This window comes from Cetorhinus maximus, chromosome 7 (genome assembly GCF_964194155.1).
Source record: "Cetorhinus maximus chromosome 7, sCetMax3.hap1.1, whole genome shotgun sequence".
Classification (NCBI taxonomy): domain Eukaryota; kingdom Metazoa; phylum Chordata; class Chondrichthyes; order Lamniformes; family Cetorhinidae; genus Cetorhinus; species Cetorhinus maximus.
In genome coordinates, this window is record NC_135885.1 from 57,817,014 (window position 1) to 58,105,371 (window position 288,358).

Below are 288,358 nucleotides of genomic sequence, written 5' to 3' on the forward strand. Positions count from 1 at the left end.
TAACATTAGACAGTGAAAAACCTGGTTTAACACCTGGGTAACTATACAAGTGATCCTCCAATCACTCGCACTGACCCCCACCTGATTACCCGCCAACCCCTCAACTGCATCCGGACTCCCGACTCGACTGACTAGCCCCTAACACCCAACACGACTTGACTATCCCCCATCACACAACTCCTCCCCGCCGACCTGACTAGCCTCCATCCCAACCCAACTTCAACCCACATACTCACTCACCAAACTGCCACCCTACCTGCCTACCACTCTACCCACCTCACCCACTTGCCACCTTACCCCCAACCCACTTACCTTACCCACCCTACCCCCTTACCCACCTAATTTTTTTGTAATTGTTTTCAAAACAGTTTTGGTTCATTTAAACTCTTTGCTTACCAGGATACAGCAGCTAGTGCCGTAAAAAGGGGGCATGGTTTCTGTGCAGATTCTCTGCATTGCTCCTTACGAGGTTTGCTGCACTGAGTCGAATGTGAAGGGTCCTCCACTGGAAGACTGCCCTGAAATATTGGAAGGTATGTGTGTATTTTTTTGTCTGATCAGGGTTGGAAGTAGGATGCTCTTGCTCAGAAGATCTGGGTCAATATATCTAAAAGCCCCACAAGTCTAATTCTCAATTTTAAATTCTATCTTGATCTTAACATATTTCTCAAATTCCACAGTGGCAACCCATCAGAAATCAATATGCACATAGTTTCCCTCTCCACCTGCTGCCTCTTTGGGTAGTTTCAGAAACACCCCTCCCTGAAAAGTATCACTTCGCAGAAACGCAGCTTTTGTGATGATTGATCTACACTCCCATGAATACGTTGCAAAAAGAACTAAAAAGATTACTTTTCCAGCTGTGGGAAAATCTACTCTAACGTCTATATCACCCAGTTGCTTTTGAAAACCCATAGCAACAAGCCTCACTTGAGCCTGAATCTCCGTTTGAAAGAACTTTTCTAGTGCAATCTCCCTATGTGAAAAGCTGGTTGCCCCTTTTCTGGTTTCCCAGAATAAACTCCAAACTTTCTCTAACTATCTAATTCCCTTTGTTTTGCCTCATTGGTTTATCCACTGGTTTATTAATAACCACCAAAACTTCTTAATCATGAGCACTTCCATTTCTAGATCTGTTCTGTGGCCTTTCATTTGTGCAATCTACTTCTAGGCCTCTACTAGGACCTTTATCTGCCAGGACTATACTGTGAGATTTACCTCTTGCATGATCAGAAGCTCTTTCTTTGGAACGTGATCATAATCTGGGACTTCATCCTAGGGTCTTGGAAGAAGTGACTAGTGAGATAGTTGATGCGTTAGTTTTCATTTTCCAAAATTCCCCACGTTCGGAGAAAGTTTCATTGGATTGGAAAATAGCAAATGTAACTCCTTTATTCAAAAAGGGAGACAGAAAGCAGGAAACTGCAGACCAATTAGCTTAATGTCTGCCACAGGGAAAATGTTAGAAGCTATTATTAAAGATGTTATAGCAGGGCACTTAAAAAAATTAAAGTTGAGTGGCCTATTCCTGTTTCTAATTCATATGTAATCTGATGCAAGAGTCACTTCCATACTTGTTATCAGTACTTGCACTGTGCTTTTTCTCCATTCTACCAGTCCATGGGCCTAATTTCTTGGCCATCATCCTGAACATTCAACCAATATTTAAACTTGCCCAGTAGCTTTTCCTGCATGTCCCACAATTGTTGCACCCCTCCATTCACTAGCCCCCTCTGGAATACGTGTCACCCTTGGACCCCTCTGGACAATTGATCTTTGGACATGATAGTCTGTCCTGTGCATCATGCTCACTCTCATTACCACTATCCATCTCTTATTCTACAATATTTAATTTCTCAGGACCTTCCATCATGAAACATCTGAGCACTGATACAAGGTACCTCATTTACTTCTATCAGTTGCTCAAAGTCCAAAATTTTGTAATTAATTCCAATTAATCTTGAGGAATGAACCTTAACAGTTTGATTGCCATGTTTGATAAGGTGGTCACGACGGTAAGACAGTACTTACCAGGGCCTTTTCATTCCCTATGACCCTCTATTTTATAATACACCAAATCTCCTGAATTAAATTCTCTGTCTCAGAGTTTTCTCTGAAACTAACCCATTCATCACAGGACTAAAACTCCCTGTGACCAGAATAATTTGTTCGGATTCATCATTAGCTTCATCCTCCTCCTCAATTCTGTGCGTTGTGTGTAATTTTGAGGATCCTCTCCACTTTAGGCAGTTTATTGCACGATACTGTTATGATCTCAGTAGAGACCAGTAACATTGTAGGTTTTTTTTGGAAATCCAAAAACCCAGGTATTAACTAAAAGAATGAAGCCACAAGGTTTAAAACAAAAGAATTTTATTGTTTAATTCTTTTAAACAGTTTAAAACAAAACTGTTTTGTTTAAAACAAAAGAATTTTACTTCACAAAAATCAAAGAACATGGATAATGACTCATTAATAACTTCGCCCTACCTTAACTGGTCGGTTACATTAAAGATATTAAAAATACAATGAACAGTTACTTATACTTTAAACCAAACACAATTTCCTTCTACGCCCATTTGACTTATAGCCCCAAAAAAACTCATCAGATACTCATCAGAAATTGCATGATTAAATACTTCGTCTGAGTACTGTTTCAGAGATTCCTGTAAGGGTCGAGATTTCTTGGGCCTTCCGCTTATTTACTCTCCCTCAACCAAGGTAGAAAACTTCCAGTTGGACACTAGTATCTTTAGCGTTGCCTCCTCAGGTCAGAACTCTTCTGGTTCTAATATTCTTTAACTCTGGAATCTTGCATCTAGAACTCTCTCTCTCTTAGCTTGGCAATCCCAGAAGTCCAACTCACTGTTAGTAGAAATAAAAACAAAAAAATGCTGGAAAAAGTCAGCAGGTCTGGCAGCATCTGTGGAGAAAGAAACAGAGTTAGCATTTTGAGTCCATATGACTTCTTCATACGTTCAGGGAAAGATGTGTTTGGTGGTGGCATCATACTGGAGTTGGTGGAAATTGTGAAGGAGGGGGTCCAAGGTTGGGTGGGAGGTCAGTCAAAGGGCTGGAAGTCCGTGGTGAGTGTCTGAGGTTGGGTGTATCAGAGGTTGGGGGGGGGGGAAAGAAAAATTGAAGGTCAGGGGGTGGGGAAGAGGGTGTCCTGTAGGGAGGGTTGTCTGGGGTATGGTGGGGGAAGCTGTCTGGGTCTTTACAATAGTTACCCAGAAGTTAAGAGGTTTTAATTCTAACATTTTGAGTAACTATTGGTGTAACCCTGGCAAAACCATCCGAAGTTTGTGATTTAAACAACATTTTCGGATGGTTCCCAGCATAGGGCAATTGTTCAGAGGAAGTGTGCACTTCTGGGTAATTGCTGTGCAAACAAACAAACACGCAGCTGAATTTCCGAGTAGTATTCCCCAGCACATCTTTGGGGTACCCCTCAAATCCAACGCTGAGGAGCTTGGAGGTTACGGCCAGTTAACTCTTATTTCTCTCTCCACAGATCCTGCCAATTCTGCTGAGTTTTTCCAGTATTTTTTGTTTTTATTTCAGATTTCCAGCATCTGTAGTATTTTGCTTTCATCACTGTTAGTAGAGTTCTTCAGCTATCAAGGGGTTTAATCATTTTAGCCAGCACATAGAATGTTAACTGAATCCTGCTTGAAAGAGATGTTCCCTGTAGCCAGCTTGTTCTAAACTAAGTTGCTTCAAAGAGAACCACACCCCAGAAATCAAATTCCACTCTCCCCTGTAATTAACTTCTCGTTTACCCTTTTTATATTGTTTATCTTCCAGGCAACTTGGTCACATGATCATTTCTTGGGAGCCAGGTGCTTTTTACAAGAAACCATCTACCAGAGAAACCTAGTTCTTAAAGGGACCATCACCCCAACATAAAGCACATGGACCATCACAATACTTCAAGTCACACGTGAAGCACCTATTAACTGTTTCTTTGGCATTCTTGGGATTTATTCGCCTATTATTGCTGTTCCAATTTTGTCTTCTGCTGTAATAGCCAGATGTTTTAAAGGCACTTTCATCCTTATTCAGTCTGTCTTTAATCCTTCCATTAACATTGAAGCCTGCTTCCAGTAACTGGACCATTTTGATATGATAATAGAGTCCTCTATTTTTTGTGTCACCATGAAATATCCCATTTGTTCCAAGAAGGCTGAAAGAAATGACTGTTTCTCCAAGATTTTGTTTTAAGGCAGCAACGTCTAATCCAACAGGATCTCCCTCATCAAGAACCAAACACCAGTGAGAGCCAGGAGTCTTTCCATATGAGACAGCTTAGTGCAATCCAGCAATTTAAATACCCCAAATTGAATTTTGTCAATCTTTTATGCAATCTGTTAAAGTCCATGATAGATTTCAGAAAACATAGAGGAATGTGAGTTTGACTATACTTCAGACATTTGTCATATCTTTCTTGCAAAATTCATTCAGGAACCCTAAGAGTTATCCAACTGACAGGTGTCCAGCTCAAAAAATATATCACTCTGATTTTACTTCTGTTAGGAAGTGACAGCACCAAGGTATACCTGTTTCCTCTTTGGTAAGGATATAACTCATCCACATATCCACTGGTCATATGGTTCAGACTCCACGAACATGGGAGGATAATCATACCCTGTCAATTTACACTTACTTTCTTCCATTTTTCAAAATGGCTACAAGGATTGTAATTTTCTGCCAGAAAATTCTTTTCTTAGCTTCCAACCTTCATTTTTAGGCAACCATCCTCTGTTACTATGTTGTACTCCAGAAAGCCAGTTTGTGTAAGATAGAACTGGAGCCAATCTTTTACACACTTTAATATTTATTTACAGATTTACACATTACAAACATATGCCTCCTAACCACAGTTTTAGCTTGTGTCTATTTATAGGTATTCAAATGAATTCCCAGTTAATACCCACCAAATGCATGCAATTCAATACAATTAACACTGACTGTCCACAAAAGTGCTTTAATTTTGAGACCAGATCCTACTCTTACACTACTCAGCAACCTTTGCCTGTACAGACACGTAACAATATCCCACCAAGCAGAAGCGATGCTTGAGATAAAAGCAAAAAGCTAAAAGCTACTGCGAATGCTGGAAATCCAAAACAAAAACAGAATTACCTGGAAAAACTCAGCAGGTCTGGCAGCATTGGTGGAGAAGAAATCAGTTAACGTTTCGAGTCTTCACGACCCTTCGGCAGAACTGAGTATAGTTAGGAGAAAGGTGAAATATAAGCTGGTCTAAGATGGGGGGGCGGGGGGAGAGAGAAGTTGAGGGTGTAGTGATTGTGGAGATAAGCAAGCAGTGATAGGAGCAGATAATCAAAAGATGTCACAAACAAAAGGATCAAAGAGGTGTTGAAGGTGGTGATATTGTCTAAGAAAAGTGCTAATTAAGAATGGAAGACAGGATACTCAAGGTACAGCTCTAGTGGGGGTGGGGTGGAAAGACTAACAAAGTTTTAGTTTTAGATTTAAAAATAACGGAAATAGGTGGGAAAAGAAGAATCTATATAAATTATTGAAAAAAGGGAGGGGGGAGAAACGGGGTGGGGATGGGGGGAGGGGGAGTTTAAGATCTAAAGTTGTTGAATTCAATATTCAGCCCGGAAGGCTGTAAAGTGCCTAGTCGGAAGATGAGGTGCTGTTCCTCCAGTTTGCGTTGGGCTTCACTGGAACAATGCAGCAAGCCAAGGACAGACATGTGGGCAAGAGAACAGGGTGGAGTGTTAAAATGGCAAGCGACAGGGAGGTTTGGGTCTTTCTTACGGACAGACCGCAGGTGTTCTGCAAAGCGGTCGCCCAGTTTGCGTTTGGTCTCTCCAATGTAGAGGAGACCACATTGGGAGCAACGAATGCAGTAGACTAAGTTAGGGGAAATGCAAGTGAAATGCTGCTTCACTTGAAAGGAGTGTTTGGCCCTTGGACGGTGAGGAGAGAGGAAGTGAAGGGGCAGGTGTTGCATCTTCTGCGTGGGCATGGGGAGGTGCCATAGGTGGGGGTTGAGGAGTAGGGGGTGATGGAGGAGTGGACCAGGGTGTCACGGAGGGGACGATCCCTACGGAATGCCGTCAGGGGGGGTGAAGGGAAGATGTATTTAGTGGTGGCATCATGCTGGAGTTGGCGGAAATGGCGGAGGATGATCCTTTGAATGCGGAGGCTGGTGGGGTGATAAGTGAGGACAAGGGGGACCCTATCATGTTTCTGGGAAGGAGGAGAAGGCGTGAGGGAGGATGCGCGGGATATGGGCCGGACACGGTTGAGGGGCCTGTCAACGACCGTGGGTGGAAAACCTCGGTTAAGGAAGAAGGAGGACATGTCAGAGGAGCTGTTTTTGAAGGTAGCGTCATCAGAACAGATGCGACGGAAGCGAAGGAACTGAGAGAATGGGATGGAGTCCTTACAGGAAGCGGGGTGTGAGGAGCTGTAGTCGTGGTAGCTGTGGGAGTCGGTAGGCTTGTAATGGATATTGGTGGACAGTCTATCATCAGAAATTGAGACAGAGAGGTCAAGGAAGGGAAGAGAAGTGTCAGAGATGGACCATGTGAAAATGATGGAGGGGTGGAGATTGGAAGCAAAATTAATAAATTTTTCCAGGTCCCGACGAGAGCATGAAGCAGCACCAAAGTAATCATCGATGTACCGGAGAAAGAGTTGTGGGAGGGGGCCGGAGTAGGACTGGAACAAGGAATGTTCCACATACCCCATAAAGAGACAGGCATAACTGGGGCCCATGCGGGTACCCATAGCTACACCTTTTATTTGGAGGAAGTGAGAGGAGTTAAAGGAGAAATTGTTCAGTGTGAGAACAAATTCAGCCAGACGGAGGAGAGTAGTGGTGGATGGGGATTGTTCGGGCTTCTGTTCAAGGAAGAAGCTAAGGGCCCTCAGACCATCCTGGTGGGGGATGGAGGTGTAGAGGGATTGGACATCCATGGTGAAGAGGAAGCGGTTGGGGCCAGGGAACTGGAAATTGTTGATGTGACGTAAGGTGTCAGAGGAATCACGGATGTAGGTGGGAAGGGACTGGACAAGGGGAGAGAGAAGGGAGTCAAGATAACGAGAAATGAGTTCCATGGGGCAGGAACAGGCTGACATGATCGGTCTGCCAGGACAGTTCTGTTTGTGGATTTTGGGTAGGAGGTAGAAGCGGGCCGTCTGAGGTTGGGCGACTATCAAGTTGGAAGCTGTGGGAGGAAGATCTCCAGAGGAGATGAGGTCAGTGACAGTCCTGGAAACAATGGCTTGATGTTCTGTGGTGGGGTCATGGTCCAGGGAGAGGTAGGAGGAAGTGTCTGCGAGTTGACACTCAGCCTCCGCGAGGTAGAGGTCAATGCGCCAGACAACAACAGTACCACCCTTGTCAGCGGGTTTGATGACAATGTTGGGGTTGGACCTGAGAGAACGGAGTGCAGTGAGTTCAGAGAGAGACAGATTAGAATGGGTGAGAGGAGCAGAGAAATTGAGACGGCTAATGTCACACCGACAGTTCTCAATGAAAAGATCAAGAGAAGGTAAGAATCCAGAGGGAGGGGTCCAGGTGGAGGGAGAATATTGGAGGTGGGTAAAAGGATCCGTTGAACGGGGAGAGGATTCCTGCCCAAAGAAGTGAGCACGGAGACGAAGACAGCGGAAGAAGAGTTCAGCATCATGCCGAGCCCGAAATTCATTGAGATGAGGGCGTAAGGGCATGAAACTAAGTCCTTTGCTGAGCACTGAACGTTCAGCATCGGAGAGGGGAAGGTCAGGGGGTATAGTGAATACGTGGCTGGGGCTGGGATTGGAAGATGGGGTGGGGACGGAGAGACAAGCAGGGGTGGAGGGTCCCAGATGGGTGTTGGTGTCGATGAGTTGTTGGAGCTTGCGTTCCTTAGCACTTAAGAGAAAGAGAAAAAGTTTCTTGTTGAGGCGACGGATGAGGCGAAGAATAAAATGAAACTGGGGGCACGCGCAGCTTTGAGAAAGGGTGCGGCGGTGCTGCTGGAGGGAGAGGTCGAGTGTGTTCATATGGCGGCGCATGGCACTGAGTGTGGATCTCAGAATGCGACGGGAACAGCAGTCCGAGAAACGTTTTATGTCCCGGAGATACCTGTAATCCTGGGTGGGTTTGAAACAAGAGGGATGGAATTTCAGTTGAAATCCACGTGGGGTGAGTCGGAGACGGAGACAGTCACTGAGAAAGGAGATATGGCTGTGAAAGCGGGTTTTAGTAAACACCTTGTCAAACACCAGGAGAGAAATGGAAAGCAATGAAGGTGAGCAGGGCAGAAGAGACAGGCGGAAATCCTGTCGGAGAACAGAACCATACTTCTTCAGAGAGGACATTTCTTGAAGAGAGGTGGCAGTCAATTAAACACAGAGATAAAAACAAAAAGCTAAAAGCTACTGCGGATGCTGGAAATCCAAAACAAAACGATGCATGAGATGTTTCCTTGATGTCCTAATCTTTTGTCCAACTCTATCTTACAGGCTTGTCATTGTTATTGCTTATCTGTAAGCCTATGGTTCTTTACGTTTTGGTATAATACAAGCCCCCCTTTGCTCTTAGATGTTAAGTATGTGGGTCTCCTAGGCTTTTGAGTTCAATATTGAAAGTTTTTTTCCTCTTATTCATGTTCCATACTTTCTATTAACTCCACAGAGTCATGGCATCTTCTTCTCAAAATTCTCAGATTTTGATTCAGAAAGCTTTTATGATTAGGAAATCAGATCATTAACTGTGACCAGGAGAAAGTGTCATGCAACATAAGCAATAAAAAAAGGTGATCTTTTTGTTTGAAGATTCCAAAGTACATTAGTAAAATTCCAACTGTGTCACAATGTGGAATAAAATATTAAATATCGCAAAATCACAGAAAATTGTATTTAGAAGCATAGATGTTTACAGCAAAGAAAAATACAATTCAGGGCATCATGTTTGGACATTCCCAAAATCCTATGTATTAAGCCTTTTGTTTTATCTGAATTTTAAGGAAGTGCCTGACTTAATGGAAGATTCTTGTAGAAGGACAAATCATTTCCTACCTATCCTATCAATTTCCTTCATTATTATATACACTGCATTCAGATTACTCCTTAATCTGCTCCTTTCCAGAGAATATAATCCAAATTTAGCCATTCTCCAGGTTTGAAAAGTGAGATACTTGAATGTTACACCCTTGATGTGATCAAATTGTCAGTTGCCAGTTGTTTGCTGGAGAAATCCAAAATTAACCCCATTGTCCTGTTCTCTCCCACTATAACCTTTTATATTTTAAGAGCTTTGAATAACACCTCTTATAGTTTTAAACTGAATTATCTTAGAGTATAAAGCTAGAATTAACAACAGCATGTTCATATCCTGATAATTTTAAGTGTATAAGAACTCACTGGAGATAGTGCGCTATAATATCAAGCCCCACTGTTCCCCGAGCCACGACAAATGTGAAAAGTTTGACCAAGCCACCAGATTGCCCCAATTCAGGTTAACAGAATACGAGCACCAGGTTTGTAAACTTGATAAGTAAATAACTGTTTATTGAACAAACTGTCATTAACTAGTGGCAAAAGAAAGAAATAGGAATTGCTAATTTCTAACTCTATAGCTTAAGCTCTACCCCTCTTAAATCCCTATACGCACACAGGACACATAAGACACAGAAATCATGGATTTTAAGGGTGAGATAAAACAGTTCAATAGCACCAATTCCGGAGTACAGGATTCAATGAGTTGATTTTGATTGATGTTTTCCAAATTCCTCTCAGTTCTTATTGATGACATGAGGTGGTCTTCCAGCACTCTCAATCTGTAGTTCACTGGTTGAGCACTTGTTTCTAACAGTGTTTTCCCCTTTGCCTCGTGAGAGGGGTTTTCAGAGAGCGAGAGCAGAGGAGAAAAATCCAGCTAGCTATTATTGTGGAATTACTGGAATCTTCCACACACAGCAGAAAGAGGTTTTAGGTCTTGTTCCTTTCAGGCTAGGAACTATTCTGCTCCAGTGCCCTCATGCAAAACCTGGTCACCTTGTCAGGAGCCAATTAAAACGTTGTTGCCAGGCAGCTCCTTTGGTCCAGGATTCCCTTCTGGTACCATCCTGTCTTTCATTGCACACTGTTCCAAGACTGCAACATTGTATATATCTCTCATCCTGTTCCAGTGGATATGTCTTTCAAACTGCAGCCATTGTAATTTTACTCCACAGTCCAACAGAAAATAAAAAGATATGTTCCTTACAAGCATAAGGAGTAAGTTGGTACATTGGGCTTGTTTTATCATTTTAGCCATTTGTTACCTTTTTAATCTAATTTTCTATCCTCTCTAACCATCACTTCCCAAGTGATTGTCCATATATCATGTAATTACCTCAATTTATTCTGCATCAACGGCATCCACATTCCCAAAATCCTATGTATTAAGCCTTTTGTTTTATCTGAATTTTAAGGAAGTGCCTGACTTAATGGAAGATTCTTGTAGAAGGACAAATCATTTCCTATCTATCCTATCAATTTCCTTCATTATTATATACACTGCATTCAGATTACTCCTTAATCTGCTCCTTTCTAGAGAATATAATCCAAATTTAGCCATTCTCCAGGTTTGAAAAGTGAGATACTTGAGTGTTACACCCTTGATGTGATCAAATTGTAACATAAGAAATATGTATGGTGAACAGGAGTTTTGAAATAAAAATAGAAAATGCTAAAAATACACAAGCAGGTCTGGCAGTATCTGTCGAGAGGGAAACAGTTAACATTTCAGGTCTAGTACCTTGCTAAAGTATCCAGTTCTAAAGTATAGCAGTACATCCATTAACCATTTTTGCATCTGAAGTGTATAACCTCACACTTGTGTTAAACTGCAGCCAACATTGTCTTCATTGCAATTCACTCTGGGCCCAAAAACTGCAGTATCAGTCCACTACTATAATTATGGCAAAGCAGTATTTATGACACACCAATGATCCAATACCTGATCCTGGTAACAGGCAACGTGGGTAACAGCACAAAATGCCAACTAACCCTGCCACAAAACAAATCCCTGGGTCAGTTTCTATGGGGCAGAGATCCAATGATAATGGGTGTCATCTTGTTTTCTGCAACCATAAGTCCCCTCCTGCCTTTAAAACATTCAGGACCTATACTCCTAGCATGGTAACATCTGCAAACTGAGATGTGCTCTCTTCTATTTCCAAATCTAGATCAAGGTGGTGAAAAGCTGGGGCCTAACATAGTCTCAGATCATCAGCCAATTGAATCTGTCTCTTTTATCTCAAATCTATCTCCCACCTCTGATCCAATTTTCTAAAAATGCTATGAGGTTACCTTCAAATTCAGTTTTAGCTAGTAATCCTATAAAGACCTTATAAAATATCTTCTGAATATCTGTGTGAATTGTATCCATCAATCTTCCTCACCACCCCTCCCGCCCTACCTCCACTATCTACCACCTCAGTGATTCCATTCAATTAGTAAAAGATAGCCCAATTGTCATAAAATCAAGCTGAATTTCCCTAATCATCTTATATTAATTCTGCAGAGAAGAAAATTTGCCAGCGTCTGTTCACATACCAGGTTAAATTAAAAATATCGGTCTCAGTCTTAGCCTGGATTTCAGCCAAGCTTTCATAACATGAACTGAATATAAACTTGTCAAGATTAGTGGTATGTTTAAAATTAAAAATTGAATATTATTCAATTTTTTAAACAGTCCTTACGATAGGGTATTAATCAAACAAGTTTTGCTATATTGGATAAAATTAGGCTAAATTTATATATGCATTATAATAATGGTTTATTTTCAGGAGGATAATAGTTTTGTATTTTATTTTAGTTAAACGTAAGAACCTGGAGTTTCCATTAACTTGAGCTGTTTTTTTCAGCAGTTACCCCAAAATTGGCAAAACCATACAGTAAGTCCTTGTTTGAAGTTCTGGTTGTGTTCCTGGAAATTGTGACTTTAAGTGAAACAACTTAATGTGAATTATGGGTTGCCAGAGGAATCAATGTTAAAGCTGGAGTTAGGTTCCCTCTGACATTTCTCACCCGGAATAAAACAATGTACAAGTTGAAATACTGTACCATTCATGTGTAGCGCTGTGCATTGCTAGCTAAAATAACTCGTGAAACAAAATAAATCACTAAATATAAAAGAAACCCTCATGTTTGAAAGTGATTTAAAAAGTTTCACCCACAGCAAAACTCCAAAAATTAAAAAAAACTCTGTTTTGGATGCCTGTTTTAAAAAAAGAAAAATCAATGTTGCTTCGAATACCACACTACTAGCAATGGCACCGACCCGACAAAACCCAACGTGCACAGCACAATGATGAGTGATATGTGATTACAACGGGTGGCGATGACGCTTACTGCACAATGACATGCGAACAACAATGACGCGAGAACTGCAATGATGCGCAACAAATGATGACGCAAAACAACGCTACACTGCAAATCGCAATTTAACTCAGGGAAACTGGACCTAAAGCAAAAACATTATAATGAAGCAACTTAAGAACGAGAACTTGCTGTACCAAAAGATCATGGAATTTCAAGCGCAAGTTACATCCAGTGCAAGTTGAGATTCTGCAGCCTTTTGCTGAAGTGAATTGTCACCCTAACCCATTTTTGGGGGCTACCCCAGATCAGGAGCACTCCCTTAATAATCACCCGCACAAGTTAAAAATAGTCACTTCCCATAGACACTTATTTTGGGTCTGAGCAAGTGAACCACTTTTCCCCAAGAAGGATAATCATCAAGAGATATTACCTTCTTCCAGATAGCCTTTTAAATAATTATCAGCTAGGTTATAATTACCCAGATATTATAAGGGTCCAGGGAACTCTCTTCAAAACATTGTATCTCCCCACTTTAGGAAATACAGAGAGGGTGTTCTTAAGTTGCTTACAGAAAACTATGAGAGACGTTATATTTTATTAACTTATTTACAAACTTATTAAAGAACCTCTTAACATGCAATGCACTTAAAAGTGGATAAGTACATTGCAACGTTAAAGACTATAGAAAGATGGAAAACATGGGGTGGAATTTTATGGCCCCTCCGCTGGTGAGATTTTCCAGTCCCGCCGAAGTCAATGGACTTTTGAATGGTGCACTGCATTTTCCTGCCCTGGCCCACCCTTGCCACGATAGGGCCGTAAAATTCTGTCCCTAATCTTAATTCTAATATAGAATCCGGTAATAGAGACTTTAAAAACTAAAACTAAAAAATCTCTTAGGACGTCCATCACATATTTAAAGCAAAGTATTACCTTAAATCCCCGAATTGTTTCAGCTGTTTGAACAGCAGGATACAAAAAAACTAAGGGCAGGATTTTCCCCCTGTCGGGGGCGAAGTTGAATGGTGCGTGCGCACAGGTCTGCTTCCGATCAGTGCCCCCGATTGGGGGCGTGGCGCCATTTTATGTGGACGGACCAACTAAGGCCCACCCAGTGCGACGTCTGCACAGAAGCGCATTGCGCTCCCTGTGCGGGCGGGGAATCCCTAAATCGAGAGTGTGCTCTTTCGCGCATGCGCACGAAAGAGCACACTCATCTCCTTGAGGCCAAGTGCTGCCTCAGGGAGATCGGCTGTTCTGTGACAAATATTAAAAATAGAAAAAAAAAGACATTCCTGACATGTCCCCTCATGTGACACTGTCACATGAGTTGGGGCATGTCCATAATTTTTACAAAAACTTTAATAACATTTTTAAAAACCTACATGGATGAGGTTTCATGCTTTCTCTAATTCCCGCCGGGGCTCCTGGCCTGCCCGCCAAATTTAAGGTTGGACGGGCAGGTTCATTAATTAGCTAAATGACTCAGTCAGTGGCCTCAATTGGTCATTGACAGGTCAGCAGGCGCACAACTGATTTTGCTGCACCCCCGCCTACCTGAAAATTTAAATGAGGCGCGATGACGTCGGGAGTTCTGCCCGATGTCACCATGCGTCATTTTATGCGTCAGCAAGCGGGCCCCGCCCCCCGCTCACCGACGGGAAAACCCTGCCCTATTTGTTTAAAGTGTCCAACTCTTTGACAACCTGAGAAGCATTGATTTAAGGTTTCCTTTTAAATCCTTCTTCAATACTTGTGCTTTTCTGGAGAAAGCCTGTATCTTCTATATCCCACTGAACTAAATTACATCATCTCTAGCAGCTATGGGTGCTGCTTCCTTGTGTAAGCTCCTCCCTTTTAATTATCCCTTATAATTCACTATTATTTAATTGTTGAAGATAGTCTTATGTGAACGTTGTGAGAACTTATCTGGTCAATAAGTGCTTGTGATGTGTTCTAATATCAATGTTAATTAATTTCACTTGCTTCCATATTTTCATAGTGATTTTGATAAAGTGATTTTGAACTTTTGACACAGGAATAGTGATTCTTAGGGCTGAATTGTCCCCCCATTGGGGGTGGGAATTTGATGGGCGGGCACGCTTCCGATCAGCGCCCCCAATCGGAGGCGTGGTGCCATTTTACATGGGTGGGCCAATTAAGGCCCACCCAGCATGACGTCCATATGGAAGCGCTATCCGCTCCCTGTGCGGGCGGGAGGAGGATTCCTAAAATCAAGAGCGTGCTCTTTCACGCATACACATGAAAAAGAGCACTCATCTCCCTGAGGCAAAGTGCAGCCTCAGGGAAATCGGCTCTAAATGTGAAAACCCTGAAAATAGAAAAATAAAATTTCCTTAACATGTCCCCTGATGTAACAATGTCACATGAGTTGGGACATGTTCATAATTTCCAAAAAAAAACTTTATTAAAATTTTTAAAACCCTACATGAAACCTCATCCTGCCGGTGGATGAGGTTTCATGTTTTTTCTCATTTCCACCGGGGCTCCGGGCCTGCCCGCCAACCTTAAGGTTGGACGGGTAGGTCCACTAATTCCTTTAATTGATCTGTCAATGGCCTCAATTGGCCATTGGCAGGTCGGCAGACGCGCAGCTGATTTTGCTGTTCCCCCGCCTTCCTGAAAATTTAAATGGGGTGCGGTGACATCAGGAGTTCCGCCCGATGTCACCGTGTGTCATTTTATGCGTCAGCGAGCGGGCCCCGCCCCCCTCTCACCGACGGTAAAATCCAGTCCTTAAAGTTGTTCTTTTCTAGCTCAGTAAAGGCTACATTATTATAGAATCTGTCTTTTGTACCAGGTGTCTGATAATGTTTAATTCTGACTTTTAGAAGCACACTCATCTTTCATGATATGCAGAGCTAAACTTAAGAATGCCTTTTTAATAGGAAAAAACAGCAAATTCCAGACTGAAATGCTATTAATATGTGTTATCACCTTTTTAAAAAAGTCCTTTGGTATGAATAAGGCATTTAAATTGTGAAAGGATAGTCCTATCATTACCTATTTCCAAAAAAAAAGCAGGAGCACAAGAATTCCAGTGGATCCTACCAACATGAAGTAATGTTGTCTGTCTTTAGTTAAATTCAGAACTGTTTTGAATTAAGTTCAGTGCTGCCCACGTAGGTGTGTGAAAAGGCTTCTGGGCAAAATGGTCATCTATTGGCCTGTAACCATTTTCTCAATTCTAAAGTATAATGTCCTAATTATATATGAATTCTACCTAATATTTATGTTCTATCCAACTATTCCTATAAACTAACGCAATGTCACAGATTAAAAAGAACTGCATGAGAAACTGATTCTGCCCACAAACTGGCTGTGCTCACGGATTGACTTAATCACCATTGTTAGCTGCCGTTAATTGCAATGTTTCGATTTTGTTTTGATTTACTAAGAAACTGACTACTGTGCATCAATATAATTAGCAAATGGATCTGTAGTTTTTTTTAAAGTCAATTTCAGTTATTTAAAATCACAGGTGGAGGAATAGGTGCTTATTTTTGTGAGAAACCATTTTCCATCTGTACTAAAACAAACTGCATCAAGTTACTGCTTTCAAATTTATCAAAAAATGTTTTTTAATGTTAAAAATTAGAAGTTCAAAAATGTTGCCCAATTACAGGATGGAACGTCAGGGCATCAGGATGGGAGATGAGGGCAAGGAAGTAAAGTGTGCAGGAGCATCCAGTACAGGAAATCCCTTCACATAGAGTGGAAAGACACGGAGGGAGTTTCCGACAGACTGCCCAAGAAGCAAGCAAGAGATTCCAGGGCCTCGCACTGATGAGAAACTGAATCACTCCAAGTGCTTAAGCCTCCTCAACATGCTGACTAGAGTTGAGGCCGAGCACAGCTTTTAGTGCCTGGATGGTGTCAGCTGCAGGCTGGATATAGCCTTAAGGCATCCTAAACGCCAATGCCTCCAGCAACATCCAGCCTGCTCCTCCATCCAGTACGTCCTCAACCCTGGTCACTTTGGTAGGCAGGGCTCTCCTTTCCACCTACCCTGTGAATCCGATCCAGGAGAATAAAGATTCCTGAGCAGCAGAGCCCACAGGCTGAGCGCTACTCCTGATGTGGTGGGGGAGTTTGACTGGAAACAATCACGTTCCAGTCCCTGAACAGATCCTGGTAAAAGTCAGGCAGCTCCTTCAAGAAGACACAAAGGCAGGGCCCAGGAGAGGGGCATGCGGATTGTGCCAAACACCTGGGCCCGGGGGCTGGGGGGTGTGCTCTGGCTCAGTGTTGTAACTGATGTCCAGAGTGAGGAGTCAGACCTGAAAGACTGTTTTTCAAAAAATTGTAACTGTCAGCCTGAGAGTACCGATTTTTAAAAAGCCGGTTTTCAGCTAAGTTTCAGTGAGCTGCTGCACTGCCGCTTCTGATCTTCGGAAGCTTTGTGGTTCAGACTTTGATAAGCCCGCCAAAAACCCACAAAGTGCCTGAAAATCAGAAACAGCAACTGAGAGTGTTCTTGATTGAAGATATGTTCAAAAGCTGGTGAGTCCCTTAATCATTTTAGAGCTAACTGGATGCTGCGGATGTCGGTGGGGTGGGTGGTGGTGGGAGGTTTGTGGGAGTGGGGGATGAGGTGAGGTGGGGATGTGTGGAGCTAGGGGTGGGTGAGGTGAGTGGATGGCAGTGAGGAAAACGGGTGGGGATGTGTGAGGGTGGGGATGAGGTGATGGGTTAGGGTGCGATGATTGGGGGGGGTGGTAGTGAGGTGATGGGGGTGAGGCCATGTGGAGGGCTGGGGTGAGGTGTGGTGAGGTGAGAGGGTTCAGGGGGAGATGGAGGTGAAGAGTGGGGGTTTTGGGGGGCTGTGGGAGTAGGGTGGGGTGGGGGGGGGTCACTTTTAGGGTTTAGTACCACAAAATTAAATATTGTACATGTCTCAAAATTTGCTTTTGAATTTAAACCAGCGTATAAATAGCAGCCTAAATTTTCATTATGCCCTAAAGTAGACGCAATTCTGATGACCTGCATAGTTGATGTACCAGAGGCTTGAGAATTTTGGGCATCATCAAAATAAATGTAAGAAACTAAAAACCGGGATTGATGCAAAACAGGTTATGGAATCACTATCACCCGTTTTATTACTCTTGCAAAGTCTGGGAATTAAATTCCTATTTATCACTAGGAGATTGCTTAAAGAAAGGGTTTACAAATCTATACACCATCCTAGGTTCACCCAAGATAGGCTGTAAATTTACAGTGTACAACACAATTTGTATGACAGCTTCTGGGAGAAGGGGAAACAGGCCGTACTGAGTTTTTGGGCTTTATATCAATTTTACCACTACTACTGCCACTCTGCCTACTTCATGCAGGTGTAATGAAAGAAACACAAAACCTATATTTATACAGCACCTGAAGTGAGAGTGACTGCCCTGGACATAAAGGCAGCTTTTGACCAAATGTAGCATCAGGGAGCTCTAGCAAAACTGGAGTCAATGGGAATCAAGGGTAAAATTCCCCACTGGTTGGAGTCATGCCTAGCAGAAAGGAAGATGGTTATGGTTGTTGGAGGTCAATCATTTCAGTTCCAGGACATCACTGCAGGAGTTCCTTGGGGTAGTGTCCTCGGCTCAACCATCTTCAGCCGCTTCATCAGTGACCTTCCTTCCATCATAAGGTCAGAAATAGGGATATTCGCTGATGATTGCACAATGTTCAGCACCATTTATGACTCCTCAGACACTGAAGCAGTCCATATCCAAATGCAGGAAGATTTGGACAATCTCCAACCTTGGGCTGACAAGTGGCAAGTAACATTTGTGCTACACAAGTGCAAGGCAATGACCATCTCAAACAAGAGATAACCTAACCATCATCCCTTGACATTCAATGGCATTACCATCACTGAACCCTCCACTATCAACATCCTGGGGGTTACCATTGACCAGAAACTGCACTGGACTAGCCATATAAATACTATGGTTACAAGAGCAGGTCAGAGGCTAGGAATCCTGTGATGAGTAACTCACCTCCTGACTCCCCAAAGCCTGCAAGGCACAAATCAGGAGTGTGATGGAATACTCTCCACTTGCCTGGATGAGTGCAGCTCCAACAACACGCGAAGCTTGACACCATCCAGGACAAAGTAGCTCGCTTGATTGGCACCCCTTCCACAAACATTCACTCCCTCCACAACTGACGAACAGTGGCAGCAGTGTGTACCATCTACAAGATGCACTGCAGAAACTCACCAAGGCTCCTTTGGCAGCACCTTCCACTTTGGCGCTACCATATAGAAGGACAAGGGAAGCAGATATGTGGGAACACAACCACCTGAAAGTTCCCCTCCAAGCCACTCACCATCCTGACTTGGAAATATATCAGCGTCCCTTTACTGTTGCTGGGTCAAAATCCTGGAACTCCCTCCCTATCAGCACTGTGGGTGTACCTACAACACATGGACTGCAGCGGTTCAAGAAGTCAGCTCACCACCACCACCACCACCACCTTCTCAAGGGCAGTTAGGAATGGGCAATGAATGCTAGCCTAGCCAGCGCCACTCACATCCCGTGAATGAATGATGTCCCAAATTGCTTTACAGCCAATTAAGTAATTTTGAGTTGTAGTAGTTACTGCTCTAATGTAGAAAATGTTATCAAATGGCAGAGTGGGTTCCAGGGGCTGAATGGTTTACTCCTGCTCCTAATACATATGTTCATATGTCATTTGGATGGATGAGATGAGCTGGGCTGGATGGCCTTCATCATTCATAATAATCTTGCAGAGGTTGGAATCATGGCTGAAGTTCTGTTTAGTTTGTTGCTAATGGAATTTTACTCAGGCTTTGTGGGGGGTGGATATTGCCAGGACAGGAGTGCATAATGGGCTCAGTGAATCAGTAACCTGTTTTACACTGCACATGATTCTCAGGTGTCTTTTCCATTGACTTCAATCTTGTCCTTTTGTCCACTCACCTATTTTTGAGATATTGAAACATCATGATAAAAGTTTTATTGCACTGTAGATATTGAAAATGTATCGTACTGAGAAGCAGCATTCAGCAGAGTCTTCAGATTCGCTGATCAAGAAAACACAGATACAACTGTGAACCATTCAGTCTTTGTCCTCTGGGCTCTTAAAAGTTATGTTGCACAGAAACAGCGGAGGGGTCTACTGACAGTGAAGACCTACATTGCTCAATCATCCCACTTTGTTGCTCAGGAGTCATTTGATCTTTCTTAGCCTGTGAGATAACGGATATGGAATAGAATCCAGTTACACCCCTTGTATGAAATAATTATATTGAATAATATCATGCACACAGGCAGGAGGAAGTCTTCTACTTCTTCCATAGAATGGAAAAGATGTTGCACAGTTTATCTGGGTTTGCAAGTATTAATCTCCCCCCACCTCAACAAATTTGAATTTACTGTCACTATGTCCACATGATGCAATGTGCTGAACATGTTAACAAGAGCTGAGGCAGTCACCAAAATCAGTGTTATCATTGGCATAGTGTTAAACATAACCCAATGGAATATTTTTCTTTCAAATTAATAATATTGCATGATGCTGTTAAAGTAAAATGTGTACTCTATGAGAAGTATTATATCTTCCTGACACCAGAATGTTATTGGAATTTAATGTTAAGTTGAGTTATAGTGTGTGTGTGTTTGTGTGTGTGTGTGTGTGTGTGTGTGTGGAGAGATTTAATTGAATTAAAGACAGCTGGTCTGTAGGCTTTGCTGTATTAGAAAATAAGCTATGTTTGAAATGTTAAGTCGGTAAACATAGGGTTAAAGGGAACATTTGCATGTTTAAATAAACAAGGTTAGATTGATTTCAAAGGAGGGGGTGAAATGTGTCACCAAGCCAAGTGAAGTTCAGAAACCATGGCTGAGATTTTCCAGCCCCATCATGGGCGAGACCCGCCGCGGGCAAGGCGGCACCGCAGCCAGAAGTCCATTAACTTGCAGCAGGACTGGAAGGTCCCGGCGATGGGCGGGTGCAGAAAATCCTTCCAGTGTGTTTATTTTTCCCAAAGATTACTGTTAAAATTAGTACAATGAGAGATTTTTATTATCAGAGAGGTAAAGTCCAAAGACATAGTGAAACAATGGGAATTTGCATTCAAAGGGGAAAATATGTATAAAGGAGCAAAGGTTGTGTGTAAGGGGAGGCATTTTAAGATCTCAAGTGTGAAAAGCCTTCAGCATCTACGCCTCAAGCTGCTGCCTACAAAGAACTGAAGTTAAGCAAACTCACTTCGAATTGGATTGTTCAGGGTATTGTGTTCTTTGCCTCTTTTAAAATCCATGTGTCTTACTGTTGCCTTAATGAAAATGTATCTGGGAGTTAGAACAATTAGGGGATTGAGAAGTTATCATAGTAGTAATTTGTAGATCTATGTATTTAAAATCATTTCTTCTATTAATAAAGGTTCAATTTAGTTTTGTAAGAAACCTATAAGATTTGGTGGTCTTATTACTACTGAATTCAAGGCATGCATCTCGAAATTTACACAAATTGCAAAACAAGTTGTGGCAGTTGTTTCAAGTTTCCCTTTGGGATTTGGGCAGCTCAGCATTTACCATCGGCTGTGCCATAACAAAGTTGAGAGCTCTTTGTGGGATATATTTGAAATTCCTTGATTGGGTTGGAGTTGGTGAATCTTAAGGTTACAAGTATGAGAAGCACTTTGAATTCAGGAGTTGGTCTGAGGTTTTTTGAAGTGGTGAGACTGCAATATGGCTTTGGCCGTTGAAGTTATAACTTTGGCTGGTTTACAAAAGGCAACTAAAGTTAATCTTATGGAACTGGCAGATATGATACAATTGAGATCACCTGCATGGGGTAAGAAAGCAGACATAATTGAAGGTATAGCAGAGCATTTCAAGTTAGAAGTGATACCTGACACTAGTGAGTCACAGCTAGAGTTAGTGAGACGTCAGTTAGAAATGAAGAAGCTTGAACTTGAACGAGCGAAGGAAATGAAAAAAACTTGAGCTAGAGGCAGCAGAAAAGGAAAGGGCAGAAAAAGAAAAAGGAAGGGTATTTCAAAGGGAGCAAGCAGAAAGGCAGGAGAAAGAAAAGAAGCTGGAACTTGAATTCCAGGCAAGAGAAAAGGATAAAGAAAGAGAAGCAAGGGAAAGAGAGAAGGAACGAGAAAGGGCATACCAGCTTAAAAGACTGGAAGTTTAAAAGGAGATCTCAGGTTCTGAGGAAAGTTCTGATGATGAAAAAACCTTTCACCTAAAATCGAGTGGGGAAATGCTTAAATTTGTACAAGCTCTTCCAAAGTTTGAGGAAAGAGATGTGGAAGCATTCTTTATTTCATTTGAGAAGCTAGCTAAACAGATGAAATGGCCACAGGAAAACTAGACATTGTTGTTACAATCCAGATTGGTGGGTAGAGCACATGAGATTTATGCTTCATTGTCAGAAGAACTGTCGGTAAACTATGACATGGTAAAAAAGGCTATTTTGAGTGCATAGGAGTTGGTTCCTGAGGCATGCAGGCAGAAATTTAGGAATATGTGAAAAGAGCCTGGCAAACTTATATTGAGTCTGAAGGAGTAAAACAAAGTAATTTTGACCGGTGGATACAGGCATTAAAGATGAGACAACATATGCAGTTCTTAGAGAGGTAATTCTTTTGGAAGAATTTAAAGGTTCAATTTCTTTGGTGAGTGAGAACACATGTGGAAGAACAGAGGGTTCAAATGGTAAGACAATCAGCAGAAATAGCTGATGATTATGAGTTAGTTCATAGAGCTAAACCTTATTTTGTCACCCTATTAAATCAGAAACGGATAGAAAGTGGGAAGGTGAAAGGGAGGTGGGTAGTTAGGGAAGAGAAGGAGTAAGTAGAAATTTTCAGGAAGTTTTTTTTCAGAATAAACAGGAAGGTGCTGAGGGTAGAAGAGACATTTGAAAATTGAGATGTTTTCATTGTAATAAAGTTGGACATATGAAATCTGTATGCTGGAAATTGCAGGGAAAATCTATTGAAATTATAGGGGTACAGAAAAGTTCTGGAAGTAAAAGTATCGTGGGTTCTAAGGTTCAGGCAAAGGAAAAAAATAGTGGTTTATGTACAGGTAAAACAGGGGGTATCAGTGATAGGTAAAGAAGTGGAAATGTGTTCACAATTTACCCAAGAGAATTCGCAGAAGCAGCTTACAGAAATGTTTAGAGATTTTGTGTGTGAAGGAAAAGTATTTCCATGTGTACAGGGCGGAGTAGGTAAAGATGTTTAAATTTTAAGAGACAGAAGGGCTAGTCAATCCTTAATGTTGTGGGATAGTGACATTTGTTGTTCAGTGGGAGTATTGTAGGAACAGGTGATAATAAGTGGAGTTCATAGAGATGCTAAACCTAATCCATTGTGGGAGGTAAATTTAAAGAGTAAGTGGAAAACAGGTGACGTGATTGTTGGAGTCGCGGAAAGATTGCCCATTTCAGGGGTTCAATTTATTCTGGGTAATGATATAGCTGGGTCCCAGGTGTGGGTGATGCCTTTGGTGGTTGAACAGCCTGTTGAAGTGTTTTCAACAGAAGTGTTGCAGAGAGAGCATCCTGGATTGTTTCCAGGTTGTGCGATATTGAGAACACAGGCTCATAGGTTGAAACAAGAAGAACAGGAATTTCAAAGGCAGGGGGAAGGTGTGGAAATCCAATTAGCTGACACTGTGTTTGATAAGGTTGTTCAGGAAGAAAGACTGGAAGACAATTCAGCTGACATGTTTAACTCAAGGCGGTTAGTGGAGTTACAGAAGAAAAAGGACTTGCAAATAAAACATTTATATCTGCCAGCCTACTCAGAAACAGAGGTAAAATGTATTCCAGAATATTATTACCTTAAGGGTAATGCTTCAATGAGAAAATGGAGGCCGTATCATGTTTCAGCAAATGAAAGCTGGAGGGAGGTGTATCAGATTGTAATACCATTATAGAAATGAGATTCTGAGGATAACTCTTGAAATTCCAATGGGGGGACATTTAGGAATTAAAAAGACACAGGCGAAGATACAAAAACATTTTTTTGGCGTGGATTGCTTAGGGATGTAGTCAAGTGCTGTAGAACGTCACACATGTCAGGTGATAGGGAGACTACAAGCAGTGATTAAGCCAGCACCTTTAATTCCAATTCCAGCATTTGAAGAACCTTTTACTAGGGTCATGATTGATTGTGTAGGACACCTCCCTAAGACGAAAAGTGGAAATCAGTACTTACTAACAATAACGGATGTGTCTACCAGGTTTCCTGAAGCAATAGGCTTTGAGAAATATTACAACAAAGAAAATTGTGGAAGAGTTAACTAAATCTTTTACAAGATATGGTTTACTTAAGTAAATGCAATTAGATCAGGGTTCAAATTTCATGTTACAGCTGCTTAAGGAAGTAATGAACAGTTTGGGGATAAAACAGTTTGAGTCAACAGCTTACCATCCTGAGTCACAAGGGGCTTTGGAAAGATGGCATCAAACTCTAAAAACTATGATGAAGCTGTATAGTTATGATTATCCACAGGATTGTGATGGGGGATTCCATTCTTGTCATTTGCCATTAGGGACGGTCCTAATAAATCAACTGGTTTTAGTCCTTTTGAAGTAGTTTATGGTCATGAGATAAGAGGACTACTGAAATTGGTTAATGAGAAATTGGTGGGTCAAAATTCAGAAACTACTCTCCTGGGTTACGTATCAAACTTCAGACAGAGATTGGGCAGAACATGTGAGTTGGCTAGAGAACACTTAATGATATCACAGCAAGTGATAAAAATGAAAGCAGGCAGGAAAGCTACAGCTCGTAGTTTTGTTACTGGGGAGAAAGTGCTAGTTCTGTTACCACCACTGGGTAACCCATTAAAGGCAAGGTTTAGAGGGCCTTACAGGATTGAAAAGAAGCTGAGTGAAGTGAATTATTTAATAAATACTCCAGATAGAAGAAAGAAGCAGAGGGTGTGTCATGAAAATATGCTTAAAAAGTACTTTGACGGGGAAGAGGACCAATATGTGTTAGTGGTGGTAGATAATGAGAAAGAAGTAGAAATGCAGGATTCTGAAAATGATTTTCCTCTAATCAAATTGGATAATGAGGCAGTACTTGAAAATTTAAATGTAAAATTGAGTTACCTTTCAGACAAGGGTCAAAGTGATTTAGAAAAGCTATTGCGGTCACACAAGGGTACTTGTGGAAATAAGTTGGGAAGGACAAATTTAGCTATACATATTGTATCTGTACAAGTTTCATCTTCGCTAAGGCAACATCCTTATAGAATAAATCAGGCAAAGTTATCACAAGTACAGAAAGAAATCAAATTCATGCTTCAATGTGTATCATTGAGTCTAGTTGCATAAACTGGAGCTCGTCTCTTGTGCCGATACCGAAACTGGATGAAACACAGAGACTGTTTGTGAACTATCGAAAGGTGAATGCGGTGGCAAAAGTGGATTCATATCCTATACCATGGTTGGAAGACTGTATTGAGAAAGTGGGACAATCAAAATTTATCACAAAGATTGACTTGCTAAAAAGGATATTGACAAGTACCATTATCAGAGAGAGCTAAGGAGGTATCAACTTTTGTGATGCCAGATGGACTATATCAGTTTAAAGTCATGTCGTTTGGTATGAAAAACGTACCAGCAACATTTCAAAGACTGACAAAGTAATTGCAGGTCTGACCAATGGTGCTGGTTATATTGACGACTTGATAGTTTCCAGTCAGACGTGGGAGGAGCATTTACAACATCTGGAAGAATTATTTATTCTATTACAAGAAGCTAATTTGGTGGTGAACTTGGCTAAAAGTAAATTTCCAAAAGCGCAAGTTATGTATCTAGTCCATACCATTGGACATGGTAAGGTGGCTCCGAGAGATGTAAAAATCAAGACTATTGTGGATTTCCCCGCGCCTACAACAAAACGAGGAGTTGAGATTTCTGGGCATGAGTGGGTTTTATCAGATTTTGTACCAAATTTTAGCAGTGTGGTTGCTCCATTGATTGAAACTTCTTATTCTTTTTTAATAATTCAATGGACACTGGAGTGTCAGAAGGCATTTGACAGTTTGAAAACTTTATTAACTACTACACCAGTTTCGGCCATGCCCACTTATGCCAAGCAATTTAAGTCGGCCATTGACTCAAGTGATATAGGCATTGGGACCGTACAGGAAGATGACCCTGCAGTTGAAAACCCGATTGGGTATTTTTCACAAAGTTGAATGTACAACAGAAAAGATATTCAATGCTTGAAAAGAAGACTTTGGGTCTGGTGTTATCATTGCAGCATTTGAAATTTACGTTGCAAACAATTCATCAGAAACAATTGTTCATAGAAACCACAATCCTTTAAAGTTTCTGGACAAATTTCGAGACAGAAGTGCAAGGCTATTCAGATGGAGTTTATTACTACAACCATTTAATCTACAGATTATACATGTAGTGGGGCAAGAAAATCCAATTGCAGATGCGCTGTCAGGAGCTTGAAGCTTAAAGAGAAAATTGGACATTTAAAACATGGACACTGGACTGGAATGATTTCTGTAGGCGGGATTCAACCTCCTTCTCCGAGACCCCAGGTTGATCTGGCTTTCGCATGGGGCAACTGCCCTCTTAACTACGGCTCAGACCGGGACTCAGGACAAACAACTCAGGACGTCCGTTGTTTGGATTCTCAAACAAGATGGCTTATTCAAGCTTCTTACCGGCATATGCAGGGAGAGCCCTCTGAGCCCGTCCAGAGGTACTCTGCCATAATTACAAAGTCTCATAATTTATATACTTTTTCTTATCACAATACATTTGAGTACATTTGAATATATCCACTCGGTAACCGACACACAGGTACCATGTTAAAACTATCCTATTTAGTACATAAACATGCAATTCTGCTAACCAATTATTCTAAAGGGTGTATACATAATTATATTATCCAATCAAAATTAAAACACGTATGCAAAGACCTTGGTTCTCACAACTCAAGACTGCTTGTGTTTCATCAAAGACCCCTCTGTCCATTGTATGTCCTCCCATATCTAAGCTAAACCATCTGCCCCGTCCCTATCTGAGAGAGGAGTACACCTAATCTAATTTGTGTCTTCCAGTCTGACTCTCAAGGCTGTGCAATGTTCATCTGGTAATCTTCAACTCTTAATATGTTTAGCAGCCATGTCTGCCTGGAGATTTTAGGGTTTTTCGGTAACTTCTTAGTGTTCTCTCTTAGCATTTTTAATTTTCCCCTAACAACTTCTGTTGATACCAATTTATATATATTGTTATTATGTTAATGCATGCATCTGATAAAGTAATAGTGTAATAAGTATAAGAGTTATTGATAAGTGTGAGGTGATGCATTTTGGGAGGACTAACATGGCCAGGGAAATCAGAATGCATGGTAGGTCCCTAGGAAGTACAGAGGACCAGAGGGACCTTGGTGTACATGTCCATCGATCCCTGAAGGCAGCAGCACAGATAGGTAAGGTGGTTAAGAAGGCATATGGGATACTTGCCTTTATTAGCCGAGGCATAGAATATAAAAGCAGGGAGGTTATGTTGGAGCTGTATAAAACGCTAGTTAGGTCACAGCTGGAGTACTGTGTGCAGTTCTGGTCACCACACTATAGGAAGGATGTGATTGCATTGGAGAGGGTGCGGAGAAGATTCATCAGGATATTGCCTGGGCTGGAGCATTTCAGCTATGAAGATAGGCTAGGGTTGTTTTCCTTAGAGCAGAAAAGGCTGAGGGTGAACCTGATAGAGATATGCAAACTTATGAGGGGTATAGATAGGGTGGGTTGGAAAAAACGTTCCCCCTCAGTAGAAGTGTCAATAACCAGGGGGCATAGATTTAAGGTAAGGGGCAGGAGGTTTAGAGGGGATTTGAGGAAAGCATTTTTCACCCAGAGGGTGGTTAGAATCTGGAACACATTGCCTGAGGGGGTGGTAGAGGCAGGAACCCTCACAACTAGTATTTAGATGAGCACTCTAAACACCATAGCATACTGGGCTATGGGACAAGTGCTGGAAAATGGGATTAGACTTGATAGGTGTTTGATGGCCGGCACAGACACGATGGGCCAAAGGACCAGTTTCTGTGCTGTATAACTCTGACTCTACTGAATTCAAGGCACACATCTTGAAATTTATACAAATTGCAAAATAAGTTGTGGAAGTTGTTTCAAGTTTCCCTCTGGGATTTGAGCAGCTCAGCATTTATCATCAGCTAAGCCATAACACTGCTTTGTTTAATAATCATGGCGGGATCACCTGTAAAGTCCACACAAACTAACAATGCATTATATCATTGCTGCTTTTAATATTAATGACCTATGGTGCATATATAATCGGACAATATTTGTAACCAGGTGCCAAAAATAGGCATTATCATTTTACTAGGATCTCTTTTATTGTTTGGTGAATCTTGAAAGGTGAACAAATATTCATCATCAAGGGATTAAAGGAGCAGCGGAGGAAAATGGGAAATAAGCGGCCTGGAAACAGAAGTACCAGGGCCCATGTTTTCTCTCTTTGGCCCTGTCCACAGGTTGACACAGGGCTGCGTTTGGAAGTTCAGGCTGTCTCTCTAGCAGAACTATCCACAATACAAGTATCTCTGCAGGGTCTGAAGTCTTGTCCAATGCAGAACCAGTCCTTTCAACCTTGTGCAAGGAAAGGCTCCGTGCAGGTGGTGTATCATTGGCCGGACGTGAGGCAAACCTTTTCACACATCTCCCGAAGTGAAATAGCACCAATAAAAACCCCGTTAGCTTTAATCAGACACCCCAGAAATCAGAAGCGGGCAGAAAACGTGTCCCCAACTTGGATATCCACTGAGTAGCGAACAAGTATTCTTATCCATCCCGTCCAACACTTTCTCCTGAAAATATACCCAAACCTTGCAATGAAAAAACAAAAACAAAAACAAAAATACCTGGAAAAACTCAGCAGGTCTGGCAGCATCTGCGGTGATGTTAACTGTGTTTCTCTCCGCAGATGCTGCCAGACCTGCTGAGTTTTTCCAGGTGTTTTTGTTTTTGTTTTGGATTTCCAGCATCCGCAGTTCTTTGCTTCTATCTGGCAATGAAAAGACAGCCGACTGACTGGTCTGTTAGGAATCTAAATCCTTTCTTCAGACAGCCAACCAGCCGGCTGGTGGAGAGCATTTCATTGGATGGTTGGGATTTACATTGCTAATCAGATGTTAATATTTGGCCAGCCCTGCTGGTTGTTTTTGTAACTGGCGGAAAGCGTTTTCACTTTGTTGGTGACGCGGCGAGGTTTTGGCGCCTAGCGGCTCGCTCGGCGTTTGTTGTTTTCGGGTTCAGTCGGTGATTTTGGCGGGGAAAGGGTGGACAGGTTGAGGGCGAGGGAAATCCGGAGCGAGCGATCAAGGTGTCCGGCCACCAGGCTTTTCGCCCTACTACCGTGCGCGGCTCTGAAGGCCAGCCTGGGCCGCTCGGCATCCCTTCGGTTTGTCGACTGTCATCCATCCCTGATCTGGGGCCGGACCAGCAGCCGGCGACTTCGTGGGTGAGAGGCTTAAGGTGAGTGTGATCGAAGGGCCGGATAGCGTTAGCTCGGTGTAGATAGAGCCCGCTGATTCCCTCCGGCAGCAACATGGCGGCCTGCCATCTCTGTCGCCTTGTGTCCGGACCGTTTGCTTCTAACGCGATTTAAAAGGCGAGGCGCGCGGCTTTTCTAACAGTCGTCACCCGCGTTACTTTTAAACCTTGTGGTCCGCTCTATGTTATTTATTTGTAAATAGAGAATACCCCCCCAAAAATCTATGAGTATAGGACAACGGTAAACGTTGAGAAGATGAGAGAAATCCAGACGAAATAATGCGAAGTTCGGGTATAAATACCGTCAGCCCAGCTTTACCTGTAGCCCGCACAAAATGGTCGTCTCAATTCTGGAGGCGAGGAACAGATTCACCGGAAAGCGTGCGATTCCTTGATTCCTCCAGGAACAATCTTGTAAGATTTGTATTAATATAGCGCCTGGACACGTGTTTGAGCCCATCAGGTGTCATTAATTGCTTTGACTGCAGTGACTTGTTATGCGGTCAGAAGTCTTCAGTGGAATTTCAAAAGCCTTTAAACTGTAAGATGGAGGACTGAAGGAATTCTCCCATGTTTGAGGCCCCCGGGAAAAAAAGTGAGTTGGGGTAGGAGATCATGCAGTCATATTTTATTTCAATATTTAGCATTTGAGTTGGTGGGGGCAGTGTATTTCGAACCTGAAAAAAAAATGTGAGAATAAATTCAGACGAGTACTGGCATTTATTGATGAAGAAGTAACAGCTCGCTGTGAGAAAGAAATGAGAAGTGGGAGCAATGCTGTACATTAGAAAGCAATTTTTTTCTAGTATCCTGCGCATCTGCGCCTAAATTGTGACAACACTCGTCCCATAGGCTTATTTTTGGGGTTTTGTGCAAGTAAGCTAGAAGGAAAAAAACAGGTAACTTGTATTAAAAGGTTTCTATTAAAATTTAGCTCTCAAATCTAAATCTGTAGCGTACAGTTTCTGAAAATGCAAATTTGGAGAAAATATCTATCTGAAATGTTGCTTCTAATATATGACAATCAGCTTGAGATAATGTGGGTTCATTTAGGTGTTCTGGTGAATTTTCACAGTCATACTTGGAAATATTTTGTTTATGTAAATTCAGAGGGAGCTAACTGTTTGGAACTCCAATTTGGCAGTTCAACTGGCCAATCCCTAGATAGTGAGCTAGGGAGGGTCAGAGAGGTCGAGCCTTTGGCTTTCTGCTAGTGAAAAAAGGACACATTAATCTGTAGAGGTCTGGTAAGGAAGTCCGATATTATGAAGCACTGGCACTTCCACAGTGCTATTCATGAACTTAAGAAACTTAAGTTTTAAAGACTTACGAGAATGGTTCTATGGATAAAGGACTTCAGTTACATGGATAGTTGAAGAAGTGATGGCAATTCTCTTTGGAGAAGAGAAACTTGAGAGGAGATTTGATAGAGATATCCAAAATCATGAAGGCCCTGGACAGAAACTGTTCCCATTGGCAGAAAGGTTGAGAGCCAGAAAACACTAATTTAAGGTGAATGGTGAAAAAAAAACCAATAGTGACGTGAAATTGTTTTTTAAAAGCAGCAAGTAGTTAAGATCTGAAGTTCGGTGGAGGCAGATTCAATTGTAGCTTTCAAAAGAAAACTGGATAATTATCTGGTTACAAGTGAGACCAGTGAGACAGAATCGAAGAAGTGTGACAACCAGAAATTTCTTACACATTTCACCACGGTGTGTTTGAGATATAAATTTTGTAAAGATTAGATTGTGTTGTGAATATCTGATTTCATGATTCATATATTTTAGAAAATAACTTTTAGTTTAGAAATTGAATTTAAATGTTGATAAATTGAAGCTTGATTGAGAAACTGGTAAATAGACCTGGGGTAATTACAGTTCAAAGGGTAATCTATGTTTATTTAATAAGGATAGAGTTAGAAGCGCTAAAACTTAAACAATGGACGACACATCTTGGAGTTTTTGGTAGGGATAGGAGATCTAAAGTTATTTCAATAGGGGATTTGGATTGTTCATGTAGTTCCCAGACCAAAGAAGCTAAAATTAAATAAGGAGGTTTCTTGGTGGAACCAGCAAGTGTGGAGAGATAGCCGTTAACTCCATAAGAGATATAAATTATTCCCATAGGTCACAGAATCAAAGGTCTGTTTTGAAGGTAAAAGGTAATTGACTTGCATTTCTATTTGGGAACATCCCAAGTATGCTACATTGCTATGTAAATACAGGGAGGTACCCTTTGCATTTTTTTTTTGTTTCCTCCGAGAAAACCAGCAGTTCAGTTTGGGAACAGGCAAAGTGAGGGAAATTTGCCAGGAGCTGTAAAGCAGCAGTGGGAACAGAATGGGAGAAAGCAGTCTGTGTCTGTCCAAAGCCAGGACAAGGAGTGTAGAGGCCATTAGGAACCAAGGGTGTTCCTGATTTAATTACCAAGCACCAAATCACCAAACTTAAACTTGAGCTGAGAAGTTCACAGTCGTGAGGTTTTGAAGTAAAGTTGGAGGGCCATTTAGCCAAAAGCTGATGGAAGCTAATGCCCCATGAAATCTCATACCCCAGGGAGTAGCTGGAACACTGCGGAGAAATAAAAGTGAATTCCGGAGAGTTGTGGCATATTTGGTTTGATTCCAGAAGAAGTAAATGAACTCTCAAATAATGTATAAGGGAACTTTTGGGTGGAATTAGGAAGTTAAAGGCGGACTGGATTTAGATGCTAAGTCTTGGCAAACTATAGTGTTAAGTTAGTAGTGCTTGTTTTGTTTAAATATTTTAATATATACAATAAAGTCTGTTTTTGTTTGAAAATGTGAAATCTTATGACGCACTTCTTTCAGTTAATCACTGGGTGTTCGAATTTCTCTTTAAATGTTAATAAGTCAGAGATCTTCACAATAGATGGAAAGAAAATGTATATGGGAATGGGTGGGTAATTTATTTTAGTTTATTTAATTGTGTGGAGAATATACACCAACATTGAAATTTGTAAGCATGGGTTAGCTTTCATGTCTGCTAATGATATCCTTCACCACTGCTCTTGACACTGTGACTGCAACTGTGCTCAGGTGATAAATCTTATCTATAATTAACATTGTTAGGACTGAAGCCATCCAGTTCAGCTCCCTGTAGGAATCCGCACCCTGATTCCATCTCTTCCCTGGCTGTATTTTCAGTCTGAGCCTGATATTGTGCAACCTGAGCTTCATTCCCCACAACCAAGATCACCAATTTCAATTAAAAATGAAGTGCTGAAAAAACTCAGCAAATTGGGCAGCATTTGCAGAGAGCAAAATGTTAGTGTTTCGAGTCGAAAATGACTACTCTTCACCAATTTTAACTTTTGCAGGTCACCTAGCTTCCCTAAATCCCACCAATGTTGGAAGCCTTATCTGGAGGTGACAATGTGTGATGTACATTTTCTTGCTTATCTTTAAATTTTCATCTTTCAAAAACTGCAGCTTGAAAACAAAATACCTGCAACTCACCCTGTAGTAATTCCCCATTCCATATAGCCCTGAGCTGAATAACCTCTATTGACTCCCATCCCACAACACCGTGTATTTAAAATCATTGGCTCCATTTGCAAATTTCCCTGGCTTCCCCATCCTAACTATAACCACCTCCAGTCCTATGTGCCAGCATACAGTATTCTTCTACTCTTACCTCCACAATAACCTTGGGAGATTTTAATCCTCATATAGATTTGCCAATTTCATTCGTCCAAGAGTGAGCTCATCGTGTTTTTGGGATGGTTGCATTGAACAATACATTCTAGAACGAACCACAGGACAGGCTGTTTTAGACATGCAAAATGAGAATGACCATAACGTGATAGAATTTCACATTCAGTTTGAGGTTGAGAAGCTTGAGTCTGAAATTGGTATCTTAAACTTTAAGGCCAACCATCTTCAGCTGCTTCATCAATGACCTTCCTTTCATCATAAGGTCAGAAGTGGGGATGTTCGCTGATGATTGCACAATGTTTAGCACCATTCATGACTCCACAGATACTGAAGTAGCCCATGTCCACACAGATACTGAAGCAGCCCATGTCCAAATGCAGCAAGACCTGGACAATATCCAGGCAAGTAACATTTGCGCCACACAAGTGGCAGGCATTACCATCACTGAATGCTCCACTATTGGCGTCCTGGGGGTTACCTTTAACCAGAAACTGAACTGGACTATCCATATAAATACTGTGGCTACAAGAGCAGGTCAGAGGTTTGGAATCGTGCGATGAGTAACTCACCTCCTGACTCCCCAAAGCCTGTCCATCATCTACAAGGCACAAGTCAGGAGTGTGATGGAATACTCCCCACTTGCCTGGAGGAGTGCAGCTCCCACAACACTCAAGAAGCTTGACACCATCCAGGACAAAGCATCCTGCTTGATTGGCACCCCTTCCACAAACATTCACTCCCTCCACCACAGACGACAGTGGCAGCAATGTGTACCATCTACAAGATGCACTGCAGGAATTCACCAAGGCTCCTTTGACAGCACCTTCCAAACCCATGACCACTACCATCTGGAAGGATGAGGGCAGCAGATAGATGGGAACGCCACCACCAGGAAGCTCCCCTGGAAGCCACTTACCATCCTGACTTGGAAATATATCGCCTTTCCTTCACTGTCGCTAGGTCATAATCCTGGAACTCCCTTCCTAACAGCACTGTGGGTGCTGGTACCTAGACCACATGAACTGCAGCAGTTCATGAAGACAGCTCACCATCACCTTCTCAGGGACAACCAGGTTTGGGCACTGAATGCTGGCTCAGCCAGCGAAGCCCACATCCCATGAATGAGTAAAAAAAAATTACAAAGGTATGAAGACAGAGATGGCTCAGTGGACTGGAAAAATAGGTTAAAAGATCAGATGGTAGATAAGCAGTGGCAGACTTTTAAGGAAATATTTAATCATTCTCTCAACAAAGATACATATCATTTGAGAAAGGAAGACTCTACAAGAAGGATGTGCCATTCATGGCTAACTAAGGAAGTTAAGGATGGTAGAAAAGGCACACAGTGCTGTGAAGAATAGTGCTAGGCCAGAAGATTGGGAAAATTATAGAAAGCAGCAACGGATGACCAAAAAAAAATAAACAGGAAGATATTGGACTATGAGAGTAAACTGGCAAGGAATATAAAAACGCAGAGCTTCTACAAGAATATAAAGAGGAAGAGAGCAGTTAAAGTAAACGTTGGTCCCTTGGAGGATGAGACTGGGGAATTAATAATAGGAAGTGGCAGACACACAAAACACATCCCAAGAATAGTAGAAAATCCTGGGGTAAAAGGGAGCGGGGAAGTTGGAACGATCGCTATCACTAGAGAAAGAGTAATGGGAGTTGAGGCTGACAAATCCCCTGGACCATATGAGGCAACTGAGTGTAACATATTCAAACTTGCTGACAATAGAAAGTTTGGTGGAATGCAAGGCACTTTGAATGCAAACATTTCCCAATTGCTCACCGTTCAAAAAAAAATGTGTCCAACCAAAGTGGATAACTTTACGCTTCGCTACATTATATTCCATCTGCTATGTTTATGCCTACTGACCCACTGCCTATATCCCTCTCGCTTTTTTTTTTTGCATCCTTCTCACTACTTACATTCCATGTAACTTTGGATTGCCAGCATGTTGCATTCTGTCCCCATATCTTGAGCCATAAGCATAATTGGACCACTGTAAGTAGCGATTACAGTATACTAAGTAAAAGAAGAATGCAAATTGCTGTTTCACCTGAAAGGAATGTTTTGGGCCTTGGATGGTGGGAAAGGGAGGAGGTAAAAGGGCAGGTGTTGCATCTCCTGTGCTTGCAATAGGAGGTGCTGTGGGAAGGGGGTATTGAGAGTGGAAGGAACGTTCCATTTGGCATACTGGGAAAGGTGGGGGAGAAGTGTTTGGCGATGGCATCACATTTGGAGTTGGAGCAAATAGCGGATCTATTGAATATGGAGGTTGATTGGGTAGATGGTGAGGGCAATGAAAATCCTGTCTTGATTCTGCTCAGTGGGGGGAGGTGATAGCAGAAGTGCGAGAAATGGAATGGACAAAGTCAAGGGCCCTGTCAACCACAGTGGAGAGAAATCTTTGGTTGATGTAAAGAAGGATGCACTGGTATGGAAGGTCACATTGTTAAAACAGATGAGATAGAGAAAGTGAGTGAATGGAATATAGTCCTTTCAGGAAACCGGGTGGGAGGAAGTGTAGTCAAGGTAGCTGTGGGAGTTAGTGGGCTTATTGTAGATATTGGCTAGCAACCTAGTAATAAGAGAGAGAAGTCAAGGAAGGGAAGAATCAGAGACAGACCATGTGAAAGTGAGGGAAGGATTGGAAATTGGAAACCAGTTGATTAAATTTTCCAGTTCTTGTCAAGAGCAAGAAATGGCACCAAAACAGTCATCAGTGTACTTGAAAAAGAGGCGTGGGAGGAACGTGTTCTGTTACTCTAGCATCATTTACATTTGCTTTCAGACATCAGATCTGGAAGTATGTTGAAGTGCAAATGGGTGGCGACCTAGTGCCCCAGGACAACCCTTTTTTTACTTTGCCAGGGGAAATGGACAAAAAACTGTTCTTGGCAATTTTTTTTCCCCAGAGCCTCAATTCTATTAGACTGCAGGATCTACTTTCAGTTTGAGTATGTGCTGTTTACAGTTTCTCCAGATGCATGAGTAACATTCAGACAACTGTTCAACTGCTTATCTTCAACTTACAATAGTTTTGTTTGATTGTTCTTCAGAGTAATTTGAAAGCTGGAAGACATTTTTTTTTAGTATCATTTTAATGTTTGTTTTTTTAAAGTGGGTGTGTGCGTGTGTGACAGACCTGAGAGAGAGAAACGGACCTATTTGGGACATGGCAGATTACAATCTATTTCTCTCATTACCACAAGTTTCAAGAAGAAGGTCCATGACCACATAAATGCCCATCCCAAGTATAAGTATTTAAAACAGTATGATAATGTTCCTCTTTGTAAGCAACGTCACAGCAGATCTGCTAATAAATAAAACACAGATTGCATCTAGTTTGTTGACCATGCTTGAAACAGCAATAAATATTCGTTCGGATGTTAAAGAAACAGCAAATCACAACTGAACATTTGGGAAACCTAGTAATCATGAAATTTACCATGAGCAACACAAAGTTGAGGGGGTGTGGGTTGGACTAACATGAAATGTCCTGCACCACAGATGGTGCCTTGCATATATGCCCAAAAAATGCAATTGTTAGATATATAAAATTGCTGCAAGTACTTGTTTCTTTGTATCTTTCATTGTTTTTTGCCAGAATTTTCATCGCAGCCCTCGGATTAAAATAATGGTTACTTTATTCTGCAGGGAGTTTTGCCAAACTAAAGCAATGAATTTCCACTGATGAAAGATTGTATGCATGTAAAATAACATGCTGTACAATTTTTAGGTTTTTTATAGGGAATGAAAATCTAAAGTTGCACTTCTGTTCAAAGTAGTCCTTGTATAGATGACAGTCATGTAGATACAGTACTAGAAGTGTATTTGCTTTCCTGACATGGACAATCTCGGTGTTCTCCCCTACTGGGCTACTCTGGTGACAGTACTCATGGTGAGAATTCCCATAAGTCCCAGGAGCAGTTTAATAGGAAATGATGGGAATTATGATTTCAAAAATAGCCTTAGCTTTGAACTTTGCTACTGCCTTGAATTATAAAATTGTTATTAGGAAATGCTGGAAAGGGTGCATTAAAATTTATAAGAAAGGAAGATTGACTTCAGGTATAGTCCCTTCAGTCTTTTATGTCTTCAGTTCTATTTTGCAGCAAAATGTTTGAACTCGATCTGGGTTGGTAATTAATGTGTCCATGCCCTTTCCCCATCCTGTCACATTTCAGTTATTTATGACATCCTTTTGATGGCTATTTTGCTGCCAAGTTAATGCATATATAGTTAACAGTTAAGAAGTAGTAGATGATATAGCATGTTTTTATAAACAAATGAACATTTTTAATTTGACAGTACTAAGTGTTTTTGAAATAATTTATTATTGAAAAATGTTCTTGATCTTGTTCCTGAATTTTTGGATGGATTTTAAAAAAAAAAGCAGCTGTTGATCATAGAAAGGTGACAATGATTTCACATAGTGTCTTGCTGTAATTGGTTTTTTTTTTTGCTCTTTCCTTTCAGGTGAGCACAGCTCCACTGAAAATTGGAATAAGGCTGACCTCTTCCATAGTATTACTTGCCAAGTGTGTAGCTCCTAGTCTGGGAGTTGAAAGAACTTGGTGCAAACTCAAAACCTTTCTAGAAGAGGACCTATGAACTATGTAGGAAAGTGCAAAATTTAAGGAACAGAAAGAACATTCAGAGGTCTCAAGGAAGAATTCCAGGTGTTACCAGTGTGGTAAACCATTTTAGAGAAAAAGAACGGCATGGCGCTACAAATAACAGTGATACATAAAAAGGAATTTACAAGACAGAATGAAGAATGTGTTACTGGATTTAATACTAAGGAAAAATTGGAAACGAAAAGCCAACTAAATAACATTTCTGGATGTTTAACTTGTGTGCATTGTGATTTCAAGTATACCGATCATGAAACTTTGGAAACACATCTTGGTTCTGTTCATCCCGAATTTTCTGATTTAACAAATATTGTGATTTATCAGAAAAGTGCCAAATTATTTCACTGTCAATTGTGTTTCTTCACTAACAAGGTGTACAGTAATGTCTACAATCATGTTACAACACAGCATCCAAAGTTGAACAAGAGTGAAGAAACTTTCCAAACAAAAGAGCCCCTTGAAGTAGTCGCCAGTGAAACTAGGAAACCACTGCGAGCTGCAAAGAGAAAATTAAAAGAACCCAAAGTGATTAAGGAAGAAAAACCTATTAAAAAGCGAAGGGGGCGTAGAAAACGTACAGAAATAGCTTCGAGCACAATTGAAATACAACCTGTAAAACCTGCAGAAACAAGTTCAAGCACAATTGAAGTACAGCCTGTTAAGAGGCGACCTGGAAGACCAAAGCGTAAATTAGAAGAAACCAAAAGTAAGAGTGTTGATTTCAACTGTGAAAAATGTGGTACTCGATTCAATACTGCTGATGAGCTAAATATCCATAACTGTCAGAAGAAAAAGCAGAAGAATGCCAAAACTGCACTGTTTGAGCATAGTGATTATAGCAGCCGTTACCCAATTCAACACGAATCTACTCGTAAATCAACAGTTTCAAATAATTCCAAAGAAGTGGCAGTTTCGCGCACTGAAAAACCAGCAGTTTCAAATAGTCCTGAAAAACTGACAACTCCAAATAATCCTGCAGACAATACCGTTTCAAATAATCCCAAAGATTTGACAGATTCAAACAATCCCAAAAAGGTGACAGTTTCGAATGATCCTGAAGAGCCTTCTGAAGAAAAGGATTATGCAAAAAGTTTACAAGAAAATGTTAAATATGTCAGAGGAACTTTTTACTGTAGTTTCTGTAGATTCCATTGTAAAAGTAAAAGTAGCGCTCTATATCACGTTGTAAGGGTACATGACAAACCTTATCCTTATCAATGTGGTGAATGTGGAAGATGTTTTGTTATGGACAAGGAGCTTAAAAGGCACATGTCTGTTCATACTGGAGAAGCTTATTACAAATGTTCCAAATGTGACTTTGAATCTGATTATGCCAGAGCTTTTAAGAATCATGAAAAACAGTGTACCTCTGTGCAGAAAGAAGATAATTGTTCTGAAAATATCGATGCAGATAAGCAGCAGAATGCCATTCAAGAGAGAAAGTTAATCAGTTCAGAATCGCCTTCAGTCCAGCCCCACAGTTCACGTAAGGAAGAAGTACAGCTGCATGAGAATTCTTTTCCAAAAATGGAGTCATCAGAAGCAGGAAAAAAATATTTACAGCTAAATACTGGTAAGATTCAGGCTTCAAAGTTTCAGCTTCTGGAATCTGCAGAGTGTGTGGTGGCTCATCAACAAGATTCTGCATCTTCAAAGGATAATATTCTATCTTGTCAGGAATGTGGAATGACATTTGAAGAGCAAGACCTGTACCAGAAGCACAAACTTCTCCACTCTGTACAAAAGCCAGTAACTTGTGAACCCACCCATGATGATGTAGCAACCCTGAGTGATGATGTGGAAAAAAATCATGCAGAACAAAAAACCTTCAACTGTGATAGCTGTAGTGCTAAGTATCAGAGTAAAGAGGATTTACAGCATCATCTGAATATTCATAAACCAAATATTGAAGGCAAAACTTTTAACTGTGAGATCTGCAGCAGCAAATTTGAGAAACAATTTGATCTGCGTGATCACCTCAAAGTTCACAAACAAAATATTTCAAAGACTAATCAATCTAATATGACTGATAACAGAACGCTTTACAAATGTCATTACTGCCCTTACAGCACGTACCTGTTTGTAAATTATATAGGACATGTCAGAATAGCTCACACAAAAAACTTTCCCATTCATTGCTCATTTTGTGGAGATGGATTTCAGCTTCCAGCTGAATTAAAAAAACATACATGTCAGCAGTCTCAAGGTGGCAAAGTCATATCTAATCAGGGTGATGAGTAGAATAACATTAAAATAGAAAAGTGTTCCAGTTCCCAGCATTAAATTCCTCATCTTCAAATGCATAAGCAATCTCTACTAAAATTCTTTTGTTTAGAATTGCAATCTGGGCAAGGAACACATGGTAAAGCAATGTCCAAATTTGGATTGCTAGTTTTCTTTGAAGTCTTACAGAATCACAAGGCTGTGATGCAAATAAACTTGTAAACGTTTAAAAAGATGCTATTTGTTCACTGGCATCTTTGTTCCCTTTACAGGACCTGAAGTAGTTGAAAGCATGGGGATATATTTTCCTTGGTTGCTAATGTGAGCAAGTAATTTACTACAAGACTGAAATGGCATTCTCCAACTCTGACCAGCATTGACTTTCATGCATATTAGCAACTTGAGGAACATACACTCCATTGTTGGTTGTTTATAAAGTTCTGCACGCATTACTGTACTGATGACGCTTTTGGCCCAGTGCATCCTACCTATTGTCTACTTTTGTTTTCTCCTTTCAACTCATGAGCAGTTATAAATGGAGGATTTTTAAATTAATTGGCAGCACATCATTTCAGTGCCTGATTATGCTTAGTGCAAATTACAGTGAATTTCCTGTACTTTAATGTTCTGTATGCAGTTGATTAGGATATTCTGCTTTTCTGTGTTAGTTAATTGATCTTCCAATATAATTTTTTTTTTTAGAAACAGCTGTATTTAGCAAACCTTTTTAATTCTCTGTTTTTGTATTAAGAAAAGGTTACCATGAAAATATGCTGAATTGCCTAACCTGTAACACAATCTTTGTGAAAACAAATATGTGTGTGTGTGTGTGTGTGTATATGTGCTATATATATGGATATATACATATATAAAGTATGTGTGCAATTCAGCGAAAAGACTTAACAATTCACAAAGGGTTTAGCAACTTCCTTGTAAACCCTTGGGACTTCTAACTGAGGGATTTTGTTTCCAGTAGTGGTACAGGTGTTTCTTATTGTACAGACTTTTAATTTTGTGAATTGAAGTCCTCTGCTAGTTCAGTGTCCTTTTACTGAAGGTTACAAGTTTACTTTCAGTTTTTGAAAAGATTATAGTTTAAATGTTTGTGTACACTTAACAGTATTAGCCACTTGCTATCAAAATTTGGTGCTGCATCTTGCAGAGAGAATTTCAATATCTTTTTTAGCTGTAATTTGTCTTTTCAACTATAAATATGTTTTGCAATACATTTCTGTACGCAACTATAGGTAATCTTTAAAAGCAAAAAACATAGGTAATGGTTGTTTTGTTAACCTAATAAAAAAGAAACATTATACTGTACCATTATTCTTCTTTAATTTCTGGTGTTTAATTTGTAATGGTGAGAATTTGTTCATTGGATATCCCAGTATAATGCACTTTAGGCTGTGTTCCTACATGGCAAATTCCTGATATTGTTGGAAGTCGGAGAAAGGCACTGAGTGGGAGATGAGTACCTACTGGAAAGGATGAGGTGGATACATCTTTCTAGCGGTTATATATTGACAGGAGTAGAAGCTAAAGACTTAGCCACGGTCTTGGGTGGATAATGTGGGCAGTGTCACAACAGTTTTTGATGCTTCAAATTTATAGCATAATGTGGATTTTAGTTTGCTGTATTCTGTTGACTGAGGGAAGAAATAAATTCATATCCCTAATTTACTCACCAGGGATCATCTCAAAGAAGCAAGGCTTGGATGTATGCCAATGCAATGAATCTGAATGGTAGTATGGCAGAGAAAACTAGTGCCCATGTGACAACTAGTTGGGTGTTCTCAACGTAGTTTCCAGGGTTAGCCTGGTGCTAATATTCATTCATGGTGAACTTCCAATATTATGAACACCTCTTACTGGGGGCTTGCCATTTAGAATGAAAACTAACAATTGTTGCAGGATTTACTGGTATTTAGCAGATAAAGGAACATCACAATCAAAATTGGTTTGCTTCGCAATCTAAAATTTTTCAGCAGAATTCCCTTTCGTTTGGAGAGGGCAGGAGGTTGGAGATGAAGCAGTCCATTGCAAGGACAGAGGAGTCAAGGGTAGGTGTTTTGAGGAGAGGCTATGACAGCAGATTTGAAGCAGAGAAGGATAGTACCCGAGGAGAGGAAATCCTTAATAATAGTAACTAGGAAAGGAAGTTGACTAGTCAGCCGTTTGGGAATAGGGCTGAAGGAGCAGGAGGTGGGTCTCATAAGTGATAAACTGAGAGCATCGGTGGAGATAGGAGAAAATCTAGAGAAAGATGTGAGTTCAGGCCTCCTCAGTCAACATAATTAAAACCGATTACCTGGTCACTATCTCATTGCAATCTGTGCAAATTGGCTGCCATATTATCTATGTTAACAACAGTGACCATGGGCTGGATTTTCACTGAGCCGGGATGACTGGAGCCCTTTAAAAAGAGCGGGTTCCAATTCCGAGATTTCCAATTCCAGGATTCCCAATCCTGTTCCCAGGCTCAGATTTTTAATGATGTGTGGCTTTAAAGGGTGTGGGCTGGCTTGGGTTAAGCCTACACCTGCCACTCCCAACCTGGCTGGCTCCATTGCAGAAATGGGCGTGTCCTACTCTGCAATTTTCACCAAGTTGGGCCAGGTTCACAATCTAATGGTCACTGCATGGACACATGTCCGCAACAGCAGGAGGCAGGTTTGGTCAAGCTCCTGACACTCAGAGGACTGCTAGGGAAGAGGCATCTGTAAGGTCGATGAGTCAGATGATGAGCCTCTGGATTTGGTCTTCCCACAGAAGGCATGGGAACATCACGCAGAGCTGTTGGAAGCCCTCAACAGAGTGACGTGATTCAGAGTGTGTCACCTGCTCTCTAATGAAGTGGTGCCCACAAGTGCGTGTATGGAATTCTCCACTGGGAGGAAGGCAGATGCCATGGAGACCCTGTTCCAGCAGAACACAGAGATGTGTGCAGACCTGCACTCTGTTGCAGGAGCCATGGGTGAGTTCCTGCAATGGCAACTGGAGAGGGAAATGGACACCTCAATGTACCTCCAGATGCCCCTTCCCCTCAAGGAATCAGGCCAGGGCCTCCAGGCACCCAAAGGGAGGAGGAGCGGCAGCTGGACACCTGGGTTATTCACTCAGGAATCTCTCAGAGGCTGTCCTCTCCCTCTGAGTCCCCTTTGCCTGTGAGCCCCTCAACCTCCTCCTGTCAACACGGAGGGAGCAGCTGACCAATGAGTGATTCTGGAGGGAAAATGTGTGTGGGGCAGGGCCTTTTGGAGCCTCATGTAAGCACTCTCCCATGCACGCGGATCCTTCACGTATCACACTCACCTCAATGTCCTGAGCATTTTCAATGCTGCCTGCTGGGGTTTGCTTTCAGTTGTCCATCTGAGCTGACCTGCATCTTCACCAACCACGACTGTCGTTTCACTTTCAATTTGGACAGCATGATCTTGATTTGACTTTTTGTGCACTCCCTTGTCTTTTCCCTTCCCTGAGTCACACATTTCCCTTCTCTCCACACCGCACCACCCCCCCCCCCCCCCTCCCCCCACCTCCTCCACCACTGTTGACCCCTTTGACATCACCTTCCACCTCCCCTCCGTGATGTCCCAGCCACAACCTTTTTCCTTTCGGGATGTCCAAGTGAACATGTATGTTCCTTACCTTCCCTAAAATCCCATCCACATTCACCTCCCGACCTCCTCCTCCCTCCTACCCCCAGGGTCTGTATCTGCTTCCGAATCCCAACCAACCGCCCTCGCTATCCTTTCTACTGCTACCGGCGGACCCTCACCCTCTCATCTCACTCTCCTCTCGGTTATTCTTACCATTCCCTTGTTCCACGTCCACCCTCAGTTCGCTCCCCAGGAGGCAGCCAGGAACTCATCAGATCCCACCCTTGCATGTTCACCTGGACATCCCCCCTCTTCTTAACCCCATCACCCCAGTCCTCTCCTGCCCTTCTTGGACTCCACCCCCGCTTAGACATTCACCCTTCCTGACTCCTTCAGGCATCCTTACTTCTCCCCCACCCCCCTCCACACTCCTTCCTCCCTCTAGACTCCTTTCGCTCTCCGCAATCCTTCCCTTACACCTACCTCCCCAGTTGCCGCCATCTCCCCTTCCCCCCTCATCGTCCCCTGTATTCCCTCCTCCCATCCAACCTCACCCCCCCCCCACCCCCGACACTTTCCTTTTTCTCCCCCCAACCTCACCCTATCCTGACCTTCATTACCCCTCCTCCCCACCTCACTCCATTCTGACACCTCTTCCTCTCCCAGTCAAGGCTAGACATTTCCCACCCCGGTACATCTTTCTCTCCCAAACACGGCTGGACCTTCTTCTCCACCCCCTCGGCCATCATCCGTTGTGAGCAGACCCTCAATGGTGACTTGCCAACTTCTGCGAGCTGCTTCACAGCAGAGCCATGTCCATGAGAATCCACCCAGCTTTCAATGGACATTCCTCCAGTGCCATTGCTGTCGGGCTGAATCTGCTCCTCAGATGTCCACGTTGTGAGCAAGGCCCTGGCGGTAAGCCCTGACTTTTGCATGTCACACTTGTCAAGGTACGTTCTGCACTGGCATGGATGGACGATCCAGCGGAGATGATTTTGGCAGGCTAGCCTTATAATGATATGCAGATGTATTACAAAGAGGTTCCCGACGTCCGATGGAGGGGAACGTGGCATGCCATCGACAGGCTGAGCAGATGATTGCAAACTGGTTTCATGATGTCGTGAAACAGATTTCTGGCCTTCTCGCTATGTTGTCCACGCACGCCACCAAGCACACCTGATGCCAGTGGGCATGGAAAATTCCACCCACTGTTGCCCTATAATGAAATTGTTTTCCGCTATATTTAAAAAGTCATGAATGAATGACTTTTTTTACACATCCTACTTTCACTATGGGGTTCATTGGTTCTATACAATGTATAGTGGGTCAATGGGCATAGAGATGCTATAGCTTTGCATCAGGCATAATGGGCCATGGGGGTTGCTTAAGGGCATGAGGTGGCATGGATGGAGAACGTGAAGGCTGGAGGGCCATTTTGTTTTTTATCTGGGATGAAGTCCCACAGCATCAAAGCAGGCCTTTTAAATAGCAGCCCCTGTGCTGCCCCTAACCTCTTTCCTGGGTCAGCTGGCATAACTCCAGCTTGCACCAGCCCCCTGGCAATGAAGATCCCACCTTTGTGGGCACTTTTCCCTGAGGCCATAGCAAATTGAGCCAAAAATTTTCTTGACTCCCGTTACGGGGCACAGAGTAACTGAAGCCAAAACTGAAAAAGTGACATCACAGGAAAGCTGTGACTTGATTGGTTGGTAGGAAATCTGCACCAAAGTTGAAAAAAAAACACTGCAAAGCTAATTAATAAATTAATTATCTAAGTCGAGATGGCTGGGCAGGTGATGTGCTGTAGCTGTATGATGTGGGAGCTGGCAGATCCCATTGCGAGCCGCAGTGACCACATCTGCAGTAAGTGTTGGTTGCTGGAGGAACTCCGGCTCAGAATTGATGAGCTGGAGTCCGAGCTCCGGACGCTGCGGCATATCCGGGAGGGGGAGAGTTACCTGGACGCTTTGTTTCAGGAGGCGGTCACACCCGGTAGATTAAGTACCTCAAGTTCGGTCAGTGGTCAGGGTCAGCAGGGTGTGTCTGCAAGTGAGGCAGGTAGTGGGATCCTGTGTTCAGGAACAGAGGAGCCTCAGCTCTTGGCCTTGTCCAACAGGTACGAGGTACTTGCTCCCTGTGGGGATGAGGAACAGGGCTGTAGGGAGGATGAGCCAGCTGACCACGGCACCGTGGCACAGGAGGCCATTCAAGAGGGGGGGAGCAAAATGACAAGTGGTAGTTGTAGGGGATTCTATAATTAGGGGAATTGATAGCATCCTTTGTAAGCAGGATTGAGAGTCCCGCATGGTATATTGCCTGCCCGGAGCCAGGGTGAGGGACATCTCTGAGCGGCTTGAAAGGATATTGGAGAGGGAGGGGGAGGATCCAGTTGTTGTGGTCCACGTCGGGACAATTAACATAGGTAAAACTAGGAAAGAGGACCTGTTTGGGGATTATCAGGAACTAGGACCTAAATTAAAGAACAGGTCCTCAAGGGTTATAATCTCCGGATTACTACCTGAGCCACATGCAAATTGGCATAGGGACGCGAGAATAAGGGAAGTGAACACGTGGCTAAAGGAGTGGTGCGGGAAAGAGGGGTTCCATTTCGTGGGGCACTGGCATCAGTATTGGAACAGGAGGGATCTGTACCGTTGGGATGGTCTCTACCTGAACCGATCTGGGACCAATGTTCTAGCGAAAAGGGTAAATAGGGTGTTCAACAGGACTTTAAACTAGAAAGTGGGTGGGGGGAGAGAAGGGTAAAACTCCAAGAAGTATGACTAATGGGAAACAAAGCAGCAGGTTAGCATGTGGGGGGGTGGATTCAACTTCATGAAAAATTATGAAAAAACTGAAAAGAAAGGAGAGCCCAGGAGAGGCTATTAAAGTCCCCAGAACACAAAACAGGACAGAGTGTTTGGAAAGGGCTAGGAATCTAACTTCAAGCACATCAGATAAAGGGACGACAATGAGAAAGGGGACGGGAAATACAGGACTGAAGGTGTTGTATCTGAATGCACGCAGTATACGAAATAAGGTAAATGAGCTTGTGGCGCAGATTGAAATTGGCAAGTATGATGTGGTGGGCATCACGGAGACATGGCTGCAAGGGGATCAGGGCTGGGAGCTAAATATCCAAGGATATACATCCTATCGAAAAGATAGGCAGGTTGGCAGAGGGGGTGGGGTTGCTTTGTTAGTAAGAAATGAAATTAAATCGATAGCAAGAAATGACATAGGGTCAGATGATGTAGAATCTGTATGGGTAGAATTGAGGAACCGCAAAGGTAAAAAAACCATAATGGGAGTTATGTCCAGGCCTCCGAACAGTAGTCAGGATGTGGGGCATCAGATACACCAGGAGATAGAAAAGGCGTGTAAGAAAGGCAAGGCTACAGTGATCATGGGGGGATTTCAATATGCAGGTAAACTGGGAAAATCAGGTTGGTAGTGGATCCCAAGAAAAGGAATTTGTAGAATGTCTACAAGATGGCTTTTTGGAGCAGCTTGTGGTGGAGCCCACTAGGGAACAGGCAATTCTAGATTTAGTGATGTGTAATGAGGCAGATTTGATAAGGGAGCTTAAGGTGAAGGAACCCTTAGGAGGAAGTGACCATAATATGATAGAATTTACCCTGCAATTTGAGAGGAAAAAGCTGGAATCAGATGTAACGGTATTACAGTTGAATAAAGGCAACTACAGAGGCATGAGGGAGGAGCTGGCCAGAATTGACCGAGAGATGAGCCTAGCAGGAAAGACAGTGAAACAGCAATGACAGGAGTTTTTGGGAGTAATTTGGGAGACACAGCAAAAATTCATCCCTAGGAACAAGAAGCATACTAAAGGGAGGACGAGGCAACCATGGCTGACAAGGGAAGTCAGGGACAGCATAAAAGCTAAAGAGAAAGCATACAATGCGGCAAAGAGCAGTGGGAAAGCAGGGGATTGGGAAGTCTACAAAGACCAACAGAGGACAACTAAAAAAGAAATAAGGAGGGAGAAGATTAAATATGAGGGTAAACTAGCCAGTAATATAAAAGAAGATTGCAAGAGTTTTTTAGATATATAAAGGGTAAGAGAGAGGAAAAAGTGGACATTGGGCCGCTGGAAAATGACGCTGGAGAAGTAGTAGTGGGGAACAAAGAAATGGCGGAGGAACTGAATAGGTACTTTGCGTCAGTCTTCACGGTGGAAGACACGAGTAACATCCCCAAAGTTCAAGAGAGTCGGGGGGTAGAGGTGAGTATGGTGGCCATTACCAAGGAGAAGGTGCTAGGAAAACTGAAAGGTCTGAAGGTGGATAAATCACCTGGACCAGATGGATTACACCCCAGAGTTCTGAAGGAAATAGCTGAAGAGATAGTGGAGGCGTTAGTGGTGATCTTTCAGGAATCACTGGAGTCAGGGAGGGTCCCAGAGGACTGGAAAATCGCTAATGTAACCCCCCTGTTTAAGAAGGGAGTGAGGCAAAAGACAGGAAATTACAGGCTGATTAGCCTGACCTCGGTCGTTGGTAAGATTTTAGAGTCTATCATTAAGGATGAGATTTCAGAATACTTGGAAGTACATGATAAAATAGGGCAAAGTCAGCATGGTTTTATCAAGGGGAGGTCATGCCTGACAAATCTGTTAGAATTCTTTGAGGAGGTAACGAGTAGGTTAGACAAAGGAGAGCCAATGGATGTTATCTATTTGGGCTTCCAGAAGGCCTTTGATAAGGTGCCGCACAGGAGGCTGCTCAGTAAGATAAGAGCCCATGGTGTTGGAGGCAAGGTACTAGCATGGATAGAAGATTGGCTGTCTGGCAGGAGGCAGAGAGTGGGGATAAGGGGGTCCTTCTCAGGATGGCGGCCGGTGACTAGTGGAGTTCCGCAGGGGTCAGTGTTGGGACCACAACTTTTCACTTTATATGTTAATGATCTAGATGAAGGAACTGAGGGCATCCTGGTGAAGTTTGCAGATGATACAAAGATAGGTGGAGGGACAGGTAGTATTGAGGAGGCGGGGAGGCTGCAGAAGGATTTGGACAGGTTAGGAGAATGGGCAAAGAAGTGGCAGATGGAATATAATGTGGGGAAGTGTGAGGTCATGCACGTTGGTAAGAAGACTGGAGACATAGACTCTTTTCTAAATGGGCAGAGAATTCAGAAATCTGGAGTGCAAAGGGACTTGGGAGTCCTAGTCCAGGATTCTCTTAAGGTTAACTTGCAGGTTGAGTCGGCAGTTAGGAAGGCAAATGCAATGTTGGCACTTATTTCGAGAGTACTAGAATACAAAAGCAGGGATGTACTGCTGAGGCTTTATAAGGCTCTGGTCAGACCACATTTAGAATATTGTGAGCAATTTTGGGCCCCATATCTCAGGAAGGATGTGCTGGCCCTGGAGAGGGTCCAGAGGAGGTTTACGAGAATGATCCCAGGAATGAAAGGCTTAACATATGAGGACACTGGGTCTATACTCGATGGAGTTTAGAAGGATGAGGGGGGATCTGATTGAAACTTACAGAATACTGAAAGGCCTGGATAGAGTGGACTTGGAGAAGATGTTTCCATTAGTAGGAGAGACTAGGACCCGAGGGCACAGCCTCAGAGTAAAGGGAAGACCTTTTAGAACAGAGATGAGGAGAAACTTCTTTAGCCAGAGAGTGGTGAATCTATGGAATTCATTGCCACAGAAGGCTGTGAAGGCCAGGTCATTGAGTGTATTTAAGACCAAGATAGATAGGTGCTTGATTGGTAAAGGGAACAAAGGTTACGGGGAGAAGGTGGGAGAATGGGGTTGAAAAACCTATCAGCCATGATTGAATGGCGGAGCAGACTTGATGGGCCGAATGGCCTAATTTCTGCTCCTATGTCTTATGGTCTCTTATACCCGCCTTGGTGGCCACTGCCACCACCTCCCAGGCCGATTGGTGACTCTGGTGGACCTTTTGTGGCCAGAGCTGGGGTAGAGGACATCATGGCGGCTTTCCACTGTGTCCAGCAGGTGCCCCAGAGATGCGTCATTAAATGTGGGGGCTGCCATCTTTGCTTTCGGGGCCATCTGTCACCTGCAGCAGTCCTGGTCTGTAGCGATGAAGTAGGCATGCGCCCTGGTGCAAGGAACTGCCAAGGTCAAGGCAGGGTGGGCAAATCCAAGCCTGGAATTTGCTGGAATGAGGTGGGACATACAGGGAATGGGACAAAACAGCACTAAAAGTTGGTATTGTGGCCAGTGTGCCTTCTACCACACTTTGTGCAAATCTAGGATGATTCTGCCCTTAATCTCAGGCTATTGCCGGGGAAACGGATGGAGTGAGTAGCTATAGAACAGAGTTTGGAGAGGCATCTGAATACAATTACTTCAGTCTTCCAAATATTTAATTGGAGGAAATTTCTGCTCATCCAGTACTGGATGTCAGATAAGCAGATTGATAATTTGGCAACCGTGGAGGAGTTGAGAGAGGTGGTAGTGAAGTAGCGTAGATGTGAAAACTAACACTATGTCTCCGGATGATGTCCCTGAGGGGCAGCAGATTGATAATAAATAGGAGGGAGCCAAGGATAGATGTAATGGTGCAGAAGCAAGAAGAAAAGCCTTTGGAAGTGTTTCTTTGGCCACAATTACCTAGATAAGAATGGTGTGATTAACTTTACAGTTTGCAAGAAGTTAGTATTTTTGGAGATATCCCCTTAACTGAAGTGAAACCAAATTGAGCTTCTGGAAAGCACATAATTGAAATTACTGGCTGTGAGATCATTTCTGAGAAGTGACCCAGTGGTCTGATGTTGCAATGGAATGTAAGTTAGGTAATCAGAAAAGACAAATAGCTAATGGGGAGTATCAAGTTTTAGCCCATGTGAAGAACCTACAGAACTCCGTGTTCAGGAAAACCAAGCAGAGCTCTCTAAGAGAAAGGTCAGTTTTCAGTTCGGCAGAAAAAGGGACAGACAGGAGCTTTTGGTGAGGCAATGTGTAAGCTAGCTAAAAGGGACTGAAAGCTAAAAGCTGTGTGATTATCTTAGGCATGTTAAAGAGCTGGGTCAACCCAGAGATGACCAGACCATGAACCAGGGTGTTATTGGTTGGTCAGTTGAAAAATGACTCCCTAAAGCTACGTTATTAGGACTGTCATGTTCCAAGAGAGATGGGGTTCGCAGAATTTGCCTTACTGGTGATAAACGTATCTGAAGAACTCGGATGGAATAGAGATGCTGGTGAAAATGACTCGAGGAGCAAATTCAATGAATGGAAAAAGTGAGGGACCCTACATACAGGAGACAGAGCTTAAAAGACCTTGAGACTGTATGTGGTGCCACAAAAGTGCTAGGAGTGATGCCAAGAAATTTGAGTTATCTTCGTTGTATCGACTATTTACTGTGAAATTTATTATTTTTACTGAAGTGTCATTTGCCTGTTAATGCATGCTTAAATTATGTTGATTTTGGGTTTGATTGTTACATTAAAAGTTTTAAAAGGTGAGATCATGTCGATCGGTTCCTCCTTTCGGGATTGTTTGGGAATTACTTTCTTGTAAGGCTATTGGTCTTGGGGAATTGTGATATTGGAATCAGGTGAGACCAGTCCCACCCAGTTGCATGACAGTTGAGAGGCATTGAAGGAGAAGAGCGCGGTCAGTCGTGTCAAAGGCTGCAGACAGGTTGAGAGGGATGAAGAGCAAATGTTTACCTTTGTTACGGTATAGGATATCATTTAGGACTTTGATAAGAGCCATTCAGTACTATGGCATGGGTGTAAACCTGATTGGAGGGATTCAAACACAGAGTTTCTGGAGGGATAGGAACAGATTTAGAAGGTTACAACGCATTCAAGGGTCAGCAACTATTTAACTATGATTTTGTACTAGACTGTCACATTTTGTCTTAGGTGATAAATGGTTTCATGAAGGAGAAAGTGAATGAATAAGAACATGCTGATATTATGTGGAAATAGATTCTCTGCAATTTCCAAGGCAGTGCCCAGAGTATAGACCAATGCAAAATTTCATTTTTTTGATTTCTAGATTAACTTCTTACTCCAAGTGCGGAATTTTTCACCTCGTGGGTGGGTGTGTGTCCGACCCCAACAGGAGTAAAGTAGTGCATAATGATGTTGGGTGAGCGTCCCGACTTCATGACGTGATATTTCACTCGGCGGCTGCGCCTGGGTGCTGTAGTAGTGCCCGCCATTAATTAACAGGCCACTTAAAACCCTTAACAGTCCCATTGACTGTGATTTTTCCTTGTCCATGCGATTTTCTGCTTGTTGCACAGGCAAACGGGCAGGTGGCCTGCCGACATTTTCACAAACCTCATCCAAGGACGGAATAAAAAGGGTCAGCAGCATTGCCAGTGAGAGCAGTGAGCAGCTTTGGAGATAATTTGCAGCTGGTTGCTTATTGCTACTTGGCAGCTTCATCTCTGTTCAGGGCTTCATTTGTAGCATTTACAGGCCACATTTCATGATTCATTGCTGTCTGCCAGGCCCCCTGAGGATTCAGACTGTGTGGCTCCTTCTAGGTATCAGGCAGCCTTTTTTTACCCTGATAATGGGGATTGTGGTCCCTGGTGGTGGCACCTCCTCTGAGGAGGAAGAGAGGGGCAGAAGGGAGACAAGGCCAGGAGTCCCTATGCAACTTCCAGGGGAGGGACCTGTGGGAGGAGAAGCGCAGGCACAAGGGGCGCAGGGCCAGCAGGTCATCCAAGGTGGAAGGGGCCGCAGAAGAGACCACTATCCTGCTGTCAGGGCTTACAGGCGACGATGTAGCTACCTCAATATATCCGGGATGCAATGCCAAAGGAGGTTCCACCGCTCAAGGGAGACCATGACTTCCATTTGCCAGATGATTGGAACTGGGATCAGCTATGACTGTATGGGTGGACACCCCTGCCAGTGGCTCTGAAGATCACAGTGGCCCTCAACTTCTATGCCTCTGGCTCTTTCCAGGGCTCAGTGAGGGATCTTTGTGGAGCCTCCCAATCAGCTGTCCACAGTTGCATCAAGCTGGTGACAGAAGCTCTGTTCAGGCAGGTACTGACCTTTATTCTTTAACGTATGGACGAGGCCAGCTAGGCTGAGCAAGCCAGAGGCTTTGCAGCGATTGCTGGGTTCCCCCACATCCAGGGCTTCATTGACTGCACACATGGGGCCATCAAGGCATTAGTGGGTCAGCCCGGTGCCTTTGTCAACAGGAATGGATTCCACTCCATGAACGTGCATACAGTGTGTGACCACAGGATGCAGATTCTGCAAGTCTGCAAGGTACCCTGGCAGCTCCCATGACACGTACATCCTCAGACACTCCCAGGTGCTGAGGCTCTTCAGTGCTCCAGCCCAATGGGATGGATGGCTGCTGGATGACAAGGGCTATTCGTTGAAGAGGTGGCTGATGACACCTTTCTGCCACCCAAGAACAGAGGCAGAGAAGCAATACAATAAGAGTCATAGCTCCACAAGGGCAATGGTAGAGAGGATCATAGGTCTTCACAAGATGCACTTCTGATGCCTGGATCGTTCATGGGGGGCAATACAATACCCCCCAGAGTGGATGTCATTGATCGTGTTTGCACGCTGCACTCTCCACAATCTGGCACTGGCAAGGGGGGACCCATTGGAGGAAGGGGATCTTGACACAGCTGCACAGACCACAGATGATGAGTCCAGAAGCCAGTTAGAAGAGGAACACAGTGAGGAGAATGTTGAGGGCATGGAGCCAGACTTTGGTAACCTCCAGGGAGGCAGGGTCACCTTGATCTAATGCTCCTTCATCCATGCAGCAAAGATCAGCTTCAAACACATGCCAGGCCTGCCGCCTCCATCCCAGATGTCTGAAAGGACCCTTTTATTTGAACACAAAGAACACTCAGTGCCTGTGTAATGAAGTTCAGAGCCACTTACATCCAGCATTACATATTGGCATACCCTGCACCAACTAAATAAAAAGGTGAAGCATACTCAGGCCATGACGACAAAACAAAATTTATCTCATGTGGGCAATTCCAAACTATTTCCATAGACTTCTCTGATCTTCATTCCCAGACCAGTATAGATAAAGTAAACATAAATGAACATAAAATCACTCATGGCCTATGCCCCTTGTGCTCATGGCGTCTTTAACTTACGTTTGCGAGTGCTACAGCTAGGCGTTCCCCCATCACTGGCACTGGCATTGGAGACAGCCTGCTGACTCCACTGCCTTGTTGACCTTGATGACCTTGGCAGTTGTCCTCTGGCCAGTGGAGCCTGTGCTGGCCCCACCTGGGAGGGAGAGGCCAGTGCCATGGTGGCATGTCCCCAGTCACCGCAGCCTCATCAGATGTGATGGTCACTGGTGGGGGGGGCAGAGGAGCTGCGAATGTCATCAAGAGCATCCTGAGAGGAGCCTGCAGAGATGAGAGGCAGCTCGTGCGCCAACGTGGTCGCCCTGGACCTCTCTGCATGCCATTAATGGACTGGTACCTAGCTGGGATACTGGGTGCCTTGTCCATCTCCTACACTGACACTGACCACCTGAGATCATTGCCTGTGTGGGGGCTTGCAAGTTCGAGCGCATCCCCAGGTACACCTCATTCTGTCCCTGGAGCTCCCTCTCTATGAGAGTCACCACTCTGTCAATGGAGGAGGCAGTGCACTTACCCATGGTGGTCAACGCAGTGCTCACCCTCCGCATGGAGTCCTCCATCATGGAGACCATGGAACACATACTCTCATGGATTTCCGCCAGATCTTCCCACACATCTCGCTGGACATCCAGCATCTGCCACCTAAAGGACAACTCCAGAGGCTCATCATCAGCCTTTGACAGCATTGTCCTGGTCTCCAGCAGTCCTCCGACTGCCGTCATCCTGGGCACTCTCGGCCTCCGCCTGCGCCTCGAGCGACTGTGAAGTGCCCTCACCGATGTGCAATGAGATACTAGCCGCCACTCTAATGCCCACTGAGGTGCTGGTATCTGCACTGGTGCCTGGTTCAGAAAGCGAATGTGATGCAGGTGAAAGTAACGCCTGGTGGTCCTCCAGTGCTAGGGGTGGCCCTGTGGGGTCCGCAGGTCGGACGTCTGCTGGCGAATCTAAAAGGGAGAAGAAGAGCATGTCATTAGTTAAAGTCATCACACTGTCACTGTGCATGTCAGGCACACGGGTGAGACAAGGAGATCTGCAGCATAGTGTCATCTTCTTTCAATGATCAATGGGGACTCCAGGTTCGAGACTCACATCAATTAAGAGACTACACTAGAATAGTTGCACAATCCGAAAGTCTCACCTCTCTGCATTGCACTCTTACCTTCAACTAGCACCCCTGCCTCTCCAAGCCCAGTTGCACGGGGAGTGTGCCAGCTCTCGAGCTCCAGGGTATCCTGCTCGAACCTAGTGAGCAGCAGGAGGTTGGGTGGGCCTCCGCCTGTACGTGCCCTATCGGCTTGGTTATGGCTCATCTTCTCCAGAAAGGACAGAGAAGCATTGATTAGTCCACTCTCTACCTGCAGCGCAATTGCAGCCTGGCCAACCCCACCTGAGGAGCACCTCCCAGGGCACATCCGAGTTATTGACCTCGAGCTGCAAGGCACTCAGTCCAAGCAGCCAGGGCTCACCCCCTTGGCCAGCTCCGGCGTGATTGACAGTTGGCACTCAGACTCTAACACCCTGAGGTCCACGGAGGGATGGCCAGACCTTAACACTTCCACACACTGACCCATGCCAACACGGTACTCACCCTTCCCCCTTCCTGAATGCAGCAGGTCATTGAACCACTTCCGGCACTGCACCCATGTGCACCGCACCACATCATGTCTGCTAACCAGGGCTGCCACCTCCTCCCTTGCCCTTTGTGTGAGGTGCGGTGGCCTCCTCCCATCTCTGGGTGCAAGGACGTCCCTCCTGGCAGCCACCTGCTCCAGGAGGACAGTGAGGCACTCATCAGAAAAGCGGGCAACCGAGTGCCCACGCGACCTGCCCCCCCCGCCTGGCATTTGCAGCCGCACTCGACTCCATCATTGCAATGGCCAATAGGCATCCTTCACTGGCAGCCTTCCAGGGGCTGCCTCAGCTGTTTTTAAACCGGCCGCCGGGTCACCATTGGGCCCATTGGCAGACAGGCCCCCACCCCCGCTCAGCCCTTCCCAGGCAGCTGGGTGGGCCTTGATTGGCCCATCGGTGTGAAATCGTGGTCAGGGCCCGATCGCGGGCGGCAGTCAGTTTTGCGGCCGCTGCTGGGATGAGGGAAAAATTCTGCCCCCAAGTTTCCCATTCTTTAATTCCATCTCCAGCTTTGTCATGTTTTTCTTTCACTTTGGTCTTCTTTTTTGCTTATTTCTATCATCCTCACCTTCATAAAAAATTACTTTATTTCCTTTCCCTCCAATCATTTGAACTGTTGAATACGTATCAGTTTAATCAGCACAATCACCCCTTTAATTATAAACCCATATACAGGTTTTGACCCTGCTAAATTCTGCCCTATTTCAATATCTAATAGTAAAAAACTTCCCTGAGCTCTCAATGCTGCCAGGTTCCAATAGATGGGCTAATCTGCCTCAGGTTTATAATTGAACATAACTAACTTTCAATGCAGTGTGCTGAACTTCTTAAAGCCAATATTTGTACTCAGTAAGATAAAGATTATTACTGCTGGAGATGGAATAGTCTCAAGTTGGAGTAATCAGTATCAACATAAAGGTACAGTTTACCCAAATGCAGATTAAAGCATCCCCTACATTTGCCTACAATTTACCTCAACTCCTGAATCAGCAATTCTACTAACCAATATAGATTCCTACATTTTCCATGCAACTATTCACATATCATTTCTGATAAAGATTGATAATTTGCATCAAATAATGGAAAGTATTGTGCTGGAGTCCTATGCCTTCCTTAAATGTGTTCATTAGTAGGCAAATTTATTTATAGGAGCACTTACAACTATCAGAAAGAAGAAACGTTTAATTTATTAACCTGGGAGGGTTTCCAGCTCAGATTCCTGAGATTAAAAAAAAGTGCTAACTGCATTACAAACTGCAGTCCAAATAATGCGACAATGATTTAAAATCCCTGATAAATCTGATAATAAAGCTCATCAAATTGAAATTAAAATAACAGCAGCTTTAATTCTACATTAAATATCTCAATTCCCCATTCAACAAGGGCTTAAGGTTTCTGATGTTTACTTCATTTGCTAGTATATAAGGAAAATATGAGAGGATGTAGATGGCAAATGTCACAGTCTTGCCTATACCCAACTGAGCTTGGGCAATCCCATTTTCATACATAAAGCAATGTTAGTTTCAAGTAATGTAGTGAAAAATACTAACACAAAACACTGAACTGAAATTAATTGGTTAGCACATGAACATTGCCTCTATTATACTTGTGTTCTGAAAACCTATTCAGCCACAGACACTTCACAATGGGACACTTGTTTACACTAATCAACTCTTTATTTTAAAAGCATTTATTGTACATATCGCTAGTTATTTAATTTATTGGTGATTCTTCTGAGGCATTGCTCATAATGACAATGTTTTACAAGGAAAGAAGCATTATGTATACTGTATAACACACACTTACGCTAGCCAGCATACAATTTTTAATCCATTCGTTTTAATGAGCCAAAAATTGTGGGCTAGTGCTGTTGTGAGAGTCAATGGAAAAGGAGTAGCGCAGTCAGGTTAGCATCAAAGGGGATAGTATCCAATATGCCTAGTTTTGAAAGAAAGAGATATTTTGTTGCTGTCAATCAACACTTGCATCAAATGCTATTGATCTATTGCAGTAAAGAATCCTTGCATCTGATCATCATCCAGTGATCATGCTAAAAGTGCACTTGTGAGAATGGGATTGTGCTCAATTGTGATGCTCTCCAGGATGGCCAAATAACTTGAAAATCGTCAATATCGAGGTGAAAATGTAGAATTGTCACCCGAGTGAGGCATTGCAGATTGCTTGGTAGCTCTGAAGAATGGTCATACAGACTCGAAACATTAACTCTGTTTCTTTCTCCACAGATGCTGTCAGACCTGCTGAGTTTTTCCAGCATTTTCTGTTTTTGTTGCAGATTGCTTGGTGTTCACAAAACCCAGCATGTGCTTTAGTCCAGAGAGAAAAAATTGAGGCAAAAATATAAAAAAATAGGAATGCAACCTACAATTGTTTCATCTTGACTCAGTTCTTATTTAGTGGATTTAAAGACTAATTTTAATTGGGATTTGCTGTTAACAGATCTACAGATTTGGGAATAATTAAAAGAGAGAGTCGATGCAGAATATTGTTTGTCATTAGATGTTAAAATGTGAAAGTCAACTTGTAAATTATGTGTATATAAGGAGGCTGTTAAGGGAACCCACACCAACAAGTATGTAAAAGAATAAATTGTTTTAAACAATGCCATTCACAGGTATTCCAATAACTACTGTGCTATAGGAAGGTGCCTTGGGAAATTGATTTTAAATAAACACAAATAACCAAAAATTGTCATTTGAAGACATTGATCCAATTTGGTACTTCAGGCTGCTGTTGAAAATATGACAGCTTTAACTCTCTATTTCAAAATGTCTGATATTGTGCCAAGACTGATTCACCACTGGGAACTAAGGAAAAGCATCTTAAGTCACATTAAGGTAATGTACAAGCAACATGTTGAGGAAGGTGACTGGAGCAAAGCAGAATAAATGGTGATGCAGCTAAAGATAACGCAAGCAGAAGTTTTCTTGCAAAGTTACTTCCATTGATGAAAAAGAAGCACAATTATAAAATCAATTTTGCTATTAATGTACACGTTAAAGAGATTTGGAAAGATATTCTGCAACATTTCTTTAAATAATAAGTGTAGAAAATAATTCAGGGAAGTAAGATGCAAGTGAGGTTTGCATATGTACAGAGAAAGGGTCAGTAAGGCTGGGTTAAGGCTGCTTTATAATTGATTTTAGTTTACAAGTAACCAAAATCTGCAACATTATCAAAGCCATATCAGCATTATTGTCATTAATAAGCTATTTCGCTTGGTAATATACTATAGTAGAATCAGAAAGGATGTTAGTATTATATTAATCTCCAGAACACAGCTGCAAGCAACCCAGAAGAAAAACATAATCATAATTTCTGTTTTATTATATTTTCCTTTCCAGTTCATCTCACTTTAAAGAAAATTCTGTTGTGCAGTATATAGAAATTCCATGATTTGGGGACATTCTGCCACTGTGTTCTTAATGAAAGATATGACAATTTTGGAGCTGAAATAGAAGATGAACTATGTAGTCAGATGATAAACTTTGTTGTACATACAATACTTAAAAAACATATAATGGCAAAGCATCCAGTAGAACTGCAGAATATTCATTGCACCTTTAGAAGCAACCTGTAAATTTACAAGGAACCTGGTTGTTCACACAACAACTGTCCACCAGAGGGCGGAATTACTTCACTTATCATTTTGTACTTATATCTTACACTAAGGTGTGCCATTTATCTCCAATTTATACCAACCATCCGTCAGACATTTTATGTGAACAATTAATATCTATAACAATCATTTCATAAAATAGAAACAAGAATTTGTGACAAGCAAAATTATGACATCTTATTGGTAAGTTAAGAAAAAAAAGGTAAGTCAAATATTTTCATGCACACATAGTACAATTTTCAATGAACAAAATTATAAATGGATAAAGTAAGGTACAATTAGTATAGTGCTAATAAATAAAACTTACTTGATCTTGTATGCTTCTTACTTCTAAAGTAATGCAAATGCAACATATGGACGTAGTGGGAGACATTTTAACCAGGGTTGGAGGGACCACACTTCTGCTGCTGACTTCTTCGGCTATTTCTATCCACGCCTGCTTGATTGGAGAGGTTGTCCTCTACCTCCCCTCCTTGCGAGAGTTTACCTCACTAAAGCTCCTCAGATCTCGCAGCAGGACCTCCAGGAGAGACCCGAGGAACAGCCTTCCTAGGTCTTCTCTCCATCCCTGTGGTTGCTGCAGCCTCAAAGATCCCAGTGCTGGTGAACTATTGTAACCCATGATTTAAGTAGAAATCCTTCCTTTGACAGAATGCACGGGTCAGAGGATGTGTCACAGGATTCAAGGACAGAATCAATTTGGCTAGAGCTAAGGAATAAGAAGGGCGCAATTACATTGCTCAGTGTCATATATAGACCACCAGCTAGTGGGAAGGATATAGAGGAACAAATCTACAAGGAAATTACAGAGAGGTGTAAACATCATAGAGTAGTTATAATGGGAGACTTTAATTACCCGTATATAGACTGGGATAGTGGTGGTGTAAGGGGCAGTGAGGAACAAGCGTTCCTAGATTGTGTTCAGGAGAATTTCCTACAGCACTATGTGTCCAGTCCAACAAGAAAGGAGGCACTGCTGGACCTGGTTCTTGGGAATGAGATGGGTCAAGTAGATCAAGTGACAGTGGGGGAAAATTTAGGGGACAGTGATCATTGTATCATAAGGTTTAGGATGACGGTGGAAAATGACATTGGTCAATCCAGAGTTAGAATAATCAACTGACAGAGAGCGGACTTCAATGGGGCAAGAATGGAGCTGGGCCGAATAGACTGGATCCAAAGGTTGGCGGGAAAAACAGTAGCTGAACAATGGGCTACCTTCAAAGAGGAGATGGTTTGGGCACAGTCAAGGTATGTTCCCTCAAAAAGGAAGGGTAGGACAAACAAATCCAGAGCTCCCTGGATGACAAAGGAAATAGAAATTAAGTTAAATAAGAAAAAGTGTGCTTATGACAGGTGTCGGGTAGCAAATACAATTGGGAACCAAGCTGAATACAGAAGGTTCAAAAAAAGCAAATACGAGAAGCAAAGAGGGATTATGAAAAAAGACTGTCAGCTACCATAAAAGGAAATCCCAAAGTATTCTGTAAGCACATCAAAAATAAAAGGGTGGTAAAAGGAGGAGTAGGGTCGATTTAGACAAAAAGGGGATTTAGACACAGAGGCAAGAGGCATGGCTGAGGTGTTAAATAAACACTTTGCATCTGTCTTTACCTATGAGGCAGATGCTGCCCAGGCCATGGTGACAGAGGAGGAAACTCAGTCACTAAAAGGGTTTAAAATTGATAAGGAGGAGGTATTGGATGAGCTGTCGGTACTTAAAGTTGATAAGGCAGCGGGACCGGATGAGATGCATCCAAGAATATTGAAGGAAGTGAGAGTGGAAATTGCAGAGGCACTGGCAATAATCTTTCAATGTTCTCTGGAATCTGGGGAGGTGCCAGAGAACTGGAGATTTGCAAACATTATGCCCTTGTTCAAAGAATGTTCTCAAGATCTGCCCTGCAACTACAGACCAGTCAGTTAAACTTTGGTGGTAGGGAAACTTCTAGAAACAATTATTCGGGATAGAATTAATAGTCACATGGAAAAATGTGGATTTGTTAAAGGAAAGCCATGTCTAACTATCTTACTGGAGTTTTTTGAAGAGGTAACAGAGATGGTTGATGAGGGCAAGGCCGTTGATGTGGTGTATATACTTCCAAAAGGCATTTGATACAGTGCCACACAACAGACTTGTGAGGAAAGTTATAAGTCATGGAATAAAAGGGACAGTAACAACGTGGATACAAAATTGGCTGAGGGATAGGAAACAGAGAGTAATGGTTATTTTGCAAGCTGGAAGAAGTGGAGTTCCCAGGGGTCGGTATTGGGACCCTTGCTTTTCCTAATATATATAAATGATCTAGATCTTGGTGTGCAGGGGACAATTTCAAAGTTTGCAGATGACAGAAAACTTGGGAGAATTGTAAATTGTGAGGAGGACAGTGTAGAACTTCAAAAGGACATTGACACATTGGTGGAGTGGGCAGACAGGTGGCAGATGAAGTTCAATGTGGAAAAGTGTAAAGTGATACACTTCCGTACAAAGAACATGGACAGGCAGTATAAAATAAAGGATACTACTCTAAAGGGCGTGTAGGAGGAGAGGGACCTGGGTGTATATGTACATAAGTCATTAAACGTGCCAGGACAGGTAGAGAGAGTTGTTTTTAAAGCATACAGTATTCTAGGCTTCATTAATAGGGGCATAGAGTACAAGAGCAGGGAAGTTATGATGAACTTATATAAGAGACTGGTTAGACCTCAGCTGGAGTATTGTGTACAGTTCTGGGTGCCACACTATAGGAAGGATGTGAATACATTGGAGAGAGTGCAGAAGGAGTTTACAAGAATGGTTCCAGGGAGGAGAGACACTTCAGTTATGAGGAAAGATTGGAGAAGTTGGGGCTGTTTTCTTTGGAGAGGAGAAGACTAAGAGGAGACTTGATAGAAGTTTGCAAAATCACGAGGGGTCTGGACAGAGTAAGTAGGGATAAACTGTTCCCGCTCGTAAATGAATCGAGACCAGAGGGCACAGTATTAAAATGTTTTTCAAAAGAAACAAATGTGAGATGAAAAAACACTTTTTCACACAGTGAGTAATTTGGGTCTGGGATGCACTGCCTGGAAGTGTGGTGGAGGCAGGTTCAACTGAGGCATTCAAGAGGGTTATTTAAATAGAAACAATGTGCAGGGTTTCGGGGAAAAGGCAGGAGATTGGCACTAAGTTCAAATACTCAGAGAGCCGGAGCAGACACAATGGGCCGAATGGCCACCTTCTACACCTCAACAATTCTGTGGGTCATTCCACCTGCCCTCCCTGATTGAGCGGGGAGTCTGGATGCAATCAACAATTGGTTTGCTCTGGGAATGAGCAAAAGTTGGGTGCACAATTAAGCAAGTCAGGTTCCAGACTGAAAATGGTCCCATTGTTCCAGCAGGTAGTAAGGTGGTAAGATTCCACCCAAACTCTCTGCAGTAATACTCAAACCCAAGACCTTCTGACAAGTGACAACGTTATCGTTGAGTAAAGGCTATGGCTACCCAGCGTGTGAAGCTAATGTTTGGACTCCGTTATAGCATGTAACTATGTTACAAGTGTAGACAGATATTTATTTATTTTGCAGATTAGCACAGGAGAAGTATCTTTGTTATTTAAGCATTCCAAGCAAGGGCAATGACATTGAAACCAAATAATGGGCTGGATTTTATGCTCCCCACCGGCAGATTAGAAGGAGGGGGCATGTAAAGTCCAGTGGGTGGCCTTTCCACTGCCAACCAGTCTGGGAATTTACAGTGGGGTGTGGGGATTGGGGGTTGGAGGGGCGGGGGAAGTGGGATTGCTGGGACATAGTGAGAAGACTGGGAATCAATGTTGGGATCTCTCTTGTCTGAGTGATCTGCCATAGGGGAATAATATGTAAATTGCTAATAATGCAGGAGGAAACAGATGAAAGGCAATCTTTAATAGAGGACCAGACAGATCTAGACAGGCCATTAAAAATGGCTTTTGCAGTTGGAAAACGTGTAAGTGGTATATTAGGCTTGAATAATAAAAACAGGTTGGTCACTATGAATCTATACAAGACATTGGCTAAGCTGTAGAATTATGGGACCGATTTTCACCTGCCTAAATTGTCATTAATAGACTGCAATAACCTCAAACTGAACATCGTAAATGTACCACACCATTACTCCTCATGCTCCAGAAATCATGACTTTTAAAGGTCACAGAATCACAGAATTTTAACAGCACAGAAGGCCATTCAGCCCATTGTGTCTGCACTGGCTCTCCAAATGAGCATTATGACCTAGTGCCATTGCCCTACCTTTTCCCCACACCCTTACACATTGTTCTCTTGAATGCCTCGATTGAACTTGCCTCCGCCACACATCCAGGCAGTGCATTCCAGATCTGAATCTCTCGCTGTGTGAAAAAGTTTTCTCATGTCACATTTGCTTCTTTTGCAAATCACTTTAAATCTGTGCTCTCTCGTTCTTGATCCTTTTACGAGAAGGAACAGCTTCTCCCTATCTACTCTGTCCAGGCCCCTCATGATTTTGAACATCTCTATCAAATCTCCTCTTAGCCTTCTGCTCTTCAAAGAGAACAGTCCCAACCTCTCCAATCTATCTTTGTAACTGAAGTTTCTCATCCCTGGAACTATTCTTGTAAACCTCTTCTGCACTCCCTCCAATGTGTTCATTTCCTTCCTATAATGTGGCGCCCAGAACTGTACACAATACTCCAGCTGAGGTCGAACGAGTGTCTTATATAAATTCAGCATAGCCTTCTTGCTCTTGTACTCTATGCCCCTATTAATAAAGCCTAGGATATGATATGCTTTATTAAGTGCCCTCTTCACCTATCCTGCCACAATCAATGATCTATACATATATACACCCAGGTCTTTCTGCTCCTGCACATCCTTCAAAATTTCACCCCTTATTTTATATTGTCGTCCATGTTCTTCCTACCAAAATGCATCACCTCACACTTCTCCGCATGGAACTTCATCTGCCACCTATCTGCCCTCCCCACCAACTTGTCTATGTCCTTATGAAGTTCTACACTGTCCTCCTCACAGCACTCCCAATCTTTGTATCATCCACAGACTTTGAAAATGTCCCCTGCACATCAAGATCTAGATCATTAATATATATCAGGAAAAGCAAGGGTCCCAATACTGACCCCTGAGGAACTCCACTACAAACCTTCCTCCGGCCCAAAAAATATCCATTGACCATTACTTTCTGCTTCTTATTTTTCAGCCGATTTTGTATCCACGTTGCTACTGCTGCTTCTATTCCATGAGCTATAACTATTCTCACAAGTCTGTTGTGTAGCACTGTATCAAATGCTTTTTCAAAGCCCATGTACACCACATCAACAGCATTAGCCTCATTGACCTTTTCTGTTACCTCTTCAAAAAATTTCAGCAAGTTAGTTAAACACAATTTCCCCTTTAGAAACCCATTCTGACTCTTCCTAACCAACCCATATTTTTCTGTGTGACTACTAATTCTATCCCAAATAATTGTTTCTAGAATCTTACACACCACTGAAGTTAAACCGACTGGTCTGTAATTGCTGGGCTTATCCTTGCAACCTTTTTTGAACAAGGGTGTAATGTTTGCAATTCTCTAGCCCTCTGGCACCATCCCTGAGTCGAAGGAAGACTTAAAAATTATGGCCTGTGCCCCTGCAATTTCTACTCTCACTTCCTTCAATATCTTTGGATGCATCTCATCTGGTCCCAGTGCCTTGTCAACTTTAAGTACCGACAGTCTATTCAACACTTTCTGCTTATCAGAGTTTCCTTATCTGTCACCATGGCCTGAGTAGCATCTACCTCCTTGGTAAAGATGGATGCAAAGCATTCATTTAATATCTCAGCCATGGCCCCTTTGTCCACATGTAAATTCCCTTTTAGGTCCCTAATCAGCCCTACTCCTCCGTTTACAACCCTATTACTATTTATATGCCTATAGAATACTTTGGGATTCCCCTTTATGTTGACTGCCAGTCTTTTCTCATAATCCCTCTTCGCTTCTTTAATATGCTTTTTCACCTCCCCTCTGAACCTTCTGTATTCCTCTTGATTCTCAACTGTATTTTCTACCTGACACCTGTCATAAGCATACTTTTTCTTCTTTATCTTAATTTCTTTCTCCTTTTTCATCCAGAGAGTTCTTGGTTTGTTTGCCCTACCTTTCCCTTTCGATGGAATATACCTCGACTGTGCCCGAACCAATTCTTTTTATTGGAAGATAGCCCATTGTTCAGCTACAGTTTTTCTTGCCCATCATTCATTCCAGTCTATCTGGCCCAGCTCTGTTCTTGCCCCATCGAATTCGGCACTCGTCCAGTTAATTATTCTTACTCTGTATCGCCTATCGTCCTTTTCTATCATCATCCTAAAACATACAATACAATAATCACTGTCTCCTAAATATTCCCCCACTGACACTCGATCTACTTGGCCCACCTCATTTCCAAGAACTAGTTGTGCGTCTTTTCTTGTTGGATTGGACACATACTGCTGAAGGAAATTCTCCTGAACACAACCTAGGTTTGCATCCTTGTCCCGGGCACCAGGGAGGCAACATACAATCCTGGAGTCACATCTACGGCCACAGAAATGCCTGTCTGCTCCCCTAACCAATGAATCCCCTATCGCTATTGCTCTTTCTTTCTTCTTCCTCCCCTCCTCTACAGCTCATGGTGCCACAGCTTGGCTCTGACTGCACTCCTCTGGAAAACCAGCGCCCTCACCAGCTTCCAAAATGGAAAACCCATTTCCGCAACCAGCGGATCAGATCTAAGCTCTGCAGTCCTGTCACATCCAGCCGTGACTGGTGGTGGACAATTAAACAACTCACTGGAGGAGGAGGCTCCACAAATATCCCCATCCTCAATGATGGAGGAGCCCAGCACAGCAGTGCAAAAGATAAGGCTGAAGCTACAATCTTTGAGGCCAAAATATTGTATGTTTTCAAGAAAGAGTTAGATATAGCTCTTGGGGCAAAAGGGATCAAAGGATATGGGGAGAAAGCGGGAGCAGGCTATTGAGTTGGATGATCAGCTATGATCATGATGAATGGTGGAGCAGGCTCGAAGGGTCGAATGGCCTACTCCTGCTCCTAGTTTCTATGTTTTTATGTGAATGGGACCCAAGGGGACTCCTGCACTACATGCCTACTTCTCTTGGACTGCCTCGTGGTCACCCATTACCTCTCTGTCTCTGGGCCCTTAAGCTGCAGTGTGACCACCTCTATGAACATGCTATCCACGTGGCTCTCAGCCTTGCGGATGCACCACAGTGACTCCAGCCGCCACTCTAGCGCTGAAACCCGGAGTTCAAGTTTCTGCAGCTGACAGCACTTCCTGCACAGGTGGTTGTCTAGGACACCGGTAGCATCCATGACTTTGCACGTATTACAGGATATGCGTTCCACTTGACTGAGCTGCCCTGCCATGTCTTAACTCTACTTCACTTATGTTAACTTTATTTTACTTTAGACTATTTATATTACTTTATTATATTGGCCCTAAATTTCCCTTATTCCTGGCACTTCTCAGTTAAATCCAAGTATAGCAACTTATTTAAAAATATTACACTTTTCTAATTTACTCACCAGGTCCTGCTTACCAAGGCCACTGATCTTCTTTCTGAGGAAAGGTAGAAAAGGAAAGGAGCACCTCCTCCTTCCTCACTGAATTCCCTCAGTCACCTCTACTCTCGAACTCTCGCCACTTCTCGTGCTGTTTTTATTGATCCTCTGCTCTCCTCTAGGTGCTGCTGACTGCCTGGCTCGGGGTCCTCCTCTCACACTCTCCTCTAAGTGCTGCTGACTGCCTGGCTCGGGGTCCTCCTCTCACACTCTCCTCTAAGTGCTGCTGACTGCCTGGCTCGGGGTCCTCCTCTCGCAGCTTAATACCAGTTTTTAAGAAACTAGAAGCAACTGTGGATTGTTCTAAAAGCAGAATTTGGTTAGGAGTTTAACAATAAAGGATAATGATTGTTAATCTGGCTATTTAGAAGGCATGCCAGGAAGATTGAACAAGTTTGAAAGGTATTATTATTATTAGCCAATTTAGAACAATGACTGGGCCGATATACTTCTACAGATAAGGGCAAAGTTAAGGCAGCTGCGAGACCTTGAAAGTCTGTGAAAAGCTGTCAGAAACATCAGGTGCTGTAGCATCGGCTTGTACTGAATTATGGGGAGGTGAGAGAGTATAAGGTAACAGAAGATCATTTTTGCTAGTGAGCATGGTATAAGAGCAGGCATTCAATGTGAAAGGAGGCCACAGTCCAAGAGACAGACAAGAGACAATCCAGGAGCCAGACCGAAGACAGAGTGAAGACACTCCACAAGACAGACAGGCTGGAGAAAAATTGTATCATGGACTGTCTCCAGTCTGTCTTCAGACTGGAGACAGTTTCAAGACAAACTACTTGGATATCTATCTCTGTACACTGTGCCTTGCCATACACACATGACCTCTGCTGTCAAGATATGTTATTAAAGGTTTTGGGGCAGTAGCCATTTGACCCTCCATATGAAACATGATGTCAGAAGCATGCAGCCAGGATTGAGCAGATTTTGATTTCTGTAAGAGCAAATGTGAAGAATAGCAGAGAATAATTAAAATTTTGGTCTGAAACTTTGTACAGGACATTGGCAGCTGGGTGAGTCATTATGGCTTTGAATGTTTCAGTACCTGCTCCAATGGAGGTGAAAGGAGATTTGAGAGGGAATTGACGATTCTCCCAGTATCAATGGTAGAATTATGAGATCGTAACAGAACTGAACAAAAAACCTGAACAAATAAGAGTAGCAACTCAGTTATCAGTGCTGGGAAAAATGCTACACGCAATACCCTGGACCTCACTGAGGAGCAGAAAAACAAGATATGTGAAATTTTGGAGCCCTTGAAGACTACATTGAACACTCTATTAACGTCAGTTGTGCTTTGTGTTTTACACTAGAGCTTAGAAAGAGAGGAAAAATATTGATCAGTATGTGACTGTACTGAGGCGTCTTGATGCATCTTGTGAGTTTGGGCAACTAAAGGATGATATCATTAGAAATGGGATTGTCTTAGGGACAAGAGATCCCACAATGAGAGCATGTCTGCTGAGAGAAGATAAACTTAATCTCAAGAAAGCTATTGACATGTGTAGAGGCTCTGAGGTGGCTAATTATCAGCTGAAGAGTATTGATGGGAGAACTGACGAAGTTTTGTACTATTTTGGGAGGCAGTCCAAGCCTTCCAGGCACAAGTCAATGAACAAAAGGAAGGACAATTTATAGAAGGGCCAGAAGAAAGATAAAGGCTGGAGTACTGGAGGTAAATACTGAAGGGGGCACCACAACAAGGAAAAGGAATGTCCAGCATGGGGAAAGCAGTACTCTAACTTCAAGAAGCTGAACTATTTTGCAAACAAGTGTTTTGCTGGAAAGAAGAAAAGCAAGCCTGTAAAGATGGATGCTGGTGAGATGTCAAACGACGATTCCAATGAATCACCCTAAACCCTAGAACAGGTTGACATTGGAAAATTCTTGAGGTAAAAACTGGTTTCTTATTGTTGGAATGATGACTGCAGAAGGAGCGCATCAAATTAATGTGCAGTGTCAAATAAACACTGGTGCCACGTGCAATATGATGAGATTCGCAGAGTTGTGTGATATTGCTCAAACCAATTTGATTTACTCCATGTGATATGAGGAATGGCTAAAGGCACTGAATACTGCAAAGGCTAAGGGCCTCGACAACGTTCCAGCAATAGTACAGAAGACTTATGTTCCAGAACTAGCCCCATCCCTAGCCAAGCTGTTCCAGTACAGTTACAACACTGGCATCAACCCAGTAATGTGGAAGATTGCCCAGATATGTCCTGTCCATGAAAAGCAGGACAAATCCAGCCTGGCAATTACCACCCAATCAGTCGACTCTCGATCATCAGCAAAGGGATTGAAAGTGTCGTCGACAGTGCTTTCAAGTGGCACTTACTCAGCGACAACCTGCTCATTGATGCTCACTTTGGCTTCCGCCAGGGCCATTCGGCTTCTGACCTCATTATAGCCCTACTCCAGACATGGCCAAAAGAACTGAACTCACGTGGTGAGGTGATAGTGACTGTCCCTGATATCAAGGTAGCATTTGACCAAATGTGGCATCAAGAAGCCCTAGCAAAACTGGAGTCAATGTGAATCAGGGGGAAACCCTCCACTGGTTGGAGTCATACCCAGCACAAAGGAAGATGATTGTAATTGTTGGAAGTCTATCATCTCAGCTCCAAGACATCACTGCAGGAGTTCCTCAGGGTAGTGTCCTAGGCCCAACCATCTTCAGCTGCTTCATCAATGACCTTCCTTCCATCATAAGGTCAGAAGTGGGGATGCTCGCAGATGATTGTACAATGTTCAGCACCATTCGCGACTCCTCAGACATTGAAGCAGTCCGTGTCCATATGCAGCAAGACCTGGACAACATCCAGGCTTGGGCTGCTAAGTGCAAAATAACATTTGCGCCACACAAGTGCCAGGCAATGACCATTTCCAAAAAGAGAGAATCCAGCCATCTCCCTTTGACATTCAGTGGCATTATCATTATTGAATACCCTGCTTTCAACATCTTGGGGGTAACCATTCACCAGGAACTGAACTGGACCAGCCATATAAATACTGTGGCTACAAGAGCAGGTCAGAGGCTAGGAATCCTGTGACGAGTAACTCACCTCCTGACTCCCCAAAGCCTGTCCACCATCTACAAGGGACAAGTCAGGAGTGTGATGGAATACTCTCCACTTGCCTGGATATGTGCAGCTCCAACAACACTCAAGAAGCTCGACACCAGCTAGGATAGAGCAGCCCCCTTGACTGGCATCACATTCACCAGCTTCAGCATTCAATCCCTCCGTCACTGATGCACAATGATAACAGTGTGTACCATCTAAAAGATGAACTGCAGCAACTCACCAAGGCTCCTTTGACAGCACCTTCCAAATCTACGACCTCTACCACCTAGAAGGACAAGAGCAGCAGGTGCATGAGAACACCACCACCTGAAAGATCCCCCCCAAGTCACACACCATCCCGACTTGGCACTAGGTCACAATTCCTTCACTGTCACTAGTTCAAAAACTGGGAATTCTCTTCCTAACAGCACTGTGGGTGTACCTACACCACATGGGCTGCAGTGGTTCAAGAAGGCAGCTCACCACCACCTTCTTAAGGGCAATTAGGGATGGGCAATAAATGCTGGCCTAGCCAACGATGTTCACATCCCATGAAAGAAAAAAAATGGCACCTGAAAATTAAGCTGTTGAAGGTAAAGTTGAGGCTCTATGTCGGAATGATGCTCACCCAAAGAGGACAGACTAAGCTGAGAGCCCAATGCACTAGAAAGAAAGAAGAGCTTCAGTTCCAGATAGTGGACACTAAGCAAAAGCGAGTCAGCTAAAGCGAGTCAAAAGCTTGGACTGATAACCCTTCATGCAGTGTTTGCATGGCACCAAGACACTGGCTGCTGAACAGATCTTGACAGATTACAAAGATACTTTAACAGGCCTTAGATGCCTTCCTGGTGAATACCATCTTGAAGTAGATGAGAGTGTGGTGCTAACTCAACATCTTCCGAGGAGAGTTTCATCTGCCCTCAAGTCCAGCCTGAAAGACAAGATAGAGGAGCTCGAAAAGATGGGAGTAACCAAGAAAGTGACAACCTACAGACTGGATTAGCAGCATGGTAGCAATGAAAGCACCTTGAAAGTTGAGAGATCCAAAGGGCCTCAATAAAACTTGGAAAAGATCTCACTCCCCTATGACAACCATTGAAGAAATTCTACCACAACTTGCCATAGCAAAGATCTTTATACTCTAGATGCTAAGGGTAGATACTGGCAAGTAAAGTTGGATGGAGGTAAAAGTTTTCTGATCACATTCTGGATGCTATTTGGAAGGTTCAGATGGTTGTGCATACCATTTGGCATTTCTACTGCTCAGGAGGAGTACCAAAGCAGACAGCATGAGATGGTCAGTGATCGGCCAGGAGTGGAAGGAATTATACTTGATCTGCTTTACGGATATGGTATAAGCTGGCCTGAGCTTTTAGGTTGCCTGCTTAGCTTGACAATTTTTAGAGGCTTTTACAACACGTAGGCTGAATTTTACACGGATTGGGCAGGCACGCTCTCGACCCGATCGGGCGTGAAATTGCGCAAGATGGCGTCGCACATGCGTCCTGACATCACCCTGTGCTTTGCGCGATATTTTGGTCAGCAGGTGCACGCAAAAGTCGGAAGTGCACCAGCCAACAACTAAGAGGCCAATTAAGCCCATTAACAGCGCAATTGTCTGTCATTTTACATAACCTGTCCAACCTTACCCCTTGGGGGATGGGTGAATCGGCCAGGCGGCCTTTACATTTTTCAGCCAACCTCATCCAAGGGCGGGGTGAGGTTTCGATTATTAAATAAAATAAAAATGGAAATCTGTGGACAGCATTTTCATAATCTATATGTTCAGGTGCCTGATTGTGATGCTTGAGCATTTTTTTCCTGATTTTAAAAACTTTATTTCCTGGGTTTCAGGTCTTCAGCTCCCTGAGGCACCTCTCTGTCTTCAGGGAGCTTTCTGTCAGCGCTTGCCCGCGCCCCCATTGACATCGTCACCCGTCCTCCTCCCACATCCACCCTGGCAGCGCTGAGCTTTTCAAGCGTGCGCTGCTCGCTGGCTGGCTGTTAATTGGCCGGCCGGTGTGAAATCGTGATTGGGGGCCAATACAGCCAACAGTTCGTTTCCCAACTGCTCCCGGGCTCGCTGATTGCGCCCGCCCGCAGAGCTGAAAATTCAGGCCATGTATTCTGCAATAAGCTAACAAGGTCAAACAGCCATTTTGTACAAACACATTTGGAAGAATTTTCCCGTCGGCGAGTGGGGGCGGGGCTTGCTCACCAACGCATAAAATGATGCACAGTGATGGGCTGGCATTCCGACGTCACCGCGCATCATTTAGATTGTCAGTTCAGCGGGCGGGCAGCCGTGTTGTTAAGAATGCTGCCCGTCCAAACTTAAGGCTGGCGGGCAGGCGAAGAGCCCAGGCGGCCTTCGCATTTTTCATGAAACCTCATCCCGCCTGCAGGATTTATTAGGGTTTATTAATTAAATTAAAAATTTTGAAAAAATTAATGGATTTGCCCCAGCTCATGTAGCAGTTTCACATGAGGGGACATGTCCTTAAAAATTGTTTTCACCTTTATTAAATTTTCCAGAATTTAAACTAATCTCCCTGAAGAGATTTCTGCGCTCTTTCGCGCGCATGCGCATATGAGCGCAGGCCCTGACTCAGGAAATCACCCCCCGCCTGCATAGGGAGCGCACAGCGCTTCCGGGCGTGTGTCACGCTGGGTGGGCCTTAATTGGCCCGCCCACATAAAATGGCAGCGTGCATCCAATCGGTTCGCGCTTGCTCCTGCCCGCCTCCGCACAACCCCCCCAACGGGGGTGAAATTCAGCCCATTATCTCAAAAGAAGCCATTTTGTGATTTGAACACCTGCTGCCAAACTATGCAACATTTCAGTACACTAACCACTTGTATTGTAAAGTAGCAACCGACCAGCAACAGATGGTTATTGGAAGTACTCTGTAACTGAAGAATAAGTAATTAATAATCAAGTAGTTAATGAGAGCTGGGTTGATTTTTGTAATTCTATTAATATTCTATCAATATTTTAAACATGCTGTAAGAATATCTGCGGGAAGCAATTGCATTATTCCGCCAAGTCCTTTATCAAAACAAACTGTCCTTGACTAGTTTGGTACTGGACCTACTGAATAAGGCACTTGTGCAGTATTAGATAAAGAACACATCCTGAAATAATCTATTATCTTTATGTCTAAGGCAATGTGTGCAAATGGCTAGAACCAATGAAATTAACTCTTATAGCATTATTGAGCAGTTGGCTATTAACAACAACTTTGGATCACGGTGGGGTGATCCTAAAATTAAACATAAAAGAGGGTTTGAGGAACCATTTTGTCTGTATACACAAAGTAAAGGGACCCTGTATTGTGTTTCTTCAGAGGCAGAGGTAAAATTCCTGTCAGTGTGAGAATGGGTAGTGTAGCATTGGGCCCAGAGACAGAGGTGGAATTCCTGTTGCTGTGGACTCTGGATAATACAGTTTCCTTCTGAGACAGAGGCAGAATTCCTGTCAGCAAGAAAGGTTGAGGTCATCTTCCGATTCTATTGGACTGACCATCCATTTGAAGTTGAGAAGTCTGTAGTGTTGTTGATTAGTATACCTTTAGTTCTTTTGCTCCTTTAGTTAATTAATAATTGTTTTGTTGTTTTATTTTATCCTTTATTCAATAAACATTGGTATTATTTGCTAATTTGGTCTCTGAGTCTTTGCTTGACCGTTATATGTTTGTCGAACCAAAACAGTTGCCTGCTTAGCTTAAAAGGATTAATTTCGGATTCAGTAGTTAGGCTGCATATAACCAAATCAAGTCCAAAGTTATCAAAACACCTTTTTTTAAACATACAATGGAGACATGATGGAAGAAGCCATTTCAGACCATGATCAGAACCTAGTGAGACTGCTAGAGAGAGTTCCCCAAACAAACCTGAAGCACAACAAGAAAAAAACTGCAGCTGAAGATGACTGAAGTTAAGTAATAGGTCATGTACTGAAGGCTAAATGACATTGCCCTGATGCTGATCTCATGCGAGCTGTAGCAGAGATGCAGTAACCAAAAGGTGAAGGAAGATAAAAGATTTGTTGGATTTGTGAACTAACTAGCCAAGTTCTTGCCCAATTTGTCATTGGAGTGTGAACCTCTACACATGCTCACTGCAAAGAATGTGCAGTGGTATTGAAGCACAGAGCCCGCGGACATAAAATTCTGCCCTATGTGTGCAATGCATGTGTAGAAACAGATGAAACTGGAACAAACTAGAAAGGGTAAATAGTTTTTGATCAGATATGATCACATTCTTTATGGGCTATGGATGTGGAGTAACTTGCAAATGATAGTGCATGCAATGTTTTGTTTTTTATGAAAAGAGATATGCTTGAATAAATACCTTTGTACATAGTGGCTTGCTATACTCATGTGACCTCTGATGGCATGATATGTAAATAAAGGTTTTAGGGCAGTATTGATTTTACCCACCATGGAACACAGGCTGGAGACAAACTGAAGATAAACTGAAGACAGTCCACGTGACAGACCAGAAGAACATCAAGATGTCAATGGTGAATTAATCCCCTCAATCTCCTGATACAGAAGGATTAGGTAATTCTGATTCTTGAGTTGTGTTATTGACTTAAAGATTGTGTGCATCTCTATCTGTAAAACTGTTATGTTCTAATGTTAATAAAACCAAATTTCAGAAAAGTTTACAGATTTGGTTGATCATATCTCAGATTTTCCTAAAGAGTAAAGAGAGTTTTAAAAAAACTACAAAGGGGTCTCTATCTTTTGGTGGCTGGAGTATCTGTCTGTCTCAGGGGGAAGGGGCCCTGATTATTCAAATTGGGGTGCTATAATATAGATGGAACCCTCATTGAAATTTCAGGGACACATGGGTGGGGCACATGATGTAGTCTTCTCCACATCAGAGACACTAAATGTAGATCAAGTGATTGTTTTACTAAACACCTCCATTCCGTAATTGTGACCCTAGGCTTCCAGTCACTTGTTATTTTATTTCTCCACCCCGCTCCCACTCTGACTCCTCTGTCTTTGGTCTCCTACAGTGTTCCAATGTAACTGAATGGAGCCTTGAGGAACAGTACCCCATCTTTCAATTAGGCACTTTATAGCCTTCTGGACTTAACATTGAGTTCAACAATTTTAGATCATAACCACTGCTCCCATTTTGTTTCAGGCAGCAGGTGATGGCAATGATTCTGCTGTTGCCACTTACAGTTCCTCAGACCTATCTTTTGTTTCTTTACTTGTCCCATTACCGTCATGATGATAGCTGATTGCATGTGTGGACTTGAGTATTAGATGCTATACAGTACTCGATTAGACACTGTAAGGTACAATCTGTACTACATATGGAGCCACCTGACCTGGGGTATTGAAAGTCAGATGGCATGTATTAGGGAGTTAGCCAGCATAGCAGATTAAATTATGCTGTTCTCACAGTGACTTTGGGTGTTGTTTTCTCAGCCTCACAGATGTGACATTGGCGGCGAGGATAAATTTGGAGATTTTTAGGATTTTGTCATGGCATTTGCCGGATGCTGATATGTCTGCGATCTGGGATATTGAAGCCATTTGATTGAATGGATGATGCCAGTGCTATCAGCATGAATTGGAAAGCATATCTGGAGGAGTTTGAGGCATATGCTGACAGTCGCAGTCTGTATTTGGGTGGGGCAGAAAGCACAGATGCTTCAGTGAGAGAGACTTTTGTTGCCTAACACAGGAGAAAAGGTGGATTATCAACATGCAGTGAAAGCTTTGAGGGACCATAATGTGGTGCCGCCAAATGCCACATTCCAAAGGCATGTTTTCTTTTGGATGAGACAGAAAGAGCCAATGGAGCCAATAGAGAGAAACATAACGAGAGGCTGAGATTAGTATTGGTGGATTGCAGGAACAGGATTTATGGTAAATGCAGATAAGTGCTTGCTGGGCATGACAGAGCTAATGCTTATGGGACATAAATTCACGAGCAGTGGAATCAATCCAGCTAAAGAAAGGATAGAAGCAATAACAGAGGAACATAAACTGCAAAATACCACAGAAGTGAAAGTTTTCTGGGACTTGTGAACTATTGTGCGAGATATAATCCCCAACTTCACTACCCTGGCTGATCCATTGAGGAAGTTGATCAGAAAGAATGAACTGTTCAGATTTGATGAAGAACAGAAAACTGCCTTCAAAGGTTTGAAAAACAGCTTGACAAGTGCTCAAGGACCTGGGATACTTTGGTCCAAATGCACCAATGAAAGTCATAGCAGATGCTAGTCCAGTCGGATTAGGAGCAGTGCTGGTGCAAATGCATGCTGAAGGCTCGAGAATCATTGCCTATGCGAGCAGATCTCTGATAGATTTGGAGAGGAGATATTCTCAGATGGAGAATGAGGCTGTAGGATTGGTGTGGAGACGTGAAAGATTCTGCGCATGCTTGTTCGACATTGAGTTTGAATTATTGATGGACCACAAGCCATTAGTGATAATTTATTCTCCCAGATCCAAACCATGCGCCTGAATCAAAAGATGGGTTTTGAGACTCCAGCAGCACAAGTACAAGGTGATTCACATTGCTGGAAAGATGAACATCACTGGCCTGTTATCACGACTACTGAGGGAGGATCATACACACAGATCCTCACTAGAGAAGGATGCTGAATTGTTTATGTGGTTTGTGGCAGTTCATGCTACACTCAGAGCAATGATAACTAGACAGGTTGAAAGAGAGTCAGACAAAGACCCAGAATTGGATGACATCAGACAGAGAATCCATGCTGGAAACTGGGAGAATTGCCTATTCAAGGCATACATTGCTATACAAGATGAACTGTGCACAATTGGGAAGGAAGTATGTTCTCAGAGGCAGCAGATTTGCAGTGCCACAAAAGCTAAGGCTTAGACTGGTGACGCTAGCTGATGAGGGTCACTTGGGAGTGGTTGGTACTAAGCAAAACCTACAACCAAAGTATAGAAGTATAGTCATCAGGGATGGAGAAAGATGTGGAGCAGTTTGTCAAAACATGTCATGGATGTCAATTGTCAGCAGACTCTATCCACCAGAACCAATACGCAGCACACTGTTACCAGCTGGACAATGGGATGATGTAGTAGTCGACTTTTTAGGCCCACTTTCATTAGGAGAGTTCATACTAGTGCTGATTAACTATTACAGCTGTTAGTATGAGTATGTTGTGATGAAGTCTACAACAGCAGAGAAAATGGTATCTGCATTGACTGAAATATTTACAAGCCTTGGTCTAACAGTCATTCTGTATTCAGGTAATGGGCCATAATTTGTTTCACAGGACTTTGCAGATAACATGTAAGTGTCAGGCATTCACCATCACAGAGTGACCCCTAAATGGCCACAGACAAATGGGGAGTGGAACGATAAAACCAATCCTTAGAGAAACAGATGAGGATTGCTCAGGCTGAGGTCAAAGATTGGGAGGCATTACTGTCATATGTGGCCATATATGGAGCAGCTCCACACACTACAATGGAAATGGTCCCAGCTGAGCTGCTATTTGGACACACAATACATATCAAGATGCGAGAGCTGAGGGACATCAGTGTTGATCAGGAAGTTCGAGATCATGATGCTGAGAAAAAGGATGCTGCAAAATTTTATGCAGATCACAGAAGGGGAGCTAGACAGCCTGATGTGACGCCAGGTGATGAAGTACTGCTGCGACGGGAGAGTCTGAGTAAGATGGATAGACCATTTTACCTCAAGCCGTACACGATTGTCGCCAAGAAGGGAAACAGTACGACAGTGCAGTCGGCAGGAGTACAGTATGAAAAGTAATTCTTCATGCATCAGAAGTATCATGGTGACAAAGACACAGCAGCTGATGAACCAGATGTAGGGGCTGAGGTGAAGCTGACGCCCAGCAATCCAAAATCCAAGCCAGCGATGCTGATGCCAGGCAGATAGCTTGCTATCCAGAGGGGAAAATATTGGTTCCAGAGGGGACAATGATACTTTCTAACCCTGACGTGATGACCAGAGTTCCTGAGACAGCAGGCAGGACACGCATGAGAAGAGACCACTAAAGCAATACAAAGATTTTGTGTGATTCAGCGACAGAATATGAAATTGAAAATCAGTTTGGAGCAATGATTTGTGATTTAAAATAATGTGATTTTAAGTTTGAAAATGATGGGCTGAATTTTACGTGTCCCCAGTGGGCGTCGTTCCTGTGGGCGGGGGGGGGGCACATAAAATGGGATGGGCACACATCCCACCAGCTTCCCGCCCATCCTGTAGCTCATACCCATAATACGGTGGACACAGGTGGGGAGCAGATGCCAGAATCGGCAGCCTGCCTGCCATATTAAAATGACAAATTAAGGGTCAATTAGGCTTCTTTTCAAACCAATTGACCCTAATAATACACTGCCCACACCATAATACGTTTGGTGTGGGTAGCAGGGCAGGAGCGGAAAGACTGATTTTTAGCCTGAAATGGTTAAAGGACAGGAAGGAAGGGGGCTTGCTCTACCTTTGGCCATCAGGAGCTGCCGCCCCCCCCCCCCCCCCCCCCTCTTAGACTGCATCCCCCTTTCATTCCTACTGGCTCCCTCTCCTAAACCCACCCTCTCCTCCCCATTACCCCTGTCTCTAACACTCTCAAACTCTTCCAGCTCAAGACCCCTTTACCTTTTGTGTGGATCCTAGGTCTTGGGCTCCACTCCTCACCTGCAATCCTGGCAGTGGCCACTGACACCTTCTTGGCGCTGCTGGGACTGATGGAGCTGCTGACTGATCAGATTGGTCGGCATGTTATGGCACAACCTTTACAAAAGCAGTGTCAGCTGATTGGATTTCCACACCTCCTCCCTGCCTTTGAAATTCCTGTTCTTCTTGTTTCAACCTATGAGCCTGTGAGCTCATTATCACACAATCTGGAAACAATCCAGGATGCTCCCTCTGCTACACTTCTGTTGAAAATACTGCTACAAGCTGCTCAACTACCATAGCCATCACCCACACTTGTGATCCAGCTATATCATTACCCAGGATAAATTGAACCCCTGCAATGGGCAATCTTTCCATGACTCACAATCAGCTCACCTGTTTTCCACTTACTCTTTAAACTTACCTTCCACAATGGAATAGATTTAGCATCCCCATGAACCCCACTTATTATCACCTGTTCCTGCAATACTCCCTCTGAACATCAGATGTCACTATCTCACAACATTGAGGATTAACTAGCCCCCGTGTCTCTTAAAATTTAAAAATCTTTACCTACTCCACCCTGTACACATGGAAAGACTTTCCCTTCACACACAAAATCTCTAAGTATTTCTGCAAGCTGCTCCTTTGAATTCTCTTGGGTAAATTGTGAACACAATCCCACTTCTTTACCTAATACTGATTCTCCCTGTTTTACCTATACACAAACCATTGGTTTTTCCTGTGCCTGAACCTCAGAACCCACAGTACTTTTACTTCCAATACTTATCTGCACCCCTATAATTGTAATAGATTTTCCCTGCAATTTTCAGCACGCAGATTTCGTATGTGCAACTTTATAACAATGAATGTCACTTCTACCCTCAGCATCTTCCTGTTTATTCTGAGAAAAAACTTCCTGCGAATTTCCACATATTCCTTCTCTTCCCTGACTACCCACGTTCCTTTCATCTTCCCACTTTCTATCCTTCTCTGATTTAAAAAGGTGATGAAAATAAGGTTTAGTTCTATGAACGAACTCATAATCATCAGCTATCTCTGCTGCTTATCTTACCATTTGAACCCTCTATTCCTCCACATGAGTTCTCACTACCAAAGGAATTGAATTTTTAAATTCTTCCAAAAGAATTACTTCTCTAAGAGCTGCATATGTTGTTTCTATTTTAATGCCCATATGCACTGGTCAAAATTAATTTGTTTTACTCTTTCAAACTCAATATAAATTTGTCCAGGCTGTTTTCTCATATTCCTAAATTTCTGCCTGTATGCCTCAGGAACCAACTCCTATGCACTCAAAATCGCCTTTTTTTAACCATATCATAGTTCATTGACATTTCTTCTGACAGTGAAGCATAAACCACATGTGCTCTACCACCAACCTGGATTGTAACAATGTCCAGTTTTCCTGTGGCCATTTCATCTGTTTAGCTATCTTTTCAAATGGAATAAAGAATTCTTTTACATCTCTTTCCTCAAACTTTGGAAGAGTTTGTACAAATTTAAACATCTCCCCACTGGGTTCTGTTCTGGAAATAAGTCCGCCCTCACTTACTGGCCTCCCTTTTTTAACTGCTTGCACTTTACGCTGGAACTCCCTCTCGCTCTGTTTTTCCTCTTTCCTCCTTTTCTAACTTCGCCATTTCTAATTCCATTTCTTGTTTTCTTTCCCTCTCCTGCCTTTCTGCCTGTCCACTTTGAAATGCTCTTCCTTTTTCTGCTGCCTCTAGCTCAAGTTTTTTTTCATTTCCTTTGTTTGTTCAAGTTCAAGCTTCTTCAATTCTAACTGAAGTCTCACTACCTCCAGCTCTGACTGACGAGTGTCAGGTGTCACTTCCAACTTTAAATGCAGTGCAATACCTACAATTATATCTGCTTTCATCGCCCCTGCAGGTAACCCCAATTGTAATTTATCCACCAATTCCGTTAACTTAACTTTAGTTACCTTTTGTAAACCAGCCAAAGTTATAACTTCAACTCCCAGATAAGTCTGAACAATTGTCAAAGCCATATTGCGGTCTCACCACTTCAAAAAACCTCACACCAACTCCTGAATTCAAAGTGCTTCTCATACTCGTAACCTCAAGATTCACCAACTCCAAACCAATCAAGGAATTTCAATATATCCCGCAAATAGCCCCCAACTATGTTATGGCACAGCCGATGGTAAATGCTGAGTTGTTCAAATCCCAAAGGGAAACTTGAACAACTGCCACAACTTGTTTTGCAATTTGTGTAAATTTTGAGATACGTGCCTTGAATTCAGTCGTAATAAGACCACCAAGTCTTATAGGTTTTTTACAAAACTAGATTAAACATTTAGCAATAAAAGAAATGATTTTAAACACATACACAGATCTACGAATAACTACTATGATAACGTCTAAATCCCCCACTTAATCTGGCTCCCAGTTACACTCCTGTTAAGGTAACAGTAAGACACATCGATTTTAAAAGACCCAGGCAAGGTGACACACAATACCCTGAACCAGTTGAATTCAAAGTGAGTTTTCTTAACTTCAGTTCTTTGAAAACAGCAGCTTGAGGCATAGATGCTGAAACGTTCTCACACTTGTTAGATCTTAAGTATGCCTACCCTTACATACAGCCTTCTCTCCTTTATACACATTTCCCCTTTGAATGCAAATTCCCATTGTTTCACTATGTCTTTGGACTTTATTTTTCTGATAATAAAAATCTCTCATAGCACTAAGTTTTACCAGTAATCTTTGCGAAAAATAAACACACTGTTTCTAAACTTCACCTGGCTAGGTGACACATTTCACCGCTCTTTTGAAAACGATCTGGTCTGGTTTATTTAAAAATGCAAATGTCCTTTCAACCTTATATTCTAAACTTTCCCCATGCTTACCATGTTTACATCAAAGCCTTCAAACCAGCAGCCTTTAATCCAATTAAGTCACACACACACACACACACACACACACACACACATGCTTACTGATACCCCTATTTTACAATAAATTCCAATAGCACTATGATAATTATTATATCTTCCTGATACAGCGGCTCCAGAGGATTGGAACAGAAGTCCTACTCAGCCCTGATTAATGAGCCCCACAGTGCTTTCGGCTCCATGCCAGCATTGATTCTGGGTTGGTGGGTGGGAGTATGCTGTCTGCGCTGCCTCCCACTGTATTATTCAGCCCAACATATCTTGACACAAAGCATGTGCCTAGATGTAAAGTCTTGTGTTATGATTGTGTTCAAAACAAAAAAGGTGTGTGCTGAATGCTGCTCCTGTGATTTTGAAGTTTGTGATGCTTGCAATTACACGAGAAAGCAATTGGATTGGATCATTGAGCAGCATTGAATTACATACTGATGACTATCAGAAGGGATGCCACAGTAAAATAGTGAAAGAGAAATAACAGTTCCAGGAAGTGAAATACTGAAACTATATTGGACCGTGACATTCATAATTGAACAAATTCATTTACTCTGTGAGTTAGGGAAATAATGGTTTATTAAGTTTGTCTGCAAAATTTATTGCAGTATGTTTAGTAAGGGATGGGATCTAAGCTACATACACCGAGCAGAAAAATCATGGACATGTTTTTGGTCTAATAAAGGAGGAATGTCATGGTGATAGCTGATTGTGTGTGCAGACTTGAGTAATAGGTATTATACGGTACTCAGAAAAGATATTGTGAGGTACATACACTCTGAGGTACATGTGGGGTCACCATGGGGGTTGAAGGTCAAATAGCATATATTAAGAAGTTAGCCAGCATGGCAGATTAAATGATATTGTTCTTGCAGTTAAATCTGTTACTTCGAGTGATGTTCTTTCAGCCTGAGCTGTGACAATTACCACCCCCTTTTTCTTGCCATTATCATCCCCTTTCTCAAGGGCTGAATTCTGGGGTGTGAACCTGAACATATTTGTGGTGGGATGTTGGGCACCATCTGCCCGGAGGAGGCCAATTAAGAATCCGCCACTGGGACGCCATTAATGAGCGGCAGCTGGCAGCTTGAGGGTGCAGGACGACTAACCAGAACACCCTTAGTGAAGGATAGCCAAAAAATCCATGATGAACGCTGTATACTGCTGAAGTGAATGGAGAAGAAGAGGGCAACACAAAAAGGAGGCACTATACTGCTGATGGCACTGGTAGTCAATTTCTTACATCCCGCACTATCCAGTGGATCATCTGTGGGTGACAGGAAAACAGTTAGAAGCATAAACCTGTGGGTTGCCAATTTTGTGCTTTAAAGTTACTGCTGCATATGAATCTCTTAGCACTCGAACTTCCAGCTCTGCACCTGCCTCCTGTGGGTTGACGAGCTGCAGACATATTGAGAGTCCTGTCCACCACTAACAAAATTCAATAACCTTCCAAAAATGCCTGCTAATTGCCTCCATAATTATCTTAATTGGCTTCCAGTGGCTGCCGGGCAGTTGCCATCACTGCTCTGAAGCCAGCAAACATGCGAGGAGGCAGGAACACATCGGGAAGCCAGTCCGACACATTCTTTTGCCATTTTCCCGATGCCCCTCCACCCCCCTGTCCTACCACTTGCAAATCACCTCCAGGATGTTGAGAAAGTTTCCCCTTTAACCTTTCCACCCTATCAGAATTCTTCCCTTTTGCCCTCTCCCCTCCCCTTCCCCTGCTTCTGTAGTTGCTTAAAACCTGTTATACCTCTAATATTTTCCAGTTACGAAGATAGGTCATCAGCCTGAAAGGTTAAATTTGTCTTTTTCTCCACAGATGCTGTTTGACCTGCTGATATATGTGTATTTATTCATTCAGAAGGTATGGGTCTAATGTTGACAAGACCATATTTGTTGCCTATCCCTAGTTGTCCTTGAGAAGCTGATGGAAGGTCTTCTTCTTGAATGTTGCAAACCATGTGGTGATGGTACACCCACAATGATGTTAGGCAGGAAGCTCCAGGATGTTGTCCCAGCAAAGATGATTGGAACAGTGATATATCCCCATCTGGGGATGGTGTGTGATTTGGAGGGATTTTGGAGGTGATCGTATTTCCGTGCATCTGCTGTCCTTGCCTTTCTAGGTGGTGGAGATTGTGGGTTTCGGGGGAGCTGCTGGAGGAGCTTTGGCAAATTGCTGCAGTGTATCTTGTAAATATAGGAATACTCCATTTTAAGTAGTGGATATGTTCCTGGAAACCACTACTTAAATCAAAACTGCTTATATCGGAGCAAGTTTTCTCATTTAAATGTACTGTATGTAATGTCAGGAGATACATTCCCAACCCAAGATTTTCAGCTCCAACACATCACATAAACATGAAATACACCTTATTTATAAGCTAAAAATAAACAAAATACAATGCACATATTCACAATGCACAAAGACAATTAACACTCACCATCAATGAGGTGGGAATCAGTTACTGGGGGACGGAAGATGAAGGGTTTTCTTCTGTCTCACTTTTTGGTACCTGGACATCTCTAACAGCTTATTGAATTGCAGTGCTCAAATGGATTGTTGCACCTTGTGCTTTTGCTTTTCTTGGTACAATTCCCTGTAGTAGCTGATGATCCTTTTAACCCCTCTGCTGATCTTTAAACTTCTATCCAAAGAAGGATCATTATCTTTGTAAAGTTTCGGTGCTCCTTTAATTAGCTTGAAAGCCTCTGACTGTGTTGCAATGTTAGTTGCTTGCTTTGTGATGCCTCCTCCTCCTCTTCATCCTGCTCAAACTGCGTCAGCTCCTCTTTGAACATTGCTTCGCTGTGGGACTCCAGCACCTTCTCGATGTTACCTTAGTTTACATCAGAAAATCCTATTTTATTGGCCATGGTCACTGTGTCTTGCTGAACAGGTTCAATTGGTTCATCAAAGCTGTGGAAGTCTTGTGCCATACAATGTTTATGGTTGACTGTTTTATCTCCATTCAAGCATTTGCAATGTTATTTTAAAAAAATCTTTCACGGAATGTGGACATCGCTGAAAAAAACAGCATTTGTTGCCCATCCCTAATTGCTGTTGAACTGAACATTTCAGAGGACAGCTAAGAGTCAACCACATTGTTGTGGTTCTGGAGTCACATGTTGTCCAGACTGGGTAAGGATAACAGATTTCCTTCCCTAAAGGACATTAGCAAACCAGATAGGTCTTTATAACAATCAATGATAGTTTCATGGTCACTATTACTAAGACAAGCTTTATATGTCAGATTTTATTAATTGAATTTAAATTCCACCAGCTGCTATGATGGGATTTGAACCCATGTCCTGGGCATCTAGATGATTAATTCAGTGACATTACCATTACACCACCATCTCCCCAAGTGGCCTGAAGAATGTTGTAGCCACATCAGAACTCACAGATTGTCAGCTTTCTTTCACCGTCAGTCTCCATGATGAGTTGTGCAAAAGTCCCACGTAGATAGTGAGCCTTGAATGTGGCAATAACACCTTGATCCACGGGTTGGATCAAACATATGGTGTTTTTAGGGAGGTATTGTACAAAGACTTCTTTGAAGAGGTTGCTCAGGTTCGAAGGATATCCTAGAGCATTGCCCAGAAGTAACAAAGCTTTATGAGCGATGCTTTTTCAACACAATATTCCTCAACAGCTGGGCAAAATGCACTGCAAACCATTCCAAAAACATGTTCATTGTTACCCAAGCTTTCTTATTGGACCTCCAAATTGCAGGAAGATGTCCCTTGCTGTAACCTTTCATTGGTCATTGATTTTCTGAATGGCACGTGAGCAGAGGTTTAATCTTCAAGTCACCTTCTGTATTGCCACCCAGTAACAAAGTCAACCGATCCTTAGCTGGTTTGAATCCTGGTGTAGTTTTCTATTTGGTTGAAATAAATGTCCTGCTGGGCGTTCCCTTTGAAAAAAGGCCTGTCTCATCCAGAATCACAGAATCACACAGTGCACAAGAGGCCCTTCGGCCCATCGAGTCTGAGAAACACCTGACCTACCTACCTAATCCCATTTACCAGCACTTGGCCCATAGCCTTGAATGTTATGATGTGCCAAGTGCTCATCCTTTTTAAAGGATGTGAGGCAACCCACCTCCACCACCCTCCCAGGCAGTGCATTCCAGACCGTCACCACCCTCTGGGTAAAAAAGTTTTTCCTCACATCCCCCCTAAATCTCCCGCCCCTCACCTTGATCTTATGGCCCCTTGTAACTGACCCTTCAACTAAGAGGAACAGCTGCTCCCTATCCACCCTGTCCATGCGCCTCATAATCTTGTACACCTCAATCAGGTCGTCCCTCAGTCTTCTTTGCTCCAACGAAAACAACCCAAGTCTATCCAACCTCTCTTCATAACTTAAATGTTTCATCCCAGGCAACATCCTGGTGAATCTCCTTTGCACCTCCTCCAGTGCAATCACATCCTTCCTATAATGTGGCAACCAGAATTGCACACAGTACTCCAGCTGTGGCCTCACCAAGGTTCTATACAACTCCAACATGATCTCCCTACTTTTGTAATCTATGCCTCGATTGATGAAGGCAAGTATCCCATGTGCCTTTTTCACCACCCCACTAACATGCACCCCCCCACCTTCAGAGATCTATGGACACACATGCCAAGGTCCCTTTGTTCCTCAGAACTTCCTAGTGTCATGCCGTTCATTGAATACTTTCTTGTCATTGAAGATTTGCTGCAGTGTGTAGCCTTGCTCACCTGTGATGGCTTTCCACTCGGCAGGGTAATTACTGGCAGCTATGTTGTCTGCACTTGCAGCTTCACCATTTATTCTGATGCTGTGTATTCTATGGCATCTCTTGAATCTATCAAACCAACCACGGCTTGCAATAAATCTTTCAATGGTAAAAGAACTCTCATCTTCTTGCTGTTTCAGGTATTTCAACAAACTCTTAGCCTTTCCTTGTATAATCAGCATGTTAACAGGCATATTCCTTGGTTCTGGTCCTCGATCCACACGTTCCAAATTTTCTAACATATTGCCCCTAGAATGGGTCATCTTCATAGCGCTTAGAGGTGTAGCATATTGGTCACTATCCTTTACATTATCTCTTCAAAAAGGGACAGTAGCAACATGGATATGGAATTGCTGAGAGACAGGAAACAGAGTAGTAGTTAATAGATGTTTTTCATGTTGGAGGAAGGTTTGTAGTGTAGTTCCCCAGGGGTTAATGTTGGGACCCTTGCTGTTGTAAGGTTGCATGTTGTCTCATGAAGAGGTCTAGAGGCTTGTTTGGTTGAACAATAACTGTTGTCTCTGACTTTACAGATTCAGACGGTCTGGAGGCTTTACATCTCTTCCAGATTTTGTTCTTTTCCAGGTTGGAGGAGTAGTAGTCTCAACTGCTTTGGGCTGACGTTGTTGGTCTGGAGTTGAAATTGTAGTACTTGGTGTTTCAATACTCAGGTGTCAACATCTGGTTCGCTTTTTGTGCTCCTTAGTGTTGTATTTTTCTTTATAGGCAATCTGTCTACTCATCACCTCCACTTCCTCAGCCTATCTGCTGCTGAAGCCCGCGTCCATGTTTTTCTTATCTCCAGACTTGAATATGCCAATGCTTTCTTGGCCAGCCTCCCATCTTCTACTCTCCAGAAACACTACTGTCCATATCTTAACTTGCACCAAACCCCTTCTACCATCAGCCCTAAGCTCACTTACCTACTTTGACTCCCTGTCCAGCAATGTCTCAATTTTAAAATTCTCATCCTTGTGTTAAAATCCCTCCAAGGCTTCATCCCCTTGCTATCTCTGTAACCTCCCCGATCCATATAACCCTCCAAGATCTCTGCATTCCTCCAATTCTGGCCTCTTGTGCATCCATAATTTCCTTCACCCCAGTGTTGATGACCATGCCTTTAGCTGCCTAGGCCCAAAACTTTGGAATTCCTCCTTATACCTCTCTGTTTCCCTAATCATTTCTTCTCCTTTATGACACTCCTTAAAATCTAACTCTTTGACCGAGCTTTTGGTCACCTGTCCTAATATCTCCTTATCTGGTGCAATGTCACATTTAGTCTGATAATTTTCCCGTGAAGTGCCTTGGGATGCTTTATTACATTAAAGGTGCAATATAAATGCAAGCTATTGCTGTAGTGCACAGGTACAAAAAGTGTAACCAAAAAGGCTACTGGATAAAGAATATAAGAATGTTGGCCTTATCATAAGAGGGTAGAATACAGGAGTGCAGAAGTTATGCTTCAGTTTTTCAAAGCTTTGGTCAGATTCCATCTGGAATATTGTGTTGAGCTTTGGGCAGCATAACTCAAGATGGATATGTTGGCATTGGAGGGGGCACAGCACAGGTTTACCAGAACAATACTGGGTGGCTGCAGGGGTACATAAGTACAGAAAGCAATTAGACAATAAATTAGGCAATTAGAAATCAAAACTGTAATTGGCTAGTACTGTTTGTGGTCATGTAACAGACTGGATACCTGAGTAACAAGCACAATTGTAAAGTGAATAAGTATGTAAAGCAAACCTCGTTGTTGAACAGTCTCTCTTGAGCTGTATCCCTGTATGCATACTGGTAGAATAAAGTCTTTGTCTTGTTTATGCCGTGGAACGCTCCAAGTAGTTGGACCGTGCTCTACCGTCTGTCCCTCGTGGAAAAATTCATGCAGAGAAACACCTTTGACCACAAGTCCATCAGGCAGTGGTCGCTAACGCCTTAGAGGCCCTGTGGGAAAATGAGATGGTGGATCCTGTTGGATGGTTCCCCGAGCAGACAGTCAAAGCCATTTGGCAGAATGCCTCATTGCTAGAATTTCCAACAAGCACCAAGATGTAGCTTGGCTGGTGGTGAGAAAGGCCCTCCCTGTCAGATCCTTCCTACATGCCAGGAGTCTCACCCCCTCTGCACATTGCCCTCGAGGTGGCTGTGGTGGGGATGAGACCGCTGTTCACCTCCTTGTGGAATGTACCTTTGCAAAGAAGGTCTGGAGAGATATGCAGTGGTTTTTGTCGAGGTTCATCCCGAGCAGTGCTGTGACACAGGACTTTGTGCTCTACAGGCTGTTCCCAGGGACACACACCAAGACAAACATGAACTGCAGCTGGAGGATCATCAACTCAGTGAAAGACACTCTTTGGTCTGCCTGAAACTTGTTGGTCTTCCAGTGCAAAGAGTTGTCCCTGACTGAGTGTTGCAGACTGGCACATTCCAAGGTCCAGGACTACGTGCTGAGGGACGCACTAAAGCTTGGGGCAGCCGCCGCAAAGGCACAATGGGGAAAGGTCACTGTCCAAGACCTTTCTGCCATAGTGCACTGGGGAGCTGGGAATTGTATAGACCCCTCAGGCTGTATGACTCACAATGAATGTATGTATTGAATACTAATTGTATTATAATTGTATTGAAGCACCTCAGAGTGCAACATGATGTATGTAGATAACGCCAATACCATTGCACTGTCTGTAATGACCATATTGGAATGAATGTTCACTGATAGTATTGAAGCACTTCGTGATCCATTTGTAAGAGTTGAAGCTGATTGCACTTTTTGTGATGGCCATTTAGAAATATTTTGTAATGTTCTTTCAGATATTTTATGAATAAAGTATATTTTTCAAAAAGAAAGTCTTTGTCCTGTTTAGACCTTTAACCATCTCAGTGTCAAGTGTCACTTGATACACTACCACAGTGGCGCTTAATTGGTTTAATTATCATGACAGATTACATGTTTCCCATGAGGTTAGAAGGTTGAGGGGTAATCTATCTGTGGTGTTTCAAATGATAAAGACATTTGATGGAATAGAGACACAGAAGCTGTTTCCTTTGATGGGGGAATGCAGAACAAGGGAACAGAATCTTAAAATTAGAGCTCAGCATTTATGAGTTGGAATCAGGAAGCTGTTTCCCTCACGAAGGGTCATGGGAATCAGAACTCTCTTCCCCAAAAGGCTGTGGATGCTGGGTCAGTTACAATTTTCAAGACTGTGATCAATAGATTTTTGTTAGGTATGGTACACCTATAAGTGCAAATGGAATTGAACCTAAAAGTTGGGCTGACACTCCAGGTACAAACAGGTGTTGTCTTTCAGGTAAGACTTTAAAATGAGGCCCTGTCTGCTCTTTTAGGTGGACATAAATGATCCCATGACATTGTTCAAAGAAGGGCAAGTGAGTTCTCCTCAGTGTCCTAGCCAATATTTATCCCTTAACCAACATCACTTAAAAAACAGATTATCTGTTCATTATCCTATTGCTGCTTGTGAGATCATGATGATTTCAAATTGGTGTATTTCCTAGATGACATTTCAAAAGTACCTAATTGCCTGGAAAACATTTTGGGGCATTCTGAGATCATGAAAGGCACTATATAAAGGCAAGCCTTTTGTTACTTGAATGTCATTGCCAGTGAGGCAGGCTGTACTTGTGAAATCAGGAGACTGCCTCTGCAAGCCCAATTGCCACCCACAGCCCACTGGTAATATCCTGATGAAACACAATTTCAGGTGAGCCTTCATCTTCTTGAATACACACTCAACGTTTCAAATCGCCTATTTCAAGCCTGGAAAAGGGCCAAAATGAACTTAGGCCAGAATTTTCCCGTTGGCGTGCGGGGGCATGCCCTGCATGCCCGCGTGTAAAGTGACACATGGTGACGTCGGGTGAGCATCCCAACGTCACCACGTGCCATTGCAATATTTCATTAGGCGGGCGCGCGTTGATCTCCGATGCGCATCCACCATTAATTAACGGGCCACTTAAGGCCCTTGAGGCGCCAATCGACGGTGATTTTTTGGCACCTGTGCAATCTTCAGGTTGGCGCATGGGCGCAATGGACAGACTGAGCCCTCTTATCCAGCGATTCACGCTGGGCGGGCCTTAGTTGGTCCGCCCGCGTAAAATGGCGGTGCGGACCTGATCTTGGGCAGCGATCGGGTGCACACCCACCTGCGCCCGCTCCATAAGTCTGCCTTTAGTTTTTCTGGATAGATGATCAAAATTGGACCTAATGGATTTTCTCATCTGTATTTGTCACGTAATCTTGTGGTAAACTCCAGCACTTAGTAAAGCCTCGGGCAGAAGCAGAACTCTAATTCCTTAGTAATAATCAGCTAGGCAATATTAGTTGCAGTATTAACATCACAATATCAAATAAACAGGTGGGGACCATCAGATTGCAGGGTTGGCACAGAATTTCAACTGAATATTACAAATAATTTACAACAAAGGAACAAACCATTCTGTGTGTGTGTTTATGCTCCACACCACCCAAATGCTTGCAGTGTTGCCAGGCATTTTTTAAATACCTGTGCCTCTTATTGCACAATGGAATACACAAATATTCATGCTTTACATTGGAGTTTATAATAAAAGTTGCGTTAATTCTCAGTTGTGAGGGTCAGCTGTTCGTACAAAGCCACAGTAAACATGAGTGTAGGATGCTGGAATCAGATTATAAACTTTAACTTGCAATTGTGTACAGCCCTATAGCACAAGTAAGTTTTGATGTTTATCTAGCCTGGTTCTTTTCCTGGAAAAAAAAATTCAAAGAAGTGCTACAGTTTATCACCACTCTAATAAAATGTGATCTTACAAATGCCATTGTATCTGTAATATTAAACCTTGTAGGTCCATTATTTTGTGCCTTAAATTTAGACTTTTCAAATATTAGTGCAGGACGTTCAACATATTAACATAAACACATTAAGTTCCCCATTAAAATAGCAAAAAAAGATAAGAACCTACATTCACTGTATTAATGTTCCTTCTAATTCTCTATTTTTGAACATTATGCTCTACTTTTCAAGTCTCTGGTGTGCTCAACTAAGAGACCAATGTCTACAGTTACAATATTTTGCAATAACAGATCTTGGAATTTGCCCCTCAAGTTAAAACTTGTATACATTTATGATCAGTATTTGGCAAAAGGAGAAAGATTTTCAGCCAAGGAAAATAACTTCTGGCTGCCTTTTTGATTTATGTCAATAGTTACAAGTACACACCTTTATGTGAATGTACACACAGGAACAATGAAATGACCCAAAGTGGTTCCTAAAGACCATGTGCTTTATTTTCTACAACAAGCAATTTGTCATTAAAATACAGCTGCTCAGCTTTTCATGTCACAGTTTTTGGGTTCTAATGCCAGATATCCTTTCGGGATCAGCATCACTTGTCACTCCCACAAATAGATCGCACATACTTTATATTCCAGAGTTCATCTTTTTTGCCCAAAACCTAATCAAACGATAGCATGAACCAGGGATTGTAACAGTGAACACTTACTCCACATATCAGCTACTGAAATATAGCATGTGCCTTGTGGATTTTCCTTTTTATTAATGGGAGGTGCACTAAAAACATTCTATCAAGATGAAGTGCACCGACAGATGATAAAATGCATTTTGAACAATGTCCAGCTTCTACAGTGAGAATGTACATTTTCTACCTTTCTAGAAATTAAAAAGACAGGACTTGCTTTCTCTCTGAACATGTGCTAACATTTGCTAGCTTAACACCTGAAGTTAAGCTGGGGCTGAATCTTACCTATGTCGGGCGGGCTGGTGGGGAGCAGGTGGGGGCGGGCGCAAACACCCGAAAGAGTGCAGCAATCTCCCTGAGGCACGGAGTTGCCTTGGGGAGATTAAGTTGATAATGAAACTTTTGAATAAATGAAGTAAAAAATTATTTAAACATGTCTCCTCCTGTGACAGTGTCACACGAGCTGGGACATATTTGTGCATTTTGCAAATTTTATTTAATTATTTTGTTAAACCTTCACGAAACCTCATCCTGCCCATGGACGAGGTTTTCTGAAAAATGCGAAGGCTGCTTGGGCTCTTCGCATGCCCGCCAACCTTAAGGTTGGACGGGCAGCGCTGTTAACAACGTCAATTACATTTTGAATGGCCTTAACAGGCCATTGACAGTTCTGCGGGCGCGCCCCCGCCAAACGCAATATCGAAATGACACGCGATGATGTCAGGACGCACACCCGACATCATCGCGCGTCATTTTACGCGTTGACGTGTTGGGCCCGTCCCCACATGCTGACGGCAATAGTCTGCCCCTGGTTTAGACTTTTAAAAAAGGGCAGACAACCTTTTGCTGCTGGCTGTTAAACTAGAAATCACTCTGGTCTGGGAGAGAGTAAGACTGCCCTATCCTTAGAACTATGTGTTGACAATTAACACAGAATTGCTATTTCACTATTACTGAATAAAAACAAAGCAGATTCTTGTTGATATTAAGATTTGATGTGACCATTTCAACCAATGCACTTATGAGGCCTTCCCATTGTTCAGAGCTGCAGTCCTTTATATAAGTCAATAAGGACAATGCTACTATGTTTAGGATTGACCTATTGTGACAGCCCCTCCGCTAAAAAACTTAGATGGCATTGTAACAAGCTGCATGCTGATCTTAGTAGTACAGAAATGTTGGCTTGGAATTTTCTGGTCCATACTGTCGTAGTAGTGGCAAGATTATGATGAGAGTCATGATTACAATCACAGAAACCACAAGAAACTTCTTGCAGTGCCATTGTTTGCTGAGACTTTTGAACTGCTTTGCTAAGGCCATCGCTGAAAACCTGTAAAATTCATCCTGGAAGCTCCGCCCCAATTCAAAACAACAGTAATCATGAAACTCTTGAATTTGCATTAATTTTCTTGCAGCTTGCAGAATACTGTTAAATAGTGATGTTATTGGGTTCAATGATTGCAATGGTCAGTCCCAAGGAAGAGCGGGAAATTCCAAATCATTACAAGTTTTAAAAAAATTCAACTCCTGCCATATATGGGAAATCCTAAAGGAAAATCCTGCAGATGCTGGAAATCTGAAATAAAATGAAAATGCTGGAAATACTCAGCAGGTCTGGCAGCATCTGTGTAGAGAGAACTGTGTTAATGAGTGAAATCTTGTGGAGGTGACAGGGGTTTCAACTGCTGGCTGGAGAGCGGGCAGAGTCCCATGTCGCCTCTTTTCGGGTAGGCCTGCTGTATATTGTACCACTCAGGCACTTGACAGCTCAGCGGTGGGCCCTTCCCCGAGATCAGGGACCCTGGGGTGGAAATCCCGCCCGCTGAGAGCTGCTAGTCAATCAGAGGCCGGCAGCTCTTCTGTACTCAGCAGAACCACTGGGGGGGTGGTGGCTTCTACCAGTATGACCCCCACTACCAAGGCCTCAGATTGAGGAGGCTCCCAGGCACAGGTGAGTGATGGAGGGATGAGGGTTGCAGGGTAGAGGTGGTGGGGGAAAGGGAGGGGGAGGGGTCAACAGCAAAGGCTGGGGATAGCTTTCAGCAGGCCCCCTCCCTTCCCGATGCCAGGTCCCTTGATCAGGTAGAGTGCCTTTTAAAGAGGGGTCCCCTGGGAGCTTGCAGGCAAACACACCAGGCTTGGCTTGTCATGTTCCCCGCAGAGCAAGCCCCCTGTCTGTTGTTGGATTAATACAAGTGACAGCAGGATGAGGCTTTTAAATTGCATTGATTGCCCATTTAAGGTCCTCAACTAGCGGCATTCGGGAAGGCCATCCATGGGCCTTCTTGTCATGGATTTAATCAGAGTGGAGGCAGGAAGGATGCAGGGTCCCCACTTGCCGTCGTGCCACCTGATTAAATGTCCCTGGAGCCCAAAGTGATGCCACTGGAGTGCTGCTTTGGGCTGCAGTAGACTGCTTAAATTGGAGTTTGGTGACCAAGGGAATTTAAGAGTTAATTCCTATCTAAAGTCTAGTTTTTCTTTAACTTAGTAATTAACTAAAAGTTGCTGTCTGGGGTGGAAGAAGGTGAGTTTTAGGTCAGCTTTAAAAAGGGTTTATACAGGATCTGCTTGCAGCTACAACCAGTTAATTAGATAACTGGCTTAAACAGGTTTTCAGAGGCTAGATTCAGGGAGTATAAAAACAGGCCATCTTACATAACTGACTTTGTCTGCACTGGAGTGCTGCTTTGGGCTGCAGTAGAGTGCTTAAGTCGGAGTTGGTGACTGAGGGAGTCGGTGAGGAGGGAACGAGGTGATCCTTTGAGTACCGTGAGTACGGTCAGGTAAGTATTTACTACTTTTATCGCTTATAGTTTTTAAGGTCTTATTTTGTGGCTCATTGTTTGTAAGGGCTTTATTCTGTAACAACGAGGGGCAGGGAAGAAGGGCCCTAGAGCAATTGATATTATTTGATATTAAGTATCTTCCAAAAGGTTTAATTTAATTTTAAGTGGTAAGTCATGGCAGGAGAGCTCAAAGCCGTGGCTTGCTCTGCCTGCTCTATGTGGGAAGCCGGAAACATTTCCAGCATGTGTGCGGGAAGTGTCTCCAGCTCCAGATCCTGGAAGCCTGGGTTTCGGAGCTGGAGTGCTGGCTGGGGACAGTGTGGAGCAACCGCGAGGCGGAGAGTATCATGGATAGCATGTATAGAGAGGTGGCCACACCGCAGGCTAAGAGTCCACAGGCAGGAAGGGAATGGGTGACCACCAGGCAGAGCAAGAGGACTAGGCAGGCAGTGCAGGAATCTCCTGTGGCTATTCCCCTGCAAAACAGATATACCGCTTTGGATACTGTTGAGAGGAATGGCCTCTCAGGGGAAAGCAGCAACAGCCAAATTCATTGCGCCATAGTTGGCTCTGCTGCACAGGGGAGAAGTAAAAAGTGTGGGAATGCAATAGCTATAGGGTATTCAATTTTAGGGGAATAGATAGGCATTTCTGTGGCCACAAATGAGACCCAGAGTGGGATGTTGCCTCCCTGGTGCTAGGGTCAAGGATGTCTCAGAGCGGCTACAGGACATTCTGAATGGGGAGGGCGAACAGCCAGTGGTCGTGGTACACATTGGTACAAATGACATAGGTGAAAATAGGGATGAGGTCCTAAAAGCAGAATATAGGGAGTTAGGAAGTAAATTGAAAAGTAGGACCTCAAAGGTAGTGATCTCAGGATTACTACCAGAGCCATGTGCCAGTCAGAGTAGAAATAGCAGGATATATCAGATGAATACATGGCTGAAGAGATGGTGTGAGAGGGAGGGTTTCAGTTTCCTGGGACATTGGGACCAGTTCTGGGGGAGGTGGGACCAGTACAAACTGGATGGGTTATACCTGGGCAGGAATGAGACTGATGTCTTCAGGGGAATATTTGCTAGTGTGGTTGGGGAGGGTTTAAACTAAAATGGCAGGGGGATGGGAACCTATGCAAGCAGTCAGAGGAGGGGGAATCAAGGACAAGAACAAAAGTTAGAAAGGGGAATAAGAAAAGTGATAGGTAGAGAAATCAAGGGTCAGAATCAAACAGGGCCTCAGTGAAAAATAGTGGGAATGGGACAAGTAATGTTAAAAAACAAGCCTTAAGGTTTTGTGCCTTCACGTGAGGAGCATTCACAATAAAGTGGATGAATTAACCGCGCAAATAGATGTAAACAGGTATGATATAGTCCGGATTACGGAAACATGGCTGCAGGGTGACCGGGGATGGGAACTGAACATCCAGGGGTATTCAGTATTTAGGAAGGACAGACATAAAGAAAAAGGTGGTGGGGTTGCATTGCTGGTTAAAGAAGAAATTAACGCAATAGTGAGGAAAGATATTAGCTCTGATGATGTGGAATCTATATGGGTAGAGCTGAGAAACATTAAGAGGCAAAAAATGTTAGTGGGGGTTGTATATAGAAGCCCAACTGTAGTGGTGATGTTGGGAATGACATTAATCAGGAAATTAGAGACACATGCAATAAAGGAACATCTGTAATTATGGGTGACTTTAATCTGCATGTAGATTGGGCAAATCAAATTAGTAACAATACCATAGAGGAGGAATTCCTGGAGTGTATATGGATGGTTTTCTGGACCAATACATTGAGGAACCAACTAGAGAATAGGCCATCCTAGACTGGGTAATTGTGTAATGAGAAAGGAATAATTGGCAATCTAGTTGTGCAAGGCCCCTTGGGGATGAGCGACCATAATATGATAGAATTCTTCAACAAGTTGGAGAGTGACGTAGTTGATTCTGAGACTAGGGCCCTGAATCTTAATAAAGGAAACTACGATGGTATGAGGCGCGAGTTGGCTATGATAGATTGGGAAACGTTACTTAAAGGGATAATGGTGGATAGGCAATGACAAACATTCAACGAGCGCATGGATGAACTGCAACAATGGTTTACCCCTGTCTGGCGCAAAAGTAAAACAGGAAAGATGGCCAAACCATGGCTTACAAGGGAAATTAAGGATAGTATTAGATCCAAGGAAGAGGCATACAAATTGGCCAGAAAACATAACAGACCTGAGAATTGGGAGCAGTTTAGAATTCAGCAAAGGAGGACCTAGGGAATGATTAAAAAGGGGAAAATAGAGTATGAGGGTAAGCTTGTGGGGAACATAAAAACTGACTGTAAAAGTTTCTATTGGTATGCGAAGAGAAAAAGATTGGTGAAGACAAATGTAGGTCCCTTACAGTCAGAAACAGGGGAATTTATAACAGGGAACAAAGAAATGGCTGACCAACTAAATACATACTTTGGTTCTGTCTTCACAAAGGAGGACACATATAACATACCAGAAATGTTGGGGAACACAGGGTTTACTGAGAGGGAGGAACTAAAAGAAATCAGTGTCAGTAGGGAAATGGTGTTGGGGAAATTGATGGGATTGAAGGCCAATAAATTCCTAGGGTCTGACAATCTACATCTCAGAGTACTTAAGGAAGTGGCCCTAGAAATAGTGGATGCATTGGTGGTCACCTTCTGAGATCCTATAGACTCTGGAACAGTTCCTACGGATTGGAAGGTAGCTAATGTAACCCCACTATTTAAGAAGGGAGGTAGAGAGAAAACAGGGAATTATAGACCAGTCAGCCTGACGTCGGTAGTGGGGAAAATTCTAGAGTCCATTATAAAAGATTTAATAGCTGAGCACTTGGAAAACAGTGGCAGAATTGGAGAGAGTCAGCATGGGTTTACGAAAGGAAAATCATGCTTAACAAATCTACTGGAATTTTTTGAGGATGTAACCAGTAGAGATGATGAGGGGGGCCCAGTGGATTTGGTTTATTTGGACTTTCAGAAGGCTTACGACAAAGTCCCACATAAGAGATTAGTATGTAAAATTAAAGCAGATGGGATTGGGGGTAGTGTATTGAGATGGATAGAAAACTGGTTGGCAGACAGGGAACAAAGAGTAGGAATAAATGGGTCTTTTTCTGAATGGCAGGCAGTGACTAGTGGGGTACTGCAGGGATCGGTGCTGGGACCCTAGCTATTCGCAATATATATTAATGATTTAGATGAGGGAACTAAATGTGATATCTCCAAATTTGCAGATGACACAAAGCTGGGTGGGAGGGTGAGCTGTGAGGAGGATGCAGAGATACTTCGATGTGATTTGGACAAGCAGAGTGAGTGGGCAAGTGTATGGCAGATGCAGTATAATGTGAATAAGTGTGAGGTTATCCACTTTGGTAGCAAAAACAGGAAGGCAGATAATTATCTGAATGGCTATAAATTGAGAGAGGGGAATGGGCATTGAGACCTGGGTGTCCTCATACACCAGTCGCTGAAGGTAAGCATGCAGGTGCAGCAGGCGGTAAAGAAGGCAAATGGTATGTTGGCCTTCATAACGAGAGGATTCGAGTACAGGAGCAGGGATGTCTTGCTGCAATTATACAGGGCCTTGGTGAGACTACACCTGGAATATTGTGTGCCGTTTTGGTCTCCTTATCTGAGGAAGGATGTTCTTGCTATAGAGGGAGTGTAGCGAAGGTTTACCAGACTGATTCCTGGGACAGCGGGACTGACATATGAGGAGAGATTGAGTCAGTTTGGATTATACTAGCTGGAGTTCAGAAGAATGAGGGGGGATCTCATAGAAACCTATAAAATTCTAACAGGACTAGACAGGGTGGATGCAGGAAGGATGTTCCCGATATGGGGGAGTCCAGAACCAGGGGTCACAGTCTGAGGGTATGGGGTAGGCCATTTAGGACTGAGATGAGGAGAAATCTCTTCACCCAGAGAGTGGTGAGCCTGTGGAATTCACTACCACAGAAAGTAGTTGAGGCCAAAACATTGTACGTTTTCAAGAAGGAGTTAGATATAGCTCTTGGGGTGAAAGGGATCAAAGAATATGGGGAGAAAGCGGGAGCAGGCTATAGAGTTGGATGATCAGCCATGATCACATTAAATGGCAGAGCAGGCTCGAAGGACCGAATGGCCTACTCCTGCTCCTATTTTCTATGTTTCTATATTTCTATGTCCCTCTGTCTCCAAATCTGCCTAGGGGAGGGCACAAGATTTGACCCAAAGTTTCAGGTCCACGACCTTTCTGATGAAACTATTTCTCTCTCCTCATTTGGTTCCAGGCCCACTGAGTATTTCCAACATTTTCTGTTTCTATTTATACAAAATCCAATTTGCTACAATACTTCTGCTTTGAAAAGACCTTCCGAACAAATGTAACACCGAAGCACCTTATCCTGAATGTGATGTTGAATGTTTTCCTATACAATTTAAGCATCCCTGTATGGACAAGAACTCAGCCCCGGGATAAAGTGTACTGTATTTGAAATTCATATTGTGCAGTGTAGTGTGAGCTTTCTCTCTGCCTTCCTCTAAACCATCAGGTGAGATTCAGTGGCGGCTCTTCTTTCTGTTCCATATGCTTGCCTGCCTAGCCTCCTCTGGACAGTCAAATTGCTGAAATCATTCCCTGCATGACTTGCCACCTCTCTGCAAGCCCCTACTGTGTTAAGAGCTGATCCAACAAGAACTCTGACTGAAATTACACAAGTACCCTGTTTCTGTTCAAGTGGCAGAAGTCCTGGACTCTCTCCCACTCTGACAGTGATTCCTGCACAAAGTATGTTCTGTTTTCCCTAGCCCTGGCTTCATTTCTATTAAGCAGCATGCCAGAACCCATCTGGTACTTACATCCATGGTTGAAGATGACAGAATTTCTCTAAGCTGCTTAAGTGAAATACTTCAGCTCTAGGTATCCCTGTCATTTCTCAAGGTCCCAAATGTTAGTACCTCTTTCCTTCTCATTGGGGTGACCCTGTATCTATTGTGAATGGACTATGCTGAAGAAATACCATGTCTGCATGTTGTTTATTCTTTTCAAGAACAGATAACAAGACATCTTTTCTAAGTCTATAATCACTGCACAACTGTTTCATATCTGGGTATCTTATATAATCTCCTGAACTGTGCTGCAGAGACCAGAAGGTGTAGGCCTTGTGACCCACCTGTTTTTAAAATATCGAATGTACGTTTTTATAAATCATTCTTTGAGGTGTTTCTAGGTGCTTCTGGAAAGGCCAGTATTTATTTCCCATCCCTATTTGCTTTTGACAAGGTGGTGTTGAGTCTTTTTCTTGAAGTGTTTCAGTCCATATGGTTAAGGTGCTTCCAACAATGTTTTCAGGTAGGGAGTTCTGGAAACTTGACCCAGCAATATTGAAGAAATGGCTATATATGAAGTTAGGATATTGTATGACTTGGTGGTGATGGTGTTCCCAGGTACCTGCTATCATTGTCTTTCAAGTGGTGGGGTTTATGGGATTGGGAAGCGCTGCCAAAGAAGCCTTTGTGATTTGCATCAGATAGTACATACTACAGCTATGGTACATCGATGGTGGAGAGTGGGTTTTTAAGCGAGTGAATAGGCTGCCAATCAAATACACTACTTTGTTCTGAATGACGTCGTTATTTCAATGTTATTGCAGCTGACCACCTAGGTAAGTAGAAGGTATTCCATCACACATTTGACCTGTGCTTTGTAGCAGTGGCAAAGTTTTGGGGAGTCAGGAAGTGAGCCACTCTGCACACAATATGCAGCTTCTGACCTGCTGTAGTAGTCACAGGATTTGTGTGCCTGTTCCAGTGAGTTTCTAGTCAATGGTGAACCCCAGAATGTTGATGATATGAGACTTGATGATGGTTGTGCCAATGAATGTCAAGAGGAGGTGGTTAGACTCTGATTCATTGGAAATGTTATTTGGTTGACATTTGTACAGCAAGAATGCTAATTGCTGCCTATCAGCCAAAGACTGGACATTGTTCAGATCTCATTGTGTTTGGGTAAGGATTGCTTTATTAACTGTGGAATTGTGAATGGAACTGACCACTGCAATTATCAGTAAAAAGATGCACTTTTGATCTTATCATGGAGGTAATGGTCGTGGGTGAAGCCGAAGATAGATGAGGCTAGGACATTGCCCTGAGGAACTCCTGCAGTGACATCCTAAGGCTGAGATGATTGGTCTCCAACATCCACAATCGCTTTTTCTTATCCCAGGTATAAATCAGCCACAGGAGTGTTTTCTCCCAATCCCCAATGACTTCAAGAATCCTTGGTGCCAACCTTAATCAAATTCTGCCTTGATGTCAAGGGCAGTCACTTTCACTTCTGCTGTTTTTGCCCTTCTGTATTATGTTTGGATGTATTGACAGTAATTACCTGTATTTGGGATGACCATGTGGACCTCCCACTTATGGATTGGTTAACTAATGCTAGCAAAGTATAAAGTCATTAGCGGAGAGTGAAGTGTAGATATACTAGAATGATGCCTGGACTCCAAAGGTTAAACTATGAGGAAGTATTAAACAAACTAATTCCCTGAAATTTAAAAGGTTAAGGGATGATCTGATTGAAGTTTGTTTTATTAAGGGGTAAGGTAGATTGGGAGAAACTATTTTCGTTAGGGAGTTGAGGACTAGGGGGCAGAGTCTAAAAATTAGAGCCAGTCCCTCCAGGAGCAAAATTAGGAAGCTTCTTCACACAAACGGTAGAAGTTTGGAACTTTCCTCTGTAATCAACAATTGATACTAAATCAATTGTTAATTTTAATACGGTGATTGATAGATTTTTGTTACCCAAAGGTACTAAGAGATATGGCCTAAATTAGTTCGCAGATCAACCATGATCTCATTGGATGGTAGAACAGGGTCAAGGGGTTTGCCTTACTGATTGAGTGTTTTGGGTTCCTGGTCAAGTAACCATATAACATAGATCACAGTGTTTAAATCAACCCAGCATATTAGATGACCCAGTTTTTTCAACTCCAAAAATCATGTTTTTGCATTTAATTGGCACATAAGTCCTCCCACTTTTCAGTCATGGCATGCTATATTTGCATTAGTAGTCAGCCTCAATTTTTCACCCCACCACTACCTTATAACTGGGCTCAAGCAGGCAATACAGGCTGTGTTGCGAAGGTGCGCAGCAGTTAAAAACATGCCCAGCAGTTAAAAACATGCCCAAACAAACCAGACCCACATAGCAAATGAAAAAGATGGTGACCCATGTGCTCACTTTTATACTTGGAGCATAAATTGACTCCCATTTTTGGAGGGATTTTTCAAGGCTTCAAAGGTTGACTTATATGTTGACATCTATGGTATTGATCTCATCTAGAAGCACTTTCAGAATTCTATCCTATAATATTGTTTGGAAGGAGCAGCTCACTCTGCTACATGCTGAGAAAAGCATGGTTCAATTGATACACATCAACAAGTTAAAATTCAGTGTCTTGTGTGGACCGAGCGAATAACTGACATCTGTTATCAATAACTGGCTGATATATGAAGAGTTTTTATGTGCCAGATTAGAAATTGGGGCATTGTAGTGTGTGTGTTGAATTTTTGAAACCTCAAGGTCATTTATTGTTTAACTTAATTAGTCTTGTCAAGCAGCTAGTTCTTTTCACTTTCACAATCTGTTTCTCATTTCAGTATTTGATATTTGTCATGGTAATGTTCCAAGGAAATGTTTTTTCCATCATGTAGAAATATATTTAGATTAAAAACGCCAACATTTTTGTTGCCAGGGTTAAAAAAAAAAATCACATACTACCAAAAAAGGAATCAAGCCATTTTTATTGGTTTTGAATGTTGCTCAACTTACAAAGTTGCTACAATTGACTAAAATAATGAGTGAACTGCAAACCAATGAGACAGAAATGAAAATATGTTTAACCTCCTATATTGTAAAGTAAAACATTTATAAAATAAATAACCCAAGTTTCAACAGCTACGAATATTTATTTAGTGCCTTATGTCCTAAAGCACTTCAAGAAAGACACAAGGGGGAAACAAATAAAAACTAAAGCTTGTAAACATAATACTTAATAACAATAAATTAATGAATGTCCATGGGAGTCAGGATGTATTGAGAACCATCGTCAGCAAAAGCAGCAGGGTGTCATATAAATAATTTAATATCTTGCACTTTTTTCACTCAGCGGCATAAATGCTTTTTGAATACAAATTTCTTCATCAATATGAGCAGATTCAAAATACTGTGTACGTAGAATCATAGAATGAGGTCATTTGACCTTCTGTGTCTGCCCTGGTTCTTTGAAAAGGAAAAAGATTATTGGCAAGTCCTGAACAGAGCTACAGCAACATATTTCATTTACTGAGTAATGGTGGGTTTGGCTTTTCTTAGGAGTGCACAGTAATTCTTAAAGCATTTTCGTTGAGTACCTGGAGATAAGTCATGGGAAAAAGGGTGGCCACCCACCCACATCTACATAAGTGATTCATGTGGGTGGCACAGTTTCTACATTGGAAACTGGCACATTGAAATCCCTATCCACATTACTTAAGACCCCCATGTTTAAATTATGCATCCTAAGGGAAGAGAAATTCCATAAATCTCCAAACAATTATGTATATTTTAATGACATGGGTGACTATAAAATATCTTGAGGGAAACTGAGAAAAGTGTTTGGCTAAACAGTAACATCTGTAATTAATTATAGGCAAATAGAAACAAAAGGGACGAAAGCACATCTGCAGCCTTTTCAGATTACAGATACAAACTATATTTCTAAATGGTTAACAAATTAAATCATTATAGCACTAAACAAATACATTTAAAGCTTCTCCAAGCATTTGGATATTAATCATAACTGAGACCAGCTGTCTGCCATCGTTTGCAGTTTTTTTTACTGAGCTGTAAGATAACTACAGTTTATATAGTAAACACACTATTAAACAGGGTTGTTATGTGCATAAACAGAAAGCTGTACTCATGTGGTACAAAGAGTGCTTTGTTACTTTCACTGTTTCAATGATGACCTCACTTTGTCTCTTGCGTGGAGTCAGAATACTGCAGTGATGGTTGCACCGACCATCAGAATCAGGCTACTAAACTTACGTCAGTTGATTATACTATGGTTTAATATATTCACAGTCAATTGCTGACAGGTTTTTGTTTTATGAAACATTTAAAACCACAGTCTCTAGCTGAAATGTAAGAAGGAAATATGTTCAGAGTAACATTTCAAGTATGAATGCTGACAAAGGCAAACTTGATGTGAAGCAGAAAATTATCTGGAATGTTCAGCAAGTTTACTTTAATGTCTGGTTAGAGCAAAGGGCGTGGGAAATGCACACATGATTTACTAGACTACTTTGTATGAGACAAGTTGTATGTCAAGAAATTAGCTCAATAAATTCGCTGAAATGGCAACACGATAAGTTGTTTCTGTAACAATTCCAGAGGGAAAGTACTTTCTTTGAATTTTTAAAGCTATATTTCAATACTATTTTCAACAGGAAAATATTAAGTTCCTGTGTTAAATCCCTGAACAGCTTCATTCCCCAAAATGCCTTCATGACAAATATTAATATAGAACAAAATAACAATTCTAAAAATATATTCCGCTAAAGGAAAAGACAAGACAAACATTAGTGGGATACCAACTGAGGGTTAGAAAAGAGGTATACATTAAGTACATTTTAATGATCCTAGACCAGACCCCCAAGTTTTTGGTAAGATCTGGTTAGGGACCAATAACGTTTTGTTTAAAGTAGACAAAGTTTGAGATTCAAGACATTTGCCCACTGAATAAAGCCACAAGATTTCACTATACAAGTTTAGAAAGATAGAACAATTTACAATATCTATCTTATACTCTAACATTCAGGGGTAATATGGGTTTCATGTGAATTAACAGGCAAACCATGATTGAACACACCACACTGCACAATAAATGCCAAATGTGACCAAAACAGATTCCACGGATTTCTCAACAATCCACCTAGACGTCAGTATCACTGAGTCAAGCAATCTCACTGAAACTTAGGCCTGAATCTTCTGGTTGATAAGCGGGGGCGGCCCCGCTTACCGGCCCGTAAAATGACGCATGGTGATGTCGGGAGTGCGTCCTGACGTCACCGTGCGCCATTCCGATCTTCAGTTCGGCGGGCATGCACCGGAGTTGGCTGCACATCCACTGAACTGTCAAAGGCCTATTAAGTCCATTTAAAAACTAATTAAAATAATTAACAGAGCTGCCCGTCCAACCTTAAGGCTGGCGGGCAGGCGAAGAGTCCAGGCAGCCTTCGTATTTATCATGAAACCTCATCCACGGGCAGGATAAGGTTTCATGAAGGATTTATAAATTAATTAATAAATTAAAAAAATAAATTTTTTCATTAAAATTCATTGACATGTCCCAGCTCATGTGACACATGAGGGGACATGTCTGAAATTTTTTTTTCTCTTTATTTAAATTTTTCAAAATGAACTTAAGCTCCCTGAGGCCCCGACTCAGCCTTCTCCCTCCGCCCGCACAGGGAGCGCTCAGTGTTTCTGGGTGCGCGTCATGCTAGGCGGGCCTTAATTGGCTCGCCCATGTAAAATGGTGGTGCGCAGCTGATCCGCTCACGCTCAGCCCTCCCGATGGGAAGAAAATTCTCCCCTTAGTCTCTCTCACGAGGGATTCCAGTCTTTACCGTCAAAGATCTAACCTGGGACTTCTCTCCAAAAGTCACTCCAGCTTGGACAGCGTCAATATCGGCCCACCTCATAGAGTTTTAATCTCATCTCGCAAGATTCTGTTCACCTGCATTCCAGAGTGTGCACTGAAGCACCAATTCACAAGCACAACTTCTGCTCTTCAGTTGTGCCAAGCAGAACACTACTGCTCCAAAGGGGTGCCTTTGCCCCAACAGCTTGCAGCACAGAGTCACCAACCTTCAGCTGCCTTCTTCACTTAAAGTCTGCTGCCCGAAGCCCATTTCCTGTTTGGAACCTGCTTCTCTGCTCCTCTTTTTTTTTTTAAAACTTAACCGGGACCTCTTTCTGTCCCTGGCCCCTCTCTGGGACTCTTCTTTTGGGACCTCTCCCTGTCTGTTCTCCCTTTGGGACATCCCCCTGTCCCCTGCCTGGGACACTAATTTTCCATGGCACTCTGATCCTGGTCACCCAAACTGGGTTTTTGTGCCATCTTTCTCCTAGCACAGCCAAGAAAATGTAAAAATGCAGAACTGTGCATGTGCAGCCCGCTCCCGGTCTGTGCATGTGGAAAAGCTCTGAGATCGGTCAAGAGCTGAAGTTCCCGACCTCCTCCACTCTCAATGTTAAGGTAAGTACAGTTTTCATAACAACATAGACAACAGACGATTAGGAGAGGAGTCTAAAAAAATTAGGAAGGCAAAGAGGAACTATGAAATTAAATTATCAAGGAACATAAAACAAAATAGTTAAATATTTTACCGACACATCTATAAAAACAGAATGCTGTGAGGAGAACAAGACCATTAAGGGATACAGAGGATAATATCACGAGGCAGACATATTAAATAATTATTTTGTTTCGGTATTTACCAGCGGGATAGAAAAGGTAGACATTGTGGTGTTAGGGTGTTCAGGATTGACAGAGTTAAGGTGTGAAACAGTACTGCCCACATGATGATGTAAGAGACACGTGACCAAGAGTTGAAAGGAGGATGCTCGTGGCTTAGACTGAGTAACACCAAGTCTTGTATATCTGTACATAGTTATGTTCATCTAATAAACCTGCTATTGTTCTGACATACATATGTCTCAGCAATCATTCCTTAGTCAGTCACAACCAACAGATAACATGGTCTCAGAGGTGAGATCTTACAACATGGAAGTAGCTGCAAAGGACCCCAAAATCTCTGAAAATCAACTTTCAAAAATAAGTAAAAGTCTGACCTGATAAACAGGTCCCAAAGCTGAAGACAGTTGAAAATCTCCAAAAGAGCTCCATAGAAGACGTGGGGGCAGAGAGGCAGAAAAAAGTCAACTGCTCAACTTACTAAGGGCTGCGCTATAGCACATGGTGAAATATCCTGAACCAGCAGCAGAGTCAGACAATCGAGGAAGGATAAGCAACCCTTGAAAAAAGGTCAAAATCTTCAATTTAACGGCACAATAAACAGGCAGCACTGGGCAAATTCCATTTTTAGTAAGCATGGATTTTGATACACCCCGCAGTCTGACTCTGAAGTTCGCACTGTTACACATGACGACAGCAAGGCAACAATTGAAAAAAAAAATCAGCTGCATAAAAACGATTCTGCAGTGGCAGGAAAGCAGTGAACAGAGCTCAATAGTAACTTCCAGCGATCAGTTTAAAAATTTTGAAAAGTTAAGGAACGATTACAAAAATGGGTCAGCAACCGCAGCAGGTATCATTGAAAAGCTGGTCAGCGCAGGAAAACTCCATTACTACAACAGAATTTTAAAAAATCAAGGCAAACCTCCTAAAAGCTTAAAGCAGTTAAGGATTCCAGACTCACCTTGCCTGACCGATTTGGGCATATGGAAGGACAACATCAAACACAGAATTGGGCACCATGGAAGAAGATATTTTTAAGCTTCAGAATTGCTTCTGGATTGGACAAAAAGTCTGAGACCGATCAAGCCAATACATTATTGTACTCGATTGGAGCAATAGCAAGACTAGGCATTAATGAAACATCAGACAAATTCGAAGAAGTCTTAAAAGCCTTTGATAATTATTTTAACTTTCAGAGTAACAAGATATTAGAAAGAGCCAAGTTTAACAAAATGGTCCAGAAACCAAGTGAACAAATGGATGTCTTTATCAATAATTTGTATCGACTGCCTGTAGGTTGCAAATATTGTCATGACCACAGATCATAGCCCCGAATTACTTACGGACATATTGAGCTTTTAATTAAGACGTGTTTTTTTTAAAAAAAAGACCTACAAGCAAAAGCTGGCTAGGACTGTAAAGTAACCACTTGCTGGAAAATTCCTATGTGGATTACTCTTGAGCAACTAGTCCAGAGAACAGAACGCCTCACCTAAAAAAGTATCAAGGCTTACTTCAAACAGAGACACTTCAAAGGAAAAGATACAACGCAAACACTAAACTATAATCGCTTGTGGTTGTGGAGATAATGAAGGCTGATTGTCATCTTAGCAGAAACAACCTCCTGTGAGTTATATCCCAGACTGTGGACATGATGTGAGTTGAAAAGAAAGCAGATCTGGGTGAAAGATATGTTTGTTTTTCCCCTTCCAGGAATACACAAGAAAAGGGGTGAAAAAGCCAACTGCAATCCTAGTTCTGTGTGCTAGTTTTTGTGTTCCAGGCCTGGTGTGCGAGGGTGTGCTGTGAAGGTCACAGCTGAAGAACATCAACTAGGCATCCCTGCGCTTGCAGGTAAAAAAGTTTCTCTCTGATTGCTGGAAGCAAGTCACAAGTCAGCAAAGCCACAGTGAAAAAGAAAACAGTTCAACTCCTTTCAGCTAACCTGCAGAACCAAGAATCTCCAAACCAGCTACTCAACTGTCAAAGTCAGCTCTACCGAATCATTCAACTTAACAGCCATAAAGTTTCATCATCTACTCCTCATGAACCAGCCAAAGAATGACTCCTGTATCTTTTTAACTTTTATTTCTGGACCCACATATCATTTCTAATCTGTGTATATGTATTGTGTTTTTATTATTTTTTTCTCGTGTGTTAGTAACTAGTAAACTCATTCTTTCTTTAACTCAAGAAAATCTGGTTAGAGTGGCGCCTTTTAAAACATAAATACATTTGGACTGGGAAAACGTTTTCGTGAGGAAAGGGATCCTTTCTAAATTAACCTCCCTGCAACCAACTGAGGCGTTGAATAAAGAAAGGGAGCCAATTCATTCTTCCTCACCCAGAAGCATAACAATTTGGGGTATCTTGTCCGGGATCATAACAAATTGGGGGACCCTCACCAGGGGACCAATTGTAACGAACTGGGGGCTTAGGGCTGGAATTGTCCCCACAAATGAAACGAACGAATTAGAGTGGGGAAAGTAAATTGTTCCTTTGAAACCAATTTTAAAAACTGCAAATAAGGCTTTCTTGAATCTGTACTAACAAAATGTAAAAATGTCCACATTTGATGCCAGTGCTTTTCTAGGAGAATTAGGGGAAGTTACTTTTGAGGATATAAAAGGTCTGTCCCTCAAATGGTTAAAAGATTTAGTGAGGCACTTAGGAATAGAATTTTGCCCAAAAGCCAGAATAGCCGAAATTTTAAAAGGGGTGGCCAACGGTCCACGGGTGGAAATTGAATGAAATGGATAGGGTAGCAATAGACAGATTAAAATTGGAGCAGTGGAAATTAGAATATCAAGAAAGGGAAGGAGAACGAGAGAAAAAGGAAAGACAGGAAAGGGCAGAGAGAGAATTTCAGGACAGAGGGAGGGAAAGGGAGTTTAAACTAAAACAACTCGAGCTGAGGGGCAGGAATCCTAACTATGTCTCTTGAAGACACCACTAGCTCAGACTTAAGAGCTGAGGCAACCCGGTTTGATCATTTAATCCCTAAATTTGATGAAGCAGAGGTGGAAGCCTATCTCTTTCGAGTGGTTAGCACAGCAGTTAAAATGGCCAGTCCAACATTGGTCCTTATTACTACAGAGTAAACTTTCGAGGAAAGCTCACAAGCTTTACTGCCTCTTGCCAGAGGAAAGTGCCATTGACTATGAGACAGCAAAAAGAGCTATTTTAAGTATGTACTGGTTAGTGCTGGAGGTGAAATTCTGTACCCTCAGGAAATGACCAGGAATTTGAAAGGCTTAAGCAGCGTGCTTTTGACCAGTGTGTGCGGGCACTTAAAACAGAAGCCACTTATGGAAAACCTCGTGAAATAATTCTCCTTGAGGAGTCTAAAAACTCCGCACCCTTCCCAATAAGAACACACCTAGAAGAAGAGGGTAACAGAGGCCAGGCAGGCAGCCACACTGGCTGATGATTGAGTTGATCCACAAACGCTTGTTCCAAAAGAGACCCTCCCCCAGTCACCCCTAACCAACTGGAAAGGATAGCGGTGGAGAGAGTGGTAGAAAACTGAGCATCCATGGGAGAGAAGGAAATGCTGGGGGCCCTCCTCAGGACATAAAGGGTGGTGCTAAGGTGAAAAGCGAGGCCAAGAAGCCTGTGTGTTTTAACTGCCAAAAGGTGGGGCACCTCTGGCCAACTGCTAGAGGTTATGGGAAAAACCAGTGGGATTTATCAGGGCCCATACCCACTGTGCAGAGAATGGGAGTCAGTCAGACAGCATAGAAGACCAGGCTATGGCTCTGACTGCAACTGCGAATTCCTGTAGAAGCACTCCTGAGAGCGCGGATGAGGTTAAACAAATCCATGAGAGTTACAAGGATTTTGTATCCGAAGGAAGGGTGGCCACATTTCCCCAGATTGAGGTGAGTAAGCCTGTAAGGGACAGCCAAACTCTACTGCTGAGAAAAGGCATGACCTTCCCACCAGAGAGTGCAGTAAGTGCCAAGATGTTGGTAAAGGGGATTCAAGGAGGGTACATGCCCATCCCCTTATCACAGGTGCATCTGAAGTTCGACTTTGTGTCAGGACCAGTGACCGTGGGAGTCGTCCCTGTGGATGTGGATTGCCTGTGGATGTGGTCAGCCTGCTCCTCGGCAATGACCTGGCGGGATCAAGGGTAACAGCATCTCCAGTGGTCTCAGAGAAGCCCACTGAGGTCAGGAAGACAGAACAGCTGCAGGAGAAAGTGCCTGGCATTTTCCGTGGCTGTGTGGTAATGTGGTCCATGGCCAAACAAGCTCTGGCAGTGGAGGCTGAAGTGGCACTGCAGACAGAAGACCCTCTGGTCTGGTCATCTGAAACTGTTTTTGGGAGTTAGTAGACCCTAAGGTGGTAATAGAATAGATCTGACCCACTGTCAAAAACATTAGCTCTGACTGCACACACTGAAGCTGAGGCAGAAGCAGTCCCTGAATGCAACTACATGAAAAATGAGGTGCTGATAAGGAAATGGAGACCCCCTCAGAGACCTGCAAATGAGGAGTGGACAGTAACTAATAAACTCACTCTAACCCAAAGCCTGGTTCAATTGGTTCCTTTTAAAACATAAATAGATTTGGACTGGGAAAAACATATCCATGAAGGAAGGGATCTTTTTTAATTAACTTTGTTGCGACCAACCGAGGTTGAATAAAGAAGGGGAGCCAGTTCATCCCTCCTCACCCGGGAACATAACAATTTGGGCTGCCTTGCCCGCGATCATAACAAATTGGGGCAACTTTGCCAGGGGATCGGTTATAACAATATGGTGATCTTAAAACCAAGCTGATACGAGACCGCATCATAGTCGGTGTTACTGATGACACCCTATCTGACCTACTGCAATCTAAGAAAAGACTTAACTTTGGAGAAGGCAGTACAGTTGGTGAGACAAACAGAGATCCGTAAACATAAGAGAGCCATACTCAGAGGAGAAGAAAAATCCCGACTCAGAAAATCCTCAATGACGGGTACAACTTAGAAAACAAAAGAATGTCAAAGACATTCCAGGGGAGAAGACACCTTATGGTCAAGATGCCATTAAACCATGCCAGCACTGTGGCACCAAAAAGTCCCACAGGCACAAACAGTATCTCGCAAGTACCGCAGAATGCTTTCATTGTAAAAGGTTTGGACACTTTGGAAAGATGTGCAAAACTAAAACCACTAGGTACACAGAGGATAACAAGAGAATCTTCACACGCAAGGCCATGAATGAAATTGAGGAATCTCAACAAGATGAGGAACAACAATGTTTCCTAGGTAAGATCAACGACTCCAGATACACATTCTGGAATGCAGATATTTGTGTTAATGGACATATCACTAATTTCAAATTGGACAAAGGAACAAGTGTAACAGTCTTGCCTGACAAAAAAACCCTGGCTTGTAACACAATGGCTGAGGACAACTGAAACCCAGTGATATGGTCCAGAAAGGATCAAACTGCAAGTCATTGGTATGTTGCAGACAATGCTCCAAAACAAGAACAAACATACTGGAAACATTATATGTCCTTTACAATCAGGAATTTTCTCTTCTGAGCTGAAGTGCCTATGTCGATTTTTTGACGCTCTATACACAGGCCTTTCTCAGGAAGATGCCAGGAGGCAGAGAGTAAACTTATTCTCATTGAATAGGTGATGAACCAATTGGACCAACAAGTGCCTAAATGCAACCAGGATCCTTCATCATGCAGCAGACTAAATTGAGGGAAGTGCAAGTGAAGCGCTGCTTCACTTGAAAGGAGTGTTTGGGCCCTTGGACGGTGAGGAGGGGGGAAGTAAAGGGGCAGGTGTTGCACCTTCTGCAGTTACATGGGAAGGTGCCGTGGGAGGGGGTTGAGGTGTAGGAGGTGATGGAGGAGTGGACCAGGGTGTCCCGGAGGGAACGATCCCTGCGGAAAGCCGCCGGGGGGGTGAAGGGAAGCTGTGTTTGGTGGTGGCATCATGCTGGAGTTGGCGGAAATGGCAGAGGATGATCCTTTGAACCCGGAGGCTGGTGGGGTGATAAGTGAGGACAAGGGGGACCCTATCATGGTTCTGGGAGGGAGAGGAAGGCGTGAGGGCAGTTGCGCAAGAGATGGACCGGACATATTTGAGGGCCCTGTCAACAACCGTGGGTGCATTCGTCGCTCCCAATGCGGTCTCCTCTACATTGGAGAGACCAAATGCAGACTGGGTGACCTCTTTGCGGAACACCTTTGCTCTGTCCGCAAGCATGACGCAGACCTTCCTGTCACTTACCATATCAACACACCTATCTGCTCTCATGCCCACGTGTCCGTCCTTGGCCTGCTGCATCGCTCCAGTGAAGCTCAAAGCAAACTGGAGGAACAGCACCTCATTTTCCGAATAGGCACTTTACAGCCTTCCGGACTTCACATTGAGTTCAACAACTTCAGATCATGAACTTTCGCCTCCACCCCCTTTTTGATCCTTTTATTCTAACAATTATTATTTTTTTTTATATTTATAGTTTTCTTTTCCCACCTATTTCGATTATTATTTAAAAAATTTATTTCCATCCATTGTTTTATCTCCACCTTTTAGCCTATTTCGATTCTTTCCCTCCACCCCACCCCCACTAGGGCCACCTGTCACTTGCTCATCCTGCTTTCTACCCTTAATGTCACCTTTAGCTAATATCACCACCGTTAACACCCCTTTGACCCTTTTTATGACATCTTTGGCAACCTCTCCTTTGCCTCTACCTATCACTAGCCCTCTATCCAGCTCCATCTGTCCCACCCCCCTTAAACAGCTTATATTTCACCACATTTCTATTTCTTCTTAGTTCTGATGAAGAGTCATACGGACTCGAAACATTGACTTTGTCTTCCTCTCCACGGATGCTGTTGGACCTGCTGAGTTTTTCCAGCTACTTTTGTTTTTGTTTCGGATTTCCGGCATCCGCAGTGTTTTGCTTTTATCTTAGTGTAAAATATTGCACCTAGCTAGACATCAAGCAAAGTGTTTATATTACTAATAAAATTGGTGCTCTGAAAGGGATTTTATTGTTAGAAGAGGTGGAGTTCAAAGACCTAGTTATACAATGAGAATTTACTTTAAAAGGGAAGGCTAGGTATGAACAGAAAGGAATTTTGTATGTGCAGGTCTAGAGGCATGTAAGATCTAAGCAGCCTGTAAGCCCTACAACTGTGTCTGCAAAGGAACCAAGCTGCAAGGGACCTCATTTTGAATTCAGAAGGTCAAATGTGCTTTGTCTGGTGCCTGTTCAAAATCTATGGGTTATTGTTGCCTTGGTGAAGATTTACCTTGGAGTGATTAATTTGGGGATTTGTTTAAAAGCTATTATGGTGGTAATTTGTAGGCATGTGTATGTGTTTAATTAGTTGCTAAATTAATAAATGTTTAATTTAGTTTTGTATAAAAAAACCTCTTGGGGCTTGGTGGTTACATTTCTGAATTCAGAGCTGCACCTCAAACATACCAATTGAAAATATAGGTTATGACAGTTGTTCAAGTTTTCCTCTGGGATTTAAACATCTCAGCCTTTGCCAACTGCTGTGTCGTAACAATCCACTTGGTCAAAAGCTGCCTTGATGTCAACGGCAGTCACTCTCACTTCACCTCTTGAGTTCAGCTGTTTAGTCCATGTTTGGTCCAAGGCTATAAAGAGGTCAGGAGCTGAGTGGCCCTGACAGAACTCAAACTGAGTGTCAGTGAGCAGGTTATTACTTTGGAAGTGCCGATTGATAGTGCTATTGATTAACCCTACCATCATCTTGCTGATGATTGAGAGTAGACTGATGGGGTGGTAATTGGGGACCTCAAGAGGAGGTCCCGATGGATCAACCACTTGGCACTTCTGGCTGAAGATGGGTTGCTAATGCTTCAGCTTTGTCTTTTGCACTGATATGCTGGGCTTTCCCATCATTGAGGATGGGGATATTTGTGGAGTTTCCTACTCCAGTTTTTTAATTATCCAGCATAATTCACAATTGGATGTGGCATAACTACAGAGCTTTGACCCGATCTGTTGGCTGTGGGGTCCTTTAGCTCTGTCTATTGCAGAGAAATTACTTCACTCAAAGGGTTGTGAATCTTTGGAATTCTCTGCCCCAGAAGGTTGTGGATGCTCTATTGTTAAATATGCTTAAGGCTGGGATGGACAGATTTTTGGTCTCTCAGGGAGTTAAGGGATATGTGGAGCAGATGAGAAGGTGGAGTTGAAGCCCAAGATCAGCCACGATCACGTTGAATGCCAGAGCAGGCTCAATGGGCTATGTGGTTTACTCCTGCTCCTATTTCTTGTGCTGCTTCTGCTCTTTGGCATGCAAGTAGTCCGGTGTTGTAGCTTCACCAGGTTGTCAACTCATATATAGATATGCCAGGTGTTGCTCCTGGTATGCCCTCCTGCATTATTCATTGAACCATGGTTGATTCCCTGGCTTGATGGTAATGGTAGAGTGGGGGATATGCCAGGCCATGAGGTTGCAGGCTGGCTGAATACAATTCTGCTGCTGATGGCCCATAGCACCTCATGGATGCCCAGTTTTGAGATGCTGGGTCTGTTCAAAATCTATTGCATTTAGCATGGTGGTTGTGCCACACAATATGATGGAGGGTATTGTCAATGTGAAGACGGGACTTCGTCTCCACAAGGACTGTGTAGTAGTCCCTCCTACCAATACAGTCATAGGCAGATGCATCTGTGGCAGCTAGATTGGCGAGGGTGAGGTCAAGGACGTTCTTCCCTCTTGTTGGTTCCCTCACCACCTGTTGTAGACCCAGTCTAGCATTAATGAACCAGATGGGTTTTTAAGATAATTGACAATGGTTTCATGGTCACCATTACTGAGATTAGCTTTTAATTGAATTTAAATTCCACCAGCTGCCATGGTGGGATTTGAACCGTCTCCTGAGCCTCTGGATTACTAATCCAGTAATGTTACCACTATGCCACTGCCTCAGAATTCAGAATAAACATCTTCACCCAGAGAGTGATGAAAATGTGGAACTTGCTACCAAAGAGAGTGGTTGAAATGAATAATATAGATCCATTTAAGAGGAAGTTAGACGAGCATGTGAGGGAGAAGAGAATAGATGGTTACAATAGTAGATTTAGATAAGAAACACTGGCATGGATTGGTTGGGTCGAATGGCCAGTTTCTGTGCTCTATAGCCTATGTAATTAATACATTTTATTTAAATAGCAGTTAACATAACTGTTCATATTTCAAACACCACCCTCCCCAAAGGACAAAAATCCTCCATCCAATTCTTTTGACAGATACACTTTCTAAAAAGTCACAGAGATATTTTTAAATGTACAAATGTTACATTAATATTGATAACAAATAATACAACACATTTAAAAGCCATTTCAATCTCTCTAAAAAAAAAAGTCAGATACACAAGTAAAATTCATTTAAAATGCTTGAACTCACTTCTGAAAGCACTTTTGCTGCTGCTGGTGTTTTACTGAAATGGTGGGCACTTTTGAAATGCTTTCCCCGCCCCCTTGTTGTGGCTTTGTTTATTAGTTCTACTCCTTGCATGTAATAACCTGTGCACGTTTTGGATAGATAGGCAAAATTCCTGCACTAATGGTCCCTGCTGCTTTAAGAATAGGAACAGCGGGATCAGGGTAGGCAACTTACAGATTTCAACTTATGTCCAGTCAACAGAGGTTGTGGTTCAGTTGCATCCCTCAATAGCGGCAAACGTCTAAACATTTTCCATTATCGAGGAAGGAAAATCCGGGCCATTAGGTTCTATTCAGGTAAGTTTCAGTACATTAATTGGATAGATACCTGCTGATTTGGCCTGTTTCACACTGACCACATTTTATGAATGCTGATGTCCAAGTAGTCCAGTAGTAATAATATTACATTTGCATACCCTTTGAACAAAAGGCTGCAAATATAACACTGTCAATTATGATCAAACTAAACCTAATAATTAAATTTAGAATTACACAGAAGCAGAAACAGACAAGTAAACAGAAATACAAAACTGCCTCTGAGCTTTAGCCTCTCTCAGTCTGCAAATTTCATGTATTAATATTAATTAAACAATTAACATGAATGCAAGCAACAATATGATTGCAAGGGACTGGACAGGTCAGAAGGCCTGCTTTTGGACAATTTTACATTGTTTTTTTCCCCAACCCCAAGAACTCTTTCTATAGAGATGATTTTGTGATGCTCCACTGGCAGCATGAACCCACGATGGTGGCAGATGTACATCACAAAATTGAATGATTTTTTTTTGCCTGATTTGAAGTATGTCAAATCTTGGCTCCAATTAGATTCTCTGCATTGCAGGTTAGCAGTGACACAATGAGGGCAATATCATTACCAGAGTTATAGTTGATTATACTATATGGTTCTACTCTTTGGACCACTGAGGACAGGTTCCGTTGTATAGTCCAGCCTTTGGTCGTCACCATGTTGTACTTCATAACTTCAAAATCAGAAGAAATGCGAATTTGCAGCAGGCTAAGGCAGATCAAAGCCCTGCATTTCTTCGGGAAGTAGCCTGTTTAGAGGCAATAGTCATGCAGGGAGGCAAAGCAGAGTAAAATTCCCTGATCAACTACTTTCAATGACGGATTCCTTTTAACACTGCTGTTGTAATTTGGCACATAAAGCATATTGTCAGCTCTATAATGCTGGCACACACTCCATCCACTGAACCTGAATTGCTCTGGTCCTGCCCATACTATTACTTGAGATATTTTGACTGCATTACTCAAAAGAACACACTACGTATGAACAAGGGGTAAATTGACATGGATTTATTGCGTGCTTCACATACTCTTATTTTCTCTATGCCTGAGGATGCTGCTTTCCTGGTGTTCCTACAAGGTACTGCAAGGTCTACTTAATGTAACTGTGTTGTGAAGTGCTTCATTAGAAGGGATAATTGTGGTAGCAGGGTGTTGTGGGGTGCTGCATCCCTGTTGGGATGGTTGTGATCTTCTGGGTGCAGCATCGTGCAAGTCCCTGCAACATCTGGAATTACATTATCGCAGTAACTAGTGAAACCTGTCTGCTCTTTAACAACTCAATCCTTTGAGGAGTTTGGCTGGAGAGGGAACTAGTATAGTCTCCTGGAAAGTAGACTGTATCACAGAATACTTCCCAGGCCTCACCACAGAGTTGGACTTTTCAGCTGGATGACCCAAAACCTGCATGAAGCAGTTGGTCAAACATCTCAAACTTGGCTGAAGACCACCATCACTGTTCTTTCCAAATGATCAATTTATCCATCTGGTGGTGATAAACGCCTGTAACTAGATGGTCAAGGTCATTCATGAGAGAATTTTGTACCAAGCTTGCACCATTATCGCTTTGGGGCTTACCTGAAGATAGCTATGAAGATGTCATTCACTCCATGGCACATCACTTTTGAATAAGTCCCTCAAGCAGAACTACAACCAAGGCATAAAACTGCAGTTTTCTGAAAGCTGCTGTACACTGCTGTTGGTGGACTCTAAGGGGTCTTGCTAAATCATTTTATTCTCTTCTGATGGCAGGTCCAATAGAATATTAGTCTCACGTAGCTGTAAATACTGTGGATTCACAGATTGCCTTTGTCTTTACTCTTCCTCTTTTGCTGCTTCCACTTGAGATTTGTATTTCACTCAGTGCTCCTTTCTCAAACTATCATGCTAGTAGCTATGGTGATGTTTACAGCAGAAGCAGTTCTTGTTACAACATGTTGTGAAATCGTCAACTGTCATTCCCTCCAGGTTCCTTATCTTGGCAACGCTGTGCAGGAAAGGAAAAGAATTGAGCTTTGAGAGAGAGACAAGTTGATACAATTTTAGTGCATTATGTAAGTGATTAACTAATGTGGCTCTATGAGAATTGCGTAAGGCACAATATGAAGGATCATAATAAATGGAGGATGCAGGTGACATTTAATGCATATAAATGTAGAGTGCTGCGCATTGGAAGAAATAAATAAACATATAGATGCTATGAATGGTCTTGAACTAGATAAGACAACGCTAAAAGAAACTTGGGAGTCTTATTGAGGAAATGTTCAACATGTTTAACCAATGCACTTCAATGAACAAACCAATAGAATGCTATGTTATGGCAGAAACAGTGAAAAAAAATCAAAGTTGCAGTGAAGCTATACAGTGTCCTAGTCAGACCTCACTTAAGTACTGCATCCAGTTCTGGTTGCAGAAATGCAAGGAATATATTTAATTGCTGAAGGAAGTGCAGACAAGACCGAAGAAGAGATACCAAAAAATCAAAGTTCTGAGGGAAATGGAGAAACTAGAAAACCTGGAAAGGAGGCAACTGAGAGGTGATGGTATAGATATATAACATAGTTAAAGGAATGGAAAAGGTAAACCCAGCAAACAAGGCTCTGAAGAAGGGTCATACGGGCTCAAAACGTTAACTCTGTTTTTCTCTCCACAGATGCTGTCAGGCCTACTGAGTTTTTCCAGCCTTTTCTGTTTTCATTTCAGATTTCCAGCATCTGCAATATTTTGTTTTAACCCAGCATATTCCTTCAATTTAAATAGCATGAGTAGGACAAGGGAACAAAGAGTCAATCTAATTAAAAGGTAACTCTCGGACTGATATCATGAAATGCCAATTTACACAGAGTGACCAATAAACGGAATATTCCAGGCAGAATAGTGAAATCTTTTAAGAAATAATTTGTTGCTGAAACAGAGGGACTCCAAAATCTTTTTGAGTGGATGAACCAAGATAGACTGATTGACCTTTCTTGTCTGGATTATTTTGTGATTAATTTTGTTTGAAAATTGCAACATCTGGGCGAGGGTTTTTTGGAGGCTGGTGGGACAGGAACAGAGGCGGGTGGGCATGTAATTTCATACCACCAATTGGTATGCTGGCACCATCCAATTAATGGGTAGCTTAAGGTGGTTAAAAGGCCAATTAAGGGCATTGATCAGAGGCTGACTGGAAATTTCCAGTTTTCAGAACGTGGCTTCTCCATGCCAGATTGGGGGTGGGCACTACTCTCCAGGATGACTCTGAGGCGTCTCTTGTCTGCAGCTGCAGCCCCAAGCTGCCCTGTAGAGGACCATAAAGCTGGTCCAGCAGCTGTGGCCATATTTTTCAAAACTTTTAAAAGTACTAAGTGGGCACCTCAAGATGGAGGCACCCTCTCACTTCCTTCCCTGTAACATCGTGCTGCAGGGCCTCCAACTGGTCTGTTTCCCTCTGGCCAATAATTGGTCAATCCATACAAAATCAATTTCAGGTGACTGCTTCCGACATGGTGTGGGGTCAGGAACTGCATTTGATCGTGGTGTGGGAGTCCCAGCACAAAACACAAAGTACTGCCCCTGGTTTCACCATTACTTCTTTAAAAGGAGGATTTGCAAGTCTATCAACTGGCACCTTACTGCTATCCATACAGTTTTAACTGGTGAATTTTTGAAAATTGAACTAAGTCACTGATTTCACTTGGCTTTCGACAAGGATCACAAAACCAACAAATTCATTCAGTTTTGGCAAAACAGTATTGCTAAGCTTTGTTTTAGAAAGTTTCAATAAACTGAATTTGTTTCAGATATTTAAAACAAATGTCTACCCTTAAACAATGTGATTCAGGTGACTTAAGGATATTGTATCATAACAAAGAGTGTTTTTAGGATTCAACGAATGTTTATTTCCGAATGACTTCACCTGCAAGCTCAATTTCTATGCTGAGCCAGGGTTGTCATTTAGGAAATGCTACAGCAATGTGGGAGTGCTATGCAAAAGCTTACCTCCCAAGTTCATTTTATTGACCTCAAAAATGCAAGGGAAAGTGGACCTCAGCAGTATTCAAACTCAAATGTTTCGACTCAAATCCTAGCTCTCTTCCGAATGACCAATCCCACTGTATTGCCATCATTTTCTAAATTCTCAAAACAGCCAATCATTCGATATTCAATCCTCATTTTAATTTTCATACACCATGTGGTGGTACCATACATATATTAGGCAATTGCCTGTTGTCACCTGAGCAGTATTTTTCTTTGTTTGCAAGCAATCTGTTTACTTCTGGCTTGATGTCAGTGTTTTGTCATCTGATTCATATTTTAACTGAAATAGTGTATAATTTCAAAACAGAATGGGAAAAAAACATTTTGATGAATATTCAACTGCAACGCTTAAATATTTCCCTCATAATAACATTTGTGCATTTAATTAAAAAAATTGAGCCACATATACCAGGAACATCCCAGTTTCACATACCTGCATTGTCATGAGTTACTTGATCTCATCAGGACAGTGTTGGCAGACAAGTATTCTCAGCATCCTGAGATTAGAGACAAGAAAATCAACCAGACTTCTTGCTCCCAAATCAATGGGAGAATACAAGATTTTGATTAGCTTCGAAGGGCAAAACAGCATTTTCACACACACTCTAGACTCACAGAAGAATGGTCACTTGGTGAAGTCCCTGGAGGTTGTTGGTGCCCATTGGATACATTTTCCTCTTTAATTCTCCTGGTGCAGAACTTCACATACCCAAATATGCATTTTGTGAAAGTGGGCACATCCTCCTTGTGATTCTATTAAAATTAATTCATCTGTTTTAGCATCTACATCAATTTCCTAGCATGAATCCTAACAACTTGCCACTTTCAGAAGAGAAAGGGATAGATTTAGAAACAACCCTCATGTTATTGACATATATTTTATTTGTCTTCTTTCTTGAACTAGGGAAGCTACAATATTTTGGTGCGGGTCAAATAAGTTATGATTTTAATATTTTATAATTATAATTATATTATTTTAGGATTATAGGGTTTCTAAGTTTCTTATTTAAAAACCTTCTTAAAATCCACCAGGGATGATATCGGACTACTTCAACATAAACCTTTTTAGGGAGCAGATTGGTCCTGTCTTTCTGGTTAGTGTTAGCAGCAAATGGAATAGCTATGGAACTTTAACTCAGTTACAGATTGTGCTGTGAAACAGCTGGTTAGAATGTTCATTACAGATAGAAAATGCATTCTGTCAAGCTTGTTTAGAACCTAACAACAGTAGAATGATATAATTAATAAAGCCACAGGCATGTTCTGCAAATTTCATTAAATCAAAAGATACCTCTGAATAAAAACACAGCAGAACAGTAATGATACAACTATTTACTTTAGTAAATACTTGAACTTTGAATCCTTATGTTTACTTCTATAGAGTCACTCTGAAATTTGCCCTTTCTGGAACTTTTTCTGGGTTGGTAATAAGTTCGGCTATGTCAGTTTTGCACATATCTCAGGAACTATAGAAATTCAGAGCAAAATTGTTAATGTTAATTGTTAAGTTAATGTCATAAAAGGTCACCTTTCATGTCAAAACATTTTGTCTCTTCAATCAGCTCACCCATATACCAATTGCAAGCTTAAATTTCTAGCATTTGGCAAGACTTGCACCACCACAAAATCCATAACTAAAACCAAACCATGGGCAGAATTTTTAGCTTAGCGGGCAGGTGAGCACCCGACCTGCTTGAGCATTAAATAAAGCACGTTGACATTGGCCGAGTGTGTCGACATCAACATGCAATCTTGCGAAATGTCACTAGGCGGGTGCACGATGGAGACGGAGGTGCCCCCACCATTAATTAAGTGGCCAGTTAAGGCCCTTGTGACACCAACTGTCTCCAATTTTGCGTAGCCCATGCAATTTTTAGGCTGTCGCACGGGCAGGCCACAATTAGCAAAACCTCATCCGCGGGTGGGATAAGAGGGGTCATTGGTCTTGTGAACGCGATTAGTGAAGAGTTTAGGATGTCACTTGCTGCTGGTTGCTTCTGTGAACAGGACTGTTTCATTTTGCTTCAGAGCTGCATTCAGAGAATTGAGGCTTCAGTTCAGGACTCTGTTGTTTTCCAGGCCCACGGTGGATTCACACCCCATGGGCCCTTCCAGGTATCAGACTACCTTCCCTTACCCCGGTAATGGGGATTGCGGTCTCTGCAGGAGGCACCTCCTCTGAGGAGGAAGAAAGGGCCAGAAGGGGGAGGAGGCCAGGTGTCCCTATGCAGCTTCCAGGGGAGCGGCCTGTGGGACGAGAGGCGCAGGCACAAGGGGCGCAGGGCCAACAGAAAGTCCAAGGCGGAAGGGGCCTCAGAAGATGCCACTATTATGCTGCCAGGGTTTACAGGCGGCAATGCATCTACCTCAATATGTCCGACGCACAATGCCGAAGGAGGCTCCGTCTCTCAAGGGAGACGGTGACCTCCATCTGTCAGAGGATCGACCTGGAGATCAGCTCCGACTGTGCGGGTGGACATCTCATGCCTGTGGCGCTGAAGGTCATGGTGGCCCTCAATTTCTATGCCAGTGGCTCTTTCCAGGGCTCAGTGGGGGATCTGTGTGGAGTCTCCCTAATCAACTGTCCCCAATTGCGTCAAACTGGTGACAGAAGCTCTGTTCAGGCGTGCATTGACTTTCATTCATTACCGTACGGACGAGGCCAGCCAGGCAGAGCGAGCCAGAGGCTTCACAGTGATTGCTGGGTTTCCCCGCATCCAGGGTGCAATTGACTGCACGTGTGGCCATCAAGGCGCCAGCGGGTGAGCCGGGTGCCTTCATCAACAGGAAGGGCTTCCACTCCATGAACGTGTAGATAGTGTGTGATCACAAGATGCAGATTCTGCAAGTGTGTGAAAGGTACCCTGGCAGCTCCCATGATGCTTACATCCTGAGGCACTCCCAGGTGCCAAGGCTCTTCAGCACTCCAGCCTGACTGGATGGATGGCTGCTGGGTGGTAAGGGCTATCACCCTAACCTATCGCCACCTAAGAACAGAGGCCAAGCAGCGGTACAACAGGAGCCATGCCTCCACAAGGGCAGTGGTAAAGAGAACTATAGGTCTTCTCAAGATGCGCTTCCGATGCCTGGACCGTTCAGGGGGTGCATTGCAATACCCCCCAGAGCGGGTACTGGCACTGGCAAGGGGGGATGTAGTGGAGGAAGATCTTGATGTACTGCACAGACAACAGATGATGAGTCCAGTAGTGAGTCCGAGGACGGGCATGATGAGGAGAATGCTGAGGGTATAGACACTGACCTGGGTAACCTCCAGGGAGACAGGGACACCCGAGATGCTTTGATCCAACGCTTCTTCAGCTAGCCTATCAAATAAGAACCACCACATGCCAGGGCTGCAGGCTCCATACTCGATCCCGGACAGGATAATTTCCTTGGTCAACAACATAACACTATGTGCCTTTGCAATAAAGTTTCAGCAGACACACGTCCATCGTAACATCATGGCCTACCCTGCACCTACAGAACAAGTGAAGCATACAGAGGCCAATTGCACAAAATAACATATCATTTACTTGTGAATGTGAAACATTGCTGAAATTAACATTAACTGGTGTTTTCAATCATACCATGAAAAAATGTAAAGAAAAATGGGGGAACAAAATATCACCAGTGATAAGGCCATGATGTGCTTCAAGTGCTTTCAGTTTTTGTTTGCGGGTGCTATGTTTAGGTGCTCCCCCCTCGCTGGCACTGGCGTTGGAGACAGCCTGCTCACTCTGCTGTCTTGTTGGCCTTGATGACCTTGGCAGGCGTCTTCTGGCCCATGGAGCCTGTGCTGGTCCTGCCTGGTAGGGAGCGGTCAGTGCCACGGCTGGCATCTCTCCAGTCGCTGCAGCCTCATCAGATGCCACGGTCACTGGCAGAGCGGCGGAGGAGCTGCTGCCATCACCCCGAGCGCCGAGAGGAGCCCGCAGAGGCGACAGGCAGCTTGTGCGCCAAAGTGAAGTTGCATTGGACCTCCCTGCTCACCACTGATAAACAGGCAAATAGCTGGGATACGGGGTAACCAATCCATCTCCCACACTGACACTGATCAGCTGAGGTCATCGCCAATGTGAGGGCTTGCAGGTCCGAGTGCATCCCCAGGAAGCCCTGATCGAGTCCCTGGAGGGGCCTCTCCATGAGAGCCGCCACTCTCTCCATGGTGGAGGCAGTGTGCTCGGTCATGAGGGTCAATGCAATGCTTATGTTCCGCAGGGACTCCTGCACAATGGACACCATGGCACGCATTCCCTCATTTATCTCTGCCAGATCCTCCCGCACACCCTGCTGGACATTCAGCATCTGCTGCCTCGTGGATGACTCCAGAGGCCCATCATCAGCCATCGACTGAGCATTGTCCTGATCCCCAGCAGTCCTCTGACTGCTGGCGCCCTGGGCATTCTCTGCCTCCGCCTGTACCTCAAGCGAGTGTGAAGTGCCCTCACCGATGTGCACCGAAAGACTACACGGCGATGTTATGCCCACCGAGGTGCCGGTATCTGCACTGGTGTCTGCTTGACAGAGAGGGTGTGACGCAAATGCATAGTGAGCATGGTGGTCCTCAGGGGTCAGGGGTGGGCCTTCAGGGTCCTCATTGCGACCGCCTGCTGGTGAGCCTAAAAGCAAGAAGAAGGACATGTCATTAGTTTAAGTCATGACACTGTCACTGTGCATGCCTGGCACCCTGTTGAGACAGACAATATGTATCCATTATCTTTCCATTATCAATGAGGATTCCAGGTTCAAGGCTCACATCAATATAGAGGCTACACTGGAATGGCTGCGATAACCAACATTCTCACCTCAGTGCACTGCACTCTTACCTTCTTCTGGCACCCCAACCTCACTGCTTGACTGAGGCGCATGGCGCCTCTCCAGCTCCAAGGCCTCCTGCTCGTAGCGCATGAGGATGAGGAGGTGTGGGGGTCCCCCGCCAGTCCGTGACCTCTCAGAATTGTTATGGGATGTTTTCTCCTGAAAGGACAGAGGATCATTGGTTAGTCCCCTCTCTACCTGCAGCACCATTGCAGCCTGGCCAACCCCACCTGAGGAACACCTCGCAGGGCTCAGCCGATTTGTGACCCTGGAGCTGCAAGGCACTCAGTCCAAGCAGGCAGGGCTCACCCCCTTGGCCAGATCCTGCCTCATTGACATTTGCCACTCACAGTCTAACACCTCTGAGGTCCACAGGACAATGGGCAGCTCTTAACTGTTCTGCAAAGTGACCCATGCCAACACAGTACTCACCCTTCCTGATTGCAGGAGATCATTGAAGCGCTTCCAGCACTGCACCTACGTGCGCCTCACCACGTCACGGCTGCTGACCCGGGATGCCACCTCCTCCCCAGCCTTTTTGGTGAGGCACCTCCACCTGTCTCTGGGGACAAGGTTTCTCTCCTCGCTGTCATCTCCTCCAGGAGAGTTGCAAGGTACCCATCCGAGAAACGCAGGGCCAACCGCCCTGCCAACCTGCCCTCCCGCCTGCCGTGTCCAACCGCAATGGTTTCCATTGACCAGACTTCAGCGTCCTTCCGTGGCAGCCTTCCAGGGGCTGCCGAGGCCACTTTTGAATTAGCCGCCGGGTTGCCATTGGACCTGGTTGACATCATGCCCCCGTCCGCCCCTTCTCGCTCATTCACAAGCCGTGTATCATACAGGGCGAGACTTAATTGGCCTGCCAGCGTAAAATCGCGGTGCGCTGCCAATCGCAGGCGGCTTCCCGCCTGCCCCCGCCGATCCCGCACACAAAGGGCAAAATTCTACCCCATGTTTATTTAATACATCCCATTTAAAAAAATATATAAACTTTATGAATGTTTCCAAGATATCTTAACTATCTTTATAACCTACATGAATCCTTGATCTATTTGTTTAATTACACCATTTAGTGAATTTCCATTAAGAGAGAATCTAACCATCTCCCCATGACATTCAATGGCATTATTGTCAGTGAATCCCATACTATCAACATCCTGAGCAGAAACATAACTAGACCAGCCACATACTGTGGCTACAAAAGCAGATTAGAGGCTGGAAATTTTGCAGTGACTAACCCACCTTCTGACTCCCCACTGTCCCCATCATCTAGAATGTACAATTCAGGAGTTTGATGGAATACTTCCCAGTTGCCTGTATGAGTGTTACGACCAAGTGAGAATGGGTACAAGGACACCCCTCTTTTTCCCCACCCCTCGATTGATTCTAACAGGGTTTTTTGAAATATAGAAGAATGAATGTGCCAATTCAGTATATATACTTAACTGTTTATATGCTGATTGTAAAGAACCCAGTCAGATAGGTTTCCTTGAATTTAAACCAGTAAGGGGTTGGGATTTTAGTACAATAAAAACTCACCCAGGTAAATATATTAAAAACATTAAAAAAGGTGAACACGTCCTGACTGTCACAACATACACCAAGATTCAACGATAAAAGGCAAATAAACAGAGCTCACTGATTAAGAGCTCTTCACAGTTATTCTGTGGATGAGGCAGTTCCTTAAGCGGTAGTCCTCGGGATTTTCTTGGAAAAGCTGCTTTGGAATTTGAAGTCTTTAGAATTTCTGTTTGTTGTCCACAGTATAAGCAGGCAGAGTTCACTTTAGTTGAAAGAAAAAGGCAGGCAGCCTTTTTGCTGTATTCAGGTATTCCTTTTTCAGACTGCTCAAAAAGCAAGCAGGATGTCATAATAAAGGCCTTGCAAAAATGGTGATTTCGATTACATGAACTCTCTCTCCATAATGATGATATTCCACAGAAGTTAATTGATTAGTTCATGTCCATCTTTGAAATAATCCGTGACATCATGTGTGAAATTCCTGTTGGCACATTGGAAACTTCCTAAGACTTGATCAACTTGCAGTTGCAGACATGTCAGGTGACCTATGGCAGCCAACTTAAGTCAGTGTCTTTGTTTTAGCAGTTAAAACTGCCTTTTTAAAAAGTTCTATATGTAAGTTCAACAGATGAAATTGTAATTTAGCATTAACACCCCTCCCTAACAATGAGTGCAGCTCCAACAACAGTCAAGAAGCTGGACATCATCAAGAACAAAGCAGCCTGCTTGATCAGCATCCCATCCACCACATTCACTCCCTTCACCACCAGCACACCATGGCAACAGTGCATACCATTTACAAGATATACTGTAGCATTTCACCAAGGCTCCTTCGACAGCAACTTCCAAACCCATGACCTCTGGCACCTAAAAGAGTGAGGGCAGCGGACGCATGGGAATGTCACCACTTGCAAGTGCCCCTCCAAGTCACACACCATCTTGACTTGGAACTATATCGCCATTACTTCATTGTCGCTGGGTCAAAATTCTGGAATTCACGAAACAGAGCTGTGCAGAGGCTCAAGAATGCAGTTCGCCATCACCTTTTCAAGGGGAATTAGGGGTAGGCAATAATTGCTGGCCTTGCCAGTGATGCCCTCATCCCATGGACGATTATTTAAAAAAAAGGTTTAATTTACATTCCCTACATATTTATAACAATTAAAGTAGATACTCAATAGTTGCATGTCAATATCCCAACCTAACATGAAAGTTACTTTAAAAGTCCATGTGGGAGTTTGATTTGGAAACATAACAGATAAATCCGAAGAACATTAGCAATAAGCTTTTTTGTATCTTTAATCACCTCTTAACTTGACCTACTGCAACATTCTATTTTTATTTCTTGATTATCTTTCCCCTCCTCCGCTGAAAGCATTGATTCTTTACCTGAAGCATGGCTCAACAGGATCGGCCACTGTATTGTTAAGACCGGGATGGGAGAAATACATAATCTACTCCACAGGTTGCAACATTAATTTAAGTGCTCACTTCACTCACCAAAATGGCCAATTATTTACCTTCACTACTGTTACCCAGAATAAAATAGACTTTAACCAGGCTTCTTTCAATAAACAAACTTATTAGTTTATTATAAAACCAGTCTTGTCGAACAGAAAGGTTTATCAACATACAGTATGGAATATGAAATTATACTAATTACTGTTTTGAGATATTTTAAGTCACACACACACAAAATAAAAACAGAAATGGAGGAATTTGGCAAAAGTTAAAAGTCAATGGTTCAAAGGTAAAGGATAGACAGTAGAGTCCTTGAAATGGTGTCTGAGTTATATGGTTGGTTTCTCAGCACTGATCACGAAACAATCAATGACTCTGGCAATGCTTCCAGGAATACTCGAGGGTGCTTTAACCCAGCATGTGGCAACTTAGGAGCAGTTTATATTCACTTCTGGCTGTGGCCTGGCTCTGGACTGCAAAAAGACTGCTTTCTTCCTTCTCAAGCAGTTGGTCCTTCTCTTCTCAAAACCAAAACCAAAACCCACTTTATAAAAAAGTCTTCCAGGCATGATTTTTTTTTCCAGAGACATAAAAAACATATGACCCCCTTTGTACACAGTCCACTGGGGTCAAGAGGTTTCCAGACTTTCTTACAAAGGGATGCTTTTTCCAGAAATAGCAATCAAAGTCCTGCATTAACCCTTTAAGGGATAGTGTTTTTTAAAACACAAATTCTTCCAGAATGTCCTTAGTCCTTGAAGATGAACCATTTTCTGTGATTAAACTTTTCATGACACCCTCCACCTTGGAGAAATGAAAAGCCATATCTATATGCATTTCATTACAAAGTGTAATAAAGCATAAACAAAAATACTAAAACACATCACACTCTCAACCACTCACTTTTTAATCAAAGTTAATACAGTTACTCTCGGTATCATTTTGGCCTTTAGCAAAGTTAAATTCTAGACAAATCATTAGCAATTGCATTGTTTTTCCCCACAATGTGGACAATCCTTATGTGAAAAGGCTGTAATAATAAACTCCAGTGAAATAGTATGGCATTCTGGTTTTTAAATTTGTCCACAAAGGCTTAAGAGTTACGATCAGTGTATACTAGTGTCACCCTGTATCCATGGTGGACATATACATCAAAATGTTTAAGAGCAAGCCCAGGGTTTCCTTCACCACTGTAGAGTGTCTTTTTGGTGTTGATTCAGCTTTATGGAAAAGTATCCCACTGGCCTTTCTATGCCCAATTCATCTTCTTGTAACAGGACTGCACCTACCCCAGGTCACTAGCATCAATTGCTACTTTGAAGGGTTTAGTGAAATTTGGAGCAGTCAACATTGGTTCATTGATCAAAATTGTTTTCAGCCTTTCAAAAGATGCCTGGTAGTCTCCCATCCACACTACCCTGGCTTTCTTTTGTAACAAGTCCATCAGTAGAGCAGCTATAGTACTGAAATTTGGTGCACACTTTCGGTAAAACCCACACATCCCTAAAAACCTCATGATCTCCCGGTTTTAGGGGCAGGGAACTCCACCAATGCCTGTCCTTTCGCTGTTCTTGGCAAACGTGTCCTTGCCCTATGGTATGCCTGAGATATGGATAACAATAAGGAATGGGAACCCTGGCCACTGTCCACTTTCCTCACTGGGCAGCACCAGGTTGAGATCAACTCAAACTTGGGATTTTCTTGACCTTCAATGCACATAAATAGGAAAACTTACTTGTGAACCATCAACATGAGAAAACATACTGCATGCATAATGAATATCGTTAACCCTGAATTTGATGTAAACAGGAGAAATAGAAACAGAGGAATCCATTTTTCTTTTGTGGAAGAGGCAAACTAACACATGGGTTTGAAGTCTGCCTCTTTGAAAACACAATTCCTGATGGCAGATTACAATCTAGAACTCACGAAGCGAGGTGAAAGTAACTGTCCTTGACATCAAGGCAGCATTTGACCGAGTGTGGCATCAAGGAGCCTGAACAAAACTGAAGTCAATGGGAAACAGGGGGAAAACTCTCCACTGGTTGAAGTCATACTGAGCACAAAGGAGGGTGTTTGCGGTTGTTAGAGGTCAATCATCTCAGTCCCAGGACATTGCTGGAGGAGTTCCTCAGGGTAGTGTCCTAGGCCTAACCACCTTCAGCTGCTTCATCAATGACTTTCCCTCCAACAAAAGGTTGGAAGTATGGATGTTCGCTGATGATTGCACAATGTTCAGTATCATTTGCATCTCCTCAAATACTGAAGCAGCCTGTTCCATGTGCAGCAAGACCTGGACAACATTCAGGTTTGGGCAGATAAGTGGGCAAGTAACATTCATGTTGCAAAAGTACCAAGCAATGATCATCTCCAACAAGAGAGAATGCGACCATCTTCCCTTGATATTCAACGGCATTACCGTCGCTGAAATCTCACTATCAACATCTTGGGGGTTACCATTGACCAGAATGGAACTGGACCAGCCATATAAATACTGTGACTACTAGGGCAGGTCAGAGGCTGCGAATTCTGCAGACAATAACTCACCTCCTGACTCCTCAAAGCCTGTCCACCATCTACAAGTCAGGAGCGTGATAGGTATTAATACTCTCCACTTGCCTGGATGAGTGTAGCTCCAAAAACACTCAAGAAGCTTGATGCCATCCAGGACAAAGCAGGCCGCTTAATTGACACCCCATCCACCACCTTCAACATTCACTCTTTCCACCACTGATGCACAGTGGCAGCAGTATGTACCATCTACAAGATGCACAGCAGCAATTCACCAAGGCTCTTTCGACATTACCTTCCAAACCCATGACCTCCACCACCTAGAAGGACAAGGGCAACAGACACATGTGTACACCATCCAAATAAAAATGTGAACGCAAATGTAAAAAGGAACTTGCGGAGTAAAAATGCATTTGACAAAAAATGTTCTTTTACATTACATTGCCATGCTCCTGGATCATATTAAATTGAATTTTTAATGCCTGTTTCTACCAAGACAATGAAGATCACTACTTCCAATTCTCATCCAGTGCCAGGATCTCTGGCTCGGCATAACATGGCCAAATGCAGAACCTACTTTGCTGCAATTCTATATACTAAAGGTGAAGGAAAGTCAAGAGGAAATATTTTTATTCAAGTCTTATCTTTTTTCTAAAAAAAAACAAATACCTTCTCTAAATTTCTTAGGTATTTTTTTCCTTTAAAAACATCAGTAGTAATACTAATATTGAAAATGTTAGGATGGATCTCCTCCCATGCTAGTTGCTCCACTAGCGTTAATTAGAGACAGCACATCTGCACATCCAGCTGTGCCATTAAAAGGGACACAACTTCAAACTAGCCTGTGGTTCATCAAATTCTGGAATACAAGCTGAGAAATTTGTAAGCTGAAACAGTTTTCATGGTTAGACAGTACAAGGGCAGCACTAAAGTAAATTAGAAGTCATGCCACTTGCTATTTACAATGATCAATTTCCAGGAAAATTCCCCAGGACTAGAGCAGGATAGCAAGGGAAATGAACTGACTTGAAGGGCTCCATGTCAGCAAAGAAACTAAGTCAAAGGAAATTTAAAGAATGTTACTTTCTAGTAGGAAACAGAGATTATTTTGAACAAAAGGTAGATTCACAAGGTTTACTTTACCTTTTAATCATTAATTCACAGGAGCAGCTGGTACACGCACAATAATCTTAGTGGCTTCCTCCTGTGATGTAAATTTGAGCATCATATTATCACTTACTGCAGTAATGTGAAGGTTTCCATTTCTCATACCAGCTGTCCATATGTCTTTGCCGAATGAGAATGCCAAATCAGAAGTGCAGCTTTGTTTTGTTGTCCTGTCCCAGTGGAAATTTGATGAGGTTACTCTCATTTCACGTTCCCATACAAAAGACAAAGAAAAGGAAACTTTTGACCCATTAACTAAGGCTCAATTCTGTGCCAATCCAGTGCAATACCTGATCTCCCAAAATGAAGATTATTTCATGTCAATCATGATTTACGCAGAACTTGTTTTTTTAAGAGTTTAATCACAAAATGGTAACATGTTAGTAAACAAACCATATTTCACTTCAACAAAGAGATGAATCATTCTTTTGTGCAGTCATATATACAAGTATAAAGTGCATGTGTTTTCAATGCAAAAACATACAAAAGGCATCCAGAACCTTTATCTATTTCTAAACACAAAATTTACACAGTATCCACTGAAGCGAAAATAAAGAAATATGTTTTTAGATATTTTGTCATGCGGTCTCACTGCATCATAGTTTTCTTTATCACTAATTATTAGGCATAAACGGCTGAAAAAAATCAATAAACCCCTGTATTCAAAAATGTCCAGTTTTCAGAAATCTATATTATTAATAGTTTTGTGAATGTCGCTTTGTGAGATGTAATACTCTAATATTGTACTGGTCCTCACAACTTATAGTTTGATCCACGTTAGTGATATGGCGCCAATCAGGCTGACATCCAAAAAAACAAAGTTGATCCCATGTTAACTTGCTTATTCTGGAAACCAGCCTCCTTCTGCTTAAGTCATAGCCTGACTCTGCCGTCAGCCTTCTCACCTTCCTCTCCTGCCCTAACACTACACCAAATGTCTCTTACTGGCTGCTCATAGTCTGATGGTCACTTCAGATACAACAGTTTCATCTTTCCAGCTCACAGACAATTTGTGCTCATTATATTAAGGGAAATCAGTGGTAGGAACTGGAAGTCTTTTTCCATTTTGTAGCATCGAAAACTTTCATCAGTTATAGTAAATGTCAGATGTAGAACGCAATCTACTCTTCCTAAAAAATATCTCCAACATTAGAAGGTATCTCATACAACAAAGGAGTGGATTTGTAAGTCTTTCACATCTACCATAGTTCCCTGAATAACACTGCCAATCTATGCCAAACTGCATTTAGTTCTGTGCCATGAACACACACCTAGTTGTAATTCAGTTGACATTACCTCAGATTCATCATTCCTTATTGTGGAAAAATTATATGTAGATGAAATATATAATGTCAGTTAAATGTAACAAAGTATTCCAAACCATGTTTTAAGACATATGTGTCAGGATTATGTGACCAATGAAACATTTTATGAAAGAAACACGATCTGAAAAACATTTAAAAGGGCCACTAAAACAGAATGGATTAAACTAAAAAACAAATATCTAAACTGAGATATTTAAGAACACAAATTAATTGTTTGACAATAACCAAAGAGCTTTGCTCAGTTTCACTAACAATCCAGTTGAAGTTTCTTGTGTTGTTCAGTTGAGTTATTTTGTGTTGTTTAAGACTATAAATTCCGCAATTTTTAAATAGCATTAACAGTTTGACACTAAACTTAGAACTGTTATATCTTTTAAGGGCCTAATTAAACAATAATTCACATGCAACACTTCCCATCTGACATAGTCTAATCCTTTGGAAACATTTATAAACCTCAACATTCAACATTTTAAGCCACAGTTTCTATTGGGAGAGAAACAGGGTATCAATTTTTAATGCACAGTAGATTTTAAAACAAGTTGATTGGCTTAATCTGAATAAAGTAAGGACTTGTCATAGGTTTGAGGAAAATAAATTATTAACAATTAGAGAAATGCAGTTTATAAGTTTCCATTGCTCACAAAGCAATTTTTCAAATTATATTTGAAAACATTCACAGTTAATTAATTTAGCAATAGTACTGAACATGTATCTTTTATTTAATTATATAAATTGATGTTCACTTTAATCTAAATAGCATTTTAGCTTTGAAAATAAATTGTTTGTATTTTCAGGGCAGTATGAACATGACTTACTAAGCCAACATTAGGTTCAACAACATGAAGAGCTTTATCCCATGTTTTCCTAACAGCTGAACTAAGGGTAACTAAGAGTTCAACTATTTACTGGCAGCATGCTTTATAAGTAAAACAAAATAAAAGGACTTCTCTGGAATCCAGCAGGATCAAATTAAAAGGACCAGCCTGCTTATGGTTTCTCAGTACACCATGAAATAGAAATTTCCTACTTGCCCGCTCAAAACAAATTCCTTAAACCAAATTCATTACTATAACTAAAATGATATAAAACCTACACTTTATATTGTCCTCCTGGGGGGGTGGAAATAAAGTTCTGTTACTATATATTTTCATCTTAAACAATGGCTGAAAAATCCTGTTAAATAACCTATTTAGTCAATTAGTCTTTAAATTTACAAATTCTATATTGTAACACGTCTCATTTTACTTATAGAAAGAATCCCTTCTAAGTATTGAGAGTTATAACACTAGCTATCTTATCAACCATAACTAATCACCAATACCACATTCAAAGCAGCATGTCTGGTCATAACTTGTTAGCAGCAGCAGCTGGATTTTTAGGTTGCAGCAACCAAGAAGTACCTTTTGACTGAATCAAGGCAGCATTTCAGAAACCAAACCCTTCTCCATTCTTTTTAAAATCATACAAATTATTTCCAATGTGATTCTAAATTATTTTCTATGGAACTATCAGATTAACACTTTGGAAGCACTGTAATGTCACCATGGACCTGAAACCGAATGCAGCAGGTGTCACAATATTTACAACATAGTTACAGTATATACATTCACAGTATTCCCTCACTATTATACTTGTTCCAGAAACGTGTTCCACAATGTTCTAGAAAAAAATCTACATTATTGTTCTGTCCTACTTTAATATTTTCCAGTTTTTATATGGTGAATTTATTGTATTTCTAAATACTATAGCAATGATTTAAAATAAAAAGAAGCTTGTTAAGGGTCTCAACTCTACTGAAAAAGTGTAATTTAGTACTAAGAAGATACAGTAGGAGATATATACAGACGATTAGCATCATTCAAGGCAACTAACAAATATACACCAAATATATCCTTTGCTCAGGGTGAAAAGATTCAAGTTGGCACCATTGATTAATAACTAAATTAATTACTAGTAGTGCAGTTAAAAGAAAATAGTTTTGTTCACTCTATAAGTGTTACCACATTCGGCTCATCTCCGCATTCCTGTAATCTCTCATCCAAAAATAGTTGACTTTGGTCTGAGTTTCAATGCGCTTTTTGGATCTCTCTGATCACCTGTTCCTCGAAGAGAGGGCGTAGTGTGAATAATCTGTGTTTTAAATCTTATTCGACTGAGTTTCATTTTATTAGTCGAGGTTTTCCGGCTAAGTGCTTTTGCAGGCGTGCCATTAGAACAAGCCTCTTCTTCAGGAGCACTGGACAGTTTGTGTGTCAGGTTGGCGGGAAGAACTTTCGATAGTCTCCAACGGCCACTTCCATTCTGTAACGCGTTTTCAGAGTCAGAGTTTCTAGATGCACCAATAAGACTCCTCAATTCTTCTGAAATCCCTTGGCCTAAGTATTGCCACGCCTTTTTACCACTGTAGTCCCTAATATCAACATCAGCGTCATAGGCGCCAGACAACAGTTTCACTACTTCTGTGTGCCCATGCATTGCAGCCAAATGTAGAGGGGTATAACCGCCACTAGATCGAATATTAATATTGATTGGAATGTCATGTTTTGCTGCATAATTGACTAGCATTGCTAACAATTCCGGTTTACCATGTTTTGCTGCCCAATGAAGGCATGTAAACCCCGTGACAAAATCTTTCCAAGTAATCAGGCTGGGATCAGCTGCCAGTAATGCTTTAAGGTTATCCCACCTGCCTTCCGAAGCATGGATCATCCACTCATGTTCCAAAGGATCAAGTGCTACTGATCCTGTATCTTCATAGTCCAGTTTTGAAGAAGTTAAAGAGGAGGAATCGCTATCGCTTCTACTAGATCCCAAATCTCCTTGCTTAACATTTAGGAAGGCGACAGTGTTATTGTAAACAACACTGTGTCTTAGCTGAGGTGAACTGCTAATCATTAGTTCTCTAAAGTTTTTCCTACTCGATCTGGGTGTACATAATAAGCTTTCACTGGCTGGGCTCGGTGCACCTGTCGAGTTCTCAATGGTGTTTCCATCATCACAAAGACTGCTTGACCGATTAACCGCCAGACTGCGTTGTAAACGCTTTCGGGAAGATCTTCTGACATTAATATCTGGGCTTGTCTTGACTTGAGTGGGTGAAAAGTTGCATTGAGATGCAAATAACATTTTACTTTCATTCTTTGACTTAATATCATGTTCTGTAGGGCCCACGTTTTCTAATATTTTGAATTTTGCAGTCTGCTCTGCAGTGCTTTCAGACAAATTCCAGGTTACAGCGTCCTTTCTGTCATCGCCTGAATTTGAGGAAGTGGCAAGCATATCTCCACCATCTTTTGCATTCTGAACACCCTTACTGGAGTCTTGATTTGACAATGTTTCACCCAAACCAGTAATTAATTGCAAGGATTCGGTCGTCAATTTCGTTGCTTGGTTATGGTCGGTTTGGATTCGATTCCCCCTTTTTGCGTTCATATTTGACACTGTTGGATTCTTATTTGATGAAGAAACGTGTCCATTCGTGCCATTTGCATGGGAGTGCCTCGCAATTCGTCCATCTTCTTGAGCACTGTGCTGGCCCACGGGTACAGTCTGATTACTTTCATTGCATTCTTCATGACACGAGTTGTCCAAATATCCATTGTCAAGTACTGGCGGTGAAAGTACTGATTTAAGCGGATCTGTCAAAGCTCCTCCACCTGCGCTTTGTTTTCGCGCTTCTGCAGATGACCCGATGCCGTTTGCTCCACGTTGCCTGTCACCATTTTCCACACCACCGGCAGCACCATCACTGTCTTTACTGACATGCCCCCTCCCATCAGCAGACGCTTCAGACCAGTTAACCTGACCCCGGTACTTCTTCTTCAAACAGATGTACTTCATCCCGTCTTCATGAACCACCAGCCCCACTTTGTTCACGAACTCTTTGAACTGCCCTCGAGCGTTTGCCTTCGTCTTGGGGTTGTTCAAAAAAACTGTGAAATGTTCCAGCAGCTCCGCACTCGGCACTTTCCCTCTTCTCTCCGAAAGAAACTGCCACACGGCGTTCAAGCTAAACTCCGTTGCCATTACGATATTATTTTTTTTATAAGCAGTGTTTTTTCAACAGACGGGCTTGGTGGTGACGGCAACAACCTCTCAGAGACATCACTGTACCAGCCTATTTTTTCTCTTTCTCCCTCACTAGCCCTTTTCCAAGCTGCCACTGAGTTATCCTGTGGCCACGGTAAAAACCTCCCACCCCTCTCCCCCATAGCAACCAATCACTTCCGGTCCGACCCTGGCCACCTGTCAATCAAGCACCGACCATCGGCCCACAGCACAATGGGGGCCACAAGGCGGAGAGCAAGTACAACGGCAAAAATATTAGATATGTGGGCAGCTGCTGGTGTACCTTTCTTTCGTTCTCTCTGAACAGCTCGGGCAAAGTTGAGTGTAGTTTTGTGTGGTTTTTTTTTTGAACTGTTAATTTACTGTGCTCATGTCTCTCTTTACTCCCGCCTCCAGTGTTTGGTAGAGTCCCGCAGTGTGCATTGATTGAAGCGGAGCATCCGCGTTCCGATTTCAACCGGCTCCCCAACCGTCACTGTGTCAGAACCCGGCTCCAACCGTCACCAGCAGCGCGATGGCTTCGGCAGACATCGTCCGCCAAATGGTGAGCATCTTCTCTCCTGCACACTTGCTCTTTATTCGTTCATTTTTGTGCAGATCAACCAAACAATTTAGTTTTACCCGGGTCACTGACTGGGAGTTGTCACCAATCCGGGCGGGTCAATTAGTGATCGTGTCGGGTTGGGTCGGATTTGATTAACTTTTCTCTTTTTCTTCCCTTCCCTTCCCCCTCCCCGGCGGTGATAATGATTTAATTGGTGTTCGTGGCGCGACGCCTGTTGTTTAAACACCATGGGCCGAGTTGTGCAGGAGTTTTAGTGAGCGGCGCCCCACCAGAGCGCATTCCACAGTGAAGGGGAGAGAGGAATTCGATGCAAAGCTGCAGCTCTGGGAGATTTACCCACTCATTCCAGTGAAATGGGGAGTGGGGTGGGGAAGCTTTGAATTTCCACTCTTGCTCAGATTTCTTGTGCAGTTTTAGACACGATTCCATGTCTTAAAATAAAAGTTTTTTTTGGAAGGGGTCGGGGGGATGGGGGAGAGGAGGAGAAATGAGTCGGCCATTAACTAACCAGTGGACATGCTTCCTGACAAATGATCGGAATGTTTCCGACAATTCCTGGTCGAGGCGGTGCTGATATTCCTGTGGAATGTGGCTCTGGAGAATTGGGATTAGGCTTCGTCCCCGCTGCCCGAGTTTGAGGTACGGTACTAAGTCATACATTCGGGTCCTCGGCTCTTGATGGGCCTTAGCAAAACGTTCAAGTTTACTTTAAACAAGTTCCCTGCCCACTTTCTGAAACGAAAAACATTCTGTTAAAGTAAAGCAATGTTGCAGTTCCCTTGTTACAGTCATTGTGGCTTGTTTCATCAAGTGTAGTTAGCCACCGTTTTGACACCACGCTCTAGTATAGGCCATTCCTCGGGAGCTGAGCATCCGCTAAGAAAGGTCTCATCCGGACCCATAGTAGGAAGAGTTACTCGTGTGCAGAACAAATTTTACACTTTCTTTCAGTATGTTTTTCATTCACGAAATGATTAAAGACGACGATGACTGCACATTAGCTGCCTTTTCGGAGCTGGAAATGCAGTGTATCATGGCTTTATTCTCCAATCCATGACAACTTTGGCCTTACTGCAATTTTCTTTGTGGTGATCGTAATGTACCAGCCTGCTATAGGTAAACCCTACCTTGTTTCGAAGGTTCCGATCATGGACTGAAACCACCAACAGTGGATAAGTTCATTTATCTCAGCAGCTTCCTTCGGAGGAGGCAATGGTGTAGTGGTATTGTCTTTGGACTAGTAATCCAGAGAGCCATTATCAATTGTCATTAAAAACCCTTTGGGTCGCCTTTAGGGAAGAAAATCTGCTCTGTACCTGGGCTGGCTGACATGTGACTCCAGTGGCCTAGCAGGCCACTCAGTTGTATCAAACCGCTATGAAACTGGATAGATCACCCAGCATCAAACAGGCACTGGAGATGACAGTGGCAAACTCACCTGTTGACCCTGCAAAGTCCTTCTTACTAACATCTGGCGGCTTGTGCCAAAATTGGGAGAGCTGTCTCACAGACCAGTGAAGCAACAGCCTGACATAGTCATACTCTTGGAATCATACTTTACAGTGTCCCAGACATCACCATCCCTGGGTATGTCCTGTTCCACTGGCAGGAGACAGGCAGCAGAGGTGGCAACACTGTGGTATACAGTTGAGAGGAAGTTGCCCTGGGATTTTCAACATCAACTCTGGACCCCATGAAATCTCATGGTATCGGGCCAAACATGAGCAAGGAAACCTCCTGATTACCGCCCCCTCAGCTGATGAATCCGTACTCATTCATTTTGAACACCACTTGAAGGAAGCAACCACTTGAGGGTGGCAAGAGTGCAGAATGTACTCTTGGTGGGGAATGTCCATCACCAAGAGTGGCTTGGTAGCACCATTACAGGCCAAGCTGGCCGAGTCCTAAAGGCTGCTAGACTGGGTCTGCGGCAGGTGGTTTGGAAACCACCAAGAGGGAAAAACGTAATTGACTTCTTCCTCACCAACCTGCCTGCTGCTGGTACATCTGTCCATGACAGTATCGGTAGGAGTGACCACAGCACAGTCCTTGAGGAGACAAAAGTCCCATCTTTACACTGAAAATACCCTCCATCCTGTTGTGTGGTACTACCACCGTGCTAAATGGGTTAGATTTCAAACCGATCTAGCAACTCAAGATTGGGTATCCATGAGGCATTGTGAGCCATCAACAGCAGCAGAATTGTGCTCAACCACAATCTGTGACCTCATGGCCTGGCATATCCCCCACTCCACTATGACCGCTATGCCAGGGGATCAACCCTGGTTCAATGAAGAGTGCAGGAGGGCATGCCAAGAGCAGCACCAGTCATACCTAAAAATGAGGTGTCAACCTGGTGAAGCTACAACACAGGACAGTTTGTGTGCCAGCCAGCATAAACAGCAAGTGATAGACAGAGCTAAACGATTCCACAACCAATGGGTCAGATCTAAGCTCGGCAGTCCTGCCACATCCAGTCATGAATGGTGGTGGACAATTAAACAACTCGCTGGAGGAGGGGACTCCACAAATATCCCCATCATCAATGAGGGGAACCCAGCACATCAGTGTAAAGGATAAGGCTGAAGCATTTGCATCAGTCTTCAGCCAGAAGAGCCAAGTGGATGATCCATCTCTGTCTCCTCTGGATCCTTAGCCAATTTGGTTCACTCCACGTGATATCAAGAAACAGCTGAAGGCACTGGATACTGCAAAGGCTATGGGCCTTGACAATATTGCGGCATAAGTACTGAAGACTTGTGCTCCAGAACTTGTGCTGCCCCCTCCCCAGTTAAGCAGTTACAATGTTGGCATCTACCCAGCAATGTGGAAAATTGCCCAGGTATGTCCTGTACACAGAAAGCAGGGCAAATCCAACCTGGCTAATTACCGCCCCGTCAGTCTACTCTTGATCATCAGTAAAGTAATGGAAGGGATCATCAACAGTGCTATCAAGTGGGACTTGCTTGGCAATAACCTACTCATAAGTGCTCAGTTTGGGTTCTGCCAGGGCCACTCAGCTCCTGATCTTATTACAGCCTTGGTTCAAACATAGACAAAAGAGCTGAACTTGAGGTTAGAGTGATTGCCTTTGACATCAAGGCAGTATTTGACCGAGTGTGGCATCAGGGCCCTAGCAAAACTGGAGTCAGTGGGAATTGGAAAACACTCTGCTGGTTGGAGTCATACCTAGCACAAAGGAAGATGGTTGTGGTTGTTGGAGGTTAGACATCTCAGTCCTGGGGTATGGCTGCAGGAGTTCCTCAGGGTAGTGTCCTAGGCCCAACCATCTTCAGCTGCCTCATCAATGACCTTCCTTCCCTCATAAGGTTAGAAGTGGGTATGTTCGCTGATGATACAATGTTCAGCACTGTCCATGACTCCTCGGATATTGCAGCAAGACCTGGACAATATCCAGGCTTGGGCTGACAAGTGGCAAGTGACATTCATGCCAAACAAGTGCCAGGCAATGACCAACAAGAGAGAATCTAACCATCGCCCCTCGACATCTAATAGCATTACCATCGCTGAATTCCCCTGCTATCGACATCCTGGGGGGTTACCATTGACTAGCCATATAAATACTGTGGCTAAAAGAGCAGGTCAGAGGCTAGGAATCCTGCAGCGAGTAATTCACCTCCTGTCTCCCCAAAGCCTGTCCACTAGCTACAAGGCATAAATCATGAGTGTGATGGAATACTCTCCACTTGACACCATCCAGGACAAAACAACCCGCCATCCACAATCATTCATTCCCTGCACCACTGACGCACAGTGGCAGCAGTGTACCATCTACAAGATGCACTGCAGGAACTCTCAGCACTTTCCAAACCCACGACTACTGCCATCTAGAAGGACAAGGGCAGCAGACACATGGGAACGCAGCCACCTGGAAGCTGTCCTCCAAGCCATACAGCATTCTGACTTGGAAATGTATCGCTGTTCCTTCACTGTCATTGGGTCATGATCCTGGAACTCCCTCCTTCTCAGCATTGTGGGTGTACCTACACCACATGGATTGCAGCGGTTCAAGAAGACGGCTCACCACCACCTTCTCAAGGGCATTTAGGGATGGACATGACTTAGGTACTGTGTGCAGTCTGAAAGAAAGGCTGTAATTGCATTAGAGAGGGTACAGAGGAGATTTACAAGGACGTTCCCAGGACTGGAAAATTGAAGCTATGAGCAAAGATTGGATAAGCTGGGGTTGTTCTCCTCGGAACAGAGGAGGTTGATGGGATATTTGATTGTGAGGGGTCTGGATAGAGTGGATGGTAAGGGCCTATTTACTTTAGCAGGGAGGCCAGTGACTAGGGGGCATAAATTTAAAGCGATTAGTAGAAAGACTAGATGGGAGATGAGGAAAGATTTTTTCTCATCCAGAGAGAGGGTTGTGGGGACCTGGAACTCACTGCACCACCTCAGGATTTGAGTGCAAAAATCTAGCCTGACACTCCAGTGTTGGAGGTGTCATTTTCAGATCTGTTGTCATTTTGACAAAGTGCAGGGGAGTTTTCCCTGGCGTCTTGGACAATATTTATCCCTCAACCAACATCACAAAAACAGTTTATCTGATCATTGTCACATTGCTGTTTGTGGGAGTTTGTAAAACTTCGTTGCTATAGTTCCCACATTCTAGCAGTGACTACACCTCAAAAGCACTTTATTGGCTATAAAGCACTTTGGGATGTCCTGTGGTTGTGAATTGCACTATATAAATGCGAGTCTTTTTATTTTTCATCACCATAGAAGAAAAAAAATGTCCTAAATCATGTACATGCTTTGCATGCGAGTGATGTCAATGCTCTTAAAATATTAGTCATACACTATCTGCATGCACAAAATAATAAATAATGGAATAGTTTCCTTGCTGAAGTCTGAATTGACTTCTTGCAGCTGTGGTTATAGACAACATCTGTTGTATTTCTGAGATATAGAGCAGCAGTGGTCATGATTTTTAAAAATGGTATAATGTTCCACTTTGTAATTCTCCCATGTATTTGCAATGAGCTTCAATTGAGTTACCATCATTAGTAACTACGAAAGTACAGTTCGCCTTGTCCATTGATTATGCCATTGTGTTGTGTACTGTAAGTTATTGGGTTGGAAGAAGATCCTTGTTGCGGTGAAATTCTAATGTGCTTAGTTTTCTTTCAAGTAGATAAGTTCAATATAACGAAACAAATATAGAGCAAGAATTGTATGCTAGGAGAATAGAAAGATGTGAAGCTTTAATGATTTATACTGTTTTAATGAAATAATTAGTCTGGATTAGAATGTTACAGGGCTGGAAAATTGCAACTATGAGGAAAGATTGGATAGGCTAGGGTTGCTTTGTTTAGAACAGAGGAGGCTGAGGGGTGACCCAGTTGAGGTGTATAAAATTGAGGGGCCTAGTTAGGGTAGAGAGGAAAGACCTGCTTCTTCTAGCTGAAGGGTCAATTACCAGGGGGCATAGATTTAAGGTGATAGGTAGAAGGATTAGAGGGGACGTGAGGAAGCACTTTTTTTCACCCACAGGGTGGTGGGCCTCTGAAATTCACTGATTAAATTGATGGTTGAGACGAAATGCTCAACTCATTTAAAAGGTACCTGGATCTTTACCTGAAGTGCTGTAACCCGCAAGGCTACGGACCAGATGCTGGAAAGTGAGATTAAAAATAAGCAGCTAGTTTCTTTTTTTTCCCTTTTCTTTTGGCCAGCGCAGTCACATTGGGCTGAATGGCCTCTTTTTGCGCCATAACCTTTCTATGATTCTATGGTCTGTGAACAACTGTAAAAGTGAGTAGATATTAAAATCCCTTTGCCCATTTCTGTTAATTGAAATGTGCATTTCGAACTAATTGTTTTGGTTGAACTGCATATGGTGGTGTTAATATTCCAAACCAATCTGTTGTGTTGAATGATTTTTCTGCAGGAGATGATGGTGTCATAAAATTCTTTATTTTCAGGCAGACGGTCAGGAACTTTGATTTAAAACACTATCCAAAAGGTGCAACAAACAATGCATCCAACAATGCAAAATTTCCTAGCACTTCATTGCAGTGCTAGGCTAGATTAATACTCCTGTTTAGCTCACAAACTCAGGCAAGAGTACCACCCGTTGAACTGTCCGCTGTATACTAACTGAGCCATCAAGAAAACACTACATTCGTTTTCCTAATTGGCCAGTCAGTATTTTCATGCCCAAGAGACCATCAGTTAACATTTTTTTTCTTTGCAAAAGTCATAGTTATTATGCCATAAGGAAGAGACTATTTGGCCCATCGAGTCCATGCCAGCTCTCTGTAGAGCAATCCAATCAATCTGATTCCCCTGCTCTACCCATATCCTTGTAAGTTTATTTCACTGTAGTGCCCATCCAATTTCGTTTTGAAATCATTCAAGTGAACTTAGAATCAGATCTGCAGTAGATTGTAGTTTCCTGATTCTCCTCCTCATTGCATGTTTCTGTATGCTCATGTTACTGCATTACTGCTCTATTTTATATGTGGCAATAAATTAAACATTTGAAAGTTATGGAAATAGCAGATGGGAAGATTGAAAATATAGTTCTAATATTCAAAAAGATTGCAAGTGCAAATATAACAGGCATGTTAGCTCAACATGTATGTTAGGGTGAAAGCAGGGGATATGCACACCATTACTCAAGATGCTGTAAAGGCCTTAATTGCAGGTTAGATCTTGGAGAGTGCTTAAAAACACTTTTTTCTAGTTACGTTGCTGACATCTTCTCAGCTGATGGCTACATGTATTCTGGAGGATTTGGTGCATTCAAAATGGTAGTGATAAATTTTGCAGGTGTGGTGCCTTGAGTGGCTTCCTTCTGCGGTGTTGCCTTCTGAATAATAATTTCTGCAATGACTGTAGGACTAGATGCAAAGTCGCCCCCCCCCACACACACTATTGATTGGTGAATACGTAGAACTGATGTGCGATTAATTGATCCTTTTAATTGGAGCTGTTGATCTCTTTGGAGAAGAAGGGTTGAAGAAATTAGTTATTAATGACATTGTTTGAATTTTTCAGGTTAAGTGAAGGAACTTGGCGTTCTTTTAAAGTATGGAAGCTGGTAGTGGGGTGGGGAAACTCCATGAAAGAAACTCATACAAGGGCAGACTTAATTTGGTTGCATGACTTTTTTTTTGTTTTACATCTAGCTGTAGTGTTCTTTAAAATACTATAGGCAATATTAGGGAAGCTTAATCTGTGATGGAATTACTTCTGGCAGTAGATATTTGAATGTGATTCCATTATGTTAGGATGTTGGAAGCTATAAGAATATTTTAATTGTCAGTTAGCTTATTGGATGTACTATTGTTTTCTCTTGCAGGGTGAAAGTGTTCGTCCACTTTCATTGTCAGGTCATGTTGGATTTGACAGTTTACCAGATCAACTAGTTAACAAATCTACTTCCCAGGGATTTTGCTTTAATATTCTTTGTGTTGGTAAGTACTTGATTATTCTATTCGAACTATAGTTGGTTGATTGGTGATCAGATGAAGGTGTTTAAATGATAGTGATTTGATTAGGCAGATACAGATTGCTATTTACTTTGGCGGGGGAATCCAGAACGAGGACACAAATTAGGACATAAGGTTATGAGCAAAGTCGAGAAGCACTTTTTTTTTCACGCAGGGGTAATGGTACTACAGAACTCTTTTTTTGCTAAAAGGCTATCGTTGCTGAGTCAATGAAATTTGCAAGACTGATCAAGTGGTAAGCGTATCATGAATGGTGGGTAAATGAAGTTAATGTACAGATCAGTTAAGATCTAACAGAATGACGGAAACAGTCTCCGAGCACTCACTAACCCTCTCCTCCACCCACAAATTTTGTTAAGCAGAGCTTTGTGATAGCTGAGGAGGCCTCATTCCCACATGAATACACCTCTGTAATTCCATATGCCTACAAACACAGTCTCTGTCAAAGACAATAGATTCAAATGCCAAATTAAAACACAGTAAAGCAATAAATTTGTGGAAAAAGTCTTTATTCAATTCTTTCACACCTTACAATGGCCTGACCTTGTGAAAGGATTGGACTGGAGGTGGAAACACCCTCTGCTCGGGCTGCCTTGAACCACATTAGCAGAACTACTTCAACTTCTGGGTAGGCAGTTTTTCTCATCTTCCTCGCTGGAGAGCATTCCTGCTCATCAATTTGTTCAAGGTGTTCGCTTTGTGTTTCATGATGGTGGGCAAACTGAATGGTGGAATCTCCCACTCCTTTGCGATACCTGCTTTCCGTTTCACGGCACGTTTTTCCACTTACTGTATCAACTTCACCTCCTCTCTGATGACGACATTTTTAATTTTCACAGAAGTTTAGCCATACCTGTAGGCTTTGCATCTCCTTTCACAGGGAGATCTCGATATCAAATGATGGCTTGCCCAGCACGCCGTGATTTCATGCTCTTGTGTGGTCTAAATCCACTCTGGTCAACACAGTCATAAGGCAAGCTTAGACAAGTTCAGCCAATTCTGAGTTACCACTGCGGAATTTTGGCTTATCACTGGCACAGTTCTGTGGAATTTGCTATTCTGCTGGCAGGAATGGTTGATGACTTTGACATAACAGGATTTTTGTCATTGAGTTTGACTTATTGCAATTTCACTGTATAGCTTTAAGGTGCCATGTCCTGAGCAGCAATGGAAGCTCTATCTGGAATGCAAAGGTAAAAGTTACCCACCTAGTTTGAGTTTGAAATAGACTCCGTTCTCACTACATAGAAAAAAGGTGATTATGGCTGATTTTTGCATTGATATCCGATTGCAGACTCCACACCGTATGATATGTACTTTTGGGTGTGTGGTATTATTTGTGCTGTGCTGTTACCTGTTGTTTATTTTAAGTCAATGACACATTATCAGATTGTTCATATAGTGCCTCCGCTCAAAGCCTGTGCAAACATGGGCACATTTGACAATGAACACAGGAATGATGACAGCAGTGAATCATCGGTTGTGTCTGTGGCTGATCCTGGAGCTTTTACTGATGTGGAACACTTTGTGGTGTAAAATATGGAATCTGTTTTTACATTGGAGACACATTTTAAATAAAAAAGTTCCAACTGTTATATGCTGACCCTGGAGAGTGTTTAAAATACATATATTTGCCCTTTGTAACTTAGTCCTTTGGCAGGTCTGACCTACATGTGATTCCAGTTCCACATGATGTGATTGACTCTCTTTATCTGCAGAAGGGGCGATAAATACTGCCTTGTCCAAAATAGATTAGCATTGATGTTTTTATTGAAATATGTAAAGTAATTGTGAATAATAAGTGACCACTTTAATATTTTGTAAATTGTGCAGCTATGCCATGAAAAATTGATCACGAGAAAAAAATCTCCCAAGACAAAGGAACATATACCAAAATAAAGTTCCATGTTCTCGGTTGAGTGAGATAGACAGTTCTTTGTTTTAATTACTACAATGTAGCACATATGCATGAGCACACCTTAAATATTATAAACCTGCTACAACCCAATATCTTAACTTCCAGTGGACTGTGTTGATTACTGGAAGGAAAACAATGCTTTCATTGCAGAAATAGAGTCATTAAATACAGAAGTTTAATGGGCCAGTTGACTGTGCGGATTGCACTTTGAAACCCTGTTTGGGTTATTAACAACATTCTAGAATTATGTTGGTATTTCCTTGTGATCTGTTTAAATATACAGTTTCCCACTTTGCACAAGGCATCACTGTCAAAAAAGCACTTGTGTAGCTACTGCATGTACTTACTTCAAGTGGCCTGAGCAGGCCACTGTTGTGAAGTAATTTCCATCTGCCATAGTTATTTTTATGTGCCTAGTTGATCCCCAGTTATTCAGGGGGAATTATATCATGACACTTGGATTACATCCATTATCGTTGTCCTCAATCCGTCCTCTGTCCCAAAACACTTTTTTTTTAAAGTTTGGATCCAAAAGTGGCCAATAAAACAACGGCATATACCATTGTGACTGTCAGGAGTAATGAGGTTACTTGGTTATTATGACACAGCCGATGGTAAAGGTTGAGTTGCTCAAATCCCAGAGGGAAACTTGAAACAACTGTAATAGCCCATTTTTACAATTTGTATGTTTCGAGATGCAGGCTTTGAGTTCAGTAGTAATAAAACCACTGAGTCTTGAGAGGGTTTTTATAAAACTAAATTAACCATTTATTAATGGAAGAAAAATTGTAAGCACGTACATATGTCTACAAAATTACTGCTATAATAACTACAAAAATCCCCTAAGTTAACCTGACTCTTAGTTACACCCCTGTTAAGGCAACAGTAAAACTCATAGATTTAAAGAAACACCTGACAGAGCATACCCTGGACAGTCGCATTCAAAATAAGTTTCTTTCAGTCCTGCACCCTTGCAGACATACTTGAGGTTGACAGGCTGGAGGCTTCTCATACTTGATGGATCTTAAAATGCCTCTCCCTCTCACACAATCTCCTTTCCCCTTTATACATATCTTTCTCTTTGAATGTAAATTTTCCATTGTATTACTAGGTTTTTATTTTTTCCTATTCTAACAATAACATCCTGTGATTCCACCAACCAATTTTATTAGTAAACTGAAAAAATAAACACGTCTTCTGGCTAGGTGCAAGATTTCACCCATTCTTTTGAATGTGTTATTTAAAAATGCAAATTGTCCCCTTGACACCTATGTTTCTAAACTTCCCCATGTTTACCTAATTACCATTTCAAACCTACTTTCTAAAAATCAAAGCACCCAGGCTACCTACACACACACACACTAAAAACTCTATGAAAAAATAATTCCCAATAACATTAATGACATTAATCTCCTCATGACTTGGTGACATTCTACTATTCTCTGTAGTCATTATTGTTATATTAATTATAAAATAAAAACAGAATTACCTGGAAAAACTCAGCAGGTCTGGCAGCATCGGCGGAGAAGAAAAGAGTTGACGTTTCGAGTCCTCATGACCCTTCAGCAGAACTGAGTAAAGTTAGGAGAGGGGTGAAATATAAGCTGGCGGAGGGGGGGGAGGGAGAGAATTTGGGGGGGTGGGGGGTGGTTGTAGGGACAAGCAAGCAGTGATAAGAGCAGATAATCAAAAGATGTCACAGACAAAAGAACAAAGACGTGTAAAAGGTGGTGATATTATCTAAGAGAATGTGCTAATTAAGAATGGATGGCAGGACACTCAACGTACAGCTCTAGTGGGGGTGGGGTGGAAAGACTGACAGGGCATTACAGTTATAGATTTAAAAATAATGGAAATAGGTGGGAAAAGAAAAATCTATATAAATTATTGGAAAAAACAAAAGGGAGGGGGAAGAAATGGAAAGGGGATAGGGGAGGGAGTTCAAGATCTAAAGTTGTTGAATTCAATATTCAGTCCGGAAGGCTGTAAAGTGCCTAGTCGGAAGATGAGGTGCTGTTCCTCCAGTTTACGTTGGGCTTCACTGGAACAATGCAGCAAGCCAAGGACAGACATGTGGGCAAGAGAGCAGGGTGGAATGTTAAAATGGCAAGCGACAGGGAGGTTTGGGTCTTTCTTGCGGACAGACCGCAGGTGTTCTGCAAAGCTGTCGCCCAGTTTACGTTTGGTCTCTCCAATGTAGAGGAGACTGCAATGGGAGCAATGAATGCAGTAGACTAAATTAGGGGAAATGCAGGTGAAATGCTGCTTCACTTGAAAGGAGTGTTTGGGCCCTTGGACGGTGAGGAGAGAGGAAGTGAAGGGGCAGGTGTTGCATCTTCTGCGTGGGCATGGGGAGGTGCCATAGGTGGGGGTTGAGGAGTAGGGGGTGATGGAGGAGTGGACCAGGGTGTCCCGGAGGGAACGATACCTACGGAATGCCGCCAGGGGGGGTGAAGGGAAGATGTGTTTGGTGGTGGCATCATGCTGGAGTTGGTGGAAATGGCGGAGGATGATCCTTTGAATGCGGAGGCTGGTGGGGTGATAAATGAGGACAAGGGGGACCCTATCATGTTTCTGGGAGGGAGGAGAAGGCGTGAGGGCGGATGCACGGGAGATGGTAAGCAAAGGCACTGTTAGAGAGATCCTTGTGGAATATTTCTATCCATTTTTAAACCACTGAGAAATTATCCTTAACTCCTAAGTACTTTTTAATTCAATTTTCTACCATTCTCCTAATTCAATGCTCCTTAATATTCTTTATTAGCCTTATACATGGTGCTTTGCGAAAGGTTTCTAAAAGTTTGCCAGCTACATCTGCTGTATTTCTCTCATCCACCATATCCATCCGAGTTCTAGTCTTACCTCGTCGTCAAGTGGAGGCCAGGAGCTCCAAGTCCTAAGAGGCCTCAGGAGTTCTGCGCATGCGCAGACTGGAAGGGGCTGCACATGCACAGCAGAGCATTTTGGAGTTCATCAGGCACCTGCGTGAAGAGGGGGAAAAAAAAGAAACGATGTGCAAAACTGGATCATGTGACTTGGAGCAGAGCACCATAATCAAAGAGTCCCAGGCAGGGAACAGGGAGAGGTCCCAATTAAGGAGAAAGAGCGGCAGAGAAAGAGGCTCCACGCAGGAAAAGGGCTGCAGTTGGCAGACTTTAAGTGAAGAGGGCCCAGGAGAAGCCCAGCGATCGAAGAGAGCTCAGGATTGGCCCTGGTCATTGATGAGGGCAGCAGAAGGACAGTGACTCAATGCTGCAGGCCATTGGGGTGAAGGTACCTCTTTTGGAGCAGTAGTATTCTGCTCGGCGTGGCCAAACAGCTGAATTTCTGCTTGTGAGTTGGTGCAGAAATGCAGACGTGGGAATCCAGGGGAACGGAGTCTCGGGAGAGCGAGGTGGACCGTCATTGCTGCCACCCCGAGTTGGAGTGACTTTTGCAGAGAATTCAAAGACTAAATCCATGGGATCTGTCTTGGTCGCATTTGCTATATAATGTATAGTATATTAGACCACTGTTTGCCACTTAATTCACATTTACCTCATATAAACACTGAATGTTAAGAGTATAAGATACCTATTGTAAATTGTTTTATCTTTTGTGCAAAATCTGTGGAATCTTGTGGCTTTATTCTCTTCGTAAGTGCCTTGAATTACAAACTTTGTCTACTTTAAACAATAAGTCCCAAACCAAATCATTCCCAGAACTTGGTGGGTTTGGTCCAGGACCATAACAAGATTCAAACAGGGTTGTGAGAATTATGGGGTGTGGATTTAAAGGCATCTCCAAAGAGATTGGGTGGTATTAAGGGTCTGATTTTGCATGGGAATAATGGCTGTTTGAAAGGAGGTGATCAGTAAATACCTTAATCCAAATCCTCAGTAACAACCCTGTGTAGTGTGTGGCCAGTGCTGGTTAATCAGTTCCTTTAAAAATACCAAAGTGGCAGTAACCTTACTTTCCTTTTATCTTCGTTCCCGGATCCAGCCTTTGTATTCACTTTTTTCAACTGTGCCACAACCTCTCTCAAATCTTTTCAGGTGGACCAAATCTCATGCCACCGTTCAAGCCATGCGAGCCCATTTTCGCGCCACATCCCGAGTCACAGGATCGCTTTGGCCCACAATGTTCCACCGCTGGAGTCTGATCACCCGATTCCCCCAAACACACTGACCCCAATAGGAAATCAACTCAAACTGCTGCTCGACAGGTGCCATCGAGCACCAGACTGACTGACTCTGCCGCCACTGCTGACTCTGGCTGAGCTCTAGCTGCTCACCCCACAATGGCGCATACCTCCCTGCCACCTCCAGCCAACTGGCTTGCACGGACTCCGTCTGGAGATCATCACACACATAATTAGAACAAAATTGGATTCGTAATCCCCACAAAATAACTCTTTAATTGTAAACTGATGGAGTTGCGGAATGCAACCCTCAAACATTTACTTACTAAAAATCCTGAAATTAAAGTGGAAATCACATGAGACTAGAATTTTTCTCTTGGTGTTTTGGGGATTGAATTCTGTGTTTTTTGCATTTTTTTGGGACTATTTTTGTGACTAAAGCAATGGTCGATCTTGGTGTTTGAATAAATTAGTCTGAAGCTTCTTGCCTTAATTTATATTTTGCACACCAATTTCAGTTGCGCTTTCAATGATATTTCAAGTTGCATAAAGGTATCTTAAAGCTCCATTTAATTGGAAATGAATGCAGTTTTATTTATTTTCTTTAAAGCCTGTTTTTGGCTATTAATTCATCATTGTACAAATTTTAATAAAAATAATCCTTCAGAATTTAAAAAAACTATGTCACATGCTGCACATGTATTCTGAAGTATCTGTTTATATTATTGCTGTTAATACCATATTTTCTTTTTTCCATTCTACAATTTCAGGAGAAACTGGCATTGGAAAGTCCACCCTTATGGATACCTTGTTTAACACCAGTTTTGAGAATAGCCAATCAACACATTATGAAAACAGAGTAAAATTGAAGGCTCAGACATATGAACTACAAGAGAGTACTGCTCGCTTAAAGCTTACCATTGTAAATTCAGTGGGCTTTGGAGACCAGATAAATAAAGAAGACAGGTAAGTGATTTGCATTTTTTAAAAAAATCACTGGAAACTATTGGGAATGTTTGGTAGTATTTCACTACAAAATGACTACAAGAACTTTCCTAAGTTAGGATTTTTGAGAGGTGGTACTGCTAGAAATATGAAATATTGCAGAATCACATTCGTTTTCGTATATGGTAACTTAAACTGTCCCATCCTTATCTATCACCTGTCCATCATTGTTCAGCTCCGTGTGATTCCACTTTTACCTTTCCAAAGGTACCCTGTACTTTCCCAACAATGGCTTTTCTTTCTGCCCTCTCAGCTTTGGAGACCCTTAAGGGTACATTCTTGGTTTACTCCTTTTCCTCATTTAGTGCCTCTTGGTAATCATCTGATGACACAGGATCAATTTTTACATGCTCACACCCAGCACTCCACTTCTTCAACCCCACGATCGCTATGTTGTTTGGCTGTGCTGCATTATTGTGGGCAAGTCAAAATTTCCTTCAACTGCACTACCAAGTTTGGCATCAAGGCGCCCTAGCAAAACTGGAGTCAATGGGAATTGGGGAAAATTTTCCACTGGTTGGAATCGTAGCTAGCACAAAGGAAGATGGTTGTGGTTGTTGGAGGTCAATCATCTTGGTTCCAGGACATCATTGCAGGAGTTCCTCAGGGTAGTGTAGTAGGCCTGACCATCTTCAGCTGCTTCATCAATTACCTTCCTTCCATCATAAGGTCAGAAGTGGGGCTGTTTTGTTCAGTACCATTCATGACGACTCAGATACTAAAGCAGTCCATGTCCAAATGCAGCAAGACCTGGACAATATCCAGGCTTGGGCTGACAAGTAACATTCGTGCCACATAAGTGCCAGGCAATGACCATCTCCAACAGGAGAGAATCTAAGCATCGCCCCTTGATGTTCAATGGCATTACCATCGCTGAATCCCCTATCAACATCCTGGGGGGGTTACCATTGACCAGAAACTGAACTGGACTAGCCATATAAATACTGTGGCTACAAGAGAAGGTCAGAGGATAGGAATCCTGCAGTGAGTAACTCACCATCTAACTCCTCAAAGCCTGTCCACCATCTACAAGGCATAAGTCAGGAGTGTGATGGAATACTTCCCACTTGCCTGGATGAGTGCAGCTCCAATAGGACAATGCAGCCTGCTTGATTGGCACCCCATCCACAAACATTCACTCCCTTCACCACCGAAACAGTGGCAGCAGTGTGTACCATCTACAAGATGCACTGCAGGAACTCACCAAGGCTCCTTAGACAGCACCTTCCAAACCCACAACCACTACCATCTGGAAGGACAAGAGCAGCAGACAGATGGGAACACCGCCACCTGGAAGTTCCCCTCCAAGCCACTGACCATCCTGACTTGAAAAAATCACCGTTCCTTCGCTGTCGCTGAGTCAAAATCCTGGAACTCCCTCCCTGAAAGCACTGTTAGCGGTTCAAGAAGGCAGCTCACCACCACCTTCTCGAGGGCAATTAGGGATGGGTAATAAATGCTAGCCTAGCCAGTGATGCCCACATCCCATGAATGAATTTTTAAAAAAAACAGTAATTCAAACAATAAGCAAGAACACTGATTTAGGATCTTCATAGAACATCAAGGTGGTAGTTCTCTGCCCTTAGCATCAACTTGATTCTCCTTTCACTGATTTCATCTCCCTTCAGACCATGCACTTGCGCTAAAAAAGAAATCTTTGGCACCTGGCTCAACCCAGAACTGAGCTTTAAACCACACATCCTGTCCATCTAATCTGTTTGCTTCATACTCTGTATCATTGCTGCTCTCTGTCCCAGCACTTAGGAATCCCTTATCCATATTTTTATATCACTCATAGAGGTTCAGTTTCTCTATTGTTCTGTTGCTGTTTCCCATCTTCTCTATAAACTGCCAAATTGTCCAAATATCTGCCATCTGTACACTGTCCTGTTTACTTATCATATTAAAGTTCTTAACCTCAAATGATTCCAGGGTTGTGCCCCACCCTATGCCTGTAAACTCTGGCTTTGTAATTTCAATCATACCCCTTGGTCTTTCAATCTGTCCTTCACTGCGTTGTGCCCTCCCTTACCCCACAATTGAATAATAAATATTGATGGTAGATTCTTCAGTGGCCTCAGCTCTATTCTTTGTCTCCATGAACCCCTCTGCTGCTTCTTTATTTCTACACCTTTTATAACTTACTCAAAACGTATTTTTCTGGCAGGTATTCAATCACCCTTAATCTTTCCACCACTGTTTGCCATCTATTTCTTTATTTTGTTTTTACGTATCCAGGTTGAGGAAAACAGCATTAGGACTATCCAGCTCATTGCTTTCAGTCGTCTGATTCAAGCTATTTGCACTAGCCACCCCTTCCTCCCCACACACCGTCTCCCTGGGGGAACATTAAAAAAGAGCAATATACAATTAGCTCAGCCTCAAAAATTCCTAATGATCTTTTCATGCTTGGGTCAGGAAAGCACTTGCATTCCCAGTTTGTAAGGGTAGCCACAAGTCCTCCTTAATCCTATATAGCCTTGCATGCGATCTAATAGTATGATATCCATGCCTTTTAATAATCCCCTGGATCAGATCTTCTCTCCTGTGAGTGCAAACCCAAGACATCTAGCCTATCTTCATAGCTCAGTGATCTTGGGTTGGGAAATCATCTTTGTTTTCCTTCTCTGCATCTCCTCCGGAATCAAATTGTACCTGCAAAGGTGCGAATACTAAAACTGGAATCCGTACTTTAAATGTATCCCCAAGACCTGATACCCTGTTATGTAATCTACATGTAAACTAATCTTGCAGATTACGAACCTGCCCCACAATTTGGTGTCCTCTGTAAGTGTAATTATTGCACTGCCTATGTCCACCTCAAGATTATTAATTATCACGAACAAAGGGGGACCCGGTACTGGGGTACTTGTTATAATCCCCAGCTGAGGTTATAATCCCCAATTGAGGTTATCACTGGACAAGCCTGATCCCAGGGTGGAACCCAGCTTAATAGATCCTAACATTTGTTTGTTCAGATACATGGAGAGAGGCTACTGAACAGAGTCATGGAAGTCAGCTAATGAACTTTTTAACAAAAGCATAAAACATTTGATGAACTATATTACAATACTCCTTCACCCACAACTATACCTTTACAGATATATACAGATTTGTAAGGATAACACAAGTTACAAAAGCTATCTCATACTTTTAATGTTCACAGTAAGTACAGTCCATGTAAACCAATTGGCAACCAGTGGTCAGGCATGCCACACTCTGAAATCAAGTGACAGATGCCACCCCAGACAGATGTTATGGATCTCTCCTCAACTCCCCCCGCCACCCCGAGATGCTTGTTATACCGTGAGCCAACCAGTCTCACTGAGCTCTGTCTTTCACACGACGGTTTCCAATCTCCTACTTCGAAGAACTTGCCTTGGAATTTTCTCCCAGACTGATGCTTTCTCTTAGGTGCCTTCCACAAGGGTTCACCTCCAAGGCTTCGAACTCTTCTTCCAATGTGCCTCTCCTTTGGATCACCAACATGCATTCAAGCTTTTCTCCACGCACTCTCTCTCACTGACTTAGCTGTCAACAGTACACCACTGCTTCACATGCCCATAGCAAGGAGAAACAGACCTTTAGTTGTCTCTTTGGGCCTTCTGACTTTTCACAAGCCTTTATCTCTTTAAGCTTGAAGATTGGAGCCTTTCTCTCTGCTCCTTACTTTCACTTCCACAGAACAAGACCTTTTCCAGGTTCCTGTCCTTCCTTTGACAAGAAGGTTGTCTTGGGATTTTCTCCTGTTCCATTCGTCTGGATTCTTGGGGACTTTCTTCTTTAACTAGGGACTTGCTATTTGCCCCCTTTGTTCCAGTCTCTCCCTGGTAGCTACTTTCAACCAACTTTGGCATGGAACTGGCTATCTGTCCCTTCTAGGTTGCTTCTGCTTAGCAGCTGTCTTCAAAACTGAACTCAAAAAATGCTGTTTCTAGTTTCCTCTGTGTGTGTGTGTGTGTGTGTCTGAGAGGGGGACCTACTGGCCCCCTGTTGCTAGGCAACAGCCCAGTTTTTCTACTCTTGTGTTTGCTTAACTTTTCTTACAGTTGTAAACTCTCATTAGAAATGCAGGCACCTTTTAAAGTGAAACTAAAACTTAGCTTGACCTTTTCTTAACACATGCAGAAATACAAATCAAACTTAAACATTAGAGATAAAACTCATTCCTAACACCCACAAATACCAATATAACTTACTTAAACTATCTCTATTTCCTAATGTACTCTGCTTATTAAATGAAAAGTTATCTCATTTTAAACAACTTACTGTTTAGTCAATTATTTAAGAAATGTTCTCATTTCAAACACTGCTCCTTTATTTTCTGCCCAATTTATTTTGTCAGTTATTTTAAATCTCTTACTTCTGGTTACTGAGCCATTTGCAAGAGAAAACAATAGGAAGGAACCATCAAAATTGCTAAATTTTTGAGTTTTGAATACCCTAAGGAAAACAATGCCACCTTTTTTGATCTCTCCACAGAACTAAAATCCCTCATCCCTGGTATCCGCCTGCTAAACTTCCTCTGTACCTGTCCCTCACCTAGTGTGGTGTGCAGAATTTTTTTAATGTTTTCACGGAATGTGGGCATTGCTAGCTTGGCCAGCATTTATTCCCCGTTCCTAATTGCCCTTGAGAAGATGGTGGTGAGCCATCTTCTTGAATCGCCGCAGTCTGCATGATGTAGGTACACCTACAATGCTTTTAGGAAGGGAGTTCTGGGATTTTGCCCAGTGACAGTGAAGGAATGGCGAATTAGCTCTGAGTCAGGATGGGGTGTGACTTGGAGGGGCACTTGCAGGTGGTGGTGCTCCCACGCTTCTGCCACCCCCTGTCCTAGATGATAGAAGTCGCAGGTTTGGAAGGGGTTGTTGAAGGAGCTTTGGTGAGTTGCTGCAGTGCATCTTGTGGATGGTGCACGCTGCTGCTTTTGATTGTCGGTGGTGGAGGGTATGAGTGTTGAAGATGGTGGAGGAGGTACCAGTCAAGCGGGCTGCTTTGTCCTGGATGGTGTCAAGCTTAAGTGTTGTTGGAGCTGCACTCATCCTGCAAGTGAGAGTGTTCCATCACACTCCTGATTTGTGCCTTGTAGATGGTGGACAGGCTTTGGGGAGTGAGGAAGCGTGTACTCTTTGCAGAACTCCCAGTCTCTGACTTGCTCTTATAGTCACAGTATTTATATAACTGGTCCAGTTTGGTTTCTGGTCAATGTTAGCCCCGCAGAATGGTGATGGTGAGGGATTCAGCAATGGTAATACCATTGAATGTCAACAGGTGATGGTTAGACTCTGACTTGTTAGCGATGGCCATTGCCTATCACTTGTGTGGCGCAAAGTTATTTGCCACTCATCAGCCCAAGTCTTAATATTGTCCAGGTCTTGCTGCAATGGACATGGACTGCTTCAGTTTCTGAGGAGTCAGCAATAGTGCTGAGCATTGTGCAATCGTCAGCAAACGTCCCCAGTTCTGACCTTATGATTGATGGAAGATTATTGATGATGCTGAAGATGGTAGGGCCTAGGATACTACCCTGAGCAACTCCTGTAGCGGTGTCCTGGGACTGAGATGATTGACCTCCAACAACCACAACCAACTTCCTTTTGTATTAGGTATGATTCAAGCCAGTGGAGAGTTTTCTCCCTGATTCCCATTGACTTTAGCTTTGCTGGGGCTCCTTGATGCCACTCTTGGTCAAATGCTGCCTTGATGGTAAGGGCAGTCAATCTCGCTTCGCTACTTGAGTTTAGCTGTTTGTCTATGTTTGGGCCAAGACTGTAATGAGGTCTGGAGCTGAGTGACCCTGGCAGACCCAAACTGAGCATCAGTGACCAGGTTATTGCTGAGTAAGTGCCACTTGATAGCACTGTCAACAACATCTGAATTGTGCACAGTACTTCAGCTGAGGCTATTTACAAAGCCAAGCACCTTGTATGCTTTCCTAACTACCCATTGCCCTCCCACCTTAAAAGATTTGTAAATGTGCATCCTAGCTTGCTCTGGTCTTAAATCCCTCTCAAAATAGTACTATTTGATTATACTGCATCTCTGTGTTGTGTCTCACAAAGTGCATCACTTCGCACTTGCCCACGTTAGATAGACCAATGATGACCAGACAATCTATTTCCTCCTGAAGTCTGCTACTATCCTCGTATCCTGTTATGATCTCGAGGGAGACCAGTAACTTTTTAAAATGAAATTCAAACTCCCAGTTATTAATTGAAAGAATTATGATATAGGATTTCACGTTTAAACAAAAAAAATTTTACTATTCAAGAATTAAACAAAGCAAGTACTAGTAACGTAACAGCATGTATTTCATAAATACTTTTTTAACCTGAAAATCTCAACAGGCTACTTCCCATTCTCCAAAAAAAAAATCTCCCTGCAATCTATCCCCATGGCACACCTGGAATGCTCCAGATAGAGATTTAAACTAAATATCTCCCATTCCCAAACCTGCCCTTCGATCTGAAAAGTATATAAGTACTTTAAACTTTCCTTGTTTACCAGTTGCTTTTCAAACTTACTTTGATCTGGAGAACTTGCATGACTAATTTATATCTCTAATCGGGCAACTGCAATCTTATTAGATTCACTGGTTCCATTACGAAGCTAAGAGAGGACCACCTATAGTTTATTGTTTTCCCCTTGTAACTCTGACGCTTGGTAGTACAGAACTTGAGTATTGCTGAAAAAAGAGACATGTCGAAGCTTTTTGTCTTGCCCTCATCAGGACACTTTGAAAGAATACCAGTATAAAGGGAAAACAACAATTTATACTGTGTGAAGAGAGTACTGATTGGTTGGCAAGTGAACTCTGGTAGAGGCATTGCCATGGAGAATGCACCAATGATAGTGACTGACAGTTAACGGCCAAGCATCGTTTGAAATTTAAACCAAGCAGCTTGACCCTGATTGGTCAAGGCATTGCCCTGAGGAATAAGTCAGTGAATGGCTGTCACTTAATCTTGTTTAGTTAAAACTCCACCACCCCTGAATCCTTAGCTAATTGTGTAACTAAGGCACTACTGTCCCTTTAATCCCATGTGCTTCTATTTTCTGAATAAGACTGTTATGTTGTTTGAAAGCCTGTATATAGAACATCTATTGCACAACCTTCATCAATACCCTCTGCTACTTCATCAAAGAGCTCAATCGGATGAATCAGACAAGGTTTGTCTTTAACAAATTTATACTGGCTGCCCTTTTTTGACTTTTTCATGGGTAAGGCCAGCACTGTTGCTCATCAATAAATGCCATTGAAGGTGGAGGTGAGCCGCAGCCTTGAACTACTGCAGTCCATTTGGTGTAGAGGTGCCTACGATGCTTTTAGGGAGGATTTTGACCTAGTGGCAGTGAAGGAATGGTGATTTGGTTCCAGGTCAGCATGGTGTGGCTTGCAGGGGAACTTGCAGGTGGTGATATTGCCATACATCCGTTGCCCTTGTCATTTTAGGTGGTAGAGGTTGCGGATTTCTTAACCCATGCCGCTCAAAGTGAGAAATAATTTTGGTCTCGACAGTGGTCTCTAGTAGTTTTCCTACCCCTGATATTTGACTGCCTGGTCTGTGTTACCAGGTTTATCCATCTTCCCTGTTTTGAACAGGGTTATAACATTTGCAATCTTCCAGTCTTCTGGTACCAATTCCATGTCAAAGGAGTATTGAAAGATTGTTGACAGTGCTTCTGCTACATCCATCTTAGCTTTCCTCAGCAACACAGGATGCATTCCACCTGGATTTGTTAACACCACCTATTTAGCACTTCCTTTTTATCTATTTTTATCCTAGCCAATATCTGTCATTGTATCTCTAGGATTACCTAAAACATATACATTTTACATTTGTATAGGAATCCTTTCCTACTCCTTTAGGCTTCATCTGTCTTGTTGAATGATGCATGTCCCAACTCCACCCCATATGTGTATTTAAAATAATTTATTAAACTAATTGAAAGTTGAAAAATGGCCTTTTTCATCCCAATCCTAACCCCCAGAGTCAATACCCTTCTAAGTAAAAATAACCTGTCTCTTCCAGCACCATACTTGTTTTTCCTTCTTCCTCTGCCAGTCAACCACCTCTCCTCACTCTTCTCTACCTCTTAGTAAGTCAGTTTGGAATACTTCTATGTTAGATGCCCTATTTAAATACAAAAGATTTTTAATTCTGTCTTCTGAGAAATTGCCTTTCCTGGAATCCTTGAATTAAATGAAAGTTTTAACCACACATGAAAATGAGACTTATTGGATATATTACTGTTGGTCACAACCAAGGATAATTTGGCACTTTACACCTATACTGAGCACATATGGAGTTAAGTTCTGAACAGTAAAGTTAGGAGTGTAACTACTAGAAAATGGGACTCCTTTGGCACCCACTGTCAATGCTGAGCAATTGGCTATACCATTGATTATGTACTAAATTAAAGCCCCAGTGACCAAACGACAATATTTTACCAGTTGTGCCACCTAATCTAAAATGCCCAAGCAGCGAGTATAGCAATGAGCAATTTATAATCTATATATTCAGATTTTCATTGGTATTCAGTGTCCTGTATTTCACTTGTTTACTTTTGGGTTTTCATAGCTATAAACCTATCATTGACTACATTGATGCACAGTTTGAGGCCTATCTGCAAGAAGAGTTGAAGATTAAACGTTCATTGCACAATTATCATGATTCCCGTATCCATGTCTGTCTGTACTTCATTTCTCCCACTGGCCATTCTCTTAAGTCACTAGATTTAGTGACCATGAAAAAACTGGATAGCAAGGTAGGTCAAATTTAGCTTTCAAGAATAAGGTTCTGTTGGGATGAAATTCTTGTTGATCATCATTTGAAATTGAAGCTGTTGTGTTACTCATTTATTTTTCACATTTCCTTATTCCTGTGGGCATATTTCCATTATATTATAAAGGATTGGAGAATTGGTTATCTAATCCAGCTGTTCCTGTTGTTAGCTGCTAGCACACTTACCTCTGGTTGTGGAGGTTGTGGGTTCAAGTCCCACTTGAGCACAAATTAAAGCTGACATCCCAGTGCAGTACTGAGGGAGTGCTGCCATGTCGGAGGTGCTGTCTTTTGGGTGATGCATTGAATTGGGGCCTTGAAGTCATGTGGGGTTTAAAAATGTGTCTGTTAATAGCTACAAGCTCTAATATATTTGAAATACTTCAACTGATAGGAAAGCCACTTACAAATCAGTTTTACAATCATAAAAGTGTCTACATTTGGAATGGCCATTTTATCATTGTGTCTTGGTAAATAATTATGTAAGGCCTGAAACATAGAGTACCCTGGTACTTTGCTGTTAGGATCCTTATTAACTGAGGAAAATCTATATCATTTTTGTGTGCTGGAATAACTAGATTTTAGTGGAAGATGATCGAAAATCTATTATCCCTTTCTTAACCTCTTTAAAACTATCAAAGGAATTGTAAAAGCTATTTCTCATGTTTTGACTTAATAATAATGAAAGCCTGTTGTGTAACATTTTGGTTTTATAGTGCCTATTGCAAATCTGGGAGTAATTCATTGGTATCAATCAACCCCATAAGTATTTTAGGTGTCTTACTTTATTTGGGAGTTGATTCAAACTGATCAATTTCTGTTTGTATGATGGTGTTTAGCAATAGCATTCCCCTGTGTCCTGAACTGGATATTTGTATCATTTGTGCATGCACTACAACCTTCAAAGGCATACCAAGCAAACACTTGATGAGTCTAGGCTTGATATGAATCATTTATGCTTCATTTCACAGTGCATGGACATACAGGGCAACAGTTGTGATCAACAAATTTAATTAAATTGAGAATTGTCTTTGTGTAATGCAAAAGTAAGGAAATGATACATTCCCCACTAACCATGGGCTGTCATGTTTGACACTAACAAATGACTTTCTAACTTTTCCTGCATATTATGTTTAGTGTAGCCTTTCGCTGGGCCTTGCTGCTTTGCAGAATTGTTGCAGAAACCTCCACATCTGTCTTAACTCTCTTGCTATGCACAGCCAGAAAGCTAAGCCCTGTTGGACCTCCTGCCAAGTGCCTTGAACCATTGACTCCCAAAGATATTGGGTTTGAACTGTTTATTGATTACCAAAGCAAGCTTAATATTTAGTTTGATTTAATAACATCAAAGCTAATTTATTAGCATCTCAACTACCTATCATCTCAGATTTTTAAGTTGCATGAATAAAGTTCCTTTAAAGTATAACGTTTTAAGTAGGTACCCCTCACCACACCCCCCTGCCAAGTACTTTCTGTGATGAAGGACTAAAGGATTCCCAAATGTGACAGTGCCACCCAGTTACATTAATAAAAGGCTAATGTTACCCGAAGTGTAATGAAGAACGGGTGCTGTAATGGGATACTTTTATCCTAGCTATCACTGTTTCTGATTTCATATGTGCAGTAAGCTTAATTGATTTTAATCTTTGTCTTAAATTTCAGAATTGTGTTAGAAGTAAAATGAATGTGTATTCCTGCTAAGAGTTGTTCTTGGGATTTAAATAATAAAATTGTTTTGTATAATTTTTGTGGAGTTTTGAAATTTGCTAATTTTAATTAAGGGCAGTGGGGAGAAATCCATTACATGTGAACTTTTAAACATACTAATGGTAATGAAAATTTCTATCAAATCTAACTTTTTTGAAAAAAAGTAGCTATTTTTGGTTACAATAAAATAGTGAATTACTGAAATGACAAAAGGTTAGTTTCAGACAGTAAAAACCTGGTAAAGCTAACACTTTTTTTTAGCCTTCGATCATTTCAGTAGAGAGTTCCAGATTTCCTTTACGTCTTGTGGAAAGAGTACTTGCAGATTTAATTTCTAAATTGCCTGGCTCTAGTTTTAAGATTATGTCCTCCTGTTCTGGATATCCTCACCAAAGGAAATGGTTTCTCTGCAGCCATTCTATGGAATCCCTTTTTCAGGTTAAATATCATCTTAATCCCCTTTTAATCAGCTAAATTCAAGAAACGATAAGCCAGGTTCATGCAATCCGTCCATCAAATTATTTAAATGCTGGTATTATTCTGGTGAAACTGTGCTGTACTCCTTTCATGGCCAGTACTTTTTTTGAGGCTGTTGCCAAAAACTGAAAAGTGTACTTCAAATGGGGTCCGACCAAGGCTCTAAACAAATTTAAGCATCACTTCCTCATTTTCAAATGTTAACCTGAGTATTAGGGCAGAATTTTAGGCTCTCTCGCCAGTGGATTTGCAGGTAGGGAGGCAGTAAAATTCCCTAGGTGGCCTCCCCTTAATATGGGGTAGGGAAGGCATAGGGTGGCCTGTCTGTCGTTGCCCCAATTGAGGCCCTTAAGTGGCTATTAAGGTTAGCTTCCTGCCCTACCTCACTTGTAAGGCTGGAGGGAGGAGTTCAGGGGCAAGGGGAAAGCCTGGCAGGTCACCCTGCTTGGGCCTTTGTGCAGAAAGTGGGGGCACCTTCTTCAAGGCCCCCTGTTCCACATCAGGCATCTCCAATCCCTCCACCCCTCCCCCCCCACTTAGCTGATCCTGGGGCAGAATTTTGCCCTCGTTGGGTGTGGCGGGTGGACCCAGGAGCAGTCGCAAAGCCGACTGCTGCCCGCGATCGGGCCCCAACATGGATTTCACACTGGCTGGCCAATTAACGGCCAGAGCTGCCTCAGGGAGCTGAAGAATTTTGAAAATGAAAATTAAAGAATTTTAAAATGTTAATAACATGTCCCCTTGTGACTCTGTCACATGAGCAAGGACATGTTGGAAATTAGTTTGAAAAGTTTTTAATAATTAACCACTGATCGAAACCTCATCCTGCCAGTGGATGAGGTTTTGCATAAAGTCCAAAGGCCGCTTGGCCTTTTTGCCTGCCCACCAACTGTAAGGGACGCTCGCCCGATGTCATCGCACATCATTTTATGCTCATTCGGGTCGGGCACGCACCTGCCTGCCAAGCGCAATATTCTGCTGCTAGACTCTGGGATTTATAATCTGGGCAATGTTTGTAGTCCCAGTCCTGGGCACTGGGGCTGGTGGAACCACAGAGCTGCCAGCCAATCTAATTGGCCAGCAGCTCTCCCTGAGGCAGGGCCTCTGTCCAAGTGAGGAGCTTGGTTTCAGCTAATCAGCCAATTAATACTCCAGGGAGCACCAAAGGGCTATGGGCTTGCTGTGATCAGCAGGGATCTGTTCCCTGCTGGCTCTTTGGGTGGCAGGGTGGGAAAAATCCCACCCTTTGTTTTCAGTGATTTTATGTACATGGACACCTAAATCAGTTCCATAGCCTCCAGTGTCTCTTAAAATATTTTTCTGATCTTATGTGAATAACATCACAATGCCTGTTTCTTTTGCAAGTAAATGCTTCCATCTACACATGGCTGAGCCTCCTAATGTAGTGCCATCCACAAATGTTGGTATAAGTTTCTCTCTCCCTTCATCCAAATCATTTTTATACATGAAAAGCTGAGGCCCCAGTATAGATCCTGGGGAACACCACTTGCTAGATCCTGGGGAACACCACTAGCTACATCCTGTCAATCAAAGAACATTTGATGTATCTCTACTATCTCCTATCTCCCAACCATTTATTGCTTATCACAAAATTATAACTAATTCTGCGCACTTTAACTTTTGCTAATTATCCTTGTGGAAGTCCATATAAACAACTTCGTACACTCTCCACAATCCACCATGCTAGATTTGGTAGGTTAAGTCTGACTAATCAATCATTTCATATTTAATTTTATTCACCATTGTCTTGCATTGTGAGCAAATAAAACTAGCCAGCAGAGTGGGCAAATAACAGTATTATGTTTTTAATATAGTGAAGTATGAGGCAATTGACCTTGGTGGGAGGGTTAAAGAGGCCCTTGGAAGATAAGAAATTACCAGATACTGTACATAAATTGTTAAATGTAGCAGTACATAGTAAAACAACTGGAAGTAGTGGAAATGAAGTTTCTCTACGAATAGAATACAAAAACAGGGAGATAGTGTTACATTCTTTATTAGACTGCACCTTTATGGAGAGCAGACATTACTCCAGAAAGGATATTGAAGCATTGGAGAAAATGCAGAAAAGATTAACAGAATTGAGAGGTTGCAGCTATCAGGAAAGGTTGAGCAATCTAGGACATATTTTTGGAAAAGAGGAGACGAGGAGGAGACCTTCTAAAGCCTTTAAAATTAGGAAGGGGTTTGACATCACAGATGTGGAGCAACCATTTCCAGTAGTGGGTGATGGGAGTATAAATAGAAGATGGTCACTAGCAGATCAAATAAAGAACTGGAGAAATTTCTTTAGATAGTGTGTTAAGAATGTAGAACTTGCTATCACCCGGAGTAGTTAAAGCAGATAATGTTGATGCAGTTAAGGTATAGTTTGAGGTATATGAGAAGGAAATAGGGATACGAGAGCAGCTAGGAAGAGATGATTAGAGTGGCAGGAGGCCTACGTGGAGTCTAAACACTAACATAGACCAATTGAACCAAATGGGTTTCTGTGCTGGTTTCTCTGTAAACCTGTTTGTGGTGATAATGTTATGACCCATTGGCTTACTTCAGAACGAGTTTGGCTATCTGAATTATTGGATCAGTTTCTACTTGCTGTACATGTGTAAGTATGCAGAGGAGTTGCTGGTATGTACTGATTTTAATTGAAAGTTTTGGCTTGAGACATGCAAAATCGCTTTAATAATGTGTCTACTATTTCTGAAACAACACTTGAGAAGCATATTTTATGCAGAACTAAGAAATACCGGGTTGTCGTCAAAACTTACCCACTGAATTCTTGCGCTTTGAAACAATATTGAATGTATGTTTTTCATATTACTTGGAAATCTCCGCCCATATAAATTCCCTTTCTAATTGTAGCTTGACCTGACCTCATAGCCTATTTGAGCTAGAATTGCATGTTCAATCTCCAAGTTGTATCAAGGATGAAATATGTAGGATTTTGCTTGTGATTTACTAAATTCAATAAATTTTGCAGTTTCTGCGGTGAATTATCAACAAACAGAGCCCTTTGTTTCCCAATAGAAAGGAAAAATGAAAGTGCCCATTTCCACCTCCAACCAGACAATTGAAAAGTACTGTAGGCAAATCCTGGAAACATGCCACTTGCCTGAATTGTTCTAGAGTGATTGTGGGAAGAATAATTGGTCTTTTTGGGGTGGGGGGATGGGAAATGACAAAGGAACTGTTAGAAAATTCATTATACTACCAGAACAGTTCATAGTAGAATAAAGCTGGTAATAATAATATTCTGATTTTCTTTTAGTTCTGCATAGATAAGTGTCTATGATGAGGGAAGGATGTTAGCTTGTTTCAATCCACAAATGATTTTTAATTTGCCTAATTTTATTTAATCCAAAATCTTTACTCTTACATCGACTGCTGGGGCATTAGGAAGCACAGAACACTTATTCTTATGTCTGGATGTGTGTTGAGAGTCCAAAATTTTGAGTAACATTTTTTCGTTCTCAAACACAATTAATTTGTATGTCACCACAGTTGTCATTTGTTTGGGGGATGCATTAGACCCAAATAGCCAGTAGAAATACTGATTTTATTTCTTTTTCCCCCCCCAGCCCTGCCCCAAATTGCCCACCACAGTGTCCAGACAATGTTTTATTCCTGGCAACTCCAGGACAATCCTGGAAGGTTGAAATTCTAGCTGGAGGCCAACATTCGGTGTGAACAATAAGGCCTGCTTATGATATTCTCCTTTAGAGCAAGACGGCTAACATTCAAGGTATAGGCTCACAAGTAAAGAATTATTGAGGCAAGGCACCAACGGGCAACCAAACACCCTTGTAGTTACTGCAGTGTGACTCAGCACTGAAGGCAGCAGGAGAGAACATGGAAGTGGGGGGAAAATTAGACAGCATAGAATATTTAAATTAGTTTGTAAACTGTTTCAGTTTTGCTAATGGTAAATGTCAACTCTAAGTTTCCTAATGTTGGCATTCCGTGCTTTTTCCTCCACAAAGACAGCAACTTGCCCTTTGATCCCCAGCAGCTCCTTTCCTCCTTGCAGCATCCACTGCTGATCATTTCTTTGCTCCTTTTAAGTGTCTGACTCGAGGCCAAAGCTGCCAGTTTGTTCAGCTTGATCCTACATGTACGCAATGGTGGTTTTTTTCTCTAGCTTTCAAAAATCTGACTCTCTTAAATTCTGTAGGTTATTTAAAGCAGACTCCTTGAAACCTTTTCATGGGCATCCTGGTTAAGAAGCCCCGTGATAGACTAGTCTTGAGGTCCCTTGAGGATACCTAGCCACCCAGTGATCAAGAAACTCCTGTTACACTAACTATCCATAGACTGGAGTTGCATTCCTGCATTAAAATAAATTTTAAATGAAAATATTAATTTTAAGATTTATTCAAAGAACATTGAGCTGAGAAGCAGATGGGTTAACTTTCCAACTGGATTTCTTTTTAAAAAGTATGACAAATCATGTATTTACAAACTGTTAGTTGTAGTCGATACTGAAGAAAATTTAGTGTTACACATCTAAATGGTTGTGTAACTCAGTTGGTGATGCATTTGCTATAGGTGTACTCCCAATAAAGTTAATGCGTATAAATGCAAAATGAAAATGCAACCATAGGTTCCTCATTGTAATTTTTTCCACTTTAACACGAGCATTGATTAGTAAAATGACAGGGCAGTGGAGCTTCAAATGCTACAAAGTCAAGTATAATGTGAGACAAATAGATAAGCAACAATGTCCACTTGAGTTTTTGCACAGTCGAGAGATGCTTTTTATTCTATTGTTTAATTTACTAATAAACATGCTGAATTCTAACTTTAGATTGTTTTAAAATAAACACTGAGGGAATGAATTCTAATGTGATTTTCTTTTTTGTTTGCACAGGTGAACATCATTCCAGTTATTGCAAAGGCAGACACTATCGCCAAAAATGAGCTTCATAAGTTTAAAATCAAAATAATGAGTGAACTGGTCAGCAATGGGGTACAAATCTATCAGTTTCCAATTGATGATGAAACGGTTGCAAAAATTAATTCAACCATGAACGTAAGTATTTTAATGCAAATTGTTCTAGTATATAAAGCTACATTGAATTAGTGAGTCAACCATTGAAGAAAACTCTTAACTGTTTGAGTATTTGAATTAGAGTTGCAAGTGAAATCTTATTGTTGTGTCATCTAGTCAAATTATCTAGCCACTTTCAGCACTGATTAACTGATTTGACTGCTTGAGTAAATTTTTCTGTTATCAAAGGAGCAGCATTTTTGTCAAATGGTAGCTTAAATAGTTGAAAGTAATTTATATTTTAAAATTTCTATTAAACTTCAGTCATACGTTATTGTGGAACAATGCAACATATGTTAGGACAAATGAAACATCTAATTTTAAAAGGAAAAGTGTCTACCATGCTGAATTCAAACAGAATATCAGATCTTAGAATGCTGTGTTCCTATGCAGCTTGCTAGAATAGATTTTTTTTGTATCTTGAAATTTAGGGGCATCTACCATTCGCTGTAATTGGAAGTACAGAGGAAGTGAAAGTTGGGAACAAAATGGTTAAAGCTCGGCAATATCCATGGGGAGTTGTACAAGGTAAGAACAGAAAAAGAATTGCAATAATAAAAAAAATATTTTGGCGGATACAACTTGGGAGTAAGGAGAAATTACCTGCTTCACAAGCTATTTAGCTAAATAGAACTAATCTATGATTTCTGTTAGTTTTTATTTTGGATGTGCTGAAGATGAAATGGGGGTAAAAGAGCAAGTGCATGCAAATTAGAGAGCCGAGTATATGTAATAAAATACATGAACTAGTGACACAAATAGACCAATGGTTTAGATCTAGTGACACAAATAGATAAATGGTTTAGATCTAATCACCGTTACAGAGACATGGGGCAGAATTTTCAGGTTTGTGTGTGGGCACAATTGACCCGCTCAAGCGTAAAATAAGTGCAATGACGTCAGGCAAGCATCCCGATATCATCCTGCGCTCCTGCGATATTCCGGTCGGCAAGCGCGTGCAAAAGTCTTGCTCGCCGACAATTAAGAGGGCAATTAAGCCCATTAAAGTTGTAATTGTCCCTGATTTTTTGTGATCCGCCCAACCTTATGGTTTGTGGACTGGCAAATCGGCCAGGCGGCTTTTACATTTTTCAGGAAACCTCATCCAAGGGCAGGATGAAATTTCCATTATTAAATTAAAAAAATTGTTATAATGTATATGTTCAGGTGACTGTCTATGATGCATGGACATTTTTGTTCTGATTTTAAAATTTTTATTTAATACTTTTGAAGCCTTCAGCTCCCTGAGGCAGCTTTCTGCCTTCAGGGAACTTTCATTCCGCACTCGCCCGTGCCCACACTTAAGTCAGCGCCCGCCTTCCTCCTGCCCCCACCCCGGCAGCGCTGAGCATTCCAGCGCTCGCTTCACGCTTGCTGGCCGTTAATTGACCAGCCAGCGTAAAATCGCAGTCAGCGGTCCGTTCCCCAGCTGCTCCCAGGCCTGCCGATCGCACTTGCACCTAAATATCCTGCCCATGGTTACAAGGTGACCAAGGCTGAGAAATAAAAATTCCAGAGTAAACAACATTTTGAAAAGACAGAATGGAAAAGGAGTAGCAGCCCTGATAGTAAAGGATGACGCAAAGATAGTTGTAAGAAAAGATCTTGGCTCAGAAGTTCATGAAGTAGCATATGGGTGGATAATAGAATAATGAGGGACAGAAAACTTTGGCGGGAGTAGTTTGTAGGTCTACTAATAGTAGTTATATCATTGGACCGAGCATTAAGCAGGAAATATTGGAACTTGTAACAAAGGCAATGTAACAATCATGGGGCATTTTTAATCTTCATGTAGACTGAACAAATCAAATTGGCATAGGTAGTTTGGCAGGTGTGTTTGTAGGATGCTTTCCTTTTATAGTTTCTTGGAAGAATATGTCATGAAATCAACTAGGGATAGGCTTTTTTAGATCTTGTATTGTGTGATGAGACAGGTTTAGTTAGTAATCTCATATGAAGATATTGTCCACAAGGAAAATAAGTGATTGTAATACAATTGAATTGCATATTAAGCAAGCACATGCTCCAATCCCAGATAAGAATCTTAAACTTAAAGCCAATTACTTAATTATGAGAGGAGAGATGGCTAAGGTTAATTGAGTAAATGAACTGAAAGGTATAGTGGGAAAGATTGAAAGAAACTGTTCAAAATGTGCAACTGAACTATATTCCATGGGCTTCAACTTTGGCAAGTCTATGTGGGGCTTTTGGAAGTCCATGTACACCACATTAACCGCATTACCCTCATCAACCCTCTCTGTTACCTCATCAAAACACTCCATCAGTTAGCTAAGCATGATTTTCCCTTAAATCCAATGTCCAAGTAATTGTTAGTTTCGTCCCGGATTATTGTTTCTAAAAACTTTCTCACTACCGAGGTTAAACTGACTGGCCTACAGTTGCTGGGGTTTCCTTAAACCCTTGTTCAAAAAAAGAGTGTAACATTTGCAATTCTCCAGTCCTCTGGCGCCTCCCTATATCTGAAGAAGATTGGAAGATTATGGTCAGTGCCTCCACAGTTTTCACGCTTACCTCCCTCAATATCCTCAGATGCATCTGATCCAGTCCTGGTGACTTACCAACTTCAAGTGCAGCCAACCTTTCTAATAACTCTTCGTCTGTCAGTTTTAGCCCATCCATCATTTCAACTACCTCCCCTTTCCCTACTACTTGGGCAGTATCTTCTTCCTTGGTAAAGACAGATGCAAAGTACTTATTTAGTACCTCCACCATGCCTTCTGCCCCTGTCTGTAAATCTCCTTTTGGTCCTTAATTGGCCACATTGCTCTCTTTACCACCATTTTACTATTTGGACCATTAGCCCAAAAAGGAAAAGGACAAATCAATCTGTAATGGTTTTAACTATTTATCCCATTAATTACCTACCTGCCATTTGGGTACAGGCTGAAACATAATAAAATACTTAACAATATAATACTTACTCAACAATATTTCATTTAAATAATCAGTTCACCTTTTCCTCAAACCGACTATTATTTTGTTAGGAGTTATAGGGCAATAGAAGGTTGTATCCAAATAAACTGAAATTTGCCCCATTCATATGTTTTCTTTTCTAAATTTCTTCAGTACTGTCAGCTGGATTCTGGTTTTCTTGGAAGGAGGTGGTGATATGGCTATGAAGGCAGAAGGATCTATTTTGTTTCAGAGCAGGTTTTTTGGGGAATTTGTATTTAGCTGTTCCAGCATTGCAGCAGGATTAAATTGCCTGTTGAATGTATTCTTGGAGCGACCTGCTGCCTGTTGCTCTGTATTGATGGAAGATGGGATATACAACCATGTTTGTTCTGTAGTTGCCCAGTTTAGTGGTAGATATAAAATCGGAAAATGCTGGAAATACTCAGTAGATCCAGCAGAATAGTCATCAAGCTGAAAAGTTAACTCTTTCTCTCTCCACAGATGTTGCCTATCCTGAGTGTTTTCAGCATTTTCTGTTTTCATTTAAGATTCCCAATATGTACACTATTTTGTTTTTTTAATCAGTGGATGGCTTGCTTCTATTTGTTTATTGCTTAAATGTTAGGTGCAAAGTCTACCCTAGGATACTGTTATCATAACTATTGATTATTTCTGCGAAGACTGCCATTTGTTGATGCTTACCCAATAGTCCAAATTGAAATCATCTTGAATAGACGGTGTTTGTTGAAACTATTTACATTTCTTAGAAAAAGGATTTCAAAATGGGCTTTGTGAACAAGGCTCTCTCAGTTTTGCTTTGTCCTAAATGTGTGAATTGCTTAAGCCAGGATTCTGAGATAGATTTACAAAGCACAAAGACAATTTTAATTCACAATTTTGGCAATTGTGAAGATGCCTTTTTAAATCTTTCTTTGTACGAACTTTAGCACCTGGGCTGGTATCTTATTGTTTAGGCTGCATCTATTGACACCGGAATACGAGAGGGAATCACTTCCTGCACACGTGCAGATGTATAGTCAACAATGTCCTGCCTGGTTGGATTAGGGAATTGTGTGTATCTGGGGTATGGGATTGTCAATACCGAAGAAGAGTTGCTGTTGTTGAAATAATGTAACTGCTGCTTTCTTGCAGTATGAAGCATTGTTCTGTTTTCTGAAATTCCTATTGTACTGTCCCACAAGGATTAGAAGGAGGGAAGGTAAGACAGCTGCATCAGACTGCCCAACACTTGGAGCTAATCTTTCCAGCTGGTAGATAAAGTGATAGTGTTTCTTCAACGCTATGCGTAATCTGTCGTAATTTTCACGCAGCTATTATTTGTGAGCTGTGCTTGTTTATCAACAAATTATCAAAAACATGGATGATTAAGGCTAATTCTTTTTTCCCCAATCTGAACTTTTAAAGAAGAATTTTCTTTCTCTGTCACTTTTGCAAAGTGGAGGGATTGTGCATGACCTCTTCTGCAGAATAAACCACCTTTCTTCACCTGTGCTGTTGGCATTGGCAAGATGGAGTTAAAACACTTTAGATAGGTCAGTGAATGGTGTGATTTTCTTTGAAAGCAATCTAACCTCAATTGTACAGTCAGCACCAAACTCCTTGGCTCATTCCTCAACGTTAAAAGATTTAAAGTCTGTTTCTTGAAATGCTGCAGATCAGAGGTGATCAACAGGAACCTATATTGAATGGTTCAAGTTCAGGTATTATTCTGATACAATGAGAGTGCCTCCTTGCCTCAAAAAATAATAAATAATTAAATGAAATGAGGATGCATTTGAGCTACATGTGCTTGGGTTAGGAATAATCATCTATTCACCTATTAATTGATCACTGTGGCCTGTCATTAGAGAGCCTTATGGGTTTTTCAGAAAGCTTCTAACTCCTGACACAATTTCAGTGACACTACCGATGCCTTTGTGCACTAAAGTCTAACCTCTGACAGGGCAATGAATTTTTTTGAAACTTAAGGAGTAAGTAAACTTTGAATTTTGTGCCCACAAATGGATAATTTATTTTCAAGACTTTTAAATAAAACAAAATGAACATTGTTCAAATTTGCCTCAGTTGAAAATGAGAACCACAGTGACTTTGTGAAGCTGCGAGAGATGCTCGTTTGTGTGAACATGGAAGACTTGAGAGAACAGACCCACACACGGCATTATGAGCTGTACCGTCGCTGCAAGTTAGAAGAGATGGGATTCAAAGACACAGATCCAAATAACAAGCCAGTCAGGTACAAAATAGCTTTGTGTCTTCCTCTGCTTTGAGTATTCAGCTTTTGTCTTAAAAGTGCAATGGTCTCTCTCTGCCTCATAATTTTCAGTGACAAAGCTCTCGATGCTGTAACAATCATCTGTGTAAAGATATCTCTCGAGCCTCACAAACAGCGATATTATAAATGACCAATTAAGCAGTTTTAATTATGTTTTGCTGAAAAAAAGACATTTTGTCGAAGCCTTTCATCTTGCATTCATCAGGGCAATTGCAAGAATACCAATGTCAGGAGAAGCAGCGACTTTATACTGTATGAGAAGACAGTGCTGATTGATTGGCAAGTGGACTCTGGTAGAGGTGTTGCCATGGAGAATGCACCAGTTAATGGTGACTGACAGTTAACTGCCAAACATTTTTTGAAATTTAAACCAGGCAGCTTGACTTTGATTGGCCAAAGCATTACCCTGAGGAATGAACCAGCAAATGGCTATCACTTATTTTGTTTTAGCTGAAAGGTGTGTGTACATATTCTTTCTGTCTGCAAAGAACAGGGCCCTGTGTATTTATATAAGTAGCTTCCAGTATACGCAAATGCACCATGCTGCGAGCCCGACTGACTATCTTAAATTGGTTGTCAGGGTAATTTTTAGTACACTGAGGATTATGTAGCAAATGTTATCCAATCACGGAATCACATCTATTGTTGGACACTGTTTTGAGTTTTGAAAGCATGGGCTGGTTGGGTACGATCTGTACCTTGCCCGTTGCAAACAGCAGAAGATTGTATGCTGTTCGATACAATCCGCCAGTCTTTGGGGTGTACGGCCTACATTCCTAGCATCACACTGGCACTGAAATTCATATACCACATTACTCATTTGTTTGATAGGCAGAATGCCTTTTTGGCGTGACGGCAGCATCCTGTTAGTGGCAAATACCACTCATGTTGCTACTGCATAGTAGCAGCATGAAACAGCTAGGTTCACCTGTTGCTCAAATATTTGCGATACCATACCCTTCCAGGGTAATCTGAGGTAGACGAAAGTGACGGCCTTAGGCCCATTCATGAATTTGCACGATATACACCGTGAAATGATCTGATCAAGGTAGCTATTATCCCGCAGGATGTCTTTGATGTGCCCTCTTTCAGCATAAAGCTTTCATGGTGAACAATGGCTCGGACCCTATTTACGAGGTTGCCGATAAGGCCAATCTGTGTGTAGAACTGTAATAATCCCAGCGCATATATTAACCAGTGAAGGTAGGCTTGTGGTAGAACGTGGTAGAGAATCCCCTGGCAAATTTCTCAACTAGCATGTCAAGAAAAGGGTGTTCATTTGACTGCTCCATTTCAAAGGTGAATTTGAGTGCAGGATGGAGTCCATTAAGACATGCAGTGAAATTATTGCATACTGCTACGGACTTAGGTATAGTAAACATCATTCACGTATCAGAAATACGCAAGTGTAGGAGGTTTGGTGTTATTCCATTGAAGACATCTTTCTCATGGAACCCAACAAAGATGTTTGCGAGAGTTGGACCTAGAGGGGATACCATGGCAACACTATCTATTTGGGCATACACGGTGTCGTTAAAGCTGAACTGAACTGCGCCAATTGCCGAATTCATAATCTCAGTGAATACTGGTTCACTCAATGGTGGCAGATCTAGATCACCATGATATAATGCTGCAGTGCAAATATCTATGGCTTCCTTAAGTGGAACATTGGTGAATAGGCTGGCAATGTCAAATGAGCGCATGGACACAGCATTGCTATCGATATGCAAGTCCTGTATTGTCTTCGCAAATGTGAAGGAACCCTTCACCGTGTATCCAGAAAACTTGTTCAAAACTGATTGTAACAATTTGCCCAACCATGTGGTGCATTTGTGTGTACTGGAAGCTATGTATATTAATACACAGGGCCCTGTTCTTTGCAGACAAAAAGAACGTGTACACGCATTGTGCCTGTTTCAGCTAAAACAAATAAAGTGATAGCCATTTGCTGGTTCATTCCTCAGGGCAGTGCCTTGACCAATCCAAGTCAAGCTGCCTGGTTTAAATTTCAAACAATGCTTGGCAGTTAACTGTTAGTCACCATTAACTGATGCATTCTCCATGGCAACACCTCTACCAATCAGATCCACTTGCCGATCAATCAGCACACTCGTCTCATATAGTATAAAGTTGTTGCTTCCCCTGACATTGGTATCCTTGCGCTTGTCCTGATGAGTGCAAGACAAAAAGCTTCGACAAGATGACTTTTTTCAGCAATACTTGAGTTCTGTACAACTAAACAACCAGTTTTAATTGTGTTGACTGTGGGATAAATACTGGCCAGGACATTGAGGGAAAAATCCTCTGCTCTTAATGGAAAGGACTTTAGGGCTTCCATGACCTTGGAGCATCCCAAAGCACTTTATAGTCAATTAAGCACTTCAAAGTGTATTTGCTATTGCAATTTAGGGAAACATGGCAGCCAATTGGTGCACAGCAAATGGCCACAGAAGGCAGAGATAAATTACTAGTTCATTTTTTTTTTTTGGTGATATTGGTTGAGGGTTAAATATTAGCCAGTACACCAGGAAAGGTCCCCAGCTCTACTTAAATTTGCACTATGGGATCTTTACATGCACCTGAGGACGAATGGGTCTTATCTGAAAAACAGCACCTCTGTGTAGTGCTCCCTCAGAACTGCACTGAAGCACCAGTCTGATGGACTCGAAGTTCTCAAGTGGAGCTTGGACCCACAGCCTCTGACACAGAGGCAGGAATGCTACCACTGAGTCAAGGCTGATATCTTTTTTGGAATACTGGCATGGGATCTCTTCTACTTGAGAGGGCAGACGAGACACCTAATCTGAAAGGTGGAACTTTTGACACCGCAGGTGCAGTACTGCTGCATTATAAACCAAGATTATTTACTCAAGTCATGGAATAGGGCTTGAACCCACAATCTGAGATGAGGCCTGTGAAATTTGCTATCATAGGAAGTGATATGTGATATTACGATTGACATGGTGTATGCATGAATATTTTAACATCTTTGGGCATTTGTTGCTCAAATAGTATGACAAAAAACTGCGTATTTTCGCGATATTTGAGTTCTTGGTTACTTAAGGGTGATAGCTGTTTTAAGTAACTATGCACAGGAAGTACATTTTATCAATATTGTGTGAATGTATGTAAGGTGTTTTCTACTAAAATTGGCGCGTGTAGCAAAAATGATGTGTGGCTGCACCTTTAAAAAAAAAAATAAGCCCTCATTTTATACTTTAATATTCTGTATCTGAGGGCCCCCTCTCTCTGCAATATTGTGGCAATGAGCAAAAGAATGGACAGGAGACCTATTTCCAAACCTTGACCCATATTGTTCAAACTGGTCCATCTCACTCAAGTTGGTCAACAGCATAGAATGACACCCAGGAGCTAGTCAGCAATTTATATTGGGCACTTTTGGTTTAATACCATTTCTTTTACCTGATGAAAACATCGAGGGTTATTTGGTCTCTAGTGGGAAATAATGACTCCAGTATGAATTTTATATTTCTGTGCTGTAAGAGATGGCTTGTAAGGTCAATGTCAGCATCAAGGAAAGCCAAATAATATAATCGTTTACCCACTTTTCTCAAGTTACGACCTCTCTCAATTACAAGCATAAAGTTGACTACATTGAATCTGATTACCCCAAGGATCTTATATCTACTGCACCAAATGACTGAGAAATTTTGGGTTTCTGCCTATGCTCCTTTTGAGGTTCTTAGTTACCAATAATCAACTTTGATTGTAACTACTAACTGTTCAACATTTTTTTTTAAAACTAGGTAAAACAGGTTTGTTATTACTCAACGCACAAATACTTAACAGTACTTCTTTGGTGTAGTCATTTAAGTTAATTTGTACGCAGTTTTTCTTATGTACTGCTTTTGCAAATTACTTGAAATGAGATGGTTAGGTTGATAACAGAAGAGTGTTTAAGCTAATTTGTCCTACCTGCTACCATTAGCAGCTTTAGCGCTCTGAAAGTTATATCCTCATGAAGAGCATTTATTTTGTATAGAACATTGAAGAACATGCACAACATTCTGCTGGTCCTGGTTCAAGCAAAACCGTAGACCTGATTGCCTATTTCTAATTGCCCTTGAGAAGGTGGTGGTGAACCGCCGCCTTGAACCGCTGCAGTCCATGGTGTAGGTACACCCACAGTGTCAGTGGGGGGGCTGGGATTTTGACCCAGCAACAGTGAAGTTATGGCGATATAGTTCCAAGTCAGGATTGTGAGTGGCTTGGAGGGGAACTAGCAACTGTTCCTTCCTCTCCTCCGACTTAATCATTGGGGGTGGAAAGGTCGTGATGGTTCTCCATTCATCACCTTCCCAGCCAGCTCTGGACTTGGGAGGAGTGGGGTGGGGGATCAAAATAAATTTTATCCTCTGTGTAATATTCATGAACATCTGGTGCCACTTGTTTGCCACTGAAAGCAAAATCTGGCCCATTACATGGGCTTTTCTTCTTGCACAAATATCAACTGCTGAAGCATATCTGCTTAAACGTGTCCAATTACTTTTAACCATTCTTCTTGCCTGCCTCATATAAAGATAAAGCTCTGTAGGAAGAGGAAGATTTTGATGCGTGTCATAGGTTGGAAAGCTTTCCTGATTATCAAATTTAAATCCATTCATTGTTCATCTAACTCACCCAATAAATGAAAATTGCAAGTTTCAGTCAATGCAATTTCATGTTACCAACAATCAATTTTCATAGAAACTTCTGACTGCTCACCATTTTTTAATCCAGTTAAACAGACTTGATACTCAACAGAAACTACATATCCTGCATAATGATTGACTTCCATGTTTGAAAAATGTACTCCTTTACTGAGATGATAATAGATGATAGTACTGTCATGTGGAATATAATACACTTTACTAGCAGACGGTTTCGGCGGTTAGGGTGCATGCATGTTTTTAAACTATGATTTTGCTTGTAGCTAGAGTTTATACTATTATTTGTCTCCAATTCTGTTAATTGCCATCCTTGAGACAATGTTTTTTAAATGTTTTTCTGTGGCAGACCCTCAAAATTATTGATCCACTGCTGATCCTAATTTCCTAAAGCCAATCGGTTACCAAACAAAAATTAAACCTCTTGCAGAAGATGTTTTTTCTTAGTATACTAAATACAAAAATAATGTTGCCAATCCTATTAATAGTTGTTCAATTTCACAATTGAATGGTTGTGACTTGTGAAAAGTCTTCTGTTAATGGAATCGTCTTATGAGTTTTTAAATTTTCAAATGCTTTGTTGGATCTTTAGATATAAGGAGATGACTGGAATACGAGTTGGAAATTCTGACTACAATCAGCACATTTGTATTGAGGCTATAACTTTGACATCGATGTGCAGAGGTTTTTTGAAACAATTAGTTAATACTTTCTTCCAGCCTTCAAGAAACATATGAAGCAAAGAGGAATGAGTTTCTTGGCGAGCTTCATAGAAAGGAGGAAGAAATGAGACAAATGTTTGTGATGCGAGTCAAAGAAAAGGAGTCTCAGTTAAAAGAGGCAGAGAGGGAGGTACTGAAATATTTGAATTATACCATATGTAAGCTTGCACAAACTCTAATTCTACATTGTACACACATGCAGTATAATACTTAAGTAACAAAGCTAGTAGAGTTGCAGTGACTACTTAGCAAACCTGTTGAAAGGAGCTTGACTAGCACTGTGTGGAGTTTTCAATTGGCTCAATTTCTGATAAATCTTGTTTCTGTCATTATCCACTTTGTGGAATAGATTGTGTTGGGATGCTTCACCTGCAGTAGTATAATGTTGTACAGAAATTAGAATATTTCTAATTATCAAACTAGAATACAATAATTTGCCTATATACAACATTTTCCTCCCCTGCAATCTCTTTCAAGAAGACCATGAGCTCCAACATTGTCGAAGCACCTTCACCTCTGAGTCGTACAGCATTGTAATTTGGACATATTCCCTTAGTTACAACGAAAAACAGTATACCTTGGCATTCCCTACCTAACATTGTTGTGGGAGCACATTCACGGCCAAGGCGGCAGTAATTGATTGGGAACTAGGAAACAGAGTAAGGATATAGGGTTGGACTCTGGCATGGATATGGCATGATATGCCACACAGAATATAAGTTGAAGATACAAAACAAAATTCTTTATCAAAATTTAACTTTTGAAAATTGACAATACATATTTTTTTAAAAACTTGACTCATTAAGATGTAGCGTTAATGTGTTATGCAGATAAAGGGGGTGTTTTGAAGTAATTAAAGCAGATTAGTTCAGTGCAAATGAGGCAGGGCTAATAAAAAACACAAACTGTGCTTTATTTTTCCACTGTATAGAAAGGTTCAGCACTGTAAGAAAGTTAACTCTAACAGACTTTGTTAGCATGGCAATGAAACAGTAGGACCAGTTTAAAACAAAGTTATTAAATAATTTGTGTTGTCACCAGAATTTCAGTAGAGTTATGGTGAGCGTTGCTAGGTGGATGACCTACAACATCACTGCCCTAGTTAAATAATTACAAGACAAATGTGATGGAACTTCCTTGAGTGTTCGCCCTTTAGGCTGCTATAACTTTGGCAGAAGTTCAATCTGAACTCTGGATTCACTTGTAAAGAGTTTCCACCAGTTTTCTGTTGAAGTTAGCAGCCAATTGGAAGAACCCCCACCCTCCAAGCAAATTTTTAACAAAAAACTGGAGAAAATTCAGATTATTGCCATACCAGTTCAGTTAAAAGAAAATGAGTCTACCATGAGAGAGATATAACAAAAGAGACTTTTATTTCCTAACAATCAATAATGCAGTCAATTTGGTAGTGCAGTTTTCATTCCAAAGAGGTGTAAAAATGCAATGCAATAAAACTTCAAAAATGAAAACCTTGTCTTTACCTGAAAGCTTTTGAAATCATTTTCTTAAAAATCAGTGGTGAAAAATTGCATCTTTGTGATTTAAGTGTAAATCTGAAACACCTGTAGTCTAAGTAATTTTCATTTGTTGTAGCGAATGAGAGTAATTCCACATGATAAATGGTGGACCAGTTGCTTAGTAATAAATTATCAAAATGACATCAAGTGAAACAGTCCTGCACCATTACAGCAAGAGAAAAGGAAAGCACAAAGTGAAATTGTGTGATGTCCGAAGTGCATGTCTGATTGAATATGCATTAGCTGCTATTGCTTACTGGATGGATTGCACTTGACTGGGGACAAGTTTGGCATATTAATACTTATTAAAACACTTGCATTTGTGAGCAAAGAATACTGGGTATAGTAAGTAAATAATTGGATAATTGTCCTCGCAAGGATTAAATCCAGCATTAGCTTTAAACCAAATATAAAATTACTATTAACCTTTCTCTTGGGTGTGGTGCTGAACTGATTTACTAGCCTGATGTATCTGCCCAGTGATGATCTAATTTATGTAAAGGTCTTATAACACTCACTCTCAACTGTAGTATGATTCTGTTGTTTTGGCAATAGAAACTGACAATGCTGATTCAAGAGGCTTTGTCGGGTGAATCATTGCAATTAAGCCTTTATTGTTAAACCTGACTGACCTAAATCTTGGGCCCAAAATGTGCTTATTTTTGAAATTCCATCTTTAATTTTTGACTTAATGTAAATAAAATTGTTCCTAACAGAGAAGGAAAATTAAGATCTAGATTGGCAAGGAACATAGTCTAACACTTGGGAACATGTTTTCTACCAAGTCTTTTTGGCAGAAGATGGTACACACTTCTTGGGATTTAAACGAAGTTAAGAATTAAGAAGCAAATTTGAATTTTTAATTTTACACAATTGAGGAATGAAAACAAAAGTGAAGAATGGCTTGACAATTTAGGGAAGGTAAACTAATCATTTCTGTGGTACAATATCTCTACAGAGTGAACTAATTTAAACAAATCAGGAGTGGAGAGAGGGGGTCAAAAATCTATGTGTGCGCACAGCAACTGTGACGAAGTCTAAGATTGTGTATGCAAGAATCATTCACAGTTTTACTTTATAAGCAAGGCCCTGTACTGAGAAAATATTTGGGATTTACTGCCATCTTGTGGAACCTGAGTTTATTGACCTTTTATTAAAAAAAACCTTTCGGCAGTTGCAAGATAAATTTGAACAGCTAAAGAAAATGCATCAGGAAGAGAGAAAGAAATTGGATGAAAAAAAAAGTGTCCTGGATGAAGAGATGAGTATATTCAATAAGAGGAAGGCTGCAACTGAATTGCTTCAAGGCCAGGCATTCCAGACTGCACCACAAATGAATCTCAAGAAAGATAAGGACCGCAAAAAGTACGTGTACAATCTTGATGTAAACTGAATTTTCTAATATCATTTTTCCTATAATATTTGCAGCAAAAATAGTAAAAGTTTCCCTTGCAAGTGCAATCTCACTTAGCCATTCTAGGGGCGGGGTGGGGATGTTTCCAACAGCGAAGGAAAATTAAGATCTAGATTAGCTAGGAAGCAAAATAGTCTAACACCTAGGAACACGTTTCCTACCAGGCTTTTTTGGCAGGAGAATGGTGCCTACTGCTTGGGATTTAAAAGGTGAATTAAAAAAATGAAGAAACTTGAATTTTTAATTTTACATAATTAAAGGATGAAAGAAAAATCAAGGTGTGCTTGACAAAATGTTAGGAAAGGAAAACTAATTTGTAAGAACTAAATTTGAGCAAGATCAGGAGTTTGCACACATTTTTCAATTTTAAAACATATCTGCAAAATTTGCTTTCTACCAGAGGACATCTATTAATTGATTTCCTGTTGATACAATGTATGTAAGAAAATGGGAGTCCCATTGTTTGCAGCTGTCACAGAATAACATCAATATGAAGTAGTACGTTTTAAGGGAGGAGAACAGAGAATGGAACTATATTCTAAATAAAGTAGAGCAGAGGTGCAACAAAATTGCCGGTGAGAAAAACCTTTTTAAAAATAAATGGAAAATGGCATTTTGGATATACTGAAGGCGAATCTAAAATTTACACAAGGCGGTGATTAGTTCACAGAGTACTAGTTTCACTTTGGGCACCTTGGGATATAGGAGCCATAGTTAAATGTAGATTCAGTGGATGATAGCACTGACTTGAATAATGAGAGACCTGAAAAGCTAGTATCATATTTACTAGAGCTGTGAAGATGAAATAATCTAATAGATGTGTTTTATTTGAATTAATGGTTTGATAGTTAATAATTGAAAAAAAAAACTATTTCAATTGGTTGGTGAATCAGTGGCAAAGAGCACAAGTTTGGGATTAGTATGAGAAGCAGAATAAAGGTAGGTTACAAGTTTTCTTTGTGCATAAGGTTTCTTAAAAAGAAATGCCACAAGTGAATATTGAAGCCAAGTTAATCTCACCATTCAAGAAGGAATTTGATTTAAATGGTTGAAGAATGTGACACTTCAGAGAAGGAGCAGGAAAATGGGATTAATCTAGCTATTTCTGGTGCTGGTTCTTATGAGTAGAATGACTCCCTTATTCTGCAATCATATAAGTTTCAAAAAGGTTCTAGGAGTTATGTTTTTTAGAATTTTACCTGTTTTATCTTTGATAAATATGGACTATGTTTTGTATAGTAAAATGCATTTTGGCTGTTGCTATACAAGTGTATAGATTTGTTTCATATTGCTTTAAGATTGAGGATTTTTAAAATTTTAATTCATCACCACGAGATATGATCAATTTTTTAATATTTGATTTAAATTTTCTTTGCTTATCCCAAAGGTAGTGACTCATCAGGTTACACAGGATAATATTATCTCCCTGACACTTCGCCACTCTCAAATGTATGAGTCAAGGAAATGAATATTATCAAGTTATTTAAATGGAATGGGAGTGACAATTCTGTTCATTGGACAAATGTTACCCCATCACTTCCAGTTCCGTACTGTAGGCCAACTGTACCCTAATGAAATGTTTCTTATTTTAAGTCACCATTAAATGAAAATATTCCTGGTAATAGAGGTTAGAATCAATTTATCACGCCGGAAATTGATTGAACTGCTGTTTGGAGGAGGCGACTAGATATAGTTAGTTAACTCTGGAGCTTTGTATATATAATTTAATCTTCAAAACATGTGAATGATAATTGTAATATTGGGTGATGTATCAAAGCTGAAGGAATAAGTCCTCACTTTGCTTCTGCAAATAATTGCTTCACCAAAGGCTACTGGATAGCAATACGGCGCAGAGCTTGGCTTGCTTTCTCCACCCTGGCTGAAGGCAAAGACAGAACCAACCAGGGTTTGAACCTAGGGAGGGTCCTGTTGGTCTTTGATTCAGGAACTTACTGTAAAGTTAACAATTGGTGGGAACAGCTACATTTAAAACTTTGTGTACTACAGCCTGAAAATAATTTACTCTTGTAAACTTCAAGTGAACTTTTTTTTTACATTGCATTATTTTGCAAACATGCAATCAAAAAGCATAGAATCTACAAAATTGTAAATTGATTTTAACAAGGCATTACAAATCAATTTGCCAAACTATACATTGCTAATTATTATTTTTGTTTCTTTGCTTTGTCTTCTAGCTATTAATTTTTTGTTTCCCTGTGTAGTGCTGCACCTCTCCTTATAAGGTAAGCAGGCATTAGAACAGCTGCTTTTGTGACTACAAAGGCACCAGTTATTTAATTCTATTTCTTATAAATTTCACAAACGCATTTGGCTAGTGCTATTGTTGGAGAGATGGTGGTGTAGTAGTAACATCACTGGACTAGTAATCCAGAGGCCCACACGATATGGCTTCAAATCCCACCACAGCAACTGATGGAATTTAAATTCAATTAATAAAATCATAATTGAAAGTTAGACTCAGCGACCATGAAACTATTGTCGATTGTTCTAAAAACCTATCTGGTTTACTAATGCCCTTTAGGGAAGGGAATCTGCTGCCCTTACCCAGTCTGACCTACATGTGACTCCAGACCTACAGTAATGTGGTTGACTCTTAATTGCTTCTGAAATGGCAAGGCAAGCCACTCAGTTAAAGGACAATTGGGGTTAGGCAACAAATGCTGGCCTTGTCCACATCCCATCAAATAATTTTTTTAATTGTGGAATATATTGCATGGCAGAAACAAATTTAAATGACAAGCTAAACATTTATTTTCTGAATTTTTAAATTAATTTATGTGGAGCGATGGGATGCTTTCTCTTGTTTCAGACCCTGCCACTCAGCATTCTGCACATACAGGCTACCACCTTTAAATTTTAAAATCTTTAAAGCAAATCCATTTTGCTTCCATTGCTCTTAAGTAATACCCAATCTACTAGTAAATGAATATCTCATGCCAATGTCTAAACACGGACTTAAAATTCCTTAGCTATGGTGTTGAGAGATTAGCCACGCTTGATGTTTTAATTAACTGTACAACAAGAAAAACTGCTCTTAATTCCAATCAATTGTGATCAGTAATACATATCTATTGAAAAGTCCCTGAATAGAAAAGGTTTTGCAGATTAGGAACATCTCATCAAATTCATCACACTATTATGTAGACAAATATGGTGGCTACATTGCACACAGCAACATTCCACAATACTGTAATAATGAAATTAATCATCTGTTGGTGATGGTGTAATTTGATTAATTCAATTAATTCCAATTAACTGATTTCAGAAAATGAGTTAGGAATATTTTTCTTAAGTACCAAAGGAATTGTCCTTTTCTGTGGCATGTAAAATTGTAGAGAAATTCTTTCAATGTCTAGCACACACGATCCAACGATATTTTTTTCCCCAACCTGCCCAGATACCCACCTTGTGCAGTTTCAGTCTCCCCTCAGGAAGGAAAGATGTTCAACTTATTTTTTATATAACCCTGTTTTTTGGTGTGTGGTCCCTCACACTCTCATTTTCCTCTAACCACTCACAATGTTCCCCTTCTAACAGGTTTATAGGAAGTACTCAGTTGCTTTATAGGGTAATAAACCATAAGTTGCAAATGTTTAAATTGTTTCCTTGCATTATTTTTCAAACTTCCTGTGAGCATCTTTCCTTCTTTCAAACTTGCTGTGCAATATTTACAATCATATAAATGCATTGTATTGCGAGATGTGTATTCTGTGTAAGAGTTTGCTTTCTCACAAAATATTCTTTAAAATTCCTTCTCCTCTTCCTCCTGTGATGTGAATGCACAAGGCAATGTGCACTCATTGCAAAGTGCAACAGAAAAATTACCTGAACTCATAGCAGAATTAGGAAGATGCAAATGCATGTTGCTAAACAAAGTGGACATTTGCTTGCACAGTATCTCCAAAAATCTGGAAGATTATCAAGGGCTGTTGATAATCTGGAAGATTATCAAGGGCTGTTGATCCAGTTATTGAAGCACAAATTTTGTTACCAGTTGCCTCAGAATCCATCAGTCATATTAGTCTTTCTATCAACTTCCATTGTGACATGTGCCTTTATTTGTTTTATGGTGTGGAAATAATATAGCAATTGTCCTTTGCTGATGTTGGACATTTTAATGTCTAAATGATGTGCATCACCACACACTCCAGATATAGAATTTTACAGTGAGCTGAATAGTTAACTTGTGATGATACTGGTCTACACTTAAATTGCTCTGAGGAATTAACTCTTCTCAATTTCAGTTCAGCTTTCATGTATTGGAACTTTTTTGAAGACATCACATATGAATGCTATTCTGATCATCAGCTAGATCACTGCTATCCAACAACTTGCTGCCATTTTCCCTCTGGATTGTTTGGATGGATGAAACCAGTGCATTAAACCATGTATGAATCATCTAGTTTGTGTCGAATGCACTGCCTGCATAGCTGTATAATAAGCCATTTATTTAAACAACAAGGGTGCTAATCCTGGTTACACAAGACTTGCCTAATTATTAAGTGTCTCTTTCAGGGAAATGTTTGTATTTATCACTTGATTTCAGTTATATATCTCTATTTTTTGTGAATGTGCCTGAAAATTATGAAATACTAAGTTTTTTATTAATGCGTACATTGAAAACTTTTTATATTCTGCATTTTTTTCAGAGATTTTCTCTAAGCTTTGTTATTGAATTAAGCTGGTACTATGCCAAGTTTCTTAACCCCAAGAAGGGAGGAACATTTTGACATTTATATGTACATGAGCATGCACAATCGAGTAATGTTCTTTGTACGCCAAAGTATGTGTGTGCACATGTTGCACTTCAGTAGGTTAGAGAAAGCTTTCAATTTTATCAAGTTTCCTTAAGACCAATTTAATGTTACCAGGTGATTAAAAAAATGACAATGATCTACCATGTAAATGCTAGATATGGTTATCTCTTGAGAGCAAATTGGTGGTGCATGTACTTTTCTTCTTAAATTCTCAAACTGTTCTTACCTATAGCACAGTTGTTTTGCCAGTGGTGGTGGAACTTCATGTGTTACCATTAATGGAGTCAACTGTGGATATTATCTGTGTGAAGTGGATTTGTATTTTCAAATACAGCTGGAAGATGCCCACTGGCAAAATGGATGAATAGGAAAGAGCACATGTGCTCAGTGCTAGTGCAGATGCCGTAATTAAATAATAGCATTATGATGAAATGTTGACTCGTTTGAGGTGGACTGAATTTTAACATAGTAAGTTTGTATTAATATCACATATCTAATTATCATTTATAGTTGAGATGAAATTTTGACCAATAATGTTTAAAACTAAAGATTTCTTAACTTTTGGTAGATGTATAAGAAATGTATATTGCATAATATAATTGCAACAATATAACCTTGTATTTTAGAGATCTTTGCATTTCTGATTCAGAGCTTGCAGCAACCTGTAGTTGCTGTGACGAGATATTGGTGTGCTATTGAATACAGATGTTTTTTCAGAATAACACTCCATTATTAGCATTGTTACCTCTAACTATACAACTTAACATAAACGCAGCTCCCAAAAATTCACACACCATTGTGGCATTTAGCATTGCTATGATAGTGTATAGAATACGTCGGCTTTTGGACCTAATGTTCAAGTCAAGCCAAATTATGTGCTTTTCTACCTTTGGAGGTGGTATTTTGATCTGTCAGGGTCTCCTTTTCCCCAAACACATACCTTGGATAGACCTATGTTCTATTGTATTGCTGTTGGCTATGCTTCACTGACTTTAGAAGAAAGTCTTACACAAAACACTTTGGTTTCAGCCTGTGTTTCATCAGTAATATAATTACTTTACCAATTAAACTTGTCGTTGAAAAAATATGTGGATGCATGGTTTTATTTGTATTAATGTCAAATCTTTAAATGAAAATTGTGGCTTCTCCCCATGACTTGGTAGACAATTGTACTACATGGCATATTAAGCATTCATAAAATGTTAGCTCTAATTTCATTCCCTAGTTTATGTTGAGGTTACTGCTTTCAGATGGCTGCCAGCAGAAAGGGAGGTGTAGTACAATTGGCTTCAGTGCCCAAAGTCTGGGAAAAGCAAACAAAAAGGGTGCGGAGGTTGCTGTTGATTTGAACCTGAAATGGTGGCCAGTGAATGGGTTAGAATTGATTGAGGGTACAAAGTCTGCTGCAGGGGACAAAGACAGTAACGTCAGTCTTTCCATTATTTAACTGGAGAAAACTGGTTCATCCAATACTGACAATCTGACAACACATGAAGGCAGTGTGGCAGGGGGTGATGGTAGTGGTCAAGAAAAGTTGGGCAAAAGTAGAGCTTGGTGTTATTTGTGTACTTGTGGGCATAAATTTTATAGCCCCCTGAAGGTGGGACGGCAGGCAGGGTGAGGGGAGGGGCAGTAGAATTGGATGCGATGTCAGCAGTACCATCCTCACGGTCTACCTGCCCCAGCCCCCGTCCATGGTGTTTCATCAGTAATATGTTTCAATGGTTTCTCTTCGTGCCTCCACATTATTATTTCTGGAGTCCGCCAAAGACCTCTCTTGTTTCTCATTTGCTTGCTGCCCCTCTGCGAATCGTTCAGACATGCAACAAGAATCCTTGGGTTGAATATTACACAGGATGCGGGGTCTCCACCCCCCCGGCATAAAAGACATTAAATTTTATGAGCGGTGGGGTAGGCATCAGGCTGCCTGCTTGCCTGTGGACCACTTAACGGCTCCCTCCCGTTGCTGCTTGGATTTTATTCATTGCAGTGGAGGCCAGCTCCAAATGTCCAGCCTGCCAGGTAAAACCTAGTGGATGGTGGCCAGGCAAGGAGTGGTGTGGGGGGAGAAAGAATCTCCTTTTCGGGCCCCCTGCGCCCATCAGAAGCCCTGACCAAGGTATTGGCCAACCCCGCAATTCCCATCTCGCCGCCACCCCTCTCTCCAGGGGTTGCCAGCCTAGCGCCGGCAATACTCTGCACATACCTTCATGCCCGGCTCCATTGCAGCACACTTCCCTTTGGGACTTGCTGCAGTACCAAAAGTGGCCACTGCTTCTGGTAGCACTACTGGGGCCAGAGAGCTGCTGGTGATTTGATAGTCTGCTTGGAGGTGGGACTTCATCCCTGATGGGAGCGGAAGTTCCACCTCAAGCCAATTAAGAGTGAGCTGACCGGAGCGGGGTGACAGGCAGCTTGCCCCTGACTTTTATGCTTGGGGTGGTGACCCTGCATCCTGTGTAATATTCAACCCAAGGATTCTGGTTGCATGTCTGAACGAGCAGCAGAGGGGCAGCAAGCAAATGAGAAACAACAGGGGTCTTTAGTGGACTCCAGAAATAATAATGTGGAAGCAGGGAGAGAAACTGTTGTCAAATTATTATTAAACTACATACTCAATTTTAAATTGTATTTAGTGGCAATTTTTTTAGGCAGTTTTGAATGATCTTTACATATGTGATTCACTGTTCAAAACATCACACTCTGCAAATGTGTTCATCTTGCTGTTGCATCTATTAATATATGGCTGTTAACTGAACTGTACAGAACTGCAAAATGACAACTTATGTATTTAAAGACCAAGTAAATGTGACATCTATGTAAATGAAAACTCAAACTCTTAAGTGTTCTAAAATTTGACGGAAGTCCAGCTTTTCAAAATTACCTTCTTAACTGATTTAATTATTTGTACCAGTACAAGATTCTTTAAAAATCTGATCTCAGTATATGATGCTGGCACACCACTCTTATTGCCCTGAGATAGTGTTTTTACAAATAAATAGTCACGACAAAGAGTAATAAGATTCAGTCACATTCACCCAGATTTTCTGGTCAAACTAGTGGTGCTCATTGTTATTTGTGTAAATATTACAGCAGCTTTAGCTGTGGGGCAGATGTGTGATTAAACTCAAATATCCAGAATTGTCTGAGTTGCATGACACTGCCAGTGACTTTGCAAAAATGCATCTCTGTCTGGCTCACAATTGAAATGCATTACAGAATCTCAGAATTGTGATTGAATTGAATGGCGTGAAGTTTGTGTACTTGTTACAAACTAATCTTTCTTCCACAAAGTACCCTTTTTACAGCATCAGTATTAATTTCTGCCAATCAAGTTCTCTGTTACTGAAAATTAAGTAAGTGGAGTGATCTAAGTGTGGAGTCAACTGAAAATTACTACGGGCAGAATTTTGCCCTTGGCGTGCGGGCTAGGAGGGGGCTGTCGGGAAGCCGGCTGCTGCCCGTGACTGGCACCGCACTGCGATTTCATGCTGGCAGGCCAATTAAGGCCTGCCCAGCATGTGACGCAAGCAGCAGCGCTGAGCGCTGCCTGTGCGGGCGGGGGGGAGGAGAGCGAGCGGGCCGAGCGTGAACTTCGCGCATGCATGCGAGTGAGCGCTTCATAATCTCAGAGGCACAGCTGCCTCGGAGATGAAGCGCTGTTTATAAATAAAATAAAAATGTCCTAAAACATGTCCCCACATGTGACTCTGTCACATGAGCAGGGACATGTTTTTAATTCAAGTGTAAAATTTTTAGTTGATTTTTATTTTCTTTAAGAAACCTTGTCCTGCCCATGGATGAGGTTTCCTAAAAATTGCAAAGGTCGCTTGGTCTTTTCACCTGCCCGCCAACCATTAGGTTGGATGGGCAGCGTAAATTTGAATTTAATTACCTTTTTAATAGCCTTAATAGGCCTTTTAATTGTCAGTGAGCGCGCTGCCAACTCTGGCGCCTGCCGAACGAAATATCGCACGACTGCGTGATGACATCGGGCGAGTGTCCCAATGTCATCGCGCTTCAGTTTACACTCGGCCGGGTTGGGCATGTGCTTAATATTCTGCCCTGAGTGTGGAGTCTTATTCCATCAGGTTTTAATTATTGTAGATTTTAAAAACAATTAAAAATCATTTTTACTTTTTTCCCTTGCCCCTCTTCTCAGCCATATATTTCGTTCCCTTTTTTTCCCTTTCTGTACCTGATTTGACTTGCAATTCATCCACATTAATTTAGAACTCCTTCTTGGTCCTTGCACTGTTAATTTCACAATGTTTAATCTGGTTAATGAGATCCAGTTGCTTGCTTTGTTCACTCATATCCAAGATGCTGTGATGTTACCAGTGCACACTTCCAGGAAACTTGCAACACAAAAAATATTAGAAAACTGTGCAAAGGCAGGTCTTAACTGATGGCAGATGCAGTTAGATGCCCTGTTACAGTTAAGTATGGCCCATTGTGTAGATCTGGAGGCCAGTCTGGATAATCATGGGCCTGTTCCCTTCCCTGAAGACTTGGTGACCCAGTTTGTCAATTTCTTTCTGATGCCTGCCACAAATTATCAGATTTATTGAATTCAATTTCACAGCTTCCCATAGTAAGATTTGAAGGCATAATCTCTTGATCAGGTCCAGTACACTTAACTACCAAGCTTTGTTGAGGTGGTGATGGTTCTTTGTTTTTATATATCACCTTTCATAATCCCAGCATAGCTCAAAGTGCTTAACAGCTTTTAAGTATTTTGAAGCCTCGTCACTGTTGTAGAGAAATGGCAGCAAATTTGCAGACAGCAAGGTTCCATGAACAGCAGTGAAGTAAATGAACAGGTCACTCTTTTAATGAAGCTGTTTGAAGGATCAATATTGACAAGGATACTGAGAGAAGCAGGTTAGTTCTCCCCAAATAGTGTCATGGAAACTTTTGCTGCCACCTGAGAAGATAGAAGGGACCTCTTTTAACATGAGGTGCAGTGCAGCATTTCCTGTACTTCAATGTTAACCTGGAGTTGTATTCTCAAAGCTCTGAAGTGAAGCTTGCAGCCATAACCATTAACTCGGATGCAATTTGTGGACCAGAAGGCAAATTGCTTTGGAATACTATGTAATGAATTGCTGAAATTTGAGTCACACTTCCTTTTTTGTATGTTCACTAGTTAATTGATAAGTTTGCGTATTTTTCCCTCTATGTACTTTAGACAACATGTTCTGTCCACAGCTAAAGGATTTGTTCTACACTCTAATCCTATTTGTCACTTCTTTGTTTGTTTGAAAAGACATATTCTTAGAGGAGATTGAAGAACATTACATGTTGAGCTAAACAATTTGTGGACCAGAAGGCAAATTGCTTAGGAATATGTAATAAATTGCTGAAATTTGAGTCACTCTTCCTTTATTGTATGTTCACTAGTTAATTGATAAGTTTTCCTTGTATGCTTTCATAACACTCTGATCTTTTATTGACATTAGATGGCATGTCTTAAGGGATAAAAACACCACTCCTTCCCTGTAGTGAAGCTAATGCACTTTGTAGAAAGATATTAACATATTCAAAATGCCCCAGTGTACAACCATGCTGGGTTGTCCATTCAAGCTGGGTCATTTGTATCACTGTGACCTAAGAATGTGCATTTACTAATTACTAAGTAACCAAGATCTGGAGGGGGAAAAGTCCAACCTCGTGCAGACTTCTTGAGATGTACACGTGTTGTACATGACAGTACAAACTCTAGTCTTGAGTACCCTACTTAGGGAAAATAGACAAACCCCAAAGAACTCCATCAAGAACCCGAACATGACAAAACAGTGTTGGTGGATCTACTGGGAGAGGTAATATCAGATTTCCTGCTCCTGATTACTATTCACTGACACCTGAAAGTCACTGGTTAATATCCCAACATTGATTACTTTTTTTGAGAGAAGGAAAAATTGGAGGAGTGAATTAAAGTCTTAGATCCAGTGCCTTTACAACCATGTACTTGAGGTAAAATTGCAAAGATATTAGTGCAGAAATAGACCATTCAGCCCAGCCAGTCCATTTAATGTTGATCTTCCACATGTGCATCAGCCCAAATCCTGTGAATCCACATTGTTCTCTTATCCCTTGTTCCTCTTTCTTCCAGCACCTATCCTATTAAATGTTAACGTGGGCAGTGGAGGGAAGAGAGGAACTAAAATGAACAATTAGTATAATGGTTAAATATTTACAAATGAGAAGATTCTTCATTAAAATGGAGGTGGGGTAATTGCTGCAAAGAAAATGAAATTCTAAAATGTAATATGGAAAATGCACCTGAGCATGTGATCTCCAGTATGTAATTTTTTTAATGTTTAAATATTTTCTTAATTTCTAAGTTCTCATCCTTGCATCACTGTGGAATAAGCAAACAAAATGATTAATCTCCAAAGCAACAGATTCAGAGATTAATTGGTGTTCAAGGTAATGAGCTCAGACTAGACATAAACCAGCAACCAAGATTCTTAAGCAAAATATTGTAGAATTAATAAATTACATTAATTATCTATGGCATAATTAAAAAATGCTGAAAAATGAATTCAGGAAATAGAAGTGGTCTACCAGAAAGTAGCTCTTCATAACTGAGGCCAACGTTGGTGAGGGTCCATTTTGACAAATTTATTTATAGATGAGGATAGTACTGAACATACTCGAGAGTTTTGTGGTTCTTCAAAAATTACTGTTTTGGTATGAGTCAAATCATTAGGAATAATTGAGAATCTCACCTTCGTGGTCATCTTTCACAGAATCCTTTTTGAATCCCTCCAAACAGGTTTCTGCCATTGGCATAGTATCAAAATGGCTTTAATCAAAGTTACAAATAACATCCTGTGCGACTGTGGTGATAAATGATCCCTCTTGGTTCTTCTCAACCTGTCTGTGGCCTTTGACACAGTTGACCACACTCCTCCAACACCTTTCCACCATCATCCTGATGGATGGGACTGCAGTCATCTGAATCCATTATTATCTATCCAGTAATGATCATCAATGGCTTCTCCTCCCACTCTTGCACAGTTACCTCTGATGTTCCCTAAGGATCTAACCTATACAGCTATGTATTTCTCATCTATATGCTGCCTCAGCAACATCATCCAAAAGGAGTGTCATTTTCCACAAAAATGCTAATGCACAGCTTTACCTCACTATCGCCTCTCTTGACCCTGGCACTGACTTTAAATTGTCAGACTACTTAGAGTCTTAGAGGTCTACAGCACAGAAAAAGGCCCTTCAGCTCATCGAGTATGCACCGGTCAAGCAAGTACCTAACTATTCTAATCCCATTTTCCAGCACTAAGCCCATAACCTTGTATGCCATGGCATCGCAAGTGCACATCCAAACACTACTTAAATGTTATGAGGGTTTCTGCCTCTACCACCCTTTCAGGCAGTGAGTTCCAGATTCCCACCACCCTCTGGGTGAAACAATTCTCCCTCACATCCCCCCCCTAAACCTCCTGCCCCTTACCTTAAATCTATGCCCCCTGGTTATTGACCCCTCCACCAAGGGGAAAAGTTCCTTCCTGTCTACCCTATCTATGCCCCTTATAATTTTGTACACCTCAATCATGTTCCCCTCAATCTCCTCTGCTCCAGAGAAAATAACCCCAGTCTCTCCAATCTCTCCTCATAACTAAAACTCTCCAGCCCAGGCAACATCCTGGTAAATCTCTGCACTCTCTCCAGTGCAATCACATCCTTCCTATAATGCGGATTCCAGAACCACACACAATACTCTAGCTGTGGCCTAACCAGCGTTATATACAGTTCCAGCATAACCTCCCTGCTCTTATATTCTATGCCTCGGCTAATAAAGGTAAGTACCCTATGTAGAACCATAGAACACTACAGCAGAGAAAAACAGGCCATTCGGCCCTTCTAGTCTGTGCCGAAATATTCCGCTAGTCCCATTGACCTGCACCTAATCCATAACCCTCCAGACCTCTCCCATCCATGTATCTATCCAATTTATTCTTAAAACTTAAGAGTGAGCCCGCATTTACCAGGTCAGATGGTAGCTTGTACCACTCTGAGTGAAGAAGTTCCCCCTAATGTTCCCCCTAAACCTTTCACCGTAAAGCCATGTCCTCTCCTAATCTAAGTGGAAAGAGCCTACTCGCATTTACTCTGTCTATACCCCTCATAATTTTGTAAACTTCTATCAAATCTCCCCTCATTCTTCTATGCTCCAAGGAATAAAGTCCTAACCTGTTTAATCTTTCCCTGTAACTCAACTCCTTAAGACCCGGCAACATCCTAGTAAATCTTCTCTGCACTCTCTCAATCTTACTGATATCCTTCCTGTAGTTAGGCGACCAGAACTGCACACAATACTCCAAAGTTGGCCTCACCAATGTCTTATACAACCTCACCATAACATCCCAAATCCTATACTCAATACTTTGATTTATGAAGGCCTGTATGCCAAAAGCTTTCTTTACAACCCTGTCTACCTGTGACGCCACTTTCAGGGAATTATGTATCTGAACTCCCAGATCCCTTTGTTGCTCCACACTCCTCAGTGCCCTATCATTTACTGTGTATGTCCTACCTTGGTTTGTCCTTCCAAAATGCAACACCTCACACTTTTCCGCATTAAATTCCATCTGCCATTTTCTGGCTCATTTTTCCAGCTGGTCCAGATCCCTCTGCAAGCTTTGAAAGCCTTCCTCGCTGTCCACAACGCCTCCAATCTTAGTGTCATCAGCAAACTTGCTGATCCAATTTACCACATTATCATCTAAATCATTGATATAGACAACAAACAACAATAGTCCCAGGACAGATCCCTGAGGCACACCACTAGTCACAGACCTCCAGTCTGAGAAACAATCATCCACTACCACTCTGTCTTCTCCCACACAGCCAATTTCGAATCCAGTTTACAACCTCACCATGGATACCAAGTGTCTGAACCTTCTGAACTAACCTCCCATGTGGGACCTTGTCAAAGGCCTTACTAAAGTCCATGTAGACAACATCCACAGCCTTCATCAACTTTCTTGGTAACCTCCTCGAAAAACTCTACAAGGTTCGTTAAACACGACCTACCACGCACAAAGCCATGCTGACTATCCTTAATCAGCCCTTGGCTGTCCAAATAATTATATATCTGATCTCTCAGAACACCTTCCAATAATTTACCTACTACTGACCTCAGGCTCACTGGCCTGTAATTACCTGGTTTACTTTTGGAGCCTTTTTTAAACAACGGAACAACATGAGCTACCTCCAATCCTCCGGCACCTCACCCGTGGCTAAGGACATTTTATATATTTCTGCCAGGGCCCCTGCAATTTCTACACTAGACTCCCTCAAGGTCTGAGGGAATATCATGTCAGGCCCGGGGGATTTATCTACCTTTATTCGCTGTAAGGCAGCAAGCACCTCCTCTTTAATCTCTATATGTTCTGCTTCACACTACTGCTTGTTTCCCTTCCTTCCTTTTACACTATGCCAGTTTCCTGAGTAAATACTGATGCAAAAAAACTGTTTAAGATCTCCCCCATCTCGTGAGGCTCCACACATAGATGACCACTCTGATCTTCAAGGGGACCAATTGTGTCCCTTACTATCCTTTTAATATACTTGTAGAAACCCTTCAGGTTTACCTTCACATTATCTGCCAAAGCAACCTCATGTCTTCTTTTTGCTTTCCTGATTTCCTTTTTTAGTATTTTCTTACATTTTCTATACTGTACAAGTACCTAATTTGCTCCTTGTTGCCTATATCTGCTATACGCCTCTCTCTTCTTAACTAGATCGCCAATATCCCTTGAAAACCAAGGTTCCTTATGCCTGTTAACTTTGCCTTTAATCCTGACAGGAACATGCAAACTCTGCACTCTCAAAATTTCGCCTTTGAATGCCTTCCACTTACTGAACACATCCTTGCCAGAAAACAACATATCCCAATCCACTCTTCCTAGATCCTTTCTCATTTCCACAAAATTGGCCTTTCTCCAATTTAGAATCTCAACTCGAGGACCAGACCTATCCTTATCCATAATTAACTTAAAACTAATGACAGTGTGGTCACTGGACCCAAAATGTTCGCCTACATATACTTCTATCACCTGACCTGTCTGGTTCCCTAATAGGAGATCAAGTATTGCATCCTCTCTCGTTGGTACCTCTATATATTGATTTAGAAAACTTTCCTGAACACATTTGACAAACTCCAAGCCATCCAGCCCTTTTACAGTATGGGGGTCCCAGTCAATATGTGGAAAGTTAAAATCTCCTACTATCACAACTTTCTGCTTCTTACATTGGTTTGCTATCTCTCTACAGATTTGCTCCTCCAATTCTCTCTGACTGTTGGGCGGTCTATAATACAACCCTATTAGTGTGGTCACACCTTTCCCATTCCTCAGCTCCACCCATATGGCCTCTAGACGAGCTCTCTGGGCTGTCCTGCTTATGCACAGCTGTGATACTTTCCTTGACTAGTGATGCCACTCCTCCCCCTTTTATCCCTCCCCCTCTATCACGTCTGAAACAACGGAACCCCGGAACATTGAGCTGCCAGTCCTGCCCCTCCTGCAACCAAGTCTCACTAATAGCAATAATGTCGTAATCCCACGTGCCAATCCATGCCCTAAACTCATCTGCCTTTCCGACAATACTCCTTACATGAAATAGATGCACCTGAGAACATTTCTATCACATACAAACCTTTGATTTCTGTCTATACATGCATTTCTCGCTTGACCTTTATCCTCCTCCACCTCACTATCTGCTCTAACACTCTGGTTCCCCTCCCCCTGCAAATCTAGTTTAAACGCCCCAGAGCAGCACTAGCAAACCTACCCACAAGGATGTTAGTCCCCCTCCAGTTCAGGTGCAAACCGTCCCGTCGGAACAGGTCCCACCTTCCCTGGAACAGAGCCCAATTGTCCAGAAACATGAAGCCCTCCCTCCTGCACCATCTTAGCTACGTATTTAGCTGCATTATCCTCCTATTTCTAGCCTCACAAGCACGTGGCACGGGTAGCACCCCTGAGATCGTAACCCTGGAGGTCCTGTCCTTCAACTTTGCACCTAACTCCCTAAACTCTCTTTGCAGGACCTCCTCCTTCCTATCCACGTCATTGGTCCCTACATGGACCATGACATCTGGCTGCTCACCCTCCCTCCTGAGAATACTGAGAACTCAATCCGAGATATCGCAGACCCTGGTACCAGGGAGGCAACAGATCATCCGGGATTCTCGATCTCTCCCACAGAACCTCCTATCTGTCCCCCTAACTATCGAATCCCCTATCACTACTGCTGTTCTCTTTTCCCTCCCTCCTTTCTGAGCTGAGGGTCCAGCCTCGGTGCCAGAGACGCAACCACTACAACTTGTTCCTGGTAGGTCGTCCCCACCAACAGTATCCAAAACGGTATACCTATTGTTGATCGGAACGGTCACAGGGGTGCTCTGCTCTTTCTGTCTATTCCCCTTCCCTCTCCTGACATTCACCCAGCTGCCTGCCTCCAGGGGTGACTGTCTCCCTGAAACTCCTATCTATTACTGCCTCTGCCTCCCGAATGATCCGAAGTTCATCCAGCTCCAGCTCTAGTTCCCTAACTTGGCTTCTCAGGAGCTGCAGCTGGATGCACCTTTTGCAGGTGTAGTCATCAGGGATAATTGTGCTGTCCCTGACTTCCCACATGCTGCATTCGGAGCACTCGACTGCCCCAACTGCTGCCTCCATTACCTACTCCTAATTTATTTAAAGGAACTTACCCGGCCCAACCCCATTGGGACCAAGCTCGTCCTCAGCCTCTGCTTGCCTAAGCCTCTCGAGCCAAAGCCTCAAAGCTCCACCCCTTCACTGGGCCACTCACACACTGGCCGCTCTTCAGCTTCCCCTCCTTTTATTTTCAATATCCGCGCTCTTTATCAACTGACCTCCCTTCAAGCTCCGCACTCTTTTTCAACTGACCTCCCTTCAAGCTCCACGCTCTTTTTCAAATGACCTCCCCCACGCTCTCCGCACTCTTTTTCAACTGACCTCCCTTCAAGCTCCGCGCTCTTTTTCAATATGCCTTCTTAACCACCTTATCTACCTGTCCCGCTACATTAAGGGACTTGTCTGATGTTTAGAACTGGATGAGCAGATGTTTCCTTCAAAAAAATTTTGGGAAGACCAAAGCCATTGTCTTTAGTCCCCACGAAAAGGCCCACTCCCTACCTGCCGATACCATCCTCCTTGGCAACTAACTGAAGCTGAACCGGACTGTTTGAAATCTTAATGATGTATTTAACTCTGGGATGAGCTTTTGACCACATATCTGTACCATTTCTTCAGCCCTACAATCCTCATACCTGCGCTCCTCTAATTCTGGTTTCTTCAGCATGCCAGTTTTTATCATTCCAGCACTGGTAGGCATGCTTTCTGTTGTCAAAGCCCTAAGCTCTGGAATTCCCTCCCTGAACTTCTCTGCACCTCTCCCTCTCATTCCTCCTTAAAACCCACCTCATGCTCTTGGTCATGCTCTTGGTCATTTACTCTAATATCTCCTTATCTGGCTTGGTGTCAAATTTTGTTCGATAATGCTCTTACGAAGTGCCTTGGGCTTTGTAAATGCAAGTTGTATTTCATTCCATGAAGAGAAAATGACCACTAAAGCAAGTGAAATAGAATGTCTGGGTTTATTGTTTCAGAGATTTAAATCATGCTTGATTTAGCAACTCTAAATTCCTACATTATGCAGAGGGGAAAAAAGGACTTTAAAACTATTAAATGGAAACCTTGGGCAGAATTTTACAGTCGGCGTGTGGGCGCGTACCCGACATGCTGGACCGTAAAATGACGCGCGATGACGTTGGGCGTGCATCCCGACGTTATCATGAACTCACGCAATATTTCATTCAGCATGCACGTGCCGGAGTCTGCTGCATGCCTGACGATAATTTAAATGCCTATTAAGGCCATTAACTAGGTAATTAAATTGCATTTTATGCTGCCTGTCAAACCTTATGGTTGCAGCTCTAAATTCAGGAATAAGACCAATCTCGAGAGGTTTTTATATCAAACTAAATGAAACATTTATTAATTTACAACAAATTAAACACGTACACATGGCTACAAATTACTACCAACATAACTTTTTACCAAATTCCTAAATTAATCTCCACTAAGACAACAGTAACCAATAGACTTAAACAGACACCAGGCAAAGCATTTTTCACCTTACGAATTCAAAATGAGGTTCCTTTTAATTTGGTTCCATTGCAGATGCAATGGTAGGCTTACAGGCTTAGATCTTACATGCCTCTGCCCTGCACACACAAACTCCTCTCTGTTATGCCCAGCCTTTCCTTTGAATGCAAATTCTGATTGTATCACCAGGCCCTTTGAACTCCACCTCTTCTAACAATAAAACCCCTTTCACAGTACCAATTTTATTAGTAATATAAACATATTGCTTACTGTCTGTGCTAGGTGTGAGATTTCACCCCCAGTATTTGAATGGTTTATTCAACAAAATGCAAATGCACCCTCTACATCACTCTTTACATTTCAAAAATACTATACATCAAAGCACCCAGACAAGCTGGCTTTAATCCAATTAACACAAACACATTCACAGACACAGACTAAATCGCTATTTAAAAAAATAATTTCCAATAATATATATGTTAATATCTCTTCATATCAAGCATCCACTGTATTTTGTTTCTGTAAAGAGTTTCATCAGTTGGGTAAAATTGCTGGCAGACCCCAAATAATGTATCTCAGCGGGCGATGTTATTGTTCCTTCAGTGCTGGGTCAAAAACCTGGAACTCACCTCAACTGCACTGTGGGAGTACCATCACCGCATGGACTGCAGTAGGTCAAGAGAGTGGCTCACCACAACTTTCTCAAGGCAAATAAGGATGGGCAATAAATGCTGGCCTTGCCAATGGTACAAATATCCTGTGAAGGAATCAATGAATATTCAGAATTCAGACATTAGTATACTAGATCAAGGGAATTAGATGGTCTTTACCCTTCACCAGGCAATTTTGTTAATCAATATTATCAGTCAAGTAAATAGTGTGAACAGTAGTCCTGTGGCTGTCCAGATGTTTACCCATGATATTTGTTTACAATATTGTTAGAATGTTGACTGGTATAGAAGTCGAAGAGTTTTAAGTTGTCCTTCTCTGAGATGGCTTATCAAAAGGTCCAGATTTTTTTGAATATTTGATTGCATAATATTGGAGAGTTGAAAGCAACTGTAATACAGACATTTCTCAGATTTAACATTTGTAGTCTCTCTTCCCCTCCCCCACTCCTTTTCATTGGTAATTATCAGCTCCAATTATATGAGAAAAGAGCAAAATACTAAGGATGTTGGAAACCTGAAATAAAAACAAATGCTCAGCAGGTCTGGCAGCATCTGTGGGGAAATAAAGAGTTCACATTTCATATTGGTGTGGAGAGAGAAATAATTAACATTTTGGGTCAGTGCAGAGATGCAGCCATACAACTTTGTTTTTATTCCAATTGTATAATGTTTAGTGGTGTAATGGCCTTTTTTTGATCTTCCTTAAGGTTATGCACCATTTTGGCACTAGAGGATGCTGTGGTATCATAGCCATACTTGGGGAGGGGGCTGGTGTGGCAGGGTGATAGTGACTTGTTTCATGGAGTGTATAAATTGTATCTTGAATTTTAAAATGTTCTTAACTTGTTTAAAAAAAAAAAGTTTTTTATTTTAATTGGTTTCATGGAAAATAATGTAGGGTGTTAATTTTAGCAACCGGCTGCTGGCAAAAGATTTTAAGACTTGTGTAGATTTGTCAGTGATTAATTTTTACATTAAATGATGTTTCACATACACAATCTATGTACCTTTTTAAAACTGCTTCAATTACAGCCTTAATTTAGTGTTTAATTCAGTTCTGCTGAAGGGTCATGAGGACTCGAAACGTCAACTCTTTTCTTCTCCGCCGATGCTCCCAGATCTGCTGAGTTTTTCCAGGTAATTCTGTTTTTGTTTTGGATTTCCAGCATCCGCAGTAGTTTTTTGTTTTTATTTTAATTTAGTGTTCCTTGTTTAGTTGATAAGGAGTCATATAACAGATGTATTGTAAAGATGACAAGTAAATCTAAGGGGGATTTGACGACGTGGATTGAGAGATGGTTGGGAGGGCAGAAAGCACATTGGAGTTCAAAAAGAAGCTTCTTGGCCTTTGAAGATGAGCAATGTCCCAGAGGAGTATGTGTTAGCGTTACTTTTGCATAGAAGAAAAAAATTGTACTTCTATTAAAGCTTTGTGACCTCATGATTTTCTAAAGCATTTCACATTCAATGATTTTTCTTTATTTGATGTAGTCGATCTTTTGCGTGCAGAATTGATAGACAAGTAGCAAATGAAGTTTTGGATTCTCCTTGTTGTCTTCTCTTTTATGCCCAGCAACGCATGAGAAACTGTTACTTTGAGTGATATATCCAGCAGATACCTTTTGTGTGTGTCCAGGCCATTAGCCAGACTTGGAGCATTGGCTAGAATTGGGGTGAGGTTGCCACTCCTCTAATCTGACAAGTAACCCACTGGATGTCAACTCAGTCTTAAGACTGCATAGCTGACTTTTTGCTCACTGGGATAGATGTAGCTTGATGTAGAAAAGAAAGATGAAATAATATCGGCGAAGGGCAGGGAAAAGAAACATGCTTTAAATAGTATTATTTCAGATGCCTTAGAGGAGCAGAGAACATAGATTATTAAGTAGGTAAGATCAGAAGAGAAACAAAATCTTTCGTTTTTTTACCTCAAGACATAGATTTTAAACCACAATCGGAATATTGTGTCCAATTTTGGGCACTCCATCATAGGAAGAATGCAAAAACAATAGACAATTTATGGAATAGATTCACAAGAATGTTACCATGGATTGTATTAAAACATAGAAACATAGAAAATAGGAGCAGGAGTAGGCCATTCGGCCCTTCGAGCCTGCTCTGCCATTCATTATGATCATGGCTGATCATCCAACTCAATAGCCTGCTCCTGCTTTCTCCCCATATCCTTTGATCCCTTTCATTCCAAGAGCTATATCTAACACCTTCTTGAAAACATACAATGTTTTGGCCTCAACTACTTTCTGTGGTGGTGAATTCCACAGGCTCACCACTCTTTGGGTGAAGAAATTTGGGGCATGGTGGCCTGATACTCTAGGTGTAGTCTCACCGCTGCCCTATACAGTGCAGCAAGACTTCCCGACTTATATATTCCATTCCCCTTGCAATAAAGGCCATCATTCCATTTGCTTTTCTAATTACTTGCTGTACCTGCATGCTAACTTTGTGATTCATGTACAAGGACACTAAGATCCCCCTGTACTGCAAAGTTCTGCAGTTCTCTCCATGGAAAATAATATTCAGCTTTTCTATTCCTGCCAAAGTAGACAACCTCAAATTTTCCCACATTTATATTCCATCTGCCAAACTTGCTTACTCACTTAACCTATTTATATCCCTTTGCAGACTTATTGTATCCTCCTCACAACTTGCTTTCTTACCCATCTTTGTATCATCAGTGAATTGGCTACAATACACTTGATCTCTTCATCCAAGTCATTAATATAGATCGTAAATGGCTGAGGCCCCAGCACTGATCCCTGTGACACTCCATTGGTTAGAGTTTGCCAATCTGAAAACGACCCATTTATTATTCTACCTCGCGGAGGCTGAGCGTCAACTCGCAGACATTTCCTCCTACCTCTCCCTGGACCATGACCCCACCACAGAACATCAAGCCATTGTTTCCAGGACTGTCACTGACCTCACCTCCTCTGGAGATCTTCCTCCCACAGCTTCCAACTTGATAGTCGCCCAACCTCGGACGGCCCGCTTCTACCTCCTACCCAAAATCCACAAACAGAACTGTCCTGGCAGACCGATCGTGTCAGCCTGTTCCTGCCCCACGGAACTCATTTCTCGTTAGCTTGACTCCCTTCTCTCTCCCCTTGTCCAGTCCCTTCCCACCTACATCCGTGATTCCTCTGACACCTTACGTCACATCAACAATTTCCAGTTCCCTGGCCCCAACCGCTTCCTCTTCACCATGGATGTCCAATCCCTCTACACCTCCATCCCCCACCAGGATGGTCTGAGGGCCCTTAGCTTCTTCCTTGAACAGAGGCCCCAACAATCCTCATCCACCACTACTCTCCTCCGTCTGGCTGAACTTGTTCTCACACTGAACAATTTCTCCTTTAACTCCTCTCACTTCCTCCAAATAAAAGGTGTGGCTATGGGTACCCGCATGGGCCCCAGCTATGCCTGTCTCTTTATGGGGTATGTGGAACATTCCTTGTTCCAGTCCTACTCCGGCCCCCTCCCACAACTCTTTCTCCGGTACATCGATGATTACTTTGGTGCTGCTTCATGCTCTCGTCGGGACCTGGAAAAATTTATTAATTTTGCTTCCAATCTCCACCCCTCCATCATCTTCACATGGTCCATCTCTGACACTTCTCTTCCCTTCCTTGACCTCTCTGTCTCAATTTCTGATGATAGACTGTCCACCAATATCCATTACAAGCCTACCGACTCCCACAGCTACCTCGACTACAGCTCCTCACACCCCGCTTCTTGTAAAGACTCCATCCCATTCTCTCAGTTCCTTCGCCTCCGTCGCATCTGTTCTGATGACGCTACCTTCAAAAACAGCTCCTCTGACATGTCCTCCTTCTTCCTTAACCGAGGTTTTCCATCCACGGTCGTTGACAGGGCCCTCAACCGTGTCCAGCCCATATCCCGCGCATCCTCCCTCACGCCTTCTCCTCCTTCCCAGAAACATGATAGGGTCCCCCTTGTCCTCACTTATCACCCCACCAGCCTCCGCATTCAAAGGATCATCCTCTGCCATTTCCGCCAACTCCAGCATGATGCCACCACCAAACACATCTTCCCTTCACCCCCCCTGACGGCATTCCGTAGGGATCGTTCCCTCCGGGACACCCTGGTCCACTCCTCCATCACCCCCTACTCCTCAACCCCCACTTATGGCACCTCCCCACGCCCACGCAGAAGATGCAACACCTGCCCCTTCACTTCCTCTCTCCTCACTGTCCCAGGGCCCAAACACTCCTTTCAAGTGAAGCAGCATTTCACTTGCATTTCCCCTAACTTAGTCTACTGCATTCGTTGCTCCCAATGTGGTCTCCTCTACATTGGAGAGACCAAACGCAAACTGGGCGACCGTTTTGCAGAACACCTGCGGTCTGTCCGCAAGAAAGACCCAAACCTCCCTGTCGCTTGCCATTTTAACACTCCACCCTGTTCTCTTGCCCACATGTCTGTCCTTGGCTTGCTGCATTGTTCCAGTGAAGCCCAACGCAAACTGGAGGAACAGCACCTCATCTTCCGACTAGGCACTTTACAGCCTTCTGGGCTGAATATTGAATTCAACAACTTTAGATCTTAAACTCCCCCTCCCACCATCCCCACCCCGTTTCTTCCCCCCCCCCGCTTTTTTTTCAATATTTATATAGATTCTTCTTTCCCCACCTATTTCCATTATTTTTAAATCTGAAACTAAAACCTTGTTAGCCTTTCCACCCCACCCCCACTAGAGCTGTACTTTGAATATCCTGTCTTCCATTCTTAATTAGCACTTTTCTCAGACAAAACACCTCTTTGACCCTTTTGTCTGTGACATCTTTTGATTATCTGCTCATCTCCACAATCACCACACCCTCAATGTCTCTCTCTCCCCCCACCCCCCCTCCCCCCCCACCCCCCCACACCCACCTTAAACCAATTTATATTTCTCCCTTCTTCTAACTATGCTTCAGTTCTGCCGAAGGGCCATGAAGGCTCGAAACGTTAACTGATTTCTTCTCCGCCGATGCTGCCAGACCTGCTGAGTTTTTCCAGGTAATTCTGTTTTTGTTTTTCACTTATCCTGACTGTCTGTTGCCTGATGGCCAATCCTGTATCCGTGTTAACATATCGCCCATGACACCATGAGCCCTTATCACGTGCAATAATCTTTTATGTGGCATCTTATCGAATACCTTTTGGAAATCCAAAAACACTGCATCTATCGATTCCCTTTTATCCACCATACATGTTAGATCCTCAAGGAACCTAATAAATTTGTCAACACTATTTCCCTTTCAAAAAACCATGTTGACTCTGCCTGATTATGTATGATTTTCTAAATGTCCTGCACTAACTCCTTAATAATGGATTCTAGATTTTCCCAATGACAAATGTTAGACTGACTGGCCTATAGTTTCCTGCTTTCTGTCACTCCATTCTTCAACAGTGGTGTTACATTTGTGGTTTTCCAATCTGCTGGGACATTTCCAGAATCTAAGGAATTTTGGAAGATTACAACCAATGCATCAACTATGTCAACAACCACTACTTTAAAATCCTAGGTAGAATGCAGACTATCAAGTCCAGAGGACTTATCAGCCTTTAGTCCCATTAGCTTCCCTAGTACTTTAGAGAAAGTATCATTGTTTTAAGTTCATGTCTCTCTTTTGCCCCCTGATGTCCCAAATACACTCTTATGAACTCATCCTCTCAGCTACCTTTGGCAACTAGTACCCTTCATACCAGTCCCCATTATTTCTTGATTTATACTCTATCCTACAATATAGCTACTGTCAGGGGGTCTAGAAACTAGTGACTTCTTTCCTTTGCTATTTCTTATCTCCACCCAAACGGATTCTACATTTTGATCCTCCAAACCAAGATCATTTCTGACAACTTTACCGATCTCATCCTTTATAATCAGAGCAACCTTATCTCCTTTACCTTTCTTCCTGTCATTTTGAAAGGTCAAGTATCTTTGAATATTTAGGTTCTAGCCATGGTCATGTTGCAACCATGTCTCTGTAATGGCTGTCATATCAAATTCATTTATTTATATTTGTGCTATCAATTCATCCATCTTGTTATAAATGCTGTGTGCATTCAAATAGAGTCTAATTCTGTCTCTTTACCATTTTTCCCTACTCTTATCTTGTTTGCTGTTGCACTCTTATGTTTGTACGCTCTGTCTCTTCCTGTCACGCTTTAGTTATCATTAGTTGTTTGCTAACCTGTAATATCAAATTGTCCTTTCCCTTTAACTTTCCAAATCTCCCCTCATGTGAACCCTGTCCCACCCACCCACACCCCGCCCCCTTCTCCATCCAATTATTTAGTTTAAAGCCTTCTCCATAGCCCTCGTTATAAAATTCTCCAGTACACTGGTCCCAGCGCAGTTCATGTGAAGGTTGTCCCAACAGTACAGCTCCCTCTTTCCCCAGTACAGATGCCAGTGCCCCATGAACCGAAACCCATTTCTCCCACACCAATCTTTGAGCTGTGCATTCAACTCTGTAATCTTATTTACCCTATGCCAATTTGTTCATGGCTCAGGGAGTAATCCAGAGATTATCACCCTTGAGGTTCTGCTTTTTAATTTAATCCCTGGTTGCTCATTCTCCCTCAGCAGAACTTTCTTAGTCCTACCTATGTCGTTGGTTCCCATGTAGATCAGAACAACTGGACCTTCCCCTCCCACTCCAAGTTCCCCTTCAGCCTAGAGCAGGTATTCTTAACCCCCGTACCGGGCAGGCAACACAGCCGTTGGGACACAACAGTTGCAGAGAATAGTGTCTATCCCCCTAATTATACTGTCCCCTACAACAACATTCCTTTTTGGTTCCCTGATTTGAATGGCCTCCTGCCCCACTATGCTGTGCTCATCCTCCTTACAGCCCCTGCTCTCATCCACACAAGCTGCAAGAACAGTGAACCTGTTGGTCATCTGCAAGGGCTGAGGCTCCTCCATTGCTACCTTCTGGATTTCCAGAAATTCCTCTCTTCCAGTTACACCATCCTGTCCCTGACCACGGACCAAATCAGAAGGACCTAGTGTAAGGGGTGTGCGCCTTCTGAATGAAGTGCCCTGGTAACTTTTCCCCCTCTCTGATGTATCTCAATGTCCAAAGCTCAGACTCCAGCTCATCGGCTCAGCTGAAGTTCTCCAAGCTGCAGACACTTACTGTATATGTGGTTGCCTTGGATCACACGGGTATTTGCTAGCTCCCACGTTACAGCTGCAACACACCATCTACCCTGCCATCTTTGTTTTTATTTAACTAATTAGCTTTCAAGTTTAGAATATCACTCAATGATTATCTGTAGTTATATTATGGAGTTTAACTAGTTACATCATAAATTTAGCATAATATTTGTATCACTCCAGTACCATTTTAAACTACTGCCCCAGTTTAGAGGGGAAAAAACCTTAACTCACAAATGACTTACCTGTACACCTAATTAACCTTTGGGCTTCAGCTCTCAGATCTCACTGTCTCTGGCTCCCCCTCTTGAACCACTCCTTTTGGTAAAAGACCAAACCATCACCCTCTGCAATGCACCAAATTCCCTCATTATCAGATTCCTGAATTTAAGCACTCTTTCTTGCTGCATTCATTCTTGAGCTGACATCTTCATACAATTTACTTTGTGCCTGTGCTAAACCTCCTGTATTTATACTAGCTCAGATTCCAGTTAAATGAGTCATCCACTGCTGTTTAAGGAACCAGTTCTAACTAGTCACTTTATTAACTACCCTGCAGTTACCTCTAGACAGGGAGCTTATTTATCATTAAAACTGAAACTACAATTTACTGTTACAGTTCGGTTAAATGCTCCATGCAAACTTGACTAGATTTTAGAAAGAGATCCACCCTTAAAATTTCTCCAAATACCAAATTCCTGGATTTAAGCAATCAGTCTTGCTACACTTAGTCTCGAGCTGACACCTTTGTGTGATTTTTGTGTTGAAAGTGTGGCATATATCTGTGTGGCACTGCACAATAATGTACTGTCCTAAATCCCAATTGTGGCAATCTCATTTTTTAAAAGATAAGTAGAGCTGTTTTTCATCAGTGACCATGTGAAAATTAACTAGGATGACTTGCAATAAAAATGATGGTGGACAGACCTTCAAAATGTACTGGCCAAGAATCAACAATAGTGGTATTTTTATGAGTACAAGTTGCCAATGGGGAACCTTGTCAATCAATAGCAGGAATCAGAAACTTGTGTTTATTCTGTTTCTAATTTTATTATTAAAATTAGTAACTGAAAAATCATGCATCACAGATGCTTGAATTTGCAATATACACAGGTGCAGGTGAGCCTTGTAATACTACCGCAAATACATATATTAGTGAGGGCACCTTTTTGATAATCTCTTGAATTATCTTGGTATGAAGATCTGTTATACAGAATATTACTTCATCATATCAGTTGGACGTATATGTGTATTGAACTTTTTGAAAAGAATACTTTTGCTAAGCATGGACACTGGCCTACAGCAGCTATGTTGCATTTGCGAGGGACACAAGCTGCTTTATTGAGACACCGACTACGGAGCTCTCTGAGACAATGGCTAAAATAAACTCAGGTTGAAACCAGAGAGAGGTCATGTGACCAAGCTCTTAGGTTTAAAATATATTGGATTAGAACTAACAGTCAGAGTGACTGCCAGAGGGATAGAAGGGGCAAAACAGCCTTACGCTCCCTTTCTTATCTCTCCTCTCTTTTTCTGAAACCTCTCTGATTAAAGCTGAGCTGTTCGTGATTTGAAAACCCACCAGAAGACCTCATTTCCACCCGAAAACCTCTGTCACAAACTGAGAGTACTTAAAGGATGATTCCAAATCAAAACGACTGTCTCCAAGATAAAACAAAAGCAGCCAGCCATGACTGCAGAATGACTGTTCCAGTGAGAAACCCAAGTACCAGCAGCTACTGTGCAAAGTGACCCTTCAGCTGTAAACAAGCATCCGGACAATCCATGATTTTTTTTTCTGACTTTAGTTTTTACTGGGCTAAGTTTTCAGATCTGATACTCTGCAGAGTTTTTTTCCATTCTTTGTTGGGGTGGTGAGGAGGTGGTTGTGTATGTGTGTGGGTTTTTTTGCATTGGTGAGTAGTTGGAGATATTTGTATATTTAAAGCTATTTGTTAATAATTTCTCCATCTTTACCTGAGTGAGTTTTAGCAATAAAAAAGAGAGACGTCAGTTCACCCCTCTTAACCTGGCCATAACAGTCTTCAAAAACTAACTAAAGAGAGGCAAGATGAAATTGAACAAATTGGAAAGTAGAAAATCAGCCTTGCAAAAAATCCACATTCAGGTGTAACCTAGTATAATTCAATGAAACGGGATGAATGGCACAGCAAACTGAGTTATTGAATTCGAATGTTCAACATGTCAAATGAGTCAACACAATTAACCTGAATTAGAAACCCCGTAGATCGGTACATGGCTGCTTGAAGCCTTCATTGTGCACCTAATTTGTATAATGTTGCATTTCTTCATGCACCTATTCCTGACTCGCCCACCATCCTCCCCACCCCTCCTCCAGCCTGTGTACACAAATACAATCATATAGAATTTGGAATGAAGTAATTCAATTGCAAATCAGAATAATCAAAATTAAATAGGTTTTTTTGCATGTGTAAGCAGGATTTTAGACTGCACAATCTTAAACTTCTACAATGAGGCTGTCGACTTGGATTAAATCAACATGAATTTAGTGACACCAGATGTGTTTGTATAGTGCCTAAATGAAAATAGTCTGCTTGACTGGATAGGTCTGTTAATTATAAAAACAAAAAGCTAAAAGCTACTGCGGATGCTGGAAATCCAAAACAAAATAAAAACAGAATTACCTGGAAAAACTCAGCAAGTCTGGCAGCATCGGCGGAGAAGAAATCAGTCAACGTTTCGAGCCCTCATGGCCCTTCAGCAGAACTGAAGCATAGTTTCAACAAGGGAGAAATATAAATTGGTTTAAGGTGGGTGGGGGGGAAGAGACACATTGAGGGTGTGGTGTGAGCAGATAATCAAAAGATGTCAGAGACAAAAGGGTCAAAGAGGTGTTGAAGGTGGTGGTCTTTGTCTGAGAAAAGTGCTAATTAAGAATGCAAGACAGGATATTCAAAGTACAGCTCTAGTGGGGGTGGGGTGGAAAGACTAAAGGTTTTAGTTTTAGATTTAAAAATAATGGAAATAGGTGGGGAAAGAAGAATCTATATAAATTATTGAAAAAAAAGATAATTTATATAGATTCTTCTTTCCCCACCTATTTCCATTATTTTTAAATCTAAAACTAAAACCTTTAGTCTTTCCACCCCACCCCCACTAGAGCTGTACTTTGAATATCCTGTCTTGCATTCTTAATTAGCACTTTTCTCAGACAAAGACCACCACCTTCAACACCTCTTTGACCCTTTTGTCTCTGACATCTTTTGATTATCTGCTCACACCACACCCTCAATGTGTCTCTTCCCCCCCACCCACCTTAAACCAATTTATATTTCTCCCTTGTTGAAACTATGCTTCAGTTCTGCTGAAGGGCCATGAGGGCTCGAAACGTTGACTGATTTCTTCTCCGCCGATGCTGCCAGACTTGCTGAGTTTTTCCAGGTCTGTTAATTAGTCTGTCTGTCTCTTCATTTTGAAGAACCCTACAGACATGGTACTAACCAATGTTATTTCACCTAACTGTCTATTGTTAACATTCTAGGCTGACATTAACAATTCATAATAAAAATTAACCCTCTTCACTGGAATTGAATGCTCATCAGATTTCGTGGAGGGTAGGACTAGAAATTGGTCCTGGCAGTCAGGTATAACTTTTTCCCATTTCTGATTGCAGACAAACTGGAAGCAGGAAAGCTTTAAGATAAGCTGATTGCTTTTGATAGCATTTCACTGTGAAAAAACTTTCATAGAACGAAATTTGGGGGGGGTAGAGTTTCCTCTTATGTCTTTTGAAGATTGACAAAAGCCGTGTAGAAACTGCATTGATGACTGTTTTATGCTGTTTCTCTGGAGTTTCTACTTATTTTCCAGCAAAGTTATGGTGGTCATGTCCTGTGGAAATTCCAGGCTTTACATAAACTTTTTGGATATGCTTAACTATAGTTCTATGTTTATATTTATCTATTAAGACTGATTTGAACTAATTTTTGAGATAAAGAGACTCGTCCCCAGAGTGAATCCACTTACTGGTTTATTTGAACATTTCTGTTGCTGTACTTGTAAAATTGCTAGTGTTTAGAAAAATAAAGGAAATGGAGTTGAAATGGTGGAGTTTTTTTTAATTAAAAAAAAATGAGATTGCCACAATTAGGACACTACATTACTGTGCTGTGCTGTACAGGTCGATTGCCTGTTTGTAGATGAGTTGTAAAGTCCAGTTATGAACTATAACTTTTTGATAGCTGTTTTCAATTTGTTTACATGACCATGATCAAAGTCCCTTCATTACTATGGGCAACTTGAAGAAAAATCATTCCTATTAGAATCGTCAATGCCATGAGGAAATGTGAAGAATGACCATGTTAACTAGAGTGTTAAAGATTACAAACCTCAGACTGGAAGCCATCCTTTTTGGCATATCTGGGTGCATAAAGCTCAACTCCTCCTGCCTGTTACTGCAATTCACTTTAAAAAAAAATCTTTGCAGCATTTAATGCACCTATTTTTGATATGAGGAAATTTTTTTGGCCTTAAAGGGATGGGCTGAGGGTGTTGCTAGCTAGGCCAGCATTTGTTGCCCATCCCTAACTGCCCTTAAATTGAGTGGCTTGCTAGACCATTCCAGAGGGCAGTTAAGAGGCAACCACATTGCTGTGGGTCTGGAGTCACATGTAGGGCATCAGTGAACCAAATGGTTTGTTTTTAGAACAATTGATGATATTAATGAGGCTAACTTTTAATTCCAGATTTATTAACGGAATGTTAAATTCCATGGTGGGATTTGAACCCATGTCCCCAGAGCATTAGCCTGGGCCTCTGGATGACCAGCCCAGTGACATTACCACTACACCACCATCTCTCCCTAGAGATGATGCCATGATGACTCATTATTGTTGATTATGCATTTATCTGCTATTAGAATCCATTTGAAGAAATTCCTTTATCTATTTTAAGAGGCATTAACTTATTTATTTTTAGTGGGCTAACACCTTTATTAAGTTAGGGGCCAGGGGAACGTCCACTATTATTGCCTATAGCCATTTCTAGACCTTGTATTTTAAGGTTTTGAAAACAACAGAAAATATATGAAATTCAGGCTGATGAACATCTAAACAAGGAAAGACAGATAGTTATTTGGATGAGATCGTTTATCAGGAATAAATTCTAAGGTTTTGCTTTGATTTTTGTGATTCCTTTTAAAGGTCCTAAAAGTTAAATTTAATATAGTTGCATCAATGTAGCTGCTATGCAGATAAACCCCCTCCCCACCCAACATTAACTCTGGACTGCCATGGTTACAGGGCAGGGAAAGATGAAAGCCAGTTTTCTCCTATTGATTTGCAATGAACTGCATTTATAAAAGGATTCAGGCCACACATTAACATGATTTATCTAGGGTTCAGTTGTCAGTGAAAAGTACTAGGCATTGTCAAATTATACTGAAATATTTAAGGCTACATTCTTTTTCATACTGTCACACCCATATAAAAGGTGTTTCCTTAAAGTGGTCCATGAGCTAAGGATTTGTGTTTATATATGTGTATGTAATTTTAATTTATGAGTGGTTTAATTTAAAAATAAACCTGCAGACAAGCTTTAGTCTTAAACAAGATTGGCTAGTTTATTGCAAAACTACTGCTGAATGTCACTTAGATAAAACTGATTAAGTTATTAACTAAAAAAACAGATACAAATATTAAAGGCAGATAAAGATAAAAACATACTTAAAGATGAGATGTCAAATCAGTCCCTGTGAGATATCATTGTGGGCTTGTTGTTTGAATTCCTTCTTTCTGAAGTGAATGGTTTGAAACCAGAGGTTTGGTTTAGCAGCTGCGATAGCTTCTGCAGTTGACTATTCAGAGGTTTGCCTTTCCAGGTGGACTCAGCAGATCAGTAAGTTTTTGGGTGAGAGAGGTTCCTCTTCCACACTAATTCTGCAGTTATGGCACTTGCAGATTGCCTGGGCTCTTTCGGCAGAACTGCAGTTGATTTCTTAATATCTTTCTCTTTGTCCTCTCTTGGCTAGGAACCCTTCCTGATGATGTTTCTCAGAGTTCCTCCTGGGGTTCTGCACACCAAAATGTTTGTTCTCAGCCAGACTTTATACAGTTCCAAAATTTAAATAGCTACTATTCCAAGCTGTTGAATCATGCTTCCGCATTAGTTATTGGGTTAGCCCCAGTCTGGGGGCATAGTCCCATCCATTTTCTTTTTAGCCAAGGCAACTAACCTTATAAATGTCTTAGCGATTAACTTGAATGGCCCCTATTCACTGAGGTTTGAAGAGATAAGAAATAGCTATCTACACCTCCAGGGAAGCCACAATGAGTTTCTGTTTACCCTTGTGGAAATGTGAATTGAATTTCAAATGTCTTCATATGTCTGGATATGTCTACCTGCAATCTACTTGGAGTTATCTAGGGCTTGACTACATTACAGTTGAATAAGACATTGAAGGCTTCTTGTGTCCATTTAAAAGGAAGATTAGCCTTTTTTTTACAAAAATCTATAATGCACAACTATACATTCATGACAATACTTAATATATATGCACCTCTTATGAAATCATTTACTTTTGAAAAGGAGAATTATGGTGGGCTCATGAATGCCAGAAATTCAGAAAAAAAAATACACCTAGACCATGCTTATGCCTCCAATCTCTTCAATAATTTCTAAATCCACCACTGCTCCAAACCAGTTTAGTGTATTCTTAAACTCTTTCCAAGAAGTTATCTTGGCTAAAAAGACAATTTATGCGACTATGCCCCCAGACTGGGGCTAACCCTATAACTAATATGGAAGCGTGATTCAACAGCTTAGGATAGTAGCTATTTTAAATTTTGGAACTGTATAAAGTCTGGCTGAGAACAGACATTTTGGTGTGCAGAGTCCCAGGAGGAACTCTGAGAAACATCATCGGGAAGGATTCTTGGCCAAGAGAGGACAAAGAGGAAGATATTAAGAAATCAACTGCAATAAGTGATTGAAATTTGCACTGCATCTGAAGTTTTGAGATGTGTCTCATTGCACTTTCAACTTAACATGTTAGGATTAGTATTATTTTTGAGCTATCGATTTTCTTGGGTTATATCAGCTTCTTTGATGCTGTTGGTCAGCTTTTCTAGGTTGACAAATAGAATTTCAGTTCCCAAGATGATTGCAACATATAGTGTATTATACCTTCATTTTGGGGTAAAAGAATGATGGAGTAACAATCTGTTCTCAGTCAACTCTGTAAGGGTTCGAAGTGGTATAAGCTTTCAACATTCCATCCTAGTTTTTGAAGGTCTCGCTAGAAACCAACCAAAAGTATTATTCACAATTATCAATTTTACTCGAACAATATATGGAGTGAAAAGTGGAGAAATTCAGGCATGAATACCTAAGTTTAGGATTGAAATATGTTATTGGGAATTAGGAAACCTAAAAGGATCTAACCATGTCATCATCTATGAAGAGAGAAACAAAGTAATATTTTGAATTCAATACGACTCTTCTTTAGAACATTGCTTCTGCTTTTATTTCAGATTTTCAGCATCCGCAGTATTTTGCTTTTATAACCATGCCATGTTTGGCCTGGCGAAAGTGGATTAATTCCCCAGCAGTAATAACTCCCATCTTAATGAGCACAAAACTTCAACAAAAGTAGCTTTAAAAGGACTGGAGTATATCCAAATAATAGGCCAAGGCACAAGTTATTTTTGGCATATAGTTAGTAAATAAGGCTTAAGGATGATATTATGAGGAATGAGTTATTTCACATAGCTGGTTGAAGCTGTTCTGCACATTAAGACATAGAAACATAGAAAATAAAAGCAGGAGTAGGTCATTCAGCTCTTTGAGCCTGCTCCGCTATTCAATATGATCATGCTCATCCTCTATCTCAACGCCATACTCCCGCTCTCTCCCCATACCCCTTGACACCTTTAGAGTCTAAAAATCTGTTTCCTTCTTAAATATATTCAGTGACTTGGCCTCCACAGCCCTCTGTGGTAGAGAATCCCACAGGTTCACCACCCTCTGAGTGAAGAAGTTCTCCTCATCTTAGTCCTAAATGGCCTACCCCGTTTCCTGAGATTGTGACCCCTTGTTCTAGACCCCCCCAGCCAGTGGAAACATCATCCCTGCATCCAGTCTGTCCAGCCCTGTCAGAATTTTATACTTTTCAATGAAATCCCCTCTCATTCTTCTAAACACCAGTGAATCCCAGGCCATTCGGCCCAATCTCTCCTCATACGACAATCCTGCCATCCCAGGAATCAGTCTGATAAACTTTCGCTGCACTCCCTGTATGGCAAGTATATCCTTTCTTAGGTAAGGAGACCAAAACTGCACACAATACTCCAAGTGTGGTCTCACCAAGGCCTTGTATAGCTGCAGTAAGACATCCTTGCTCCTGTACTCAAGTCCTCTCGTAATGAAGGCCAACATACCATTTGCCTTCTTAACTTCTTACTTTGATGCTCTGAGCAATTGGGATATTCCCTGCCTCCTGACTGTGTAAATGTAAGAATTGGAGAGGGGTTGATGAGGACAACTCCTGAGTCTATGGCTAGTGTGTTGTTCATTTTTCCAGTACAAGCAAGAATGACTTCTTCCGGTTGTGAGGCAGTGTTCGGTCAGTTGGCTTTCTCCACGTTTTTGCTTTTGAATGGGTTTGGTTCTATCAATCCTTTGATTTCAAAATTCTCATCCTTGTGTTTAAATCCCTCCATAGTCTCACCCCTCTTCAGCTCTGTAACTTGTTCTAGCCCTACAAGCCTCCAAGATCTCAGCACTTCTCCAACTCTGGCCTCTTGGGCTGCTTTTCACTGTTTCATCATTTGTGGCGGTGCCTTCTGCTGCTGGGACCTAAGCTCTAGAATTCTCTTCCTAAGCCTTTCAGCCTTTCTTTTTTAGTCACATCTTAAAACCTACCTCTCTAATAAAGTCTTTGGGTCACCTATTCCACTATCTCCTTGTATGGTCTGGTGTCAAATTTTATCTAATAACGCTCCTATGAAGCTACTGATTGGAATGTGTTTACTAAAGACGTTACATAAATGCAAGTTATTGTTTGTTTGTTGGCTATAGGTTTACAGACCAATCTTCTGAACAAATCTTTATATTGAGAGTTAGGTAGTTGGGAAGAATGCTTACAAATTATAGTGTTGAGATAAAACAGCCAAAATAATTTTCTCTTCTGATGTAAACTTTGCATGAATTGAGATCTAAATGTATAGACAATATTGGAAAATATGACCCATATACACATCCACCATCTTTGTAGAAAACCTTCCAGGGCTGTGCGTCTTTTTTAATGAATTTTTAAAATCTTCTTTCGTCTGGGTTTGCTCTTAATGTTAGATAGTATATCCCAGGCTTTCACCCCTTCTCAGTTCCATCTTCCATGGACAGTTGCAGAACTTCACGGTGAATTGCAGATGGATTTGAACGTGAATGAATAGATATGAAGTTATAAGTACATTTGGATTCAATGTCATCTGAATTTTTGTTAAAAAACATTTCTGCATAAAATGTTTCATAAAGGCTTCAAACATTTAAGTATTATCTGGATTTTAGCAGGTGAGGATTTATAAAGGGAGAAAGTATCAATTATATTAAAAGGACTATGCCTCCAATATTGTGACTATCCAATTAGTATTGTCTACTATCAGCATTGTTGAAAACGGTGATGTCATCTGGAAGAGCAGTTCTAATCGAAAGCTAAGTAGCCACATAAATTAGACTAAAAAGGTGTGCAGTTTAAGATTTAAACATTTTTGGTTGTATAAAGTATTTGCTAACTGCTCAATTTTTAAAAAAAGCATGGTCTTAAACCACTACCATTTGAACAAATTAAAAGGTCTCTCATTGAAAAATTAGGAAGATAATGGTAGAAAGCCAGTTTTGAAAACAAAATCATATTGTTTAATATATTTTACATTTCAGGCTCATCACCAAAGGGAGAAAGATTGTGCAATGGCATCAACTGATATTTTCCAGCTTTGAAGATGGTGACTAGTGTTGCGCTTTTGTGAATTGGAACAATTATTTGCAATGTTATTCTGGAATAGTTACAAAATGGAGTGTTCTGATCATTTGCTGCAATGGAACACAAAATTCAAAAATTATATTAGCTGTCAAGGTAACATGATAAAAACTGTGTCTTTAAATTACTTACTTTGCTGCTTATATTGTCTGCTGGAACTCTTTGTGCTAAGTCAGCATGATGGCTCCCTGGGTAGCAATGATTCAGATCGCAGCAGTTTACATTCAGACAGATTGTCCTTGTGGCAAATATTAGAAGTTGCCTGGAAGACTGGATAAATAGGTCTTGTATATAATTGTAATAAATGGTGACAATTTATATTTTGCTTTCCTCATACATGTGACATTATAGACTCAAATTACAATTCAATTATTGAACTAAAGGAAATAAAGATGGGGGGGAAATAATTTGCCGTCAGTTAGCCTTTCACTGGGGAAAAACATGAAAATTAATAGAATCACCTCATCCATAAAAGATTAGGCTGCAGGAAACCTATTTAATTTTGTATATTCATGTGGACATAATCACTCTAAGAACCAATATATCTTAATTCAATGCATCATGAAAATTCAAAAATGGTGTATGATTCAAACTGTAGACTTCATTTGTTCTTTGTGGAAAATTCTGCATCCTACATTTATTTTTAAATGTAGGTCATAGTTTTGCAGCTGCTCCTGGCAGGGGGTGGGTGGTGTGCATCTTGAATAGAAATTTACTATTTTCTATTGAATAAATCCAGATATCTGGAGGGCGCTACTTCTGTGACCCATTTAATTCTTTTGTGTCAACCATATGGCCAGAATACACTGTCAAGCAACCAGTGAGAGTGTGTCAACAATGAGGAAGGTATTGTCTATATCCATTAATAGTATCATTGGATCATTAAAACTCTCTCATTCAGCTTTGTGCTCACCTTTTAGACAGCAAACCAGTGTCCCCATTGTAATTCAAATGCAGCTTCAAATTGACTAGAGTCAGGTTAAAAATAGGAGAACCATACATCAAATATCTGTTAAAACAACCTACTTTTATTTTAGAACTTGTTGCCTTGTTTTGCAAACAAATGAAAACTTGATGGATCTTAAAATAGTGAATGGGCCCTGGACAGGACTGGGGTGAATGGTCCCACGGCTGACTGGAAAATGGGAAGAATCCCGTTGGGGCACCGTATTTCCTGCTCCACTATTTTCTGATTGGAATGCGGGCGCAGAAAGGAACAGGGCGGAGGGTGGTCATTGACGGAGCTCAGGAATACTGCACACTCCTCGGCCAACCACTACGCGCACATGCATCAGGCAATGAGCTGTGTCTATCGGCCATACAGAAATGAGGAGCATTAAATTGATCTATAGCGTGATACATAATTCACAATGTCAGGGGTTGCCCCATCCTCCTCCCCTTACGCGCATGTTCGAAGAAAGCATCGTTCGTTCTCCAGTTCAATAGGATTCAGCCCCACTTCCAAGAAGCACATCAGTCTTCATCTGGCCGGAAAACATAACAGGGGGAGAAAGAGGAAATGCTCAGCCCCTCTACCAGGAGCTTTAGTTATATCCATCCCCCCTCCCCCTTTTTAAATGCCTTCCATTTTTTTCTAATTCCCCGTTCAGCACATTTTCCCTTTACATGGGAGGCAGGGCCAAAGAGCAGGTGAATTCAATGCGAAGGGAGCGGGTGTCATTTGAATGAATCTTTCCTTCTTTGCATCCCTCCCTCAGTGAAATGTACAAGCGGTGTCAATTTCAGTTGCGGCCATGCCGGGGACATCAGCACGGATACACTGGCTGAAAGAGGTGTCAGCTGTGGCTCAGTCCATAGCACCCTCGCCTTTGAATCAGAGGGTTGTGGGTTCATATCCCACTCCCGGAAACCAAGAACTGTGAATGTACTCGAAAGAGTTACACTGGCTGAATGGAAATTTTCCCTCTCTTCCACCAACTGCAAAAATAGCCCATCAATAAGACTGGATTTCTATTACCCCCCTGTTTAACATGGCCCTTCGGAATAACATTCAATTGTGGTTTTTAGAATCTGGTTGCTTCAGAATAAAAATATTGGACATAAGGGTGTCCAACACCGGAAGGAGGCTGAACAGCTGAAAACTAGTGTCCGGCATAAAAGCGGAAGAATGACCATCCTAAACAGAAGTTCAGATCCTTGAGCCTGTTCCACCATTCAATTAGATCGTGGCTGATCCGTACATCAATTCTATCTACCCGCCTTGTTCTCTAATACCTTTGCCAGCCAAAAAATATACTAATCTCAACTTGGAAATTTTCAATTGATATAGCCTCAAAAGCTTTTTGGTGGAGAGGTTTACGGATTTCCACTGGGTCAAGTGCTTTCTGACATCACCCCTCAAAATAACCTCTGGTTCTGAATTTCTCCACAGAGGAAACAGCTCTTCTCTATCTACACTTTCCATAGTCATCTTAAATTAGATCACACCTCAAACTTTTATGATCAGGGGCACACAAGCCTACTCTGCAACAAAAACAAAAAATGCTGGAAAAACTCAGCAGGCCTGACAGCATCTGTGGAGAGAAAGACAGAGTTAACGTTTCAAGTCCGTATGACTTCTTCAGAGCTAAAGCGAAGTAAAAATATGGTGAAATATGTACTGTTTAAGGGGGGTGGGACAGGTGAAGTTGGATAGAAGGCCAGTGATAGGTGGAGGCAAAGGAGAGATTGCAAAAGATGTCATAAACAAAAGGCCAAAGGGGCGTTGATGGTGGTGATACCGGCTAAAGGAGGTGCTAATGGTGACGTTAAGAGTAGCAAGCAGGATGAGCAAGTGACAGATGCCCTAGTGGGGGGTGGGGTGGGGGGAGGGGACGGTGTGGGAGAAAAGATCGAAATAGGCTAAAAGGTGGGGGTAAAGTAATGAATAAAAATTAAAATAAATTTTAAAAAATAAATAAAAATAGTTGGGGAAAAATATCTATATAAAAATTAAAAAATAAATATTTGAAAAAAGGGGATCAAAAGGGGGTGAGGATGGAGGAGGGAGCTCATGGTCTGAAGTTGTTGAACTCAATATTCAGTCCGGAAGGCTGTAAAGTGCCTAGTCGGAAGATGAGGTGCTGTTCCTCCAGTTTGCGTTGAGCTTCACTGGAACATTGCAGCAGGCCAAGGATGGACATGTGGGCATGAGAGCAGGGTGGAGTGTTGAAATGGCAAGCGACAGGAAGGTCTGGGTCACGCTTGCAGACAGACCAAAGGTGCTCCGCAAAGCGGTCACCCAGTCTGCGTTTGGTTTCTCCAATGTAGAGGGAACCGCATTGGGAGCAACAAATGCAGTAGACTAAATTGAGGGAAGTGCAAGTGAAGCTCTGCTTCACTTGAAAGGAGTGTTTGGGCCTTTGGACAATGAGGAGGAGGGAAGTAAAGGGGCAGGTGTTGCACCTTCTGTGATTGCATGGGAAGGTACCTTGGAGGGGATTGAGGTGTAGGAGGTGATGGAGGAGTGGACCAGAGTGTTTCGGAGGGAATGGTCCCTGCGGAATGCCAACAGTGGGGCAAAGGGAAGATGTGTTTGGTGGTGGCATCATGCTGGAGTTGGTGGAAATGGCAGAGGATGACCCTTTGAATGCAGAGGCTGGTGGGGTGAAAAGTGAGGACAAGGGGGACCCTATCATGGTTCTGGGAGGGAGAGGAAGGTGTGAGGGCAGAGGCGCAGGAGATGAGACAGACACGGTTGAGGGCCCTGTCAACCACCGTGGGTGGGAAACCTTGGTTAAGGAAGAAGACAGAGCCCTCAACCATGTTGAGTTCAAATTGAGTTCAATAACTTCGGACCATGAACTCTCTCCTCCATCCTCACCCCTTTTTGATCCCCTTTTTTCAAATATTTGTTTTTTAATTTTTATATATATATTTTTTCCACCTATTTTTATTATTATTTTTTAATTTATTTCTATTTTTAGTCATTGTTTTATCCCCACCTTTTAGCCTATTTCAATCTTTTTTTCCACACCGTCCCCTCCGCCCACCCAACCCCCACTAGGGCCATCTGTCACTTGCTCATTCTGCTTTCTACTCTTAATGTCACCATTAGCACCTCCTTTAGCCAGTGTCACCACCATCAACATCCTTTCGACCCTTTGTTTATGACATCTTTTGCAATCTCTCTTTTGCCTCCACCTATCTATCCTGCTTCACCTGTCCCACCCCCCTTAAACAGTATATATTTCACCATAGTTTACTTCTCTTTAGCTCTGAAGAAGAGTCACATGGACTCGAAACATTAACTCCGTCTATCTCTCCACAGATGCTGTCAGACCTGAGTTTTTCCAGCATTTTTTGTTTTTGTTTCAGATTTCCAGCATCTGCAGTATTTTGCCCTTAGTCTACTCTATGCAGCCAGTCCTCACAATTTAACTTTCTTAGTCTGGGTATCAGGTGGTGAACCTATGTAACTTCTCCTTCAAGGCTAATATACCCTTTTCTGCATGCAGTGTCCAGAACTGAATGCAGTATACTAAATGGGTCCTAACCAGATTTCTATATAACTGTAACATACCTTGCACTCATTAACATTTTAGCTTTTTTGGAACATTCCATTAGCCCTTTTAAATTATTATTTTTTTTAGCTATCTATCAGATTTCTAATTTCTGTATGTGGACTCTCAAATTTCTCTTCTCCTCCACAGTTTCACATTTTGACCCAGCCTTCTTGGCTCCAAAATGGATGACCTCCCACTTCCCACATTAAATTACATATGCCACAGTTCTCTCCACTCACTTAAGCTACCAATGTCCCTTTATAAATTTATGCTCCCATCTATATAATTGTGTGCCACCTAACTTATCATCAGCTGACTTGGATATGCAGCTCTCTGTATTATTTTATCAATAAATTGAAAAGTTGACCCAATACAGGTCCATGGAGCAACACCACTAGTCATATCCAATTAATTTGAGAACATACCCATTATCTCTACTCGGTCTCTGACTTCCTAACCAATTCCCTACCCATGTCATTAGGATACATCCAATTCCATACGCTCTCATTTTTGCTAAGTCTCTGATGTGAAAACTTAAAGCTTGCTTTCTGGAAGTCCATATAAATAACATCAATGGACAGTCTCTTATCTACCACTCAAGTTACCTCCTCAAAAAATTCAGCTAAGCTCATTAGATGTGGCTTACTTTCTACAAATCCATGCTGGCTCTTCTGATTCACTATTATCCAAGTGTTCAGTCAATCTGTCCCTAACAATAGATTCTTGTACTTCCCTGCAACAGATGTTGGATTGATTTCCTAGTTTATCTCTCCTATCCTCAGTTAATAATGGAGTGACATTACCAATTTTCCAATCCAAGGGGACAATACATGAATCAAGACAGTTTTGGAAAATCATAATTAGAGCATCAACATGTTTTCATCTACTTTTAATATCTTGGGGTGGGAAGCATCAGGTCTTGGAGATTTGAATATCTTTAACAATGTTATTTTCTGCATTACCTTTTTTAATTATTATTGAATGACTAAGTTCCTTCCCTTGGTTGGTTTTTAGTTTTCATCACATCCCTATTTTCTATTGTGCTGAACAATACAAAGTAAATATTTAGCAATTTGGCCATTCTTGATTTTCAATTGCAACATCACGTTATTAAAAGGCCCACATTACTCTTAGCCTCACCCCCTTTCACTGAATTCTTTATATTGTATTATATATTGTAGTGCTGTCCTTGACATCATGCAGGTTTTGTCCTCTTTATCACCTTTGGTGACTAGGAATCTCTCCACTCTTACTGCCTGCCATAGGATTTGCAGGTTGATAATCAACCTGTTTGACCGCAATATGTACACAATTTCCATGGCTGGCAAGTCCTGGAGCGGGACTCGAATCTGGACTCAGAGGCAGGGGTGCTACCCACTGCTCCACAAGATCTTCCTTCTTTTGCTTTTGGCTCTTTGATTTTTATGTGAGCATGCACACTGTGACCATGGGCCACTAGGTGGAGTTATGGTCACCCTGCCTGCTGCTATTCTGGTCATCAGACCAACCATCCTATCCCAGTCACGGTCATTAGCAATCCCCTACTCTGCTCTTATGATCACCAACCACCACTGCTATGATCACCAGGTGCCCCTCTGTTCATGCTCACCAGCACCCACATCACTCCTCGCTCCCCGTGCAAAGTGTTCCTTATTTTGCTTCAGAAGAGTAGCTCATCCTGCCAAGAAGTCTCCAAACTCCGATCTCCTCACCCTCACCCGAGGCATCCCAGTTCTTCGCTCACCCCTCCTCACTCAGCACATAATTCCCATACACATCCCCAATTGACACCCCTACCCGGTACCTGGACTTAGCTGCTGTTATGGCCTTCACTGAGCAGTTCCCTGTCTGTCTGGAGTTCCCTGTCTGTCTGCACAGTCTGTCAATCAGGGAGGAGAGCTAATGACTGAAATCACACAATCCCAAATAGCATGTTTCCTAAAACATACTGACCAATGTACTCACTGCAAATCAGGCAAGTGAATTTTTAAAAATTCATTCCTGGAATGTGGGCATCATTGGCTAGGACAGCATTTATTGCCCATTTCTATTTTCCCAGAGAAGATGGTGGTAAGCTGGCTTCTTAAACCGCTGCAGTATATGTGGAGTAGGAACATTCCCACAATGCTTTGAGGAAGGGAGTTCCAGGATTTTGACCCAGCAACAGTGAAGGAACAGCGATATATTTCCAAGTCGGGATGGTGAGTGGCTTGGAGGGGAACTTCCAGGTGGAGGTGTTCCCATCTATCTGCTGCCCTTGTCCTTCTAGGTGGTAAAGGGTCGTGGGTTTGGAAGATGCTGTCAAAGAAGCCTTGCTGAGTTGCTGCAGTGCATCTTGTAGATGAGACACACTGCAGCCACTGGATGATGTCAAGCTCCTTGAGTGTTGTTGTAGCTGCACTCATCCAGGCAAGTGGAGAGTATTCCATCACACTCCTGACTTGTGCCTTTTAGATGGTGGACAGGCTTGGGGGAGTCAGGAGGAGAGTTGCTTTCTGTAGAATTTCCAGCCTCTGACCTGCTCTTGCAGCCACAGTACTTATATGGCTAGTCCAGTTCAGTTTCTGGTCAATGGTAACTGCCAGGATGTTGAGAGTGGGGATTCAGTGATGGTAATACCATTGAAAGTCAAGGGGAGATGGTTAGATTCTGTCTTGTGGAGATGATCATTGCCTGGCACTTATGTGGTGCCAAAGTTACTTGTCACTTGTCAGCCCAAGCCTGGATATTGTCCAGGTCTTGCTACATTTGGACATGGACTGCTTCAGTATCCGAGGAATTGCGAATGGTGCTGAACATTGTGCAATCATCAGCGAACATCCCCACTTCTGATCTCATGAAGGAGGAAAGGTCATTGATGAAACATTCATTGATTAATTCACTCCACGTGATATTAATAAATGGCTGAAGTCACTGGACACTGCAAAGGCTATGGCTCTGACAATGTTCCGGCAATAGCACTGAAGACTTCTGCTCCAGAACTGGCTGTGCCCCTAGCCAAGCTGTGCTAGTACAGCTACAACACTGGCATCTACCTGCAAAATTGCCCAGGTATGACCTGTACACAAAATAACAGGACAAATCGAATCCAGCCAATTACCGCCCCATTGATCATCAGTAAAGTGCTATCAAGTAGCACTTGCTTAGCAATAACCTGCTCACTGATGCACAGTTTGGGTTCTGCTGGCTCACTCAGCTCCTGATCTCATTACAGCCTTGGTTCAAACATGGACAAAAAAGCTGAACTCTAGAGGTGAGGTGAGAGTGACTGCATTTGACTGAGTGTGGCATCATGGAGCACTAGCAAAACTGGAATTAATGGGAAGCAGGGGGAAAACTCTCCACTGGTTGGAGTCATGCCTAGCACAAAGGAAGATGGTTATGGTTGTTGGAGGTCAATCATCTCAGTCCCAGGACATCACTGCAGGAGTTCCTCAGAGTAGTGTCCTAGGCCCAACCATCTTCAGCTGCTTCATCAATGACCTTCCTTCCATCATAAGGTCAAGTGGGGGATATAGGATGGTTTCCAAGTGCAGGGCCAACAGGCTGGGTATGCCGTTGTCATTTCTACTGCCTAGGTTGATCTCCCCCCATTTTGTGTCTGAGAAGGCATCACAACAGGGAGCATAAGAATCTTAGATAAATAAAAACTGAAAATGCTGGAAATACTCAGCAGGCATCTGTGGAGAGAGAAACAGAGTTATCAGAACTTTTGATCTCCAGGGGTCGTACTCTGGCGATACCCCAGGAGGTGTACTGCGGGACACCCCAGAAGTTCTCATGCAAGGACTTAGTAGGACTCCCAGGTAATTGCCTGGAAAGTTGAAACTTCCAATGGACAATTACCCTGCACTTGGAAACTATCCTATATTTCGATTTAAATTGGAGACTTCGGATGGTTTTGACTGTCTTAGCAGAATAGTACCCAGGAAAAGTTAAAGGTGGGTTTAATCCTTCTAACTCCTGGGTAACTATGGTACTGATCCATCACCACCCCCACCCCCACCCCCACCCACCACCCACCACCACAACTGGGCCCGCCCCTCCAACCCCGATTACCCTCCAGACAACCTGACCACCCCCCTGACCATCCTCTGTCCCCCCACCCAGCTACCGCCCTGACCACTCTCCCCCCACCACCCCCACCCCTCCCCCCCCCCGCCGCCCCGACTATCCTCTCAACCACCTCCCCGCCGGCTAGAACCCCCCCACCGTGTACTGCCCCATACTCATCCCTTCCTACCCCTCTGACCCACCCCGCCTCACCCCACCGATCCATCCTGCCCTCTTACCTCATACATTTACCTTCTCCCAGGCTTCTCAAAGTGGCTGGGACCTTTACACTTACCTGGTTTACGGCAGCGTGCACTGCATTGAAGAGTTTTAGGAGCCGGTACGCTGCACATTTCTTACCAGACCCAAGTCAGAGGGTTGGGCAAGAAATGTGCAGCTCCCGACCTGGGTAAGTAAAAAGGAGCGGAATGGCAATCTGACTCTGAGTGCCACTCCACGGAAGTTCTGGTTCAACATTTCAGGTCGATGACCTTTTAACAGAAGTGGAATCTTGTGGCCCACAAGAAAAAACTTCAACTTGTAAGAGATCTTTAAGCAATTGACTGTAATTGTCACTGCCTGGAAAAATATAGTATACCGATGCAGTTTAATATTTGCTTAATTAGTGAGCTTTCTGTGTTTAACATTACTACAATTTTCACTTCAAAGGTTTTTTTCATTTGTTATTTGGAGAATTCTTTCTTGTACACTGCCATTCATTACTTGATTTACCATTGCACTAGAAGGCTGGTGATTTGTGGCTCACAGCTTTTTTTGTTATATTTTATGCAATGTTAATTAGCATTAAGTATGATACACACCTCATTAAACTATGAAAATGCTTGGTGCTGGAAGACTGAGTTATAATGAGATCAAACTTTATTTTCTAACACCTATCACCCTAAATTTAAAATCTTTTACCTACTTTCAATTCAGTTATGCTTTTAAAAGAAATGCTATAACAAAAAGATTGCATGTTTTCTGTGTTGATTTAAATATAGTTTGAAATGTTGTTTTCCCAATATTAATGCAGCCAAGTGCTTCACTCAAGGAACAAGAAATGGTAATCCACACAGTATTAATGCCATCCAAACCACACCTGAGGGAGATTTAATCATATTTAACACTTTATTACTGTTGGACAAAAGGTCTCACGGATGTAAAAAAGAAAACAAAGCATTTTGTAAAAATGGATAAATGGTTTTTGTCCCCTCAAATAAGATTGTAACAATTATGGAATATTTGTTAATTCAGAAATTAATTGTAACCATTTAAAAGTCGTAAAGTGACTTAGACAAATGTACATCAAACAATTTTTATAGCTCAGAGCTATTTGAAATATATTTACAAACACATTGTCTTTTTCAGTTAACTGCATTAGAATTTTCAGCAAAATAACAAGGTAATTTAAATGGTTCATATAAAGAGCTAATTCCTGTTGAATAAAGAGGAAATTCCTGGTAAAATAATCGTTGCATGCTTAATGTCAGTATTGTCCTTCCAATGCTTGGGCCTAATTATGATATATTTTTGTTTCCTTTCAAGTGATACTGAAACAGAAAAAATCTGTTCTAGGGACTATCATTCAAAATGGTTACATGTAAGGTACATAACAGCACGCAAAGGATGGCTATGCTGCGTAATATGTCAATGTGGACGGAACTTGGTGCTATCTGTGCCAAATATATCATAGTATTTCCTTCTACAGCAGAATACACTCCAAAGAGCATCACGTGAAGACATTATAATATTGAAATGACTCCACTTACTAATTTAGTAGGTAATTTCACATTCGCATTTCATGAAGTTAAGGAGATTCAAGTAGCCCTTGTATGTTTTTAAAAAGCAAAGCACTGAAAAAATGTCTTTGTATTTCTAGAGAGTAATTTTGGTTCATTATGTAAATGAAGTGTTAAAGACCTCTGGAGGAAGGGGTGCATACTTGTAAGTTACTGTGCTCAACCATTTGAGACAGCTAAATTAAATAATGCAAAGTTAATGTGACAGTGTTATTGAATGATCTAGGGCTAATGAGCATGTATCTCTGCTAATGTTAACTCAGCTCAGTAACTCCTTCAATCAGATTGCTAATAATTGTCACCACATGGGACTTTAAACTAATTAGAGAGGGGGGGAGGGTTCAATTGGAGGGAAATTTAAAAAATCAAAAAGAAACGAGAGTAGAGGTGCAGGGTAGTGAATAGGCGAATGATAATCAAAGTGTGACAGGAAGGGGCAGAAAATATAAGTAAAAGAGTGCAGCAGAAATTAGAACCAGAATGAGTAATAGTGGTAAAAAGTGAAAGCTGAAGGCTCTTTATCTGAATGCATGCGGTATTTGTAACAAGATAGATGAGTTGACGGCACAAATAGAAATATATGGATATGACTTGATAGCTATTACAGAAGTGTGGTTGCAGGGTGACCAAGACTGGGAAATCAATATTCAAGGGGGGGTATTTGACATTCCGGAAAATAGGCAAAAAACAAAAGGAGGTGGGGTAGTTTTGTTAATAAAGGAAGGTATCAGTGCAGTGGTGAGTAGTGATGTGTGTGGCATAGATCATGATGTGGAATCAGTTTGGGTGGAAATAAGGAATAGCAAGGGGAAGAAGTCACGGGTGGGAGCCGTCTATAGGCCCCCAAAGAGTTGCCTCACTGTCGGACAAAGTATAAATCGGGAAATAATGGAGACGTATAAGAAGGGCACAACAATTGTCATGGGTGATTTTAATCTGTATATTGACTGGACAAATCAAATTGGCAGGGGTAACATGGAAGACAAATTTATAGAGTGCATCAGGAAGTGTTTCTTAGAGCAATATGTTGCAGAATCTAGTAATGTGTAAAGAGGTAGGATTAATGGGAGATCTCGTAGTTAAGGATCCTCTAGGGGGTAGCGATCACAACATGATAGAATTTTAAATTTAGTTTGGGGGTGAACAACTCGGGTCTCAAACCAGTGTCCTCAACTTAAATAAGGGCAATTGCAGAGGTATGAAGAAAGAGTTGTATAAAGCGGGCTGGGAAAATAGACTAAGGGGAAGGTCAGTGGATGAGCAGTGGCAGACATTTAAGCAGATATATCATAATGTTCAGCGAAAATTTATCCTGGTCAAAAAGAAGGACTTGATGAGAAGGATGAACCACCTGTGGTTAACAAAGATGATCAAGGAGAGTAGCCAATCAAAAACTAAGGCATACAAAGCAGCGAAAACTACTGGTAGGCCAGAGGATTGGGAATTTTTTTTAGGAACCAGCAGTGGATGACTAAAAAGCTAATAAAGAGGGAGAAAATTGATTATGAAAGTAAATTGGCAAGAAATATAAAAACAAACAGCAAGAGCTTCTAAGGGTATATAAAAAGGAAGAGAGTGGCTAAAGTGAGCGTGGGACCCTTGGAGGGTGCAACTGGAGAATTGATAATGGGAACAGGGAAACAGCAGATAGTTTAAACCAATATTTTGCATCAGTCTTCACAGTGGAGGGCATTATAAACATTCCAAAGATCTCAGATAAGCAAGAAGCTAAGGGGGAGAAAGGATTTAGTAACAGTCTCCATCACGAGGGGCAAAGTATTTGACAAACTAATGGGACTAAAGGCAGACAAGTCATGAGGACCTGATGGCTGCAGAGACAGTGGAGGCATTGGTTGAAATATTCCAGAACTCACTGGATTCTGGGAGGATCCCAGCAGATTGGAAAACTGCTAATCCCTGTTCAAGAAGGGAGGGGGACAAAAAACAGGAAACTATAGGCCAGTCAGCCTAACATCTGTTGGGAAAATGTTAGAGTCCATTATTAAGAAAGAAATAGCAGGACATTTAAAAAAGCTTAACGCAATCAAACAGAGTCAACATGGTTTTGTGAAAGGGAAATCATGTTTGACAAATTTACTAGAGCTCTTTGAGGATATAACGAACAGAGTTGATAAAGGGGAACCGGTAGATGTAGTGCATTTGGATTTCCAGAAGGCATTTGATAAGGCACCACATAAAAGGTCATTGCACACGATAGGAGCTCACGGTATTGGGGGTAATGTATTAGCATGGATTGAGGATTGATTAACATACAGAAGTCAGAGAGTCGGGATTAATGGGTCTTTTTCAGGTTGGAAAGACATAACTAATGGAGTGCCAAAAAGATCAGTCCCAGGGCCTCAATTATTTACTGCCTATATTACTAACTTGGAGGAGGGGCAGAGTGTAATTTATCCAAATTTGCTGACGATATAAAAATAGGTGGGAGGGCATGTTGTGATGAGGACATAAGGAATCTGCAAAGGGATATAGACAGGTTGAGTGAGTGGGCACAAACTTGGCAGATGGAGTTTAATGTAGGAAAGTATGAAGTCGTGCACTTTGGTAGGAAAAATCAAAAGGCAGGCTATTATTTAAATGGAGAGAGATTCCAAAAAAGTGCAGCACAGAGGGATCTGGATGTTCTTTTGCATGAAACATAAAAAGTTAGCATGCAGGTACAGCAAATAATTAAGAAGGCAAATGGAATTTTGGCCTGTATTGCTGGGGCAGTTTAAAAATAGGGAAGTCTCATTACAACTGTACAGGGCGTTGGTGAGGCTGCACCTGGGGTACTGTGTACAGTTTTTGTCCCCGTATTTAAGGAAGGATATACTGGCATTGGAGTTCAAAAGAGATTCACTAGACTGATTCCTTGATAAGTCAACCCCTTTATCCCAGAACGACTAAACAGGCCTTTATTCATTAGAGTTTGGAAGAATGAGGGGTGATCTGATTGAAACGTACAAGATTCTGAGGGGGCTTGACAGGGTAGATGTTGAGAAGATGTTTCCACTAGTGGAGGAATCTCGAACTGGGGAACATAGTTACAGAATAAGGGGCACTAATTTAAAACTGAGATGCGAAGGAACTTCTTCTCTCAGAGGGTAGTGAAAGTCTGGAATTCTCTACCTCAGAGAGTTGTGGAGGCTAGAGGAGGTAGATAGATTTTTGAAATATCGGGGAGCTGAGGGCTGTGAGGAGCTGGCAAGAAAGAGGAGTTGAGGCCTGGGGCAGATCAGCCATGATCTTATTGAATGGCGGGGCAGGCTTGAGGGGCCGAATGGCCTACTCCTGCTCCTATTTCTTATGGGCAGAATTTGTCATATGGCGGGTGGGCTCGGCAGGAGCGGTTGTGGAACTGAGCGCCGCCCGCGGTCGGCTCCACGCCGCCATTTTACAAAAGAGCGCTTCAATCTCCCTAAGGCATGGAGCTGCCTCAGGGAGATTGAGTCGATGTTCAAAAAATTAAATAAACAGTTTATAAATTGATTTAAACATGTAGATGGGATATGTATTTATATTAATGAATTTTTATTTATTTATTTAATAAAAGCTTTAGGAAACCTCATCCCGTTTGTGGGTGAGGTTTCCTAAAAAACGTGATGGCCGCTTGGCCTTTTTGCCTGCCCGCCAACCATAAGGCTGGATGGGAAGCGTTTATAATAACTTAATTAGACCTTTAATGGCCTTAATAGGCTGTTTACATATCGGCGGGCGCAAGCCGACTCTGGCGCATGCCCGCCAAACAAAACATCGCCACTCAGCGTGATGACGTCGGGACACACACCCCGCGTCATCGCACGTCATTTTACGCGTTGGCGTGTCGGGCCTGCCCCCTGACTGAAAAATTCTGCCGTATGTGCCTGTATAAACAAAAATGCTAAAAACAAACCAAGAGAAATAGAAAATGACAAAAGTTGCTTTTTTCTAACACTAATTTTTAAGAAGGGTACAGGATAGGTTATGTACAGATTGTTTCTATATCCTTAAAGGCAGATTCTATTTGTGGCTATAAATGATGCTAGGTTTTGAAGGAAAATGACAAGATAGCTCAAATTTTCATTTAAGAGCAGTAATGAGCTCTTTCCTTTCTTCAAATGAGTCAAAAATTGAATATAAAATAGTTGACACTTCCTCCCATTACACTGATTACATACATTGCGCTGTGTAAAGAATGAACTATACTTCATTACAGAAACTTAATTAGTTGACTTATGGCAAAAGTCGTTCACAAAGGGAGTGAGGCTAACAAGACGCAGCATGGAATATTACAACAACGACACCACTCCACTTTGTTTTTATTAGCTTGGAGGATTTTGAGAGGAAATTAATACATTTTTTGCTGTCCATCTGGTATTTGGAGCATACATGTAACTAATTCTTAATTAATATGCTCAGCAGAATGGCTACTTGAATTATTTCCAAACAATGTTGTACTTTAATCACGTGGCCCCATGTCAAGATGGCTAAGACAACACTACTTAGTTAAGTGATCGATGTATACTGTAAAAAGACTTGTAGCGTATAAAATAGTAGAGTGGTTTCACTAGCCCATGCATAATATTGCAAATATTATTTTATGAAAACATTTTTAAAAAATCTAGTAGGAATTTGTGATCATTGTAATGAAAGTTGTGTAATATTTACAGGAAAAACCCTTAGTATTGAATTACTGTTATCTCTCAGTATACCTGACTACAGCTGAGATCATCTTTCCTGAATGAGTTGCAGACAGCAGCAGATATGGGACTGGGACAGTGGTGTGAATCATTATCTCTTGGTTGTTTTCACATTTAATAATACCCCTCCTCACATCTATAACGAGTATGCAAAAATCTATTTAAACAGGTACAGTCTTAATGAAAAAGGGTTTAGCAAATCTTTTTGGGCATGAATAATATTCAGAACATTTGTGCTTCAGGCTATGAACATATATGGTATGTGTCAATGTGCTGTACATCATTGTATTGTGGATTTGCAAATAAATGACATAACTTTATCAAGTAATTCTTTCAGCTGATTGCTCCTTTAAAGTCAACAGGCATATTACTGAGCTGGATCTATCCTGGCTACATGTAAGTATTCTTGAGCATGTGAATTAGTGTTATAAATCAAATGATAACTTGAGACATTTTTCCATTGCTTGTGGGTAAAAAAAGATATATTTCTTCTGGTTTTGTCTTGATCTGTCTGGTGAAGGTTAAAATCAATTCATTGTTGAGAGATCACACTAGTATCACTAGTATGGGGCATGTGATTCAATATAAGCAGCGTAACCACTGTGTCTGTGTACACATGATCATAAACAAAATAGCTATTTAGCATATTAGATTTATCTCAGATTAGGTTCCTATATCTATTCCTACATTTTAAACATCCTTATTCTTCACTGATGACGAGCCAAGTATAAATAGAAGACCCCTAATTGAAACCATACATTCAATGAGTCGCAGAAAATAGCAGTGACAAAGCAGCTCAGCTTGCAGGAACATGCAAGAGGCACAGGAATTAATATGGACTGTGAGACTTTGGCAAACCAGATCTTGAACATCTTCTTGGAATTTAGTGTAAGTATAAAGTACATGCCACACCATTTTGAGTTATAATAATGCAGGCATCCAGAATTTTCCAGATGTCATGATACCAGACATTAAGCACCCTTTCATTTCATTTAGTGTGAATTCCAGGTCCAAAACAGCCCAATACTCCCAAGTTTCCTAAACTTCATGTTTCTCATCGGCAATATCAGGGAGTGGGTGTCATTGCTGGTGGTAACCTAAAACGTTACTTTGACTTCTGCAATCAAGTTTTAGTTTTTATTCACTTCTCATCCCTGATTGCTAATAGTTAAGACTCCAGGAAAGGGAACAGGCTTGTAAACAGAAGGTTGTGCTTATGAGCCCACTTATTGTCTGACTTTTGTCAGTCTTATTGTGAGCAGAGATGAGAACCAGTGGAAATGGCATCACTGAAATATTCTATTTCAACCATAAATCTCATTATGAACTGAAATATGTATCTGGCAGAATAGGATTCTACTGTGCATGAATTATAATGGTTTGAAAATATTGGCAATTGGACAGAATTACTTACTGATCACTGTTCCACTCTAATGGTCAAATAAAATAGCTACCACCATGAAGAAAATATACTTCAGCCCACTACCTGTTTGTGGTGAAGGAACAATTTTAGGTGTTATCACCAACAGAACCTATGACCTTAGAAAATAGCAACCCAAATATAGGAAAGTTTCAATGCTACTGAGACACCTGATGTGATGTAACTTCAGAGGCTAAGTTATAAATACTATTCAATATTTTTTGGTCGTTGCTAGGCAGGATGTTTAAAACATCTTGGTATCATTATTTTGGGGCAGCATTAAACAATGTATAAAGTTATATTTAATAATTTACCTGATGAAATCAAATAAATTATGTAAGATCAATCTCATTCCTGGACCTAGTTGTTACATCACTTAGGTAATAATTCTCACCCCCCCCCACTATTTTCTCCCTTTTCTCTTGAATGTGCTGGTTCTTTCTTTTTGGGGTCCAGTCCTACAGGTAGCAATAGCCCATCAATATCTCACTAAGTGTTCAGGGCTCCTTTGAAAACCTAGACGGTTAGTGGCAGAGCCCAGCTTGATGCTGTCCTCCCCAAAGCATACATGAATATATTCCAGCAGCAGCCACTAATCAAAAATGGAAATTTTGGCAGACTTTTTTCCAGCCTAGACACTAATCCAATTATTGCATCCCAACCGTTTTCCCTAAAGGGAACAAGTCAGCCTAGATGGAGGATTTAAGTGATTTATTGTAATAAACCACCTTTTGTTGCTGGGGCTCCATAATCCCCAAGCCAAAACTTGTAAGGTATGGAGTTTGATGCAATTTACTGATTTATTTATAAGGAAACAATCATTCAGAAATATTTTAAGTAGCAGAAGTCATTGTAATATTCTCAGCCTGCTATCACACTATTTTGCTGGCACCAAGCACGCTAAATACATGTGCACTAGTCTTTTTGTAAGCCACAATAACAAACCTGTAGGTTTTGGTGTGAGTGCTGGAGTACTGCAGGACAAAGTGATCCATTTCAATAGTGGAACTCAGGAAATGGCACATTACTCAATCACAGGGATTCTTGAAGGTACGTCCCAGTTCAATCGAATAGCATCAAGAAATATGTTTGGAAAAGTGATGGGAATTGGAAAGAAGTGCATTGGGGAACTAAATGTCCTAGTCATTTGGGTAGTTACTAACTGACATTCTTCAGATACACTATTCATACATAAAGATATGTGTAATAGACAACCAGCCTATTATTTGCATTCTGTTCTCCATTACAATTATACAGTTAGGACATGTTTGCTTGTCTCCAAGATCTTTCATTAATGCTCTGTAATTTGAGAAAAAAAAATCTGGAATTCTCTAACATACAAATACTGACAATAGATTAGTGACATATTCTCTCCCTTGTGCACTTGCCTTTAAATCATCTGTTTTCCGTATAGTCAGGCCAATCAATCGATTGTCATAATATGACCAAATCATTTTCAGTTGATTAATATGGTCTGCTAATTGCTACATCTTTACAATGTTTTTATAGCTGCTTTGTCTGAATTAGACAAAGTCATCTGACTATTATAATTAAACTACACGCAACATATTATTTGACTGGTTGTAAATAGCTTTTTTTCCTCTGGTGGATGACAGCTCCAATGTAATCCAATTATTTTTTGATTTCTAATTATTAGACCGAAAGAAGAAAAATCATTTGCCCTGTCAGAGAAAGCACCTCACATACAATCATTCATTATTTGTGCTAACCTTACCAAATAACTTATGGTGATATATCAAAATTCTTTTCTCTTTTAAAAAAAGTTCAAATTTATAATTTACATATTGGAGAATAAATGTACTTCAGTCTAGTTTAAAAGCAAATGTATTTGTCTCTCAGTCTGTGGCTTCATGGGGAAGGCACTGCTTCAACATACTTCTGTATGTACATCTTTATATAATAATGGTATTGTCAATGAACAGCCATTATTAGGTAGGTTTTTTTGATTTCTTTGGAAGTGACAAAATGGCAGTGGATGTAAATTCTCGTTTGCTGTGACTTTGTGCTTCATTGTTTATCCACTTGTATTAAATACCAAACAGCCATGATAGACAGATGATAGAAGATCAGCACTGGGTAAGCATCAGGCTTCTTAGAAGCTTTCCACAAAACTTCCTGGGAATAAACCAGTTCTTCCATTTCGTTGTAACGTGCCTTTGAACCATCCATCTTCCCGCTTCTTGTGAACAAACACTATGTCACCTTCTTTGAGTTCGATCTCAGCTTCACTCTGAGGGGGATAGGGGACAAGCACTCGATATCTACCAAAGAAAATAAAACTTGATCATGACTCGCTCCCACTTTGGCAAGTACTGCATCACCTGCATTAGTTCTGTAAATTTCTATGATTCTATGATTACTTTAATGTGTTTTAATTAACCATCACCCTTAACAACTTTCCCTATTAGTTAGCTCAGTCTGCCACTCTCAATTAACACTTTACTAGCCTAAGGATTTCACAACATTACATTTAGTTTCCAGGCTATATAATGAACTCATTGTAAGCTCATGTGCCAAGAACAATGGCATACTTCACAATTATTCAAACTAGCTTGAAGCATTCAGACAGCCAATTTGTACAGAACCCATTTGCCCATCTGAGCAGAATTCTGCTTTTGTTTTCAAAGTCAAATTTTTGGTAAAGTCAATAAAATTGAATATAATGTGACCCACTGACTGAACTATGAAGCTGGTGAATGCAAAATGTGTTCATACAAACATACAAAAAAAGAGCAGGAGTAGGCCATTCAGCCCCTCGAACCTGCTCTGCCATTTAATAAAGTCATAGTTGATCTGATAGTAGCCTCAAATCTGCATCCCGCCTATCCCCGATAACCTATTACCCCCTTGCTTACCAAGAATCTATCAACCTCTGCCTTAAAAATATTCAAAGGCTCTGCTTCCACCACCTTTTCAGGAAGAGAGTTCCAAAGACCCTTAAACCTCAGAGAAATTTTTTTGCCTCATCTCCGTTTTAAATGGGCAGCCCCTTATTTTTAAACAGTGATTCTCCCACAAGAGGAAACATTCTCTCCATATCCTCCCTGTCAAGACCCCTCAACATCTTATATGTTTCAATCAAGTCACCTCTTACTCTTCTAAACTACAATTGCATCATTGCAACTTGCATTAATTAGAACCCAGTTACTTCACCCCTGTAATTTGGGTACAGATCCAACTCTCACAGGGTTGGTCATCTCCCTTTGATGTGTGTAAAGGATCCAAAGTGAAAAGCGGTCTGGTTTTCACAAATTCTTAATCTGATTCCAATAGACGGGAATCCGCATTCCAAAGTTGAATGGATATTTGGTACCAAGTGGAAGAGAAACTTGCATCTATATAGCATTTTACCATGTCTCCCAGAAACATCTCAAATCATTTCACGTAGTGAAGTGCATTGCCAGTTGTTATGAGGGCAACAATGTCATTAGATTATATCTCTAATCAGGAATATTGAAACTACAAAATTAACAGCCATGCCTTCTTTTTTGGAAGGCACCTACCTTTAAGGTTAGAAATGATGGCTGGGATTTTCCGGCCCTGTCACAGGCGGGACCCGCCGTGGGTGAGGCAGTGCCCTAGCCAAAAGTCCATTGGCTTGCGGTGTGACCGGAAGATCGCGGCAACGGGCGGGTGCAGAAAATCCCGCTGATGTGTAGCTGGGGAAAATTAGAAGGAATCCAGAATTCCATTTACCCAGAATCATAATCTGTGTATGCTGAATGCTGTCAGTGTATGTGACTATGATTCTTTCTGACATGCGATTTGCTCCCCTCGCCATCGAGGCAGTATGCAAATTCTTTCAGCTGGGGGAACTGGGGAGGGACTGGCAGTTGTGGTAGAACAGGTGAAGTATGTTCCCGACTTAGCTGACAAGAGAGGATAAGGCTAAGAAGAATTATAGAATAATTGGGCCAATGCCAGAGAAGCTTTTATCCTGCAATTAACTTGTGCTACACTGTCAAATGATAAGGAGGGAAATTTAAGAAGATGTTAAAAATTAGGTGGCAAAAAGAGGTGGACATATTGCTGCCACCCTCTGCCCTCCACTCAGAGGTGGCACGTCTTGCTACATCATGCATTTCGTTGTGGCTTAGAATTGACAAAGCACTGATTTGAATTAAGTGACTCTTAAATGTCTGACCCACTGGCTGAGTGGCAGGAGCTCTGTAGTCTGTATCAGTTAAAAAAGAAAGTTTAAGTCATATTCAGATTAGGATTTTACAAACTATTTACTATTTTATATAACTGTCTAAGAACACCTTTGAGCAATTTTAACCCTTCAGAACTGGCAGGTGGTGGGGGTCGGGTGAGGGGTGGGGGGGGGTGGGGTGGGGGTGGGGGGGGGGGGTGGGGGGGGGTGGGATTAAAAATAAAAAAGGGAAACCTGCCTCTAACTTTCAGTTTTATTGGTGCTGGGTTGGGTATGGAGGCAACTAATCGCTCCAGATCACTGAAATGTTTTAATTAGGCTGTGTGCCTAATATTTTATCTCTGTTCCAGATTTAACACCAGCTGGCTGGATTTCCTGTGTCACTGCAAACCCAGCAGCTGAAAGGAGGTGAGAAAGGCTGGATAGAACAACACTGCTTGTGCACCAAGAACAATGAAGGTGCTGCTATCTGGCCCACCAGTTTTACCTGCTTCTATCCACTTGATTCGATTTGCAATCCCGTGGTTGGAACCCCATCTTTGACCAGAGCCACCCCCATCCCTGATTTCCAACACTCTAAATGTCCAACTCCTCTCCCCCTATTATCAGCCTTCCCCCTCAGGATGTCCAACTTCCTCTTCAATGTCTGCTCCCTGGCTGCAGCCTAGTGTCAGCCTACCCACACTCCTCAGGACAACATATCTTGGAGCTGCACTCATTCCTTTCTCTCCAGGCACCTCACAACGGCACCTGAGCATTAAAACTCTCTCACACCCTCATCCTATAGCTCTCTTGCACCCATGCCTCACAGGCATCCTCCACAAATGTTGCCCTTCCTTTCAGTGACAGGCAGATTAATTAACCACTGGAGCTGCATGCACAACTGGCTCACTGGGGAGATCTTGTTCCAGGAGGTTGCAGAAGTCAACAATGACCTGCTATGAAAACCTGAGGCACTGGTGCTTAGAAATGTCGAGAGTGCTGATCCACTGCCTGTAGACCCTGTGTTGGGGGTCTCATACCCTTGGAAATGGATCTCTGCATTCATCCCCTCAGCCCTGTGAGGGGCATGTGGCAGAGGAGGAGACAGTTGGTGCTGATGTTGCTCCTACTACTGTGTCTCTTGTTCTTTATCAGAGATGTAAGGTAGAGCTGCATAAGCTGCACCGATGCCATGGTGAAGACTGGCAACAGGGAAAGGCAGCTGAAGGTGAGTGAAGTGCAAGACAGGTGAAGTTACTTCAGAGAAGCTGGCAATCACAAGCAGTGAAAGCACTCTCTGAGAAGGATTGCTGTGAGCAGCAGCCTCTCACCTGGCCATGACTGGAGCTCTTCAGTTTTACTGAGTAAAGGCTTCCCAGCCTGTCAGTTTCACTGAAGAAATGGTCCCTTTTGTGCAAACGCCTTGGCGACCCTATTGAGTTTGTTGACAGCTCAGGAAATGTGTCTGCTAGCTGTTAGAGCCAGGATTTAGGATAAAAGAGACACTTAATTGTTTGCATAATCTAATTACCTTCCCGACAGCTCCAGAGGCTTCTCCGCCTTAGCTTCACACCCGCCTAGGTGAAATCCAGAAGAAGGTTGGATGGTTTCTGATCACAACCCGATGTCACTTTACAAAGATTTTACTTCCTACTTGGACCAAAACCTAGCTCCCCTTGTCTGGGAAAATTTCTACCTTTGTCTTTGGTGTCATCGTTTCACCATTTCCGCCACTGGTCTTGGGCTAAGCAAGGCTGTGTTCTGTTTGACCACAAATTGAGTTTCCGATAACATATCTGCGCCATCACCAAAACTACCTACATCCATTTCCGCGACAATGCTCAATTCCAGCCATGCTTCAGCTTAACTGCTATTGAAATCCTCAGCCACGCCTTTGTTGGCTTTGGACATAACTATTACTCTCTTGGCCAACCTTCCAAGTTACACCTTTGATAAACTTGTGCTCATCCAAACTTTTGCTGCTTGTATCTTAACTTGCTCCAAATCTCATTCATCTATCACCCCTGTGCTGCTCGCTGATCTTCTTTGGCTCCCTGCTCGACCTCACTTCAATTTTAAAATCCTCAAACTTCTTTTCAAATGCCTCCATGGCCTCACCGCTCCCTACCTGTGTAGCCTCCTCCAGCCCTGGAAGCCTTTGAAATGCCCACTCTCCTATAATTCGGGCCTCCTGCACATTCCTGATTTTAATTGCTATGCCTTTGGTGGCCATGCTTACAGCTGCTTATGCTCCCTCCCTAACCCTTTCTGCCTCTCTCCCTTCTTTAAGATACTCCTTACCTAACTTATCCCTTTGTTCATCTTTCTTGATTTCTTCTTCTGTGGCTTGATGTCAAATATATTTTATTCATATTGCTCCTTGGGATGTTTTACCATGTTAGTTCCATTTTGACAGATTTTGTGTGAGAATTTCCAAATAACTGGGAGGCAGCCCATGAACAAGTGCAGAGGGGAAACTGAAGGCAAAGAAAAGGCAAAACCATTTTTCTCCATCTCACCTCATGAGCCACGGGTGTCAGTCTCTCCCCCCCAGGCCCCATTTCCCAGCCTCCTCCCAAGCCCATGAATCCTACTCCCTGTCACCCTCGAGTCCTCAACCCCATTCCCCGTCACCCTCGAGTCCTCGACCCCATTCCCCGTCACCCTCGAGTCCTCGACCCCATTCCCCGTCACCCTTGAGTCCCTATCCCTGATTCCCCACCACCCTCAAATCCCTATTCTCATTCCCTATTACCTCATGACCCTCAAGAACACATTCTCCATCACCCTCGAGTCCCTATTCCCATTCCCTATCCCCATCACCCTCAAGCCCCTATTCCCTATCACCCTCGAGTCCCTGAGCAGAATTTTTACGTCAGCTGGTGGGAGCACGCCCAACCCACTGGAGCGTAAAATGACACATGTTGACTTTGGGCGAGGGTCCCGAAGTCAATGCACAGTCACGCGATATTTTGGTTGGTCGGTCAGCAGGCACGCACGGAAATTGGCAGCTCGCCCGCTGACAATTAGAAGGCCTATTAAGGACATTAAAATATTAATTTAATTAAATTTTTCGCTGCCCGTTCAACCTTATGGTTGGTGGGCTTGCAAAAAGGCCAAGCAGCCTTGCACTTTTTAGGAAACCTCATCCACCGGGGGGGCGGGGGGAATGAGGTTTCCAACAGCAAATAAAAATAAAATAAAACATTTTACATTTCAATTATAACATGTCCCTACTCATGTAACAGGTTCACGTGAGGGGACATGTTTTATAACATTTTAAAAATCTTTAAAAAAAAATTGTTCATCTCCCTGAGGCAGCTCCGTGCCTCAGGGAGATTCTCAATCGTGAAGTTCGCGCTCACCCTCCTCCTCCACCCACACAGGCAGCGCTGAGCACTGCCGCTCAAATTTTACGCTGGGCTGGCCTTAACTGGCCCGCCAGCGTGAAATCGCGGTCCGGCTCCGATCGTGGGTAGTGATCGGCTTCCCGACCGCTCCCACCTGCCCCTGCTGAGCCTGCCCGACAAGGGCAAAATTCTGCCCCCTATTCCCATTCCACACTCTCCATCACCCTCGAATCCCTATTCCCATTCCCCATCACCCTCGAGTCCGCATTCCAATTCCCTAGTGTCCATCACCCTCGAGTCCCTATCCCAATTCCCTATTCTTCATCACTCTCAAGTCCCTATCCCCCATTCCTCATCATCCTTGAGCCCCAATTCCTCATTCCCCATCACCCTCAAGCCCTCAGTCCCCATCAGCCTCTAGCCCCCATTCCCCTTCACCCATCATCCATTTTCCATTCCCCATCACCCTGGAGGCCCTATTGCCCATTCTGCTGTCTCCTTCTCTCCCACGAGCCATATTCCACAGTTGGGACCCCTATAGTTTCAGATGTGCCCACCCCCAACCCTGGCGGCTTCGGTGCCCTGATTTCCAACTACCACTTCCCCACTCAGTCCCCGAGGGTTTGGGTTCTTTGCGGATGACAAAACCAAACAGCAACAAGTGATCAGTTCTGTGGAAGAATCAGGAAATGATTCTGTTTAAAATGAAATCATTAAACTCATTCTGACAGCTGACGCCAGGCTAACCATTCACTATTATTTGTGATGCTATACATAAGTGTCTGTTTTTCATGTTGTTGCACTTGCAGCTGGAAATTTAAATTATGTATCTCCTAGGTAGCTAGGAAACTCCTGGTCATTTTAGGAAGGTTGGGAACCCTACATGTGACAGTAGCTGGTGAATTTATCGTTAGCACTTCCCTATACAGCACAGCCAAGATTGGGAGCTCAATGGAGTGAGAGAATTGAACTAATAACTCTCTGCTCTTTGATTCCATGTACTTGTGCTCTATTTACACTATTAACGCGTGACCCTAAAACTGCTTATTTATTTGAAAGAAAAAACAAACACCTGACGTGTCAGTGAAGAATTTCAATACTATTCTGGGATCCTCTGGGAATTGCTGAAAAATAATAGAACCAGCTTACTGCCAGACAACAAAGAGGGTCAAATTCAACTTCAGTGAAAAGGATGTTTGGGTGGGATGTAAAACTGCCCGTTTTGTGCCCCTTCTGGAATTGAATTTCACCCCAAAGACACCAACAGAGGCCTTTTACAGGTATTGTACAAAATCACTGCTCTTGCACTTTATGATTTATGATAAAAGGATAGTGAGAATCAATCTTTGGCTAAGTCACCTATTTTAGACACATTTCTTTCACCCCTTATTTAAAATAATAATGTGAAAGGGTAGCGGATGACAGCTGTGATTTCCTCCAGCAGGTATTAAAATGCCCTGGCTATCGTATCTTATTCACACTGAACAAATTCCTACAGAAGAGATTCTGTAAAAATGACAGCTGTGAACATCCTAGGGGTGCCGTTAACCTGTATAAGTGTCAAAAAGAACAATCATCTTAACTTCACCAGTTGTAGAATACTTTATATATATATATGGTGGTATTGTTAAAGAATGTGTCCACAGTCCTCCCAATTGTGACTGTTCCGTTTCATTTGAGGTAATCCATCTCGTTATTGACTTATTCTGCTTTGCAGCTACATTTGCAAATGATACATTAGAGTCCCTAAAGTGGCGAATCGATCATGCTTTACTGTCAATGGTGAAATCAATTGCTAGCCCCTTGATGAACAGAGGATAAAGCTTGGAATCCATTTTAAGGGCCAACAGCGTACACCTTGTGTCATCTTTTCAAATATCTGACAACACCGTGTTCTTGTTCTAATGAGATACCAGCCAGATATGAATAATTACACAAATTAAGTACATGAGGACTAAAGTCTGGTTACCTTCTGAGGCAGTGCAATGCAATTATTACTGGGGTCAACACAATTTTCCACGGTCATGCAATTCTTTTTGCATGCTTCTCACACACTGTTGACCTCATTTTTTAAATTCTTTCATGGGATGTGGGCGTCACTGGCTAGGCCAGCATTTATTGCCCATCCTGAATTGCCCTCAAGAAAGTGGTGGTGAGCTGCCTTCTTGAGCCGCTGCAGTCCTTCTGGTGTAGGTACACTTACAGTGCTGTTAGGAAGGGAGTTCCAGGATTTTCACGCAGCGACAGTGAAGGAACGGTGGCATATTTCCAAGTCAGGATGGTGTGTGGCTTGGAGGGGAACTTGCAGGTGGTGGTGTTTTCATGCATCTGCTGCCTTTGTCCTTCTAGGTGGTAGAGGTCGTGGGTTTGGAAGGTGATGTTGAAGGAGCCTTGATGCTGCAGTGCATCTTGCAGATTGTACACACTGCTGCCACTGTGTGTCGGTAGTGGAGGGACTAAATGTTGAAGGTAGTGAATGGGGTGCAAATCTAGTGAGCTGCTTCGTCCTGGATGGTGTCAAGCCTCTTTAGCATTGTTGGAGCTGCACTCATCCAGGAAACTGGGGAGGATTCCATCACACTCCTGTCCTGTGCCTTGTAGATGCTGGACAGGCTTTGGGCAGTCGGAGACGAGTTACTCACTGCAGAATTCCTAGCCTCTTACATGATCTTGTAGGCACAGTATTTATATGGCTGGTCCAATTCATTTTCTGGTCAATGATAACCCCCAGGATGTTGATAGGGGGATTCAGCGATGGTAATGCCATTGAACGTCAAGGGCCGGTGGTTAGATTCTGTCTTGTTGGAGCTGGTCATTCCACTAGCTCTACGTAACTTACAACTTCCTGACAGCATTTCAGCTGGGTTGTCCTTTGTAACTTACGTGTAATTGGAAAGTAATGGTAGCAATTGAGATGACTGTTTATCATAATCAGTCAAAGGCGACAATGGATAATGTAGCTGTGCAGGCAAATGGGAAAATGTGCTGAGATGTTAGTGGCAGAGGTAATAGCTAGTGGGGTAACTTCCCTAATAACATCTTTTATTATTTTAACCCTCATCACAGAACACAAAACATTCATGACATCAGAAAGACAATACTGAGTGTTTCAGGACTATTACCAAGACAAGACAGAGAAATCTCTTTAAACTATTCAGGATGATGGTAACAGCTGAGGAATTAGGACTCGTATAAGTGGTCCACATGGGACCAAAAACCGGACACAGTTAATACACACACTTAACAATTCGGGTTAAATTTAAATTCAAGCCCTCAGTGCTTTAATATAGGTCATAATTGAAATTTCATCTTCATGTCAATTTGTTTTGAAATAGAGAGATCAGTTTAATTGGCCCATGTTTTAGGATCTAAACGTGTCAGACATTCTGTACTAATACACGTGACACTGTTCCCTAAAGGTTATTGTCCACTGATTTCATGGCCAGAATCTTATACAGGTGACAGAGGTCATGGCCGCTGGCTGAAGACCCAGGGAGAGCCATGAGTTGCCTCTTTTCAAGAAGGCGCACTTCATTTAGGTACCTGACAGGCCAGCATTAGGCCAGAATCAAGGATCCTGGGGCCGGATGTTCTGCCCGCCGAGAGCAGCCAGCCAACTGGCAGCTCAATTTAATGGCAGCACCACTGGGGATGCGGTGCCTGTTGCTGGTAACACACCCATCCGAGGCCTAGGTTGTTCTCTGGATCCCAGGCCACGGGTGAGTGTTGGCGGGAGGATGAGTCACAGCAGGGGAAGGTCAGCAGCAAATACAAATGGGTGTCTCTCAGTGGGTCCCCCTTCCCAATGTCAGGTCCTTTGACCAAGCACTGACTGCTTTTGAATGAGTGACCCCTCTGGGAGCCCACTAGCAACTCTGCATGGGCTTGCTCGTCATGCTCCCTGCATGGGTTAATACCAGTGGTGGCGCAATGAAGTGTGCATTAATTGGCCACTTCAGGGCTTCATTGGTGGCTGGGTTAGAAGGCCATCCACGGACTTTCTTGCCATGGACTTCATCAGGGCGGAGGCAAGAAGGTGACGGGTTCCCAACCCCACCCTCCTGCCCGATTAAATGATTAAATGCTCCTTGACACTCAGCACAGGGGAGGGCAGAAGATTCCAGCATATGAGACTTAAGTTTACGCAGCACAGAAAACCATCCTCTATCACATGAAGACAGTTCTTCAGGCTCTTGGAGATATGATGCAAAACATTTTGGAAGGAAGAATTTTCAAATATGACAGAGGATTAACACTACAGCAAAGACAGATTATGGATAGATAAAGAGTTAGACGTGCTATTATATAAACCTTTCCATAAACAGAGCCATAGTGCAATAGAAAAAACATTTAACGTATCTATTAAACCTTCACACTAACATTTTATTTAGTTAAGGGCAGACAAACATTCAATGAAGCCTCTAACTTTTTAATTTATTATATACCTACCTTTCACAAGACAACGGTTTAAGATCTGGACGTATTGCAACCATGGAAGAGCACATCTGCCGTGTAGGTGGAGAAATGGAAAAGTTGGAATCCAAGGAGCCGGTTTTCCTGTGCAGTGGCTCCATTCCCATAGCCCCTTGCATTTCACTTTCTAAAGGGCAAGAGCCAGCCCTGCCGTGGCTTGAGACTGGAGGAACTTCAGGACCCACAGCTCCCTGCATAGTATTCTCTGCTGCTGCCTGTTGGGAATCATGAGTTGGAGATACAGATGGAGGAGAGCGAGATTTCTTCTTTCCTGATGCTCCTGACAGAAGTTTTAAGAGTCCACTTTTCTTTTCTTTCTGCAAATTAAAAAAAGGTTTTTTTTTAAAGGCTAACCAAGAAAATATCACGGTTGTGTTTTTAAATCTGTTCTTGCAATCTCTGTTAATTTTGCCTTCTGCTTGATCAATTATATTCATTTCTAGGCAGTTTGAAATCCCACAACAGTATTTTTACACGTGGCCCTTCTGCTATAGTGAACTTGCAGCAGTATATAGTCAACCCAAATACTGTCATCAGCAGTCTTGTTGCCAATTGTATACGTTACACATTTAAAACGACCAGTTTAAGCTTATATGTATAAGTAGCCTTAACAAGAATATAATAGGCACCATTAAACCCTGTGTATGTCAGACTGTTACATATAAATTACTTCCCTATATGAAAAGGGCATAAAAACATGCGAGACAGTAAGACATAGCTTGGATTTTACGTTATCAAAACCACAGCTAAACATCTCAATGCCATTGATTGAAACTTCTTGTCCATATATCTGAATCCTGTTGCATGGGGATGAGTTAATAGCTGCATATATTTTACAGTTAGTGGACAAACAAATATTATAGCTTTATATTCAGCTATAACCACTTGCTTCCCTTGTCCTCCCATCCAAATATAACTTAAGTCTTTTCACTTGTGAGATATTGTATCCATTGTGCAGCCATGGTCAATTTTACATTTGCTGGAAAGCTCTGTAATTCCTGTATCTAACAGCAAGATTGGATCTGCAGATCAAAACTAACAAAGTTGCAGCTAAAATTTCATATATAAACTGTAGAGCTTAGCAATTGAAATAAAGGCTGGGATTTTCCGTGCCCACCGGTGTTGGGCTTGTCCAGTGGCGTGAGCGGACAATATGGTGAGAAGGCCAAAAATCTGTTTCACAACGTCATGAAACCAGTTTGTGACTGTTCACTCTGCCTGCTGATGGCGGGCTGCATTTCCTGTCATTGGACATCGGGAACCTCATTATAATACATCAGCATATCATTATAAGGCCAGCCCGCTGGACTCATCCACCCCTGCTGGATTGTCCGTCCACGTCGGCAGGAAAACATGACGACATGTTTCACAACAGCACATAAACAACGTGCATCTGGCAGGCCGCACTTCGCTCGGGAATCAAGGTGCACTTGTAGTCAGCAGCACCAGGCTTCACAGGCAGCACCACATTTCTTTCAGGCAGGGTCACGGCAGGTCTCTGTAGGTGGCTTTTCAATGGCTGCAGGGCAAGGTCTTGCTTGGGGAAGGGGGAGAAGTGGCCTCAGGCAAGGGAAGAGGCTGCAGGATGAGAGCTGTACTGGGGAAGGAGGGAATCCCAGGGTGTGTGTGGGTGCACATGTTGAACAGTGCAAGTGGCCTCAAGGTGGTGAGGGCTGAGGAGGCAGCCTCCAGAGAAGATGTGGCTAGATGGATATGTGAGGGTATGAGTAAGAGAGTGAGTGGTGATGTCTCCCTTGAGCTGGCAGTGAGTGGGATGCCAGTGAATGTGTGATGGGATTGAAAGTGTGAGTTTAGAGTGATGAGATGGTTGCCATACCCTGGCTGCATGGATGAGATCATTCATCCTCTATCTGCATTGGATGGCCAACCTCCTCTGTGCAGCATTGGCACTGATCACCACTGTCACTGTCTGCCATTCTGGATTGGTGATGCCGCTGCCTGTCCTGCGGCCAGAGTGGGGGTAGAGGATATCAAGGCAGCCTCCACGGCTTCCAAATGGCATTCCAGTGATGCGTCATTAAACCTGGGGGCTGCAGTCCATTTGCCTCTTGTGGAAATCTTCACTGCAGCAGTCGTGGGCTGGAAGCACCGAGATGTGTGCGACGGCTGATCTTTAAATATGGCACACAGTGTGATGAAGCAGCGAGGTGATGGTGGTGGGTGGGTGAATGAGAGCCCGCCTGCCATGGAAACGCCGTGTTTCCCGGGAATGCATAAATAATGTGGTGTTTTTGGAACTATACGGCGTGAAAACCCACAATCACGGCTGGTGGGTAAAATGTCGTTTCACCCGTCTGCTATCACACTTAGTGCAAATCTGGGACGATTCTGTCCAAAATTGATAAACCACATTGTTACACTGATAATCTATTGCAATGGCAAAAGGACAGTGAATTTCTATCAAAACACAACTGTTGAGTGCTGCAGGGCTCCTCCAGGGTGATCCAGGCAACAGAGGTGTTGTTTAAGCAGTCCAATGGTCAGCTCTATTACGTTTTGTGATGGAATTGCTTTTGTTACATTCATGCTGCTCACATGTGCATGGGTTAGGCACAGGAGTCTTACGCCAAGTGTTGAACAATAGACTTCAACAAGCAGTAACCGCTCTCTGGTTTAGTTTGGTGGCTGTACAGTGGACTGCCTCAGAACGATGACAGGATACTGGGAATTTACCCACATGTTATATAGCCTGTATTTGCACACCAGCTAGATGTTGAGGAACTATTATTCCTATTGGATGCAGTACATCTCAGAGTTAACATGCAGTGCCTACAAAGTGACCTATTTGCAGTCAATAGCATCAATGAAAGGCCTACGATCCTGGCGAAGCAGTGTGCTCGCTTCAGCTGCTTCATCAGATAAGAGAAAAGGAAATGTATTCAGCTTTCTTGAGATACAGAGGCTTAGAGATCCCTCTTCGGCGATAGTGGACACTCATGGGAGATGTTGCAAATATCAACTGCTCCAGCCTGGAAGGAGCATTGCAGTCCTCACCCTGCTCTGAGCTGTAGCTGTAACAGGTGGTAGATTTCAATGAAGACGTCCTTTGTAAAGTGGAGAAGTCTGATACACTGTTTCTTGCTAAGGTTCAGATAGAAGGATTGCTCCATGAACACTACGGGTGGCTAGAGCCTCCTGCTGAGAGTTCTTCTCTGTCTCCTCCTCCTCCTCCCTTTTCCAGCAGCTTACCCTGCTCTGTGTTACCTCTGCTAATTCTCCCCATCATTTGCTCCAAGAGAAATACAAACTATTTATACCCATGTCTGGGAGCAAGTGGTACATGCAGAATCTTTGAAGTCAGGATAAAATGTTTCACATCACTCCCTGTAGATTTAAGCAACTTTAAACAACTCTGCAAACCACCAAGCACTTTACAATTAAATCAGCAACTAGCCTGCAAGTAGCTGATGATCCCTTTAAGTGGCTCTCTTGGGGCATTCTTCCTGCTGCTGAACACATGCTCAACTCAGCGAGATTTAGACAGGGGGTTAGCTGGAGCATCGAGTTCCAAAATGGCAATGCTGGTGTCAAATAAGTGTTACACGCTGACTGATATTACAATCTGCCTGCCTTTTCCAGATGCTTTATTGCGCATGCGCTAACACCCTCACCAAGATGGAGTCCAATGTGGCTAACACCAGAAAAGGTCACGTGTTCTGTGGACAGCATTTTGGAGACAAAATGACACCCGTAGCACAAAAAGAGGGTGCTTTGGAGCAAAGTTTCGCAGCCCCTCTGGTTAAAACCTAGGAACTAAACCAATTCTGAAGCATTCATATCTAGATTCAGAAATGGGCTCTAATTTCTACACAGGCACAAGTTCATATCATCACAGATGGATAGTACACAGAGAATAAAAGATTTATGGTAGGGTGCTATATAGCTGGAACGCAATGCAATAGGTATGACAAATGTCCCAGTGGGGAAGGCACATGTGCAAGAATTTGCATTGATGACTTTAACAGTCCTCTGTGTTTTTTTATAGTTTGTACAAATCGATTTCCCAATCAAGGTTTTGGATTAAAAGTCCACATTCTGTGACTATGGTCATCAAGATTAGGTGTACACATTCACAACACATTATGAAAAAGGGGTAGTTTTACAACATAATGTAAAAATGCATTCAGGGGACAGGAAGTGATAAGTAATCGATTGTGTTTTACTGAATTACTCTCTATATGGTTGCACTGTAATACAGAACTTAAGTACTGCTGCAAAAAGGAGACATTCTGTCAAAGCTTGCTCTCATCAAGGCAGATTTGCAAGAATATCAAATCTCAAAGGCAACAGCAATTTATACTGCATGAGATGAGGCTGCTGATTGGTTGGCAAATGGACTCTGTTTGCTAGAGAAGTTGCTATGGAGAATGCACCAGGGAACAGTTAATTGCCAAGCTTTTGTTTAAATTCAAACCAGGCTGGTTGACTCTGATTGGTCAAGGTATTGACATGGGAATGAAGATATTGAAAAATGAATTTAGGGAATAATGAATATAGATATTTACACACAGGGCCCTCTGCTTTGCAAACAGAAGGAACATGTCCATGCATTGCGCTTTTTTCAATTAAACAAAAGCTTGGGGGACAGCCGTTCCCTGGTTCATTTCCCATGGCATTATCTTGGCCAGAATGGACCTGCCTGGTTTGAATTTAAGTAAAAGCATGGCAATTAATTGGTACCTAGTGCATTCTCTATAGCAACACCTCTACTAATCAGAGTCCACTTGCCAACCAATCAGCACCCTCTTCTTATGCAGTATAAATTGTTGTTCCCGTGAAATTTGGTATTCTTGCGAATCTGTCCTAATTAGTGCAAGATGAAAAGCTTTGGCAGCATGTCTCTTTTTTCATTAATACACTATATCCTGTATAAGAGTTTTAACCATAGGATTGTGCTAGGCTCCTGCAGAAAGTGTAACTATAAAAGTGAGCAAGTGAGGTCAATACTTTTATGCAGATTGTTAATAAAGTCTAAAAGGGATATCTGCATGTCATTTAGAAGTTAAACATGTGACATAATTCATGTAAAATAAAACACAATTCTGCCATTTAAACACAATATCATCATGCAAAAAGAACATTTTGAACAGAACAATTTAATTCCCCCTCCAAATTGGCAATAAATTCCACTTTAAATTTTCATCCTGATATACATTCTAGTAACACATGGGCCTGAATTTTGCACTCATTGGGTGCACGTGATTGGGGGGCTTGGGAGCCAATTAAGGGCTGGTCAGCATGAAACGCACCTGGGCATTGGTGCAGCACTGCCGTTGGGGGCGGAAGCATGGCAGGCACCTGGTGGAATGGTGACCCAGAGGGGGTTATAAAATGAGCCCAGGCGGCTTCCTGAAGGCTGCCAGGAGCTGGGGAGGAGTGTAACGGAGCTGTCAACGAGAGACTGGAAAGCTTGTCACAAGTGGTGGCCTCAGCACCTAGTGGGCATGGCAGACAGGGTACCAATGCCGGTGGGCACTCTGCTCCATGATTCTCAGATGAGTGCCTGCATGCTTTAGTGGAGGCAGAGAGTGCCTGGCATGAAATACTCATGCCGCAGGATGGCAGGAGGAGGCCACCCCACCAGACGAATAAGCCTGGACAGAGGTGGCTGCCTAGGTGAGTGGGCATGATGTCGTGCGCCGCACATGGAGCCAGTGACGGAAATGGCTCAATGACCTTCTGCACTTCTCGAGGGTGAGTACCATGTTGGCATGGATCTGAGTATAGATGTCTTGGAGAGTAGCTGTAGTCACGGTGCTCAGGGGTGTGAGATGCACAGTGCCAAATGGCACATATCCCTTCACCTGCCAAAGATGGGAGCTGTACCCACTTAACTTGTGTATATAGAAGGGTGGGGAGTGCCAATTTGATGTGCACCTCAAGCTCGCTTTCTGGGGGGGTGGGATGGGGGATGGGGAATGGCGGGGGTGGGCCGTGAGGCTGGAATGATGTTGCAGGTAGAGGATGTTCTAATGAACGCATACAGGAGAAAAGCAGCCATAATGCACTGGAGCAGGTGGTTGTATGCCCAACATCCTGATCCTGTCCAGGTGTGGGACGGACGCCCTGGACACGGAATGTGAGCGAGGAGCAAGGTTCACAGGTCTTGGAGTGGCAGGGGTCTTGGAGTGTGGTAAGAGTGTAGTGGGCCGATGACAGACTGGGGGTGTGTGCAAGGAGGGCAGGACCGTGGCATCTCCAATGAGAAGCTCAAATCCAGAGTGCCCATTGCTTGGCCACTCACAATGCCTCAGTGAGGCACGTGTCCATTGTGGCAAGCAACCATCATGCTTGCACAGACACTTAGTGATGATGTTCCTAACTGGCATATTCTGTTCCTCCCATCCTCACGACGCATGGCTGACCCCAGGAATCCCCTTGACACCCAAGGAGGAACCGCCAAGCCATTCACCCGTGTCACATCTGCGCTCTGCACCAAGCACCAGCGCAGATACAGGCACAGCAGTGGCTATAGTGCATCAGTTCCATTTGGAGTGAAATGTGGTGAGAGCGTATTACACTCACATGAGGGGCTGGCGGAGGCAGAGAGTGCCCAGGGTGCCGGCAGTCAAAGGACTGCTGGAGACCAGAACCATGCTGAGAGCGAGGCAGCTGACCAATCTCTAGAGTCGTCCATCTGGTGAAAGATGCTGGATATCCAGTGGAAAGATCTGGCAGAGGTCCCTGAGGATCTGCGTACTATGATACCTGTTATGGAGGCATCCATGAGGATCTTGAGCACTGTGCTGGTCCTGCGCACCGAGTGCACAGCTTCCTCCATTGAGAGAGTGGTGACTCTTGTGGAGAGGCAGCTCCGGGAATGGAATCAGGAGTTCCTGGGGTGGCGCTGGGACCTGCAAGCCTTCATGCTGGCTGTGATCTCAGGAGGTCACTGCCGGTGTGAGAGCTGCATGAGGCACCCAGTCTCTCTGCTAGGTACCCATCCATCAATGGTGAGCTGGGAGGTCCAGACATACCTCATGCTGGCGGACCAGCTGTCTGTCATGTCTCTGGGCTCCTCTCATGGTGCTCCGGATAAAGGCGGCAGCTCCTCTGCCCCTTTGCCAGTGACCATGGCATTTTCTGAGGCTGCAACAACTGAGGAGTGCCCAGTCGTGTTGCTGGTTGCAGCCTCCCAAGGAGAGCCTGCTCAGGCCCCGCTGGTTAGAGGACACAGCCAAGGTCATCAGGGCCAACACAACAGCAGAGTCAGCAATTTGCATTCAATGCCACTGCCAGTGTGGGGAGGGGGGGCACCAAGAGGTAACACTTGCAAGTCTAAGGTTAATGTCCTGTGAGCACAGGATGGGGTTTTCAATGGTGACATCCATTCATTTCATCGGTGCTGTGCATTGTTTTTGTGTGGCTTTCGCAACCATATTATGTTTTGTTCCTTTTTGCAACTCTGGTAAAGATATAAAGCAAGATTTTGTTTCAATTCCCTGAGGGCTTCTCATGTTTTCCATGAGCAGCTGTAGTCACGGTGCTCAGGGGTGTGAGATGCACAGTGCCAAATGGCACATATCCCTTCACCTGCCAAAGATGGGAGCTGTACCCGCTTAACTTGTGTATATAGAAGGGTGTGGAGTGCCAATTTGATGTGCACCTCAAGCTCGCTTTCTGGGGGGGTGGGATGGGGGATGGGGAATGGCGGGGGTGGGCCGTGAGGCTGGAATGATGTTGCAGGTAGAGGATGTTCTAATGAATGCATACAGGAGAAAAGCAGCCATAATGCACTGGAGCAGGTGGTTGTATGCCCAACATCCTGATCCTGTCCAGGTGTGGGACGGACGCCCTGGACACGGAATGTGAGCAAGGAGCAAGGTTCACAGGTCTTGGAGAGGCAGGGGTCTTGGAGTGTGGTAAGAGTGTAGTGGGCCGATGACAGTCTGGGGGTGTGTGCAAGGAGGGCAGGACCGTGGCATCTCCAATGAGAAGCTCAAATCCAGAGTGCCCATTGCTTGGCCACTCACAATGCCTCAGTGAGGCACGTGTCCATTGTGGCAAGCAACCATCATGCTTGCACAGACACTTAGTGATGATGTTCCTAACTGGCATATTCTGTTCCTCCCATCCTCACAACGCATGGCTGACCCCAGGAATCCCCTTGACACCCAAGGAGGAACCGCCAAGCCATTCACCCGTGTCACATCTGCGCTCTGCACCAAGCACCAGCGCAGATACAGGCACAGCAGTGGCTATAGTGCATCAGTTCCATTTGGAGTGAAATGTGGTGAGAGCGTATTACACTCACATGATGTGCAGGCCTCATCAGTGCCTTATGATAGACGGCAGGAGCAGCAAACTTTATTACAGGCAGTGAGGTGACACTGGGGTCATGGCATTGCTTTCTCAGGAATCTGTGTGATGGAGGAGGTGCCCTTGCACTGAAATGTAAGCCAAGCTTTGGCAGCCTAGCTGAAGGAGCATTGAATCAAGGACACCCTGGTGTCTCTGCCTCCCTGAAGGTTTTTTATTTGCCTCCTCGTACTCGACCTGTGCCTGCCCAGGCTCCCCATCAGATCCATCTGTAGAGTCTTCCTCTTAAGCTGCCTCGGTATCCTCATCCTCGAGTGGGTTCCCCCCTTGCCACCACCAGATTGTGCAGAGCACAGCAGACCACGACGATAAGCGACACACGCTTCAGAGGATATTGCAGGAAACCCCCGGAACCGTCCAGGCAGCGGCACCTCATCTTCAGTCGCTCTATCACCCCCAGCTGATTGGGACGCTCCACACAGATTCCCCGCTTACCCCTGGAAAGATCCGGATGCATAAAAATTGAGGTTTACTGTGACCTTCAGAGGCACTGGCATGGGTGCCCACCAAACACAGTTGGAGGTAGTCTCCGGCCCAATCATCTGGCATATTGATGTCACAGTGTCCCTAGAGAGGTGGAACCTCCTGCGGAACTGGACCTCAGGCATGTTGAGGTAGCTGGATCACTGCCTGTACACTCTGGCAGCAGGATAGAGGTGTCTTCTGTGGTCCTGTCTGCCTTGCTGTCCCTGCTGGTCCTACACCTGCTGTACCTGCACTTCTCCTCCCACAGGTCTCTCCCTGTGACACTGCCTGCAGACACCTGGCCTCCTCTCCCTCCTGCCCCTCCTCTTCCTCCTCAGAGGGGGTGCCCCCAGTGGAGTACACAATCCCCATCTGCTGAGATGCAGAAGGCACTGCCCTTTGCACTGAAGGCTGCACTGGGCAGGAATGCTCCAACAGAGTTGACAAATCAAGAGAGTCCTCAGAACAAGGCGAACAAAGTAAATACTTCAGAAGAAACCAGAGGAAAAGGTCTGAAATCTCAACGACAAAGCAACAGCAAACTCTCACCTGAAGTCCTAACCACTCACACAACCAATGCTCCTGCCGCTTTTTATCCCACGCTTGGATGAGAAAAGTGAATAAACGGGATGGTGCCTGCCCATGTTGCATGTGCACCAACCGACAAATCGCATGGGCAACGTAAAATTAGTCAATTTCCCTTTTAATTGCTTTTAGTGGCTGATTAGTTGACAGCGGACACGGTGCCAACTCCTGCGTGCGTCTGCCTACCATATTAGCTTTTTTAATATTTTTGGAAACATGGTGGTATTCTGTAAAGGAGGCTGTGTGTGTATGTGCGTGTGTGCATGTGTGTGTATGTCCATGATTAATTTAACTGGGGGAAGGTTAGTAAAGATAGCTTGTCTGTGGGAACTGAGAGATAAAAGGTAAAGGTGCTAGATCTGTGCATTTGTAATGAGAGGCTATGGTGAAGTTGGATTTCAAGTAAATAGGTTGGGTTTAAAATTTGCATTATGAATAAGTAGACTTGACTTTTCAGCTGTTAAATTTCAAAGGGGAGTTTAGAAGTGAAGAAACTTTTACAACAAAGGTTTCATAAGTAAACAAGGGAAGGTTATTACATTTTATTTGATTCAAAGTGGAGGCAATAGGAAAACATGAAAGATTTTTATATTTGGAAAAGTTGAGTTCCAAGGGGTGTTTGAGAACAATGGAAGATAAGATGAAAGGGAAAAAAGATATTTAGTTGAGCTGTGGTTGCTGTGTAGGGGAGATGTCTGGAGACCAGCTCTGTGCTGAGAAAAAGTGCAAAACATGAAACAGCCATCCAGACAAACCAGAAAAGTCTTTGTCTCAGAAAGCAGTTTGTTTTCTGAACTTTCTTAGATTTCCAGAGTAGAGTGAAAAAGAGTGAGGAGTCATGCGGTTTACCTTTACGAAAGTGAAAGCAGTTTTGCCTTGGGTAAAATAACTGGATTTTTATAGTTAAAATTTATAAGGGAGCTATTGTCAAGTAGTTTACTTGTTTGTACTGACCAAGTAGGTTTTTTGGGGGATGTTTTGTAAGACTATTTTAACTGTGTAACTTTAATCTTGTGTGTTTAAGATTTTTTTCTTCTTTAATAAATATTTTAGCTTTAAAATCCAAAAGTGTTACTGGGATTCTATGTTTCTGGGATCAATAATTCTTTCCCTCATTCACAAAAATACATAAAAAAGGGTTATAATCAGTAAGACAAGTTTCCCTCTGGGATATGGCTTGCTCAGCAAATAGCATCGGCTGTGGTCGTAACATGCGCAAGTGGGCGATGATGTTGGGACGCGCATCCAATGTCATCATGTGCGATTTAATCTTCTTCCAGGCTGGCTGTGCACCTGAAACTACCGCATAAAATTCTGGCCATGCTGTTTTTGTACCCCTTAGTACCTGTAGTTTAGTAGCGATTAACTATTCTCAACTATTCTCATTGAGTGGTTTTCTATAATTAACTAAAAGTGATCTGGTGCCCGTCTATAAAAATCAACGGGCAGAATTTTTCATCCCGCGGACACGCATCTGACCTGAACGGGAGTGAAATAGTGCGTGATTACATCGGACGAGCACCTCGACTTCATCGCTCACTCTTGTGATCTTTCGGTCAGAGGGCATGCGCGAGAGGTGGCAGCGCGCCCGCTGATAATTAACAGGTCTATTAAGGCCCTTAAGCAATTAATTTTTTTTTTTGCTGCCCATCCAACCTTACAGTTGGCAGGCGGGCGAACAGACCATGCGGCCTTTGCATTTTTACAAAACTTTGTCCACAGGTGGGATGGGTTTTCCAACGGTTACTAAAAAGCCAATAAAAAATTTTTAACATCATTTTTTTACATGTCCCTCTTCATGTGACTGAGTTACATGTGGGGACATGTTTATATAATTTGTAAAATGTTTATTTTTGTATTTAAAATTCTTCAGCTCCCTGAGGCAGCTCTGTGCCTTCAGGGAGCTTTTGCTGCGCGCTCCCTCGCGCATGCTCAGACTTCAGCGCTCGCGCTCCTCCTGCCCCCACCCCGGCAGCACTGAGGCTCTTAGCATGTGTTTCACGTGGGTTGGCCGTTAATTGGCCTGCCAGCGTGAAATCGTGGTCGAAGCCTGATTGCGGGCGGCGGTCCGCCTTGCGGCTGTTCCCAAGCCCGCCTGCTATGCCTGCCCGGAGAGGGGAAAATCCTGCCTAATGTGTTATTTTTTTCTCATAAGTTCAGGAAGATTGATTGACGTGCTTTCAGATTTTGAATGGCCTTATTAAAATAGGTTATGAGAGGCCTGCTTAATTAAATTTTGTATTTATAAGTGGTATATTAACATATACAGGGCTCCCACTCTGAAATTGAAGAATAAAGCAATTGAATTGAATTAATATAATTGAATTTTGTAACTAGTCTCAGAAATTGGCAGCTTGTTTGTGATCAGGGTCATACTATGGAGATGCACCTGATCCTTTGTCAGCCTTGAGCACCTGTACCCTTCATGAGTGCACCATCACTGGACACAGATGTTGAAAAGATGGGGGACCATCCCTACCTCAAAGGTGCTGAGAGCACACAGAGAGAATGATGGAACTCTGTGACGCCTGCCCACGAAATTCTGGCAGCAATGACAAGCACCAGAGAGGTGCAGTCATCACTAATGTGTCCAGTGAGCCGGACCATCACTTTGGTCTGAAGGTTACACACTGCACGGGGAAGAGGCCGTGGACTGAGACACCTGCCTTTATCTTGTGCAGGAACCTAGGTTTCACATCTGAGTGACACGAACACGGCTCATCATAGCAAGGAGCCATAGACAAGGAAACATTCTTGGGAGTTTATTTACATTAGTGAACATTATGTACAAGTGATTAACACCCGTGCCCAAGCTGTGCATCTTAACTTTCCTAACCCTGTCGCTATGTCTTGGTGCTCCCCCATGTCAGGGGTGCGGATGTCCAATAACGGGGATGGAGGCAGCCTGTTGACCACTACACCCTATCTGTGATGACCTTCATGAGGGTCCTTTGGAGGCCCAAGACCTGGAGGGCCTCGGCCTGCTTCTAGGGTCCTGCTGAGTGGCAGTGGCACCACCCTCGGCCTGTGGAGCTGGAGCTGGTGGGATCACAGGAAGAGGGGGTTCGGTTGGGCTGGACACTCCCAGAGTCATCTGGGCGGATGGCCCCGGGGTGTGGACCTGCTGATCTTCCTCCCTATGGATGCCTGAGGGCCCCTAGCCAACTCCTTGAGGAGATGGGGAAGCTGGAGTGAGATTGAGCTGCCCTGCACCCCTCTCATGTTTAAACTATTGGAGACCAACTATTGTGTTAACGATGGAGTTCAGCCCGTGCAGCAGTGCAGGACTGATGTCCTGGACCAAGGTCTCCATAGCAGCCGCCTTCCTACCAGGGTTGACCTCAGCACCAGCATGCCAATACAATGCACTATCACCTCAGCCTGAGGCCAAACGGACTCTTCCATCGTGCCTTGCCATCTGAAGAGTGCAGCGGACATCCCTTCCTGATGTTCCCGAGCTTGCCTTTGCAGCTCCAGCAACTGTGCCATGACCGAGTTCAGAGGCTCGTCATTTGACTCGGACTCAGTAGATTTCAGGCCTCCAGCAATCCTCTGAGTGCCAGACACCTGGAAAGTCCCTGCCTCTGCCTGCTTTGGATCAGACAGTGCGATGTGCTCACCAGATTGTGATCCCCAGGCTACTCTAGAACTAGATCCCACTGAGGTGAGCGTCTCTGCGCTGATGGAAGGTTTGGGTTAGCGCTGTGACAGGTCGTCAATTAGGATGTCATCAGATTCTTCTTCCGAGGTGTCTTCGGGGCTTGAGACGAGGACCTGACTTGTGGACCCCCTTGACTGTTTCCCAGATGTGCCTGCAAAAGCATAGAGAGATAATTAGTGCACGGCATGGGACCGCAGAACAGGGGAACTCACTCACATCATGGTTGTCTGATGGATGTTGCACTGCTGGATTCTCACTTGACTGAGCACTGCCGACTTCACTCTCAGCACAGGAACGGTCTAGATGGTCGCTGATTGACTCTATTTTCAAAGTCTGTGAGGATCTTGATGTCAGACAATCCTCCACCAGTCTGTGACCTCTCCCTCTTGTTGTGTGCCAGCTTGTCCTGCATGAAGACAGATGGAGTGAGTGTAAGCAGGACGCCTGCCAGGCCAGATGAGAAGGATGCTTGGAATGTGTGGATGGTGAGTGGTGCCATGGATGGGATGAGGACATGATCCACAGGGCAAATGAAGGTGTGTGTGAGAGAGTGAATGGTGATGTCCCTTAAACTGACAGTGAGTGAGAACCTTGTGGCTGCATGATGGGTTTGAGAGTGTGCGAGTTGTGAGTGATGAGAAGAGTGACTTACCCTGGCGGAACAGAGAAGATCCTTCATCCTCTTGCGGCACTGGGTGGCCACTGCCTCCCATGCTGGATTTGTCACTTTGCTTGCTGGTCCTCACTCAGAGCAGGGGTAGAGGACTTCACGGTGGGCCTCCACTGCAGCCAGCCTGCGCCTGAGGGAGGCTTCATTAAATTTGGGGGCAGCACGTTTCCTCCCTTTGGCAGCCATGATTTTCTAGCAGCTTCTGATCCCTTAGAGAGTGCTAGCTCTGGGCAAGGGTGCCCTTTAAATATGGCACCAGGATTACTGAAGGCCTGAGGTGATGGCGGGGTGGGCAAATCAGAGGCTACCCTGCCAGCGATCCCATGCGTTTCCAGTGAATGCATTATTAATGAGGCAGGACCCATCGGGAATGGGATGATAGGGTGCGATAACCCGTTAATGTGGCCGGCAGGTAAAACAATATTTTTCGCACCCACTACTGCACTTAGTGCAATTCTGGGGCGATTTCGCTCTTAGTTTACAATGTTTGCAGGGAGCTAACACTCCCGTTGCAATCTCCACATGTTAAATCCAACTGATATTCAGAAGCTGGCAAGTGCACCTTCTGCATACTTGTGCAGAGCTTATTAACTGTGGATATCTGAAATAAGAATAAAGTGCTGAAAAACCCAGCAGGTTTGGCAGCATCTGTGGAGAGAGAGACAGAGTTAATGTTTCGATCCGATATGACTCTTCTTCGGAACTAAGAAAGGTAGAAATATGATGGATTTTCTGCTGTTGAAAAAGCAAAAGCAGGGTCAGGTAGAACAAAAGGGAAGGTCAGGGATAGGTGCAAGGGTGGGAGAGATTAAATAACAAAGATGCAATGGAACAAAAGACAAAGGGAGTGGTCGTGTTTGTAGTAAATAAACAAAGCATAGTTGCAGAGTGTTAGTGGCAGAATATAGGACAGTTTTGTCTGAAAGCAAAAATATAAAAACAAGACACAGTCTGGCACTTGACAAAAAAACACATCAAAATGGAGAACAGAGTTCATGGTCTGAAACTATTGAACTCAACGTTAAGTGTAGAAAGCTGCAAAGTGCCTAATTGGAAGATGAAGTGCTGTTCCTCAAGCTTGCGTTGGGCTTCACTTGTAGCAGGCTCAGGACAGAAATGTGAGCATCAGAACAAGGTGGTGCATTGAGATGGCAAGCAACTGAGAGGTCGGGGTCATACTTGCAGACTGAGCGGGGCTGTTCTGCAAGGTGGTCACCCAGTCTGCGTTTGGTCTCCCCAGTGTAGTGGAGGCTGCATTAGCAGTGAATGCAGTATAATAAGTTGAAAGAAATATAAGTAAAGCATTGGCATTGCTTCACCTGGAAAGAGTGTTTGGGGTCTTGGGCAGCGAGGAGAGAGGAGATAAAAGACAGGTGTTACACATCCTATGATTGCATTGGAAGGTGCCGTGGGAAGGGGATGAGGTTTTGGGGTGATAGAAGGATGGACCAGGTGTCATGGAGGGAACAGTCTCTTTGGAATGTTGACAAGGGAAGGGAGGGGAAAATGTGCTTGGTGGTGACATCAAGAGGAGGTGGTGGAAATGGAGGAGAATGATCCTTTGAATGTACAGGCTGGTGGGTTGGAAAGTGAGGACAAGGGGAATCCTATCATAGTTCTGGGAGAGAGGGGAAGGGGAGAGAGCAGAAGTCGAGGACCCTGTCAACCACAGTGCAGGGGGAATCCTCCTTTGAGGGAAAAGGAAGACATGTCAGAAGCACTTTTGTAGAAAGTAGTATCATCAGAGCAGATGCAATGGAGATGGAGAAACTGGGAGAATGGAAGGAAGTCCTTACAGGAGGCAGGGCAGGGTGTGAGGAGGTGTAGTTGAGATAGCTGTGGGAGTCACTGAGCTTATAAAATATTAGTAGACAGCCCTAGCCCAGAAATGGAGGCTGAGAAGTCAAGGAAGGGAAGGGAAGTGTCAGAGTTGGACCGTGTGAAGGTGAGACAACAGTGGAAACTGGAAGTAAAATTGATTAATTTTTTCCAGTTCCGGGTGAGAGCAGATCCACACATTGATCAAAATACTTCTGTGACTCTTTAGACTGGAATAATTCATGGCTGACTAACAGATTTGCTTCTGTGTTGTCCAGGTACAGGTATCAGGGATTACTGGTACTGTGCCCACCCTAGTTGTCCACAGGCCTCTCAGCTATTCAAATACTCTCAACAAAGAATGCAGGCACCAGCACCCAGACTGTGACAGTATTGGACAACATTATAGTTCCATGCGAGTGTTTGTCATTACTGCTAAGCTGGTACAGGGAGAATGAATCAGCATGATGTAATCACTGAAAGAACTATATTTAACTATATTTAAAGCAGATTTTAAACACTGCTGAGGGTTCAGCTCGCGTTTTTGGTATTTGTATTCTTCATTTTCCGAATCCGGTTTGACTACAGATCCAGTAGTATGTTACTATCATCTGCTCGTTTGTGGTACAATTCAAACAAAGCAAGTCAGGTTTACCTAGTCCTTTCTTTGTGCAAGGACATTGTTCAAACTGCAGCCTGGTGAGGACAGATGAAATTCAGCCAACCGTGACAACTGAGCCTGAATGACAAATACTCAAATTTACAACTCACTAATGGAGTTAATTAAGGGCTGCTGCATAGTAGAAGATTGCTGAACTGTCAAGCTAGGGACCTCATCTGAGATTCAAGCATCACTGCTCCCTAATAATTAGATTTTGCCAGTTCTCTGTCGGGCATTTGGATGGGGGCAATTGAGGTAGAAAAATGCTCTGTCTCAACAGAGTAGCTTTACAATATTAAACACATAGAACTGCAATGTAGACCATTTCTCCCTCTTAGCTAAAGAATTGGTGTGTGTGAGAAAGCATCGTCAATTCAGAAAGAAAAAGAAAAGGATCAAAGCAAAAAGCATTTTGTAATCGGTTCCAGAATTGCTTTTCTCTCTTCACCACCTTAAGTATTGAATGAAAAGAAAATTGGAGCACAGCTGTTCACTCTCCACAGTTCAATCTTTAATGCTGCACTGAGAATCATTTGGAAGAATGTGTAAATGCATCCAATGGTAGATTATGCTCAAAAGTAATCCCAGGAGATTCTGGTAACAGTGTGGCAAAATTCAGATATATGTCAACTGCACTGCATTACAAGCATCTTTCCAAAGCATACCCAAAGGATGACTTGAGGTTTACCAATATCGCTGATACAGCTCTCCATGGGCTTAGGGGTACAAAGAATTGGAGCAAAAATGTGACTATGATTTATTTTGTCGGTATCTATTATTCTAGTATTTGTTAATTACCTCTTCTAATTGGCATATTTTCCTAATGGGCAAATCAGAGGCTACCCTGCCGTCGGTCCCTTGCGTTTCCCGTGAATGCATTATTAATGAGGTAGGACCCACCGGGAATGGGATGATATCTTAGGTTTGGCAAAAGAAAAGAGGATAGAAGGCACACTCTCAAGTCTCCAAATGCTCCCAAACCGCTGCCAAGGTTGATTTTAAGTCAGATACCAAAAACTACATTTATGTAATTATTTTTAACTAGGACTCAGTTTAATGTCACATCCAAATGACAGCACATCCATCAATACCTCAATGCTGCACTGGAGTATTAGCCTAGATTGTGTGCTCAAGTCCTTGAACACAGAATATGCTGACTCAGTGATGAGAATGTTACTAACCAAGCCCAGCACAGAACTTGAGACTGAAACCAACTCACTTTATCATGTCATGTTCATGTAGTTTTAAGAATAAAATTATAAGGACCAAACATCTTCAGCCTCTGCACCTGACCTCACTGGAGTGTCTGGAGTAATGGGAGATCATCTAATTATCATACCAGTGGTGAGCATCCACATCACAATGATAAAATCTTGGATATTTACCAGAAGAGGGGGCTGGGTATTACAAGTGAAACTGACCTGCTGCTAGTGTAGAAGCTGATACCATTGATCAGGAAAATGCTTTAACACTCTCCTGTCAACCTCCTTTATTACAGCACATGCCAAAAGAAAATCGTGCTGCTGAGACTGCGACTAAAGCTTCCAGGCCTTAGATCCCTAAGTGTGCCCCAATTCTATTGCTGTAAAAGCCTGTACGCCAGGGTCATTGCAGGGCTCAGGCTAAGATTGTTAGAAAGGACAAGGCTAAGGAAACAACTTGTATAGGAATTCAGCTCCTGGCCTCGTCCCTTCCAAGGGCAGGCCCATGTTTGGGGAAGTTAAGCACCAGCCATATCTCGATGGAAATCTGCAGTGGCAGCTGAGACTTGACGTACCGAGGTTCCTGTCCATTTCCCGGAGGCAATCGTGCATTACTGGCTGATTTACAGCTGAAGTGCAGCGCTAATCCGATGGAAATTCAGGTTCATAAAATTCTACAAGATCTGCCAGCATCTGAAAATGGTAGCTTAATGTTTCAAATAGAGAGCCTTTGTCAGATGTAAAACTAAAAAGCTAGGAGACCTCCTTTGTAGGTTTGGTGAAAAAAAAGGGGAGAATTGGAAACAATGAAGTTGTTGAGACAAATGTGTTAAATGCTAAAAGAGGCAGCAAATGGGGCTTAATAGCTTATGAATAATTTTTTTACAGTTGGAAAGTGAAAACTGCTGAAAAATACAAACGTTTTTTCATTTCAATTACAAAAAGGTGTTGTAAAGACAGAAATTGAGTGAAACAGGGCCAAAATAGAAGGGCTCATGTTGGAATGTGAACAGGAGGATTTGGCAGGAAAATCAAAGCTGAGCTCCGAAGCTGTTAAAATCAACACTCAAAACAGAGGACAGTGTCCCAAAGAGGAATATGAGGCACTGCTTCAGAAATGTGTGTGATCCTGGTTGGAGCAATGCAGGAGGCCAGAGGCAAAGGCAGTAAAAGCTGAATTGGAGGGTGCACTGAAATGGTAAGGCACAGAGCAATTGAAATCATTCTTGTGGGCAAAATAGAGCTCTACTAAAACGTGTTCACCTAATCCCCATTATTAAATTTAATTTTGATTTCCAGCATTTCCATTTTTTAAATTTCCATTTCCTTCAATTTTTAAACAATCTTGAATGGCTTTTATTAGCCTATGCTCTCAGCAACGCAACCCAGACCAAAGATTCTGAGTCCTTGAGCTTAAGCTAACTTTGTTAAAAACAAAGAGTCACATTTATAGAGGTGATTTTATTTGTCTGTCAGCTGGCATTTTCCCAAGATATTAGCTAGAGGACAGTTGGAATAACTGAATAATAAAACCAACAACAGCTTCAGTGTGTGCAAAAACATTAAGATCTATGAGCACACAGGCTGTCATGAGACTTGCAGAGATTTCAATAGGCTCCTTATTTTAAGTTGTTTTTGCACTCCGCTACGCACCAATAGCTCCAAATTCTAGAACCAATCAGTAGTCTGGATTGATTTATAGTCTGATTTTTTTCCATCTCTTAAAGAAGGTGGGTGGGTTGGTGAGTGAGCTGCTTTAACACACTTAAGACAGCACCAGAGAATCATGGAAAGGGTACAGAAATGGGAGACTTCATTAACGTTCTAGAAATCATACCATTGGTTTTCTTGAAATTCCACTTCAGATGTAGTTGCAGGCAAAAAATAATTGTGTCTAGATACCTATTTATATATTATTAAAAATCTCGTCCATGAGTGTATTTTCCATCCAACTCCCTATTACTGTATCTGGATTTTAGTCACGTTTTTGTCACCATATATAAATGACCTGGATCTGGGTATAGGGAGTACAATTTCAAATTTTGCAGATGGTACAAAACTTGGTAATCTAGTAAATAGTAAGCATGATAGTACAAATTTTCAGGACTGAGACAGACCGGTCAAATGGCAGGCACGTAGTAGATGCAATTTAATACAGATTAATAAAGTGTCGCACATTGGGAGAAACAACATTTGAGATGCAGTCTAATCTAAATGGTATTATTTTGAGGGGGAGTGCAGAGCAAAGGAACTGGGAGGGAGTATTCATAAATCTTTCAGGTGGCAGGGCAAGTTGATAAGATGATTAAGAAAGTGCATGGGAAGCTTGTCTTTATAATTAGGGGCATTGTATACAAAAAAAAGGAAGTCATGCTAAATTTTTCACAAATCTCTACTTTGGTCTCAGTTGGAGTATTGGAGGACCACACCTAAGTAAGGATCTCAAGGTCCTGGAGAGGATATGGAGAAGGTTTACCAACATGACATCAGAGATGAGGGACTTCAGTTATGCGGAGAGATTAGAGAAGCTGGGATTTTTCTCCTTAAAGAAAAGAAGGTTAATACCTAATAGAGGTATTCAAATTGAGGACATGGTTTAATAGAGCACCATCTTTTCAAGAGCAATGAATGATGGGTAACAAATGCTGGCCTTGCCAGCAATACCCACATCCCATGAAAGAATAAAAAAAAATAAACTATTTCCACTGGCAAGTGTATTGGAACCAGGGGTAGAATCTTACCTATGTTGGGCGGGCTGGGTGGGAGTGGGCAGGGGCGGGCGGGGAGCCAATCGTCGCCCTCGATCGGCTGTGCGTCATTTTACGCGGGCGGGCCAATTAAGGCCCATCCAGCAGTAGTGCAGCGCTACCTGGGTGGGCTGGGGGAGGAGGGAGAGTCAGGGCCTGTGCTCTTTCGCGCAAGTGCGAAGTCTCCCTGAGGCACAGAGCTGCCTCAGAGAGATTAAGTACATAATAAAAAATTTTAAATAATAAAGCAAAAAATTATTTAAATATGTCCCCTCATGTGACAGTGTTACATGTGCTGGGACATGTTTGTGAAGTCAAGAAAATGTATTTATTTATTTTATAAAACCTTCAGGAAACCTCACCCTGCCCGTGGATGAGGTTTCCTGGAAAACGCGAAGGCCGCTTGGGCTCTTCGCCTGCCTGCCAACCTTAAGGTTGGACGGGCAGTTTTGCTAACAACTTTAATTGCTTTTTTAATGGCCTTAATAGGCCGTCGACAGTTCGACGGGCACACAGCCGCCTCCAGTGCGCGTCAGCCGAATGAAATATTGAAATGATGCATGCACGCCCAACGTAATCGCGCGTCAATTTACATGTTGGCATGTCAGGCCCACCCCAGCACACCGATGGCAATATTCTGCCCCAGAGGTCACCGACTTAAAAGAATTGGCAAAAGAACAAGAGGGGAAATGAGAAGAAATTTCTTTACACAGGGTTGTTAAGATCTTGAATGTACTACCTGAAAGGGTAGTAGAAAGAGATTCCTTAGGAACTTATAAATGGCAATTGGGCATGTGCTTCAAGAGGACTAATTTGCAGGATTATGGGGGAAAAAACTGGGGTGTGAGATTAGATTGCACAACTCTTTTAAATAGCCAGCAGAGACATGATGGGTTGATTGGCCTCCTTCTGTGCTGTAAGAAACTGCTGATATGGAGTTGCCCATTGACCCTGTCCAGTAGGTGTTGCAACTGAGGGAGTTGCTGAAACCTTGTATCCAATTCTTGTCATTGTGGATATAAACTGCAGGATAATTTACTAGTACGGATGTAAAAACACATTATATACATAAATTATATTAATTATAAATCCTGTACAATATAAGCAGTTTTCCTTGGAAACAGCACATCATTATACAATTACAATTATGATTTATTTTACGTAAAACAAAACTGGTTTCCCTGAAGCTATGGTGGGTCCTACTTCTGCCAGGAAAGTACTGGTATACCTGCTTTCACTGGGCAAATCAGCCACCAATAATACAGTGGGCCTGTGAGGCTGGAAATGTAGCTCACAAAGCCCTTTGGAAACATCCAAAGTAAAGCTGAGATCTGCTGTAACCAGGTCCCATCCTAATTTGCAGCCTTTCCTGAGCACACTCTCTGGGGTTAAAAAGGGCAAAAAATGTATTTAATATTCTCTTCAGCTTGATCAACACGCTCAGAAAATTAAGGATACCGCAGCATCTAAATGCAGAAACAGGGATATAATTGATCCCCAGATGCAGAACACTGCCAATGTGTTATAAAATGGAAGAGCGATGAACCATGCGGACGATAGTGGGCAATTGATTGCCATTCCTCCTATTAATTTGTCCCAGGAGGATTGCCTCATAACCCATCAGCAGTAGAGTTACGGATGTGAGATGTTACTCATGGCTGAGTTAAACTTGAGTCCTATTATTTCCCAGTATGCCTCATGTTCATACTTTAGGCAAAAATAAGGATAGTTATATATATTATAGAAGATATAATAGTTCAAAAATGACTAAACAGTATCTTTTAATTCTGGTGAATGCAATTGTGCCTTTTGGTTACAGAAAGGGTTGAATTATTTAGAGAAGATGAAGAGTGTACTTGTAATAGAGAATGTAAGTTATCGAGTGCATAATGTGTCTGTTTTAATACATGAATCTATCACACTTGTGTTATTAGTGGGGGAATATTTTTTCTACCATGGCACTGAAGTGACAAAGAATCTCCCAAGGTGGAACCCACAGATTTTCTGAAGACTAAAATATTGTAAAACTAATCAGTAAAGTAGCTATTTTCAGAGATCCTTAATGGATTATCAGATGAAAGTATTGCATGGTTTGGTACCTGGTCATACGGAATAGAATAGATTAACATTCAATATGTAGTCTATGTAAGGTGAGTCAACAACAACCAAAGTGGCAATGAGGAATCTCTGGTTGGCTCAGTGTCATCAAAATAGTGAAGGACAAAACCAATCGGAATGCTTTCTCTTGATAATTAGCCAATAATCCTCTCTGAAAATGTGGACACAGTGATGAGAGTTCAGACGGGTCAGGCCCAGATATCGGGGGAGATGGTGACGTAGTGGTAATGTCACTCGACTGGTACTCTAGAGGCCCAGGCTAATCTCTGGAAGCACAAGTTTAAATCCCACCACAATAGCTAGTGGAATTTAAATTCAATTAATAAAATCTAGAATCGAAAGCTAGTAATTGTGACCAAGAAACTATCATCGATTGTTGTAAAAACCCAACTGGTTCATTAATGCCCTTTAGGTAAGGAAAGCTGCCATCCTTACCTGGTCTGGCCGACATGTGACTTTAAATCCACAGCAATGTAGAAAAATAGAAGAGGAGTAGGTCATTCAGCCCTTCGAGCCTGCTCCACCATTCAATATGATCATGGCTGATCCTCTATCAACGTCATACTCCCGCTCTCTCCCCATACCCCGTGATGCCTTTGGAGTTCAGAAATCTTTCTATTTCCTTCTTAAATATACTCAGTGACTTGGCCCCCACGGCCTTCTGTAGTAGAGAATTAATAAGGTTCACCACCCTCTGAGTGAAGAGGTTTCTCCTCATCTCAGTCCTAAATGCCCTTCCCCTTTATCCTGAGATTGTGACCCCTTGTTCTAGATACCCCAGCCTGAGGAAACATCATCCTTGCATCCAGTCTGTCCAGTCCTGTCAGAATTTTATACGTTTCAATGAGATCCCCTCTCATCCTCCTAAACTCCAGTGAATACAGGCCTAGTCGGCCCAATCCCTCCTCATTCGACAATCCTGCCATCCCAAGAATCAGTCTGGTGAACCTTCACTGCACTCCTTCTATGGCAAGTATATCCTTTCTTAGGTAAGGAGACCAAAACTGCACACAATACTCCAGGTGTAGTCTCACCAAGGCTCTGTATAGCTGCAGTAAGACATCCTTGCTCCTGTACTCAAGTCCTCTCACAACGAAGGCCAGCATACAATTTGCCTTCTTAACTGCTTGCTGCACCTGCATGATTGCTTTCAGTGATTGATGTACAAGGACACCCAGGTGCCTTTGTACATCAACATTTCCTAATGTATCACCATTTAAATAATACTCTACCATTCTGTTTTTCCTACCAAAATGGATAACTTCACACTTATCCATGTTATACTGCATCTGCCATTTATTTGCCCACTCACTCAGCTTGTCTAACTGCCTTGAAGCCTCTCAACATCCTCCTCACCACTCACATTCCCACCTAGTTTTGTGTCATCAGCAAACTTGGAAATATTACATTTGGTTCCCTCATCCAAATCATTGATAGACATTGTGAATAGCTGGGGCCCAAGCACTGATCCCTGCGGTACCCCACTAGTCACTGCCTGCCATTCCAAAAAAGATCCATTTATTCCTACTCTCTGTTTCCTGTCTGCTAACCAATTCTCAATCCATGCCAATATATTACCCCCAATCCCATGTGCTTTAATTTTGCACAATAACTCCTGTGTGGGGCTTTATCAAAAGCTTTCTGAAATCCAAATACACCACATCCACTGGTTCTCCCTTATCTGAGTTACGTCCTCAAAAATCTCCAGTAGGTTTTTCAAAATTGATTTCCCTTTCATAAATCTATGTTGACCTTTTCTAATCCCGTTGATATTTTCTAAGTGTCCTGTTATCCCATCCTTTATAATAGACTCTAGCATTTGATGTTAGGATAACCAGTCTATAATTCCCTGCTTTTCTCCTCCCTCCTTTTTTAAATAGGGGGGTTACATTTGACACCCTCCAATCTGACGGGACTGTTCTAGAATCTAAAGAATTTTGGAAGATGACAACCAACGCATCCACTATTTCCACGGCCAACTCCTTTAGTGCCCTGGGATGTGGATTATCAGGCCCTGGAGATTTTGTCGGCTTTCAGTCCCATTCATTTCTCCAGCACTATTTTTTTTTAGTAATACTAATTTCCTTAAATTCCTCCTTCTCACTAGACCTTTTGTTCTCTAGTATTTCTGGGAAGTTATTTATGTCTTCTTCCATGAAGGTGGAACTAAAGTAGTTGTTTAATTGCTCTGCCATATCCTTGTTCTCTATTATAAATTCAACTGTTTTGGACTGTAAGGGACCCACATTTGTCTTCACCAATCTTTTTCTTCTTACATACTTATAGAAGCTTTTACAGTCCTCTTTATGTTCCTTGCATGTGTACTCTCATACTCTATTTTTCCCCTCTTAATCTTACTCTTGGGCCTCCTTTGCTGAATTCTAAACTGCTCCCAATCGTCAGGCTTGCTACATTTTCTAGCAACTTTGTGACTCCTCTTTGGATCTAATACTATCCTTAATTTATTTTGTTAGTCATGGTTGGGCCACTTTTCCTGTTGTGTTTTTGCACCAGAAAGGAATATATAACTATTGCAATGCATATCTTCATTCCTTAAATATTAGCCATTGCCTAACCGCAACCATGTGGTTGACTCTTAACAGCCCTCTGAAATGGTCTAACAAGCCACTCAGTTCAAACAAATGTTGGCCTTGTCAACAATGCCCACATCCCAAGAAAGAATTTAAAAAATCATGCCCTTCAATTAAATGGTTGGCCATCTCTTGCTGATTAGGTCTAACCACGAAAAATGTTTACTCAGGGAGGTAGCAGTGGCTACATGCCCTTTCTGGAGCTCTATCTGAATAGAATTCATTGGCTTCAGGATAGCAGTAACACAAGAAAAATTAATTCAGTTACTACAGACATTAGAAATAATATGGTCAGTAAAGAAACAGCAAATACTTCCAATAATGAGCCTGAACATGTAATGAGTGACTTTGTTGTCAGCTTGCAAGTTACGCGGTCAGTCTTGAATGTGGAAAGATTCCGTACAATCAGCTGGCCATTCTCTAATTATCACATGAAAAATATAAGGTAGGAGAATGAAAGATTAGATAAAAACCCACACATTGAACAATCTACTTATAAATCTCACCCTCTCACTTTTCCGCTCTTCCAATTTGGGCACAGTAGGTGCGGAATTTGATGGACTGGAAGTTACTGACGTACTCGCCGGTCCGCTCATTGTGTCCCCATTCAAGTTGGCTGCATTAACATTTGGAGGAGTAATTGCTACAGCGGCGGAAGTGAGTGAAATGGTTGGTCTAGCACCAGAAGCTCCAGAGGATTGATAGACGTGTTGCGGTGAGGTTATTGGCTGTGGTCGCACCACAGTGGCCGGGATACGGGTGGGAGGACTTTGCGTTCTTAGTGGTGGTACAGTTGCTGTAGGACGTTCAAGCGCTTGAACAGCAGGATGGACTGAAAAAATAAAATGGGAGAGATAGCAAAAGACAGATAAGTCTGAGCACCCTTTCGATCAGATTATTCAGGATGTTGCTTCCTCAGATTATTCTCACATGATAGTGGCCATGTTAATCCTACCACTGCACACAGCTTCTCAATAAAACAGCTTCTCAAAACACAGAAAGCAAAATGGAAGACGGTACACAATATACTGCAGACTCCCACTGGGTGTTTCCTACACAATAAATTCCTGATTCAAAGCAAGGCTGCCTGTGATCATATGAGACGCAACATTAAATGCTTAAATTGCGATATTCCCTGGAAACCTTTCCCATACTTGGACAATAGAAAAAAATTTATCTTAAAACAAAGGTTTTCAAAATTTTTTAGTTAAATATATTTGGTCTTATAATACCATCCAACCCTAAAAAAGATTGACTCATAAAATGCAGCACAATGTGGCTTTACAGCTACGGCTGGGAAACATGGGTATTAATGAGGATATCTGAAATGTTGCACTCGAGTCTTACTTTTCATGAAGGCAAGAGTAGAAGATGACAAGGACATCACATCAAAACAGCATTCATAATTCAGATTTAAAGAGTAAAAGAAACAATCAAACGGAAAGAAAAGGGCTGTTGCTCCCACGAGCAAACAAAGCTGGTTTGCTCCATACATCTCCTTCTCCATTTTCATCTAGAGCTCTCCAGTGCTGTGCCATAGCCTGGAGCTAGGAGCAGTATCAAAGACCCAGGTAGACTATGTTACTATTCATCCTCTCCTTCTATTCACTTTTTATAAAAACATATAAACAATATTATGTAACAATATACAAGTTGAATAGCAATCACCTGATACATACAAGGTATCTTTTTTCCTTCTAGAATTGTAAATCATACAAGAAAGATTTTTTTCATAAGTTAAAATAAGTTACACTAGAAGGAAAAAACTCTGAATTATTTTCCTTTGTCAAAACATAAAATAAGACCTGAATTTTAAGTTTGACATAGGGCACCATTACATTGGTAGTTCCTTCACTTCATATCCTTGAGTTGTCTGGAGGCAGAGTCCCCATGCAACAGAAAATGATTCATCTGTCAGTATCAGTCAGTGGGATTTATTACAAATGGATGGAATCACATAATTCAATCTCCAAAACATTGGTTACAAATTCCCAAATTTCTATGTAATTAAATCAAGATATGCTAGAAACATGCAACTAGTCAGACAGCTTCTGGAAAAAGGAAAGACTTGTATCATAAACATGACACGAAGTTGCAAATTGCTTTGAACTGTATCATCATGTCACTTGCTTTGAGATAAAAAAACAAGGTTCTCTTCAATCAAAAAAAAATGCCAAATACTTTCCTCACAAAGTTGAAGTTGCTAAATTAAGTAATGCAGTGATTCAGGAGCACCCATGCTGCTCCTTCGTTGCGCCCTGAGGTATCATCTATTCATGCTCTCAAAACGGACACTGACTCCTCTATAAAGTCCTTCTTTTAAAAGTAAAGTTTAGAAAAATTGTGGCATTGTGATATTGATATTATATTGTGACACTAAATGCTACCCAAAGCTTTCAACTCACATTTAAAGTGCACTTATTGAATTTCAAAATTTCAAATTTCAAAACCCTGAGGCTGAGAGCTGTGAGATACACAACTGTCCATATGACAAGCTTGTCCAGGTTTATCCTCTGGAGGGCATTGGCTTTGGGTTATCCCAGGGAAAGCTGTCTCAGGTATCGCTTACTAGTTGGTCACGCTGTGGTAAAGGTAGAAGTTTACCTTTCTGAGGATTTGAGGAAAAACTGCTTTATCCAGAATGTGGTTAGAATGTGGAACTCTCTACACACATGAAGCAGTTGAGCTGAATAACATAGATGCATTTAAGGGGAAGCTAGGTAAGCATATGAAAGGTGGGAGGAAGCTAATGTGGAACATAAACACCAGCAACAATCTGTTGGGTAGAGTTTCCTGTTTCTGTACTGTTTACGCGATGAATGGATGAAATTGATTACTACAAGTATAACAAGCAGTATAAAATTTAGCCTATGCAGTGGAAAGAGGTATTAGCTTGGAAGAGAGCTTTAACGATGTGCATTACTTACCCATCTGCATTGCACTGCGGGCTTGGTTGACAGTTTGCTGCCCTGAGTAACGCAAGCAGTTGTTGATCTGCGGACTGGACGTGTGAAGCTGTGGCTGAACAGAGGAGATGGCAACAGGAGGAATGGGTCTCACGCCATTATTCACAAGACTGTTTGCAGAATGGCCCGATGGGGAGCTTCCTTTTATGGTTTGGACAGCACCTCCTGGCACTGCGTTTTTTGACTGAGCCACACCGAAAGGAGCCCTAAAACAAAACAGATACCACACGGTATTGAATTGTTGCCTACACTACTGTCTTTACTTCTTTACTCAAATGACAAAGTTTATAGAAAAAGAGTTGTCCTATATTTACTCCTGATATCATCACTGCTTCCTTGAGACAGTCGAGTTTGGCCCGAGAGTTTCTGTGATCTGCTCGTGCACCCACCTGGAGACAGGAGTCACATAATTTCCAGGAAAGACACCAGACATTCCAGTTCTCAGTGAAGTGCCTTTGAACCATCCATCCTGACATTTCTCAATGACACGATACATCTCTCCTTTCCGCAGCTCCAGCTCATCTGCTTTCTGTGGCTTGTAGGCGTACATGGCCATATATCTAGAGTTATAAAATGAGTCATATGGAAAGTTAAAATGCACAACCTCCAATCAGCTTGCTGCATTCGTCTGTAAATCTCGCTGTACATTAATAACGAATGCTATTTCTGTGACCAGCTATTATGGGTACGCTGCTGTGGGCCAAATACCAGGCTGTTACTGCAGCTGGTTCTCCCACTCCAGTGGCAGAATTCATCCAACGGAGTAAGTGAGATTTCAGGGAATTCTCAAGCCTCCAAATGTGGGGCATGCAGAATTGTTATATCATAAACTCTGTTTCTGGAGAAAAATTAATAATTGGTTAAAGGAGAAGTGCTTTTCTCATGATTATTCCAGAAGTGTAAGAAGCTGAACTAAAAAATATGTAATATCCTTCCAAAAATCCCTCAGGAAGAAAACTGCTGTTCATTGAAGATTACATGTGTTAGCGGGGGTTTCAATGCACTTCCAACAAAGTTATAGCAACAGGGGGGAACCAACTCTGAGCAAATTCCTGGCAAAGCTGCAATAAATGTCTTGCAACACGCATATCTTTGCAAGAGCTTCAAGTTGTGCAGCAACAACTTTCATTTATATAGCGCCAACGACATCGTAAAATATCCCAAAGTACTTAATAGGATCATCTAACAATATTTTATACTGAATCACACAGAGGTATTGGACAGATCAAAGAGGTAGGTTTAAAGAAGCATCTTAAAGGAAGAGAGAGAGAGGTGGAGATGGCAGAAAGGTTTGAGGAAGAATGCCATAAATCAGAGACAAAAGCAAAATACTGTGGATGCAGGAAGTCTGAAATAGAAGCAGAAAAATCAGAAATATTCAGCAGATCAGGCAGCGCCTGTGGAGAGAGGAACAGAATTAATGGCTGGGATTTTCTGAATTTTCCATCCTGCCCGCGATGGGGGCCAATGTTTCAGATCTGTGACCCTTCATCAGAACTGGGAAGTGAGAAATGTAATAAGTTTTGAGCAAGTGAAAGGGGTAAGGGTAAGAGAAAGGACAAAAGGAAAGCTCTCAGATAGGGTGGAGAGCAGGAGAGGTAAAATGACAAAAGAGTTTATGGTGCAAGGCCAAAGGGAGTAGTGTTGGGTTAAGTAAAAAAAAGATATGTCTAGAGAAGGTATGAATGGCAGGATCATGAATAGATGCTGTCTAAAAGCAGAGGGAAGGCAAAAAGGAACAAGAGAGAAAGAAAAACAAAAGAAATAAAATGGGGTAGAGGTTATGTTCTAAAATTGTTGAACTCCCTGTTGAGTTCAGATGTGCCCAGTAGAAAGATGAGATGCTGTTCCTTAAGATTGCTTTGAGCTTTATTGGAACAATGTAGGAAGCTGATGATAGGATGGTCAGAGTGGGAGCAAGGCGGAATATTAAAATGACAGGTGACTGGAAACTCAGGGCACCCTGTCTGTGTTTGGTTTCCTCCTTGTACAGGAGACCACATCATGAGCAGTGAGTTCAGTCTATTAAATTGAAAGAAGTACAAGTAAATCTCTGTTTCAGCTGGATAGAGTGTTTGCGAACTTGGGAGGTGAGAAGGAAGGAGATAAAAGGACAGGCGTTGCATCTTTTGTGCTTTCATAGGTAGGTGCTGTGAGAAGGGGAGAGGGTGTTGGGGCTGATTGAGGAGTGGTTATCACAGAGGGAATGATCCTTTCAGAATGCTGAATGAGGAGGAAAAGATGTGTTTGGTGGTGGAATCATACTGGAGATGGCAGAAATTGTGGGGGATGATCCATTGAATTTGGAGTCTGGTGGAGTGGAAGGTAAAGGTGGAGGTGATGAAGAGTGCTAGACTCCATGGATTTTCTGTATATGAGCTAATCTGACACTAATGTGTAGATCTTAACTTTCATTAGTAGCTGGAAAGACAGGTCAGCTCCCTGTTATATACCCCACCCAACCTTCCGATTACAGGCAAATGAGCTGCTACTGCTAGTGCTTTATTTGGCAGTAAAAGAGAAAAATCTACCTCCTTAAAATTTTAAATAACATAAAGCTGGTTGCCACATCACAGAAGAGATATGATGACATTTGGTTTTCGTTGGAGGCAGATTGGCAGAGGGGAGAAAGAGAAAGGGTTGGACATTTGATTGGAAAGGTTGGGAGCAGGAGGACATGGCAAAAGGAGGCAGCAAAAGGACAAAAACACACAGGTGCTGTGAACAGAAGCAGCACAGGAATGAAGGTTCTCAGCCTTTATTAATTAACCGCTCTTTGCACATTTCAACAAAGGGTTTCCTCACATTATGGAAGCCATGTTTTTGGCTAAGACAGAATTTAAACTATGGACAGAATTTTATGCTCGGTGTGCGGGCGCATGCCCGACACGCCCGAGCATAAAATGAAGTGTGATGGCATCGGGTGTGTGTCCCGAATTTATCGTGCACCCGTGCGATATTTCGTTCAGCTGGCTGCGCCGGAGGCGGCTGCGCACACGCCGATAATTAAAAGGCCTATCAAGGCCATTACCAAACTAATTAAATTCAAATTTACACTGCCCGTCCAACCTAACGGTTGATGGGCAGGCGAAAAGGCCAAGCAGCCTTTACATTTTTTAGGAAACCTCATCCATGAGCAGGATGAGGTTTCCTAAAGCAAATAAACGTTAAATAACTTTATTTTGGATTTAAAAACATGCCCCATCTCATGCAACAGAGTCACATGAGGGGACATGCTTTTTAAAATTTTTACTGTCTTTATTAATTTTTTAAAAAGTGCTTCAATCTCCCTGAGGCAGCTCCGTGCCTCAGGGAGATTGAAGCGCTTTTTCGTGTGCATGCCCGAATTCCGCACCAGGCCCGCTCTCCCTCTTCCCCCCGCCTGCACAGGCTGCGCTGAGCGCTGCTGCTCGCGATCCACGCAGAGTGAGCCTTAATTGGCCCACCCACGTGAAATCGCTGTGCGGAGCCGATCGCAGGCAGTGGTCGGCTTCCCGACTGCCCCGGCTGAGCCCGCCCGACGAGGGAAAAATTCTGGCCTATGTGTTTTCTACACTTTTACTTTGATACTGTATAGACCAAAGCCCTTTGCCTTTCAAGAACACAGCTCCTACACTGCAGTGCCAAGTGGCAAGAGTGAAATAGCTGATGGGTCAGATCATCATGACCATTGCAAATGGACATAGCTACTTCATGCCTGGGAGTCTTAAGACCCTTCAGCTCTCCATGTGGAGGTAGTGAAGTTATTGTCATTCAACCACACAAATAACTGGGAGCAAAAATGAAGTTTCTAAATCGTTTTTTAAAATAAGCTGTGCATGTTAAACTTTGTTCCAACAACTTCTCCAGCATTTGAGGACTCTGTCCAGCTGGATGATGCTGAAATCCCTTTACAGCCAAAACAGAGAATAGTGAGAGGGTCTGAGTCACTCTTGCTTGTAGCAGCTATGTTCTTTTTTCAAGTCATTGTGGGCTCGTTGCTGTTAAAAACATCTGCAATGTAAACATGACAATTCTAACAGCAGGAAGACAACGAGGTGAAACTAAAGAACAACTTTGTGAAGCAAGTCTGTAGAGTTACAGTCCCACAGTTTATCTCTCAGCAGTTTTAATGTTCTAGGGCATAACCCCATTGTGTGTTTGGAAAGAAGTTGTACCTTTACAGCATTATGACTGACTGGCTACCGATAATTTAACAACTACAATTTGCCCAATTTGACATTTCAGTCCTGTGTCAGCAATGGCTTAGTCACAGCATTCTTGCCTCTGAGTCAGAAGGTTGTGTGTTCAAGTCTCACTCCAGGACTTGAGCACAAAAATGTGGCTTGACACTCCAGTGCAGCAGTGAGGGAGTGGTGCACTGTTGGAGGTGCTGCTTTTTGGATAAGACATTAAATTGATGCCCAGGCCCCCTCTGCCCTCTCAGGTGAATGTAAAAGACCCCTTGACACAATCTCAAAGAAGAGCAGGGGAGTTATCCTTGATGTCGAGGCCAATACTGGTCCCTGGAGCATCATGCAAAAGCAGATTGTCTAATCATTGTCACATTGCAGTTCTTGGGATTTGTCAATGCACAAATTTGGCTGCTGCATTTTTTATCTTATAACGTGACTACACTTCAGAAAAAGTACTTAATTGGCTGAGAAGTGTTTTAAATGTCTTTAAGGAATATCAGCATGATATCACTAAAAGGGAAATGTGTCATGTAATCCAGTCTTAGTTTCACTTTTGCTTTGAGCAGAGCACACACACATCTCTGATGCCTTCAAGTTTTATACCTGTGCATAACTGTTCTCATGTACCTCGTCTCAATAAATGAACCCACAACATGTTTACCCAAGCCCTTATGAGCGATTGGTGCTTTGTGTCTTGTACAGTAAATAAGCCCAAGGTATTATAATAACATGACAAAGTGCTTTAGGAAGTCCCGAGGTCATGAAAGGCACTGTAAAAATGCAAGTTTTTCTTTTTCTCTGGGAAAAGGTTATGTGGCTCACTGCAGGCACAAGTCTGATTCCTAAAATTTCACCTAGTTCCAATGCTGATTCCTATTTCTTTATGCAAATTGACAGCCGACTTTGCCACCGAAACAACAGTTACTGCATTTCAAAGGAATTAATTGGCTGTGAAATGTATTGAGGCATCTTGAGCATGTAAAAGTCATTATATAAATCCAATTTTTTTTAGGCATAAGAATTTCATTCCAACATTCTGGATTAGAACAGAAGCAGATTTGATGTCGACTTAATTTGCATCAACGATCCTTAACCTTAGCTATGGGTACTCATTAAAATCTATGTCAACAAAGATATCGAACTGAATGATCTTTTATATAGCTTTTGTTTTAGTAGTTAGACAACGGTAAGAGTTAGGAGGGCTAACCAACATGATATTAAACTACAACTACTCTTAGCCACAACATATTCCACTAAACTTGATCAATGTCAGAAAGACAAAGATTTATAGAGTACCAGTTTATGCATTTTAGCTATTGCCCTGAGGGTTCTGTAATCTGACTTTTTATTGGCAGTGACTTTCATTGACATGTACTGTGAAATCAGAATCATTTACAAAGTCCCTCTGGAGATGCTTAGTTCAAAGTGTTTTTGTATGATTCAACATGTAACATAAATGGAGTGAAACCCAATTGTGCTAGGTTGGCCTGCAGAAACTGAATTGTTTGATAATTAGGCAGAGCACATGTGTTATATGCTGATATAGTAAGCTGTTGTGAAATAAGATTACATTTTTTCCCTCATATATTAATCTTTAACATAATCCCCTACTGATTTTTTTGCTTGAAAAAGAAGTTCCAATCTGTCCCTGAGCCTACTTCAGGTTCTGTCCTTATGTGCAACAGAATTTGTTGTGCTATCTGTTCAGAGTTCCTACTCTATCAGAAGGTATGAGGATCGAAGAGCTGCTTCCACAGGTACCCACTGCAAAGGGCAGCAGGACTGACAATTCATCCAGCTCTTGGATGCACAAAAGCACTGCCGTTCAGTGCTTACCCTACTCTGGGATCAGATCACCCCCTCCAGGCCTGAGCTGCTGGCTGGCTCTCCCACAATGGGTAGGCTGCAGCAAAGCACCTATTCGGTCTCTCCGGCTTGCCGACTATGTTCAAGTAAGATATGAATCTGAAAGTGGTTTAAGCCTCCCAATGCTAGCTTTGCTCACATTTGGGTCAGAAGTTGATGACTCCACCAGAAGCTCCTCATACATTGTTACTTACGAAGCTGCAGGAGAAAGCTTTTCTGTCTGTACTGTTTCCTTTCTGGGTAACTCCTTACCCTCCTCAGTTTCCTTTGATGAGGCAGTATCCTTCCCAGCTCCAATGTCAACTTGTCTTCCACACCAACTGCTTGCATTTATATGTCCACCTTTACCATAGTAAAACTCCCAAGGTGCTTCACAGGAGTGCTATCAAACTAAAGTGACACCAAGATGTTAGGACAGGGGCCAAAGAAGGCGGTTCGAAGGAGCATCTTAGGGGAGAGAAGAGTTGCGGAAAGGTTTAGCGAAGGGATTTGAGAGCTTAGGACCCAGACATCTGAAGCCATGTCTGTTAATAGTGGAGCAATTAAAATCAGGGTTCTGCAAGAGGCCAGAATTGGAGGAACACAGAGGGTTATAGATAAAGGCAAAATACTGTAGATGCTGGAAATCTGAAACAAAAACAAAAAATGCTGGAAAAATTCAGCAAGTCTGACAGCATCTGTGGAGTGAAAGACAGAGTTAACATTTCAAGTCTGTATGACTCTTCTTCAGAGGGCTGTAGAACTGGAGGAGTTTACAGAGATAGGGACGGGCAAAGCCCTGGAGGGAACTGAAAATAATTTTAATTTACAGTTATTGCCCAAAGGGAGCCAATGTAGGTCAGTGAGCATGAGGTGATAGGTGAAAGGGCTTTGGTGTGAGTTAAGATACAGGCAGCAGAGTATCAGATGAGTTCACATTTATGGTAAGTGGAAGATGGGATGCTGGCAAGGAGTGCATTGGAATAGTCAAGTCTAGAGGAAACAAAAACATGGATGAGGGTTTTAGCAGCACAAAAGAAGATGGTTGTGGTTGTTGGAGGCCAATCATCTCAGCCCGAGGACATCGCTGCAGGGGTTCCTCAGGGTAGTGTCCTAGGCCCAACCATCTTCAGCTGCTTCATCAATGACCTTCCCTCCATCAAAAGGCAGGAGTCAGGATGTTTGCTATGACTGCACAATATTAAGTTCCGACTCCTCAGATAATGAAGCTGTCAGTGCTTGCATGCAGAAAGACTTGGATAAGACAGATTTTTAATCAGTAAGGGAATCAAGGGTTATGGGGAAAAGGCAGGAAAGTGGAGTTGAGGATTATCAGGTCAGTCATGATCTCACTGAATGGCAGAGCAGACTTGATGGGTCGAATGGCCGACCTCTGCTCCTACATCTTATGGTCTTATTCAGGCTTGGGCTGAAAAGAGGCATGGAACATTTGCACCACAAGTGCCAGACAATGGCCATCTCCAATAAGTAAGAAGAGAGAACCTAGCCATCTCCCCTTTAACATTCAAAAGCATTACCATTACTGAATCCCCCACTATCAACATCCTGGGGACTACCATTGACCAGAAACTGAACTGGACCTGCCACATAAATACTCTGGCTACAAGAGCAGGTCAGAGGCTGGGAATTCTGCAGCAAGTAACCCATCTCCTGACTCCCCAAAGCCTGTCCACCATCTACAAGATGCAAGTCAGGAGTGTGATGGAATACTCTCCAATTATCTGGATGAATGCAGCTCCAATGATATTTAAGAAGTTCAACACCTTCCAGGACAAAGCAGCCCATTTGATTAGCACCCCATCCATCACCTTAAACCACCAGTGCACAGTGACAGCAGTATGTACCATCTACAAGATGCCCTTTAAGTGATGTGGAAGACTGCTTGAAATCACTCCTAACCAGAACCCATAGCTTCTGTCCTAAGGTAATGAAAAAACTGAAATCCACTCATTTGAAACAACAGCACCACTCTAACTTCTCAATATAATGACACCCATTCTCACGTCACTAAAGTTCAAATTTGGCAGCATAATTACGCATCTGCCAGCAATTCTTTACAGGCCCTTTGGCCTAACTGTTACAATTTGGACAAATGCTGTCCGGCTTAACAAGGGTGGGAGGGTTACTGAGAAAATAGGTGGATGACCTCTATTGGTCCTTATCTGCGTGTTTTATCCCACCTGATCATACGTTACGTCCGTGCATTGCAGTCTTGCAATCGGGAGAGCGAAACCCAATCCCAAGTCAGTGTCACAGGCGCACGCCACTCTCATGCAAATTTTTGTGTGCACAATATCCAGACCACTGTGCTTTAATCAGAATGATCACTTACATATTGAGTGGTAGTTGTGTCTTTGATGCTGTTCCCTGATCCCCTATGGTAGCTCCTGGTCTAGGTCCCACTGCACCAGCAGCTGCGTTAGCATTAAGAGATGAAGCCTATGAAAAATAAAAGACAAGGTGGATTTAGTACCAAAATCAGTGATGAGGCAGCTCTTCCAAATCTTTATTATTCTGAGCTACTTCAACAACAACTTAAATTTATTTTTAACATAATGAAACCTTTAACATAATGAAACATCCCAAGGCACTTCGCAGGAGCATTATAAAACAAAGTATATCACCAAGCCACATGAGGATATATTAAGTCAACTGACCAAAAGCTTGGTCAAAGAAGTAGGTTTTAAGAAGTGTCTTAAAGGACGAAAACAAGGTAGAGAGGCAGAGAGGTGTAGGGAGGGAATTCTAGAATTTGGGGCCTAGGCAACTGAATGGTTGAGTAATTAAAATTGGAAATGCACAGGAGGAGCACAGATATCGCTGAGGGTTTTGGTTTGGCAGAGATTACAAGGATAGGGAGAAGTGTGGCCATGGAGCGATTTGAAAACAAGGATGAGAATTTTAAAATCAAAATGTTGCTTGACCAGGAACCATTGTAGGTCAGTGAACACAGGTGTGATGGGGAATGGGACTTGCTGTGAGTTAAGACAAGGTCAGCAGAGTTTTGGATAACTTCAAGTTCACAGAGGGTAGAATGTGGGAGACCAGCCAGGAACAGGTTGTAATAGTTGAGTCTAGAGCTAACAAAGGCATGGATGAGGATTTCAGCGCCTAAGAGCTGAGACAGGGGTGAAATCGAGCAATATTATAGACCTGGAAAAAGGCAGTCTTAGTGATGGCACGAATATATGGACAGAAGCTCATCTCAGGATCAAATGTGGCACCAAGGTTGTGAACAAACTGGAACAATAACTTCAGTCTTTCTAATATTTAATTGGAATTTAAAGTTGATGAACTGCAGATTGACAATTAAAAGGGCTGAATAGTCCATTTAAAGCTACAGTGTCGATTTAATGTTACTTTTACCCATACACTGTATGGGGACTACTCAAGATGTCAGAGTTATATGTTGGGAGATTGTGGCTGTGCTTCCTATTTTGCAAATGCAGTCGGTGAGACTCCTGCTAGTTGCACAAGCTCAGAAATTCAGGGGCAGAAATTTGACAAGGCCCGTCATTGTGCGAGCAGGTTGCAATGAGCAATTACCCTGCACCTGATCTTGTTGAGGCAGAAATAGTTCACTGACCTCACATGAGTGGTCAAGGTCAGCGAATGTATCATCAACTGTCACTGACATCTCCTACCCACTACACGACTACCCTCTGGATAATCACAGCCCTGTTGCTCGCCAATTAGCAATCAGGACTCATGCCTGACACTCTGGTGCTTCACCTCTCCCCTCTCAAACTTACCAATGTTGCCAGTCTCATGCCCACCTCTTGCTATTCAAATATGGCAGGCACATCACCCAAAAAGGTCACAGCGCACTCACTGACATTCGTCCTTCTCTCTTCCAGGACAATGTGGCACATTACCACAGGGAGCAGCAAAGAACTGATGGGAGACAGGCATGCATGCATCTCTAGAGCCCTTTTGAGGAGAGGTTGCTCTGTATGATGGGGCCGGCTGTTGCAACTGGTGTTGCTGAGGTGGCAGAATGACGGTATATTCCTGCCTTATTCTGCTTTTCAAACCTCACTTCACTGTCACCCTGTTATCTAGCATGAAGTAAAAGCTGCAGATGGCATGACCATGGAATTCTTGGGTTTCCACTCCACCCCATCTCTCACCCACCCGCTGCCTTCTGCATTTATGCTTTTAGATAGCTATAATTTTCCTGCTGGCCAGCCCCCACTGCAACCTCACCATGAGCAACAGATGTCTGATAAAGAGGCACCATCACTTAGTCTGACAGTCACAGCCATCAGCTCAGATACTAGCACTGCATGTACCTTAGATAGTAGTGTAGAGTTGGTGTCAGCACATGGTAAGTTACTGGGCATAAATGGGCGGCAGCGAGGCCAGGGGGAAAGGATAGCACGTGTGCCAATTCCCCAGAAGGCAAGGTCTGCTGCAGAGAAATCAAGATATCGATGGGGTGGTGTACAGGAAAATGCTGATGGGCATGCACACAAAGATACTTGGTGCATTAGCAGGCCTGCCATTGAGCCTTTTGTCAAGGAGCATGGAAGAGTCTGGCTTCAACAAGGCTCAGTGCATCGTGCTAAGCTTGGAGTCCATCCTTTTTGCCGTGGAAATGATGGCCAACTCCAGTTGCATTGGAGACAGTTCAAAGGAGGTTTACTAGCTTGATACCTAGAACAAGTAGGTTGTCTTCTGAGGAAAGGTTGGACAGACTGGAGTTTAGAAGAGAGAGGGGTGATTTGATTGAAGTATCCTGAATGGCCTTGACAAGGTGGACGTCAAAAAGGTGTTTTCTTTTGTGGGTGAGTCCAGAACTAGGGGGCACTGTTTTAAAATTAGGGGGTGCCCTTTTAGGATAGAGATGAGGAGAATTTTTTTCTCTCAGAGGGCTGTGCGACTTTGGAACTCTCTGTCTCAGAAGGTGGTGGAGTCAGGGATCATTGAATATTTTTAAGGCAGAGGTAGATAGATTCTTATTAGGCAAGGGAATCAAAGGTTATCTGGGTTAGATGGGAATGTGGAGATCGAAACAAAAGAAGATCAGCCATGATCTTATCGAATGGAGGAGCAGGCTTGAGGGGCCGTATGGTCTACTCCTGTTCCTATTTCTTATGTTCTTACGTTCAGACTCAGCCTTGATGCAGCATCCAGTGGCTGGTGTCTCAGCTTCTGTTGCAACACAGGATGAAGCACCCTACTCTCACTGCTGCAGTGGAAGCTTAGACTGAGGTCATGAGATCTAAGTTCGTTGCCATGAAGGCTCAGACTGCTGCTGTCCTGGCTGCGGCTACCAATGCTCCAAGAGGCTTTCAGGCTCTCACAGCAGTCCAGCAATCTGTCCTCTGGCTGACCACTAGGATTGCTGAGGTGCTGCCCATGGCTGCCTGGTGCACAAACCTGCCTTCCTTCTCACAGGGTGACTGCCTTCATGCTCCCACCACTGCCACCCCACCAGTACCTCTGATGCTGCTGTTCAGCCATCCAATCCAGATACCACAACCCATGCTGAGGTACTGCAATCTAAAGCCGGGCCCTCAAGGCCCAGAGCTGCGTGAGGTCAGCCAGTTAGGCCATCTGCAGCCTCCCCACTGAAAGTCTGCTGCCACTGGGATGGTACTGTGTAGGAGCATTAGGTTAGGCAAAGGCACCCACAAGACAGACACTATAAAGTTATTACAGATGCTTTTTTGATAGCTTTTATTTCAGGATTTTGATCAAGGGGATACTGTGATAGCATGTAGAAGAAGGATGGAAAGCTGGAGAATTGTGGAGCAGTGGTGATGCGGAAATGAAATTTTAGGGGAACAGGAGACTGAGTAATGCTCACAGACAGTCCTTCCATAGTGAACGGGTCCTAGATGCTGAATTTTGCAGTCTCAGCTTTTTAGAGTCTGCTAAACATAAGGTTTTCCATGTAAGCTAAGGCTGCTTCTCTGGTTATCTGTTAAAATTAAGTTTTAATCTACTGCGACATGAATTGGGCCACTCTGAGGCCTATTGCAAAAGATCTGAGATTAGCTATTTTGCTGAGAAATATTTGTTTATTTGAAAAATAAAATGGGAGATATGCAAATAAAATGCAAATATGAAGATGAGATAGAAGCAGAAATGAAAACAAAAATTGATGGAAATATTCAGTGAGTCAGGCAGAATCTGTGGAAAGATATTTCAGATCAGGATGACCTTTCATCAGGATGTTCATCAGGGATAGAAGTAGACAGTTTCCAGTAGCTGTGGGACTGTAGTTACAAGGTGAAATGTAAAAGAGCAAGAGGAACTTCATTACAGAATGGTGTGAGAAAGTGGAATTCACTTCCAGGGTTAATGGTTGAGGCAGAAATTATGTCAATATTCAAGATTAGATTGGATAGATGGATGCAGGAAAAGGGGTTGAAGGCAACATTCCCTCTAACATTTTTGATGAGTGCAGCCTATTCATTTGAGTGTGCAGGCTCTTTGAATTTAATTGCATGGCCGAACACGGGCAGTAACTTAAACGGGCTGACTTATGTTCGGCCTGTGTGGGAACTTTCAAGTTGCTGCACGGCCACATGAATATTGGCTGAAGAGATGTGGGAACAGGGAGGTAAATGTAATTGAATTATATGCTTGCAATGGAGGGTAAATTGTGACATGGGATGGTTGAGGTGAATGGTTTCTTTCCATTTTGTAACTTATATGGGGGAGAAACTTGTTCGCGTGGCACCGCTTCTAGCAGATTACCTCAATTCCCCAGAGGCAGGCATTGCCAAAGGCCATGCGGCATTCTTCAATGAAGTCTGGGTGAACGAAGAGGAAAATCTCCTCTAACAAGATCAACAATTTCAAAAGATTAAGGAGGACTAAATCTGGAACCACTGGAGAGGAATTTTCAATATTCATTTGGTAATACAGAACTTGAGTATTGCTGATAAAAGAGACATGTCTAATGAGTTTATGAAGACAATTTCATCCCTATAGAAGGTATAGCTTGTATCATGGACCATGTCACCTTGTACAGATACTAGTATGCTTTGCTCAGGTTACTTTACCTGGGAAGGTGCACTAGAAGATAGGTGTGGTACTTCCCCAATTCTGGCAACTGCTCTGGGGTCACTGGAACTGATGAGAACTGGTGCACTGATTTCCATTGAGTGCCTGTTGTTGACGGCTTGGGAAGACTTGTGTGACATGCTGAACGAAGTGAAGGAATGCCGTTTCTTGGCATTTTTCTTGCCGTCAATATGTCTGTGAACAGCGCTGGCAGCCCCGCCGCTATTTATGGGAGAGCTAGGTGCCGGGCTGGCTCCTGCATTGGTAGCAGCTGATGGAGCTGCATCAATATTCTGTGCAACTGGCAGGCACTGTTTATCCATCTCAATCAGCTGTTTTGCAGTCGAATTAAGCTGTGGGTAAAAATAAACAAAAGTAATTAAAGATCACTAAAATGTATTGCTAAGAAGTCAGTGTTCTTCATTAGTCACATGTGTTTGAAGCAAAGGTAGTGAAGTTACAGGTGCAAATAAAGGGAAAAGGGACTAGTCTTCGATTGCTCTGCTAAAAAGCCAACACATTTGGGATAATTTGAACCCCCTAAAAAGAATGGGTTTGGGTCGGGTGAGAAGTTAAAAACATTTAAATTTCAAACCCGACCACTTCTGTTTTTAATGAAGCCAGGACCTGGGGTAGGTAACCAATCCTTTCTCAGGAAGCAGGTTGGTCGGATCCTTTTAAGGAGGCTGCATGCCTTCATTTTAACATGCTTTTCATTTTTAACTAATGTTGGCCACGTTTCCCAAGCCTCAGGTATCCTGGATTATCAAAGGAGGCAAGAAGGGCTAGATCCACCATCTCCGATTTGTAATACTGCTTTTCCGACATCCAGTGCTGGATCAGCAAAAACTTCCTCCAACTAAATATTGGGAAGAGCGAAACCATTGTCTTTAGTCCCCGACACAAGCTCCTTTCTTGGCCACCAACTTCAATTCTCTCCCTGTTGAATTAGACCTTGAGATGAAATTTCCACCGTATATCCATGAAATCACTAAGACCACCTAATTCCACCTCTGTAATATCACCCGAGTCCTCCCCACCTCAACTCATCTGCTGATGAAACTCTCATCTGTGCCTTTGGCATCTTCTAAAATTCCATTGATTCTGGGATGGTGCCTGCAGATTGGAAGGTGGCAAATGTAACCCCACTATTTAAGAAAGGAAGGAGAGAGAAAATGGGGCACTACAGACCTATTAGACTGACATCAGTAGTGGGGAAAATACTAGAATCTATTATAAAGAATCTGATAACTGGATAGTGTCAACATGGATTTATGAAAGAGAAATCATATTTGACAAATTTGTTGGAGCTTTTTGAGGATGTTACTAGAATAGATAAGGGAGAACCAGTGGATGTAGTGTATTTGGATTTTCAGTAGGTTTTTGATAAGGTCCCACACAGGGCATTAGTAAACAAAATTAGAGCACATGGGATAGGGGGCAATATACTGGCATGAACTGGGGATTGTAAAATGGACAGAAAACAGAAAGTAGGAATAAATGGGTAATTCTTAGGTTGGCAGGCTATGACTATGGGGTATCGCAAGGATCAGTACTTGGCCCCAACTGTTCACAATCTGTATCAAAGACTTGGATGTTGGAACCAGATGTAATATTTCCAAGTTTAAAAGACTGTGTGTTGTGAGGATGATGCAAAGAGACTACAAGGGGATTTGGGCAGGCTTAAGGAGTGGGCAAGAATATGGCAGATGGAATTTAATGTGGATAAGTGTGAGATTATCCAATTTGGTAGGAGGAACGGAGGTGCAAAATATTTCTTAAATGGTGAGAGATTGGGAAATGTTGATGTCCAAAGGGACCTGGGTGTCCTTGTTCATTAGTCACTGAAAGCTAACATGCAGGTGCAGCAAGCAATTAGGAAGGCAAATTGTGTAGTTGGCCTTTATTACAAGAGATAGAGTGTAAAGGAGTCTTACTTCAATTGTATAGAACCTTGGTTAGACCGGACGTGGAGTATTGTGTACAGTTTTGGTCCCTTTACCCAAGGAAGGATATACTTGTCATAGAGGGAGTGCACCAAGGGACCAGATTTGGAGAAGTACAGAAATTTCAAAGGATTGTAGGTCTGGAGGAGGTTTAAAGGTTGAAAATTATAAAAACAAGGTGATGCCACTGGACCAATGTACATCCAGTACATGGACCTAGACTATTTCCTGGGATGAGTTCAGCAAATTCAGACCATGAATTCTGTACTCCATTTTGAATTTTTGGAATTCTCTACCCCAGAGGGCTGTGGAAGCTCAGTCATTATGTCCAAGACAGAGATTGATAGATTTCTAGATAATGACATCAGGGGCAGGATTTTGCCGTCGGCGAGTGGGGGGGTGGGGCCCGTTCGTCGATGCATAAAATGCTGTACGAAGACGTCGGGCGGAACTCCTGATGTCACTGCGCCCCATTTAAATTTTCAGGTAAGCGGGGGCGCAGCAAAATCAGATGTGCAGTTAAGGCCATTGACAGAGTCATTAAATTAATTAATGGACGGGCAGGCCAGGAGCCCTGGCGGGCATTATAAAAAGCATGAAACCTCATCCACGGGTGGGATGAGATTTCATTTAGGTTTTAAAAAATTTAATAAAAGTTTTTTTTAAAAGTTATGGACCTATCCCAACTCATGTGACAGTGT

General features: G+C 42.3%; 4 protein-coding genes across 6 annotated transcripts in view; 2 read left to right on the plus strand and 2 right to left on the minus strand.

Moving 5' to 3' along the window:
* Nucleotides 1-2,712: 2,712 nt before the first annotated feature.
* sowahca (sosondowah ankyrin repeat domain family Ca) lies at nt 2,713-136,043 on the minus strand. 2 transcript variants are annotated; one of them, XM_078545548.1, is made up of 6 exons: nt 133,843-136,043; nt 119,473-119,792; nt 116,598-117,006; nt 32,549-32,656; nt 19,296-19,564; nt 2,713-2,923 (listed from the first exon to the last, which is right to left on the minus strand). In XM_078545548.1, the coding sequence occupies exon 1, from the start codon at nt 135,866-135,868 to the stop codon at nt 133,877-133,879; it is 1,992 nt and encodes a 663-aa protein (XP_078401674.1). In that variant the 5' UTR covers nt 135,869-136,043; the 3' UTR covers nt 2,713-2,923; nt 19,296-19,564; nt 32,549-32,656; nt 116,598-117,006; nt 119,473-119,792; nt 133,843-133,876. The 2 variants fall into 2 exon arrangements, with proteins under 2 accessions (XP_078401674.1, XP_078401675.1); XM_078545549.1 differs by lacking the exons at nt 2,713-2,923; nt 19,296-19,564; nt 32,549-32,656 and having other exon boundaries at nt 114,442-117,006.
* LOC144682807 (uncharacterized) lies at nt 28,488-40,752 on the plus strand. Its single transcript, XM_078545547.1, has 2 exons — nt 28,488-28,874; nt 37,055-40,752. The coding sequence occupies exon 2, from the start codon at nt 37,300-37,302 to the stop codon at nt 39,451-39,453; it is 2,154 nt and encodes a 717-aa protein (XP_078401673.1). The 5' UTR covers nt 28,488-28,874; nt 37,055-37,299; the 3' UTR covers nt 39,454-40,752.
* Nucleotides 136,044-136,137: 94 nt separating the features above from the next.
* Nucleotides 136,138-186,281, plus strand: septin10 (septin 10). Its single transcript, XM_078545550.1, has 11 exons — nt 136,138-136,454; nt 143,809-143,923; nt 150,771-150,966; nt 159,591-159,777; nt 166,867-167,028; nt 167,478-167,574; nt 172,048-172,216; nt 177,642-177,774; nt 180,336-180,526; nt 182,771-182,818; nt 184,841-186,281. The coding sequence occupies exons 1-10, from the start codon at nt 136,425-136,427 to the stop codon at nt 182,775-182,777; spliced, it is 1,287 nt and encodes a 428-aa protein (XP_078401676.1). The 5' UTR covers nt 136,138-136,424; the 3' UTR covers nt 182,778-182,818; nt 184,841-186,281.
* A 30,016-nt stretch (nt 186,282-216,297) lies between these two features.
* The window catches only part of LOC144682810 (E3 ubiquitin-protein ligase SH3RF3-like), a 411,417-nt gene continuing 339,356 nt past the window's right edge, over nt 216,298-288,358 (minus strand). The window contains exons 4-11 of one of the 2 annotated variants that reach the window (XM_078545551.1): nt 285,711-286,064; nt 281,027-281,133; nt 273,043-273,213; nt 272,615-272,859; nt 270,194-270,519; nt 244,806-245,146; nt 233,667-235,132; nt 230,262-233,593 (exon numbers count right to left, since the gene is read on the minus strand). In XM_078545551.1, coding sequence (XP_078401677.1) covers nt 234,964-235,132; nt 244,806-245,146; nt 270,194-270,519; nt 272,615-272,859; nt 273,043-273,213; nt 281,027-281,133; nt 285,711-286,064 — 1,713 coding nt within the window. In that variant the 3' untranslated portion in view covers nt 230,262-233,593; nt 233,667-234,963. Of the gene's footprint in view, nt 216,445-230,261; nt 233,594-233,666; nt 235,133-244,805; nt 245,147-270,193; nt 270,520-272,614; nt 272,860-273,042; nt 273,214-281,026; nt 281,134-285,710; nt 286,065-288,358 lie in introns of those variants that run through there. The other variant, XM_078545553.1, reaches the window with a different exon arrangement.

Bases quoted from the DNA above. Each gene is read 5' to 3' on its own strand.
- LOC144682807 (XM_078545547.1), top strand. From the start codon at position 37,300: ATGGCGCTACAAATAACAGTGATACATAAAAAGGAATTTACAAGACAG.
- sowahca (XM_078545548.1), bottom strand. From the start codon at position 135,868: ATGGCAACGGAGTTTAGCTTGAACGCCGTGTGGCAGTTTCTTTCGGAG.
- septin10 (XM_078545550.1), top strand. From the start codon at position 136,425: ATGGCTTCGGCAGACATCGTCCGCCAAATG. The intron at 150,967-159,590 runs GTAAGTGATTTG...GGGTTTTCATAG, and splicing joins CAGATAAATAAAGAAGACAG to CTATAAACCTATCATTGACT. The intron at 159,778-166,866 runs GTAGGTCAAATT...TTGTTTGCACAG, and splicing joins TGAAAAAACTGGATAGCAAG to GTGAACATCATTCCAGTTAT.